This window comes from Bubalus bubalis, chromosome 3 (assembly GCF_019923935.1).
Source record: "Bubalus bubalis isolate 160015118507 breed Murrah chromosome 3, NDDB_SH_1, whole genome shotgun sequence".
NCBI lineage: Eukaryota > Metazoa > Chordata > Mammalia > Artiodactyla > Bovidae > Bubalus > Bubalus bubalis.
The window spans coordinates 16,856,583-17,144,940 of record NC_059159.1 but is presented as its reverse complement, the minus strand read 5'-3'; the positions used below and the strand labels follow the sequence as shown (position 1 = coordinate 17,144,940).

Here is a 288,358-nt window from a genome sequence, read left to right as displayed (position 1 = left end):
GCCACCCCTCTCCTAGCTGTGCCTGGGCCCCTCCCCGACTCAACAGGAGCATTTACTCAAGTCTGGCTAGTGAGTGTAAAAGTTTGGACCAGTTTCCAAGAAGCCGTTTGGCAGGATGTAAATAGAGGCTATAAAATGTTGCTGCCCTGTGACCCAGAATTTTGCTTCTAGGAATCTGTCTTAAGGAAAAAATGAGAAATACGAAAAGAATAAAAACACTAAGATGTTCATCAAGTGTGTTAATCATAAAGAGTATGTCCGACTCTTTGTGACCCCATGGACCGAAGCCCGCCAGGCTCTTCTGTCCATGGAATTCTCCAGGCTAGAATACTGGAGAGGGGTTGGCATTCCCTTCTCCAGTGTTCATCAAAGGGTTGTTAATAATAGGAAATCTCAGAAGCCAGCTACACAGCCAATCTCTGGGAAACAGTTATGTAGAATAGTAGGTGGCCATTAGAAAGTAATGTCTGTGGAATTTTAAATTATCAAGAGAATTCATCTGATAAAAGAGTAGGATATAAATTGCATATTCAAAATAATGTTGACTAGTTTTGAAAATGCATGGGGAAAACCTGAAAGAAAATATGTGAATATGTTGATAGTGATGTTTCTGGTGGTAGGATTATAGGTAAGTACTTTGTACTTTGCTGTACTTGATTTCACATACATGTTGCTTTTTTTTTTTGGCTAAGCCACATGGCTTGTGGGATCCTAATTTCCCGACCAGGGATCAAACCTTGGCCCTTGGCAGTGAGAGCAGAGTCCTAAACACTGGTCCACCAGGAAAGTCTCCATATGTTGATTTTACAATAAGAAAAATATTGTTTAAAATTAAGTTTTGTGGGACTTTTCTGGCAGTCAAGTGGCAATACTCCGTGTTCCCAATGTAGGGGGCCCAGGTTGGATCCTAGTCAGGGAACTAGATCCCACATGCCGCAATGAAGATCAAAGATCCTGCTTGTTGCCACTAAGACCCAGCTCAGCCAAATAAAGAAAATATCAAAATAAAATAAAATTAAGTTTTGTGTGTAGTTATACATGGATAGGCAGAGAGTGACAGAGAGAAAGCAAATGTTGCAAATACTAACAATTGGTGAGTCTAGGAAAAGAAAATAAAGGTGTTGATTGTATCATTTGTACAATTTTTCTGTAAGTTGGAAATTTTTCAAAGTAAAAGATTGGGGGAAGGGAGAATACAGGCCACCTTTGAACTCTCTTTTGGAATACTGGAAATATAACCAATGTGATTTGACTGTTTCATTTGTTTTCTGTTGTGGGAAATGGTCTTTGAATGTTGGGGCAGGGGATACTGGGTTTTGGTAGTTTTAGGAAGGACCCCCAGGGGTCAAGGCATTTTGCAGAGCTGACCTGTGCCGGTGGCCCAAGCATCTCACGTGCTAGTTCACCACCTTTGTGTTCCGCAGCTCGTGGGTGACTTTGCTAAGGCCAGGCCCTCCCCCACCCCGTGCCCTGGATTCCATTCGTCCACCTTGCCATCATTCAGGAAGCTTGCTTAGCTTTTATTTCCCCCTTCTCCTGTTCCTGTCCTCTCCTCTCCTGACTCCTTCCTGTCGGCATTTAGGAGGTTTAAGTGAGTCCCCTCTTTAAAGCAAAACAAATGCCCCCTCAGTCCATCACCCTATTTCTGTCCTCCTCTTCCCAGACAGACTTCTTTTAAAGCATCATTGGCACTTTTCCATTTTCTCCCCACATATCTGTTCTCCTTAGCTGAATCCAAGCTGGACTCTACCCACTGTCTTTCAACTAAAATCCTTGTATTAGTCAGTGAAGTCAGGTTTATGCTGCAGTAGCAAAAAAGTCCCAAATTCCAGTGGCTTCACACCTTTGGCATCACCACTTCCCTCATCTTCCCGCCTTATGGGTCATCTTTTAGTTCCTTGAAAACTCTGCAGTTTCCTGCCTCAGGGCCCTTGCATGCACTCTTCCCTCTGCATGGAATGTTCCTTCCTACCCTCTCCCTTCACCTTGTTCACTTGAACTTGTCCCTCATGTCTCAGTATAAGCATCATTTGTTCAGGGAAGTTTTCTTCAACCCCCACCCCCAAGACTAACAAGTGCCCATCTTGGACTCATGTGACCTGCCATCCTTTTCTTGTGACACTTGGATTGTCGACTGTCTCTTTCATGAGGTGCCTTCGCAAAAGTGAGGTCATGTCTGTGTCACTGCTATGGTCCCGATTGCCCACCTTAATTACACATTAGAATCGCCTGAGGAGCTTGTATTTATTTGTCTGCGCTGGGTCTTAGTGGCAGCATGCAGGATCTTCCGTCTTCATTGCAGCATGCAGGATCTCTAGCTGCGGTATTAGTTGTAGCTTGTGGGCTCTAGTTCCTTGACTAGGGATCGAATCTGGGTCCCCTGCGTTGGGAGTTTGGAGTCTTAGCCACTGGACTACCAAGAAAGTCCCGAGAAATCACCTGGGGAGCTTTTAAAACTCTTCATGTCCAGGCCATACCCCAGGCCATATGAATTCTAATTTGAAGTGGGCCCAGCCAACAATAGGTATCTTTGTACAGCACCATAGGGAATTTTAATGCACAAGGTTGAACCACCGACCTGCATTGTGCTTAATACTCAACTTTTCTTGAATGAATAAATCCATCTCTAAAACTTTAATCTCCCCAAACTCCTCCAAAAGACAGGAAGCTAAGAATGTTTAGCTAGGTTATAATATGTTAATATCATATTTCATGAAATTTCATATTTAATTTCAACCAAACTTCATTATGCACCTACATGGGACAGGCCCAGTGACTGGGAAGGGTGTGATTTATATCCAGTATACAGACAAGAAGTTACTATAGGTAACTTTAGGTTCGCATGCATGCTAAGTCGCTTCAGTTGTGTCCGACTCTTTGCAACCCTATGGATCATAGCCTGCCAGGCTCCTCTGTCCATGGGATTCTCCAGCCAAGAACACTGGAGTGGTTTGTCATGCCCTTCTCCGGGGGATCTTCCTGACCCAGGGATCAAACCCACATCTCTTATGTCTCCTGCATTGGCAGATGAATCCTTTACCACTAGCGCTACCTGGGAAGCCCAACTTTAGGTGGAGGGAGGCATTAGAGGATTTCAAGTTTCAGCCAGGGTGTATTTTTCTTTCAATTGCAAACATCTAAAGCCCGAAGAAACTGACATAAACACAAAAGATAGTTTATTGGTTTCCAAATTTTAAAAAGTCAGAGATCGATCTCACAGGTATGACTGGATCCAGTCATCCAAATGAAATCAACAAGAACCTGGAATGCACCCTCTCTTGGCTCTACTTATTCTAAATAGCCTTCCCCAGTCTGCAGTGAAAGTTGCTCAGTTGTGTCCAGCTCTTTGTGACCCCATGGACTATACAGTCCATGGAATTCTCCAGGCCAGAATACTGGAGTGGGTAGCCATTCCCTTTTCCAGGGGATCTTCCCAACCCAGGGATCAAACCCAGGTCTCCCGCATTGCAGGTGGATTCTTTACCAGCTGAGCCACCAAGGAAGCCCAAGAATACTGGAGTGGGTAGCCTATCCCTTCTCGAGGGGATCTTCCTGACCCAGGAATCAAACCGGGGTCTTAGCCTTCCCCAGGTTGTAGTAAAAATGGCCATCGGTACCTCTAGTCTTGTGTCCTGTTTAGTAGGGGTTTATAAAAAGATCTCAATAAATGTTCTACCAGAAAACAAAAACAAAACCTTCTTTATTTTAAAATCACAGCTAGACCTTCCTTCTTTCTTTATTATTCTCTCCCACCTGCAATCCAGTCTCCTAATCCTAGGTATAGAGTGTTCTGGTGATTTATCCTTATATTAAAAAGCAGAGACATTACTTTGCCAACAAAGGTCTGTCTAGTCAAGGCTATGATTTTTCCTGTGGTCATGTATGGATGTGAGAGTTGGACTGTGAAGAAGGCCGAACGCTGAAGAATTGATGCTTTTGAACTGTGGTGTTGGAGAAGACTCTTGAGAGTCCCTTGGACTGCAAGGAGATCCAACCAGTCCATTCTGAAGGAGATCAGCCCTGGGATTTCTTTGGAAGGAATGATGCTAAAGCTGAAACTCCAGTACTTTGGCCACCTCATGCGAAGAGTTGACTCATTGGAAAAGACTCTGATGCTGGGAGGGATTGGGGGCAGGAGGAGAAGGGGAGGACAGAGGATGAGATGGCTGGATGGCATCACTGACTCGATGGACGTGAGTCTCAGTGAACTCCAGGAGTTGGTGTTGGACAGGGAGGCCTGGTGTGCTGCAATTCATGGGGTCTCAAAGAGTCGGACATAACTGAGCGACTGATCTGATCTGATCTGATCTGACTCAGTCCCTACTGGCAGGCTATCCACTCTCTAGCAAGCAAAGTTTCTTCCTGGATAAAGTTTGGCATACTCTTCACTCTCAAAGAGGTTTCTTTGCCTGATCATCAGGCAGCCCTGAAGTGGGATGCCTAGGCCCTACCAGGCTTTGGCTCTATCTATAGAATATTTTATGTCATCATTGAAAACTGAAGGAGAGAGAACTAAGATGGTACCCAGTACTCAGAAAACAGAGGTTTGGCTTCATCTTGGGTCAGCCTCAAGAGGTGGGGTTATATATGCCCCACATTATGGATAAGGAAGCTGAAGCTCAGAATGACTGTTACTTGCTCAAGATCACACAGCCAATAAATTGCAGAACCAGAATTGAGCCCAGATCTTTCAGCTTCAAAGCCTGTTATTTCTATGACGCCCCCCTCCGATTAATTTTTTAATATCCAAGATTAAACTCTTCCTCTCTCCATGACACCTGCCTCCCATCCCCAGAAAAAGTTGCATACTGCTCAGACTTTTTTTTATTTAGCATGGGCTCATTTCAAATCCACTTAATTTTGCTTCGTCATGGCTGCCCGGTTCTCAGTGGTGGACTGGGAAGTAGGTCATGGCTGCAGGGACCACAGGCTCTGCTGCTGTGAGGGCCAGCCTCTGGTTTCGGGGCTGGACAGGGGCCAGACCTCACTGGGAGCATCACCCTCTGCTGGCCCTGCTTGGATTGCTCATCCCTGGCCCTGAGAAGCCGTCACAAACCTTCACATCACTGCCTTAGATTCTAGAATTCACTGTCACTGTGGCTGCTGGGTGAGGTGGTGTTTAGAGAAAGGAACATCAGGGTTAGGGTTAGGGCAGAAATTAATCTTCCCTCTCTTGTAGATCTGTGGGTGATTGGAGCTAGTTGACTGAAGGAGTTTGCCCACCATCATATGCCACTTTTCAGAAGAGAGGTACCAAGCCCCTTGACACCCAGCCATTTAACTGTCCCCTCCTTTATGTGATAAAATTATATTTAGAAATAATCATGAAGTGAAGCAATCATAATGGCCAGAAAAGAAACACAGATAATAAAATATTTCTTGAACTCTGTACATATAATAATGATGCCAGGATTTTTTTTTTTTTTTTTTTGGCCACACCTCATGTCTTGTATGATCATGGTTCCCTGACCAGGGATTGAACCTGGGACCTCAGCAGTGACAGCACAGAGTCCTAACCACTGAACCACCAGGGAATTCCCACCATGATTTTTTTAAAATAAAAGTGAATACTATAGTATAAAAAAAAATGGAGGGGAAAAAAGCACAAGTATTTATTAAAATTTTTTTCATCTAATGAGTTTTGATTCTTTGGTTGTAGCCTGATATAATGATATTTTATGTAAATTATCATTTGTTTCTAATAGGTGAACTTTAATAAAAGCGAGACATCTGTAAAAGTTGCCTATACTTTAAAAACTATTAATACTAAGTTGTACCACTGATACACTGCTTTATTTTCTTAATTCTTTAGTTTTAAAAGTTACAACTCATGATTTTAAAAGAATAAATTTCCATTAAAAAAATACTCTACAAACTCAATAAAATATGTCATGTATGGCGTAAACATTGTATGTACTAAGCAAAAATAATATACTTGGCTGTTCACACTCAATCTCACTGTTTTCAATTTTATTTACTTATTTTTTGAGATTTATTCATTTTACTTTTTGTCTGTGGTGGGTCTTGTTGCTGCACATGGGCTTTCTCTAGTTGCAGTGAGGGGGCTTCTTACTGTGGGGGCTTCTCTTGTAGACACACAGGCTCTAGAATGCAAGCTTCCGTAGTGGTGGTACATGGAGTCAGTTGCTCTGTGGCATGTGGGATCTTCCCGAACCAGGGGTCAAACTCGTGTTCCTTGCATCGAAAGGTGGATGCCTAACCACTGGACCACCAGGGAAGCCCTCACTGTTTTCAGTTTTAAACACAAAATCTCCTAGTGGCCACATGGAATGACAGGATTGAAATAATTCAGCTTCTTTATGATCATGGTGCTACCACTATTCAAATTTACAACCTACTGCTTAAATGCAGACGTAGTTAAGGTTGGAAACGCAAAAGTCTCCTGAAACAGGCTCGAAATGCTAAGGACTTCTTCCCAACAGCCATATGGAGCCGACTCAGAATATGTTGAGGCCGACTGAGTAACTTGGAATTCTCCAAATGACTTCCACAGAGAAGACAAGGAAGGACTCGTTTTTACATGTGTGAATTTGAACATACATATGTATTATTGACACTCAAGATCATTGGCACCGGTTGTTCATAGCCTAGACCATAAAGACATTTTTCAGGGAGGAGAATGTAATCACTGATGTTGTTGAGGATTTCCAACACATGATGCTCATAGGAAGCAGGCTGACTTCTCATCAGTTTTATTATTGTTTTTGAATTCTCTACAGTTAGTCCACCCTTGTCTAGCTTGTCCTGTGCAGCCCTCCCTCCACCCTAGGCATGGTCCCAGGATCATATCCAGGCCCTGGTCCTCCTGGTGGAGCTGAAGGGAGATGATAGAACATTTCTGGCAATCATCCAAGGACTGAGGAGACTGAGGCAATGCTGGTGTGTTCAGAAAAGGTTAGTCCACTTGCTAGATCTCGGGTCCCCAGAGCTTCTCTCTGGCCAGGACCAGCTCTCCTCACACTCCTGAGAGTCTCTGCATCCTAACATGTTTCTGATGGAACTTTTGCACTGTTATGTGTATTTCCTTTTCTGTGTGTGTGTGTGTGGTTTGAGGGGGTTTTTTTTTTTTCCTTTTTTTAAAAAAAGTATTTATTTCTTTGGCTGCACCAGGTCTTAGTTACGGTATGTGGGATCTTTACTTGTGGCATGCGAACTCTTAGTTGTGGCCTGTGGGATCTAGCTCCCTGAGTACGGATCGAACCCTGGGCCCCCTGCATTGGGAGCTAGGAGTCTGCCACTGGACCACTAGGGAAGTCCCTATGTGCGTGCATGTGTGCGTGTGTGCTCAGTCGCTTCAGTCATATCTGAATCTTTGCGACCCCAAGGACTGTAGTCTTGTCCATGGGATTCTCCAGGCAAGAATACTGGAGTGGGTTGCCATGCCCTCCTTTGGAAGATCTTTCCAACCCAGGATCAAACCTATGTGTCCTGTGTCTCTTGCATTGTAGGCAGATTCCTTACCACGGAGCCACTGGAGAAGCCCAGTCCCTATGGATTTCCTTTAAAAAAAAAATAGACCAGCAATAAAATGTTAGGTTTGAGAAGGTTGACATGAGCAATTGAGCTACAAAATGAGCTTGAACTAAATCCTAGCAGGTTTTTCTTAGGAATAATATTATCATCTCCAGCCACTTGCAGTAGATTTATTCTGAATTCAGAGAGAGGTTTCATTTGTTGTTTATACTTTGCATTATTCATTTGTTTCTTTAATTTATGAGCCTTGGTGCTCATTAGGGTATTTCACTGGGGCGTGTTGGATCTAATGATGCATGTATTCTTTTCTGCAGAGTAGTTTATGTTTTGGGTTTTACTTTAATTTTTAAAAACCGACCCTTTTCTTGGACAATTGCCCAAATGATACCAGACATATGGTTGAGAATGTGAGTCCTACAGGTGCCTCCTAGCCTTTTGCTTGCTGACAGCCACTGGCTAGAGATTGCAGGCAGCACAGAACAAGCATGGCTGGAGCACGTCTCCATTGATGTAAAGTCAATCTGGAAACCTCTGGAAAATGGACAGCTGCTTTCTGAGCCTGTGGTACAGCCAACGGAGCTCTCTACTAAATTAAAACAATGTCACAGGCAGAAGCTAATGTCTTGCCTTACTTGGCTATTGAGCAGCCAGGTGACTTTGGGCAACTTGCTCAGCTTCTCTTTTGCCTCTTCTGCAAAGTGGAATCATCTCTTTACTAGACAGAAGATGGACCCTGAGCCTGAGAGTGAGAACGGTCAGCCTCAGAGGCTCTTAGAAGGACTGCTGATCCTTCCAGATATTTAACAATCATGGGTTAATAATTGGGAAAAGCAGGGCTTCCCAGGTGGCTCAGTGGTAAAGAATCCATCTGCCAATGCAGGAGATGCAAGAGACGCAGGTTCAATCCCTGGGTCAGGAAAATGCCCTGGAGGAGGGCATGGCAACCCACTCCAGTATTCTTGCCTGGATAACCCCATGAACAGAGGAGCCTGGTGGGCTACAGTCCATGGGGTTGCAAAGAGTCAGGCACAACTGAGCACACACAAAAAAAGAAAAAAATAATAATAATTGGGAAAAACAAAGAGAACACTTCTATTTAGGTAATTATGAATGTTTTTCTGCTTTTCTTGTTGGAAAGAGGTAAGCGAGATTGAGGAGGTAACTGCATGCAGTGGCAGCCTCCCAGGGCTGACCTCTCTAGGGAAGGTCACTGTGCCCAGGAGCCCTTTACCAGAATTTGAAAACTAATTGTTGTAGGGTTTGCCGACTTGCTTATTTATTTGTTTCCTTTATTTTTGTCCATGCCCTGCAACTTACACTATTTTAATTCCCTGACCAAGGATGGAAACTGGGCCCTCCCCTCGGCAGTGAGAGCACAGAGTCCTAACCACTGGACCATCAAAGAATTACCTAGGGTCTGCTGACCTTAACAACTAATGATGTGCTGAGAACTGTCTCTTCAAAAAGGCATTCCGTTCCCTGGGGTGACTCTGGGCCCCCCCTCCTAGGCGCCATGATGCTGTCTCCTCTCTCAACCCCCGACCCCCACTGTTCCCTCTCCTTCTTGCCCCAACCCGCTCATTTTCCTCACAAACCTTTTTGCTGCTGCAGCCTTTTCTAATGAGGAGGTTCTGGCCAAGGCCTCTCCATGGCTTGGTTATGTAACCTGCTGCTGCTTCTGATCCAGGGATCACCCTGGAAGGGGGTCAGACGTGGGCACACAGCCAGGCCCAGTCTACTTACCACCCCCTTGGAACTTAGACGCGGTGCAGGAATTTGGACTCTGCAGGAATTAACAGCTCCAACACTTTCCCCAGAGCCAAATGTGCAGGATGCATGCTTTTTGTTCTTTGTTAAATTCCAACTAGCAAGGCTGCCACAGAGAAGCCTGTTGGGAGCTGTTCCCTTGATGTTGGCTCCTACTTGGCTTCTGGCCTCAACTCTCTCAGAGCTAAGCTCCCCCAAAATGCCTTGTCTCTGAAGCATTACCCCTTTGATCAATGATGTCCCTTTGCCCGGTGATGATCCCCACTTTGCCTGATAATAACCCTGTCTCTATCCCTCAGCAGCCCCAAGGAAGGAGTTTGTCCCTCTAAGCCTGCCTTCCCTTCAAGTCTTAGCTCAAGCTCACCTTTCATTAAAAGGCGTTTTTTGATGTGGACCATTTTTAAAGTCTTCATTGAATCTGTTACAAGATTGCTTCTGTTTTGTTTTAGTTTTTTGGCCCGGAGGCATGTGGGATCTTAACTCCCTGCCAGGGATCAAACCTTCAGCCCCTGCATTGGAAGGCAAAGTCTTAACCACTGGACTACCAGAGAAGTCCCTCAAGCTCACATTCTTCCCAGAGCATGCTTGAGCCTTCTCGACCCCCAACTCTTTTCAGGGGCTACAGCTTTGTCTCTGGCATGTATTCCATACTCAGCTCATAGAATCACAGACTCTTGGGACACAAGGCAATTTGCCTTCTCTCTTCTGACCCATGGCCTTGATCAGTATTTACCTCTTTGTCTCCCCTCCCAAACTAGACCTCAAGAAGTCTTCCATCCTGGAGCCCCCACCCATGGGAGGCAGCATTCCAAAAATGGAGTTGACCATAGCGTTGCTCTGCAATTACCCTGTGTCACTCAGTATTTGCCTATGTATCTCTCTGGCCAGACTGAGTATATCCAAGGGCAGGGGCCACCTCTCCCCCCTGGTTGGGGCTGGTACCTGCCTTTCTCATAATCTGCTCACTACCCTGGTCCCTGAGTTTCCCCTAACTGCTCACCCATAGCTGCCTCAGTAGGATGACTCTGTCCTGTTTAGAGCATCCTCTCCCTGCCTGACTCACCCTCCTGCACAGAGGTTTGACTTTGGGACTGCAGGGCATATGTACACATGCATGGGCACGGTGCTGATAGACACAGCCCCTGAGCTCAGCATCAGTAATGCATTTTATACACTGAAAGCTGCTATAAACTTTATTTATGACACAGCTGACATGTCTGAATTGGCTCCCAAATCTACCACCAAGCATGTGGTGATTGGTGAGCCTGTCACTTAGCCCACTTTTCTCTCTGTCTGTTAATAATAGATGCTTCTTACAGCCTCAGCTTGACAGCTTTGATTTAAAAGGCATCTTAAACCGAAGAGACTAATGGATGGGTCTGAATGTGTGCCTTTTAAAGCATAAGACGTTGCTCTTAATTAACTGAATTCTGTCCTTTGATTGGAACAGGCTCCCCTCCTCGCATCATTAACTACCCACATTTGCGCCCAGAGCAAATCTCAGGTGTGTTACCTGAACGCTCAGGAGGCAGCGAGAGCCACCTGGTTACATGGCACATGTGTGTTTGGGGTTGTCTAGTGGGTGTGAGATGCCCAGAGAGATGGTTCGGTTCCATCTCTCCCCACTTGAGAGACCAGCATTCTTCCATCCAGTCCACCATTCAGAGTGGCAAAGGAGCCTTCCCTGTTCCGCGCACGCCCACTCCTAGCCTGTAAATATGTGTGTGGTATGAGAGCGCCTCCATGGGCCATCATCAGTGTGGTTTATGGATCAGACTCCGCTCCTGCAGTTGCAGCACAGACCACGGTCCATTTTACTACTTCTGTCTCTGTGCTTCTCCAGTGGACAGTGCAGAGGGTGGGGCCCTGGAAGGACCAGAGCTGTGGGGAGAAGCCCCCTCCACTTCTGCCCATTCCCTCTGGGAAGGCGGTGGGTGCTGACAGGGGAGAGAAAAGGGAGGAGGGGCCCTGCAGGGCACATGGAGAGGATGTAGCCACCACACTGGGGCATCCATGTGCACAGTCGGACAGAGCAGGCCCTGTGGGCTTCTGTACCCTTTAACTTGAGTTAAAAGGAAGGTGACACCATGAAATAGAAAGCACTCTTTGGGACATTCCTGATGGTCCAGTGGTTACAACTCCATGCTTCCACTTCAGTGGGGCTCAAGTTCAGTCCCTGGTCTGGGAGCTAAGATCCTGGATGCCACACAGCATGGGCAAAAGAAAAATAGAAAGTGTTCTGGAGGCAAGGAAACCTGATTCACAGCCTGGCTCCACCACTTTACCAGCTGAACCCTTAGACAGCACCTCAACCTCCTGGAGGTTCAGAGCCATTAGCTGCACGCTGGAGCTCTCAGTGCGGGCCTGCCCAAGGGTGGGGGAGACCGTGCGGAGGTCCACGCCACAGGGCCTGGCGTGATGCGTGCCACATGGCGGGTGCGCCATCCGTGTCCGTTTCTTTCCTCCATTTTCCCAGAATCAAGTTGTTATGGACGTGCTGGTCCACATTAATGAGCAGACTTACAGAAATTAACTGGTAGTTTTCTGTTTGCTTCGGTAACAAACTACCACAGACTTAGTGGCTTAAACTAAGTTATTTTATCTGAGAGTTATTTTATCTGAGAGTTATTTTATCTGTCAGATAAACACAGTATTTTATCTGACAGTTGTGGAGGTGTCAGAGGTCCAACAGGAGTGTTACGGGGCTAAAATCAAGGTGATGGCAGGCTGCATTTCTTTCTGGAGGGTCTAGGGCAGAATTTCTTGCCTTTTCCAACTTCCTTGGCTCATGGTCCCTTCCATCTTCAAAGTCAGCTTGACTGGTTGAGTCTCAAGTCCCATCACTCTGACACCTCTCCCCTACCTCCATCTTTCACATGGGCCCTTGTGATTACACCTGGATAATCCAGAATAATCTTAAAGTCAACTGATTAGCAACCTTAATTCCATCTGCAACCCTAAAATCCTGCATAAAGTTTCCTGCATAAAGTAACAAGGGGATTAGGACGTGGAGGTGGACATCTTTAAGATGTCATTCTGTCTAACATGTTAACTAAATGCAAACACATATTTTTACTTAATAGAAGATTACTAACTAATCTTTTTCAACAAGATCTGGAAGAGATGGGATAAATATTTAAATTAAGATGCAAGTAATCTGAATCATATCTGTAATATCGTTAGTTTCATTGTACTTTTTTAAAACTAGATTTTCCTAAATAAAATCATATCCTTTGCAGCCCTTTTGCAGTATCCCATCTTATATTCCTTCACCTAGAACTAGCCTTTAAATCACTGGTTTAAGGTGCTTAGACATTCTTTGTCCCTGGGATATTGCTTATCAATCAACATTTCATGGCTCACTGGAAAATACTGCCTGAACAATAAGCCACAGGATGAAAAGGAAAGCATGGTGCTGTTTAATTACAAATGGTCTTTTACAAGGAGGTTTCTAATTACTTTTGCTTTTTCTCTTGAGCTGAGGAATTGAAGTGTTGGTAACAGAGAATCGTACGATGTGGCTTCATCCTGAGCATCCTTGGACCCTGTCACAGGGCAGGGATACCCACTCCCAAAATGTCCCTGGGGCCACAGCTGAAGAGAGCCCTGGATTTCGTGCACAGCCTGCATTGACGAGGGTTCCTCTGAGTATGTTTCAGACTCTGGTGTCCTTTTTTTTTCTTCAGTGGAAAGATGTGTTCGCTGATCTTTACTCTGATCTCAGTGAACTCATTTTCTTGTATATTTGTTCATCCTGTGTGTAACTTGGAGGAATCAGATTATTTTCCTCCTCCCCAAAAGGTGGCTCAGTGGTAAAAGAATCCACCTGCCAACGCAGGAGATGCCTGTTCAATCCCTAGGTCGGGAAGATCCCCTGGAAGAGGAAATGGCAACCCACTCCAATATTCTTACCTGGAGAATCCCTTGGACAGAGGAGCCTGGCGGGATACACTCCCTGGGGTCTCAAAAAGTTGGACATGACCAAGCGACTGAGCACACAGGACAGGAAGCACAGATCAGATATCCTAGAATTGTAGTAGGGACTCTCAGAGAACAGAGAGTATAAGAACCTATGAAAGGGGCTAAAGATGGCCTCTAGACCACAAGTTCCTAATTTAATGGCAAAAACATTGTGGTATTTTCTAAGTAACCAGAACTGCACTTGACTTGTATTATTAAATACATGGATCTGATGCTTGGAAAATAATGTTTCTGCCTTACTTGGGGTGTCTTCAGTGAAATGTGGTACTGACAGGTTTGAATCCTGGCTTCACCCCTGACTAACTGTGAGACTTAAAGCAAGTTACTTCACCTCTCTGTGCTAGCTGGGGCTCTTTCTTTCTTGGCTGCACTGGGCTTTTGTTGTTGCTCACGGGCTTTCTCTAGCTGCAGCAAGCAGGGGCTACTCTTCAGTTGCAGTATGCTGGCTTCTCATTGCAGAGGCTTCTCCTGTTGCAGAACATGGGCTCTAGAGCTCAAGGGTTCAGTAGTTGTGGCTCATGGGCTTAGTGGTTCTGTGTCACATGGGATCTTCCCCGACCAGGAATCGAACCTGCGTCCCCTGCTTTGGCAAGCAGATTTTTAACCACTGAACCACCAGGGAAGTCCCTGTGGGGCTCTTTCTTTAAGGTCAATTCCAAGCCTAGAATCCAGGATTCTGTGATTCTAACCCAGTCAAGCAGGGACCCCCAGACAGATGCCTGAAGAACAAATCTGTTTTGGAGGCAGGAGAGAAGGAACCAGAGTAGGAGAGACCTTGATGACGAAGATGAAAAACCCAAGGTCATTCCTGGTTAACTAACACCCTGCTGACAAGGCAGTTGTATCTCATTTAGTTTGGTCCCTTGAGGTTTACAAAGAGGGGAGAGAATTTGAGTCTCTTCCTCCATCACAGAGGAATATGCTCTCCAGTGAAGTGTGAGAGATAGTTACCCAGGGAGCTGGGGTGGCCTACGCAAGAGAGCAGGTCAACTCTCAGATTTACAACTGACTGTGAGCTGGGGAAGTGTCATCTATTAATGTTGTCTCCTCCTCCATCCCACCAGGACCCTCTCCCTGCCCCCATACTCCTTGGTTCAGCAGCATTACTGGGGCCTTCCTCCTGCCAGGTATGAGGCCAGGTGCTGAAGACATGATGGTGGAGGGGGTGGCTATGTCCCTTCCGTCTTAAGAGCATCAACGTCCCAGAGGATTACAGCACCGGGTGAATGTTTGTGAGAGGCGCACGTGAAGGAGTCAGGAAGGGTTTCTAGAAGCAATAACTGCTTTGATGGAGCCTGAAGCTTGAGTAGGAGTTAGCCAGACAAAGCGGAAAAATCGCAGAAGAGAGGACTTTGCTGACAGGGAGAGCAGCTGGAGCAAAGGCCTGAGGGTGAGAACATGCAGCACTTAGGGCTGCACATGGAGGGCTTTCAATCCATCCATTGGGGAAGATAGACTGAGCACAGACTCCATTCTGAGCTCTGCACTACGTACTGAGTTGTTTGTGCTCAGTCGCTCGGTTGTGTCTGATTCTTTGCCACCCCATGGACTGTAGCCCACCAGGCTCCTCTGACTATGGGATTTCCCAGGCAAGAATACTGGAGGGGGATGCCATTTCCTCCTCCAGGGGATCTTCCCAACCCAGGGACTGAACCCGAGTCTCCTGCATCTCCTGCATTGGCAGGCGGATTGTTTACCACTGAGACACTGGGGAAGCCCACTGAATTGTTTACAGTAGTTTTAAAAAAATAAGCACAGGAGTCTCCACCCTCCAGGAGCTTTCATTCTAATGGGGAGATTAAATGGGTACAGTTAGACTATGATGTGACAGGTACAACAGGAAAGGCCAGCCCAAATGTTGAGTGGAAGGAGGCCAGGTAGGTAATAGACTCCTACCCACGTCTTGAGGATGCATGTTTCCAGTCTAATTTCAGGGGTGAGGTCAGGGAGATGTGTGTGGTGAATTCTTTGCAAGTGAGGGAGTTGTGGTGTTTCTGTTTCCCCAAGACACCTAGTGTGTGTGTGTGTGTGTGTGTGTGTGTGTGCACGTGTGCATGCAGGAGAGAAAGAGCCCTGCCTCTCTCATCCTCTGCTCACCCTGAGCTTTGCAGGGATGGGATGGTGAATGCTGCCTGGGCTCATTCACCTGGAGGGGTCCCTCAGACACCCACTCTCCATCTCTGTAGCACAACAGCTTCCCCAGGCAAGCAATTCATTCATTCATTTTCCCACTTCTTTTTAAGATTTTATTTAATATGGACCATTTTAGAAGTCTTTATTGAATTTGTTACAATACTGCTTCTGTTTTATGTTTTGGTTTTTTGGCTGTGAGGCATGTGGGGTCTTAGCTCCTTGACCAGGGATTGAATCCTCACCCCCTGCATTAGAAGGCAAAGTCTTAACCACTGGACTGCCAGGGAAGTTCATTTTTTCTCTTTCTGCTGTGTGTTTACAACTCTGGGTTTTAAAGGGGAGGACTCTCCAGCTCCCCTGTGAAGATGTGTTGACCTCCCACCCCTGACAGCCTGCCTGCCCACCTGGGAAGGGGCCCTTTGGACAAGTGCTTTCCCTGGTGCTCCTCTGCACCCATAACCCCTCATTCTATGGAGACTAGGACCACTGAAAGTCACTCAGTCGTGTCCAACTCTTTGCCCATGGAATTCTCCAGGCCAGAATACTAGAGTGGGTAGCCTTTCCCTTCTCCAGGGGATCTTCCCAACCCAGAGATCGAACCCAGGTCTCCCACATTGCAGGCAGATTCTTTACCAGCTGAGCCATAAGAAGCCCAGGGAAAGGCTACCCACTCCAGTACTCTAGCCTGGAGAATTCCATGGACTGTATAGTCCATGGGGTTGCAAAGAGTCAGACACAACTGAGCAACTTATACTTTCACGACCATTGAATGGGGGTGGAGAGGAGGTTGTGGCCCACCAGAAGGTAAAGCTTCTCAGACCATACAAACACTGCAAAGCCACCTTCATGGTTTATCCCAGGCTCCCCCCAGGGGGTTAGGTTTGGGCCAAAGCTGGATGGCTCAGCAGAGAAGATTTGTGTGCACACGCTGCTTCGTCTTGACCGCTCCTCAGAGAGAACCACTTGCTACCCAATCAGGTAGAGGGCTCTACCTCCTTATGGGAAGGTTAGAGGGCAAATGTATTCTTATATTTAGCAAAAGAACATTAATTTGACTTTGAACCTCTTCTGTAATATTTTAAAAACATCTTTATTGAGATGATGTTTTGCATACCATAAAAACCACCCATTTAAAGTTACAATGCAGTGGGTTTTAGTCTTCCTGTACGATTTCGATTTTGATGCAGCAACTCAGAAGGGGGCGAGGCGGCAGCTCTGAGTCAGCTCTGTTCTCTGCTTCATGCCTGGCAGGCCTGTAGGGGCCCCCTGGGCTTCCGCCCCCAGGTGTAGTGTTTTCTCCTTTTCCAAGAAGGCTTTTGTTTCCAAGTTCTTAGTTCTTCTTTCTCACCAGTCTTTTTTCTCTCATATGCTCGTTCTGTCTGTCTTCCCTCCCTGACTGTAATTTCTATTTCTGAACAGAAACGATGTCTCGGCCTTTCTGTTGAATAATGGGTGTTTTGCAACCAACCAAGGCTGCCTGTGCTTTTTCTGAAATACATACTTGGGGGGCCCAGAGCTTAAATATGTGACCTTGGTCTCGTTGCCTGTTTCTCCCCAATCTGAATTTCTCATATGTCCATTTTAATTGATCCAGATATGTGTACGCCTGGATTGGCTCTGGTTCCAAAGCTGTGTTGAAATTCTTTCTTTCAAGGTCATTTCTTCACTCCATACAACTTTCTGTTTTCCACTGTACTCCACTTTGTCAAGCACAGTTATTTTATCCAAATAAGACAGCATGCCCCAGGGTCCCATGCTGATAATATTTTCATTTTCTTATTTTAATTTCAATGAGAAGCTTTATTGACAAATATTGAAACTACTTTCCCAACCTTAATAGATGTGGCAAGATTGCCTGGTTTCCCCCTTTATCTTAAGAGCCTTTATTTTTGTATTCGTATGTAGCCTTGGACACTTACTCACACATTGCATTTGGAAGTTGTGTTTTCTAGGGCTCGTAAAGCTGTAACTTCAGCTTTGGTGGGGCTCCTTACCTCCCTGCTTCTCTAGATCTCCTTTTGGAACAAGGTAGACGAAAACACAGGCTTCCCCAGGTGCCTCAGCAGTCAAGAATCTGCCTGCCAATGCAGGAGACACAGGTTCAATCCCTGAGTCGAGAAAATCCCCTGGAGAAGGAAATGGCAACCCACTCCAGTATTCTTGCCTGGGGAATCACATGGTCAGAGGAGCCTGGCGAGCTACAGTCCATGGGGTCGAAAGAGTCAGCCCCAACTTAGTGACTAAACAGCAGCAGATGTTAATCCATCAACAACTACAGCTCCGCAGCGTGTTCAGACGTGTCACTAGATCTCAGAGAATTGTGCTTGTGATAGGCAAGGGTTTGTGACATCAGAGTGCTGTGGCCAGGTGTCCCTGACTCTCTGCATGAAATGTGTACCTGAGAGACTGCATGTCAGCTGCTAGCGAAGCCTGTCTCTTCGTGTCATGACTTTCCTTCCAGTGTGTGACGCTTCCCATCCAGGGGCCCCCACTGGTTCTGTAGGCCTTCCCCAGTGCCCTCACCCCTCATCAGGCCCCTCTGGAGGCGGTTCTCTGGCCCCAGATAAGAACACCCCACGCACTGTCCCCCTAGGCAGCCTCTGACTCTGTGACTGATCACAGATGTGATTAATCGTATCACACTGATGCCTAGAATCAGTGTTAAGCCTCTTGTTCACCTTGAGCCGTCAGCCATGCCGGCGGCTACAGGCATTTGTGATTTGTGAATAGAAAGAGTAGCACAGGGACTTCTCTGGTGGTCCAGTGGCTAAGATTCCTCACTCCCAGTGCAGGGGGCCTGGGTTCAATCCCTGGTCAGGCAACTAAGACCTGGCACAGCCACATAAATAAATATGTTTTTAAAAATAATAAATATATTTTTTAAAGGAGCAGCACACTGTGGGACAATCCCTTGACTTTGTCACAGGGTGCTTTGTTTTGCCAAAAGGAGAATGTATTTATTGCTTTCAATCAGATTTAAAACAATACATGTCTAGAAAACAGTATAATAAAACCAAACTGTATACAACAACAAGAGAAAGCCTCCCTGATTCCACCTCCCTTCCCAGAGCATATACTCCTTTATGATTTCTGGTTTGCACATATGCCTATCTGCGCTATTTTCTTATTTATAAACATTCTGTGTGTGCACATTTCCACAATGGCTCTTTCCGCTTGGTGATAAGGAGGGAGTGCTCTCTATGCCAGTGTGTGTGTTTCTCCCCTGCCTGTCCTCCTTACACAGGGGTCAGCTTCACACAGGGTGCCCTGGGACACGGTTTTGGCCCGGTGTCCAGGCGTCACGGGACCCGGGAATGATCTCACTGGGCACACCATCTGCCCTGCCTGGCCAGAGGCTGCCTCGGGACGGCCAAGGGGCCACCACGTGCTGTTGGATCCAAAGTGGGGCGGGGCTCTGAGCCCTGAGATGCTGTTTAGTCTGAAAATGCAAACAGGACACAGGAAGGTTGGGCTCAGATAACAGGCGATAAGGTTGTCATGATAATAACCACGGCTGGCACTTCAATCACGTTTACTGTTAGCTGGTGATGGTTCTGAGCGCTTGATATAAATCAACTCGGTTAATCCCCACATTTTATAGAGGCAGCGGAGGCTCTGAGAGGTTGAGTGACTTACCCAAGGTTACCCAGCTGGGAACCCAGACAGCCTGGCCCCAGTGTGTGTGCACTCCCTGCCCCCACACTGCCCTGTCGTTAAGTCCGGCCCTGATGCCATGTGGGCACCTTTGTCAAGAGGCGATTTCAGGGACAGTGTTCTTGACCTGGTGGCATATCTTACGTGTGTTCAGAGGACACTGTTTATTTTCCGTCTTTCGAGCCATGCTGAGTTCAGGTTGCTCATTACTGAGGGACAGTGCTGATTAGAGACAGTCTCCGCCATCCCTCTGTGCCCCAAGTTCTTCAGGGTGTGTCCTCAGACTCAAAAAATAGAAATGAAAACATCCTCAGAATGATCGCCTTCCCATCCTCACTTCCTTACCCCTCCATTTCTTCCCTGTTGTTCCACCTAATGAAATGTTTTGGCAAAAAGAGCCAGTTTCTAGTCATTCCAGATGGCCTCTCAAAGCCCCGCCTCCCTCACTGCTGAGCCTGGTGCGGATGGTTCGTCTCTCCCTGCATCACCTCCCCAGCATCACCTCCCGCATCATCTCCTTGGCACCACCTCCCCACCATCTCCCTTGTCTTCTTGTGCTCCAGGCGCCAGCGCTGGGAGGGGAAGGGAGCAGAGACTCCCCAGTTCTTCCCTAACACCTTCATTCTATTACCTCTGAGACCCTCTAAGACCCTCAGTCTCCTCCTGTCCTGGGGCTGACCTAGAGCTGCCTCTCACACCTTCATGCTGTTCCTCTTCCTCCTTCAAGGCAGAAGCACAAAGGCTTTTGTATTGACCCCAGTTTTTATCCCTTCAGGTTGGGCCTTCACTTCCCCAACCTCAGATATCTTCCCCTTGCTCAAAACCCACGTGTCATGAAAATGATACCAAACATCAGTGTAGATGCATCACGGTTCAAATGCTCTCACATGCATTTTTCCAGTGACCCTCACAGCCATCCTGTGGCACAGGTGTCTTCATGCCCAGGTTACAAATGAAGAATCTGTGGTTCAGAGAGGTCAAGTGACTGGCCCAGCATCGACCAGCCAGAGAGTGGTCCTTATTATGCCTTGAACCCAGTGCTTTGGACTCCACACCATGTATCCTTTCTACCCACATCCATCTGAACCGGGAACAAGGGTCCAGTTCCTCAAGGGAAGATACGGAGCCAGTGCCTACACCTTGGGACTTCCCAGGTGGCTCAGTGGTAAAGACTCTGCCTGCCAAGGCAGGAGACTCGGGTTCGATCCCTAGGTCGAGAAGATCCCCTGGAGGAGGAAATGGCAACTCACTCCAGTATTCTTGCCTGGAAATCCCATGGACAGAGAAGCGTGGCAGGCTACAGTCCACAGGGTCGCAGAGTTGGACACGACTTAGCAATTGAGCATGCACATGCACGTTCACACCTTGGTTGGAGCCCAAAGCAAGGGCTCAAGGAGTCCAGCGATTCATGCAGCTGACGAGCTGGACTCGGTGCATTCCTCGAGGGGAGTTAGGGCTGAGCGGCCTCTAAAGGGGTCGCTGCAGGATCATGAGACCCGTTTCATGGGAGAGCCCCAGGGCCAAGAGGAAGCGAAGCCAGGGACCCTCCAAGCTCACCTTGGGTGCCAGATGGAGGGTGCCTCCCCAGCCCCTGCTGTGAGGGGAAGGCCATGCAGTGCCCTCAAAGGGCCTTGAGAGGAGGCAGCCTAAGTGCTATTCATCAGTCCCAAGAATGGCTGATGAGGGGCAGGTGCTTCTGAGAACCCATAATGCTCTTTGGCAAATGGCCCGAGGTGCCTCTGAGAGGCCTCCCAGCTCCTGATGTGCCCCTGAGGCAAGATCCTGACCTCAGGGGTCCATTCATCATCGGATACAGCCGTGTCCTCACATCTGTGACATCTCTCCACCCAGCGTTCTTTCCCAGCGACTTCCCATCCCTAAGCTGAGCTTCCCAGCAAATCACTGCACGCCAGACTCTGTCCCCAACTCTGGCATGACGTCTAAGTCCACTTGGGCCTCTCTGTGCCTCAGTTTCTGTGGCTTCAAAATGGGGCTAAGATGACCCATGCATGTGACAGAGGTGTGGTTAGAATGGCTCCTCTTTCTTCACAGCTTTGGAGTGGGGCTTCGTGATTTATGGGTAAAGGTGTCCAAAGACCCACCCTGTGTCAGACTGGAGGCTGAGACTGCAGATTCAAAGCCATGACATGCCCTCCCTCAGCCTGGGCTACTGAGCATCAGTATATAAGATGGGGAAAATAAGATAATAACATATCCTCCCTTCACATAGGTTGTTGTGAGCACTAATGGAATATAATATGTGTTAACAGTATCCCTTTAATAAATGGGAAGATTATGGGTGGCTAAAAAAAGGTGGGGGGATTTCAAAGGCCCCCCCCAACCCAGCACTTTTTAAGTGTAATCTTCTCTTGGGTCATGAACCACTTGCTGCCTGTCAGAGCTGGAGGGCAGAGATACAACAGCAAAGCTAGAAATTGTATCCATTGGAGATCAACCAGAAATTAAGATAAAGCTTATTAATATCAGCATATTTATTAAGCAAATAAAGTAGGCTACAGAACTACTGGTATAATATGGTCTCATTTAGGGAAAATTCTATGTGTGTATAGGAGATGTTTGCATCTCCTATGTTTGCAAGGAAGTTCCCTAGAATGTTTTGTGGAATTTACTCGGCGTTTAAATGTTCTTTTGATGAATTTGTGTGGGAGAAAGTGTTCTCCCCGTCCTACTCCTCCGCCATCTTGGCTCCTCCCCTTTGTTCCCTAGAATGTTAACAGTGGTTATTTTGCTTTCCTTTTTTTCACGTTTTTGTATTTGACTTTTTAATAATGACTATGAATCACTCTGGAGTTTCCTGGTGGCTCAGTGGTAAAGAATCTGCCTGCAGTGCAGGAGACATAGGAGACATGGGTTCGATCCCTGGGTTGGGAAGATCCCCTGGAGGAGAGCATGGCAACCCACTCCAGTATTCTTGCCTGGAGAATCTCATGGACAAAGGAGCATGGTGGGCTACAGTCCATGGGGTGTCAAAGAGTCAGACATGACTGAAGGGCTTGAGCACAGCATGGCATGAATCACTTTTATAAAACAAATTCTCTCCTCTCTCTCTCTCAATTAAGGGTGGCTTGCCCAAGGAGGGAGGGAAGTAATTTTTTTGCTCTGATTTTCTTGGCTTTGACATCAGAAGAGATTCCTTTTTATCCATTTGGTGCTCTGAGTTCAGGGGATTCATCTCGGAATGAAAGTGGTGACCAGGGCCGCTGGCAGCCCCTGAATGGGACAGGTGCAGAGGCCACCTCCACATGTGGCAGCGGTGTCCTCACTGAAGGCTAACTGGTCAGTAATTTATCAGAAAGGGGCTTGGAGGGAAAACTACTGCAGTTCTGAAAACAAAGGCCACCCAAGCATGCTGTATCACCCTAATAGACGCTACAGCACTGTTTAGCTACACCAGCAATTACAAAGGAGTTGAAAAAAAGAAAACAGAAACCTTGAGCTTAAGACCAGAATTGTCCTCTCCAACACAATCTGTGGATTTTCTGAGTGGTGGACATGAGCCAGCTGACATCAGCCATGACACATCGTGTGTGCACGGCAGCACCACCCCCCAGAAAGCAGCTTCATTCATGCTTTCATACAATCGTTGATTGTTCTCTTTGGATTGAGGCCCGGGATTATTCCAGTTTCTTCTCACCAACCTAAGTCTTTCCTCTCTCTGGAAGCCTAAGTCTTTCCTCTCTTTCATCTTCTCTCCACTTAATTTGACGATTCTGCTTGAAATCCAGGAATTATCATTATTGGTGGTATTGGTCAGATTTGGTTCTAGAAGATTCTCTGGTACCCTGTGAAGGGACGTGAGCACAGCTCACACTTTAGAGTTCCTTTGAGGTTTGCCAGGCTGTGTTCCCTCCAGCAAGTCTTCTGAAAACTTCCCTGTGCTGCGGGGGCGCTAGATGCCACCTGTCTGCCGGGGGCGTGAGAGGAGGGGAGCAACCCAGAGACGCCGCTCCCAGTTGGGACCAGCTGTCAGGGAAGAGCATCTGAAGCATCAGAGCTGCCACGAGCCAGCCCAGTGTTTACTTGAACCCCAGAGACTCTTCTCTTTCTTTCATGCAGTTGGCTTCCCACTTCCTAAGCAGAGGGATTTCCTGCTGACCTGGAGCCCAGACTTCACCACTCATCTTAAATGTAAATATCTTAAAGTAAAACAATTGGACCATAAGCATTAAAGAATAAAGTGTAGTGGGTTACTGGGTAGTCCAGTGGCTAAGACTCTGCACTCCCAATGCAGAGGGCTTGGGTTCAATCCCTGGTCAGGGAACTAGATCCCATTTGCTGCAACTAAAGATCCCATGTGCTGCTACCAAGATGTAGCATGGCCAAATAAATATTTTTTAAAAAATAGAATGTAAATAAAAGAGAAAGTTTTCAAAAGAAAAGCTTTTGCTCAGTTGAGCAGATCCTGATGTTGCTAAAATGGGTTATCGCTATCACTGCCTGATTGAATCACTGTTGTCAGTTGGCTTCACAAGGTCTTCTGGGGCCAGGCTGCTTGGCACCAGAGCCGTGACCCCATTACACGTCTGCTGTGTAACCTTGGCCCAGTTACTCAACCTCTCTGTGCCTCGGTTTACCCCACCTGTAGAAGTAGACGTAATAATAGAGGCAGTGGTGTGAACTAAATGAGCCAATACTTGAAAATGCTTAAAACAGGGCTCCTGTCGTTATGAGGAATCCTGTTTTCCACCAGCACACGCAGCAGATTCATGAAGGGGCAGAAAAGGGACCAAAGCAAAGGAAAGAGGGGACACAGAGGCTAAAAATAACCTTGGAGAAACAAGTTCATTTTAAGGTTATTTTTAGATTTCTCCCTACTTGATCTTCCACTATCGGAGAGCTCCATTTAGGGTGTTTGTTTTTTATAACAGCTTTACCGAGATATGTCACATGCCATAAAATCCACCCTTTGAAGTGTACAATTCAGCGATTCCTGTATAGTCCCAAAGTTGTCCAATATCACTACTCTGGAATTCCAGTTGAGTTTTTTATCTGAGGGGGTCTAAGGGCGATCGTCCTTTTTTTGGATGGCGCTACCGGATCTGGTGGCAGTGATTCCGCTGAGTCACGCTGGCGACGGCCGGGAGCCCTGCGGTGCTGCCTCCTGGAGAAGCTGGGCGGCCGGCTGGGCTGCAGCAAGCGGGCACCGCGGCCCTGACACGTGCTGCCCCCTAGCGAGGGCTGCAGCCACGCCGGACACAGCCCACCTGGCACCTCCGGCGGGGGGGCGGAGCTCTCGGGGACGAAAAAGAGCTCCTCCTGGGTGTGGACTTCAAGGACAGTGCACCCTGCATGGAGCCCAGTGAGCCAGGGTACGGGACCAGCCCCTGACACAGGCTTTTTTCTTCCCTCCTTGACTCTTAATTTCATCCAGCCGGGACAAGATCATTTCCATGGGTAAGGCAGAGGAGAAAAGGGCTGTTTTTAAACTCTTTGTTGCGAAGGCAATAATATGATACAGTATCTAAAAGATGGGTTTAGCATCAGAAGATCAGAGTTCAAATCCTATCCTACTCTGCCTCTTATTAGCTGTGTGACCCTCTGCAGGTTCCTGAACCTCTCTGAGCCTATTTCCTCATCCAGAAAGCGGGGAGAACAATTCCTCTAGTGGGACTGTTGTATTTCAGAGATTCCATTTCTCTCTCTCCCCTGTTTCCTCCCTTCCTCTGAAGCCTCTGCAACTGGCTTATAGTCGCAGACTCGAATAAACGAATGTTGTTCATATTCCAAAGCCATCAACGGTGTCCACTGTTGCCCTGGCTTACTTGAGGAGCTTTCTAGAATCAGAATGCATTGCTGTGGGTAAGACAATTAGAAGGAATAGGAAGAATGGCAGTAGGCATAGGAAGGCTATTTGGTCTTCATCTCCTTCAGGGAGATATGCCCCCAGGCCAGCTGAAACCCGCAGACCCCTTGGAGACCTGGGTAGGAGCAAAGGCCTGGGACCGAAAACAGAGAGAGGCATCTGAACTGCCAGAAATCTATATTCCAGAGGGAAGTCAAGTCCCAGGCTTCCCTGGTGTTCTCAGGCAAGTCACTCAGGCTCTTGGGGCCCTTTACCTGGCTGGGTTTTGCATCCTGCCCATCTCACAGGTTTGTGGTTAGCCTAAATGTTCTGTCATGGGAAAGTGTCCAGGAAAATGGCAGGTGTACTTCAAATAGTGAGCAGGGTCCCCTGGTGATGCTGCAGAAGTCACCTCTGAGCTGGGCTGGGCGCCTGGGGTTCCCTCATCTGCTTCTGGATGCCTCAGAGGGTGGCCTGGAATGATCAAAAACAAAGCTGCCTCTGCAGCTAAGCAGAGCTCAGCACGCAGAGCACATGAACTCTACCAAGTGGAAAATTTATCCATCTTGCAGCCTGGGAAAGCTCTGTTCCTTGGGAGCAAAAGGGACCCGAGGTCTCACCTGCACATCCCTGCGCCCTTGAGAGTTGAGGGGCCAGGGGAAGCCTTGGCAAAATGAGGAAGAAGTTGAAGTTTATTTGAGGGTCCTTGTCATCCCCTCTTCCACCATCCCACCCCTTCCTGCCCTCACCTTTCCTCTCCTCCACCCCGGTTTTACCATTATCAGACAAATGTCACACTAAAAAAAGCTCTATATTATCTTGTTTCCAAACTTAAAAGACTGTGGGTGATCATCATTGGACACATGGATAAGCAAAATGTGGTGCATTCATACAATGAAATATCATTCGAGGAATGAAGTCCTGACTCATGCTACAATGCGAGTGAATCCTGAAGACATTACACTAAACAAAGGAAGCAAGACACAAAAGCCCAAATATTAGATGATTCCATTTATGTGTAATCTCCAAAACTGATAAATCCACAGAGACAAAGTAGATTAGTGGTTGGCAGGGCATAGGGGGAGGAAGAGGATGAGGAAGTGCTTAATGGACATAGGGTTTCTTTCTGGGGTGATGAAAGTGTTTCAGAATGAGATAGAGGTGATGGTTGTTCACTTTAAAATGAAGACTTGTGCAGACTTCCATGATGGTCCAGTGGTTAAGACTCCAAGCTTCTACTGGAGCAGGGTGCAGGTTCAGTCCCCGGTCAGGGAACTAAGATCCACATGCTGCAAAGTGCGGCCATAAAGAAAAAAATAGTAAAAATGACTTGTGTGTTGTGTGGATTTTACTTCAATCAGAAAAAAAGACTGAGTTGGAGTTTTCCTGGTGGCTCAGTAGTAAAGAATTCACCTGCCGATGCAGGAGACACAAATTGGATTCCTGGACCGGGACCAAAGAGCAACTAAGCCCATGTGCCATAATTATTGAGCCTGTGCTCTAGAGCCCGTGACCCACAACTGCTGAAGCCTGCCTGCCCTAGAGCCTGTCCTCTGCAACAGGAGAAGCACCCACAGTGAGAAGCCTGTGCACCGCAACTCGAGAGTAACTCCTGCTCGCCGCCTCTAGAGAGAAGTCCACACAGCAATGAAGACCCAGCACAGCCAAAATAATTAATTAATTATTTTTAAAAAGCAAGCACTGTGCCTCATTCACAGGAAGAGCTCAACAGATAGGTGATTTAAAAGAAAAAGCTCAACCTAAAAGTCACCCTGCTTATTTAACTTATATGCAGAGTACATCATGAGAAACGCTGGGCTGGAAGAAGCACAAGCTGGAATCAAGATTGCCGGGAGAAAGATCAATAACCTCAGATATGCAGATGACCAGTCCATTCTGAAGGAGATCAGCCCTGGGATTTCTTTGGAAGGAATGATGCTAAAGCTGAAACTCCAGTACTTTGGCCGCCTCATGCAAAGAGTTGACTCATTGGAAAAGACTCTGATGCTGGGAGGGATTGGGGGCAAGAGGAGAAGGGGACGACAGAGGATGAGATGGCTGGATGGCATCACTGACTCGATGGACGTGAGTCTGAGTGAACTCCGGGAGCTGGTGATGGACAGGGAGGCCTGGCGTGCTGCGATTCATGGGGTTGCAGAGTCAGACACGACTGAGCGACTGATCTGATCTGATCTGATGCAGATGACACCACACTTATGGCAGAAAGTGAAGAAGAGCTAAAGAGTCTCTTGAGGAAAGTGAAAGAAGAGAGTGAAAAAGTTGACTTAAAGCTCAACATTCAGAAAACTAAGATCATGGCATCCAGTCCCATCACTTCATGGCAAATAGATGGGGAAACAGTGGAAACAGTGGCTGACTTCATTTTTCTGGGCTCCAAAATCACTGCAGATGGTGACTGCAGCCATGAAATTAAAAGATGCTTACTCCTTGGATGGAAAGTTATGACCAACCTAGACAGCATATTCAAAAGCAGAGACATTACTTTGCCAACAAAGGTCCATCTATTCAAGACTATGGTTTTTCCAGTGGTCATGTATGGATGTGAGAGTTGGACTATAAAGAAAGCTGAGCGCCGAAAAATTGATGGTTTTGAACTGTGGTGTTGGAGAAGACTCTTGAGAGTCCCTTGGACTGCAAGGAGATCCAACCAGTCCATCCTAAAGGAGATCAGTCCTGGGTGTTCATTGGAAGGACTATGTTGAAGCTGAAACTCCAATACTTTGGCCACCTGATGCGGAGAGCTGACTCATTTGAAAAGACCCCGATGCTGGAAAAGATTGAGGGCAGGAGGAGAAAGGGACGACAGAGGATGAGATGGTTGGATGGCATCACCGACTCGATGGACATGGATTTGGGTAAACTCTGGGAGTTGGTGATGGACAGGGAGGCCTGGCGCGCTGCGGTTCATGGGGTCGCAAAGAGTCGGACATGACTGAGCGACTGAACTGAACTGAACTGAAAAGTTGAGAATTGTTTTTTTAAAAAAAAGACTGGCCTGCAGCAGTCATATTTGATTCAGGGGGTTCCTACATCCCTTTGCCTTCGGCCCCTTCCCCTCTCCTGTCTTTGCCTTTAGCCTCTCATCACCTGCACTGTCCCCTTTGTTCCTCTGTCTCCCCCCTCAGCCCTGCCGACACTCTTCTGCCGTTTCCGGACCTCTCCAACTGCCCCCCAAGCCCCCATTGGGTCTGGTGGCGGGGCTGATCCTGTAGGACCAGACACCATGAACAGCTCAACAAGCCCCTTCCCCATCACGGGACTCAATTTACCAGCTACAAAATGACACAGAGAGACTCCAGGACCGTCTGGTTCTTGCTTTCTCTTGTCAGGTGGCCGTGCTTTTCCAAGGGGCCCTAAAAAGGGGGCCTATTTTCGTTTCCTGGTTTAACTCAACTTTGGTGCCGCCACTCTAAAATTTCTTCCTTACCTTCCACCCCAGCACCTCTGGATCACTGCCTGGGAAAACAGAACGGAGGAGATCAGAGAGATTGAGAAAGAGATTGGTTGATTTAGAAGAATAAGAAAGCAGAGCGTGGCCTTAGGACAGCAGCTCTTGGCGCGTTTCCTTTCCTGTCTGCGCGCCTCTCAGATTATAGGGATCTGTGAGAGGGCGGTGACCACAGCTCGTCTGGGTTGTGTACCCACCTAGGGTTATACTTATTTTTGTCTTTCCAGTCTGCTGTCTTTGACGTGCAGCTGTACCATTTGTCAGCTGGTTTATGTGTTCTTTGCCCACTGCTCCCAGAGAAGTCATTCTGCCCTTGGATCTCACAGAGGAAGACGCGAGGCATCGGTGACGGTGGGAAAGGAGGGAGGCAGGGCTGGGCGTACAGACCCTCCGCTGGGATGCCAGGGCCCACCACCTCTCAGCCAGGCCTGGGCTAGAGACCCCTCCTGTCCTGTGACCAACCCCCCCAGGGCTCCCAAGACAGAGGACACAGACCTCATCTATCCACTTAGAATAAAATGTCGGAGCAGGAAAGGAGCTCGGGGTCACTGGGTGACATGCAGGAGGCTGGGAGGAGTGACTAGGTCACAGCTTTGGGGTGTGAGCCCTGGAAAAGTGCTGCTTCCACACCCCAGACCTGTGCTGCTACGATGGGAAACGAGGCCTGATGGTCCTGGCTGGAAAAACTGGCAGTGAGGGTTGCTGAGTGCTCCGTCAGGACACAGGCTTTGAACCCTGGCATCGCCTCTTCCCGGCTGTGTGACCTTGGGTGGGTTACCTCCCGGATTCCTCATCTGTTTACAAGTGACCCAGACAGGTCCCACCCGACGGGACTTGCCTTCTCATGCTCAGCGTCTGTCCTGAGACTCAGAAAAGCTACTTCATTTTACTTTCAGAGAACATCCTCCTCTGGGTTCTATTTTCTGCTTATGTCGAGTAGCCTCTCACAGATGCTCTAGAACTCTGACTTGTCTTTATTTTCCATTGTGCTGGGTGTTCGCTGCGGCACGTGGGCTTCTCTAGTTGTGGCACATGGGCTTTGTTCCCCTGAGGCACGTGGGATCTCAGTTTCTAGTGCAAGTGAAAGTGTTAGCTGCTCAGCAGTGTCTGACTCTCTGGGACCCCGTGGACTGTAGCCCACTGCAGGCTCCACTGGTCCAGGGAATTCTCCAGACGAGAATACGGGAGCAAGGACTTCCCTGGTGGTCCAGTGGCTAAGACTCCAAGCTTGCAATACAGGATACCTGGGTTCAATCCCTGGTCAGGGAACTAGATCCCATATGCTGCAACTAAGACCAGGTACAGCCAAATAAATAAATAAAAAAGAATACTGGAGTGGGCTGCCATTCCCTTCTCAAGGAGATCTTCCCAACCCAGGGACTGAACCAATCAAACCCATGTCCCCTACATTGGAAGGCAGATTCTTTATCCTGGACCACCAGGGAAGTCCCCTGGACTTGTCTTTCTTAATATGACCTGTTGGTACCAAAGCATTCGCAAGGAGCAAGTGGCCCCGCCCAGATGAGTTGGAGAGAGAGCTCTGGTGGCCTCACTGAATCAGGAGGTCCGTGAACCTAAGGCCATTTGCTGTCCTGGAGTTGGCAGGAGGGGCAGGGGTGGGGTGCCTCCCTGTTTAGAGAGGTCTTCCCATGCATTCCACTTTTTATCCCAAAGGAAAATATTGGCACTTGAGATTCATGGTTTATTTTGCATATAATAGTAGCCTGTGTTTTTAAGGATGATTTAATTTATCCTTGTAATTCCTTCAGCTTCTTTTTAGTGTCTCTGACTTTCTCCAGCCTTGCTGGGTGGTGCTGGTGGTAGGGAAGTGGGGGATCATTGGAACCAGAGTGGTGAGACCCACTCACTACCTTGTCATCTGCTCCATGGAGCTGAGGCAGCCTGACTCATAACACGGGCTTATACCACAGATGCTGCCCCCAGTCCCCAGAACAGAGGGACACTGCCTCAAGCCCCAGAATGACCCTTAGTTCTCCTGCTCCTGCCCTGAAACCTCTGGAAGCAGCTGAAGAAAACTCAATGTCAGGGGGCTCCCCTGGCGGTCCGGTGATTAAGAATCTGCCTACCAATGCAGGGGACACCAGTTGGAAGATCCCTGGTCTGGGAAGATCCCACATGCCACAGGGCAACTAAGCCCATGTGCCACAACTACTGAGTCCACACTCTTTTGCCCATGAGCTGCAACTACTGAGCCCATGTGCTGCCCCTACTGGAGCCCCCATGCCCCAGAGCCTGTGCCTCCCAACAGAAGAAGCCACTGCAGTGAGAGCCCTTGGGCTTCAACTAGAGAATAGCCCCCACTTGCCGCAACTAGAGAAAGCCCACTCCTATCAACAAAGACCCCATGCAGCCAAAAATAAAAAATTAATTTAAGAAACAATACTATTTATAAAAACAAACAAACCAAAAACAACATCACTGCAAAAATTCACACTGAGAAAATAGGAGGAGACCAAAATGTACAATGTTAAAAAACTTCACTATAGATATATATATTGAGAGAGAGGAGAATAAGTACTGGAAAAGCCAGAAGCAGGAGTCCATAAACTATGGTCCGCAGGCCAGGTCTGATGTTAGCTAAGGATGGCGTTTACATTTTCAAGGAAAATATTTTGTGACACATGATATTTTATGCAACTCAAATTTCAGTGTCCGGAAATAAACTTTGAGACACAGCCATGCTCATTCATTTATACATCTATTACCAATGTCTGCTTCCCTGCTGCAGAGGTGGGTAGTTGTAACAGAAGGCACGGCCCACAAACTTAAAATATTTACTATCTGGTCCTTCGCGGAAACAAATTGCTGACTCTTAACCTCAAACTAAAGTGGAATACTGTTCTATTGTAGATCCATTTGTTTCAAATCCATAGTGAATGTTCTCAGTCATGTCCAATCCACCAGGCTCCTCTGTCCACAGAATTTTCCATGTAAAGGATACTAGATTGATTGATTTGATTGAAGTCGCTCAGTCGTGTCCTACTCTTTGCAACCCCATGGACTGTAGCCTACCAGGCTCCTCTGTCCATGGGATTTTCCAGGCAGTAGTACTGGAGTGGATTGCCATTTCCTTCTCCAGCGGATCTTCCTGACCCAGGGATCGAACCTGGGTCTCCCGCATTGTAGACAGACGCTTTACCGTCTGAGCCACGAGTGGGGTGCCATTTCCTACTCCAAGGCATCTTCCCGACCCAGGGGTCAAACCTGCGTCTCTTGTGTCTCCTGCATTAGCAGGCAGATTCTTTATCCCTAGCACCACCCTTCAAATCCCATCACAATTTCAAATTATAGGGACTTCCATGGTTGCCCAATGGTTAGGACTCTGCACTTCCATTGCAAGGGGCAGGGGTTCAATCCCTGGTCAGGGAACTAAGATCCTGCATCCTATACAGCGAGGCCAAAAGGTATTTTAAAATAAATAAACAGAAATAAAACTTGAATACTTAAAAAATTTTAGTTATAATGGAAATCAATAGGGAGAGCAGAATCTATTTTCTAGAACTTATTAAATCAAATCAATCACCAGTTAGTAAAATGAGGTGTGGGGGATTCTTTTGAGCAGTGATATTTTACAGACAGAACCCACTCTTGTTGACCAGCTGTTTTAGCCCCTGATGTTGTTCCCTCTGACTGTGTTACCCCCTCCCTCTTTCCCAGCCATCCAAGCCCCCACTCTAGTGTAATTCTGGACTCTGATCTCTCTCTCTGACCCCAACCCAATTTTGAAACCCAGTCTAATGTTGTCTAAAATACACTTCTTGGATCTATCCCTTCTTTCCATGCCCTCTGCCTACACTTTGGTTCCAGCCTCTTTGCTGTTTGCTTGGACCAGTGAGGTCACCTCCCTGCCAACAGTCCTTTCTTACCTGTCCAATTGGCCCTGCCAACCACTGCCCAAGTGACCTTAGAGAGCCTCTTTAATGCTTCCCTGCTCATGCCCGTGAACAAAGTCCACACTGGCCACTTTGCCCACCTCCAGACTCATCCGAGTGAAAAGCAGCCACCACATCACATGTGTCATCCCATCCATTGTGCAGATGGGCAGGGAAAGGACCAGGGCAGCCCCTCTGAGCTGGACATAAGCCAGGGGGGTGGGAATCACCTTGGAAAATAGAGTGGAAGCCCAAAGGGAAAGTGGTTCACTCTGCACAAACACTGCTTCGACTTTCACTGATGCCGAGTTTGCCCGTTAAGTACCATCTCGATACCTTTAAGGTCACTGGGGTCTACTTGGAGTTCATGCTTATGATCAGACCTGTGTTGATTCTGGCTGCCACCTGGTGCATTTTGCCGTCCTCACTTTGTGCAGAGGAATGAGCTGACAGATGGGGACACGAGTGCTTGGGCGGTGGGGAAGCTCAGCAGGAGGGCTGGGGCGGTAGCACTGAATAATCAGAAGACAGCGTTCATCAGGGAGCCCATCTTTTCAGGCGTAACTAGAGTATGGGCTTTGGGACTTAGTGATGTGCAGAGAGTGGTGAGCTACTGCGTGTGTGGGTTCCTAGCTCATACTTCCCAGGCTTTGTGGGAAGAGCGGCTTTCTCCAAAATCCATGATGTTTTTTAAGTTTGTCTTTTTTTTTTTCAATGTGGACCATTTTAAAGAGTTTATTTGTAATTGGAATGTAATTGTTTTATAATATTGTATTGGTTTCTGCTGTACAACATGAATCAGCTTTAAGTATACATATTGATGTGGACCATTTAAAATATGAGCAACCATCTCTTATGTCTCCTGTTTACTGGCAGGCGGGTTCTTTACCACTAGCGCCCCCTGGAGTATTCCCTAAAACCAGCTGCAGGTTGAACAGGGTGACCTGGTTTGGTTGGCCTGGCTCACCTGGGCCAGGGGAAGCATCTCCAGCCAGTTTGGGAGGCCTCGTGCTTCTGGGCTGTCATCACTGTTCCCAGGTGGGGCTCCTGGTGAATCAGCAGACGAGGTGACTCATGGATCAGTCTCAGGGACTAGCAGTTGGCAGTGACCAGGCAGGTTCCGAGACAGACTTCATTAGGAGGCGGTAAGGAAAGTGTTGCTTCCTAGGGTTGGGTGGGAAGCAGTTGTTCACTTCTTGGGTAATGAAATTTGTTCCTCTTAGCACAGGGGTTCTTATGTTTGGGGGCTTTCTAAGGAAAACAGACCATCAGCATATCTCAGGGTAGAGAATATCACCACCAAATCCTAAGCCTTGGGATCTTCCCAGGATAACATCTTGCTCGTCCTTGGGAGGATATCAAAGGCTTGGAGATATTCAGCTTCAGGAGCCTCCCCCAAGAGCTCCTTGAGGGTCAGGGACCTCAGTCAGGATGAAAAGGGACCCCTTCTCTATAGGCTGCTACTGCTGCTAAGTCGCTTCAGTCATGTCTGACTCAGTGTGACCCCATAGACGGCAGCCCACCAGGCTCCCCCGTCCCTGGGATTCTCCAGGCAAGAACACTGGAGCGGGTTGCCATTTCCTTCTCCAATGCATGAAAGTGAAAAGTGAAAGTGAAGTCGCTCAATCGTGTCCGACTCTTAGTGACCCCATGGACTGTAGCCCACCAGGCTCCTCCACCCATGGGATTTTCCAGGCAAGAGTACTGGAGTGGGGTGCCATTGCCTAGTGGCTGCCAAAGTGGGGCCAGGCCTCCCACCCTCTGCCTACACCCAGAAGAGGTCTCACTGACCTCATTCTTAGAACCCTCCTAAGCCATCCCAAGGGCTTCCCTGGTGGCTCAGACAGTAAAGCATCTGCCTGCAGTGCGGGAGACCCGGGTTCGATCCCTGGGTCTGGAGAAGGAAAGGAAATGGCAACCCACTCCAGTATTCTTGCCTGGAAAATCCCATGGATGGAGCCTGGTAGGTTACAGTCCATGGGGTTGCAAAGAGTCGGACACGACTGAGCGACTTCACTTCACTTCAAGCCATCCCAGCTTCTTATCCTACATAATGGAGAGAGAAGGGAGCTCAGACACCCACACCAGCATGTCCTGCCTAGCAGGGAGAGAAATGGAGCTGGGTGTGAATATGCCAGTGGCCAACTGGTATAAGCACATTGTCAGAAGCCTGGCTGTCCCCTCCACCCACGTCAGTCAAGTGTTACGTGGAAGGTCAGCCCCAGGTAGACCCTCCCACCCTGTAGCCCAACATTGTGCAATAGTTTTCAGAGGTGAGAACATTCTGCAACTCATAATACATTTAGACAGTACATGACATCAAGTCCGCCCTCCACACCTTGCCCGTGGCAGACTTTACTCACTGATCACAGAGGCCAGAGCTAGTATAGTGGAGGCAGGAGAAGGGCCCTGCCCTCATCAGCTTGTGTTACCAGCTCGCCCACAGCCACTGAAAAACAGCCGTAGAATTAGATCAGAAATGTGAGAGGGTAACTATTAACAAATTATAACAGAAAACTAGAGATTTAAAGTAAAGAATGCAGGGGTTTCCCTGTCTATCCAGTGGTTACAACTCTGTGCTTCTGCTCTCTGTGCTTCTGCCGTAGGGGGCATGGATTCAATCCCTGGTCAGGGAACTGATATCCCACCAGCTGTGTGACACAGTCAAAAAGTAAAAAATAAAGAATGCAAACAAAATTAGAAGAAAGGTAAGAACAAATGAAAACAAAGAATGGGAAATGGCAGCCCAAACTTTAAAAATAAAAATTAAAGATTAGATTTAGGTTAAAATTATGGAAAATGATAAAAGTTACAATTATAAAAAAGAGTGACTTTTTTTTAAGTCACTTAAAAGATTAGAAAAATGGAAGATAACAGGGAAATACATTTTAAAGGGATTACAAAAGGTTAATGACTCTCTGGGGAACTTTTACAATCTTTCTACAAGTATAAAATTATCTCAAAAAATTAACATAAAAGTGAAACACTAACATGAATCTAGAGTGAAAATTCAAAGTAAAAAAATGAAACAATGTAAGGATTTAAATAAATATATGTACAATAAATCATGCAATAAATATATACAGTAAATGAATAATACAATAAATACATATAAATAAATGTTTATTTAGATGTTTTATTACATGTATTTTAATACATATATGTATTATGTGTCTTTATATGTATATATGTAATAAAATAAACGTAAAATAAATCAAAACAGCTGAGATTTTAAAAGAATTTTTTAAATCTTAAAATTTTAAAGGATTAAAATTATAAAAGTTTAAAGGCAGGAAGTAAAAGCAACTAGAACAGAGGAGTTTCAAATATGATAAATATAAAGCAGAAAATGAATAATATGAGATAATTAGATAATTTAAAAGGAAGATGTCAAAGTAAAAGAAGACTCAAGTTACAGAGATAACAATGTAAAACCTGGAATAATCCACCAAAGTAGCATGAATGAACCAAAGCAAAAGGGCATACTCAAAAATTCAGAAATTCAAGCTTATGAGTTATTTTAAGATAAAGAATAAAATATTCTTAGTAAAGATGAGGGCAGGGCATTGCCTGGCAGTCCAGTGGTTGGGACTCTGAGCTGTCATTGCTGGGGGCCCGGGTTCAATCCCTGGTCTAGATACTAAGATCCGGTAAGCCATGGGGCGAAGAACAAAAAGCCAGTGCAGACAGAGTACGATTAAATGGTAGTTTCTGATCCAGGAATACAGCCATCTCTCCATCTGTCAGGGCCACTTTGCTTTGTTTCATCAGCGTCATGCAGTTTTCTGCACACAGGCCTCTTGCCTCCTAAGTTTATCTGTAGGTATTTTGCTCTTTTTGTTGCAATGGTAAAACGGATTGCTTCCTTAGTTTCTCTTTCTGATCTTTCATTGTTAGTGTATAGGAATGCAAGACTAAGAAGAACAGTACAGGGAACTCTGCTTAATGCACTGTGGTGACCTGAATGGGAAGGAAGATGAAAAGGGTGGGGATAAGTGTATATTTATAACTGATTCACCTTGCTGTATAGTAGTAACTAACACAACATCATAAATCAACTGTATTCCAATAAAAATTGATTTTAAGAAATTGTTTCTGGTGGGCTTTGTTGAGCTGAAGCTGAGTCTAGGCTAGGGCTCTTGGGGGAGGACATGCATTGGTGCTCATTAGCCCCAAATTCACACGGCGCCCTGTTAAGGACTTAGCCCAGCCCTCGGAATGCACACATAAGGTTTCTGAAGGGATCCATTGAGGTGAGTGGAAGCCCCACTCTGACCCCTAGTGGGGCCACCTGGCTCAGAGCTGGGGCGTCAGAACACTTGGGTGTGATTGAGCAATCACATTGTTTCTCTGCACCTCCTTTTCCTTACTGGCACTGCCCAGCCAATGCCTTCCCTCTCTGTAAAAAACAAAAACAGAAAACCATCAAAGTACTGGTCAGCAGCATTTAATCTATCATGAAGTAGAAAGAGCGTTGGGCATAGAAACAAATTAGGCCCCTCGAACCTGCCCAGCTGGTGGTTTTGGATATGAACTGATGTGATGTTGGTGAATGAAAAGTGCACACATGCATGTTAATAATGCTTCAGCAGAGATACCCCTCCACAGATGAGGTTGGGTACTCTACTTGTTGGAGAAGGGAAATGAGAGGCAGAAATCTACCTTCCATGAAGTGGGGAGGGGCACTTCTGTCTCCCTGTCCCCCCTCCCCTCGCCCCAGCACTTAGCCTGAGCACAGCATCCAGCTCTCACTTCCCATCTTCTTTCCCCAGGTGGGCCTTGAACCAGGATGGCTGAGCCCCGTCAGGAATTCGATGTGATGGAAGATCATGCTCAGGGGGACTACACCCTGCAAGACCACGAGGGTGACATGGACCCCGGCCTGAAAGGTTAGTGCACAGCTCTGCCTACGGGGCCAGGCACCCTGGGGATCACAGCCAGCCCTACTGCTGGCAGGAAGGGTTTGCATCCTGATTTTTAAAGGAGTTTTAAATTCTATATTATTTTAGATTATCCATAGATTTGAAACCTCATTCATTTGAATGAGCCAACAGAACTCAAAATGTGAGGCTATTTGAAAATCTGCCTTTGCAAAGGAGAGTTTGCCACAATGCATAGATGTATTGTGACAAAGACTGCAGGGGGCTTGTCCGTCTAATTAATACAAGGGCAATCTGTTGAGTCTTTAGCCACATCCATGAACCTATAAATCAGCAGAATTCATTAGCATGCAAAATACGTAACTTTAGGGCCTTCCCTGGTGGTCCAGTGGCTAAAACTCCTTGCTCCCAGTGCAGAGGGCCTGAGTTCGATCCCTGGTCAGGGAACTAGATCCCACATGCACAACTAAGACCTGGCACAGCCAAATAAATAAATAAACATAAATAAATATATATTTTAAAATGCATGACTTTATACATTATTTTTTTTTATCTTCTTTAATAGGCGTGTAAGGTCCCTATTTGGCCAGAGTTGATTAGTTCTGGGTTTCCTATAGTTGAACCTATAGTACTAAACTGGATCAACTTCTAAGTATTCTATAATATAGCCTTTTGGCTAAATTGGCTTGGCCTCTTCTCTGCCTCTCATCCCCACCTAGTTCGGGGAGCCCCGTGGGGCACACAGAGCCCTCTTTCCAGCTCCGAATGCCAATCCCCATGTTGGTGCCAGGAGCAGCAGGCTGGCCCACGGAGCACTGGGTTGTGCTGTAAGGAACCCTTCTCCCCACAGTGTCCCTGGTGGCCAGTGCTCCCTGGAGCAGCCCTCAGAGCAGAGTAAGAGAGACTAGGTCCCTGTCCTCCACACCCATTTCTAAGGAGACAAAATGGCTGTCTATTTTTCTCTTTAAATGCTGCAAGTAATAAAAACACTTTGCAGCCTGGGTGTGGGGTGGCGGATGGAAGTGGTGGAGTTCCAAGGTGGGAGGGAACCTCTTCCAGGTACATCCCTCGGAGAAGGGTCCCTGGAAGAGGCAGGGTCACCAGGAGGAGCCCTGGGTTGGGGAAGCATGCAGAGGCATCATTCCCACCTTGGAGATGTTTCAGGACTCACTGGGGACCCTTGTTTCAAAGGCTAACTTCTCTGTACCTGTTTAGGCAGAGAACACACTGGAGGCAGAGCTTGGGAATCAGACAAAAGGGCTCCAAGTTAGGGGAGGTGAGGGAAGGCATGGACTGTCCTGGGAGCTCAGAGGCTGCCCTCTGGCCTTCTTGGGAGCCCCCAGCCTGAAGCTCTGGGTGAGGGGTGTACCAGGGTGGGCGGGGGGGAGGAATGCCTGCTCCACCTAGCGGTCCCAATTGGCCCAAACCTCTCTTCCCGGTGTCAGGAACCAAATGGTGGCAAGAATTACTTTCTGACCTCTCCCTGGCCGAAGCCTGACTCAGGCCAGAGCTGCTACTTTTCAGCTCCCCGTGGAGGGTTGGGGGCAGCTGGGCCCTGGGATCTCCCTCAGCTGAGGACCTGAGCCCACTGTCTCTTCTGCCTCATTAGCAGTATTGCTGCTTTCACTTTCAAGTGTCCTGATTTGGGTGGTAAAGAATATAATTACTTACGGGGCTTCCTGGGTGGCTCAGTGGTAAAGAATCTGCCTGCCAGTGCAGGAGACACGGGTTCGATCCCTGGGTCAGGAAGATCCCCTGGAGGAGGAAATGGCAACCCACTCCAGTATTCTTGCCTGGGAAATGCCACGGACAGAGGAGCCTAGACACGGGTTCGATCCCTGGGTCAGGAAGATCCCCTGGAGGAGGAAATGGCAACCCACTCCAGTATTCTCGCCTGGGAAATGCCACGGACAGAGGAGCCTGACGGGCTGCAGTCGATCACAACTGAGCACAAGCATGAGCGCCCTGCGTATAATGGGGCTTGCTTAAAAGGACGATGCAGGCTTTTTGTAGAGCTCTAAACAGCTGGCAAAGGGCTTCGGCCAACAACGTCTCAGGCACTGCTCACAGTAACCAGTGAGGATGGAGGTTACCCTCCCTAGTTTACAGATGACAGTTTCCTCTCTGAGGTCACGGGGCCAGTATAGCCTTCCACTCTACGTCAGCTGTTTCTGCCTCTGGTCACTCTCAGCCAAGTCCCCCTGGAACTTCAGTTCCTGAAGTCTTCACGTGTGCTAAGTCGCCTTCAGTTGTGTCCAATTCTTTGCGATCCCATGGACTGTAGTCCACCAGGTTCCTCTATCCATGGAGTTCTCCAGGCAAGAATACAGGAGTGGGTTACCATTTCCTTCTCCAGGGAATCTTCCTGACCCAAGGACTCAACTTGTGTCTCTTACATCTCCTGCATCGGCAGGCGGGTTCTTTACCACTATCGTGGGAGAGCATCCAACTTAGGATCCTAACATACTGAATTCTGCCCCAGGTGAATTAATTGTGCCAGTGAAAAATGATGCTCTGTTTAGGGTGACCTGGTTTAATAAGTTTAAAAATATGTATCATGTTGAAACAAATGTACCATAATAATGTAGGATGTTAATAACTAGGGAAACTGGCAATGGGGTATCCTCTGTTCTCTCTTTGCAATTTTTCTGTAAATCTAATAATTCAATTTATAAAGTAAGAACAAGTTTACCAAGTTATTTTGTGCCTTAGAGGTGCTTAAAGTACAGTTGCTGAAATTCCTCAGTTCTTTTAACATAAAATGTCATTGGAAGTTCTGTGCTAAAACAGATATATGTGTAAATATATAATATATACATGCAGATTTTAAGTTGCTAACCTTTTTGTCACTGCTGTGAAAGTGTTTGAAGATAGTCTAAACAAACTTCCTCAAACAATATACTTGCCAAGAAAGCAAGTGATACCTAAGAGATTTTCAGAGTTCTCCTCAAATTTGGTCTTGCTACTAAGGATTTAGAAGGAATTATTTTTATATGGAGAGTGAAAGGTGTGACTTGACAGAAGGTGTCACTTTACAAGCAACATTTCAGATAGGTGACAGAGACTTTTTTGAATAATGACAAGAAACCACATGTAAAATACTAGAACAGAGAGCATCTGAGTAGATGCTAAAAGTTGGAATAGGATTAGTTGGAGCCAAAGAGAGCTGCAAAGTGGGTGAAAGTTGGTTAACTGATAAAACAGTGCACCCGCGTGAATTAAAAGGTGTTAATGAGTTAACTTGTTAGACCTTCCAACTAAGACAGTCAGAAGAGGCCTCTTCCACCTTTCCTCCCACCATCCAAAAAATTCAACATGGATAATGCGGATGATCACAGTGGCAGGCTGGGGATGGACTGGGGGAGGGGCGTTTGGGGGGCAAGTGCTTGAGGCACCGTCACACCTGTAGGCTCCTGTGCTTTGGCAGTTGAGGCTGGTGGGTAATAAGACCCAGCAGACAACACCAAAACTGCCATGAGATACCACTTCATATTTACGAAGATGGCTATAATTAAAAAAATGGAAAATGCCAAGTGTTGGTGAGGATGTGGAGAAATTGGACCCCTTGTATATTGCAGGCGGGAGTGTAAATGATGCAGCAGCTGCAGCAAACAGTTGGGTGGTTTTCTAAAAAATTGCACGTAGAACTACCACACGATCCAGCGATTTCACTCCTAAGGATATGTGCAAAAGGATCGAAACGAGGAACTAGAACAGATATTTGTACACCATTGTTCATAGCAGCATTATTCAAAATAGCCAAAAGGCTGGAACAATCCAAGTGTCCATCAACAGATGAACGGATAAACAAAAGATGGTATATACATATGTTGAAATGTTATTCAACCAGGAAAAGAAATGACACTGTGATAGATGCTACATGAACGGATCCTGAGAATATTATGCTTTGTGAAATAAGCCAAATATAAAAGGACAAATGTTGAGGCAAATTCATAGAGACAGAAAGTAGATAGAGGCTGCCAGGGGTTCGGAGGGAGGGAGAGAGAGTTATTGCTTAATAGGTACAGAGTTTTGTTGGGGAAGATGAAAAAGTTTTAGATATAGATAGTGGTGATGGTTACACAGCATGGTGAATGTATTTAATGCCACTGAATTGTGGCTAAACTGATAGATGTGAAGTTGTGATTTTATACCAATAAAAGAATCTCAGCTCACACACAGACACAAAAAGGCCCAGCAGACAGTCTGCACGATGGTTCCTCACCATGTGTCCAAAGCCTGTTTGAGGGAGTTGGCAGGTTTTCCCAAGCTTCAGGACCGGAAGCTTCTTTAGAATCAGTCCTTCTTTGGCTGGATCAGTGCAGCCAGGGTGGGTGTCCAGGGATGGCGTTCCAGCAGAGGGTTCAAGGAGTCTGACCCCAAAGTGTGCTGGAACACCACTTGCCTCTTTTCACCTCTGGGGTCTGCCTTGTGCAGACAGGTTCCCTGTCCGCTACTCCAGGGCTCCCTAACCCCACCCCACCCCCTCCCCTGCCAGGCAGCGTGGCTTTTGCTGAGTCCATCCGAGGTCCCCTGGCTTTGGAGTCTGGATGGGCAGTTTTCCCGTAAATAGTGATGACTGACATTTCAGGTATGACAAGGTTTGTTGGGCAGGACTGGGAGACGCAGCCCAGTGTCCGGTTAGAAGTAGGTCCCATGTCTGCCCTGAGCTAATTTCTCTGCAGAGGAAGCAGTTCGATTTCTGAGTGTTTTCCCAGGCGTTTATTTGTCATGAATTCATGGCCATGATCTCCCGTGAACCTCTCCAGTAAGGAAAGACAAAGCCCCAAGTTTACTTGTGGCTTAGCTCTCTGGTGTCTGCTGCCCATTTGTCAATATCAGAGCCTTTATCTCAGTTGGAATCACAAGCTAATTAAAAGGCAATTTCTCTTCTTGCCCCAGAACAGGTAAACGTCACGTGCCTCTTTCCTGATGACCCTGGTGTGGGGGCCCAGTTGTGGGGTGGGGGTGGGGTTGGTCCCCTTCTTGGTATTATCACGAGACCACAGTCCATCCATCTTGGGTCTATACTGGGTGATTTTGGCTCCAAAAGACACTGCCCCCCAGTTCCTCTGAAGTTGAAATTGGGGCGGAGGGAGGCAGCCATTCTGAGGGGTTCATTGTGTATGTTCCAGAGTCTCCCCTGCAGACCCCGGCCGATGATGGATCTGAGGAACCAGGCTCTGAAACCTCTGATGCTAAGAGCACTCCGACGGCGGAAGGTGGGGCCCCCCTTCTCTCACGGCTTCATTCAAACAGCTCCTTCCATGCTCCAACCTGTGCTTAGCCATGCTTTGAGCTCATACATGCCAGCTCATACATGCCACCCTTCCTGGCTGCACTTGCTGCTGCCCTGGCTGAGAGATATGCCCGCTCAGTGCTTTGCGGATGGGGCTTGGGCCCCAAGCGTTGTGGGAGCCATGCTCTGTCTTCATGCCTTGCTCGCTAGTGCCAGGGATGGGCAGCTTTGTCATGTGTGAGCTTCGAGACAGCCACACTTGAACAGGCTGGGATTGTGGCAGAGCAGGGCCTGATCTCAGCTCCACAAAGCCCCTGCTGCTTGTCCATTGTCCTCTCCACACTTCTCCCATGAGCCACCAGGTCCCGGAGCAGTGGTTTGGTTCAGGAAAGTGTAGGTCAGTGCACATCTCCAAGCTCACACTTTGGGACTGCTCTTGGTTTAGTATCCTTCATTTCTTGAGCTGGGCCTGGGCCTCTGGACTTTGGCCATGGTGTTAGCTCCAGCCCATCTTTTCTAACCTGTCTTCAGTAGACATTTGGTATCTAGGTTATTATTATAAACCTTCTGATGTATTTCCTGAGGTGTTCCTTGGACCATCTTCTCTTGCTTCCCGTCCATATTAGTCAAGACTATGTTTGAGGAACTTCCCTGGTGGTCCAGTTGTAAAAATTCTGCCTGCCAATGCAGGGAACATGGGTTCGATCTCTGGTCCAGGAAGATCCCGTGCAGGACAACTAAGCCTGTGTGCCACAAGTACTGAAGCCTCCACGCTTCAGGGCCCATGAGCCGCAACAAGAGAAGCTACCATAATGAGAAGCCCGTGCACTGCAATTAGAGAGTAGCCCTGGCTCACAGCAACTAGAAAAAGCCCTCGTGCATCAAGGAAGACCCAGCACAGCCAAAGAAAAAAAAGACTGTTTGATCACAGGTAACAGAAAGCCCAACTCACTGTGGCATATATATGAAGGGGTTTATTTGTCTCACAGAATAAAACATCTGGACTCAAGTAGCAGCTCCTCAGTGTCACCAGCGCTCTCTGTCTTTATCTTCTGCCATCTTTAATGGCTGGATTATTGCCTCACAGTTACAGAATGACTGCTGCACCTCCAGGCATCACATCTACCTTCAAAGCAAGAAGAAAGTAGCAAAGCAAAGTGACTGAAAGAGCCCGTAAACCAAACATGTTCCCTTTTTATTAGGAAAGAAAGAGTTTTTCTACATGCCCCACCTGACCAACTTCCATTTATGTCTCATTGGCAGGAACTGGGTTTTCTGATGCCCTCTGGCTGTAAGGGAGGCTAAAACATTGAGTATTGTGCCTTTCAGCTTCCTTCGTAGGAAAAATCAAGGGAGAGGGGCATTGAGAATGGCTTTTGAGTAACTAGTCTGCAGAGTATGCCCCTCCATCTCTCCATCCTCCCCAAGGTTCTAGTCGCAGCACTTCCCTGGGCCCTGCCCATGACTTTGGTGAGAACCTGGCCCCAGCATGTCCCCAGATGTCCACCTTTAGATGAATTCAGAAAGTGGCTGTCAAGTTCCTTGCCAGTTGATGGTATAAGGATATAGTGGATGTGGCCCTTCCCCTTCTTCCCCTCCCCGCCACCTCCAAGGTTCTCAGCCTCCTAGTGAAGAGAAAACCAGACCAAATGCTCTTTGCTCTCCTTCTTAGAGCCAGTGATGCAAGACATAGCCTGCTGATCCTGTTCAGACAGTTTTACAGGTTGCCTAGTGCCCTGAGAAAGTCCTGAAGCACTCATGCCAGATTTTAGGCCAGCCTTCCAAATCTACTTTATTCTGGAAGAATCTACCTACCACGTCTTGCTACATTCTGGATCCTATCCGTGTGAGGATCCCAAGAGCTTTAACTCTCATGGCTTGGGGAATGGCGGGGAGCTGCTGGGGTGGAGCTCTGCCAGGCTGCTCCCGAGACAACCACAACAAAAAGGACTCCAATTGACGAACCTGACTCAGGCTCTTGGAAAGCATTTAAAGCTGACACCTCCTCCTGTTTGCCCAGAATGGTTTGGTAGTATGCCAATGCATTTGCTCAGGGAGGAATGCCGATCTGGAAGCATTCACCTTGATGAGAGACTGACAGCAACTCCTCGTGGTGAATCTTTCCCTCTTTACTCTGAAGGTGGATCCATCTGTAGGCCTGTTGTCAAGCACCTGACCTCAGACAGAGGCGGCCTGTTCATTGCCACCCAGGGGGGTCTGTGCTTTATAACCAAGGGTCATGGGCTCCAGGAGACAGGGGAATTAATGTTGTTGTTCAGTTGTTCAGACATGTCTGACTCTCTGAGACCCCACGGACTGCAGCACGCCAGGCTTCCCTGTCCTTCATTTCCTAGAGCTTGTTCAGACTCATGTCCATTGAGTCGGTGATGCCATCCAACCATCTCATCCTTCTCCTCCTGCCTTCAATCTTTCCCAGCATCAGAGTCTTTTCTAATGAGTCGACTCTTTGCATCAGGTGGACAAAATATTGGAGCTTCAGTTTCAGCATAAGTCTTTCCAATGAATATTCAGGGTTGATTTCCTTTAGGATTGACTGGTTTGATCTCCTTGCTGTCCAAAGGACTCTCAAGAGTCTTCTCCAACACCAACAGTTCAAAAGCATCAGTTCATCGGTGCTCAGCCTTCTTTATGGTCCAACTCTCACATCCATACTTGACTACTGGGGGATTAGAACTGGAAGAAAACTTGGAGGTCAAGGCACCTCCCATTTTGCAGATGAGGAAACTGAGACCCTAAGAGGACAAAGGACTTGCCCAAAGCTGGACTCCCAGCAGAACTGTAGCCTCCAGCCCTGACTGCAGAATTTGCCTTCTCCTGTTCTGCACTGCTATAAGGCTCAAACATCTGTGACCAGTCACCTGATTTTCAACGTTTCTTCCTTAAAAATACTGGCGACCATCCCCACAAGTCCCTTTCACTGCAGTGTTTAGAGGGGGGCTGTTCTGGCTTTCCTGGTAGAGGGTCTGGTTGTCTCTTAAGCGGTTGCCTCTTGGACAGAGTATTCATGTTTTCCTGGGGAGATTTCAAGCGGGAGCACGCCTCTGAGCCCTGCTGTGGGGTTGCTTTTTTGCATGCGGCTGAGTCCCCTTCCTGCCTCCCCATTCCTGCACCTTTGCATCCCCAAAGAGCGCAAGGTGAGGGGCGTGGCATGGCCCATCCCAGCCCCTAAGGTGGTTTCCACTCTTGGTGGTTTCCAGATGCGACAGCACCCTTAGTGGATGAGGGAGCCCCCGGTGAGCAGGCGGCCGCTCAGGCCCCCACGGAGATCCCAGAAGGAACCGCAGGTGAGGGTGGCTCCTGGGGCTGGGTGCCGGGCTCCCCAGCTGTAGGATGGGAGTGCATGGGGTTCTGCCTGTCTCCAAATGAGGTGGGAATGCGGGTGGATGCCAGCCTCCCGAAATCTCGGGTTGTTCTGAGCTTGATGCCCTGTTGCCTCCATCGCTGCCTGCCTGTCTCCTGGAGGGTAGAGAACCTTCTGGATTCCTTCCAGCCTCTCCTTTCCTTGTCTTAGCTCCAGAGAGTTCTTGCAGGCAGGCTGGCGGCCAAGGTCAGTCCACGGTCCTGCTGGGACTCTGCCCAGCGACAGGGTCACTTCCTAGGGGGTAAATAGCTCCCTGAGGGGAGCACCTGAGTGTGGCACAGCATCCGGATGACCCACCCACATCTTGGAGGATCGTAACTGGATAACCCCCCAGGAACTCAGTGATGCACTCTAGCATCCAATTTTAGGACGATCTTTTCAAACGTATCAGCATAGAACAGACGTGATGAGACTGTCCTGTCAACATTGATGATGCGGAGCAGCCCAGACGGGGCACTGACCAGAAATAGCACTGAACTCGGGACCGCCAGAGTCACCGTGAGCTGCCCGGGCCCTTAGGAAACAGCGAGCAGAGCCCGGAGCTCTGGCTGTCACTTCCTTCACATCCACCTCCCTGGGCTAGGCATGACTGCAGCCACTGGCTTGGCAATGGGGACGGTGCTCAGCAAGAAATGCAGGACGAGCTCTGGATGGTGTTTCAGCAGCAGTGGAGAGTGGGGAAATGTCCCCGGCAGGAGTTCTTTTCCTTCCTGAAGGCGGGGCTCAATGGCAGCTGTTTGGGAAGTCTGCAGCCTTGTCCCCAGCCATGTGGGTTAAGGATGCCGTGCAGGGGCCAAGCAGCGCCACCCGCTCCTCCGAGTAGTCTCCGCTCCGCAAGCTGCTCTCCAGAGATGAATGGAGGGAGATGTTCTGGATACTGACAGGCCTCGTCCTAGACAGTGAAGGTCGTTTGAAGGCCATGGAACCAACGACTCGTGGGATGAGATCACGGGTAGCTTGACTTTTGTCTCTCACTGTCACTTTATAACTTTTCAGTGGGCGAAGCTCTTCTTCCGCCTGGGACAAAAACTCTAGGGAACTCTTGACTTTCCATCATTTCTGGAATATCAAGTGTTTTAGTCTCCACCAACACACAACCCAGTCTGCAAATGCTGATAAGAATGTGCAGTCTGGGACTTCCCTGGTGATCCAGTGGCTAAGAAACCCCCCTGCCAGTGCAGGGGACACAGTTCGACCCTTGGTCTGAGAAGATTCCCACGTGCCTTGGAGCAACTAAGCCCATGCCCTGAGCCTGTGCTCTAGAGCTGCAACTACTGAGCCCGTGCTCTGCAGCAAGAGAAGCCGCCACAGTGAGAAGCCCAAGCACCACAATTAGAGAGTAGCCCCCTGCCCCTCACCACAACTAGAGAAAACCTGCATACAGCAACGAAGACCCAGAGCAGCCAAAAAATAATCAATGAGTTTTTAAAAAAGGAATGTCCAGTCAGGGTAACACTCAAAGCTGCAGGTCCTCCTCTCTGGGACTGGAGAGGGGCGAGAACCAGGAGGGGGCGGGGAAGTTATTCCTGCATTGGGGCTGCTATGAGCTGGCTCCTTGCAGTTTCTGCAGGTGTTGCAAGTTGAGTCTTTCCCTCTGGGGTTTTTGGAATTCTTCCAGATACCCGCCTCCCCCACCATCCCCATCGTCCTCCTGAAGTTCCCTCCCTCTGTTCTCGATTCCAGCAGACATTCCTCTCTCTTGGGTCCCTTGGGGTCTGAAGATCTGTCTCATCTCTCCTCTGCCAAGGTTGGCTTGCTCACATTGGTGGCCCTGCGGGACATGGCCTGAGGCGCCCCTTCCACTATGGCTGCCCTGTGCCCACCACAGGTCCACGGGGGACATGGGCGTTCCTTGCCTGAACAAACCACGCATATGCAGACAGCCCCCGGGCTTTGCTCTCCCACCAAGGCAGGGCCAGCCTGCCTGTCTTTGAGTTTCCCCAAGTGGAGTTCTGACAGCCCTCCACCACGTCCCTAACCCTAGGGGACACACACCACCTGTCTCCACCTGGTGCCTTGAAACCCTTTCAGTGGGACTGAGGTGGGAGGTGGACAGGTAGCCACCACCCCACCCGCCCTAAGCTGCTCTCTCTAAAGAAATCCTCCTTTAAAATTCTCTCCCCCTCCACCCTTTTACATCCTGAATGAAGTGGGAGGTTTTAGAGTTGAGGGGACATTTTTTCTGCTGGTGGCTTTAACAATATGTACCTTAGTTTCGGGCCTCCCTGTTGGCTCAGATGGTAAGGAATATGCCTGCAATGTGGGAGACCCGGGTTCAGTCCCTGGGTTGGGAAGATCCCCAGGAGAAGGGAATGGTAACCCACTGCAGTATTCTTGCCTGGAGAATTCCATGGACAGAAGAGCCTGGTGGGTTACAGTCTATGGGGTCGCAAAGAGTCAGACACGACCGAGTGACTAACATGCCTTAGTCGAGCACCTCACTTGGGCACGTGTCTTTGTTGTCTCTTGGTTCTCCTGTGAAACTTCCCATTTGAGGTCCATTTGGGAGTGCAGTGCGGCCATCCCCCTGCAGGTGTCCCTGCCTTGTAGGGTGAGCATGGAGCTGTTTTGGGGCTCCAGGGAGGCAGAGAAGCCATATAGGCTGGTGATGGTCCAACCACTGGTTCACACCCTCCCTCTCTCTAGCTTCTCTGAGCATCTCTCTTGCTGGGATCAAGGGGTGTCAGAGATACCAGCAGCCTGCACTTTCTAATTTGCATCAGGACCAGGGTATCACGACATCGCATTGGTGTGTGAAAGCGATGGGCTTCCCAGAGCCACAGCAGTGACGTCATCGGCACGCCGCCTGGTGTCCTGTCTTAGGGACTCCATGCTGTGTAGCTGGTTTGGTGATTTGCTGTCTCCCTGGGCCTTTCTTCTGTGACCTTGTCAGAAACTCAGACCAAACCTACGTTCAGAGCAGTGCTTCCCTGACAGACATCTTTTGTCAAGTGACATGGAGCTATCACTGTTAGACCTCACGGGCTGTACAGCATCAGCGTGCAGGGCATGCAGAGGTGTTTCTGCCTAGGAACTGCCAATGGGGAAGCTGCCCGAGCCCATTGCCCGCCCCCTGCCCCTCGCCACAGTGGCCCCGGGCAGGCCAGTGGGCGGGGTGTCTTATCAGGCTGTCATACATCTGTCCAGTGACCCAGAGAGTCTTTCCTTTGCCTCCTCCATGTTCTCTGTGGTGGGCCTGCATGGCAAGAGGTGCTAACTTGGCATTTCTGATTTAGTTGTACAGACTGAGTCATCGCAGGTCTGGGAGGAAAAAACTGGTGGCCCAGCCAGACACTGGTGGGCATTTCTCAGGCTGGTGGCCTCCCTGTCCCTGTCCATCAGGGCATGTTGGCCCTCCTGGGGTGTGGGCTCACACCCATGTCAGTGTGTGGCCAACTTGCCTTAGAGGGTCTTTCTTCTGGACGCTCATACCCTTTGTCCTGCAGTGATCTCGCCATTTCTTCAAGATGCAGAAATTGGCGTTGTATGAAAGCTTACCGACTTTGGTACCATTGATGACGTGATCAGGAGTTTGTCTCAGTCTTTTTTTTTGTTCGGGAGGGACAGTGGGCTCCCTAAGTGGGAGCCCAAGATACCCCCAAAACTGCTCACTGACACTACCACCCCCCTTCAATCAGATGGCACCTGTTCTTAGCAGGCAGTGGAAGGGGTTTGCCCAGTAGTTTCGAGGAAAGAAACTGAACATCTAGGGGGCTCCTACCATGTACCAGACACTGCTCAACGCGTGCACACAGTTTCGTATGAACCCTCTCCGCTCTCCTACAAGACAGGCTGGTGTTATCACTTTGGGGTTCTACAGTTGGAAACTAAAGCTCAGAGAGGCTAAGTATGGCGGCACCTGAGCTTGAACCCCAGCCAGACTCCACGGCCCACACACCTAGTCCTTCCTGCACCTTCGGCTCCCCCAGGAGCGCTGGCGGGGCTGGGAGGGCGGCCTCCACCAGGACACAGCTCCACAGCAGTGGCTGAGCAACAGAGTGCTTCTCCGCCCTCCCTGTCCTGTGTCTTTGTCGAGCGGGGACTGAGGACCCAGGGCCCACTGTGGGGAAGGCCTTTCCTACTGGACTGTGTTGCCTGAAAGTGTGTGGGCGTTGGGGAGGGGGGCGCTGTTTAGTGGACTGTTTTCATCCACATCCCCAGCAGTCACATTTGCACAAAAGAGCCAGAGGTACAGCACTTCAGAAACCTGTTGGGAGGGGCAGGGAGCTCTGTTTCTAGCAAACAATAACTGTGTCTGCTTTTTATCCTCTTCATTTGCTGACACACAAACCAGCTGAAGAAGCAGGCATTGGCGACACGTCCAACCTGGAAGACCAAGCTGCCGGACACGTGACCCAAGGTCAGTGGGCTGGTATTGCCTGCCACACATCACATGGGGGGTTGGGAAGAGGGGGTGGCAACACTCAGATGGACCGTACCCTGAGAAGAGATTTTGGACCTGGGCCTGAATTCCAGGGTCCAGATCTTTAGGAGCTGGTTTTTCACTGAAGGTGGGCTATTCAGGTAGAGGAAGAGCTTTAGCTCTCTAGTCAATTCTGAGTCCTTCCCAGTGTGTTTGTTGTTCTGAAAGCAGCTGGCCTCGCCCAGCTTGGGAACTCGAGCATCAGTGACCAACAGAAACACAAATGTGTCTGATGAGTGATTCTCCCCGTGGGTGGCCCTCTGGCCCATCCCGGGAGCAAAGCCTCAATTCTGTCGCCACCAAACTATTTCTTCTGTGCAGCCTTCAGATTTTATTGTGATTTTCTTCTCAGGGACCAAAATTACCGTGCTCAAGAAAAACAGCTTCGTATGATCACTGAGCATAAAGGTTTTTAAGAACTTAAATTGTAAATTCTAGAGATTCCTTATCTTTGGAAATGGAGACCTCCAGTACAACCCAGCTGAGTTTTGTTTTCTGTCATTGGCTGCATAAATGAACTTGAGAGTCTGCTGTATAATGTGGAAGCTTTTAGACTGTAAGAGAGCCGGGAAGTCGCTGGTCTTTTCCCCACAAAGTGGTTTGGGATTTGTTCAGTGTTTAGCGCTGCCGCTGAGCCATCTGGCTTTAGGGAGACTCTGGGCCTGAAGAAGCGTCTCCTTGAGGGTGCTTTGAAGCCTAACGACACATTTCTGTGACTCCCGGGGTTCCCTGCCCCATAGCGTGCTAGTGTTTCTCATCTCACACAGCGTGGAAAGACGTGTTTTCATTCTTAGGCTTACAAAGAGCTTCAGAAAAATAGTAGAAGCGATAATCATTATCAACGGGGAATCTCAGTCTATGTGTTAAATAGAATCTTGCCTCCTGTTTCTTTTAGGTCATTATTTCTAGCTTTTAGGTAAAATGAGAGGTTTTTATAACCTCTGGAAATGACCATCTATTTCCATAAAAAGAAGTGAGTTTGAGTTTTTCTTACAAATTTTTATTGTAGGCTATGTCTCCATGTCCCTGAAACATATTCCGTGGAACAAAAAGATCAGGCCAACAGCTTTCCTAGAAACCTTATTTTGGGGCTAACTGAATTTTTAACTTTCCCAGCACTGGCTTAGTATCATAGAACTATATAGACGAACAGCAGGGAGCATCTGCAATGCGACGCTGGCACCAAATCTGCACACATGTGGAGGTTTCTACCTCTGTGCTGCCCAGGCCAGTGTTTAATGTCTCATCTGGAGCTGCTGATCCAAATGGCCAAGCCCGGCTCCCTCCAGTGGGGCCTTGGGAAATCCAGACACCCTGGCTATCCACAAACATGTTTCACAGCCACAGACCTGCAGTCTGTTTTGTGCTAAAGCAATCAGATTTGGGAAGAACCATGTACACAGAAGCACAGCTCTTCTCTCTTCCTTGTTTTCCTGCGGCAGAAGGAAAATCTCTGGCAGCCTGTGTCCATGAAGGACTAAGAGAGCAAAGATGCTTCAGGATGGAGCTGCGAGGGGCCGAGAGGAGCAGGGTGTGGGGAGGGCCCTGCCCACCACACCCTGCTCACGGCAGGAGTGGACCTTTCGTCCGGGAGTGTCACCAGGACCAGGCCTCCCAGGGAGTGTGGGGACGCAATTCATCTGCACTCCTGAGGCCACCCAACTGTGTTTCTCCAAATATTGCTTACCTTGGACCCACCCCCAGTGATTACTACCTTTAGTCTTGGCTTGAAAAATACTGCATATTTTTCATGATATCCATAAGATAGTATGAAAAAACCCAAATGAACTTTTTGGCCAACTCAGTAGTTACTGAGCACTTTTCAGTCTTCTGGAAGCTGAATAGAATGTTCTCCCAGCCCAGCTCCTTCCTCCAGGAGAGTAATAGCATGATGGCAGGTTCCTCACACACACACACACACACACACACACACACACACACACACACGCTGTACTATCCTATATCGATAACTTTTCAGGGTATGTTTAATATGCAGGTTTGGTGCCCTGGTCTCTTTTTCAGTCAGGGTCTTTTAAAGCCCTGCAGTGTAACAGTAACATCCACATCACATGCAATTTCTAGGGAGCTCTGGGAGGAAAGATTTTTCCAGAAAGTGCTGGAGACCTGGCCTGATGAGAGGTGTAGGGAAGTGGCAGTAGCTGCTGCCACTTTGGGTCTGTTGAGCGGTGGGTTGGGAAGGAGTTGGGGTGAGGAGGCTCAGATTGCCTCCTGCCAACTGATTTCTTGCATCTCTGTCATTTGGTCTGTTCATCCCCAAGACTCACCAAGGGCCCCAGAGAGTCTCCTGCAGACCCCTCGGTAGGCAGAAATCAGCTTGTTTCCCTGATGACATCATGTGTAGATCTGGCCATGTGGCAGGCTCTGGGGCTATGCTAGGAACACAAGATGACTGAGACCATGAACTCATGGCCCCAGAGTAGGGGTGGGAGCTGAGAGAGCTGGCCTTCTGATAAGGGGCTGCCGGGCAGCTCCACAGACTCCAACTAGAGTTGGGACCAGAGGGACCATCATGTGTTAGCCATGTGTGTGGACCCCTGTGTTCTCCCACCTCCTGCCCCTCCCCTCATCCAGTCTCTTTCTCTTCCAAGACCCTCAATCCTTTGTAGTCCCAGGGTTTATTTAGAGGAGAGCTACAAAGTTGTCCTGGAACTAGGTAGGATGTTTGAAGAGTTGGGAGTTAGAAAAAATATAGGATATTAGGAGAACCAATAGAAAAAAAGTCTCCTGTCCTCAATACACAGATATTTTAAGGAGGGATTCATGTGAATGTGGGGCTTCTCTGGTGGCTCAGATGGTAAAGAATCTGTCTGCAATGTAGGAGACCCAGGTTTTATCCCTGGGTCAGGAAGATCCCTTGGAGAAGGAAATGGCTACCCATTCCAGTATTCTTGTCTGGAGAATTCCATGGACAGAGGAGCCTGGTGGGCTACAGTCCATGGGGTCACAAAAAGCCAGACACGATTGAGCGACTAACACTTCACACGAATGCGGCATGAATGAAGCAGAAAAAAGGGAAGTGTGCCTTCATCCACTGGGCGGGCACACGGGAGGTGGTGTGACAGGGGTGAAGCAGTGGTCCCGCGGGGCTGGCCACGTCTGTGCCGTGCAGACCACCTTAACTGCCACGGTGGTCACCTCACCTCGCGCAGAAGGCTGTTAATAATCCACAATCTGGACAAACCTGAACCGTGTTTCTGTTTGTAGAGGTCTCATGGCAGGTCAGTTAGTAAAGACTGAGCCCTGATTATGATGCATTTGGGGTTTTCCAAATCTATCAGGGTGGGTTTACAGGTACCTGCTGGTTTTATTGGGCAAAAAGGGGGGCCAGAGAGAGAAGGAGAGGAAAGAAGACCCTCCCTGCACCCCATCCAGGTCCCACCTAGAGGCCAGAGTCTTCAGGAGGCTCACAGTCCCTGGAGAGGAGGACAAGTTTTTGCAGCTGGTGGAGTTAGCCTAAGGCAGCCCCGGATATGGCAGGATACTCGGAGCCCAGCCAGACCCAACATAGGCAGAGGACTAACACCAGCGCTAGATGGGGTCTTAGTCTAAGCTCCCCTTTTACAGATAAGAAAACTGAGGTTCAAAGATAGGAGGTGCTCACCCATGGTCACCCAGCTAACTGTTGGCAGATTTACCAAGAGCTGTTTCGTTCTGAGCAAAGAAAAGCAACATGGGTGAGCTCAGAGCGTGGGCTCCTTTTCCTTTGTTAGGTGGGCTTGAGATGCTGTTTAAGCATCCTTTTTTTCTTTCAAACATATGTCCCTCTCTTAAAACACCTAACTTGCTCTTGCTAACCTTTTGCTGCTGCTGCCTCTTCAAACCCAGAGGAAAGGAGAGTTCCGGGTCAGCAGAGGGAAGCGTCTGAGAGGCCTCTGGCCCATGGGCTTAGCTCTCAGGTCCAGCTTGCACACGGCCAAGAAGCTTCTGGGGTCTCCGAGCTGCCTCTGGGGGAGAAAGAGCCCGAAGCTCCCGTCCTGGCGACCTCTTGCCCTTCCCAGCATCATCCCGTCTGCCAAGTGCCTCCTCCACCAGGAGGCCCTCAGGAGCCCCACTGGGAGTGGGGACCAAAACCAGGGCAGCGGGCTGAGGAGGGCCTGGCCTTTCCGAAGCCCCCCTCCCCTGGACGTCAGCAGACGGAGCCTGGGAGTTCCAAAGTTGTCCAGGCAAGCTTCCTCGGGGAGCCGGGCCACCATGGAGGTGAGGCTGTGGAGCCGGGGACCTCAGGGCTGACCCGCCAGCACTCATCTGACATTCTTGGGGCCCCCACCCTGCTCGCAGGCCCCAGAGAGGCTACATGCCAGTCTTCAGGGACAGAACCTAAGGTTGCAGAGGGTGGCAGCCACGGCTCCGAGCCACCAGAGTGCCAGCTTTGGGGAGGCCTGCCCCAGGAGGGGCTGCCTCTGAAGTGGGCACAGAGCAAAGAGAGGCAGGGGGGTGAGGAGGTGGATGAAGACCGGGACATTGATGAGTCCTCGCCCCAGGACTCCCCGCCCTCCCAGGTCTCCCCGACCCAAGGCGGGCCAGCTCCGCAGGCAGTTTCTGGAGAAGCCCCTGGAACCCCGGGGTCCCCAGCCGGGGGTGTCATCCCGCTTCCTGTCGATTTCCTCTCTAAAGCGTCTGAAGAGACCCGGGTCCCAGAGCCCGACGGGCCCAGCGAGGGGCCCCTGGGAGAAGGGCACGGCGGGTCCCCCGAGTTCACATTCCACGTGGAAATCACAGCCAACCTGCAGAAGGAGCAGGGACCCCCCTTGGAGGTGGATTTGGAAGGGACTGCACTTCCCGGGGCCCCTGGAGAGGAGCAAGAGCCCCGGAGCCCCTCTGAGGGCGAGGACACAAAAAAGACTGATCTTCCAGAACCTTCTGGAAAGCAGCCTGCAGCTGGTCTGCCAGGGAAGCCCGTCAGCCGGGTGCCTCAACTCAAAGGTCTGTGTCTTGAGCTCCTTCGCTCCCGCCTGGCGACCTCGTGTGCCACCCAGGCTTCAGGCACTGCCACTCAGCTTCCGGCTCCTCCTTGGCTCCTGCCGCTTCTGAGGCCCCCGGGGACAGCCACCAACCAGCCACCTGGGCCTTTGCTCACCCTCCCAGCCACCTCCTGTCCCTCAGGCGCTGGTAGCTCGTGTTCCTCTCACGCTTGCCCGCCGTCACGCATGTCACCAAGACCCCCACCCACTGCTTTCTGCCCCGTTCACTCCTCTGGCCCCTTGATTTCTCTGCAAGGTTCTTCAGCCCAGTGGAGGCTGGTGGGCTGCACTCCACAAAGAGCATAACAGCTGCTCCCACTTCGGAGGGCTCATTATGTGTCTCATATTGGTTGTTTAGGACCCTCCCGACCCTCCCAAGTGGGCATAATTAGCCCCGATTTGCAGATGGGAAAACTGAGGCTCCAAGCGGTGAAGTATCTTGCTGAAAGTCATTGAGTAGTAGGTGATGGAGCCAGGTTTGGAACCCAAGTAAGTCTGCTTTGAAAGGCACTTCCGTCTACCCCACAAGCGCCTTCCAGCAGGTCCTGAGGTGTGCCCTCCCAGCCCAGAGACTCAGAGGACACACGTCTGTCCTCTGCAACTGTGTCCGTGGACAGCACCTCACATGCAGCAGGCCACACACACTCACACACACACACACACCCATTGGAGGTAACCCAGAGCCCATGCTGAGCCTTTGGCCCAACAACCACTCCACCCTATTCTGTCTGCCTTGTGGCAGAAGAGACAGTGAGCAGAAACAAAATCTCCTCGTGGAAGGAACCCCTTCTTCTTCGTCCCTTGGCAGAGCTGGGGCAGTCCCCCTGATGGGATTGCAGGCAGGGGTCTCAGCCCCGTCCCCATCTCGAGCCCTGGGAAGCATGACCACAGCAGCCTTTCAGGAGCTGAAGAGATGGGAGGGGAGGTTCCCAAGGGTGGGGGTCTCTGTGTCCTGTCCGGGGGGAGGACAGAGGAGGCCTCATGTCCACGTATCAGCTGTATTCATATGTTTAGATCCTGTAGCATATTAGAATTAATCGCGGGGCCCAGAAATTGATGCTACTTAAACTGTTAATTGCAGACATCTGTTAAATGTTGTCACGAAAACTTTGAAATGTTATAGATAAAGGAATCTGTATTTCTAAATTTAAGACCGAAAAAGAATCCTACTTTAAAATATCCTAAACTCCAAACTAATATGGGACACGTAACTGTGACTTGACAAAAGACAACAGTGTTTCCTGAAATGTTGTTTTATGTTGATGCTGATCCACTGCATGTTGATAGATATGTCCAGGGGAAAAAAAGAGTTCCATCATCTAGTTTGGGGGGAAGAAAAGGTGAAACAAAGTTAAATGGAGTCTGCTGTGGGGAACTTGTCAGAGCCTTTAATATTGTAATGTACATTCTGACCCTCTGAGAAGGATACATAGTAGCCATTTCCCCAATTTGGGAAATGCAGATCTAGCAGATGCTTTTGTTGTGATATAGATGATGATGGTCATCGGGGCAAAGGATGTGAATCAGGTCCACCCAGGGCTCTTATTAAAATGCAAGTTCCTGGGCCCCACCTTCGGCTTCTGCCTCAGAGTGAACCCGGGATTCTGGATTTCAAGAATGTCTCCCACTGGTTCTGCTGCATAACAGAGTTTGAAAATACCTGTGGCGGATTCATTTTGATATATGGCAAAACCAATACAATATTGTAAAGTTAAAAAAAAATCTCTGGGCTAGATCATCATCACTGATCATCATCAGTGCTGGTCACTCTAGAAATCTGGTCTCCAGGAACGAGTGAGATGCTTCCACTGTCCTTGGGGCAGAGGAAATACGATATTGAAGCCACAGATGAAAACCTATGATCAGTTTTCAATAATGAATGCCAATAGCAGGAAAGAGTGAGTTAGAAGTTACGCTGGTAGACAAGCAGATTGGTTTCACCAAGGGGTGTGGCTTTCCAAACACAAAATCTGTCAATGGTTTGGTCCTAAAATCCAGAGATTATCTATGGCAGGGGTCTCCAACCTCTAGGCTACAGATCAATACCTCCTGTCAGATCAGTGGTGGCATTAGATTTAAAGTGCACAATAAATCTAATGTACTTGAATCATCCTGAAACCATCCCCTCCCCACCCCCAGTCCATGGAAAAATCATCTTCAATGAAATAAAGAGTTTGAGGACTGCTGATCTATAGGATATTTGATGGCAGCTAGTTTGTTGCTAATCTGGGGAAAGGACAAGCATTAGTCCCCCTTGGGAGAGTCTGTAAGTGGTGAGACAGCCCTCCAGGGGTGGGTTGGACTTGTCAGAGAGCCAACTAGGACTGGTCACCCAAGCCCCCGTGAGTGTGGGGCAGGTTCTGGGAAAGCGGCCCACTCCCCCTGGTCCTTGGGTGACAATATGAGCAAGGGGTCCTGCAGGGTCCAGAGCCTGGCTGACCTGCCCTGCACATAGCTCTGGGGCTTCCAAATGACCCTCCTTGGAGCAGGGTTGGCCCCAGTCGGGGGAGGCTGACCCCAGCAGAGCCTGTGAGAGGTGGTCCTGCACCGTCTACCTTCCCTGACCGCCCCTGTACCAGCGTGTACCCATAACAGTTTCCTCTGCGTCGCCTATGCATGTCCCCGCCCTCGGCCAGCCTGCTGCCCCCTCTTGTCAGGGTGTTGCAAGCAACGACCCCAGTGTGCTGCGTTGATACTAACAGTGAGACACCTAACAGATTCAAGGGGAAAGAAATCAGCCGGGTTTCCACTGGCCCAACTGAACAAGACATATTGCACAGTTTCTGAGAAACCATTTTCCCTCCATTGGGCTCTCATGAGCTGTGCTAATGGATGTAACATGCATTCCCATTTTGTATTTTATCAGCTCGCATGGTCAGTAAAGGCAAAGATGGGACTGGACCCGATGACAAAAAAACCAAGGTAAGCTGAGAAAACCATGGCACTGCTCTGCCGCCATCAAGTTCATCAAGAAGCCATTCTTTGTATCTGAATTGATCTCTGTATGTGACACGTGGAAATCGCTGGTTCCCGAGGTACAGCTGTCATTCACGGCGCTTTGTGTTTTCGTGCAAACATTTAAAATGCCAGCATCATCCTTGGATACTTCTGCCAGGGAAGGGCAGTCAGCAGGTGAATGAATGAATGAATGAATGCTGCTAATTATAGCTGTACCAGCATTGTTTGAATTAAGACATTCACGGTAAATGAAAGTATGTTTGAATTTTCTGCAGTGAATTTTGAATTTTATGCTTCCCGCTACAGGTCTAGGCACAGCAAAGATATATCTGTATACACACAGAGAGAGATATTTAAGATCTATCTAGAAAATACCATTTACTTAGGGGGCTGAGGGAGTGTTGAGCAAAAATGGGATATCCAACCTAAAGTGGAGGGTTCTGGAAAAGCCCTAGAAGGGAGGACCTGTGAGGCAGGCCGAGACGGAGAGATGAAGAGGGGGGTTGGTGACTAGGGGTGAGAAGAGACATCCCGAGGAGTAGGATCAGTGGAGGTAAAGGAGGGTGTGGGGGCAGCGGAGGAGACAAATCACATGTTTGGGAGTCCTGAGCAAATCGGCTCGGTTGCTGCCAAGCTCAGGGTAGGGCTGAGGTGGGCCAGAGGAGGGAAGCCTGATACACACCCTACATGCTGGGTGGACACATGGGCTCTGGTGCCCTAGAGGCTGTCCTGAAATCCTGCCAGCCAGTCTTAAGAACTTCCCCCACCAAGGGCCAGAAAACCAAGCAGCCTGCTCACCACCCAAACTGCACCCAGGACCGCATGGTCCTTCTCACGCTCCCTGTCAGCTCTAGTGCACTCTCCTCCATGACGGGGCAGCTTGGAGAAAGCTCTCATAGCTGCACAGTGATGTTTTTCCAGGAAAACCTCACTGGGGCCCCAGATGAAGACCTGTTTTTCTTATAGGCATCCAAGAGGCCCCCCATCTCTGCTGCCTGAAACTCCTGGGTGTTCATCCGTCCTGGAGGACTGATGGAGTTCCCAGACGCAGAATCAAGCCCTAGGGTTTGGTCTTGTGTGTTGAGGGTGGCTGCGTAAAGTGCTTGCCCTGGAGGAAGTCGGGGTTCACCATCACAGGACCCCATTGGGGCAGCTGAGGGTACTTACTGCAGGGACTTGGGGTGGGAGGGAGTTGCAATAACTGCTTGCCAATCGGGATGCCCATTCAGGGGAATCCTGTTCTCTGTTCATTCATCCATTCTTAAGCTGTCCCTGCCCTGGAGTTGCTCACAGCCTTGCAGCAAGAGGTCAAATCTGTCATGAACCTAGGCCACTTGGCCAGGTAGGGAGCAATGCCAGCGGAGGGGGACCTTGTGAAGCTGGGGAAGGAGGGCTTGGCTTACGAGTACCCACCCTCAGCTTTTCTTGCTAGCAGCCCCAGGGCTTCAGCCCGCATCGCTCCCCTCACACCCCTGCTCCGTCCGTCTTACACTCCTTCCCAAGGCTGGCTGCAGAGAGAGCCTCAGCCACCTTAGTGGTGAATCTCAGTAACGAAGAAGTCTCTGGTGAGGACTCCCCTCTGTAGCTCTGACTCCCTCTTTGGAACACCTTTGGACTTGGCCTCTTGGTTTTATTCCTGAAGGCGTGGCCCTTCCCACTCCCAGACCAGCCTCCTCCACCAGGGCCATGCATCCCAGTCCAAGGTCCCCAGAGGTGGTCCAGACAAACCACAGGTGCTGTCCACCCTCCTTCACACACTCTCATCTCTGTGAGGTCGTCCAGCTCACAGACACCTTCCCATTGGCCACCTGCACCACCTAGGCTACTTCATTAGGTAGATCGTACTCAAGAGTAACCAGTGGCCTGACTGAGATTTACCAGACTTTGGGAGATTGGGATAGACATATATACACTATTGATACTATGTATAAAATAACTAATGAGAACCCTACTGTGTAGCTTCCCTGGTGGCTCGGATGGTAAAGAATTTGCCTGCAATGTAGGACATCCAGTTTCGATCCCTGGGTCAGGAAGATCCCCTGGAGAAGGAAATGGCAACCCACTCCAGTATTCTTGCCTGGAGAATTCCGTGGACAGAGGAGCCTGGAAGGCTACAGTCCATGGGGTCGCAAAGGGTCGGACACGACTGATCAACTAACCGTTTCACTGTGTGGCTCAGGGATCTCTACTCAGTGCTCTGTGGTGACCTAAATGGGAAGGAAATCCAAAAAAGAGGGGATATATATATATATATATACACATATACCTGATTCACTGTGCTGTACAGTAGAAACTAACAACAGTGCCAAGCAACTACACTCCAAGGAAACTTAATTTCAAAAATATTGGGTGGGGGAGATTTACCAGACAGTTCAGTTTTGAGACTTTAATCAGAAAGTGTGTGTGTGTGTGTGTGTGTGTGTGTGTGTGTGTGTGTGTTCTAAGTGGTATCAGACAGAATCCTTAAGACCTGCCTCATCAGGTACAGTCCTGATGTTGGCAAGGACGATTCTATCAGTGTAGTGGAAGAGGGAGAGGGGTTAGGGGGCCAGCATGAGCCCCCCACCTGGACTTGAGCAGAACCAGGGGCACTGCTGACCCATGACACACTGGAGATGTTCTCTGGAGAAACATCCTAAGAATCATATACTTCTGGCGATCTCCATTGACTCTCTGGGTGCGAGCCACCTTTTAACCAGTGGTCTCCAAAGTGCGGAGCTGAAATAGATCCAGTGGGCTGGAGAAAGAACATACCAACACGTCTGTCATTTTCTCCAGCTCTGCCATATGTAAGTTTCATAATGTACGTCATATGCTAGCATCGTAGTGTATGCATTAGCTGATGAATGACTGCAAGTTCATGGTTACTTTCTGGTCTTCCTGATAAGGACTGTTAAGGGTAAATGATCCACATGGTTTGGAGATCATGCCTTTAAACCATTACCTGCCTTATTTGTTTTTAGTTAGTGTCCTTTTTCAGTTTGTACCTTTCACCCATGTGCTGACTTTTATTTTGATTTTATTTATGTTTATGTTTAAGCCATCCACACCTTCTTCCGCTAAAACCCTGAAAAATAGGCCTTGCCTTAGCCCCAAACGCCCCACTCCTGGTAGCTCAGACCCTTTGATCAAACCCTCCAGCCCTGCCGTGTGCCCAGAGCCATCTTCCTCTCCTAAACACGTCTCTTCTGTCACACCCCGAACTGGCAATTCTGGAGCAAAGGAGATGAAAGTCAAGGTAAGAGGAACCCACCTTTGGAAAGAATCAGGCTGCTCTGCTGTAGTTTTCAAAAGTATGCTTTTCTAGTCGCAAAGACCTTTCTTTAGATAAGCTCTCACCTAGAAGCACCATGTAAAACAGTTAAAATTCTCTGGTTAGAACAGGGGAAAGGAGGCGCAGGACCATCCTTTTCAACTCCCCGTCATCCCGTAAGGCACGGGAGGGGACCCTGGTTTGAAAATCACTGTGGGTTTCCTTGGTCTGTTCCCGGCTTTAGTAACTCGGGGATGCTCCCGGGTTGCCCTCATTTGGGTTGGACAGCAGCCCTCGCACCCACGCCTGTCCCAGTAGCTCACTCCCTCCTGAACCATCTCGTGGTCCCCGGTTCACGTCAGTTTCTCTTTTGAGTTTGTGTTAGGTGTCAAGGTCACTGCCCCTGGTCAGCTGACCGTGCTTGTGCACCTGTGCTCCACCTTTGGCCCATCTGTTAATTGATGCTGGTGTTTACCGCCGAGGGCTCTTAGCACACCTGAGGCGTTACTGAACCCCGAGACCTGTTTGAGAGAGAATGGAAGGATGGGACTAGCTCTCTTAGCACTCTCGGTCAGGTTCAACAAACTGTCTCCACATGCCTCTGAAACCAACCACCACCAGGCAGATAAACCCCCCTAAGAGAGTCAGAGAATGGTGTAGGAAGTCTGCAGACGTCCTGCCGGCCGACACTGGTGGATGTTGACCCTGATCGTTGCTATGAGCTCTGTTGACTTATGAAATACATTGGCTCCACTTGTGCAGATTACTCACGTAAACAGTTCGTCCAGGAGGAAATGGTACTCAGGAGTTTAGGAGGGGCTGTGGATTTGTGTGTCTTTGTCATGGTAAAGGACACTTGTATTTGGCTGGCAGAGCGTCACCCCAATCATAGCCTCATTTTGAGTCAAGCTGGTAGAGTGGAGCTGGCATTGATGCCAGGTGGCAGAAACCTTTCCCAGTTGTAAAAAAAAAAAACACTCTACTGTGCATTGGTTTACAGGGGGCGGATGGTAAGCCTGGAACGAAGATCGCCACACCCCGGGGAGCAGCCCCTCCGGGCCAGAAAGGCCAGGCCAACGCCACCCGGATTCCAGCAAAAACCACTCCCACCCCGAAGACCTCGCCAGGTACTGGTGAGAAGGGCTTCCTCTGGAATCCTAGTTGGTGGGTGGGGATAGGGAGAGCTGGCCACGGAGGCCCTGATGGTTAACCTCTGGTAGCCAACTGATGCCTGTGGTTCAGGAAGCATCAAATGTTCATTTTCTAATTCTTTTCATTTTCTGAGCTAGATATTGAATCGAGGCTCTGAGAGTTTGCATGACTAAGTCTCACCAGACTTTTAAGCATGAGGAAAATACTAATAACTAATAACTGACTAATAACTGATGGAGAAGGGGCTTCTCTGAGCTTCTCAAATCCCACGACACCCAGCTCCCCGCCACCCAGGAGGTGATTTACAGCCCCTAATGAGGGGTGGGACACTATGGGTGACCTTACATAGGGGGCAGCCTCTGCTAACTTGCTGGGATGTTAGGGACCTTCTGTCAGAACCTAAGGGTCTTAGCTGAGCACTCACAGGCTGGGCCTGTCTCCTGGGCTCCTGTGAGTAAAAGCCACTGGGTCCTGAGTACCAGCCAAGGCTTCAGTCGAGCCATTTTGCTTCCAGTGGGGACAGCCAGGCTGAGTCCACCCTTCCCACTGTCCTGATGACTGACTGTCCCAGGCACCTGGGTTTAGCCTGTGCATGACTCAGAGTGTCTGATCCAGGGCAGCACTCAGGGGGCCTGTGGATCTTAGACGGCCTATGTGTGAGGCCTGGGCCAGCACCCCAGGGTCTCTGCTGCTCCTTGGCCCCAGGGGTGGCTGCCCAGAGTCCTGGTCTCCTGCATATCTTGGCCATGGGTATTTAGCGAGGTTGCCGTAGGGTGGGGCCTGAATGGATACCCGCTCACTAAGGCCCATTGGTTGACTTTCTCCCATAGGGTTTATTTATTTTTTTAATTACTATTTTTTTATGTTTTTGCTACACTGGGTCTTCCTTGCTGCGCTCGGACTTTCTCTACTTGCAGCAAGCGAGGGCTACTCCGGTTGTGGTGTATGGGCTTCTCCTTGCAGTGGTTCTCTTGTTGCAGAGCACAGGCTTATTTGCTCAGTGGCATGTGGGATCTTTCTGGACCAGGGGTCAAACCCGTGTCCCCTGCATTGGCCAGGAGGATTCTTCACCACTGGACCTCCAGGGAAGCCCGGGTTTTTCCTCATGTATAGAGTACATATGATACAAGGGGAACTCACAGACTCCTGACTGGATTTCATATATGATTTTGATCCTGCGTTTCTTCACTTGACATTATGCCAGTTGATTCATGCAACTGGAATCATAACTAGAAGCAAGAACCCATGTTTCTCTCTGGATCTTAACGGCCCTGGAGAGGACAGGCCCCCCAGGTCGACCTTGTTTCCTGCTAACCGGTGCCCCTGCTCCCTGACCCCATTCCCACCTTCCCCCTCCCCACCCGCTGCATAAAAAACAAAAACTCTCATTGAGGCCTTTTCAAGCTTGATGATAATGAGGCTTTCTGTGGATTTTTCTTTTTAAGCAACCATGCAAGTGCAGAAAAAACCGCCCCCTGCAGGGGCAAAATCTGAGAGAGGTAATTCTGAGCCTGCCTCGCCCAGCTGGGGTCATGCCTTTTGCACGTGCAGCTTGTTGGTTGGCTGGGGGGAAGCGGGAGTTAGCGGGGAGGAGGTTAGAGCCGGGAGGACCTGCTTTTGAAACGTAGGTTTCCCACATTGGGCCTGAAGTTGGAACAGGCAGAACGCCTGCTCCTCTTCTCGCGTGGTTTGTGCAGATGTGTCTGTCTAATGGGCAATCCTGATCCTAATCCTGCGTGTTCTTGGCATCAGCTGCGGGCTCTGGGTGGGGCCAGGGGAGCAAGTGCCTCGAGCTGATGTGAGTGCTGGAGTTAGGACCGGCCCTAACCAGGTTAGGGGGAGGTTGCATTGGCGAGTGGTGGGGACCCTGTCCTGTGGGCTCCGGCCGCTGGTGCCGTTCTCCAGATGAGCACACAGGCTTAGGGAGGGAGGTCGAGGGACTTGCCTGAGGTCACTCTGTAGTTCAGTGGTGCAGAAAGGGTGGGGAACCACCACGGTCTACCAGGCAGCCTGTGTGCCAGGGGGCAGAGGGTGGGGGGCTCTGAGCCTGGAGGCTTTACTCATCCTCTTGCTGCAGAGCTTGACTCCTTGAGGAGTTTCCAACAGACATGGAGATTCAACCAAGAACCTCGTGCTCATCCTCTCTTTGACAAGAGAAGACACTGCTTCCCGCAGAGAGCTGCCCTTTCTCCTGCTTGGGGCCCAGCAGGTCCCCTTTTGGTACACATGGTTCCTGGGTGGTGGGGGGCATCGGCCGCCCCTCAGAAATGGAAGGGAGTGAGGCCGCCTTGGGCACAGCGTCCAGCCCAGTGGCTCTCAGACTCAAGAATCCTGCTCAAGAATCAGGAGTCTGCTTTAGAATCCCTGGGAGCAAGGGAAGCACCAGTTTTGCAGGCCCTACCCCTAGAGATTCTATCCTATCCGGCCTAGATGGGGCCCCGGAAGCTGTATCTTACAAGTCCCACCCCCTCCCACCGCCACGGCCACCGCCACCGTGGCGGCTCTCGAGATCCCGACGCAGGAGTGCCTGGGCTACATTTGGTGAAACACGAATCCCAGAGGCAGACAGAATAGCCAACCAGGAAGTGTGACGGGAGGTTGAAGAGTGCAGGGAGATACAAGTGTTAGGAGGGCTGGTCAGCTGGGAGAGGGGCGGCGTCCGCAGCCTTCCTGGAGGGCGTGGCCTCTGCCCTGTGTCCGGAAAGGCTCAGTGCTATTTGCCGGGCAGCGCCTTTTCGCGGAGGGCGTTCCTGGGGAGGGCAGGGCGGCTGTGAAGCGTCATGGCTTGTTTGGAAAGCCAGGGACTGATGGACACGATGCAGGCATACCGTTCTGGAACCCAGGTACCAGAGAGGAGTTGGGAGGTTGGATAGGGGTCTAGCGGGGAAGGGGCCTTGAACTTGAACAGCTCAAAATTCACCCTGTGGTTAGAGTCCAGTGGAACCATGTGTAAAATAGCTAGCTAGTGGGAAGCTGCTATAGCACAGGGAGCTCAGCTCAATGCTCTGTGATGACCTGGAGGGGAGGGATGTGGGGCGGGGATGTACGTATTTTGTTTTTTCCTATGCTTATAGCTAATTCACGCTGCCCTTCAGCAGAAACCAACACAACACTGTAAAGCAGTTACCCTCCGACTAAAAATAAATTTAAAAAATAAAGAGTCCAGTGGATCCAGATGAGACCCTGGCCCACCATCGCATTACCCTTATTCAGGGCAAAGGCCAGGGTATCCCTGCCCAGCCTCAGTCAGTCAGCATTATATTTATTTCCTCTGAGCTCAGAGAAGGAAAGTGACTGGTCTGAGATCACTCAGCTGGCTGGAGCCGCTCCCGACCCCAGGGACACTGGGCAGAGTTGCTCCCCTCTGGAAAGTAATCCTGAGTGGTCCTTGGCGACCACTCTTGCTTCCCTAGGAAGCAGGATATTTTTGTCCCAAAGCAATGAGGCTGGGAAGAGGGGACATTTCTCTAGAAATGGAGGCAAGGGCAGCCTCCCGCCGGCTTGACTGAACTTCCGACCTTGTTCCTACCGGCCTGGTCCAGCCCTGACTCTGGGAATGGACCGCAGGACAGAGACCCTTTTTCTGACTCCCGCCCCCCTGGGTCCTGGCCTCACGCCCGCCTTCCTTTCCAGGTGAATCTGGGAAATCCGGGGACCGCAGCGGCTACAGCAGCCCCGGCTCCCCAGGCACTCCGGGCAGCCGCTCCCGCACCCCCTCCCTGCCGACCCCGCCGACCCGGGAGCCCAAGAAGGTAGCGGTGGTCCGCACTCCCCCCAAGTCGCCGTCTGCAGCCAAGAGCCGCCTGCAGGCCGCTCCCGGGCCCATGCCAGACCTGAAGAACGTCAAGTCCAAAATCGGCTCCACGGAAAACCTGAAGCACCAGCCAGGAGGTGGCAAGGTAAGGGCGTATGCGAGACTGGCTGTGCGTGTGTCTGCCCCAGGGCGCCCGGAGCGGGCATGACGGGGTTGGGCGGAGTGGGGAAGGTACGGGGAGCCCCTCTGCTCCCACCACCAGCCTGCGTCCCGCCCCCGCCCCATAGCATAGGCCCCTCCCCGACCTCTTGAAGGAAAGACGGTGGGTTAGGGTTCAGTTCTGTGCTGGGGTCTCCAGCAGGCTGTCAGTGCCAGCTCAGGGGAGAGACAGCACCGGTTCTTCCCTCGGCCCCTGCTGATGGGATCTATCAGAGGTGACAGCGTGGTAGCCCCACGACCTGGGGGTTCTCAAATGGGTGCCTGCAGGGGGTTCCCCAGCTTCCTTGTGGTTGAGACCATGAGACAACCAGTGTACAGGTGGGTGTCTCTGGCATTGGTTGAACATGTGTTTAGGCCCCAATTCTGGGGAAATTCGTGATACCATTTTGAACAACTGATTCTTCCAGGGACACATGGGTGCTCACGTCATCTCTGGGTCTCCCAAAGGTGGAGAAAATGAGCTTCCAAGAGCCTGGGTGGAGGGATGTGGGCACGGCCTGGACCCCTCCTCCTCTCTTTGACCCCCACCCCCATTGTGTGAGTTTCCTAGGGTTGACATACAAAATGCCACCAACTGGGGACTTGTCTGGTGGTCCAGTGGTTAAGACTCCACATTTCTGCTGCAGAGGGCATGGGTGTGATCCCTGGTTGGGGAATTTAGGTGCCGCCAAGAAAAAAAACTAACTCGAACTTGGGTGGCTTATACAACAGAGATGTAATTCCTCATAGAGCGCAGAAGTCCAAGGTCAAGGTGCTGGTCTCCTTTGAGGCCTGTCTCATGTGCCTGCAGGTACTGCTTTCCCCTCGTGTCCTCACTGGTCCCTCTCTGGGTGTCACTATGTCCCAGTCCCACCTCCTATAAGGACACCAGTCCTATTGGCTTAGGGCCCACCCCAGTGAGCTCATTTTAATTTAATGACCTCTTTAGAGACCCTATTCCAAACATAGTCCCATTGAGAGGTACTGGGAGTTAGGACTGCAGCCTGTGGATTTGGGAAACACAATTCAGACCATGACAACGCTCCTTGCCCCCCAGCACTGGGGAGGGGGATGGAGCAGGGAGAACAGGGTGTGGTGGGGAGCAGAGGACAAGGACACCCCCCCCCCCCACCTCTTGTGTTGAGCCTTCTCAGCTGGACTGTTTCTGGAGCAGAGCGCCTCCTGGTGGGCAAGGGCCAATGTGTCCCTTCAGTTCAGAGCGCCCCAAAGCCCAGCCTCTGCACTCCTGATTTTATTAATCGCTTTTGACTGGGGCCTGGGTCACCGTGGACGGAGGGGTCTCAGAGGCCTTTGGTCCATGTCAGTGGCTTTTGCCTGAAACCCTGCCCTTTCTCCCCGTGGAGCTTCAGGGCCTCCTGCTGGCCTTTCCCATCCTTGGGTCCTGCCCAGCAGGGAGGTCTGGGTGCCCCTTGGGGTCTTTGGGCCACAAGGCTGGGCCTGAGCAGTGTTGACCTCGCTGCAGTGTTTGCTGTGCTACTTAAAGACACATTGCCTGTCTCCTTATGGGGGGCTCTGGCGCAACTGGCTTGAAGCTGACCCCTGGTGAGGCTTCTGGGCCAGGGGGACCCCCAGGGAGTGGGTTTCCAAGGTGATGGGACGTTTCCCACTGGCATCTGCACCCCTCCCCCGGCTCTGGGGCTGCCCCACGTGTGCCCTGTTTTCATGGCACAGAGTGTTCGCCTCTGTTTTGAAAACTGAAAAACAAAACCCGACACGGCCAGCTCTGCACCACTGAGAAGACCGTGGGGATGTGACCAGTGCGCTTGCGGCCAGAGGAGGCTGTGATGGGCAGCGACTCCCGGCCCGCAGGGCTCTGTCACACACCGGCTCCCCCAGCCCAGGCTGCACCCCGTCATCCCCGAGTTCACCTGAGGTCGGCCTGGAGGGTCTGGGCAGCATTTGGCCCCGTGCTTGAAACCCTGCTGAAGCAGCAGTGACAAGGCTAAGCAGGGAGGAACCCGCCCCTCGCACCCGAGCTGCCGAGCTGCCGGATGCAGTGGTTGGGGAAAGGAGTCCGGTGACCTGAGGGCCAGTGACTCATGCTTAGGATGGAAAGGGAGAGGCTGCCCCCAGGTTATGGCTGTACCGCGTGGGTGCAGATGCTTGTCCACAGCTACAGACTCGACGGTGAAAGGAGAAAGGTGGACTTTTCTCGGGGTTTATTGGGGAAGGAGATGGGGGGAAGTGTCCGAAAGGGGAGTAACAGCGTCCTCGTAAATTCCTTGCAAAACTTAGAAAACTGTGTGAAACAAAGAAAACCTGAGCCATAACCACAAGATCAACAGATTAATCTCCAGGAAAAACAAAAAAATAGATTAAAAAAAAAAAAAGAAAACAGAAGGGAAAAAAAGGTCCCTGGGATCCATCCAAGCAGAAGGCCTCTTGAGGTGACTCGACTGGTGGTCCAGTGGTTAAGAATCTACCTTCCAAGAGCTTCCCTGGTGGCTCAGATGGTAAAGAGTCTGCCTGCAGTGTGGGAGACCCAGGTTCGATCCCTGGGTCGGGAAGATCCCCTGGAGAAGGAAATGGCAACCCACTCCAGTATCCTTGCCTGGACAATTCCATGGACAGAGGAGCCTGGCAGGCAGGCTACAGTCCATGGACTTGCAGAGTCGGACATGACTGAGCGACTTCACCTTCCAATGCAGAGGATCCCTGGTCGGGGGACTTAGGTCCCACATGTTGCGGGGCAGCTAAGCCCGTGTGCCTCAACTACTGAGCCAGTGCACCCTGCAGCCTGTGCCCTGTAACACAAGAAGCCCGCGCGTGGCAACAGGAGAGGCCTGCGTGCCACAGCGAAGACCGAGATCAGCCAAAATTAAAAGAAAAAATGACTGGACTGAAGGTCCCTGGGGGGTCTTTGTGCGATCTCTGGGTCCCTGTGGCTTCTCATTTGGCCCAGCATATACAGTAAAAGGGACACTTAAAGAGTCTGAAGAATAACCCAACTTCCTCAGTAGGTGACACGCTGAAGAAGGAGGAGCGGGACCGGTTTATAAACCTGCAGAGACTGAAAACCACACATCAGTCTAACTGATGTTACACTGTTGTTGGTTGGAAAAAAAATGTAAAACGTCTGTTTTCTGCTTCATACTCTTCTCTGATTTCATGATTTGCTACAGTGAACATGAAGAGTCCAAAACAAAATTACTTTTAAAGGAAAATTCAAATAATCACTTGGCCACTTTAACCTAACCAGCTGGATCCACCAGAATTGGGAAGGGGAGGAAGGAGCAGCAGTTCTCCTGTGACTGCAAAGGAGAATCATCTGGGGTAGGGAGGGGGAAGGATTCTCTTAAAAATCCTCATGCCTGGACTTCCCTGGCGGTACAGTGGATAAGAGTCTACCTGCCAATGCAGAGCACATGGGTACTGATCCCTGGTCTGGGAAGATCCCACAGGCTAGGGGGCAAGTAAGCCCGTGTGCCCGGAGCCTGTGCACTGCAAGAAGAGTAGCCCCGCCCCGTCCGAAGCAAGCAAGACCCAGTGCCACCTAAAATAAATTAATTTGAAAAGAAAACAGAACTTGTTTTTAAAAAATCCTAGTGCCAGAGCCTTACCATGAACCTTGAGAGTCTTGAGGAGGCCACCCCAGGGGTTGCCAGGGGTTCAGCAGTCCAGGCTGAAACCCGTGTCCCTGAATTCTTACCTACTGACCTCTGGTCTCAACCCTGACTGCTGGAGCCTCCCACGAGCCCTGGATCTGGGACTAATTTTTTTCCCCCCCCTCTTCTGGTCCTGCCCCTGCCGCTATTTTCAGATTCCAAGCGCCTGGCTCCTTGGACGACTCAGACCCAGCCCAGGTCAGGCCCTAGGTCCTGCACCCCCTCCCCAGAGTCTGTCCCAGTGCTATTCTTAGGGGGATCGTGGAGGGGGGAGTTCAGACACAAAGAACCAGCATTTAAAACACCTAAAAAAACAAAAACAAAAAGGACCCACTGCAGGTGTAAGCAATATGAAATTAACATCTTTCTATCCTGATGAGGCTGTGAATCCCTGTAGTCCTTTTGGATATAATAAAGAATTATTCTTAGTTTTCACAGTTTAATTCTGCTAAATCAATGGTCTGTTGAAGGATCTCATATCCCCTTCCTCTGGACTAGATTGAAGGTCACCTTGAGATCTTTGTGTCCCTCTGGCTTCAGACTTGATGTACAGTAAATGCTGTATACTCAAAATCAAGGAAAGAAAGAAGGCTCTAAATTCAGAAGAAGCTTCATGCACAAGAATGCAGATTGTGCTTTATTAATAATTGCAAAACAAAACAACTCGAAACTCTAAATTAGAAATAATAGTTTTGCCATACTATAAAATATTTGCAGTCATTAATAATTATCTTTGAAGATAATTTTTACAATTATAAAAACTATAAATAAGTTAAAAATAAAACTGTATGAATTTTGTAGGTTATATCTACCACCTGTATAAAAGCCGTGAATAGAAGACAAATATGAGAAAACGCTAATAGTGGCTCAGAGAAATTGTGACTGATTCTTTTTCTCTATTTTTACCTTTTTTCCTAAAATTTTTACAGTGAAATCATTTCTAATTAGAAAAAAAAAAAAAAATGGAGGGACTTCCTTGGCGGTCCAATGTTAAGACTTTGTACTTCCACTGGTCTGGTAACTAAGATCTCAAATGCCATGCAGTGTAATCAAAAAGAATTAAAAAAAAAAAAACTGGATAGAAACACAGTTGTGACTGGAAGTGTCACAGTAGATATTAGTAAAATATCTATGTTTTTAATAAAAGGACATAGTTCATATAATTGAAAAGGAAAAATTAACAAATACAAGGAATCTAACTGTAAGGAAAAGGGTTTATCTGTTCTTAAGAGTTCAGATGTGTCAATAATCTATTTAGTCCATAAAGAAAAATACATATAAATATAGAGAAACAGAAATTGCTTCTCATTTCTAACCTCAGTGTGATACACAAACTTCATTGTATGCATACTGTTAATATGACCACAAATGCTCAAAAATCAAATTTTCCTTTGTCACTGCTCTTTCAGTTTAGAAATGAAAATGCGTTTTCCAAATGTCTTGGTTACAAATGCCATAAATTATGTGGCAATGCCCCAAAATTATACTTAGAAGGATTTCATCATTTTAAATGCTTTAATTAAAAAAAATATTAACTGCAGCATATAAATTATGTTCCTATTGATGGAGAAAAAGAATACAAGCAAAGAAATAATACGCAAAGAGAAGACAGAAATAAATTTAGAAAATGGAGCATACAATAGCATCATAAACTGATTCCTTCTTTCTTTCCTTTATTCATTCATCCAGCATTTCTGGGGCACTTCTGAGTGTCAGGCCCTGTGCCAAGTTCCTACCCCAAGGCCCAGGCAGGACAGAGAGACACTGAGCTGATTACGCAGGGGCAAAAGGAGAGGTTGGCCAAGGAAGCTTATGCAGGAGGGAGGAGCCTGCTGCACCATTGAGGGTTCCCCACACTGAGGGTCACCTGTGTTGTGGCGTGTTGCACACAATTATCACCAACAAAGCAGAGAAGACAGGACAGATCCTTGTTAGGATCATCATCAAGTCTTTAAAAGGACAGTTCTCGTACCCGCCCGAAACCCGCCCCCCCCCCACCCCCCGCCTACATATACTGCTGGGGACACAGACTGAGAGACTCCTGGGGAACTGCACCTGGAGATGCCGAGAACGAAAGCAAAATAAAGCTAAACCTGGCACCAGCTGGGGTGGCAGAGGGGTGTGGGTTAGGGTGGAGCTTTGTTTGTTTACATGTGAGCTTTGGAGAGTTAACAGCTGATAGATGGAGGTTCCTGCTGGGTCTCTTGTGTCCAGACAGCATAGGATGGAGAAGACAGAGGGAGAGTGGAGGGCACCGCGGCCTCCCCACCCCCCCCCCCCCCCCGCCCCCGGCAGAGCCTCAGGCTCCACAGTCAGTTGCGGAGAGGGTGTTGAATAAAAGGGTAAGTGTGGGCCCAGCCAAGCTTAGGGCAGCACCAACCTCAGCAGCCTCTCTGGGGGGTCAGTGGAGAGCAGAGGTCCCAGGTACCTCCCAGAGTGAGAGAGGAGTTCATCTGGGCTGAGACGGCCAGGTAAGGAGAACTGCGGGGATACTTGTGGTTTCCAAGGTGAAAAGGGAATTGCAGAGTCATGACCAGAGCATGGGACGTGGTCTGGTTGGCTTTGAGCAGATGGAGCTAAAGTCACTTCCTCTGAGAATGTGCGAGCCAGGAGCTGGGACGTGAAGGCCCCCCAGGCAGGACTGAAACCCACCAGAGCCGCAGGGCTTGGACAGGCTTGAGCCGCGATGTTCCAGATGGCCACAAGATGGCAATAGCACGCTATAAGTGTCTGGCTCTGGAGCCCTGAAGTGTTTTAAAAATTTGTTATATTTGTTGACAAAGTTTCAAGTCTCGTTTGTAAAAGTACAAGTGTAGAACATCTTTGCAGAGTAAATAAAGTGAGTCTGTACCTAGGATAGTTTGCTTGTCCTGGATCAGGGCCCCGGACTCAACTGAACTTGACCTGAGGTGTCAGGCTGTGCAGAGCCAGGCGGGGCCCCTCCTGGGGGGCAGCCTTGTAACTCTGAGACCCTCTGGACGTCTCTCCCCGTCCACAGCATCTGTGTTTATGAAAAACAATCTTGTATAAATTCCATCATTTTAAGGCTTCTTGGATCAGTCGCTGTTTAAAGGAGCAGTATAAACAGTTGCAAAGGGGCAGTCGCGCCCCACTCTTTGTGACCCTCTGGACTGCGGCCCGCCAGGCTCCTCTGTCTATGGAAATGTCTCCTCTAATATTTGATCTCCAGTGTCAGTTCTCAAGCTGACCACTTTGGACTTGAAGAGAAGACTTGCTGTGGGTGTCCAGTGCTCTCCCCAGGTTAGATTCCCTCCAGAACATCCCAGCCCCCAGTCCTCAGCACTGGGCCTGTTGACCCTGGTGAGGCCAAGCCGGGCCCAGAACAAGACACTGCTGGAGATGGGCCTCTCCAGGGGCTGCCCAAGGACACTTGGCCAGCCTGGGAGCTGCTGAGGGTGGAGGGAGGGCTGGGCCATCTGGAGCACCTCGAGAAAGCTGAGCCCAAACAGAACCAGAACAAGATCTGATGTGGGTTTGGAACCATTTCGGGTTCTCCAGGAAATGGAGTAAACCCAAATGGGCCTGCTCCCGGCCTCATGCCGCCCCAACCTCTCCTCCAGGGTCAAACCCCGACCACAGGAATTTGTCCCTTGACTAGTGGTCTCCTGGATCAAAATTTGGAGCTTCCCAAACATTGCTTTTCCCTTTGGCTATTTGCAGTGTCCGCCCGGAGCTGAGGCTCAATATCACACATTTACTCTAGTTGAGAAATTAAGTTTCAGGATTCCAATTTCATAATGCCAACCATTGCCCTTTTTATTCTTCCTTTCTGTAAATCTACCATTCTGTAAAGGGTGTTGACTTAATTTGAGGACTAACAGTAATTCAGGTCTGCTTGCTAAATGTCCTTATGTCTCTTGCCAAATCCCACAAAAGTTTGTTGCCTTTTTTTGGGAAGAAGAAGAAGCCTGGAGAAAACATTTCTGTGTCTGTTGCACATTGTATTATTGCTTCATGTCTCTTGAGTCATTTGATGACTTTCTTGTAAGGATTAGTACAGAGAACAAGGCTATCCTCCTTGAAAAACTGGGCAGTGTTCTTTGTCAGATTAGAGTTATGTAACCCATCACGTTTCCCTTTTTGCTTTGACTTCCCGGAAGCTCAGAGCTAAACGTTGTTTAGTCGCTAAGTTTGTCCGACTCTTTTGTGACCCCACGTATTGTAGCCTGCCAGGCTCCTCTGTCCATGGATTTCCTAGGCAAGAATACTGGAGTGAGTTGCCGTTTCCTTCTCCACAGAGCTAAATGTAATGATCGGTCTTATAATTGTCAGTCCTGATGACCTCCCCTTCTCTTAACTGTCTTTTCAATTTTCTTGTTTTATTATTTTGTGTGTGTAAGTATGTGCTTTCTTCTTCTGAACTGCTCCAGTTCTCTTGTGAAAGTAGGCAAGTCTGCTTCTGGAACTTATTTGGTGGAAAGTTATGAATAAAAAATGATCCCCAAAGCAGGAGTGCTTGTGGGACTCCTTGAACTTTGAGGGTGGGACAAAACGATTCAAAGACATTACGCAGACGGTGACAGCAACCCCCTATGAAGCAGGTGAGAAAACCTGTTCCACCTCCTCATCTCAGCTCAAGCCTGGCCTGAGATGCCGCCTACTGCTTGGGAGGAGAGATATCACCGTTCACCTAGAGAGAGTCTTGTTTCTATTTAGCTTATGAGACAACAGGCTTGAGGACAACTCAGTCAAACTGTTGTTACATAGGTATCCGTGGCCGCAGGAACACCCAGATCTAGATTCCTGTGTGGTTCTGTGGCTGATTTGAGAAAGTCACTGAACTTCTCTGGGTTTTAAATGGCCTCTTCATCAGTAAGGTGGCAGGCGAAAAGGGTGACATGGAATTAGGTATTTATCCAGCCTCTAGATGAGGAATGGTTTTTACACTTAAAAACCAGAGAAGTTGGACTTCCCTGGTAATTCAGTGGTTATGACTCTACGCGTCCAATGCAGGGGCCTGGGTTTGATCCCTGGTTGGAGAGCTAAGATCCCAGGTGCCCCGTGACACGACCCAAAAAAAAACAAAAAACCAGAGAAGTTACAGAGGAAGAAATGTTACAAAGGAAGTATATTAAAATGTCAACATTTGTATGCTAGAAAAATAAATACAACTACTAACAAAAAAGGACAAAGGAACAACTTTAATAATAATCAAAGAAAATGCAGAATAGACCAACAATACAAATCTATTTATTTTAATCAAGGAAATAAAAACAATTTCTTCTAATTGCACAGTGCTGGTGGCAGTATAATAAAACTTGCTCACCAGCGCTCACAGGAGAAATTAATCCGACCCTTTAAAAAGCCATTTGGAGGACTGTGTGTGGGGTTTTTAGAGTATTTATAACTTTGGCCCAGAAATTGTATTTCTGGGACTTTGTGCTATAAAAATGATCCACAAAATGGGAAAAACTCCTTGTAGAATGATGCCCATGGTAAGGCTGTTTGTATTATTTAAAATGAAATCAATATAAATATCTGATAGCATAGATAACACAAAATGGAATAGGACATTTTTTAAATTAATGCTTCTGATTGTAGAACATGGCAAATACTTGGTAAAGCAAGATATAAAAGAGTAGGCACACATTTATATGTCTGCAGTGGTAGTTTTATTTTTATATATGTGAGTTCAAGAGGACAAGAAAATGCAGTAGTGGTTGTGTTAGAGTAGCAAGAAAACTTTTTCTTGAACCTGTTTTTCAAGAACATAGTTATATTACTTAATGAAAAAAATACACAGCTTTTTACTTTAAAGGAACATAAAAGAAAACAAAGAGGTAGGTTAGATATGTATTTCCCAGGTTTTTCAATCCAGATCAATGAAATTAAGGAAAAAAACAGGGATGGAGCCTAAGAGAAAATTACTGTATTTAGCTTGCCAGGTTAATGATATCTAAAAATAAATATTATCTATTACCAATGTGATTTAATAATTACCAATTTAATAAAGGGAAAGTCATTTTTTTTTTATCTTATTGGAGGAAAAGACCATTTTAATATCAAAATGGTAGGATGGATAACTTTTGCTATCACGTCCTTATTTCCTCCATTGGCTGAGGACCTGTGGACCCCTGATGGCCGGCTCTGGGGTCAGATTTGGGACCCTTCTCCTGAGATAAGCCAGGCCCAGGCTCTGACCACCCCCGGCCTCAGGGTTAGTGGGCCCCCCGGCAGCAACTGCCACTTTTCCAGAATTTTAGAGGGTGTGCTGGTACTTCATTGGGAACTTTAGCTGGCAGTTGTTCATACCTGTGGTTGATAAAAACTAAGGCCTCCTGTTTGCAAATACTGAGCCCCCTGATGAGGGACAGCTGGTGATGGTGGATCACTGCTCTCGCGGACAAATCGTGGCGTTCAGCTCGCCTCTGCTAGGTATTCATACACAGACAAATCAGATAAAAATCCCCCCCCCCCCTTCCCCCGAATGTTAATAGCCTCACACTTTTTCCGTGGTGCCTGGAAAAAAGGGAGCCTTGCAGAAATTACAGTATGGTCTCTACCATCCCCACACCTGCTCAGGAAAACTTAGGGAAGGGTGCCTGGGAGCGCTGTTCCCTCTGAGCGCCTGGGGGTTCATGGCCAAGGACCAGCCAATGGATGGAAGGGCGGGCACTCACCCTGCCTTCCAAGAGACACAGGCCTTCCCTGAAGGGGTCTGGATTTACCTTCTCCATAAATCTACCCGTGTCCTCCCCATGAAGTCAGGGATTCTTGAACCGGAACGAAACACCAGGGGAGCTTTTCAGAAGCCCGAGAGTCTAAGGTCAGGAGTGGGATCTGGGATTTTAACAATATACCTGGAGGTGATTGCAGTGCCCACAGACCTGAGGACAGCCAGGTAAAGGTCTCAGTGAATGTTCAGATGGGTCTGGTAGGTGTATGAATGAGGCCACAGTGAGGACCTTTTATTTATTCATTTAATAATGTGACTGAGCACAGTTTGCTCCATCTCAACCTGGTGACCCCCACCTCCGAGGTGCTCCAGACCCCCACCTCCAAGGTGCTCTCTGATGGGGGAGGCCGCCCTACTGCAATCCTCCCAGAAAGGGAAGAGCCGCTTCTGATGGATCTGTTTTGTAAGCCCAGGGCAGTAAGGTGGGGTCCATCTCCAACCACTCACAGTTCTGGAATGCTCCCCAGGGAGGTGTGAATCAGCCTGCCCTCCTCTCCCCAGGCCTGCAGCCAGGCAGCGAGTGTGTTTGTGCAGCAGACACGTCTGGGTGTGGTGTGTCACTCATCCTTTTTTCTGGCTGTCAAAGGTGCAGATAATTAATAAGAAGCTGGATCTTAGCAACGTCCAGTCCAAGTGTGGCTCAAAGGATAATATCAAACACGTGCCAGGAGGCGGCAGTGTGAGTACCGTCACACTTTCCAGCTGTGGTTCCGGGTTTGAGAAGTGGCATGAGTGTTTGTACTTGTGAGACATTGCATAGAATAAACCATGCTCAGGCTCAGAGTCTATCCGGATCCCCAAGTAAACGTAGCCCAGACTCCCCGCACCCACAGGTCCAGGAGGGGTGCCCTGTTGCATGGGCAAATCGAGTGAATGGTCCTCCGACCCTTTCCTGGAAGCTGGGTCCTCCCAGCCCCATTGTCACGCCCACTCACGGGGAGCCCCACAGCCCATCTGAGTTAGAGCTGAAGGCGGTGGCACCTGACACTGGGCTCTGACACCACCTCCTCCATCACCCGGGTAGGTTCGCTTTAAGGGGCTCCACTGGGAACAGCTGGCCCATACCAAGGTCTTTACAGTCCTGCCTCGGGACAAGCAGAGGCCAGCCAGGCTCTGCTCCGGTTTGTCCTCTGCATCTGCGAGGGATGAGGTGATTCGTAAGCCTCTTGGCTCTTGTTTGAAACCAGTTCCACCCCTGGCAGAAGCTCCAGATGTGAAAGAGCCCAACAAAAGTACAGGGAGTGGCCTGCAGCTGAGGGGGTACAGAAATGCTGCTTGGAGTCCTTTGACATTTGGCTGCCTCCAGGTGTCCCTGGGGACTCCCTGAGTCCCCACTGGATGCATCCCAGAGATTTGGGGCTGACATCCTCATTCTTGCCTGCCCACTTGATCAGCTCTGCTGGGATCGTCCAAGTGACCAAACTGGGTGCAGATTCGGCATCCTGAGGCTCGGCCCCCCTTCTCCACAGCCTCTCTTGGTCAGCCGTAGGCAAATGCTGAAACATTCTAGGGAGCAGGAGATTCAAGCCTTTTTGAGGTCCACCCCTGGGCAGGAGGATGGCTTGTGAGAGCAGGCATCTGGTCCCCAGCTGGCAGCGCTGGGGAGGGGGCAGTTTATAGGACAGTGGAAGCCCTGGGGGGTGTGCTCTATCCAGAAAGTGCCCAGCCTCTACCCATACATCATCCACATCCAGACCTGAGGGTTTATTCTTGCAATGTGCTGCTGCCTCCTGCCCTGAGCACCCGGGGTAGGCTCTGCCACTGACTCCTTGTGGCCCCTGGAGTGGTGGGCGCTCACCCTGAGGCTGCTGCATGGCGCTTCACTACCGCTTCCTCACCAGTGTCTGCTCAGTGTCCCCCCCAGTGCCCCCCGTCCCTGCTCTCCTGTCCCACTGCCACCTTGTCTTCTGCCAAGAGAAGGGGTGGGGACCACCTGCACCCGCTGCCGGCCTGACCACGGGCTCTGGGTGACATTGCTGTTTTAGATTTGACTCCTGGCTTCCCTGCCGAAAGCGGGCTTCAGCCAGAGCAGGAAAGACATGTGCTTTCTGGTTTAACTCGTGTCTGGTCGGCTGATGGGAGGTTGTGCTGCTGGGGCTGGAGGCGTGGGGTCCAGTGGCCACAGTCAGCAGACCGCTCCTTCCAGCGGAAGCTTGGGGGAGGGGGTACATGCCTGCTGCTGGGAGGGCAGTGCCTACGACCTCCAGGGACTTCCCCAGGAGCACCGCCCGTCTGTCCTGCACTCTGTGGGCCGGCGGACTAGCCTGGGACCCGGCAGAGCCACCAGATGTTGGCTTGTGGCCGCTGCAGTAGGAGCTGTCATAGCTCTTCTCCTGGTGAAAGGTTGCTGAGGGTGATAAGTCCCTGCGCAATGTCAGCCTCAGGCGCTTGGGGGCTGTGGGCCCCTGGCCTGGCAGGGGGTCCCTCCTCAGCTGGGTGTAACTCCCCAGCAGGCAGGCCCTGCTCCTTCCCATGGTTCTCCCTGCCTCCTGATTGACTCCTGGCTTCACTCCGGAGCCTGGCCTCCTCCCTCCCCAGCCTCAACCTCCTGAGCATCTCCCTGTCCTGGCTCCCATCCTCCCCCGCCCTCCCCCATTTCTCTCCCCTCCCCTTCCCTCCCCTCCATCATGCCTTCCTCCTCTGCAACTGGCTACACCCTCACCCCCCTAAACTGAGGCTGAAAAGAGGAGAGGGAAGCCTCGCACACACCAGCCTTTGCTTTCATCTTGCTCCTGCGAGGAAAGAGGGGGTAGTTTCCACAGCCCCCCTGTCCCCCCATCTCCAGCACCCCACCTGGAGCACAGGCTCAGAACCCCTCATTAACCCACCCATCCCCACAGGCGCGGGCTCCCCGCGCCTCCCTCCCCACACCTACGCACACAGGCTACATCCCCTGGTCAGCCTCCATCAACTCTGCCAGTAATCGACAAACGCCAACATGATTTTGATGAACGTAATTTGGGATTATTCCAGATGATTTAAACCTAAGTAAAAACTCCTCCTTGATGTGCTTGTTAAACCCATTCTCGGGCACAAGGCCATTCCTCCAGGTAACCCCAGGGCGGGGAGCAGGAGCCCACTGGCTCAGTGGTGATTGGCCTCTTGTGTCCTCAGGTGACCTCACACAAGGGACGTGTCACCCCGTGACCATCAGGGGCCTCCACAGTCATGGTTTTGTGCAGATTTCCTCAAGGAGACCCCCTCTGCTGACGCTGGGTCCCTGTGGGGTGTCTCCTCCAGGCGGCCGGGGGGTGGCTGTGTGGCTGGGCCATATGCTGGACCCTCGGGGCGGCTCTGAGCCCTGGGGCCCCTTAGGCCTCCCCGCGTGTGTCTGCTGAGCTTCCCTGAGACACTAAACCCGTGATTCTTGCTGTGCCGCCTGACCGTCCTGCTCGTGTTCCTTTAATCTTTTCTGTAAAGAACCAAACTGTCCAGGATGTTGTATGCCCAGGCTCCACCTGGCGCTTCACTCTTCCCGGGTCGCCGAAGTGCTCTTCTCCGCTCGCTGACCATCGTTGTTCTGCTGTAGGGGTGCTGGGGTTGGTGAAGCTTCTGGGAGAAGGTGCTCCTAACCACCCCACCCCGCCCTCTGCTCTCAGAGGCCCAGCAGACACGGCTCTCTTGCTTTGCCAAGATTTTTCAGATGCTGCACACACGGGCCCCTTCTTTCTTTCTGTCCTCACTGAATGCGATCTGTCGATTTCATGTCAGGAAATCTCGAGAATGACCTTTTCACGTATGTTTGCTAAACCAGTGGTGTGGGCCTTGCCCCTATGGGGATGTAGCCCTGTATTTCTCTGAGGGTCCTTGTCCTATGGGATCGAAGGCACTCCATTTATTTCATTCCCAGGGCAGGGTTGGCAGAATTCCAACACATTTTCCTATCAGTACTAGGGTGTGCTCCTCGTGGCAGACCGGAAATGCTGTCCTGCTGCTTTTCATTGTTTCACTCCCAACAAAATAATCCTGTTTTACTCTCTCGTGTTCTCTCTCCCCTCCAGGTGCAAATAGTCTACAAACCAGTGGATCTGAGCAAGGTGACCTCCAAGTGTGGCTCATTAGGCAACATCCATCATAAGCCAGGTAGCCCTTGTAGAAGGCATAGCCCTTGTAGAAGGCAAGACTGGGCGGGGTGGTCAGGGGCGGGACCGGATGGGGCGGTGCCTTCTCCGGAAGTGGGTGGGGAGGATGGATGGGATGGGCCATCAAGGAGAGTGTTGGGGGTGGAGCTTGCTGGGGCCTGGGAGGTGTGGCTCTGTGTGTAGCTCCTGAGCGGGACCAGGTTGCCCAAGACAAGGTAGAAGGGAGGACAGATGCTGAGCTAAACCCTGACCTGCGGCTCTCCAGGCGGGCTGCGCACAGGGCCTCTGAAGCTGGGGAAGGACCTGATCTGGCCCCCGAAGACTGGCTCTGTAGATTTGGTCCCCAGTTTGGTCCTCAGCCAAGAGGAGGGACATTTCACCCACTGCTCCAGCTGTAACATGGGACTCTTGGGTCATGGCCATGTCCCCGCTGAAATGATACTGTGGAACTCTCCATGCGCACCCTTCCCCTCTCCATCTCATGCCATGCAGAAATTGGTGCTGCCTGTAGATCTTTCTGCAACAGTGGAAACGTTCTGTACCTGTCCTGCTCACTGTGGTAGCCACTCACCATATGCGGCTGATGAGCATTTGAAATATGGCCGGTGCAGTTGAGGAAATGAACCAGTTTTATTTAATGAAATTTGAGAAATTCCATGGCGGTCCAAAGGTTAGGTCTTGGCGCTTTCACTGCCGGTCCCAGGTTTGTTCCCTGATCCGGGAACTAAGATCCCACAAGCCGTGCGGTGCAGCCAAAAAAATTAAATTAAAATTTAAAAATAAATAAAATTTAAGTAGCCACGGGCTACCATCTTGGAGAGCCCAGATCTAGATTCTAACTCCTGCCTGAGAGTCCAGAGCAGGGCTTCTCCCTTAGGTCCTCTCCGGGGCTTGAACCATTACTGCAGGAAGAGAGATGGTCAGAAGTACAGTCTAGAATGTCATTATTTTCTGTCTCCCTTGGACATTTTGGGCGAGTTGAGTCTCTCTGCCTCTCCTGAGGCCACCATCCCATCACATTGTGGAGCAACTTTGTTGAGTGGCTTTATCCTTCCAAAGAAAGTAATGTAGTTCATCTCTTCCTCAGGTCATGTCTCCCACACTTGGACAGGGCATTGAGTGTCTGAGGAGGGAGAAAATGTCAGGGCCCTTCCTTATGAAGGGTGCATTTTGCCCTTCAGTTTAATTCCGAGGTCTTACAGGATGTTGGCATAGAAAGGCTCAACTCCTTGGAAGCCGACCAATTTAGAATTTAGAATAATTTCTCTTGAACTGAGCTGTCCTTTACCTTTGCACTAAGGAGAAAGAGTTTGCTGAGTAGATATTTGATGTACACCCTGATTAGTGAGATAAAAAGAAAAAAAATGAAGATGAAGCAAATTGTTTTCAAGCCCTACTTGAAAGGACCTACTTGTTCCAAAGCACACTCTAAATAAAAGCTGGTCTTAGCTTCTCCTCAAGGTTGGCGTCTGCATGCAGTCACTGGCTTAGCCCTCACTCAAGGCTCGGTGTTCTTTGTCTGTTGTGTTCCAGGAGGTGGCCAAGTGGAAGTAAAATCTGAGAAGCTGGACTTCAAGGATAGAGTCCAGTCGAAGATTGGGTCCCTGGATAACATCACACACGTCCCTGGCGGAGGGAATAAAAAGGTAAAGGGGCAGGGCAGAGGCTGTAACAGAGTGCAGTGTCTCAGAGCAGGAGAGCTGAGGGGCCCATATTGACTGGCTTGATGTGGATTCTCAGCTACTTGCGCGGCTCCACCTGGGCTGCCCTTTGCCGTCCTTGGGAGCTTTAACAGCCTTGATCCCAGGCCCCACCTTGGAGATTCTGACTAGTTTGTCTCAGGAGCCATCTGGGTACCTGGAGGGGAGCTTTTAAAGCCCCCAGGTGACTCTTCAGTGCAGTTAAAGGTGAGAGCTACTGCCCTCGGCCCTGTGGTTGGCCAGCACCCCCAAAAGGAACTAGCTGTCGCCAAAGCCAGCCCCAGTCACCAAAAGCCAGTCATGGGAACATAACCTAATTTTCTAAATAGGTCACTAGGCAGTTAGAGCCAAACAGTGATGCTGGAATCCAGGTTTCAACAAAGCCCCTGCAAGTGTCCATGAGGAGGCCACTGGACCGGGAACCTGGGTGCTCCCCATGGTTCCTAGAAGCCCTGGGTCTGGATGTCTATGTGCAGTGGGGGTTGGGGAACCCCAGTGCCTCCCTCTGGGCTCATCACTGAATTCTGTTGTGTGGTGGCGCTTTTTCTCTTCATAAATTCAGCGAAATGCTCTCTGGGGTTTCCTGCCCATGCCTGCCCTGAAGTTCTGCAGGTGGTGCGTGTTCCAGTCTTCAGTGCCTCCCAGCAGCTGACTGAGGAGGGCGGAGAGGGAAGGGCCTTCCCAGCACAGAAACCAAGACCCAGCCCAGCGGTGCGGTACAAAGGTCCCCACTAGTCGGAAGTGGCAGCTGGGCCAAGCTTGACGGGAGCCGGGGTTCCCATGCAGTCACCCCCCTCCCCCCATCCCGTCCACCTCCTCCTCCTCCTCTGGTCTGGACCGACAGACACTCCGCCTTTGCGGTGAAAGCCTGACTGCGTGGTTTCTGAGCGGCACTTGCTGCCCTGTGTGCGCTTAAAGCAGCGGTTGGCACTGATGGCCGGTGATGGAGTCCCACGGAGGCTGAGGGGAGGCTGGGGTCCTGGTTCCCCACAGGCCTCCCTGACCATCACGCCTTTACATACAGGGTGCCTGGGTCTCCATCAGAAGTGAGACCCGGGGAAATGAGAAGGTTTTTTTGCAAAAGGCCAGCTTGTCTCCATCGCTGTGCCCCCTGTTTAATACAGGACCTCCCTGCCCTGGGGAGCTTAATGAAACTGCCGTCCCACCCGGGAGAGTCTGACTGATTATATATGGAATGAGTGGGTAGGTCTGGGTGTTGGTGATTCCGGGTGAAGGAAGGCCTCTACCCCGACTCTGGAAGCTTCTCTTTCTGGGGGAAAGCTCTGGGCTTGACTCTGCTTGGAGGCGTGACCCCTGGAAGCTCTGCAAGCCCTCTCAGCCTTAGGTTCTCTTTCAGCAAAAGGACAGAAACATCCTCATCCCGGAGACCAGGGTGAGGCAGGGTCCAGGAGGGTGCCTGGAGCTCTGTAGTCATCAAACAACACGAGTTAGACGCAAATCCAGGTCTGGACTTCTGTTTTCACTCATCTCTGTGTTGCCTCAGAAAGGGAGGGCCCTGCCCACTGCCCGGAAGACACTGTGCTGCTCCCAGAGGGTTTCCTCGTGTTCAGTCCCATTTCCCTCTGTGATGAGAAACACTGCTGACAAGTGGTGGAGCGCAGGAACCCCGCCACCCGAGCTCCTTTCAGCCTGGGGAGTTTGGGGACGTTCCCAGGAGGGTGTCACATTTTTCTTAAGAACATAAACGTACGTCAAAATGGTCTTTCAGTTACAGTAATAAGGAAGAGTTCTTTTTTCAAAGCAGTCACCCAAAATAAGCATATAGCTTAGATGGGAGCCTGATTTTTCTTTACATTCACATGCCCCTACAATGCTCTTTTCCTGGGATCCGGGGACTTCTGACCTTGTGGGGAGAAGTCACATGTGTGAGAGCAGGCAGGCAGGTGTACACATTTTCCTGGTCTCACCAGATGCTCATGAAGGTCTTGGGTTTGTGCTAAGTCACTGCAGTCATGTCTGACTCTTTATGACTCTGTGGACCGAAGCCCACCAGGCTTCTCTGTCCATGGGATTTTCCAGGCAAGAATACTTGGGTGGGTTCCCGTGCCCTCCTCCAGGGGATCTTTCTGATCTAGGGATTGAACCTGTGTCTCTCAAGTCTCCTGCATTGGCAGGCAGACCCTTTATCACTAGCACCACCTGGGAAGCCCCCAAAGAGGTCCTAAGACCCCAAAAAGGTTGAGGATTACTGTGTCCATCACTTCAGAGCTCATCAGAGAGAATAACTATGTACTGCTTGGCATCTCCAGCTAAACTGTCTGCTTCTGAGCTTTCCAGGTATCCTTTGGAGCGAAGACCTCCGGGTCAAGGATGCTCTACTTACTTTTTTTTTTTTAATTTTAAATTGAAGTCTAGTTGATTTACAGTGTTGTGTTAATTTCATGTGTAGAGCACAGTGATTTAGTTATACAGACATACATATATTCTTTTTTGGATTCTTTTCCTTTATAGGTTATTGCAAAGTATTGAGTATAGTTAGTTCCCTGTGCTAGACAATAGGTTCTTGTTGCTTATCTATTTTATATGTAGTAGGGTATATGTTAGGTCTTCCCTGGTGGCTCAGAGGTTAAAGTGTCTGTCTGCAATGCGGGAGACCTGGGTTCGATCCCTGGGTCGGGAAGTTCCCCTGGAGAAGGAAATGGCAACCCACTCCAGTATTCTTGCCTGGAGAATCCCATGGACAGAGGAGCCTGGTGGGCTACAGTCCACGGGGTTGCAAAGAGTTGGACACGACTGAGCGACCTTACTTACTTACTTACTTAGGGTATATGTTAACCCTAACTTCTGATTTATCCCCCTTCCCCTTTCCCCTTTGGTAACCATAAATTTGTTTTCTGTCTGTGAGTCTCTTTCTGTTTTGGAAATAAGTTCATTTGTATCTTTTTTTTTTTGCAATATCATTTATTTATGGTGTTGTGCCAATCTATTCTGTATAGCAAGATGACTCAGTTATATACATACATCCTTTTTTTATTGTATTCCTTTCCATTATGGTTTATCGCAGGATGCTGAATAGAATTCCCTGTGCCATACAGAAGGACCTTGTTGTTTATCCATTCTACATATACTAGTTTGCATCTGCTAATCCCAAACTCCCAATCCATCCATCCCTCACACCCTCTTGGTAACCTCAAGTCTGATCTCTGTGTCTGTGAGTCTGTCCTGTCTGTGAGTCTGTCTCTGTTTTGTAGACGGGTTCATTTGTGCCATATTTTAGATTCCATATACAAATGATATATAGTATTTGTCTCTCTCTGACTGACTTCACTTAGTACCATAATCTCTAGTTGCATCCATGTGGCTACAAATGGCAATATTTCATTCTTTTTGTGGCTGAATTCCGTTCTCACATCTTTATTCATTTGTCAATGGGCTTTGAGGTTGTTCCCACGTTTTGGCAATCTTGAGTAGTGCTGTGAACACAGGCCTGCTGGGTCATATGGCGACTCTTATCTGTAGACCTTTTGTTGATGGCCATTATAGCTGGAGTGAGGTGAAACTGCGTGTGGTTTTTGACTTGCATTTCTCTAATAATTAGCGATGTTGAGCACCTTTTCACATGCTTTTTGGCCATCCTTGTCTTCTTTAGAGAAATGTCTTTTTAGATCATCTGCCTAATTTTTGACTGAGTTGTTTGCTTTTTTGACAATGAGTTGTATGAGCTGTGAGTATATTTCAGAACAATGCACTGCTTTGATCAGGGCTCCGTTGCATCGTGCTTTCTGGTACACCTGCCAGCGCTGCCCACAGCAGCTGCCACCTCGAGGGTCCTCATCAGTCACTGGCAAACGGGAGGAGTGTGTCTGGCTCAAAGCTGGATGGCTGGGGACCTGGGCCCCTCCCCGTGTCTCCTCCAGCCTCTCTTCCCACACTTCGATCTGCAGCCTGGCAAAGTGCACGTGCACAGCCACGTGAAATGCGCGTGCCTTTGACCTACTGCAATCCCACTTCTAGGAGGCACGGTACATATATGAAATGATGTGAGTACAAGGTTATTCAACATTTTTCACACAGCATTGTCTGTGAGAGCAAAAGATTGGAACAACCTAAATATCTACCCACAGGGGAGTAGATACATTTTGGTACATCTGCTGTGATGGGAAAGCAAGCAGCCTCAACAAGCAGTGAAGGAGCTGTGTAGGGACAATGCAAGGTATTAAACCTAAACACCAGAGTGCAAAGCATGTGGATACTGTTGCCATATGTATGCATATATGTACATGTATATGTATTTTTTTCTCTACTCACACATATAGGTTTGCATGGGTGGGCTATTCCTAGAAGGGTACACAAAAAACCCACAATGGTCACTGCTTCTGGAGAGGGGGCCTGGGAGGCTGGCTGGCAGGTGACTAGGATGCTGCAGCTTAGCTGTTGGGAAGCCATGAAGCCGTCGTGGCCACCATGGCTCTCTCCCTCCCAAGGCCAGCGGGCGTCACCTGACCCAGCTCGCCTCCTTAGCCTGCCCGCTCTTCTCTTACAGATCGAAACCCACAAGCTGACCTTCCGCGAGAACGCCAAAGCCAAGACCGACCACGGGGCGGAGATCGTGTACAAGTCACCGGTGGTGTCGGGGGACACGTCCCCCCGGCACCTCAGCAACGTGTCCTCCACCGGCAGCATCGACATGGTGGACTCGCCGCAGCTCGCCACCCTCGCTGACGAGGTGTCCGCCTCCCTGGCCAAGCAGGGTTTGTGATCAGGCCCCGGGGCGGTCAATAATCGTGGAGAGAAGAGAGTGAGAGTGTGGAAAAAAAAAGAATAATGCTCTGGCCCTTCGCCCTCTGCCCTCCCCCAGCTGCTCCTCACAGATCGGTTCATCGGTTAATCACTAACCTGCTTGTCGCTCAGCTCTGGCTCGGGGCTTCCAAATCAGTGACCGGAACAGAGCCAAGTTCAGCTTTCCAAATTGATGGGTGGGCCAGTCCTAATAAAGTATTTTTAAAAACACTCCAAAAGGGGGCCCCACCCAGAATTTCCTTGGGCAGTTACTCTGATTCTTTTTTTTTCCCCCTCTGAGTGGAAGAGAGAGAAGGGAGGCTCTGAAAGCTGCTTCCGGGGGCTCTCCAGGCCTGGGGGGGTGCCCCATTCTGGGGGTGTCCCCGAGGCAGCAGTGGCAACAAGGGACTTGAAACTTGGCACATTGGTGGAGCCACAGGCGCACGGGGCCGCCTTTGGAGCTGGACGGGGTGGGCGGGGCGGGGCAGGGGGCGGGGCGGGAAGCGGAGGGGCCTGTGGGGGGCGAGGACGCTGGGGCCTGCCTGGAGGGCAGCGGGCTGGGCACAGCCTCCACCACCCGCCGCAGCCTCGGACCAAGCGGCGTCCCGTTCATGGCGGCTCGGGGTCGGCGGAGGCCTACCCTCTGCGGGGAGAAGGGACGGGGCAGGAGAAGGAAGGTGATGGGAAGGACGTCGTGTGGGTCACCTCCTTGGAAAAGACCACCGAGCGCTGGCCTCTTCCTTGCTTCTCGCAGGGTGGGTGGGGGGTCCTGAGCAGAGGGGCTTCGCTCCGCCCCCTGGAAACCCCGTTTTATTGAGTTCTGAAGGTGGGAACTACAGCCGCGTTTTTGGCCACCTCACAGATCTGGGACTTAGGGCTAACCAGTTCTCTTTGTAAGGACTTGTGCCTCTTGGGAGTACCTGCCTGTTCCCAAGCCTGGGCCTCCGGTCCTAAACCTCTCCTCCTTCCCACGGCCATGCAGCCCTGCGTCTGCCCCCACCAAGCCTGTGTGTCTGCCGTGCGGAGCCTGGTCACTGCCTGTCCCCTCGCTATGTCACGCTGTCCCGAGTTCCCCGCCTCGCCACCCACCCCTTCTCGGTAATGGACATTGTTCCGATGGGGCGACACCTGCTCTATACCAAGGGGGAAGTCAAGGAGGGCGAGGTCCAGACGCCGGGACCGCCATCTCTCTGAGTTACAGGCATCCAGCTGTGTCCCTCACAATGGCCCCCACGACCGTACTCAGTTCCCTGCCCCCACCGCCATCACAGTCGCAAGCCAGGGTGGGGTTCGCAGTGACCCTGGATGTGCATGCCTTGTCTGGGCCCGGTCCCCGTCCAGTGCGGAGCTGGCAGCAGGCTGGCCGTCCTGGATGCCAGAGATGGCACTGGGGCAGGCAGGCAAGACCACGCCCCCGTTGTCCCCCACTTCTGCCCCAGCTTGTGACTGCCAGCCTCTTGGAGCCCGGGCGCTGCTCGATCCCAAGTCTGTGTCATCGGCCCTCTGCACCCCGAAAAGGGAAACGTGCCCCCTCGGAACTGGTTCTTCCCCCCGACCCAGCGGGAAGCAGGGTGGTCTGTCCTGGAGCAGCTGAACATATACATAGATGTCGCCCTCCCCTCCCCGTCCACACCCTGTCGCCTTGTAGTCTGATTTGTCTGTTTATGCTTGGATTCACCAGAGTGACTATGATAGTGAAAAGAAAAAAAAAAAAGGACGCATGTATCTTGAAATGCTTGTAAAGAGGTTTCTAACCCGCCCTCGCGGGAGTCCCAGGTGTCTCTCACCCCACAGAGGGGACTCAGATCCAGAAGGCCCATGTGGCTCTCCCAGTTGATGAAAGATTTCCGTCAGCATCAGGGACCCCACAGAGACCAGATCCTGACACTGGGGAACTCGGCTGTGCACACCTGAAGCCCGGGAGAGGACAGCAGCTCCGGTATCCCCTCCCTGACCCGGGGCTCCCTTCTGTCAGGCAGAGGGCATGTGTCTTGTGGTGAAGATGGTCCAGGAGAAGCCCCACAGCAGCCCCAAGAGAGGGTCAGACAGCTCCCCACATCACGAATGCCCACTGGGGCAAGGTCTGCAGCCCACTCCTCAGCTCCAAGCTCTCCCTCAGGAAGGATGGTCCAGCCACCCACTCAGGGCCCCTACAGCCAAAGCAGGGCCTGGAAGGAAGGACCGGCCCCAGGGGCCCCAGCTTCCTGACACGGTGACAAGTCAGAAGACACTTGCCGACCCTCTTCTGCCACGGGGACAAGGGAAGCCGCCTTTGTCAAAATCTGCTGTTTAAAGAAAATCTCAGCCTCGGTCCAGGTCTGCCACTTGTGGTGTGGGGACAGTCAAAGGCAACCCTGTGGGGCTGGGAGGGTCGGAGTCCAGGGCCGGCTGCTCCATTTGCAATCAGAGCGTTCCATGCTAGGGATCACGTGGGCCCCAAACGTCCCCCCGCGAGGCTCGGTCCTCCGAGTCCCAGCTGGTCTTGGAAGGGTTCTGAGGGAGGAGGAGGAAACATGCTGTAAAGATGTGAGAGATGTGGCCCCTCCTTACTGCCACCAATTTTGGCTGCATTCCTTGCACCCCTCCTTGCAGTCTCATGTCTGACTTTCCAAGTACTTCCTTCCCAGAGGGCTCTGGAATCGCCTGTGTTGGGATCAGCCTGAAGATCGTGGTTTAGGTGATCAGGTCAGTTGCTGGCAGGGAGTCTGCAAAGGGATGCTGGCTTGTAAGCTTAAATGAGGACAATCCCCCCAGAGCTGGCACACCCCCACCCGTTTCCTCCAGAATCGGTGTCCCTCATCCACTTGGTCCCCTCAAGCTCTCCACTCACTCTATCAATAATTCCATTTAAATTGACTTCAGTGGTGAGACCGTATCCTGTTTGCGATTGCTTGTTGTATTCAAGGGGGGAGGGGGGAGGAACCTGTAAGATAGTTAAACCACTGGGCAAAGGGGTGCAGTAGTCCGAGGCCTAGTTAACTCTTTTCTTCGTGATTTCAACCATGGGTGCCAGAAGTCCCTTGGGATTTCGCCTTTCCACTGACAGGTGCCGCAGGCTGCCAGCTAGTTCTCCTTCCCGACCAAGTGGTGAGGTTTGTGGAGGAATCGAGATATGGTTGCTCTGTCCTGCTGCCCTTTTGCAGGGTCCCGAGCTCACAATCCTGCCTCCCAAAGCCGCTTTGAGGCATCCTTTCCTCAAAGTTATTGGTACCTCCGTGTCACCATTCCCACCAGCTCCAGACACACAGCCTATACTTCTAACAGTTGCTAAGATCTCGTCACCCTTTGATCTCTGTCCTCCGAGGACAGCAGAGAGAGGCAGGGATGAGGGCAGAGGTGGAGGTCATAGGCTTGTCCTCTCTACAGAAGTGTGGCTTCAAGAGACTTCTGGTTTCAGTTTTGAAAAGGGTTTACCCTGGGCACTGACACTGTCTCACCTCCTCCCGGACTGAGCCCTGTGAGTTTGCAGTGTGGGGCAGGGCAATTTCTGGCACTTGCAAGTCCCATGATTTCTTTGTTAATTTTGAGGGTGGGGGGAGGGACATGAAACCATCTTAGCTTAGCTTCCTGTCTGTGAATGTCCATATTGTGTATTGTGTGTTTTAACAAATGATTTACACTGACTGTTGCTGTAAAAGTGAATTTGGAAAAATAAAGTTATTACTCTGATTAAATAAGGCCTTTGTGTATGGATTTAAAGGACCAGAAAATGATGTTACAATTTCTAAGTCCCTTCCCAGCCTTGGGGAACTTAGCTCAGGAAATGACAATACTGTTGAAACCTGGATGCGAGGATTTACCAGCTGGCTCTGGGGCCCTGAAGGTGAAAACTCTCAGACTTGTTCATTTCCAGTTGATTTTCTCATTCTGGTGCTGGCAAACCATCCTGGTCCAACTCAAAAGGCAATAAATACCCTTGTGGCTCAGTTCACAAGGCTCAGCCTGTCAAAGACCCAAACCACTGTATTCAGACCTGAGACGGCAGGGGTAGCTCGGCAAGATCTCTTGATCCCTGGAAATGAGCGGAGAGGCCTGGGGCTGAAGCAGGACACTGACTGGGTCAGTCAGTGGAATGAGGGGCTCTGGTTCCTTCTGGGATCAGAGCTGCTCTCCTCTGAGCCTCATCTCAGGTGGACAGTGCTAGATCTCAATTAGGGATCCCAAGGAGCCCCTGGTGAGGCTGCAGACGAAAAGAAAAGCAGAGCAGAACCCATCGTGTTAATTATTGTTCCTTAGTGATTATGTCAAGGTCATAATGCTCAGGCCTTTGATTTTTTCACAGTTTCAAAACAAATTATCACTTTTCTCAGCTTTTGCTGACATGCTTTAGCCACTGCAGACGGAAGCTTAAGTACAGCAGATCTTAACCGCCAACTACAGAAGCAGCAACAGGGCAGCCAAAGAGAAATGTTACTTCAGAACTCGGGTAAAAAAAAGACCGCCCCCCCCCCCCAAAAAAAAATAATATATATATATATATATATATATATAAATAAAACGCTCAGGCAGCTTCACTGGCTGTGTCAACCTGATTGCTGTGAAAAGTCAAAAAGGAAGCAGCGAGAGAACCAGGCCAGCCCACTTACTCATCTTCTACAAAGAAAATCAAAACTTTTCTTCTTTCCTCAGAAGAAAGCTGCTGAGAACCAGCTCAGGCTCTATGCAAAGTATATTAAATCCTCAGTGATCTCAACCCCAGAGGTCAAAAGTGAGATGTGAAATCTCCACTAGAGAGCAATTTATTTTCTTCATCATTTTATTATTTTTGGCCGCGCTGGGTCTTCGTTGCTGTGCGTGGGTGGGCTTGCTGCAGCGGCTTCTCTTGCTGCAGGGCACTGGCCCCAGGCTGCTGCTCAGGCTTCAGTAGTTGTGGTGCATGGGCGCAGTTGCCACTTGGCATGGGGGATCTTCCCGGATCAAGAATGAACCCATTTCTCCTGCATCGGCAGGTGGATTCTTTGTCACTGATTCACCTGGGAATCCTAGAGAGCAATTTAGAATAGATTAAAAAAAAAAAAAGCCACACTGCCAGCTGGCCTCACTAGAGGTAGAATATTAAAGCCTGAGTATAGAAACGAAGAGCCTGTGCACCACAATGGAGACCCAGCGCAGCCGAAAAAAAAAAAAGAACTTAAAAAAAAAAAAAAAAAAGCAATGGGTCCATTACTTACATCCAACAAACACCACCTTTCCTCCTGACATCTCTTACCCCCCCACACCCATGAAAACCCCCATCCCCTCTCTGGTGACTGTCAGAGGAGCCCGCCTGTGCCCAGAAGATGGCATGGAGCCTTCCCAAGGTTCGGCGCCAGTCAGGGAAACTCCCCCAGCAGGGCAGGTCCTTACCACCACCATTACCATGTCCAGTGACAAGAAAGGCCTGGCATACTACGTTCTGTAACTTTTTTTTATTATTTTTTTCAATTTTTCCTTCCTTTTTTTTTTTTTTTTAAGCACTAGTTTGTGCTTTGCGAACAGAATCAAGACATTAACAAAGATCAGCTTCTCTGAAGAAAAGCATTTCTATAGAACAAAGACAGCTACATGTTTCGCTGCCAATACACAGCTCAAAGCAGGAAAAGAAAATATTTACAAAATACAAGGTTTTTTTTTCCCATTTTTGATTTTTTTTTTTTTTTTACAATGCTAAAAGGGTTATTCAGAATTTTCAACCTTATAAATAGAAGAAGCACTTTATGCATAGGGATATGGTGCATTATTGTTTTTTTAAAGAAACAATGACAAACCCTTTAACTTGCAAACAGAATCAAAAAAAAAAAAAAAATCACTAATGTTGAAAATTGTGAAAAAACCCCAACATTAAGCAGTTTGTCTACTATTTTTATACGATTACAAAATGGCGCAAAAAAAAAAAAAAAAGTCCTTATTGCCCCCCTTTTGGTGATGTGATCATAGATGAGACAGGCACACGGTTAACCCAGGGGGTGACGGGGAGTGATGGGAACCACAGCAAGGACCAGACAGTGTTCCACAGGCAAAGGAGCTAGAGAGAGGAGGGGTGGACAGACACCAACAAGGAACCGGACTGGAGGAGGAGGGGGATACGACCAAATGACTCCAAATGACCCCATCAGTGAAAATGATTACAGAGGGGCGATGGCTGCTCATTTCCCAGCCTCCCTAGAGTCAGAGGAGCTGGAAGACCCTACACCTTCACAGACCAGGGTACGTGGGAAAAACATTCCAAGGGGAAGGACCACATGTGTGGGTGTGCATCTGGTGTGGGGGAGCAGATGAGGGGATTGGGAAGGATACGGACCCGAGCAGCTGCAGCCAGGTTACTGCAGTTAAGGAGTCAAGACAGGGATGACTGAACGCAGAGGAAACCCTGGTACTCTCCAAGATCTGGGGGACAAGGGGAAGCCATTCTGTCAGCTGAGAGCTGAGTGGGAACAGCTGGCAGGGCCAGTCAAGAGGCTCTGGTTGGGGTGCTCCAGCACAGTCGACCAAGGGGACCCAGCTGGGAGGGCCACAGCTGAGCCAAGCCACAGAGGGGCAGGCCAGCGAGAGCCCAGAGCACACTGCTCTCCCCAACCCTCACCTCAGGGGGCGACACTGAGCTGGAGAGTCCTTCCCCTCTGCCCACCTGGCTGTCCCACCCTGCCCACTGGGGCGAAGGAGAGGGGTGACCATCCGACATGGCTAAGTCCAGTGATTCAACAGTGCAGAGGAGGTGCCAGGCTCAGGCCAGCAGGCTCTTATCCTGAACTTCTGTTTGCCAACTGGAGGAAGTGCTCAGGCGTGTGACAGAAAACATGGAAACCAAAACAGAACAAAAATCAAAACAAGAAAGAAAAATACCAAAGTAGAATCTAAATTCCTTAAATTCACTAAAAACTGTGAAAATTTTCGGCATATGATGTTTGAATATCAAACGCAGAGATTTCTGAAGCTTTAATGCCAATAGTTAGTGAGTCTGCTTAGATTCTCATATCCCACTCATCTGTGAGTTGGACGCTGAGCTGTGACTGTGGCCGTCAGATGCCGACTCTTGAGGGGAACGACAGGAGGCGAGGTGGGCGCCACCTCTGTCTCCCGGCCAGTCTTGCTGCCCGAGGTGCGCCGAGTGCAGCGGGACGCCCGTTCCTGTGCATCCAGTTGGTCCTCACTCTCCGCCTGGGGGCTGTACGCCAGGGGGAAGGTCCTCCGCTCCCACGGCTGGACGGACTGTGGGCAGACAAGACGCCATGGTGAGGCCCGGCCCCAGGTCTGTGAGCTCTGGGGCAGGCTTAGGGACGATTTTCAGAGTGGGCACCCTTATAACAAGGGCCAGTGTTGTATGGCACCTTCAGAAGGTCAATGTCAAGTACAGTCCCTTGTCCCCTTCAAACTGCGGATGGGGGGGGGGGGGGGGGGGGGTCCATAAAATGAAGGTCCATCTTGAGCAGGTACTGTCCCCCCAACTGCCCCATCTGCCACCCCCAATCCCATAGAAAGGTGTTGCTGCTCACCTGTTCGTCCAGCCCCAGCTCTGGTGTGGAACAGCGCGTGTCTTCGCTGGCCAGGTGTCGGAGGGTGTCCCGAGCCACGGGAGTGAGGGGGGCCGAGTGCAGCTCTGGGCTAATAGGGCTCCTGGGGGACTGCCCATGGGAGAACTCCGACAAGGAGTGACTGCTACTGACGTCCGGGGAGGCGGGCTGGGGGGTGGAGGGGTTGGCACTTCCCAGTTGAGGTGTTGTCCGTCCATCTGATGACCGGTAAGACCTGTACCCCAAGAAGAACAATCTGAGTGCCTGGTGACAGGGAGTTTCTTGTATATTCGTTTTGGGGGTTGGGGAGGTGGCAGGCTTTTGTCATGCCAGAAAAAGCCAAAAAAGGTGGCATGTCATGTCATGCATGACAAAAGCCTCCTGACCAGCAGAGCCGAGGCAGACGGACACTAGCAGTTCGCGCCTTGGAACCACAAACCCTCGCTTCCCCCGTCACTACGCACAGGGGCAGGCACACGCTATGGGCAAAAAGCAAAAAAGAGCCCAGATCCTTCTTCTTGAGAGCCCTGAGGGCTGCTCACTGTAATATTAAAGGAGAGAGGGCAGGACAGTTCTCCGGAGTCAAGCGGGACCACAGAGCTGTGCACACTCCACCGTCCACAGAAGGTGAGCTGGTCCGGAGGCCTCCAAAGCTCCTCCGACCGTATCACCACACCCCTGATCAGCCTCCAACTTCCCAGATGGCCTACTCCTGGAGTTGGGAGACCACCAGAGTTAGGCATAACTGGACAGTAACCACTCAGCAAGGACCCAGCCTTTGACTACTTGTACCCGCACTGGTCCCAACAAACATCAAGGAACTTGTGCATTCTCCACCACTGCCAGTGAGGAATACGAAGAGCAACTAAGTGACAACCCACGGGCACAGCTCGGGCCCAAGCTCCCCGCTGACCCTCCCTCCACAGGCCCTGGGGACCTGCGCCTGCCCCATCACCTGCTGCCTCGCCGCTGAGGTGGCACACTCGTGGTCCACAGCCACCGAGCCCTCTCCATCTCCTCACATTTGGCATGCAGAGCGGCGAAGGCTGCGTCAGACAGGTCCTCGATCTGCAAAAGAGCACCTTTGTGGACCCCCCTTTCTGCCAGGAAGTCATGTTTAAGTGGGGGTAGATCAGTTCTAGAAGCAGCACACCGCTGCCCCCCACCCCGCCCCCGTATACTAGGCTCTTCCTGGTAAGGACAAGAATACAACGAAGCCTGCACTGGACACCCACAGGTCTTGAAGTGTCTGCAGTGTGTGCGCTCTTCTAAGAGGACCGAACAAGCCATTACCTCCTCGTTCTCCTCGTCAGGGCTCCCCTTCAGAGACCGAAGATCAACCTCCCGCCAGCTGCAAGACAAAGAAGGCAGAATTGTGAGAATGCAGGCAGTCAGGCCAGAAAAGCATATGCGCGAGGGAACGCGTGCTCACCACCTGCTCTCACTGGGCCTTCTCAGCCCTGGGGGACTCTTTCCATCAGAGGCCTCACACTCGATGCCCACAAGGGCCACAACAGGGAAAGCGGGCTGAGGGCAGGAGCAGAGCTGGGGGACCGACAAACTCAAGCAGAAGAACCTGTTTCAAGGGGACCAACGCTACTCAGCACCAACTGGTTGCTACCATATGGGGATGCATAGACAGGGTTGCCCAAATTTTTGATTTGTCAACAAACACTAGAAATAAAGATTCCTATGTGAAATCTTGCTTTGACACTGACAACATATTCAGTATTTTAAAACACATTTGTATGCATCAAACAGCCAGTTTGTGGCCTGTGGTCCGGTTGGCACACATATAATGAAGAAAATTATATACAGAAATAATTTCACTCTGATCCTTTCTCTTAATGATAAAAGCCAAGGCTAGGCCCCACAACCCAGTGACTAGGGGACAGGGAGACCAAAGAGCAGAGCTGATCGTGCAGGGCTTCTACCTGGGGGTAAGGATTTCCTTGTACTGGAGCTTCTCTACACGTGTGGTTGCAGCGACAGACATTGGGATGACAATGTTGTTAATATCGAAGGAGCTCTCTCCCCTTCTCCTCCTTACTGGCTGCTGTAAGACAAAGGCAAGTTTAAAAGGGAAGAACAATTCTACACACATCAAATCCCAAACCTGAGATTTAGAACAGGATCACCAATAACCAGGCATCTGGGTCCTGGGGAGGGCCCAAGGAGGGATGACAGCAACTGCCTGCACTGTGGGGGTGGTCTCCCACCTGCAATGTGCTTAGGAGAAATACCAGGTGGGGCCTGAGGAGGACCTTCCCTTCACAAGTCTCACTGGCCACCCTCTTTATTCATGTGCTCACGTGAAGAGAGACCTCTACTCAGTTTCACAGAGGGTATCCTGGCGCCTTGAGACAACTGCCACAGTTTATCGACTCCTCCATACATCTTTAACAACACCCCCCCAAAACCTCCTGTTTCCCCCCTTTTATCTCTATGACACAGACCCATGGTGGAAAAAGCAATGCTTAAGCCTAGAGGTAAATCTCTGGACTAAAAAGATGAACTCTTCCATCCTGAAAGATGCCCCATGGGAGGCTGAGCTCAGTGGATCTGCTAACCTTGGTTGCCATGAAAGCACTTCCTTCTCGCAGATCTGAACTCTTCAGCTAAATCTGTGCCCAACATCTGCTGAACCCTTATGTGATTTCCCCTTTATGGCTATTATTCTTAGGCGAAAAGCTAAGAGCGTTCTAGGTGTATCAATGGAGAGGAGTGGAGGGAAATGGATGAAGAGGCCTCATCTGTAGAGCTCACACTCCTGAAGAAAGACGATTCGTTCCTATAGGAAGTTAAGATCAAACTCCTGGAAAAGAACACTTAGTAAGGATCCAATATTAGGGAGCAGGGGCGGGGCCTTCTGCAGCAGCTGGGAGACTGGAGGAGCAATCGAGCAGGGAGCCAAGGGGCATGGTTTCTTAGATGGAGGGGCAAGTCTGAGGGCTGCTTGTGTCCAGATAGCAAACACCCTGCCCTGAAACAGAGACTGGCAACTGAGCTGTGAGGACACAGGCAAACAGTGGATGACAAACACGCTGCCATGGCGACAATACAGCTGCCACCACCTCAGAGGCTGCATCCAGACCCAGACCACCAGCACAGCCAGCCCAGGCCCAGACCACCAGCGCGGCCAGCCCAGGGGGAGGGGTCAGTGAGGGGCGTCCAGACCCAAAGCACCAGTGCGGCCAGCCCAGAGGGAAGGGGTCAGGGAGCAGGGTGGGGCGAGAGGCTGTTTCCCTCCATTTCCTGTTCCTGGAAGGGGGTCCATGACCGATCCATTCGATCATTTCAAGAGCTTCTTAGAGAACGCTGAAAGGCAGTATTTTCCGGGCCAGGATCTTAGCAGCTGTCACCTATGATTTCAGGTTATCACAGTGTCTTTTTCACCTCAGTTTCCTCTGCTATCAATGAGAACAGACTGTCACTGACTTCACGAATTCAGGGTAACTGGCTGACCAGAACAGCTGAAGAGACTTGCAAGCCCTGCCTGGCTGAGGTTCAGTGGACTCACCCCCACAGGCCTCTGCCACATGTCTGCTGAACTCACACACCCCACTGCAGGAAGTGTACCCGAAGGAACCTCAATAGATAGCTTTCCCTGGATCGCGGTCAAGGACAAGCGTGACGCTGCTGGCAGAAGCAGGTGTGTATTCTCCCTGAACCTCCTTGGGCCTGCTGTCAGCACCTTCAAGGCAGGGAGACGAGGAGCGGGCTGTGGGGTTCAACAGCCCCAACCCCCACCCCACATGTAGATGCCCCAATGCCAGAAGACACTCACTTGGTCTAACCTAACTATGTTCTCCTGTTTAGGACCAGAGGTGGAGGGCAGGTGATGAGAATGAGAAGTGATTCCCAAACCTGGCTGCCAGAAGGTGAGGTGCAAGATGATATTTAAAAGAGAAAAAATAGGTTCAGGGCCCCATCTCTTCTAACTATCAAATCAGCATATCCAGGGAGTCCAAGAAGAAAAAAAATTGGCAATGAGAGCCTCAAGGGTCAGCACAGTGGTATGTACAAAATTGATGCTCATTAGATAGTAAGTAAAAATTTCAAGTGATTCAGGCCTAAGTTTACATTTTCCAGGCATGAGAAAGCGGCATGTGAAAAAACACTGAAGTTTCACTAAGTCCTGGATCTGAGAAAAGACTTCCATCAGAATTAGTCTCTGTAAAATCCTTTGTTTTTCTGAGATCCCTGCTAATGGCTTACCACAGAGACTACACTGCTAGGGAGCTAAAACCTGTGGGTGTGGGAGGGGACAAAGCGGGGAGGAACAAGGTCATCTGGGATAGACTGTCTGATTTTTAAGAGCAAAGACAGAACGACATGAATTCCCACCTGATTGCAGAGCCTAGTGAGCACATTTTGCGGGCTTTGAGGTTTCTTGATGTAAGCTCTGAAGGGGTATCAGAGCCCCTGCCTAAGTCACCTTCGCTATGCCCCAACCCAGGTTCACCCTGTGCTGCAAGACCCAAGAGAGCTGGCTCTGTGGCCAGACCGCCTGGGTTGGAATCCCAGCTGTAACCCTGACAGGTCTCCTCACCTTATGCTATTCACTTAACCTTGGAAAGCCTCAGTTTTCCTGCCTCGGTTTTCCTACACCCCCTGCACCTTTAAAGGGTGTTGCAGGTCGAATGTGGTAACACATATGTACCCAGCACGGACACAGTCAACATGTACAGCAGCAGCATTCTATTATTACCATCTCCATTATTACTAAGATGATTACTATATAAAGGACCCTTTTGCTGGGCACAAAGCAGCTACAGGTGTATGTGTTCAAGGAGGCACATTCTGAGGAATGAAAACATCAGAGAGCATTAACGTGACTGTGTGTTTGGAATGGTTGTGCAAACTGCTTTCAGGGTGGAGAGTGGTACTACGAAAGCTGATCAGGGGTCAGAGCGCCTGCCATTGTGAGCGCGCATGTCAGTCCTGCCCGTGTGGCCTGCTCCATCTGTAATTCTGCTCTGCACAGCTAAAACAGGCTCCACATCAACCTTCCCTTCCAAGCACCCAGTGCTTATTCCCAGCACACCAGCTCCACTCCCCAGGAGATTAAAAACAAGGAAATCAAACGTCTCTAAGGCCCACAAACACCTCTTTTGCATCCCTCCTCTCATGTTTATTTCTCGGGCCAGCGGAGTTAAGAGTCATGGTACTGTGGAGTTCTGTGTGAAACTTAGTCCCATGTATCTTGAACAGTCACAGATCACCCTAGAGTTTGTCTCTGCCTCAAGCTTTCTATGGCTGGCCCAGCTCAGATCCATCTCTACTAAGAACCATTAAGAAAACAATGTAATGGAGGATTAAATAGCACCACTTTGACTTAAAAAAGACACACAAGTCAGGATGAGCTAAGTCCCCGTAACTGCCCTGGCCCTCACGACCCTCTTTCCACACTGTCCTCCAGACCCACTGGAGGGAGCTGTCACTGCAGAGGGAGTGTCCGGCCCACTCCACGCGGGTACTTACAGTTGTGCTGGCTGTGACCTGAGGGCTAGAGCTGGCGGGTGCAGAGGTGTCTGAGGAGGCGGAGAGCTGTCGCACCAAGGGACTGTGTGGTGGGTGGTGGGTGGCCGCCAAGTAGCTCGAACTGCTCATGTCCGTGTGATGCTTCAACACTGCAGAGGTCAACAGAAAAGAGGAATACATGGCTACCTCAACCTGCTCTACTTCCAGCACAAGTTAGGAAGGCCCGCAATACTCAGTAAAGGCAAAAATGCTTTCTAAGCCTAAAGGATAAAAAGATGAAGCAAACTGGCTGATGGGAGACAGGGAGTGGCAGAGGCTGCTACAGCAGTTAAGAGTGACCTACACTTAGAAGCGGTCGGACCCCTCTACTCTACCTTCCTAGCAAGCGAAGGACACAGCTAGGGGCAGTTACAGGAAGCCCCGCGGCCCCAGAAAGCCCTGCGCAGGTGCAAGTGCAGGCGGAGGTGCCGGGCCTGGCCCTACCTTCGCTTCTCTCAGATGAATGGTCTCGCAATCTCATTTTGCTGTGGTTTGGGTCGTGCACGGGTGGCGGCGGACTGAGCAAGCGCTCTGCTTTTGGCGCTGTCACTCGTTCCACCATAGGCACAGCCCCCACATCGTCTAAGTGCTGCCTGTGGGTCCTGTCAGGCCGGGCTTGGTGATGGGACAGCTCTGAAGAGGGGAACAAAAAAAGAGCTGTGAAATATCTTCTCTCAACCTTTTCTTATTTGAGTTCCAAGCTCGAGTTCTCTCTAGGTCCATGACAGACACCCAGGGCAGCAGGACAGGCCAGGGAGCCCACCGGGCTCTCAACTGGAGAAAAATGTGACACCAGACTACAAAAGACAGCCGGCCCACAGATGCACCCAATGCTATGCCCCACTTGGCTGTTCACTGAGCCCCAGAACACCTGACGTCTGGAACAGCTTTCACAGTCCATCCCAGAGCATCCAAAATGAGCAGAAAAAGAAGATTGTGGGCTGAACTTGCATCTGTCAACTGTCTCTCCCAACCCCATCACACTGCCATGGCCATACCAGTAACCTGAGAACATCAGAGGAATAGAAAAGTAATTGGAGGACTCTATGGACCCCTGAAACTTACTGGCTGTTGTTAGGAAGGAGTTGACCAACTTGTGCCTGTCTTTACGAGTTGGATCTGGCAGACTGCCTGGCATGGGTGCTCTGTGCTTAAGTGAGAACTTTTTTGGAGGTTTGATTTTGTCAAAAGGCTTGTTCTGCCATTGAGATTTCAGCATGCTCTGGAAGTGCAGGCCTGTGGGAACATCTGCAAGAAACACAAAACGCCACCATGAGTCCAGACCCCCGGGCTCTGGCTCTCCAGGGAGCGAGACCCACCTCACACCCTTCTCTTATGTGCCCAGCGGTGGGGATGACTGCGAGGAACAAGCACTGTCATGGGGAAGATCTGTTTACTGGAACATCACTGAAGGTCACTCTTCTACTCACAGGGAGGTCACTGCTGCCTTTTATTTTCAAGTTCCAAACAAAACCAAGATCTATGATGGTCTTTTCTTTGTTCTTGTGTTCCGCTAAACCTGTTAAACTCTATTGGTTTGAAAGACTGATAAACATCTTGTTCTTATTCTTCTAGAAACAGAAACATTTCAAGGTATTTCCTTCTTTCAACATAAAGTAAATCAGGACATATATTCCTTCAACAACTATTTATTGTTTGCTACTTTATCAGGCACTGGATTGGGCACTGCATCTTTCCCTAGTAAGAACTAGATCATTTCGCCCTCCTTCCTCCAGAGCTCCACCCCTTCCCTATCTGGGGATTATCTAGGTTTTTAAGTGGATGAGCTAATATTGAAATATTACAAATTAAATCTTTTAGACTTAACTATAACTTCTACCTTTTGGGGGGAGTTCACTACTCTTTCTTGCATCTTTCCATTTTGTTAGTTTCCTTTTTTTATTTTCCTAAGAATGTGGACTTGAGTTTGAGTCATTTCTTTAGAAAGAGCATTTCAAGATTAAAACCAGTTTTCTCTCAGATCCTTAAAGCTACTACTACAGTGTCACCAATATGATGGAATTTGACTCAATCATTTGTAGGTGCTCTGCTTCTTTTAAACTTTTGGTGGGGAAAAAAAAAGCTTGCTGTGGTATTATATCGACTCAGCCAATTTGGGGCAAACTCCAATACCAAATCTTTCAATCTGCGAACATGGTATTTCTCTCCATTTTCTTTTATTTCCTCTCAACAGCGTTGGGTGGTTTTCATTGTACAGTTCTTACACACATTTTGTTAAATTGATTCTTTGAGTACTTCATATTTTTGATGACTTACAAATGATAATGTCATCATTATCACTTTTTGAAAGTTGTTTGTAATTGCTTACTACTAGTATGTAGGAATATAGTAATTTTTAATATAGTGGCCTGTATCCTGTGATCTTCTTAAATCTATTATTAAGTTTTGTTAGCTGTTGTGGAATCCTTAGAACTTTCTACTACACAAGTACATCATTTACAAAATGCTGCTTTACTTTCTTTCCAACCTGTCTGCCTTTATTTCTACATCTCGCCCTATTACTCTGTCTAGAACCTCTAGTGGCAATCTGAACTTTACATTTTCCTTTTCTAGTCTCATTCTGAAACTTCACCACCAGGGATACAGGTGGGTCTTTCTTCAAGGTTCTGAAAAACTTCTCCTTTTACATCTGAAGATCAGCACATCTCACTTTAGCTCTCAGTTCCTCCTGGGAATCAATCATTAACCACCTGAGATATACTCAAAAGTCCCAGTCCCTGAGTCCATACTCAGTATTGCAGCATAGAATGAAACATCACTGCATTATGGAAAAGGGTTAAAATCTAACCTAGCTGTATTTCAGAACAAGTCCAGATCTATAACCCAAATGCCGAGGTCCCATTCCTGGTTTTCTGTCCTTTTTCAGTGTGGGCAAAGAACCATCCCCCTACTGGCTGCTACCTGACAAGAGTTTACTCAAAAGCACAGGCTCTGGGCTCCTTTTTTTTAGTTTTTTTCTCTATAGTTATCTTGCCTTCCATCTTTCAAAAATCACTACAACCTCTGGCATGCCTTCTTTTTCCAGAATTACTTAGTATTTATTATATTTAATGTACTTGGAGGACTTCCCTGCTGGCTCAGATGGTAAAGCGTCTGCCTAAAACACCAGAGACCTGAGTTCCTTCCCTGGGTCGGGAAGATGCTCTGGAGAAGGAAATGGCAATGCACTTCAGTACTCTTGCCTGGAAAATCCCATGGATGGAGGAGCGTGGTAGGCTACAGTCCATGGGGTCACAAAGAGTCGGACATGACTGAGCGACTTCACTTCACTTCAAACATTAATGGGGTTCTGGCTCCCAGGGAGAGTAGAGGATGTGCTCAATCTGAACTAGGAGTGGGGCGGGGAGCAAAGAAGGTGGGGGTGAGTGAACATTAAAAAAAACCCATTATATTGTGGCTGGTGCTGTGTATTACTTCACCTTCACAACAATTCCATGATGTATTACTATGCTCCTTTTAATGATAGAAAACAGATTTTGAAAGGTGAGTTAACTTGTCAAGGTTACACAGTTTAGTAACTAACACTGTGCAAGCTCAGCTGTGTCTGACTCTTTGAGACCCCACTGACTTCAGCCTGTCAGGCTCCTCTCAGCTCATGGCATTTTCTAGGCAAGAATACCGGACTGGGTTGCCATTTCCTCCTTTAGGGATTAGAAAGGAACAAGCAACATTCAAACTCAAGTCTGTAAAATCCTAAAACTCATACTCTTAGCCACTACACCATGAAATTATTCTTTGGCCCAAAGAATTAATGCTTAAGTGTGTTAGCTGCTCAGTCGTGTGCAACTCTTTGTGATCCCATAGACTACAGCCCGCCAGGCTCCTCTGTCCATGGCACTCTCCATGGGACCTTCCCAACCCAGGGATCAAACCTGGATCTCTTGCACTGCAGGCAAATTCTTTACCATCTGAGACACCAGGAAAACCCAGAGAATGGAGCAGTTTAATTCTGAGGTGGAATCTGATAATTCTCAAATTATTCCCAAGGAAGTGGAGAGTATACAATATTTTTCAAAAGAGTTCTGCAGTGTAGCAAAACTTAACTCTTTCCTATAGCACAGACTATGTATTTCACGACTCTTCAAAGAATAAGACACATCTCTGGGAACAGTGCTCTTGTGAATTTTTTTCCATAATCATTCTTTCTTTTACACACTTAAAAACAAATTCACCTATCATAACCCTTAAAATAAATGATCAATCAGCTTTCAGCCAGGCCAAGGATATCAGAGCTCACTGTACTCCTAGCCCTTAGAGCCCACCCAAACTCCTCAATAAAATGGCTTGATTATCCCACACGCCAAAGGTCAAATGTTTAAAAAAAAAAAAAAAAAAAAAAAAAAAAAAAAAAAAAAATTTTTTTTTTTTTTTTTTTTAAAAATCTCCCACGTAAGAATTGAGTTTAGAAGTATTAATCAAATTGAATTAAATTTAGGGGAATTTTAATCAATTAAAAATTCTTTGCTCAGAGTGGTTGGGGAAAAGGGTGTACTGGAAATAAAGCACGGTCAACAGAAATTCTGAAAGCTGGGCTGAGTTCAAAGGTATAAAGAAGGCTCAAGAAGTGGGGGAACACCTCTTCTATATCCCAGGACATCCCCTGTGTCAGCAAGAGAGTTACTCCCACTTGGCAAAGGCTGGTTTTTCTTATTTATTTGGTCTTTTTGGGGGCTGTACCACATGGCATGTGGGATCTTCTCCAACCAGGGATCGAACCCATGCCCCCTGCATTGGGAGCGTGCGGTCTTAACCACTGGACCATGAGGGAAGTCTGCATAGGCTGTTTAATGGGACCACAAAAGCATAGTGATTTTACTCCTCCCACTGTTTTATAGTGCAAATAAGCAGTCCTGGACCCTGACAGGGCCTGGTTCATCACTGAGGAGGAGAAGAGAACAAGAACAAATCACTTGGCTGGGCTTCAGCATCTTCAGCTGTAAAATGAGGCAGCAAGATCTGATCAGGGCTGGAGATACCCCAGCACACATGCTCTAACTCTCTCACCTCTTCTGTCTGCTGCAGGCACAGGCTCCTGGCAGTACTCGCTGTTGTACCCCAAGACCTTAGACCTGTCTCAAATAATTAATTAATCTAATTATAAATCAATCTCACTAAGCACAAGAGAGAAAAAACATGTATGTTATTGCTAGACTAGATGACTACTGTGCCTCTCAACTCTAACACGTTAAATTAATGACTTTTCAACTAAAACTCCACTCCTAACCCTTACCCCACCCCCATTTTAAATGCTCAGAAGTAAAAATTGGCACAAGTGTAAACCATACCTTGTGCTCTGGAGTTGGGTATTAAGCAGAATCAAGAGCAACTTCCCCTATAAAACCCACTGAATAAGCTGTTAGGGATAACTGTTTACGGGACTCAGGCTACTATACATTGCTAGAAGTTTGCTGTGTTTTAGCAGCTTTCATATAAAAGTGAAGAGAGACTCAGTTAAATCCCCCAAAATCAGTGAACAAAAATGATCTCTTAGGAACTGCTAGTCTGAGTTCATGCTCTGAGTAATAACACCTGGGATCCACACAGAGCTACAATTCTGAAAATAGACATAGAGGACCTGAAAGTAAGCAAAGAAAGAGTTCACACCTGCATAGGCAATGGCCATTAAAGTGGTATTAACCAGGCAGGAGGGTACAGATCCTTAACCAGGTCAATGACAAGAGACATTACCTTAGTTTGCCATTTCCTCAAACAAAAAGAAGACTTTAGCTTCAAGCCCGCCAGAGTCTGACATCCCATGATCCACCATTTTCTCAAGCACACTTTCTCATGGTGTTCGGTCACGCTCACTTCCTCCTCCTGCTGGTAAGCTGCAATAGCCTCATGGATACAGCTAGTTGTCTTGGCAAGCTCTCTCAAAAGAGCAGAGCTCTTCAAGGCCAGCAGGTGGTGCTCTTATTAAGCACAAACCTAAGTCAACATGTTTTTCCCCAAGGTTGCTGCTGCTGCTAAGTCATTTCAGTTGTGTCCGACTCTGCGCGACCCCCATAGACGGCAGCCCACCAGGCTCCGCCATCCCTGGGATTCTCCAGGCAAGAACACTGGAGTGGGTTGCCATTTCCTTCTCCAATGCATGAAAGTGAAAAGGGAAAGTCAAGTCGCTCAGTTGTGTCCGACTCTTTGTGATCCCATGACTGCAGCCTACCAGGCTCCTCCGTCCATGGGATTTTCCAGGCAACAGTACTGGAGTGGGTTGCCATTATACATCCTCTATTTCAAGCTAAGCTTTAGCTGGCTTGATTACATGAGGTAATAAGGAAACAAGCTCCTGTTTCTGGAATACTAAAGGGTTGAGTGAGTGAAGTCGCTCAGTCATGTCCGACTCTTTGCGACCCCATGGACTGTAGCCCACCAGGCTCCTCCGTCCACAAGATTTTCTAGTCAAGAGTACTGGAGTGGGTTGCCATTTCCTTCTCCAGGGGATGTTCCCGACCCAGGGATCTAACCCAGGTCTCCAACATGGCAGGCAGACACTTTACCTCTGAGCCACCAGGGTAGGACTAACGGGTTATCACACCCTAATGTCTCCACCTTCCAGCCAGGGAGCAGTTCCTAAAATGAATGGGAGTGGCTAAGGTGTGGTAAGATGGGAGATGAACTCTAGGATTAAGAGCTACAATTGGTTCCCATCCCAACAAGTACACAGACTGGCTAGCGAAACATCAGTAAAACTACAGAAAATGAAAAGTTGGACGTCCTGCCATCTTTAAATGTATTCTAGAGAAGAACGGGGTGGCCCGGAGGTCAGCTTTGACCCACACAGTATGCTGGTTGCTAGTCTTCACTATCACTTACTATTATACACAAAAAGATATGGGGAATCTCAATATTTCAGGAGACACTATTCATATCTTCATGGCCCTGGCAATCTTCCAGTTTACAAATGTGGCATTCTGTATTCTGAGTGTGGCAGTTGTCTGAATCAAGTAAAAAATCCCAATAGTCACAATATTAGACACAATAATTAGGTCCCTGGGTTGAGTCACACAAAGTCTACTGTATTCATAGGCAGATATGTTAATGCTCAACTTGAGAAAGTAAAAAATATATATACTATTCTTTACTGTCTCATAAAGAGAATTTAATGACCATCTCTCTTGTCCAAACTCCAATGTCATAATTAGGATATGTGTGTGTGTTTGTGTGTGTGGCTGACACAAGGGAGAGAGTGGGGAAAGGCAAGAGTGGGCAAAGGGTGGAGGTGGGGAGAGAAGACAAGAGACAGGAAAAGACCACAGGGACTACAGAATGATGGAACAGGAGATGGCAGGCAGATGTCTTGGGCATATTTAGATGATGGGAGAGAATTCACAACTCTACAAGGTAATACTGTTGGCAAAGCAATGATCAACATATTTATCAGTTGATACTGATTCAACAGGCAAAAGATCTTATCAGAATCTTAATATAACTATATAGACTTCAGGCTTCTTTATTCAAATACGAGACCATGCAATTCAACACTGTAATCTTAAGAGAATAACTCAACACATGTTCTGGAGTCGTCTTGGTGTCTCTGCCTGAAGCTGCAGCCTGGAAATGGGCAGAAATCTGACTTCTCTTAATAACCTGGCTGGGGAGAAGCATGAATTATAGTGAAAAGAAGGACAGGAATCAGATTACTTGGGTTTAAATTTTGGAGACTGCTACATCAGCTATGTAGCCTGAGATAAACCACAACCTCTCTAAGCCTATTTCTTGATATGTAAAACTGAAGTAACTTTACAAGATTACTGAGAAAACCAAATGAGACAAGAAATAAGAGAAGTGCATATAAACTATAAATGCTATACAAATATTATCTTAAGTTACACGAGCCATAATCCAAATGGCAGGAGAGGGTAAAAGTCAATGACTCTGGAATCTGAAGCATAGAGGAACATGTTTCGTGTTTTCCAGTCATTATATTCTAAAGTGTATTTACTGCTCCATCACTCCTGATCTAAACCCTTGCCTAGTTTACTGTTCATATGTTTCAAGTATTCTAAATATCTCCACTCTTACGAGAAGTCACATGGCAGCAAGACTATTACACCATGCCGTTTCTTACAGTTGGAGGGAATTTTAATAATAAGGCTTGGGGAAGCTAACAGATTTAGATGACCAAGAAAGAATCCAATCATTTGAAGAACAGATAAGGAATCTGAGGGGATTATGGCCATCTAATGTTTGATCAACTGTCAATTAGATGAGGGGATTTTCTAGGATAGTTTATTAGCAATGACTGCTTTTATAAATAAAGTTTTATTTAAAGTCACACCCACCTCCTTATACATAGTCTACATACTGGTTTTGTGCTACAAAGGCAGAGCTGCCTAGTTCCAACACAGACTAAACCTAGACAGTATGATCCATAAAGCCCAAATTATGTGTCCCTTTAAGAAAAAGATAATATATCATTCATGCTAAAAACCTGATTTTCTTCACATAGCACTAAGTAAATTTTACATCCAACATAATTCTCATTCCAAAGACCCCAATTTTTGTTACCCTCCTTTCAAAAACGTGTACAGACTATCTGTAAGGTGCTATGAAGGACAGAGTAAGGAGAGAAACATAGTCCCTTACCCTCAGAGAACTAAGTATTCTGGAGGTTGGGGCCAGATGGGGAGACTATTTGCAAACCAATGAAACCAATCCAAATTATGAAAACACTGGCTTCTGTAGTCTATAGAGTAGTTTTCAACATTTTTGCTCATGAACTCCTCATCATTTGAAATGTAATTTTTCTTTATTTAGATTTTTTTTCTGGCCACACCGAGAGGCTTGTGGGATCTCAGTTCCCTAACCAGGGACTGAACCTAGGCCCTTGGCAGTGAAAGAGCAGAGTCCCAACCACTGGACTGCAAGGGAATTCCAAAATGTAATTTTTAGAAAAATTATAAACTCAGGACAATTATAGGCTTCCCTGGTGGCTCAGTGTAAAGAATCTGCAGAACACACAGGTTCAATCCCTAGTCTGTGAAGATTCCACATGCCACAGAGCACAGAAGACCCCCATGTGCCGCAACTATTGAGCCTGTGCTCTAGAGCCCAGGAGCCTAACTACTGAAGCCCACACGACACAACCACTGAAGCCCAAACTGCTCTAGAGCCTGTGCTCCGCAACAAGAGAAGTCACTGCAACAAGAAGCCCGTATACCACAACGAAGAGTAAACACCTGCTCACGGCAACTAGGGAAAAGCCCATGCACGCAGCAACAAAGAACCAGTGCAGCCAAAACATATAAACAAATTATATATAAAGAAGAAAATGACCCTTTTTATATATAAAAAAAGAAACTAAAATATACATTAAAAGTATTTTATACCAACACCCTGGCATGTTAAAATCTATTTCTTCAATCAGACTTCAGTCCCAGTAAAATCTACTTTCAGTTATCAATTATTTTTAAAATTTAAATACTGTATAGTTGATGTGCAATATGTTAGTTTCACATGTAAGTTATTAATTCTAAACGTAAGTAGTTATTCTAAAGTAACAGAAAAGGTAGAGGATCTTGCCAGACGTTATACACACAAAAAATACTGTACCTCCATCTTCATTATTTATTCAAATTTCCTTTTACTTAACTCCCACAGGATTCTTCTTCAGGAGCCATGAACTCTTGAGATGGTTCCTTTGGTGTCCCTACTGCCCAAGGTTTTTATACTCTGGGGGGTGAGCAAGACCCACAGCAAGACTCAATATGGATAAAAGAAGTGACTTTCTTTTGTGAGGTGGGAGAAAAGCAATTATGAAAAGGGAGGTGGAAGAGAAAATCAGCAGACATAGAGGCTTATCAGGTAGATCAACTTTAAAAAAAAAACAACAAAAAAAAACCCAGCACATGTGAACTCTGAGGATCTATGCTCGCATACACCTGAGAAAGCAGTCACGTAACCATTGCATGTACACCCCCCGTATGAAGACATTCTCCCCGAACAGTGCTGCCCATGCTGTTTCACATCATAACACAGGCAACTGTCTCACCCTCACCACCTGAAACCTTAGGGCGAAATCTCTTAGCAAGCTGTAATGTTTTAGTGGCACATTCTGGTCGAGGGGATCTGTTGTGCATGATGTGCAAAATCCTGAGAGAATATTCTGCTGACAGTAATACCTGGACGGTACCTGGACTGTACCAGAATCTTGGCCAACTGTCTTTCACTTTGAACCCTTTAAGTCTCACTCATTAGACTTCATGGAGCCTTTCTTACCATCTGGAAATGCTAGAACCGGGTGAACACAGGAGTCCAACTGGGATAGGCGTTCCAACAGAGGGGCTTCATAGTGGATTTCTGGAGGCATGGTGCTGGCACTGCCTGAGCCGCACAGCGCGCAGGAAGGGTTCACATCACAGCCAGAACGCGCTGTGCTATTCCGGTGAACCTGGGAAAAGCCAGATAACACTCAATTCAGGGTCTGAAAAAAACTCAGCTCCCCATTCAGTATCCCAAAGATTCAAAATTCCCTCTCTCTAGATGCATATATGACACAGTTAACAAAATGTTTGATCAGTTTGTTAAAAGATTTCCATTTCTCCCACACACTAACCTTCAAAGTAATTAAGTAATAAATCCACTTCTTCTCCAATGAAGAGATGTAATTATGTGAAGCCCATTTAAGTGCTTACTGAGAACACTTTACAATACCTGTATGTTTCTACCACCATGATGCTTTTCCACCGTCTGCTACAGTGATCTGCTTCAGATTTCTAGGTAGAACATGACTTGCCCTCTTCAGCAACTTCATCCACCAAAGAGCCTTACTAATGAATAACCAACCACACCTTTCCTGTTCTTTTCGTATCTCCAAAAAAAGAATTCCAGGAGGCCTGAAACAACATGGCAAGTTTCCCTGGACTACACTCATTAGCTGCTCTTTAACCTAGCCTGAAATCTACTGTTATAAAGCTCATATTTAAGTAATGAAAATGAATTTGGTATGGTGAGTGTTCATACCCATAGTCTTTGTGTTAATTAGATTAATTCCAAGGGGATACAAATCATTTTCATTAAACTTCTTTTGTATACATGTGGGCACCATAAGAAATAACCTCCCTAGTTAAGTCCACAGTGAAAAATAATCTAAGTTTTCAAATGATGTAATTCTGTTTTGTTTTTAAATGATAGGATTTTTATAATTGTATGCTTTGAACTTTAGGTCATGCAGAATGCAGGATCCCTAGGTTCTAGTGTTAGGATTTGGCATTTGCCAAATCATGACCATGCAAAGTCACCCAGGCAGCATACAGTCCTAGAAGAAATGACTTGCCTGTGGAATGACCCTATGACATGGGATGCCAGGAGCAAGGAAGTATCAGAATAAAGACAAAAGGGTAGCATTGCAACTCTGTAACGACTGCGAGAATTGCATCTAGTTTCAGCACACACATCTCTTGAAAGCTGTTTGCCTTCACGGACGTGCACAGAAGAAAGATAAATATGAGAACAATTCGGTCTTTATCAACCTTCCTCAACTGCCTCCTCCTTGCAGCAACATAGATGGGTGGTATTCAAATAAGGCCCTGTGAAGGTCAGACTGGACAACTTACACTAAAGTAAAAGAATTCTAGTAAGCAACAACTGTTGTCTCTGAAAGGAAATTACACCAACTAAATATGCACTTTTGGTAGACAACATTAACTGGTACTGTTTTGGAAAAAAATACCTCTTGCAACCTATTTAAACCAGGGCTGGATTTCTGGGGGAGATAACATTTTGAGGTAGAGAAAGAGGGACCTGCATTACCAGAGACAAAAACCAGAGACCCACCAGTAGATGAACGGGAGAATTTAAGTAATTAGAATCCAAAAACTGCACCAAAACTTTAAATACTGACTAGATTAGAAAAATATATAAAAGTCAAAACAAGAAATCTTAAAAGGGAGGTATATTTTCTCCTCATGAAGTAAACCATTACATGAACTAGCTCTCCAAGTGGGCAATGAACAACATTCCATTTTTTTATGGCTAGAGTGTATCCCTTAAGTCATTAAGAGACTGGATGTAAAGTAAAAAGAATATGACAAGAAAAACCAAACTAAGAATAAAATTAAAGTAAAAGCTGAAATTACCAAAAGAAAAAATACATGACAGAAACACCAAATTCAAGAACTGCTCTTTTGGAGTTCCCCCTTGCTCTTCCCAAACCCACCTCAAGAAAGGGGTAGACAGGATAGAGCAACTAATTACATAAACAGTAAGACTGGCCTAATGAAGAGAAAAAGGGAAAGATGCAAACATATAAGAACTTAAAAAAAGCACTAGCTAAGTGATAAACCACTTAACCACTGGATCAACAGGGAAGTCTGCTAGTATAATTTATTAAGAGAAAATCTGGTGAATTTTTTGAAGGATAGTTTGGGCAACTTTATTTTTTATTTATTTTTTTTTGGGGGGGCAACTTTAAACACACACACACACACACACACACACAGAGAAAACAAGATGTCAAATTATACACACAAATTTTATTTATTAAAAAAAAAAAACCCACAAAAAAAGAAAAACAACCTACTATGAGCAAGTGTGATTTACTCCTGGATATCAAAACTATTTGACATTAGTGTATCAATTAACACAATTTCATGCTGGCCATTCAACATTTCTACTTAGATGTTTTAAGAGGCAACCAAAGTTAAGTGCCTTCAAAACCATGCTCCTAACTCTTCTCTACTTTCAGTAGCTCAGTCTTAAAATCCATGGACTCATCCTAAACTTCATTCCTTCTTCATACCCCAAAAATCAGTCATGAAATCTTGTCACCTCTGCCTTCTAAAGTATCCCAAGATCTGACTACTTTATACCACCCTCAACTGCAGTTCTTATTTGGGTTTCTTAAACAGTCTCCTAATTGGTGTTCCTGCTTGCCCCTCCCTTCAACTATTGTGTAATCTTGTTTCACAACCTTAATCAAACCATGATGCAGTTCTCTGCTCAAAACCTTCTCACAAGGAATAAATGTCAAAGTTCTTGCAATGGTACACACAAAGCCCTACGCCATCTGTTACTTCTGTCCCTTTTCTGACTCCATTTCCCTTTCCTGCTTTTCTCCTAGCTCATGCCACCAGTTCCTCTGACTTCCCTGCTACTTCCCCAAAATGGCAGGCAAATTTCCGGATCACAGACCTTTACACTTGGCCCTTCTATTAGCTCCAAGCTTATTCCCTCACTTCAGGTCTTTTTCTCAAATGTCATCCTCTTAAAAAACAACTTTTATTTAGAAACATACAAGTGAGAAAAGAGTCTCTATTCTTGACTGTGACCAAAAAAACACATTCTGGAATAAGTTTAACTGACATTTTAGGCACAAAGCTTAAAGTTATTAATTTGTAATATGCTACAAAATAACCTATAATAAAATTCAATAGGCTTTTGATACAGAAGGGAGAAGACGCAAATGGAATTTAAACCAACTACAAACCAGAAGAATAAATGCTAAGGGGGAAAGTTCCCAGAAAATTTCTGATAAGCAAAGGCAGAAGGGAGTGATTTGCTGACCACATGTTAAAAATATTACACAGGGATAGCAAAAGGTGGGGTGGGGGAAGAAGCTGGATTTCTACTTCACATCAAAATAAATCCCAAAGGTATTAAAAAGATTTACATTATGTTTATTAAATTACATTATTAAATTATGTTTTAAATTATTTATTAAATTATTATGTTTAAACTGTAAAAGAAAAACCAAGGGGCAACATCCAGTAGTTAAAAGTGTGAGCAATGGGGCCAGGCTGTTTGAGCCCTAACTCTGCTGCTGCTGCTAAGTCACATCAGTCGTGTCCGACCCTGTGCGACCCCACAGACGGCAGCCCAACAGGCTCCTCCATCCCTGGGATTTTCCAGGCAAGAACCCTGGAGTGGGTTGCCATTGCCTTCTCCAATGCATGAAAGTGAAAAGTGCAAGTGAAGTTGCTCAGTTGTGTCCAACTCTTAGCGACCCAATGGACTGCAGCCCACCAGGCTCCTCTGTCCATGGGATTTTCCAGGCAAGAGTACTGAGTGGGGTGCCATTGCCTTCTCCGCCTAACTCTGCTACTGAGCTGTATAAACTTAGACAAGTTACTTAATGGCTTCATTCATAATAACAGCTGCTTATGTGACAAGGCTGTTGTGAAAATAAAAATCACTTAGAATAGTGTCTGGTATCAACTCTGTTACTTGTATAGTCATACAAAACACACTATTTTCATTTATAATTGAAGAAGGGAAAACAAGGACATCAACCTTAAAGATCATTGATATTAAATCCTAGCTTTCATGTTACTGTGTGACCCCTCAAATTTATTCATCTGTTAATAAAGGATTCATATTGCCAATTTCATGTGACTGTGAGAAATATAATTTTGCAAGCTGATAAAATACTACACAAGTGCTAGCTATGTCAGAGTTTCTCACAAAAGCACTACTGACACTTAGAGCCTGATAATTTTTTATTGTGAGGAGCTGTCCTATGCACGGAAGTAAGGAGCAGCTTCCCTGGCCTCTACTCACAGTGCAAGTGATACCCTCCCTCCCACCTCTGACAACCAGAAGTGACCACAAGGTCAAATGTTTCCTAGGGTGGGCAAGTGGGTGAAGATCATTGAGAACCAGGTGGCTCAAGTTACGATGATCATTCTTAGTAAAATTCAAAGCAGAGGCACCCATTAAATATTAATAGTGAGAAAAAAGAAATGCCTCAAGACTACATCAGTCAAGGCGAAAGGACTCAAGAGCAAGAGTGAAGAGGTTTCCAAGAAACAAAATGTTAACTAGAACATAGAAAATAATTTCAATGGCTTGAATAACTCAAATATGTTTAAATAGATGACTTCATAATCACACACACTAACCCCTCCACAAAGACTTTATTGACTGCCCTTGGAAGATGGCAGAAAATCAACTTATTACTTGAAAATTGGTAGATAAAAGGATATCAACACAAATCATGCTTCCCCCTCCACCCCACAGACTGTACTTAACAGTAAACCAATAGTAGAAAAGGGCATTTTTCTCTTTAAATACATAGTCTAGCTAATAAACAAAGAGTAAATGGTATGAATAGAATATAACTTCAACTCCTGATGCAACAAGTGGGTCCAGGCAATGGCCATTACTGACTAAAAACACGAGAGAGACAAGATATTACATGTCTTCTCATTTAAGTGTCCTTACCAAAACAAAACCTAGATTTAAGTTTCTATATGCAGACTTTAATGCACTAAAAGTAAGAGATTAAGGAATATACAGAGGGATGGATATAATGGTAAAATGTGGTCAATGCTAACAGTAGAATCTACGAGATACAGCTGCTCACCGCAAAATTCACACAATGATACTATGTTTGGATAACATCATAATGAAATTTTGGAAAAGAAAACAACGACCCCATAGAATTTCTTCTGGCCATGATGGATTAAGAATGATCATGCTTATCTTTTAGCCATAAACTAGGAAACCAGACAACACACAGCTTAAGACAGAACAAATGAGGTAGTCTGTGACTGTCCTGGCTTTCTGCCTGGAGACACAACACAGACTGCTCAGCAGGTGAGGGGTTCCAAGCAGAGCATGATGGTTCCACTGAGTTGAGGAAACAAACTCCCAGAGACTGCAGTGCAGAGGCTCAGGTGACGGATAACTATGAGGCAGAATTCTTCAGAAGAGGAAGCCATACAGAAAAAGAGCTCCAGAAATCATCATGAGATTCCCTCAGGTGTTCGTGGAATACTAAGAATCCCACATGGAGTTAAACTTCATCAGGTCAGGCGAAGATCCAGCAAGAAGCTATGGACTGAACAGTTCCCAGAGCTCACAGTGGCAGAGAGACTTCCCAACTGTGACCTGTCAAGTGGCATGGAGCATTCAGAAAAGACCCCAGAAGACCCGGGTTACTCTATACCCTTCTAATAAAGGAAAAACAGAATCTCAAATAACTTAGCTGCCAACAAAACAAAGCCTCTTTAAAGGAAGATAATATAATCTCTATGCTTCAATCATGTAAAATTAAATGTCCAACATCCAAAAAAACATTGTTAAGATATGTCAAGAGGCGAGAAAGTTATACCACAGGTATACAATCAGAAAATTGTAAGTCATAGGATAAATAACTGGAATAACCCAGTTTTCTCAACAAATAAATTGCAAGGAAAGGGGGTATGATGGATAGCTTACAGCAAACCAACACTCTTACTGAGAACTAGAACAGCCAGATTTAAAAAGAAAAAAAAGCAAATATAACTTTAAGATATGAGAGAAATGTTAAAACAATGACAATACTGAGAGGCCAAGATTCCAGAGGGGGAAGAACCATTGAAGTGTTGAGTTGCTTCTTTTTGGGGACAATGGGTGATTTCCGAATGATGCTTAGAATCTGGTGCCCTGATGGAGGGTCACTTCTGGGTACAGAGAAATGAGCAGAGGTTCTGATGATTTTGTAGGGCTGAAGGGACAACTTTAGAGACTTCAAAAGCCAAATTCCCAGTGAAAAGAAAGGACAGGAAACTACAAATGACATGTCAGGTGCTCCCATTCCTAAGGCATTTGGAAAATTCTGAAGCTGTGATGGGTAGGAGGCTAAAAAGCTAAGCAGAAAGACTCTGGACAGCAGAGCATTTCTGGTGGGCTCACTGAGGAAGAGACTACAATTAAGAGTTCATGATACACATGAGGGCACTGGCCACTGAATCAGCTGGAAACGGGAATAAGAAACAAGGCTGTGCCTTAAGAAAGGACCACTTTTTATGTGACATCTAAAATGCCAAGTACACTGGTATTAAGAAGTATATGTAACATAAAAATCAAGTGTATGTGCACAGCAATTAAAACAGTAAATGCAAGTGTATCAAATATTGAAAGAAAATATACAGTCATCTAACCTTTTATTAGTTTATTTTCCTACAATCTTATGTAGACTGCTTGAAAACAAAATGGCATCAGTAAATCAATGTTGCGAATAAAGTCACCATATTTTATATTTATTTCAGCATACTTAAAAAAAAAACACCTACTTCACCTACTCATGATTTTACAATGAGATGTTAGGAAATGGAAAATGTTGGTCGGTAAAGGCTTCATTTTCAATTTCAGTATTGCCAAGTATCCAAATATCACCTACAAAGAGATTACAGAACAGAAAGCAGATGTTCTGAAATGATTCTCTTGGAATCATTGTAATTCATGCACATGCTTAATCAGGATTACTTTACCAAGGTTACTGTTATCAAGGAAGTTTGGGAAACAAATAAGATACTCTTTAAGTCTTTCATGTCTTTTACGAATCTCGGAGTGGAAGACATGGCATGAGGTGCTCTCTGAATTGATTTACCCATCACATTACAGTGGTGGCAGATACCTCAAACCACCTATGAGCTCATCACTACTCTGAAGTCAAGACAGTTACTGCACCTGCTGCTAACTCTTGTTATTTAAGAGATCCAGCCAGTCAATCCTAAAGGAAATCAGCCCTGAATGTTTGCTGGAAGGACTGATGCTGAAGCTCAAACTCCAATAATGTGAAGAACCGACTCATTGGAAAAGATCCTAATGCTGGTAAAGATTGAAGGCAGGAGGAGAAGTGGATGACAGAAGATGAGATGGTTGGATGGCATCACTGATGAAATGGACATGAGTTTGAGTAGGCTCCGGGAGTTGGTGACAGACAGGGAAGCCTGGCATGCTACAGTCCAGGGGTCACAAAGAGTCAGACACGACTGAGCTACTGAACTGAACTGAAGAAATTTATATACCACAAAATTTAACAACTGTTTCAACATACTTGGTTTCCTCTATAAGCTAATGTCTTTTATTTTGTGCATTAAAAAAAAATTATTCTGATAAAATTCCACAGACTTTATCACACTGCCAAAGGCTTGATCAGGAGAAAGAAATTCCGAGATGCAAGAAACAGAAAAGAATTCAACGCCAAGGCTGGTCTTGGGATAATAGCCAGAGAAGTGGCAAGGAAGTTTAAAATCTACTCCGTATTTTGGTGGAAAAAGCCAACTGCAAGAAAGTGAAAGCCCAGTCCCAACCTACGTTCATGTAAGAGGTCCAAAATCACCTGAATTCTGGAAGTCTCTTCAGAAGCTAATGGAAAAACTGTGGTTTAAGGACACTTTCACAGTCCAGGGATCACAAGACTCCTACAGAAAACATGCCTCCCTGGCCATGGCCCCAGACGAGCTATGAAAGATACTGTAAATCATACAAGAACACAGACCGTTATAAGGAAGTCACTACAGAAATAGGAAGAAGCGGTGTTCAGTGAACTAGAAATAGAAAAATTAGAAAACAACTTTTAATAAGTATATTAAAATTTTTCATAGTGATAATGAGAGGAATACAAGTCATGAGACAAGTACAGGATAAAAAAGGTTTCTAAAAGTACTTAAGAGGATGTTTCTAAAAGTAACTGATTCTAAGGAAAAAAGTACACACTGAAATAAAAAATCCAACTGGTAAAAAAGCTAGTGTTCCTCCTCATGAAGAGGAGGAACAGTAAGAGAAGATGACATGAAATAAAGCATAGGAAGACAGATATGAAATGCAAAGTATAAAAAGAAATGAAGCAATATGGAACAGAGAATGAAGATCAACAACAATACACAGACATTTATATTTAAAAAGAGAGAACAGAAAAGGAAAAATTGGAAGAAATAATGATTAGAAAAATTTCAAAACTCAAGCCAAATAAGAACTCTCAGAATAAGGGTGCAAAAACCAAGACCTAGTGGCTAAAAACCAATTCATACATCTAAATATGTCCCTTGATATTGCAAAACATAGAAACAAAACACACACACACCCCCCCAAAAGTAAGGGATTGGTGTAAAGATTTTAGTTACCAGAGAGAAGATACAGATAATCTATAAAGAAACAATTAAAACTGATACCAGAATTTTCAAAAGTATTGGAAGGCAATGAAATTATCTTCAAAGTGCTGAATACAAAAGTTTACATGTAGTTAAGTCATCATTCAAGATTAAAGGCAAAATATAACTTTGTATTCACAAATACACACATACGTATATACAGATTTCACACACAAATGTTAATTCTGTATGTTTTTAATATATAAAGACTTCACAGCTCATACCACTATTGGAAGGCTACCACATGTATTCATCAAGAATGGAATGGGATGTAAGAAGCAACAGTAAACAAGAATGGCAGAAGTGTTGGTAAATGTAAATAAGTAATTAAGTATGAACTTAATGACTAATTTGGGAGGGACTGAAAAGATAACTAAAATAATAAAAACAAATTACAGATAAATAAATTACTGACACAAAAACTGAAAACAAAGAGATGGAAAAGGATGTATCTAGCAAGTGTACTTATCAAAGAAACCCATTTAAAGTTAAAGCATGAAGAGAGATCAAAAGGGAAACAACATAATGATTAAGATGAAGAAGAAATAACAATCATTAACTAGGATGTACCAAACCAGCCATCCTAGAACTATATGAACACATATGAATTAAAAAAAAAAAAAATAGAAATGAGGTTGGGGAAACGAGAGAGGTGGTTTAAGGGTATAAACTGACTACTAGTTGATAAGTCCTGGAGATCTAATGCATAGTACAATGAATTATAGATGATGCCACTGTATTATTAGCAACAAATGTGCTAAGAGACTAGATCTTAATTATTCTCACCACAAGAAAGAAATGACAACTATGTGACATGATAGAGGTGTTAGGGTTAGCTCAGGCTATAATGGCAATCAAATTGCACTTTAACTTGCACAATACACATAGCGAACAGATTTCAAACAAACCAACAGAAGGTAGACCAAAGGATATAGAAGATATGAACACAGTAAGTCAAAGATATGAGTTAAATTTAGAACCCTGAAGTCAAGAAACAGGATACAAATATACACACCCCCACAAGCAGTGCCTTTTAAGGAAATGTGGACTATTTTACAAAAGCTGAACTAAAATTATGTACATCAACATGGAGATCTTGAAAACACAATACTGATTTAACACACACCCCCCTCGCAAACAAAAACACACACCAAAAAACCAAAACCAACTTGCAGAGTATGTGCAACATGACAGCATTACTGCATTTTGTGCTCTTTGGTTACCTCTTTCTAGTGGCAAGGAAGAAGATAAAGGAGATCCACTGGTTATCTATAACTTTCTTTTAATATTAAAAAACACACACACGAAGTAAAAAAATTTAAAATATTAGCATTTAGTATGGTGCATACATCAATGCTTGTTACATCGGTCTTTATACATCACAGCATTAAAATAAACAGGGAAGAAGGCAGGTAAACCTGTAATTTTTTCTATACAAAGAGAACTTAAGTTCTTCATATAATAAATTTAGTAATACAGAAGAGTGCAGGGGGAATAAAAGAAAGTTCAAATATTAATATTTCAGAACAAAGGTATATTAAGTTTGAAAACTGCTGAAATCCAAGAATCAAATTGGGAACAGCACCAATCAGTCTGTCTTCTAGATTTAGAATGAGAAAAGGATTCAACTATCTTATGAGCAGCAAAGACAAGGACCAATGGCCAGTGTACTAAGAATAGCGACACATTCCCAGACCCTACCTCCAAATTCATGTCTGCTCAGAACCACAGAATGTGACCGTTAATTGTAAACTGATTTGCATATGCAATTAGTTTAATATGAAGTACTACCGGATTTGTTGCTGTTTAGTCACTAAGTCATGCCCCACTCTTTGTGACCCCAAGGACTGTAGCCCACCAGGATCCTCTGTCCACAGGATTTCCCAGGCAAAAATACTGGAGTGGGTTGCCATTTCCTTTTCCAGAGGATCTTCCCAACCTAGGGATCGAATCCACGTCTCCTTCATTGCAGGAAGATTTCTTTGCCGTTGAGCAACGAGGCCTTAAATCCAATGACAGGCATCCTTATAAGGCTACATGAGAACACAGACACACTGGGAAGGTGATCATGTGAAGATGGAAGCAGAGATGGGAACTATGATGCTTCAAGCCAAAGGATGCTAAGGCTGCCTGCAGAAAGTGGCAAGAAAGGATTCTTCCCTGGAGCTTTCAGAGGCCAGGCAAGGGTTGACACTGATTTCAATGTCAGACTTCTAGCCTCCAGAACTGGGACAGGAAACAAATTCAGTCAGTTGCTAAGTTTTTGCTAATGATAAATACAAAGTCTAGATAGATAAAATTATTTTTTTAATGACTAAAGAGAAAAAAACAACCAAAAACAAAACCCTTTGCATGGGGACTACAAGTAGAACATTGGAGAACAAAGGAAAAGAAAGCAAATCTGAGAAATTCGGAAAAAGAATACTTCTGGAAAACTGAAAATACTTCAAGTTCAATAAAGCAATTAATGAAATACTTCAAGTTCAATAAAGCAATTAATGAAACTTTTGGTATCTCCAAAAAAAAAAAAAAAAAAGTTTAAGATAACACAGCCTCTATTATAAAGTAAGAGAGTAAAAGGACAACAAGATGACACAATAAATATAAACTTAACTGCCATTCCTTTGCACTATGGGAGAACCAAAGGGCTGAAGACAGTGAGAGAAAAATTAACAGCTAGCTAACATCTGAATACTTATTATTTGTGTTCAAAATATGCCAGTCATTTCAGGAATCTAATTTAATGATCACAACAATGCTGTAGAGCAGGTAGTAAGAGCTAGAAAAAAAGAAAAGGGAACAGTAACATATTGATAATTGGTATACTTAGAAGAGGCAACTACAAACTTAAGAGAATAAAAAAACCAAAGTGTCACCACATTTCTTCTATAATAACAGAAGGAAACAGGGGTACATAAAAAACACTCTGAAGCACAGTCTGGTGCAGCGCTGCATTGGTAAAAATATTCTGTATTAGTCAAATGACTACTCAATACTTGAAATGGGGCTGGTGTGGGTGACGTACTGAATTTTTTAATTCTAATTTTAAATAGTTACATGTGGACAGTGGATATCATATTGGACAGCATAAGAGTAAAATCAGTTACCAATAAAAAGCAAAGAAACTAAGACTGGCCAAAACAAAACACAATAAACAATTGTTCTCTTCTGCCTACCAAAAGACACAAGAAAGAGTTTTGAGGGACAAAAATGATGATCTAAGAACAAACTGTTGTTCAAATCACTGAAGAACCACAAATTCAAATTCAAAACTCACACAAAGAAATTCCCTCCTGGTCCGCTGGTAGAGACCCTGAGCTCCCAATGCAGGGGGCCCAGGTTTGATCCTTGGTCAGGGAACTAGACCCCACATGCTGCAACTAAGACCCAGTACAGCCATAAAAAAAGGAGCATATGAAGATATTCAACACATGTTGAAATGTTATAATCAAAACCATCCTAAATAAGTATACTTTTATGTTATTTCAAAAATCATATAGAAAACAAAACATTAAATTTAAATTTAATGTGAAAAATGCATACAACTAAATGAGAAAAATTCATACAACTAAACATTAGTATTAAGAAAAGTAAAATGAAAGACAAAAAACTACTGGAGACAGGAGTCACAGTCACAAAGAGGATATAAATTTATTAAACTGTACTAGACAGTTTTTTAAAAAATCAACACAACAGACCACAAACATAAGCAGAAACTATAGAAACATTTTGACCAAAATGCTATAAAAATTAATAGTTAATAATAAACGCTTAAAAAGAAAAACTAACAATTTAGAATCTAAAAACTCAATTCTTAACTCCTGGGAAAAAAACTAAAAAACTCAAAGGCAACTTACAAATAGCAGAAAAAACACTTCCTTCACACATCAAAGGCTGTGGAATGCTATCCAAAACTACACTCAGAAGAAAACTCAAAAAGTTAAATGCTTTTGTTCTTATGTAACAAAGAACAGAAAATAAATTAACCAAGCATTTGAATAAAGGCAGAGGGGGTGAGAAAAACCAAGACCGCAGGAAGAAGGAGTTAACAGCAAAGAACTAATCTTTGAAATGACCAATAAAATAGAAAAATTGCTGACAAGACTGATCAAGAGAAGGCAAATATAATGAAGACTGAGAAGTGGATATTAACTACAGCTAGAAGGATATAAAAAGAACGCTTAATAAAAATCTGTATGAGTAAATCTGAAAGCATCTGAGAGATGGATAATCGTCTACAGAATAGATGCCAATCTCAGTTTCACCTTGAGTTCTAACAAATTTTAAAGAAATTAATCCTTCGTTTAAAATCTTTAAACATTTCCAGAGCACAGCAAACAATGCTGTAAGTGTCCCAATTCATTTTCAGCTGTCCTACATCAAAATTCATAGTGACTTTCTAAAAGTATTGCCATTCAAACCAGAAATGTCTCACTACAACCAATTATTTCTTAACATGGTTCTAAAAGTGAATCCAGACAAGGAAAAGGAGTAAGAAGTATATAACAAGGTGTCATATTGTGTGATGACAGAAAGCCAACCTAGAAAACTAAGATCAACCAAAAAACACTAGTAGGAAGAGTTCAGAAAAGTGTTCAATTTCAAGATAAATACCTAAAAATCAACATCATTTATAAAAGAACACTAACAGAAAAGATCTCATTTCACATGACCAAAATATCAAGAATATAGATAACATGTAAGAACTGAATGAAGAGATAAAATACTTGGATACATAAAAGAAATTCTGTGTTCTCTTAACATTGTAACAGCATTACTTCTCTATGAAGGATTTCCCATTACAAATCCAGTGCAATGGTTATGGTGGAAGCCCACTATCAAAGTAAGGCTCTATTCCCCATTATCTGTTAATCACAGGATATCAGTTCAAAGTATTAAAAAAAATTCTTTTGGCTTGAGGACAGTTGGTAAATAAAATATTAGAGCTTCTACTTCTTTTATCTCAGCCTTCCAAAATTTTGTATGTGCTTTATAATCCCATACAAGTTTAGAGGCTATTGTTCGAAGCACTGGGTGATTTCTGAACACTACCACTAGAAAGTAAGCTCCATAAGGGCAATGACTTTTGCTCATCAAGGAGACCCAGGTGTCCTGGAACACAGACAGGACCCAAAACTGCTGAATTAATTTGCTTGGCAAATCCATCACCTCAAAATGAGAGAGGGCAATATACTTGCTCAGTATCACTCATCAAGGATCCACTGGAGACACAGTGAGTAACTAAGACAGAGAGAATGGCCTTTGTCTCCAACTAGGGCAGAACTCCAGCATAACTGCTAAAATCAGCAGATGGTTTATTTCCCAAACAAAAATTACTTCTTTGTTTTATTTCCCATGTAGCTTATTTCTGCATATATCAGGAAGATTCTGTTTTAGACACTGGCACTGGAACCAAAGGGTCTTTAGTATGCATTGTATGTTTGCCCCTTATTTTAAATACATATATGTACCTTCAAAAGTACACCAGTTTTTAGGCATGAACAGGAAGAAAACTACTGTCAGTAGCAACAAGAAGCCTTGCTACTTCACAGATACAAGAGTCCAGGAGGCCATCCTATAACTTCAGAGAAAGAACACTATTTCTCCATGAGGCAGTGTTGGTAGGTTTTGTTTGTTTTTGTTAAAAGCATCGAGGGCATGGCCGAAACTACTTTCTTATACTTAACAGTAATATACTGTTTTCTTTGCTTTTCCAATATCAATTCTTTAGCCTTTCAGAAAATAATTTAGATTTATACAACTATTAATAAAAAGTTGACTTAAATGTTAATATGAGAAACCCATCAAATTCTTTTCTGGTAATGCAGACAGTCTGAGGAAGAGAGGAGAGAAACATTACAGCCCGATAGGTAATTTTCACTAATAATACTTGCCTTTTAAAAAGATCACAGCAAAGACATGCAGTCCAAATGCATACTATAACAAAACAAGTCAAGCACTGAAAATCTACTGTCCAAATAGTAATCACTGCACCAATTACACGCCTCTCCCTTGTCCTCAGTTTTCCCACTGACAAATATACTGCAATAGCGTTATCTTAAGAAACATCCCCCTCAAACAGGCTATTTCTCTATTCTCCTTTACAGAAACATTCTCTGAAACTGGTATCTCAATGATTTGCTCACTCCCTTCCCCCGCATTCTCTCCAGAACCTAATCCAATCAGAATTTCACTCTTCTATACAAAGGTCTCAGGCAACCTTGGCCCCACAAAACTGAATGGTCAAGTCTCAGTCTTCATCTAATTTGATTTGTCTGCAGCATCTAACACAGATGATCATGGCTTCCTTTCTGAAACATTTTCTTCACTTGCCTTCTACATACCACACACTCCTTGTTTTCCTTCTATCAATACTTCACTAGTCATTCCTTCCCAGTCTCTTATCTTTCACATCTCCAAGGCTTAGAATGAAAAAATGCCTCAAGGCTGAATTCCAACTAAGTTTCCCAGCATTCTCTATTTTCCTCCTCTGCTGCATTTTTCTCCTCAGCACTTAACACTATAGAAAATCCAAGTCCCTCAGTCGTGTCCAGCTCTTTGCAACTCCATGGACTATATATACAGTCCACGGAAATCTCTAGGCCGGAATACTGAAGTGGGTAGCCTTTCCCTTCTCCAAGGGATCTTCCCAACCCAGGGACTGAACCCAGGTCTCCTGCATTGCAGGCAGATTCTTTACCAGCTGAGCCACAAGGGAAGCCAAATTTAACACTACAGAACATGCCATATACTTCATCTATTGTTTTATTTACATAAATTCTTACCCTAGTGAAATAACTTAGTGGGTAGAAACAAAATAAAACAATAGATGTTCATGTAGTATTTTCTCTTTCTACCCTTTAGATTATTTCACAAGGATAAGAATTTTTGTCTGGTTTATTTTTAGTGTTGTACCCCCAGTGCACGAAGCTCTATAACAGCTTATTGGAGGAGCTCAAAAATTGTTGTTGTTGAATAAATGAATTAATAAAAATAAGTGTTAACACCATCAGACACCATGTACTAGTAAAACTCATCAGCCAGATACCCGCAAGGCAAATTACATACTTTTCATTTAATCGTCACACAACCCTATGAGATCTCCAAAGCATTCTGGGGTGGAGTGGGGTAGTAACATGCTCCAAACAAAAACTACTAAGTGGCAGTGCCACAATTCAAACCAAAATTTGTCCTCTTCAAAGTTAATGCTCTTAATCACTCGTTTTTTTTTGTTTGTTTGTTTGTTTTTTTAAACTGGAGTACTATTTCACTGGTTTTAGAATAAATCCAACCCTGCTATTTGAAGAGTCGGCAATCTAAAGTTTCCTGTAGATGTAAAATAATTTCCATTTTGTCTGTGAAGACAAACATTCGTTTAGTATCATCAACTTAAGAGATTTTAATGGAGATTCTTATTTAAAAGTAAAGCATTCCACATTGCCATTTTCAGTGAAAACAGTAAGAAGACATACCGCTCTCCTCCATGTAATTGATGGCAGAACTTACAACCTCCTCTCTCCCATTTCTATTAAAAATCTCAAGCCAATTGTTTCCAAACCTGGCTGAGGAGTCACCTAGGAGCTTTCTAGCTTTTTGAAAACGATTCCTAGGCCCAACTCCAGAGCAAACCGAAACAGAATCTCTAGGAAACAGGGCTCAGGAACCTAGTATCCCTTAAAGCTCTGCAGGAAGCCTTGTTAGTTAGCCAAGTGTGGAAAACACTGGTTATATGAACCAAAGTTGGCAAGGACTACTACCTCTATCTGAGCATCTGGCTCACTTTAACAAGGACCAGGTCTCACTGGTACTGACCTTCTTGGAAAGAGGCACAATGCTGCTGGGTCGAACAAGCCTCCGTTTCTTACAGCTCAGCACAGGACGGGTTCGGGCTGCCACACAGGTGCCATCAGTTGATGAAGCAACTAGATTCAGTCGTTGCTTTTTATGCAACTGTTCCTCAGCATCAGAGTTGTCACCTGGAATGTGGTCTGCCAAGACAGGCTGAAGACTACACAAGGGGAAGGAAGAATATTTACTTTACAGAAGATGGAAAGAAACAAAGCCTCTAATATTGGTTCAACCACCTCTACTTGCAAATGTTTACAGACACAAACAAGTGTTCTAGAGCACAGAGATCACCTCTTGATGCTGATGTCTGCTAATCTAAATTGGGATGCAGTGTCTGTGCTTATTTGTAAGGCTCTTGGTGGATGTTACTGTATCATGTCTGAAAAATGCAAAGGTCAGTAAGTGAACTCAGGAGGTTCTAAGTGATTTCAGCTTTCTTCAACAACAAAAACATAAAATTTTAAGAGTCTAGAAAATTATAACTGGTAAGAAAATGGTGAACTTTTGCAAATGTTAATAAGCTGCCTGAGAACCAGTTCTACTGGTGAATCTTGCCTATTAGGGATGTGTACTCACTGTTCACTTGCAGAAGGATTCCTTTTCTTTCAAAAATACAAATTTACAGCCTTTAGGAATCTAATCTGTTCTAGAGTAGAGGATTTTACTTCTGGGGAATTCTACAAAGACAGAACTAATCACAACAATTCACAATAACTTTAGGACTTTCAATTTTTCTCCATGCTGGGACAATTTTAGGCCAAAGTAACAGGAAAGTACATTAGCATGCTACTTAAAATACACTTGCTACAGTAGGAGGCATGCACAATACTATGAAGTGGTAAGGTTTCTGCTTCTTTAACGCAGCATTAGTCCTGGCTAGGGATAACTAAGTCTCAAACTCATCTTCTACAAGCCTGATGAGCATATTGAAGTATGCAGAAGAGATAAACTTACGTGTTAATAACTCCATTGACAGGTCTCAATGCTCCACACGATTTAGCAGACAGTGACTCTGAAGGATGACCAGAGGCACCATGGTTTTCCAGTGGCTGAGGAACAGATTCAATCTTAATAGAAGAAAAACAAAAATATATCATCAACATTTAACCAACAGCATTAGCCTGAAAATCAGCACCATTTCATTTAAATGCTGCTGCTGCTGCTGCTAAGTTGCTTCAGTCATGTCCGACTCTGTGCGATCCCATAGACAGAAGTCCACTAGGCTCCCCTGTCCCTGGGATTCTCCAGGCAGGAGTACTGGAGTGGGGTGCCATCACCTTCTCTGTCATTTAAATGAAACACCTAAAATTTCTCACGAGCAGTTTGAGAAACAACTCATTTGTGGAACACAATTGCAGTATTTCTTGGATTTGTGACTCCTGGGCTGAAGTCTTAACAAATTCCAAATAAATGCATTTTCTGGCCTTTAAAAAAAAAAAAACAAAACACAACCCTCGTATGACTGAGGAAAAAAAAATTTTTTAGAGAACTAGTTTTTGCTTTGGAGAGGAGAGGTGAGGAATTAAAATATTTAACAGACTAAAAGTAGTAAAGTGCCCACTTGAGAAGGAAATGGACTAATGATTCCATGGAATGGAAGCACAGCAAAACAATTACATAGTAACAAGAGTCTTCAAGTTTTCAACCTAAAAGTCAAGAAGGGTAAGTTCAGTAGCAAGACAATTAAGAGTATATTTAAATGTAGTTAATACCTGCTTAACCTCAGAGTATGTTGGAAGCTTGTTTCTAGAAAACTATACTAAATATATATATATAATAAAATAAGTAATTAATAAAATGTCATCGAGTAACTAATAACTATCTAATGCTACCAGGTAGGAACTACTGTCTGGATTACACAAATCAAATTCAGTTGACTTTCAAACAATTTTTGAATCTGAACTGCATGGGTCCACTTATACGTGGCTATTTTTAAACAGTAAATATTACATTACTACACAGTACACACTCTGTAGCTGGTTGAATTTTGGTGATGTGGAGGAACCATGGATTGAGTGGGCCGACTATACATTACATGTATAAACATGGATTAAATCCAGTGTTGTTCAAGAGTCAATTGTATACGCTTAGAATTTTAAATATAAAATGAAAAAAGGGAGGTAGGGGAAAAACTCTGGAAAATTTCGAATTTTGCTATTTCAAAACAAATGATATTTACTAGGCTAAAAGGGGGCTACCCAAGTAGCACAAGTGGTAAAGAATCTTGGCTACCAATGCAGGAGACCCAGGGTTCTATCCCTGGGTCAGGAAGATCCCCCAGAGTAGGAAACAACAACCTGCTCCAGTATTCTTGCCTGGAAAATTCCACGGACAGAGGAGCCTGTCGGGCTAGAGTCCCTGGAGTCACAAAGAGTTGGACACAACTGAGTGACTGAACACACAGCACAGGTTAAAAGGGGAAGGAGCAGCCATGAGATGTCAATCACACGAAGCATCTGAGGTATTGGCAATAAAGCCACAGTCCAGTTACCCGACGCGTATCAGAAAATGGCTGTGGTCTCTGTCTCCTCCTTACATTCAAACTGACTTTGGGGTGTTTTGATGTTCCCTTTCCTGTAACTGCTATCAGGATGTAGCAAAGCCAATATTTTGATGCTGAAATTCTATTTATCAGTATTGTTGAATTTCTTTTTTGATCTTTATACCCACCAGGAGAAAATACCAAAGGATCTGAAGACCTGAGAGCAATCTCAAGAAAGAACAAGAGATTGGGAAGCTAATTTTTAAAATTTAATACAAATTATCCAAAAATCTAGATCAAAGACTACAGACAAGACACATGAGTAAACCACAATGAGTAAACACTGGGAAAGTGTTCTGTCTTCCCTGTTGATTCCCTATACATGTACTGTTGTACCTTGAACAATTAATTATATTAGTCAACGACACCAAAATCATGGTACATTTGGCTCACGTACTCAGTGCTTTAAAAGTCATGCTGATTTCCTCTTGGAAAGTATGTGGAAGAGTTGTACTTTGGCCACCTGATGTGAAGAGCTGATTCACTGGAAAAGACCCAGATGTTGGGAAAGATGGAGAGCAGGAGGAAAAGGAGGCGACAGAGGATAAGATGGTTGAATGGCATCACCAACTCAATGGACATGAGTTTGAGCAAACAACAGGAGACAGTGAAGGACAGGGAGACCTGGCCTGCTGCAGTCCATGAGGTCGCAAAAAGTCAGACGTGACTTAGCGACTGAACAACAATGAGTTGCAAAGATGTTTGTATCTTCTGACAAAGTATTTTACTCCCTCTTAAAGTCTATCTTAAAGACATAACAAAATGTCCCCCCAAATCTTATACATAAAGGCAGTCACTGCAATGATATGGATCAATAACCTAAATACTCAACATCTGAGGCACAGTTACAAAATGTGGTATACAAAATAAGAATATTGAAAATAATCATAAGGGTTAAATCCAAAATATTTTTAATACAATTGTGGTGACTAAAAATGTACACACACAGAAAATGCCAAGGTAAAAATAGTTGTTACAGAGGCAGACTAAGGCGAACATTTAAGTTTTCTTATATTTAGATAATATTTTTTAGAGAGAGAGAGAGATGAACCTAAATATCCTCCTGAATGCTAGTGAGGATTTACTATTCAGTGAACACCTCAAAAGGCCCAAACAAATATTAACATTATGGTATGACAAAGAACAAACGGTTTAAAAATTCAGGCTGGTGTTAACTAGCAATGTGTAACTCCAGCCATGTTACAGCTTTCCTAGATTTCAGAAGTTCTGCTTTAGATGAAAAAAGTTGCCTGCCAATGTGAAAATGCTTTGACTGTGAACTTTCTGGTACTGATCTGAAGAATCCGTCAACTTCATATTCACTTAACACAATAGCTTTTAGCATTAAATTACAACAGAGATCTGGTTTATATATCTAAAGTTTTCACAAAGTCCCACGTTTAAGTAATAGGTTGACTCTCCATTTGATTAAGATTTACTTTCTAGGGATTATGGAGAACTAACCGCCAACCAAGACACCTGTCAAGACAAAATGTTGCCATTCTTCAACAAAATCTCATTTCAAAACAAGTTTACCTTTCTTAGCTAATTAACCTATTATTTTTCATGACTACAGATGTATAGTAAATTTAAAGGCCATTAATCTTCAATGTGCATTTTATTGTTTTTCTTAGAGAAACCTGAACTTTCCTGGGGGTAATTCAGTCCCCAAATTAAAACAGAAGTCAACAGGCAAAACATTATTTAACACAGAAATATTAGTCAATGATACAGAAGCACACAGCAATTAAGAGCAAGAAAGTCAGAGAAGAAATGTGCTTGGATTTCAGTTTCAACCATGTAAGTAAGCGCTGAATATTTAGAAGGGATCTGCTTAGAAACCCTGGGATATTCTACGTGTAATCACCCTCAAGTCCAAAAGCAGGGCACTGGGGCAACTAGGTTCATCATCCACTCTCAAATTCAAAGAGCTTAAAATATTAACCCCAATCCTCTAATAGTGTTCCATCTAGAAAAATACAACTCCCGGTCACATGTAATTTTATTTGGCGCTTCGTAAATGCATTCACATCGCCTTAAGAAAGAGGGAACACCCCTTATCTTGCAGTCCAAAAGGCTTCAAAGACAGGGTAGAGGATTATTAACAAACACGTCACAAATATTAAATCCACACACTAACATAAGCTTGACTGTTAGTTACTATTGCAGTGGTTTACATCATTAGTATTTTCAGGACACTAAAACATGAATCAGATACTTGTCATCCAATGGGAAAGTGTAAATAGGAGCTGTTACAGAGCTTCTTTCAAGCTTCATGTGATGTTCAGATACACTCTGAGGGTACATGCATCTTATGCCAGGGAGAGTAGAAAACCTGAGTGGTATAGAGTACTTTTGTAAACCCCCCTTTTTTCTAAAGTAGAGTCCCAGGAGACTACCTTTTGGGGCTATCTTAGAGTTAAAGGTAGCAAGGAGGGTTACTGAAGTGATTTTTTCCCCTGATTCAAAGGGTCAGATGTACGGCATGAAATCATTAACACAGCAGTTAGATTCCATTTTGTTATTCCTATAAAAACAGGCATCTGTTTGATTCATTGCTCTATCCTCTTGGCCAGAACAATTAAGTGTCACAAAGAGCCCTTAAAGAAAAACTAGATTAAATTAAGGCTTATTGGGGGTAGGTTTTTCTGGGGTCTAAGAACTCATGTCCACTAAATTTCTTTTACTAAAAAGTAGAGAAAGTAAAAGGGTAAAAAAATCAAAAGGCACACAACTGAAAAACACACAATAAACCTCTAGATGTGTAATGCAAGACATACGTATATGTATCTTTTCTTTAGTCATTTAAGTAATGCCATACCATTATTTGCTTGAAATACCATTTTTCTTTGTCTAGAAAAATTAACAGTTTTGTTCTGGTTTGTTATTACTTTCTGACAAACGTTATCAAAATGGAAAGAAAAGGCTACCTGGATAAAGAGAATTCAACTTTCATTCCCGGGTTAAAATGCTCTCCATCTCAATGATACCCAGCATAGTTTTGCTTAAAATAAACAAAATATTGTTGGTCCACAAAGAGTATACCAGTCATTTTCACAAACTAGCACCATGGTCAAAAAATTGTGCTAAAGTGAAAATGGAACTTTCCACCAAGCTACTTACCGAGGCTTCAACTTCTGTATATGTAAAATGTGACGATGTGCCTCACTTTCCTGTCTCTATACTGAGGTTAAAATATAAACTATAATTATATTAAAACAACCTTGAACTATCCATTTCTAAAAATTAAACCAGTATAATACAAATCCAAAGACTACTAAATCTAATATTTATATTTATCAACACTGTTGAAAATCTTTCTACTGAACAGTAAGAATTTATAAGACTATTTCTGCAATTACTTACTTATCTATAACCCAATATGTACTAGTGGTGAAGAATCCACCTGCCAATGAAGGAAACTTAAGAGATACAAGCTTTGATCTGGGTCAGCAGACCTTCAATCTGGAAGGGCATTGCAACCCACCGCAGTATTCTTTGCCTGGAGAACCCCATGGACAGAGGAGCCTGGTGAGCAACAGTCCAGGGGGTCACAAAGAGTCAGACACCACTGAAGCAACTTAGCAGGCATGCAACTTATTTTAAAAGTTCTAATTTGGTCAGAGTTTAATTCTGTGGATCAAATATTCTCCACTCAGTATCTATCGGGGGGGGGGGGGGGGGGGGGGGGGAAGAGAGAGAGAGAGAGAGAGAGAGAGAGAGGAGAGAGAGAGAGAGAGAGAGAGAGTGTGTGTGTGTGTGTGTGTGTGTGTGTGTGTGTGTGTACACGCGCACTCAGTCATGTCTGACTCTTGGCAACTCCATGGTCTGTAGCCCACCAGGCTTCTCTGTCCATGGTGTTTTTCAGGCAGGAATATAGGAGTGAGTTGCCATTTCCTCATCCAGGGGATGTTCCCAACCCAGGGACCAAGCCTGCTTCTTCCGCACTGGCAGGCAGACTTTTTTTTTTTTATGAAACTTTTAGTATTTTATTCATTTTCATAGTTTTACAGTATTAGTAAAAATAATGGCCATTATAAATAAGCATAAAATGGAAATTGATGAAAAAATAATCCCAAGTCTTCCTTGACTCCCACCCTCCCACCAAAAACTAACTAGTATACGGCAAATATCCTTTTCACACATTATCTTTAGGCATATATTCACTTTGTAGTGGTGGATGGTTTAGTCGCTAAGTCGTGTCTGACTCTTGTGATCCCACGGACTGTAACCTGGCAGGCAGACTCTTTACCACTGAGCCACCTGGGAAACCCCACGCCTCTCAAAACCCTCACAGGGCCAACGTACCCTTCACTGTCCCTGGCTGACTACAAAACTTCAAGGAAAAGAACCTTGTTCCTGTGTTACCAATGGTAGGAAGATTATACCTTGCATGTTTAAAAAGAAAAAGTAACAGTTTACATTTTTGTATGCTTTACTTCTGGGAAAGGTTCACTTGTTAACCCCATCAATTCTACAAAATAAGGAAAGGATAAAAGAATGAGACTTGTTTTGCAAATAGAAGCAAACAAACAATGACTGCATTGTCAAAAGCCATAGAAGCAATCCTTTGGGTAAAACAAATAAAAAACTCAAACCTAGTCTTTTAAAATATATATACCCAGTAATTAGCTTTCCTGTAAGAAAGAAGATACAAGGAAATACACATGTATCTCTCATCTGTGCAGCAGAAATATAGGAAGGAAGGATAGTGCAAAAACTAGTGAAACTGGATGGAGGCTGGAACACAATGGAAAAAGGTGGAAATAGGAACAGGGCTGCAGTCTCTTGCAAGCTTTAAGTCTCAGCACCGCAGTATGTTTCACACACTAAAAAACTAATGAGTATCAACTACTGCGTGTGTGGGCAACAAGAAGTGAAATACTACAGTGACAAAAGAACCTAACTGTATTACAAAATAATTGCATACTCATACTGAAAGGTGTGAAGAGGAAGAGAACTAATATAAGTATAACTTCTGGAAATAGTTATTTTGACTGTATATCATTGAGCTACTGTACTGTATACAATATTGTACTCTAGTTAGTAAAGATATTTCTCACAGGAGTATAAGATGGCAATTCTGAAACTACTTTATATGGTACTAGGACTGAACAAATAAGTATCAGTAAGGAAGGAGAAAGAGACTGGTGTTAGATTGGTATGGTAAGAAAGGAGGAAGGGATTGGTGTTCGATTGGTATTAGTATAAACTCATGGTTTTGAGTGCATATACAGATGGGTAGATAACAAAATATATATGTGTGTCTAATGTATTTCCTGGCTGTGTTGAGAAGTCTCAGATAGAAGCAATGGCACCAAGTAGCAGTGAGCATAACACGTATCCGGACTGTAGTCTCAAACATCTGGTCTCCAATAAAAAAGAACCAGGGATGGAATAAGTACAATACAAGATGAGTCCGGGATATTTTTGGGTGGACAAAGTGAATACTTAAAATACAAGGGGGGCACCCTGAAAAGACATGGGCACCAATCTGAAAAGAGGTCCCAATGCCAAAAGCTGAGACACTTGGAAGTGAATAATGAACAACGGTAGTACTTAATAATCCATAAAATAAAATTAACAACCATAAAAACATTTCTGAAATAAACTGACTAACCAACTAAATAAACAAATAAATTCTTCCTAGCAGAATTCCAATGAACAAATGTGGAAAACAGAAAATCACCATTTAGTTAACACCACAGGAATGACCACTGCAGTAATTTCTGCAGGTAAAATCTACCAATGGATGATACAACTGTGGATTAAAATATAATAAGCAACAGAAAAATGCACAGCGCCCCTCCATGACATAGTCGTTAATTATAAAGGAAAAAATACTAATTTACTGGTATGTTATCACCTTAACCAAGTGAAAAAGCTATCACCACTATCATGTACCCCTAATATGGTACACTGAGAAGGGGACAGTATCACTTTTATGATATTAGTACAGGGGAAAAAAAAGAAGGCATAACCTTTAATGGGAAAACATCTGGTGACTCCAATCTAAGCAACATTACACAAAATAACTTACCGGCACAGTTGTGTCAAGGTCATGAAAGACAAAAACTGAGGTGTTCTCACACACTGGCTGAGATGTAACCACTATACGGAATATGGGGTTTTGGACCAATTGGGGGATGGGGGCGCACACACATGCACGCATAAGTCAGAAAATGAGTGAAAGGGGAATAAAATCTGTAGTCTGTATGAATGTTAATTCCTGGTTTTGACACTGAACAATGGCTATGCAAGCTGTTAACACGAGGAGAAGTTGGGCGAAGAAACAGCATGCAGGGACCCTGTACTGCTTCTGCAACTTTTCTGTAAGTCTAAACTCAACTTCATTCATATACATACCTATTTGTTTTCCTTAGATTAAATAAAAAACAAGACATGGGGAAAATTTTAAAAATGAAAGAAATAAAAAGTGGTCTTGGAATTCAGAAGGAAAAATTAATTTTGGTATTGGGAGAAATAGAAAAAGGGAAGGAATCATTAAGATGGAGGTCTGACCTAGGCTCTAAAGATACAAAAGATTATGAAAAAACAATGGCTTCATCTTCACTACAAAATTAAAGAGGTAATTCAGACAGCATTTTCAACATCTTTGTAAGTTACATTTCCAGTTACCTTAGTTGTACAAGGCATCAGAGCCGCACGGTCTCCTAATTTCCAGTAAGGTTGCATAATGTTGTACCTGCTCTGGCTGCGCTGTCTTGAGAGTTCAAAGCTGCTTTTAAAATTTTAAAGTCGGCTACACAACTGCATGAGGGACACTGTGCTGCCCTTTCAGGAATTCAGAGTTTAAGTTATAAAAGGCGATACAGTCACCCTCCTTCAGCCACTGTAAAGATCCTTATTACAGAGAATAAACTGTGCTGAAGATATACCCCAAATTCTCACGCATTTCCCCCTTTCTGTCTTTTATACTTACCAATTTATCATTCCCATGATCTGTCTTCACCTCAGAACTAAGTGGAAGAAGTAAGTCTGTTGTTGTGTGCTCTGGGGGAGGCGCCTCTCCAAGAACTATCAACCCCTGCAGGGCAGAGAGAAAAACAGCTTAAGTGGTGTAAGTTACAAATTTAATTGGAGTTAATATCAAGAGTTAGGGGCAGGGGATTGATTTATCAGAGGCCCCTCCTTTATCCTGTGGTTTTGAAACAAAACAGACCACTAACACAGCTTTGCTCTCCCAAGAGTGACTTCAACAAAAGCCTAGCAGTAGCCATGAGTAAGGCCTAAGACTCAAACCCAAGCTTCCCCTTTCTTCCAAATGAATGTTCGAACCGACAAGGCTTGTAGTATCTTTCCAGATCTGGAGTCTTTTTGAGAATATGGTATCTTATCCTATATCACCAACCAGACTATACCATATTAACAGCAGCAATGCAGTTTTTCTAGTTAACTTGATCACACATGTGGCTAAAGGATGACAGAACTAGAAGTACTACAATGAGGAGCTAAACCAACTCTATTTGAGCAACCACACCCACTGGGTGACACAGAGGTGTAACAGTCTCTACAGTAAGTATATGAGAAACCAAAAACCTACCGAGTTGTTCCAAACACACATTTCTCACATGCATAAGTATCACTCTAGATTAGGTTATTGCTCCACAATTAAGTTCAGATTTTACATTCATCCCAGATAATAATAAATATAAAAAGAAATTTTAAATGATCCCATAAATCCTTTCCATAGCTGGGATGGGCCCAGCTTGGTTTTAAAGGCAGAAGTTATTTGGTTGGTGTAAAAGTAATTGCTGTTTTTGGAATTGTTGAACTTTGCCATTTGATACTGGAAAACATTCTTAAAATGAATGTGGTTACATTATACATCATTTTAATGTGCATTTCTCGCTTTATGTTTTCTTGCTAATGACTTATTACTTGCTGTTTATTTTATATTTATTTTAGGCTATAGAAATGATTTTAGGTAAAAAGCAAATTCAAGGGACTTTCTTATTCAAGTTCAAAATGGGTTGTAAAGCAGCAAAGACAACTTGCAACATCAGCAACGGGATTTGGCCCAGGAACTACTAATGAAAGTACAATGCAGTGATGGTTCAAGAAGTTTTGCAAAGGAAAGCTTTGAAGATGAGGAGCACAGTGGTCGGTCATTGGAAGGTGACAACGACCGACTGAGAGGATCATCGAACCTGATCCTCTTAGGACTATGTGAGAAGTTGCCAAAGAACTCAACATCGACCATTCTACAGTTGTTCAGCATTTGAAGGAAACTGGAAAGTCTTGTAAGTGGGTGTCTCATGAGCTAAGTGAAAATTTTTAAAAAATCGTTTTTGAAATGTCACCTTTTCTTATTCTACGCAACAAAAAAACATTTCTTGATTGGATTGTGATGTGTGACAAAAAGTGGGTTTTATATGACAACCAGTGATGACCAGTTCAGTGGCTAGACCAAGAAGCAGCTCCAAAGCACTTCCCAAAGCCAAACTTGCACCAAAAAAAGGTCATGGTCACTGTTTGGTGGTCTGCTGCCCAAATGATCCACTACGCTTTCTGAATCCCGGTGAAACCATTACATCTGAGAAGTATGCTCGGCAAATTGAAGAGATGCATGAAAACTGCAATGCCTGAAGCTAGCACTGGTCAACAGACTGGGCCCAATTGTACACTGCACAACCAACGCTTCAGAAGTTGAATGAAACGGGCTACAAAGTTTTGCCTCATCTGCCATATTTACCACGTGACCTCCTGCCAACCAAGTACCACTTCTTCAAGCATCTCAACAAATTTTTGCAGGGAAAACGCTTCTACAACCAGCAGGAGGCAGAAAATACTTTCCAAGAGTTCACTGAATCCCAAAACAAGGATTTTTACATTACAGAAATAAACTTATTTCTCGTTGGCAAAAATGTGTTGATTGTAATGGTTCCTATTTTGAGTAATAAAGATGTGTTTGAGCCTAGTTATAATGATTTAAAATTCATGGTTTGAAACCCACAATTACCTTTGTACCAACCAAACAGCTTACTTTGAAAAACAAACAAAACAACACAAATGAATCTTCCATGAACGCACGTAGAGGCAGGCAAAATCAGGTATGGCACTGTTAACACAAAGACTGGATTGCAAGAGCCCAGGCTTTGTGTCTTTGGTTCTCTAGTTGAGAAAACAAGGAGATCTGACTGATTAAGAGGCTCTAAGTGGGAAGTTTGCATTAGAATTACTTGGAGGAAACCCTACTAAACTATAGCTGTCCAGATCCAACATCAAATCAACTAAGAGTCTCTGGGGTAAGGAGCAGGTTATTCTGTTTTTAAAAAGCTTCCCTGTAAGTCCTAGCGCAAGCTCTGAACTGAAAAATACTAGTCTCAATCATTTGACTCAGCATCAGAATCTCCTAGAGAACATCCTAAAACATAGATTTTAGGGCCTAAAGATTTTGACTGTATCAAGTGGAGCTCCTCAGGTCATTATGACATAGGCTCTTGTGAGCCAATGAACCAGATGATCCTGTCCCTGGGGTTCTTCCTAATGCAAAAGTCTCTATGAAATAGATGTAAAGGCAATGGTGAGAGTTGGAGGGACTGGGTGTTGGTTAGTTTATAAAGAACAATGGAATTTTACCTCAGCTTGAAAGGAAAACAGAACCCCCAGTCCCCATCTCCAGTAAGAGAAACAACAGTTCCCTATTCTGGAATAAGACTATACCTAGCCTATACAGAATATGTGGTACAGACTCCTCAGAAAGAGGGAGAGATTATTAATAAAGCAAGAAATATTGGCCCTAGCCTTCAGAATGGGGTTTCTCTGGTTAAAAACTTCTCCTGCAAAATATTTTCTTGTTTTAATCACAAGCATAAAATAGACTTCACAAACTTTACCATTTCAAAGTAAAAACTGTTTGTAAAAAAAAAAAAAAAAGCAATATTTTATTTTGCACAACATTCCCTTCTCAAAATACAGCATTCAACATCTTTGCTGCTTAAAAGCCCAAACCACCTCCCCATTTCCTATATAAAGCTAGCCCAAACTCATCTTGGTATTCAAAGTCCTCCATAATCTGTCCCCGCCTTATTTAGCTATCTCCAGCTACCTTCACAGTTGGACACTAATCACATTATCTCCTAGAAAATGTCTGAATGTATACGAAGTTGTTGGTGTTGAAAGGTGGGGGTTATTACAAAGTAGTAATACCCATTCACTACCTGTTCTTATGTCTTTATTCATGCCGATTTCTGCCTTTTTCTTACATTTATCTATCCAAAATGCCATGTATCCTTTCAAAGAGCCTGTCAAAGCCAAGTCTTACCTCCTTCCAAGAAAATGTCCCTAGTTAACCAAATCCCTTCCTTATTTTCTTTATCCACACTGCCAGGCTTTTTAAAGCTTCATGATTTTATTTTTACATCCTGTATATTTAAATCTCATTTCTGGAGCAGAACCTTAGGCCAAATTATCTATTTCATTTATTGCTGCCTCAATTCTCTGCTTAAATGTTAACTAATTGGTAAGATCTTTGAAGACTTAGATAAAATACAAATATTTTTGTATCTCCCATATTCCCTAGCAGAGTTATACATCAAGAAAGAAAATGTACAATAAGTTTTTTTTGAGTTTAGTGAGAAAATATTAAATTATTAATTAAAGCTAGGAGCCTAAATGAATCTATTAGATATAAAGTTACACCATAAATTTTTCTTAGGTGAGAAGGTAAGTCAAGATAAAACAGACAATATTTTTCAAAGGGAAATTCTTTTCCCTTAAACTACCCAATCATTTCCAAAAAGCATCTGAGAGACTACAAAGACATCCTCCTGTGAAAGCTTTAAAAATCCTAGAAGGGACCATTTATTCTCCATCAAATTCTAGAGACCCAGGGAGGATGCAGGTTGAAGGTCATGTCAATAGGCCAAGGCAAGGCAGAACTAGGGATACAAGCTGGGTTAGTTAGATCCAGCAGAGACATTACTTTGCCAACAAAGGTCTGTCTAGTCAAAGCTATGGTTTTTCCAGTAGTCATGTACGGATGTGAGAACTGGACCATAAAGAAGGCTGAGTGCTAAGGAATTGATGCTTTTGATTTGTGGTGTTGGAGAAGACTCTTGAGAGTCCTTGGACTGTGAGGAGATCAAACCAGCCAATCCTAAAGGAAAATCAGTCCTGAATATTCACTGGAAGGACTGATGATGAAGTTTCAATACTTTGGCCACCTGATACGAAGAGTCAACTCATTAAAAACGACCCTGATGTTGGGCAAGATTGAAGACAGGAAGAGAAGGGGATGACAAGAGGATAAGATGGTTGGATGGCATCACTGACTCAATGGACCTGCGTCTGAATAAGCTCTGAGAGATGGTGAAGGACAGGGAAGCCTGGCATGCTGTAGTCCATGAGGTCCCAAAGAGTCGGACATGACTGAGTGACTGAACAACAAAGTTAGAACCAGTTACTCTTTGTTTTTGCTTTCATTCATTCAAATCAAGCCATCATTTCTCCATTCACCAACATTTTTTAGGTGCTGGGGGTACAGGATAAAAGACATATCCTTCTCCCCATGCCCACCCCTGCCCAAACTCATCTCTCAAGGTGCTTAGAATTCTAATAGTGGGACAAAGACAATCAACAATATATGAGTAAGTAAAATTTACATAGCCTACTGGTGGTGTTTAGTCGCCAAGTCCTGACTCTTGTGACCCCAGGGACTGTATGTAGCCTGCCCACAGGATTTCTCAGACAAAAATACTGGAGCAGGTTGCCACTTCCTTCCTGAGAAGGAAATGGCATTCTTCCCCATCTAGGGATCAAACATGCATCTCCTACATTTGCAGGGAGATTCCTTACCAATGAGCCACCAGGGAAGCCGATTCACATAGCCTATTAGAAAGTGTTAAAATGCTAAAAAAAAACTAAAGAATAGTGAGAGAATTAAAAAGTGGCAATAGGCTCTCTTTCGTATTAGGCAGTCTGGGTAAAATGCCCTGAAAAAGCGACTATTTGAAAGAGAAGAAACAAACTTTGGGAATATCTGGAGGAAGAGCAAATGCAACAGTTTCAAGGCTGGAGTCAGCTTTATAAGTTTTAGGACTGTAAGGAATTTTGTATGCCTGAAGTAAAATCAAAGAGTGGAGTTTGAGTTTAGCTTAAGTTAGAAGAGTAAGTGGGGGTGGGGTGGTGCAGGGCCTTCAGAGTATTTCAGCTTTTATATTCTGATGGTAAATCACTGGAGTTTCAACCAGAAGTGGGAAATGATCTGACTTACAGTTTAAAAGGATCAATTTGCTACTCTGTTGACACAAAGATTAGTGGAGAGGAAACAGAGAAGCAGAAAGAACAACTGCTTAGACCAAAGTGACTGGATTTCAGATATATATATTTGAAGACAGAATCAATCAGTTATGCAAATATGATTCCTGGGATGGGATGGAAGGGAGTCAGAGACTCATTCAAGGTTTCCAGCCTCTGCCACAACAATAGAGCTCCTATCTGTTGAGAAATCTTTTCAATGCACGTTAGTTTTAATCAAATCTACTTCTGTAAATATGTATTCAAGTGCTATGCTGATGTAGATACCATTCATATATGCATTCTTTGTCCGACCACCAAATCTATGATACGTTTATTATAGCATACAAAACCAACTGTTACATCTTTACACTGTACCTCAAACCAAAAAGGATAAAAGCAACTAAAAGGAAGATGGGTAAATAAAAAGCATACAAATAGCTAGAATCTTTTCATTCAGTGAAATAAATGAATAAATGAGATAAATAATGAAATAAATTTCATTCAGACATTTATTGAATGTCTACAATGTGTTGGGTGGTGTGAAACCCTAAGAATAAGAAAATAAATAAAATACATTTCATTCATAATGGAGTTTACCTTCATCTACCTCAGACAGACAGGCAGGCAAAGTATTACATGGACAGTGCTCTAACAGAAGTTTATAGAAGGTGGCGTGAGAGCTGAAAAGTGGTGGAATCCAAGAGAGACGGACCGAAACAAGGTCTACATGATTATTTAAGTTTTCCTAAAACAGACTTAATACAGTTAATAGTCATGAAAGGAAAGGTCGCTGTGAGCGAAGAAAAATCCATAGGGTTCCACTCCACACCTCTCATGGCAACCTGAAGCTGGGATTCCCTAGCATTCAGGGTTTACACTGGGTAAACATTACATGGCTGTGGCATCAGCCATGAGTGGCAATAACCTCAAGACCACTGCACTCTAAGGCCAAGGTGAAAAGTCCAGGAGAGTCTCCCCACCCTTTACTACCACTCCCTAAGTCAGAATCAGGATCATGCCTCGATCATTCAGACCTACAGAACTCCTATACAGGACAAAAGAAATTGGGAAGGCTCATGGTAGTATGCAGTCCTAACAGATCCTTGCAACTTATTCCTCTGTGGAAATACAAGTCTATCCTACATCCTAAATTTAAAAATAGTGGGGCGGTGGGGGTGGGGGGGCGCCGGGAGGAAGTAAAATTGAAAAAGAAAGAAATGGTAGCAGAAACTGTACTAAGCCTGATTACAAAACAGGGCAAAAGCAAGCAAACAAAAAGGAAAGAAAAGAAAAAACTAATTTGTATAGAAAAAACCCCCACAAAACCAAAACACCTCTTCATCTGTAAAACAAAATTAAGATGCAATTTCACATACTTATTTTCCTGCCCATCTTAGATAGATCAGTGGGTACACTGTAGACAGCTCCACAAGATTGTCTTGGGCTATGTAAAGATCATCCTGGGCTATGTAGGCAAGACACGGCTAGCCACAAGGCCTTAGAACTCCATTAAGATGGACTGCAACTATTTTACATCAATTCTGAAGACAAGTATTCCAGGTTATTCCCATTCAGCAGCTTATCTATCCTAAGTTTCATAGTTCTTCCACCTCTCATTCCCAATTAACACTTTCAGCCTTAGCAAGGCTGTGGAATCTGACAGATCAGTCAAAACAAAAGTTAAAAAAAGATAATATTTTGTACTAGATATGAATGTTGAAGATTGTGTGTTAAGAGAAAGAAGTCTCCCTTACCAATAAAATCTTCTTGGTCCCTTGTGTGTTGACCTGCTTCAATAAATATGCTTAAGAGACATGATGAAAAGGATTCCACAGCAGAATGCATTAGACAGGAAATACTTTGGGGTCAGATAAATTTAGAGCCCTGAGTTCAAATTTAGCTCTGTTTCTCACAAGCCTGTAAGCTGTTGCTTTCTGCGTTATGTAACACACATGAATGTACTTGTATATAGTATGCACTCATGGTACAGATGCTATTTTCCTTTCTCATTCTAATATATGGGAGTATCTTTTTTAAAAATAAAAGCTGATTGAATGTGCAAGTTAAGACATAACAGTATGAAGAAGAGCTCCTAGTAACGGTACCCACTCTCCAAAGAGCAGCAGGAATCACTATTCTCAAACAGACTAATAATTACCAGCCTGTAAGAGAAAATTGATACTCATCCAGTAGTTCTCAAATACTTTCTTTTCTGGAATAGGTCACGTTAAGGAAATTAACATGCTAAAGAGTTAATCCAAAAAAGAAAATCTTACCTGCCAGTTCCCCATCCAAAGACAAACTATAACTGTACAGCTGACCACCAAACCTAGATTTCATGAAAATGCCTGTACAACTCTGGCTAACTTTGGAGAATGGGAAAGGAAAACACCAATCTCTTTACTAGAACACAGGAGTTTTAAAAAATCTCCCATTTAAGTAAATTATAAAACAGTCAAGCATTTAAGGCAAGTGCTAATTTGAACGACAGTCAGAATCTCAAATCTCAGCTCGGCACTCATTTAGCTGTATGACCATGAACTTGATCTCTTTGACCCTTTATCTTTAAAATTGTGAATAACAGCAAAATGTTTAGTACAATGTTCAGCACATAGTAAATGTTCAAAGCCTTCTGTCACTATAGTGATACATGAAAATCAGACACAAGTTAATTATCTTTGGGGAAAATTCTAGTGCTTGCCCCCCAAAATCTGTCACCTAGAACCTATGAATGTGACCTGATTTGGAAACAGGGTCTTTGCAAACATCATCAAGCTAAAATGAAGATAGAGGAACAAAGAACTGTTTAGTATGGGCCCTAAATCCCAACTTGATCGGTTTCCTTGTAAGAGGGAAATTTGGAGACACACTGAGAGAGAAGACGGAGGAAGAAATTGGAGTGATGCAGCTATAAACAAGAGGAATACCAAAGACTGCCAGCAACCACCAGAAGTTTATGAAAAGCCAAGGACATTTTTTCTCTCAGATCTTCAAAAGGAGCAGAGTCCTGCCTACATCTTGATTTAATTCTAGCCTCCAGAACTCTGAGAAAATAAATGTCTGTTGTTTTAAATTTACCATCCAATTTGTGCAACCTTGTATGGCAGCCCCAGGAAACGAATACATTTGTTTCCAAAAGACATCATATAAATATTTAATAAAGCTGTAATTTTTCCTGATATATTATTTCGATTATTGTTCTACTTTTATTCTTCCTGTAAGAATTTTTAAGACTTGTATTCATACTGCAGACAAAAAAAAAAAAAAAAGTACTATAATCTAGAATGTCTTTGTTATAAACCATGAAACTAAGGCTAATATGTGTTTAGTGACTTTTCTTCCCAAGGTTAGGACAGCTAAGTCAGAACTAGAATCAAAAATGGTATACCAAGTCCAGGTCTGGTGTAGTAACATTATGCCCTGAATGATTAAAAAACCCATGGATAATCAATATATACACAAAACTTCAAATCAATCACTTTCCAGATATTCAGAGATAGCTAAGACTTTTGATATAGTTTGAGGGCAAAAGGAGAAGGGGGCAACAGATGATGAGATGGTTGGATAGCATCACTGACTCAATGGACACAAATTTGAGCTCTGGGAAGCCAAGCATGCCGCAGTCCATGGGAATGCAAAGAGTTGGACACGACTTAGCAACTGAACAACAATAAGAAGACTTTCGATAATTTCACAAAACTGCTGTCATTACTACTGAGTTATGAGCTAAAGAATAAAGCAGGAACCAAAAGTGAGAATCTTCTCACACAGGTAGTGAGATTGTAAACTGAGGCACACTGCCAAAGTACTTCTCTGAAATATGCATCAAAAACAGAAGTATCCGTGCTATGACTCTGGTAAAGATACTTACTTAAAAAAAAAAAAAGATACTTACTATGGCAACAAAGGTCCGTCTAGTCAAGGTTAGGGTTTTTCCAGTAGTCATGTATTGGTGTGAGAGTTGGACTATAAAGAAAGCTGAGCACTGAAGAATTGATGCTTTTGAACTGTGGTGAGACAGTTTAAGAAGACTCTTGAGAGTCCCTTGGACTGCAAGGAGATCCAACCAGTCCATCCTAAAGGGAATCAGTCCTGAATATTCATTGAAAGGACTGATGCTGAAACTCCAATACTTTGGCCACCTGATGTGAAGAACTGACTCATTTGAAAAGACCCTGAAGCTGGGAAAGATTGAGGGTAGGAGGAGAAGGGGATGACAGAGGATGAAATGGTTAGATGGCATCACTGACCCGATGGACATGAGTTTGAGTAGGCGCCGGGAGTTGGTGATGGAGCCTAATTGTATACAAATATAATAGATACAGCAACAAATATGACTGACTACTATTCTAATAATCTCAGTTATTACTAAGAGACTCCAGTTCTCAAATACGAAAATTCTCAATTATTGGCTATCAAAGTCTTGACACAGACACTGATGAGGTGTCCCTAACTGAGCAAGAATGTTTTTCTCTTCAGGATAGGCATATTCAGCCATCTCCTAGACATTTTTTTTTAATCATCATTCCAGCTGATATTCTTCAAATCTCACTTAATTTTCTTTGTGAAAAAGAGCTAAGGAAAGCATAATTTTACCATCCTCTGTGAATATTTTTAGGCTTAATTCCTCATTTGCTCTAATTTTTAAAGTTAGTCAGGATTTACCTATCCTAGGGGAACCCATTTTTATTATTATTATTATTTAAAAAAAGGTTAAATCCTCTGGACTTTGCCCTCAATTATATTATGTTCCAATGAACTTTTGGAGAATTACATGTAACTCTATCTGGGGAAGAAGCTCAAAGAACACTCCAGTATAATGTTTGGAATAAAAACTTATATAATATATTAGGGAGGCTGCAGAACTTTTACTTCAAACCCTCACTCTTCTGTTCATCTTGGCAGTTAGTCACCCTTTAACTTTTGGCCTACTAATTAATTTAATGCATGCAGTTCACAATTGCAGTATAAAGCAGTTTTCTTAAGACTCTGACCAGCACTAAGGCGGGACAAAAAAGTGTCATGACACTTATTTTTAGGAGCAGAAGATGCTTCATCTAGACCCACATGTTCAGTCCGGGAGTTCACTGCATCAAGCTAATACCAAAAGAACCTTGCAAGAAATTCAGCACCACGAAAGGAAGATTTTTATTTGTCCCTGAGTTGCCACTAAGGAGAACAGTGCTGGTACACAGGAGCCACTCAACTATTTGCTGAATGGATTTCTTTTCCATGTACATCGATCCCCCAGTCAAACCCCAAATAAGCAGAGGACATTTTTATAACTTGATTTTTCAGGAGAAAAATTATACAAACATCACTGTTAAAGACAAAAGCGATATGGTAGGAGTCAATCCACCACAAGTAGAACAAGGAAAAAATGAAATCACCAGAGTCTAATCTTGCCTGAATTATCTTTCAGAAAAAAATCCATTTTTCCTCAAGAAAGCAATGGAAGCTAAGCAGCAAAACAGAAACACATTTTAGTTTAAAAAAAGAAAAAAAAGACAAAAACCCTCAGTCATCACTTTTTCATATATATAACAATTATGCAGGTATGGTCAATGGCTTACCTTAAATCGTATCCACCTTCCTTTTAATTGTTCCCTGTTAGCCCAGATAAACAAACTGTTTTGTTCTAAACCCACATTCTAATCTAACATTATATTCTAACAGTGCTGTCTGCATTATGCTAAGTAACACCAGGCTCTTAAACAAATTAAACAGCTATATCAGATCATATTAAATCATTCTCTTTGACATAGTTAAGAGTTACTGAAGGATGGGGAACAGGGGATAATGATAGTTTTTAGCTGGGCTGAAAAAGACCAGACACTTATCCCTTACCTTATTAGCACGTATCTGTTTGTAAATATCTGTTTGCTGCCGAATTCGATATTCCAAGTCAGAAACATGAGCCTGAAGCCAGTTCCAGCGGCTGACAATAGCTGCTCGGTCTGCAGCCCATCTCCATTCTGACCTGCGCCTCCTAAAAGGAAATAAACTGAGTGAAATCCAAGAGTAGCAGTAACATTTATGCTAAATGGGAGTGGGAAGGTTTTAACGTCTAAATGCCCTTATACAAACCAACTTGAGTGTCAAGAAAAACTCAAGACTATGTGTATATATGTCACAGGCCACGTGGATAATAAAACTCTTCACATATAAATACATCCCAAATTAACTAGCTGAAACTGCCTTCCAAGTATCCTGATCTGGCGGCAAACAATTTTTGTGAATTTTTAAAATTTCTCAAGAGACAGAAATATTTTCTACTTCAAGACATATAAAGATTACAGATCTACACAGAAAATCCAAGACACCACCAATTATAAAACTAACTAAGGCTTCAGCAAAGTTGTGGAGTAAAGATCAACATACCCAAATTAACAGTGTTTCCAAAAGTCAACAAGTAGAAAATACTCACTTTTTTAAAAAGCACTATTTACAACACTAACAATTGCTAACTTTATATACCAAATATCTTTGCATAAAATGTAATAAAACCAAGAGACCTACTTAAATGGTGAGAGATTTTTTAAGATAACAATTTTCATATCTACTTACAGAGTCAAATAAGCTCCAATCAAATTCCCCATAGGGCTTTTTGTTTTTTTTGTTTCTTTCTTTGACTGGCCACATGGCTTGTGGGATTTTAGTTCAGCAACCAGGGGTTGACTTTGGGCCCTTGGCAGGGAGAGTGCAAAGTCCTAACCACTGGATTACCAAGGAATTATCCCCCTCTCCTGGGGTTTTTAATGGAAGCTTACAAACATTCATTCAAAAATTCACATTAGAAGAAAAAAAAAAAAAAAAAAAAGACCAGCACTAGAGAAATTCTAAAGCAAGTATGATGAACATTCACACTGCAGATGTAAGATAAGCTATGATGATTAAGGCAGTCTAGAAAGACAAAAAGACAGTGGGACAGAATACAGAACTCCTAAACTTAGAACTGGATACATGTAAGAGATGGGCAGTCAGAGCAGTGAGAAAGACTGAATTATTCAATAAATGGCATTGAAATGCCAGGTCTTTACATGAAAAAAGTAAAATTATATCATAAAGAAACTTCCTTTCTTCTCTTTAAAAAAATTGAGCTAACTTTCAACAAACTGCAAAATATTTAATAAAGTTAAAGGCAAGCAACTGGTTGGCAGAAGATATCTGCAACATACAAAACTAAAAATAAAATGAAAGAATATATAACAGAACTCCAACAAAGAGGTTTAAGAAGACAATCTAACAGAAGATGAATATATTAAAAATTCACATAAGAGAAATCCCAATGGCCAATAAATACATAAAAATATGCCATGTCTTATTAGATTTTGGTTAAAGTATTAGAAACATTAAGATGTCATTTCAAACCCAGATTGGAAAACCCAAATGTTGGTAGATGTGGAAAACAGTAATTCACATACGGCCAACAACAATAAAAACTAGCACCACCATTTTTAAAGAGTAATCTGGAAATATTTGGCTAGGTGGAAAATGTGTATACTCAGCCAGTGTGAAATTCTACTTCTGACAATATAACCTGCACATCTGCATAAAGAAATAGGTTCACTGCAATAGTTTGTAACAACTAAAAATTAGTTATAATTTAATTTACATATGGAAACAAACTAATTTACTCCTTTAAGGGATTTTTCTATAGTAACAGAAACTAATTAACTAGAGCTATCTGTATCAACCTGACTGTATCTCAGAAGACAATGCTGAATGGAAAAATATAAATATAAAAACTAATAATAAAATAAGTACTTTTATAGATACATATAAGTAGTTAAGGAATTTAATGGAATATTGTTTATCAATTTAATTATAACTATATGTATTAACACAACTAAATCTCAACAATGTGGAACGGAAAAACTATATAAAAACTAAACAAAACAAACAAAACCCAAGCAAACAAACATCAAAAAGCAACTAAAAGATCCCTCATACCGCAAGGAAGACTGAAGATCCTGAGTGCCCCAATTAGACTGGCACAGCCCAATCCCACCCCCCAACCAAGAAAAAAGATGAAGGATAAGACACAATTATAAGACTTGTTACCAATACATAAGTAGTAAATGCATAAAAACATGTACAGTGTTGATAAACAACAAATTCAGGATAAGGGTCCTCCTTAGCCTTGGGAAGGGGAAAAGTAAGTTAGATTTTAGCTGTATCTGTTACGTAAGGTTCAACTTCTCTTTAAAAACTAAAAGTCTGATAGAAAACAGCAACTTTAATATGAGAGGAAGTACCTGGCATCTGGTATACTCTGTAACCAAAATATTTTATGATCTTCCACAAAATTCTATTTCAAGAAAGTAGTAGTCATACTGCCCTTAGTCCCACCTCCATACTCATTACCAAAACATTTTAAGTGACTGTAAGTGAAGTTTAACACAGTCCACTGGTAGAGTGAAATAGGCATTTTACAGTTCCCTAATCTTGATGGAATAAGCACAAGATCTAGAGATTCTTTCTTCTCTAGTACAATTATCTGGTTCAATGTTGGCTGCAGGTCTAGTTCTAGCCCAAATTCAGAAAAAGAACCTCAAGACATCGAGTGCAACCTCTGGATCATTCTTGCACTATAAAAATGCTCCCCCTTCACTAAAAGAAGTAAAACTAGTCAATCCTCATGTCCTATTTCCAGCTTTCACTACTCTTCAAGGTTCATAACCTTCCTATCTTGTAAAATCTCTTGGTTTCACAGGTTCATTCCTGAAGCTGCCACAGTACCAATCCCCATCATCCACCACCACTGGGATACTCCAGGTAACCACCTCAGCTACCACTCCTAACATGAACCACATAATACTATTCTTAAATAAAATCTCCTCAAATCTTATTTCTTCCTGTCACTTTTATGTGTAAGAAACCAGTTTTAATCTGCTTCTTTACAAATCCTAAGTCTTCAAGAAAACAAAGTAGCTGCTAAGTCGCGTCAGTCATGTCCGACTCTGTGCGGCCCCATAGACGGAAGCCCACCAGGCTCCCCCCCATCCCTGGGATTCTCCAGGCAAGAACACTGGAGTGGGTTGCCATTTCCTTCTCCAATGCATGAAAGTGAAAAGTGAAAGTAAAGTCCCTCAGTCATGTCCGACTCCTAGCAGCCCCATGGACTATAGCCCACCAGGCTCCTCCGTCCATGGGATTTTCCAGGCGAGAGTACTGGAGTGGGGTGCCATTGCCTTCTCTGAAACAAAGTAGGAGGGGAGTCAAATACCATAAAAGGCAGCATTTCCAAGGCAAAAAGTGATTAGCAAAATTAACAAAACATCCACTTAATGACAGGTTTATTCTCAGACAAATGTGTTTTAACAATTGACAGTGGCTAGCCCAAGTAATACTCTAACGTTGAAAACCAAAGCGGGGAAAGATGATTTCTTGGCTAATTTACAGCATTTCTTCCTTAGTCACCCTTGGTGGACAAATAATCCTGGCAGTCTCGCCCAGGGATCCTGAACTCAGCTCAGAAGCCTTCTCACCAAAGTGTTCCAACAGCAAGCACTCTGAATTGGCAGGAAAGAGGAAATTTATTATTTCTGAATTTTGACACATCTTAAACAAAAGAATTTTTTTTTCCTTTTCTTTCTAGTTTGAGGTCAAGGAAAAAGAAGGAAATGAAAACACTTTAACTATGTGAAAACTTAAAAATACAAAAGGAAAAGAAAATTCCTTAAAACATTTCAGTTCCTAAGAACTCTGGTGGATAAACACTTTTTTCCCCAAATATTAAGGAACAGCCCCTTTCAATTTTCTTATTGTCAAAATGAACAACCTGATAAATATTATTCTAAATACTAGTGCAAAACCTAATTCCTGGTTTGTTTTTTTTTTTTTTTTTTTGAAGCCTGACTAATAAGCTAATTAAAGACAGGCAGTGTTAAGGGAGGACCACAATCCCCAATTATGAACATGTTTAAATTCTACAAATACATTTGTCATATGACAGTTTCTAACCAGATAAAATATTCAGTAGGAAGTTGTCATGTTGTAATTAATGAACAATGGAAAACCCCACCTTAAGTGTCCAAAAAGTATCTTGTGTTAAAAATACCAGCAACATGGCCAGAAATCTGAATTGTTAACAAAGGTGGGAGGTGTAAAGTTAGCAAGCCTGAGGTGAGCTGTGAAGATGTTACGACACTCCAATGGCAAATCTGAACACAAAACAGGGTAAGAATAACAGCTTCAAGCACAGAGTTTATGTATTTTGTTCCTTTACAAAAACAACATGCTATAGAAATTCAGTTTATCAGAGGCAGAGGTAGATTTCGTCCCTAATATTCAAAATGTAAATTATTACTCTTAATAATTTACAGCTCAAAATGAGAGACAGTGATTTAAAAGCAGGGTCATGCTTTAAAAATAACATGTCACTAAGACTGCAGAGTGATACTTATGTAAATATAATGATGAACTGGTTTCTACTGTTGTCATTATCAGTAATGAAGGAAAAAAATGTGGATTCCAACCCTGAGAAGTCTTTTAACTCTTTCCTATTGCTTACTCTGTGCTAACAATTAGTAAAATAATTGCCTTGTTTTTGTGCAGGACTCGAGGATGCCTTCTAAGGTGTTGTTTTCTGTGAACTTTTATCTCACTTTGTACCAAAATACTTTGTCTACATGTACTGGACTACCACCTGAGTGGGAAGTCATTTTAACTAATATTTTGTTCCTTGCTTTTATTAAACATTTTACTGGTAAATTTCCTTTGCCTACATATGTGGGATAAAGATCCATTAAACTTTTACACAATGAATTGCTTTTTGGGGGGTCCCTAAACATGGAAAGATACAATACCCGTAACTGCTTCTCTAATATTACATGACTAGTAAACTGCAACACTGCCAGCTATGTTACCAGTATTTATTTGTATAATAGTGTATAATCTATAGATTTATTTTTTAGCTATGTGAACCTATATGGCTTTAACAGTTTTTTTTTTTTTTTTTTTAAACAGGGTTAGAGTATTACCACATATTGAGAACTTAAGATGCTCTGTGGGATCTAACAATAATTATTTACTTGAACAAAAAAATCATTTCCTCTAAGAAAGCTCTGGTATTTGTAAACACTTGAAAGCTAAATAGTGGAAAGTACTAGAAAATTTAGAGTTCAAGTTACATGTTGGTCAACAGAGAAAACAAGAAAGGGATTAATTTTTGTTTTTAATTCTCTAAAATCCTCTTGAATGATAATGTTAATGTAATATTAGTAGAGGACAAACAGATCAATATGGGGACTCTGATGTAAGAAGATTCATAGGATTACAAAAAGTTAGACATGACTGAGCGACAAGACAAGAAATTTAAGAACTAAGTTTATCCACTGAATCTTCAAAAGTGTTAATGATAAAACCTTTTTTTAACTGCACCTTAAGAATAACTTACCGTAGTTCTACCACTAAGAAAAGCAACACGGAAAGCAATTTCTACTCACACAGAGAAAAGGCTGCCAGCTGTAAAAGAGATTACTAACACAACTCTTTGCAACTGATAAACCCCCATCTTCACTGCCTACAGTGCTGCCACAGACAGCAGTGGCAGATACTGCACTTCCTTTTTTCTCAAAGGAAAACTGCAGTAAAAGCTGATTTATCGAAAAGTAATACTAAAGTTAGGCACTGAACCATGTCAAACACCTGACTTAGCTAAGTCACCTAGTTCTAGTCCAGGATGGGAAATCTTTAAGTCCAGTAGAACAGTGCTGGTGGATTATACTTTTCCCTGACCTGGAAATGTAACAAAATCCAAGTAAAATGATTATCCACAGCAAGTTACACAGTACCATGTTCTACCAAAAACTATTCAACAGTTATGTGCTACTTCCAGAAGTGCAAAATTTCTGAAACACTGACATTCTGAAGTCTCTAGGTTCTTTAGATGACTTATAAAACCAATAAAAGACTACGTGAAATTGAGATCATCATCGAACATCAGAGCACACAGCTGCTAGATTCACAGTATCCAGGGTAAGGCTTAGGGTCAATACAGGAAAGAACAGAAAATCTTAACATTACTAAGAGTAGCATAAAAAAATGTGTATACAAGTATTAACTACCAAGCTCAGGAGCAATGTGAAAAGAACAGAAGGAAGAGCAGGAAGATAGGTTTAAGCCAAGTCCTCATTTTTATTTACTTTGTATGATCCCAGACATGGGTAAATTGACCTCTAGAAATAATAGCAACGTCAGCCTCACAGGATGTGGTATTCACAAAATGATATAATCTTAACTGTAAAGTACAACATGTATATCAGAAAAGAACAATTATTAAATAAATATAAACTTTCGATTTTAATTCCATATCATAAAAGGTACAAAAGAGGACAAGAGATAAAATCTCTTAAGAGGCATACATAATCAGGAAATAGGTGTTTTCAATTAGCAACAGAATTCTCAGAGTGTCTTGAGTGTTGGGCTTCAAAGACACCTAAAGCAGTTCTACTCTAAATATAAAATCCATAGTAGTTCACTAAAACTGACACTGTATTCAGTCAGAACTTCAATGACATTATCCCCGTGGCCACAAATTTACAGAGATGAGGGAAATAAAGTTGGGGGGGGGGGGGTAGGGAAGGAGAACCAAACTGTCTAGTGTCAAATATCCCACATTTTAGCTATAAAACTCATAGATGAGAATGGGTTAAGACACTGTGGCTGTCACTCTACGTTATATCAGCTTTCTAGAGCTGTTTTGCAGCAATAGGAAATCAACATTCCAGAGCCAACTCATCCTGGTAAAATTCGGGGTTGAATGGGGAAGACAAATGTTAATAATTAATCATGCAAAACGTGAGATAAGAGATAATAACTGTGACATCAGATTTAGACTGGGGATCTAGAAAATTTCTCTGTGGTATGAACAACCTGAGCGCCAAAGAGTAAGTTAGGACTTGAACAAGCAAACTTGCTGAGGTAACGGGTAGAGGTTATGGAGAGATACAGAAGATTGTGAATGAGGGTTGTGGTATGTCTTAGGAAGAAGAAACAACTTGTATACAGGTAATGGAGCTGGAGCTCTTGACAGTGAAGGAGAAAACGGCACTGGAGTTGACACTGGATCTCTGCAGGTAGGGTCAAATCCCATAGGACCCTAATCCAGGTTAATATTATGAAACAGTGTAAGCAATCCTGACCTTGGTCCATATTCTTTATCTTGGAACTCTTATTTTAAATGAAAAGCATTTTAATACTAGCTAAGGGATAATGAACTCCCATTTAACCATCAACTAGCTTAAACTATCAACTCTTGGCCAATCTTACCACATCCAAAACATCTATCCCTCCTCCTTACAGACTGATTTTGAAGCCAATTCTCATGATCAGATCATTACATCTGGCATATGTTTTTATCTGTGTCTCCAAAAGGTAAATTCACTTTACATATATACTTTTATATTTAAAAAAAAAAATTCCTTAATGTCAAATATCTAGTAGTTATTCAAATTTCCTGGATCATCTCAACTGGTCAGCCCAAATCAAAGTCAAGTAAGATCCACACACTGTGTTTGGTTAAAACACCTCAAATTTTAAGTTTTCCTCCCCACCCCCCCCCCCAATTTATTTGTGGAAGAAACAGAGCTATCTGTCCTTTAGAATTTCCCATATTTGTGAATTCTGCTAATTGTACTCTTGTCACAAAGCCCACACCTTTAAACTTTGTAAACTGACACCTCTAAACAACCTTTAGTTTATTTTTTATTATTCTGCAGATCAGCAGATACATTATTTGTACATTCAATTTTTTCATTTTTAAGACTGAGATATATGCTTAAAAAAAACCACACCCAACCTTTAAAGAATTATATAAGGTACTTCAAACTGCTCTCAATGCCCATCTGTCGGACTCTTTATTACACATGGTAACATATACATAATATATAACCTGCCAGGCACAATAAAAGAAAGAAACATAATAATTCTCCAACAGACTCTCAGCAGTCCTCAGGCCACTGTGTTTGTTCTATGTAAGACTACAACCAGGAAATATCTATTAACATCTTTTATTCCGAAAAACCACCTCCCTCTTGGAGTCTTTCCTGCTGATTTGTATCTCACAATTCATTACTTTGTATTCTTCAAGCTTAGTGTGGTCCCCTTATTTTGTTACTTATGTATTCTATATTTCCAAGTCAGGCCTTATATATGATTGATCTTCAACTAGATTATCCATGCCTTTCTACAGGCACTACTTACTGTATGCTTTAGCTGCTCATCAGTCTTCAATGTTATCTGCATCTATGTATTGTAATTTATGAATAAGGAATTCTCAGGAAATACAAAAAAATGAGACTTATTTCGGCTCTGCTTTATTTTCAAACTCAAAAACATCTAAATTAAGTCTGAAAGACCTGAATGCCTTAGACACACTTAACTGTTCTAATGGAGAACGCCTTACGAACGATGGAAATGGTTTACAGTTCTTTGTGGCCAGTCAAGAACTGGACATTGAACTGGAAGATGAAGATTCAGAACAAAACACTGGCTTAGTTACTGTGCCTTTTTTAGAGTGTAGGAATCTGCTATGTTTCTGGAAGAAAGGAAAATGACAAAGTAAGTACTGAAAAGATCTCAGCTATTAAAATAACTGCTAATCCAGAATGGCTCCTCCAGAGTGAACCAATCAAGTTTCTGTCTACTATTCTGCCTAAAGAATCCATCGCTTTATAAAAGTGATTTCCATTTTAGAATCTTTTAATAATCAAACTGAGGCTAGAATATTCAAATTCTGTATGTAATACTAATTTCTCCTATGAAAATTCTAAATAGTTAAATAATCCCATTCACTCAAAAGCCATACATTAAAGTGTAAGAATATTAATAGTAAATTGCTATTATTTGATCTAGCTCACTCACCAAAGCAAGAGACTGACTAGGATCACACCTTACAACCTGAAGTACCTATTACAAGCAGCATGGGACTCAGAAGCTTCTCATAAACATCACACTACTCCCCGGCTTGGGTTCCTTAAAGGAGAGTCAACAGTACAGAGTTTGGACAAGGAAGCAGCAGGGGAGGGAGGGTATCAGCATGTTATTCCACAGGGAGAACTTGTTTCTGGCCATCTCTAGAATGATCAAAAACTCTTATAGAGAAACGTTTTCTTCTCACTTTAAAAATAAAATACAGTTTATTGGGAAGAGCATAGTGTTTAGAGTCAGCTGAACACTAAATTCCAAATTCGAGGCCTGCCACTGACACTGAGCCAGCTGTTGAAAAGATGAAAAGAACAAAAGCTCTTATCAGTGTTCAAGCTTTGTGTTCCATCATATGCATGAAGTGTGTAAGAACATACTTTTGAAAATATTACTCAGCGCTACTGAGGTTTAGGAATAAATGATACATCTTCAAGAAAATGAAGTTGAATCAAAAATCAATTTGTTAGTTAACTTTCCAGTTTTTAAAAGTAAGTATTAATAGAAGAACTTCTGGTCCAGGCAATATGCTTTAGACTCTTCTTCCAGCTCATCCCTGCTAAACACAACTATAAACCCTGGAAATAATGCAAAAGGCAATCTAAGAAAAACTCTGGAAAGACTGAAAAGAGGAAGGTGGATTAGTGACGTCAGGACTAGAATAATAACATAGTGACAAGGGCATGTAAAAACTTACATTCAACAAAAAGGGGCCCAGATAGGTTCATTCTTCTGGCGGGTAGAAGGGGAGTACCACTCAGGATGGCAGGCCAGCCCTGCAGCAAGCTCACAGTAAGAGGCCAGGGGAAGCATTATCCTATTTCTCACTTATCTTTTTGCAACAAATATTCACTGTGTCTAATCTCTCTCTCCCCATTACCATTCTCTCTTAAATCCAAGCTCTCACCCCAGCTACTGCACTAAAATAGCTAGTAAAGGTCACCAACATCTCCACTGTGCTAAACCCAACTTCCAATTCTCAGCCTTTATCATCATTACCCTATCAGCAGTCTAAAACAGGTGATCACTTGCTCCTCCTCAAATTCCTTTCTTCACTTGTCTTTCAAAACAAGAATTACCCTGGTTTTTCTCTTGCCTTTTTAAAAAATTCCTTCTAAGACTCCAACTGCCCACACCTATAAATCTTGTTTTCTACACTCACTTCCTAGGTGATCTTAGCCAGTCTCATAGCTTTAAGTAGTATCATCTGTGTTTCTGATCCTCAAGTTCTTATCTTTTAGCCAAGACTGCCCCTCCCTCCAGATTCCAGATTCTGACACCCACCTGTTTTCACCACCTCCCTCTGAATCTCTAAGAAACATCTCAAAATGAACTGTATTGAAAACCCATCCCAACCCCTGCCACTTTCCCATAACTTACAAGGAAGTATGATCCTTGTCCTTCCAACAGATAAAAACCAATGTAACTTTAGAGTGAAGCTAACCCCTTTCTCCTTTGGTGCCAGATCTCAGAAACCACTCTGTCAAGTCTCTTTTGCCAGAGGGAGACATGAAATTATAGTCCACACTGTTATTCTAAACCCACACAGACCAGGAAAAATAAAGCTATATTACAAAGCTATATTCTTAATAACAACTATACACAACCTGAATGGATGCTCACAGAGAGTCCTGTGAATGTTCTGGATGCTTTTACACACAGTAAAACAGAATTCGCACATCATCTCCACATTACCATGCTCTTTCATACCATTTACTAATAGTTAGAATCTTGAATTATATGATACAAGATATTGTATCTCTAAGTTTTCTTGGCATCTTTTGAACATTTTTCCCTATGAACTTGAAAATTATTCTGTCAAAGTTCTTGTTTACTATATAGTATATAAACATACTCTCCACCCCACCTCCCACAAAACCTTTATGAAAGCATTTTAATGACCTAGTGAGCTCCCTCAGAGATCAAACTAGCTTGCAGTGCAGAATGACTGAAGACACAGAGACACGTCCTCGGAACAACTGGGCGACAAAAGCAAGTGGTGATCTGCATCACACTGCCAACGAATGCCTAGCATTGTGGCAAGTGTTCAGGAAGTGGTAGCTGCTGCTACTCTCACTTACTACCATACCCAGCTGAACTAACTCAGCTACTGTTAAGGCACTCCGTGCCCTTCCATCCAATGACAAATACTTGTTTTGGTAAATGTGTATTCCTTAAACACCCTTGAGAAACAGGAACCTGAGACCAAATGTCTTTTGTTTTAATCGAGTTCCAACATGCTCGGCAGGGTATGTAATGAGAGCTGGAGGGTGATGAGGGAGATGGGCTTCACAGGTCAATTATTCTGTAGTGGTCCCTTTCACTATAAATAAATAAATAAAAGTGATGAAGATACACTTATTCACAAATTCAAGATCACTGAGAAGTAACCACAGTAATTATTCCCAACTCATTAAGAACCAGTCCCTGGGACTTTGTGGGTGGTCCAGTAGCTAAGACTCCATGCTCCCAATGCAGGGTGCCTGGGTGTGATCCCTGGTCAGGGAACTAAATCCCACATGCCACAACTAAGAGTTTGCACACTGCAATAAACGTTGAAGACACCACATGCCACAAACTAAGACCTAGCACAGCCAAATATAAACAAAATAAATAAAATTTAAAATGTCAATTCGAGTTGAGTTTGGGAAACCTTGCTCTATAAGGCAGACCTTAAAACTACTGCTCAGTTCTCTTACTTATAAAACTTGTGAGCTGGACTAAAACAAAAACAAAAACTTACAAGGTGCTTTCTTTATAAGATATGATGAACTTTATAAGATGTGATGTACTTACACCTATGACCATTGGAGTAAGTACACATCCTGTATGTACAGCTGTAATTTATACTAGGGGGAAGAGGATATTATTTATAACTAGATAGGTATCTGAAAGGCTCAATTCACTCCAGATGCTGCAACAAAATTCTTTCCCTTAGTTACAAGACTCATTCATATAGACTTTGTAAGTCCTGGGATGTTGACCAAACAATGATGCCAAGTTTAAATCTAAATCATCCTCTCAAAACATGTCCCAAATTTTAAAACTGAAAGAAACCATAGTATCTCTAAACATCTCAATTTTTAAATGGTCAAAATGAGACCCAAAAGAGTAAATGACATTCCCAGTCAGAAGTCAATTCAGTCATTCAAGATCTTAGAGCAAATGTCAGGAAAAGATGCTCATATGAATACAGTACACCAACATGAGCTAAGACTTAACTTTCTGATTTTAAAAATTACTTTGGCTTCTGTAACTGGGTACAGGTAACAGTGATGCAAATGCTGTCTTTTAAAAATTTAACACCTATTTTATGGATTCAGAAATAAGACTACCTGATCAGTGCTACCATATTTGACATTTTACATAAAATTAAGCCTGATGATTTATTCTTAGAAATAAGCAAAACCATATAAATAAAAGGAAAACATACACCAATCATCTAAATAGCAACATGTTTAAAAAAAAAAAAGGGAAAAAAGGAAAGAATTTCACTATTAAAGGAAATCAAGCCCCCAATCTATTCTATACGCATGGCCCTCAAGTCTCCTCACTTGATTGATCACTAAGGTCCTTATAGCTCCAAAATTCTACCCGTTTGCTCCTAAGTGACACACTATAAACAAACAGGAGACTCAACATCTTGCTCAGTTTTTAGTTATGTTCCTACAAACAAGGTACCCACTAGTCACTAATGCACTGAAACTGACAGACAACGGAGTGATTTAAGTAACTAAATTCCCCAAACTAGGCTTAATCCCAGTAAAGTTAGTCAAACAATTGCTTCAGCATTTCAACAAAAATGTCAATTTCTTTCCAGATCACACATCACACAAGAAAGATTCCGTCCAGATAAGGTTTGGAACAAGTTTCTTTCCAGTCTATCCTTCTGATTTACGCACCCTCTAAAGATCTGACTAGGTAAAGGTTCATCTCTCTGAAACTGCTCCAGTTTTTCTTTTACAACACTCAGCTGTTTTTATACATAAGACAAGCATAATTATTTTGAAGAACAAAAGGTTAAAACTGTTTTTCTTTCTCTTCTGCTGCATTAGAGCAAACAGTATAAAGCTACACAGTTCAACAGCACTACTCCCCCTACCAACAATCATACAGCTCCTAAAAGCTAAACAGAAATCATAGGAAAAATACACACTCTAGAGATGAAAATAATGTTCCAGGTGTATCACATGGCAGCACGCATGTACAGCTTTTCAGAACTACATGTAAATTCAAACTAAAGACAAAAACTTCACTGTGACATGATAAAAGAGAAAGTTCATTTGTACAACAATCTCACTCCCACCAAAAAGTGTGTTTGAACAATCCAAACAGCTCTAGGAAAGTCAATAAATACCATCTTTGTGAAGGACAGAAGTGCTAAGGCAACTACAAAATAAGCACATGCAACTTTTAATGTTTCCCCAGAGACAGGGTCAAGGAGAAGGCAATGGCACCCCACTCCACTACTCTTGCCTGGAAAATCCCATGGACGGAGGAGCCTGGAAGGCTGCAGTCCATGGGGTCGCTAAGAGTCGGACACGACTGAGCAACTTCACTTTCACTTTTCACTTTCATGCATTGGAGAAGGAAATGGCAACCCACTCCAGTGTTCTTGCCTGGAGAATCCCAGGGACAGCGGAGCCTGGTGGGCTGCCGTCTATGGGGTCGTACAGAGTCCGACATGATTGAAATGACTTAGCAGATAGGGTCATCATAGAGGGTGACTGTAAAATGCTTAAGCTGCTCACAGACACCTGTTGAATGCCACCTGACTGCTGCAGAGTGAGTTACCCACCTCACTCCTAGGGGTAGTTTTCAACAAGATGAATTGAGAGGGAGCCTGGAGGGTTGAAAAATATAATAGAAACAGTTTGACGCAGCTCACATTTTGTGATTAGTTTGAAACTCACATCACTAATCACAGAGTCACAGAAGAAAAGAAAGACTCCAGGAACTAAGTCTCTTAATGAAAATGATAAAGTGAATGATCTGCTAAGACTTATGAAAGATTAAAAACTAGACCCCCAACTTCCAACTACATACACTAGACCCCCAATGACACACACAACTTTCTTCCACACAAAATTAAAACATTCAGTAATTCAGATTCTGCTAGAAATAGCCAGTTACATGTATTCCGCAAAGGATAAACATTGATAAAAATAATCTATTAAAACTATTAGATTCTTTCCTATAAAGGCACAAAACATTTAAAGCAGATCAAGAATAGTAACCCAATTGTTTCATCCTGCAACTTCTCTGTTCAGCCTCCATCAGTGGCCCCCTTCACTTCTAAGTACAATGCAATCTCAAGGCCTTCATTAGTAGTCCTCCAACAACTTCGGTTCAACTCTCCAAAAGAATTCAAAAATTTTTCTAACAGCAAGTAAAAGTTCCATCATTTTTCCTCTTTCATAGCTTGGTACTGGGGAACTGCTTTATACACATAACAAAACTCTACAGGCCTACAGCTACTAGGGGCTTTCTAGGTGGCTCAGGGGTAAAGAATCCACCTGCCAATGTAGGAGATGCTGGAGACTCGTGTTTGATCCCTGGGTTGGAAAGATTCCCACTCCAGTATTCTTGCCTGGAGAAACTCATGGACACAGGAGCCTGGCGGGCTGCATTTCATGGGATCGCATAGTCGGATGTGACTGAGCACACAGCCAGGTACACAGCTTCTAGACGAGTGCTTGAAATGTTTTTTAAGCAGCAAAACAATCAATAGTAATCTGTAATAATATTTAAAGTTACATTTTTAAAAACTATAAACTGGTACATCTAGCTCTGGAATAAACTGTTATTATGGTGGTTTTAAAATACAGTTGCAAATTCTTTGACACTCCTCCCATTAGAAGATGGGGTTCTGTCTCTTCCCTCTGAACCTGAGAGGGTTTGTGACCACTTCAGGCAATAGAATATGAGGGAAGTGATGCTAGGTGACTTCCCAGGACAGTTTTAAATGAACAGGAAGCTTCCACCCTTGTTTGCGAAACAAAGATACACCATGTAAGAGGTCTGACCCCCCTGAGGCTGTCACACTAGAGAGACCAAAGCCACCCAGGCATCCCTAACAGGGTGCCACACATGTGAGTGAAGGAACCATCTTGGAAATGATTCTCTAGTCCCAGGTATTTTGGCCCCCAGCCTTGTGTCTTGTCAAACTGAAGCCCCACACATTATGTATCAGAAACAGGCCATTCCAACTGTGTTCTGAATTCTGAGCCAGAGAATCTACAAGAATAAAATAAACACTGTTTCATGCCATTCGGTCTGAGGTGGCTTGTTAGGTAGCAATAACAGAAAACAGTCATTATCCAATTAAGTTGAACATCTGCATACTTTCAGTTCAGTTCAGTCGCTCAGTTGTGTCCGACTCTGTGACCCCATGAATCACAGCACGCCAGGCCTCCCTGTCCATCACCAACTCCCGGAGTTCACTCAAATTCATGTCCATCGAGTCGGTGATGCCATCCAGCCATCTCATCCTTTGTCATCCCCTTTTCCTCCTGCCCCCAGTCCCTCCCAGCATCAGGGTCTTTTCCAATGACTCAACTCTTCACATGAGGTGGCCAAAGTACTGGAGTTTCAGCTTTAGCATCATTCCTTCCAAAGAAATCCCAGGGCTGATCTCCTTCAGAATGGACTGGTTGGATCTCCTTGCAGTCCAAGGGACTCTCAAGAGTCTTCTCCAAAACCACAGTTCAAAAGCATCAATTCTTCAGTGCTCAGCCTTCTTCACAGTCCAACTCTCACATCCATACACGACCACTGGAAAAACCATAGCCTTGATTAGACGGACCTTTGTTGGCAAAGTAATGTCTCTGCTTTTGAATATGCTATCTAGGTTGGTCATAACTTTCCTTCCAAGGAGTAAGCGTCTTTTAATTTCATAGCTGCAGTCACCATCTGCAGTGATTTTGGAGCCCCCCAAAATAAAGTCTGACACTGTTTCCACTGTTTCCCCATCTATTTCCCATGAAGTGATGGGACCAGGTGCCATGATCTTCGTTTTCTGAATGTTGAGCTTGCAGCCAACTTTGTCACTCTCCTCTTTCACTTTCGTCAAGAGGCTTTTAGTTCCTCTTCATTTTCTGCCATAAAGGTGGTGTCATGCGCATATCTGAGTTTATTGATATTTCTCCCGGCAATCTTGATTCCAGCTTGTGCTTCTTCCAGCCCAACGTTTCTCATGATGCACTCTGCATATAAGTTAAATAAGCAGGGTGACAATATACAGCCTTGCAGCACTCCTTTCCTATTTACCACCTAGCAATTCTAATTCATGGATACACAACTGTCCCCTCACCCAACCCTCAGCACATATATAGCAGGAGGCATGTTCAAGAATGTTCAGAGTAATAGCATTAGACATATTTATAAAATAAGATAACCCGAGGGAAAACCAAATGCACACCAAGAGAAGAATGGATAAATCACAGTATTATTTGCTCAGTGGAGTAGTGAAAATGAATGAACTACAGCTATATGGAAAAAAATCACAGATTTTTAAATGTTAGTAACATAATGTTGAAAATCCCAATAAGACAACTTATACTCTCTTTTGTAAAGTTTAAAGACAAGCAAAAGTAACACAGGGATCCCTGGGGAAGCTTTAAAGGCTGTGTGCCCATGTTTTACAACTATCTTAGCATTTCTGCCCCTCCAACAAAGGTTCTATTCAGTCAGTGTTAGTCATTCAGTCGTGTCCAACTCTTTGCAACTCCATGGACTGTAACCCACCAGGCTCTCTGTCCATGGAATTCTCCAGGTAAGAAATCTGGAGTAGGTTGCATTTCCTCTTCCAAGGGATCTCCCTGACTCAGGGATTGAAGCCAGGTCTCCTGTACTGGCAGCAAGTGGATTCTTTAGCACCTGAGCCACCAGGGAAGCCCTACTGTAACTGTCAACTGTCCTCTCTACAATATTTCAGGCAAACAGGAATGACTTGGGCAGTAGTGTCACAGGTGTACGTTATTTTTAAACTAAAGTCAAGCAGACAGTAACAACAGTGTCCTGAGTTCAGAAATCCAATTAAAAAGAAACACACACATACAAATGCATACATATATGGGAGTACAAAAAGTGGAAGGATATGTTGTATGATAAGAGTATCCACATTACCACAGCATTAAGAAAAATTCTTTTTCCAGTTTTAGACAGTAAATGATTACTGAAATTCAACCTGCACTCCAACAACTTCCTCTTAAAAACTCATGAAAATTAGACTTTTAAAGTTTCACAGAGCTAGAAACTAAGAATACTGGCTAATCCCTGGATAGATATTTCTAAAAACCAAAGCTTAGAAGGATTAATTCAAAAAAAGTAGGAACATAAAAGGAAAGCTAAGTTTCTATTTCCAATCTCTATATCATATACAGAATTTCTAATAATCAAAGATAGTGAGTGAATTTATTGCCAATCCCTTCCAAACTTAAAAAATAAAAAGTTCATTTCTTTACCACGTTACAAATTTCAAATAATGAAATGAAAAGCTAGATGAAAGTGGATAGAAAATTGAATTTGATATCAAAGGATATTTAGTTGGCAATGAGAAGAAGTTAAAGCTGCTAAAATGATGGAAAATGGTATTCAATGTCTAGCAAGGAAAGGAGTATTACACCAGGTTAATCAAGAAGCAACACTACTCAAAAAGGTAGGGTGACATAACCAAACAGAACACCCCTCCTCAGCCCACACATCTGAATACCATCAGGAAATCGGCCGGAGGCTGCACCCAGTAACTCTTATAAAGCTATAAGAAGGAATTCAAAGGCAACAAGGTGGACACGGCAAGAAATCATCCCTCGAGCTGTTTACCTGCAAGCACCTTTTCTCCCAGACAATATTGTCTATCTTAAAGTCCCTTAGAGAGTCAATGCTCTGTAGTGACTTATATGGGGACAGAATCTAAAAGGGGTGGAGATATGTATATGCTTAACTGATTCGCTTTGCTGTACAGCACAAACGCATTATAAATCAACTACTCCAATTTTAAAAAATCCCTGAGGAAAAAAAAAACAGGGAAACAGTTGGAAGTAGAGTTCGCGATAAAATAAAGGCTACAAAATTGGCCAGATACAAAATAAGTGTTCCCAAACTAAAATTCTCACATCCTTCCAAAAATCTGTTTTTGATAGTCCCCTCCTCTTCTGTTAAAAAAAAAAGAAAGAAAGAAAAGTTTCTTCCAGTATCTCAAGCTGAAAAACTTGTTATCCTCAATTCCTCTCTTTCTCTCACAACCATGTCTAATCCATGAGAAATTTTTTTGGCTCAACCTTCAAAATACACCTCATCTCAGACCACTTCAACCATGCAACCATCATCTATCACCTGGAAATGGCATCAGCCTCCTGAGTGGTTCTCATGCCTTGAACCTATTTTAACCTGGGGTCAAAGCTCCTAATAGGCTTACGAATTCTCATCCTCCATTCTCTGACTTATATGGATGTTGTCTTGGAACACTTTCTTTTCCCAGTTATCCTTGGGCAATGCTTCTGTATTCTCGTGGGGTCATCTTATCGAAGAAGCCCACTCTGACCAACACAAAATAGTAAAGCTGCTGCTGCTACCCTCTCCTTGACCTTGCTTTCTTTCCACAGCACTTACCACTTGATATATGTTTATTCATTTATTGATTGCCTCAGTTCTTCAAGCAATGTCAGTTCCCTGTTTTATTCACTAATGTATCACAAGGAATTTTTGTTTTATTCACTAATGTAGTCCTGCAAACTAAATACAGTAAGTCCCCTACACACAAACCTTCAAGTGGCAAACTTTGAAAGATGCAGAAATGTGTTTGTATGTCCCATCACATAAGTTAGTTCATGTGTCTAGCATATGTTGTCCCGTGTCATCTAACAAGAAAAAAAGAGCTAATACCCATACATCACTGGATCATTTTTTCAAGATAGTAGATAGAACTGAATCCAGCAAGGAACCACCAGAACCTGTGCCATCAACATCAGGCGTGAGTGACATTGCCGCTTGCCCTGTCTCCTACTGCCAACGATCCTTCGGCTCTACCATCGCCCACCTCCTCTCTCTCCTCCAGTCAGTAACTCTTCCCGCCTGTTCACTCGATGCCAGCCCCTGGTGGCCAGTTGTTGTATTGTACTACTGTACTTTTTAAGGCACTCTAACATTAAAAATGCTTTGTTTCACTGCTTTTTATGTATTATTTGTTTGACAAGGACTATAAACCTATTAGAACACGATTCTATACAGTCAGTTGTGTTAATTGGGTACCTAAGCCAACTTTGTTGGACTTATGAACTGGACTATGAACATGCTCTTGGAATGGAATGCCTTTGTATGCAGGGGTCTTAACTGTAGTCTCCTCACAGGCAGTTAAGCCTTCAATAAATGTATGCTAAATGAACGAACACTGGTGATGGTGGGGGTGAGGAAGGGAGTATCTTATCCACAGTGGTTCACAGTAGCCTGTGAACAACTGGGAAGGCAGCCACAAATTTTTAATGAAGGTTATTAGTTTATAAATTTGATCTAATTCCAATGAAAATCCCAATGGGATTTTTTGAGAGAATTTGACAAGATTGATGGATTTGACTACAACAAATTCAAAACTTCTATAATTCAAGAAACATACAAATTAAAAGGCAAACAGAAAGCTAGGGAAACCAATTTGCACTTATGAATCAATTCAAAAGGACACATAAGCAAATGACCATGGAAGATTTATTTATATAAAATACAAATGGGGGCAAAATGTATTTATATAAAAATACAAATGGCCAATAAATACAAAGCAAGGGTTAAATTACATTAGTAAATAAAAGCAAAATTTGAAGGATGCCCCTTGACTGGTCAAATTTTAAGTCATGGGGGAAAAAAAAAAGGTACCTAAAGTCTGCTAGGTTTCATGAAAACACTGCTGATGAAACAGCAGTTTCATTCTAGAGAACAATATAACCTTTATCAAAAATCTTAAAAAACTGTCCTTATCCCATGACTAAAAAAATTTCCACATCAGAAATTTAATCTAAAATAATGACCTGTGAAATGAAGCAAGTTTTACACACAACAAAACTCCCACATAAGAGATCACAAACTAAGGTCACATTCCTGAAGTTGGTTTTATTTGCTTATAGTTGAATTTTCTTTGACCTTCATAAGGGTATCAAAATTTTTTCAACTCGTTGCCAGCACTTTAAAATCTATTAAATACAAAGATGAGATCCACCAGTGGTCTCTTAACGACCATTGCCTAAACAGTAGCTGATCCCTTTAGCTGTGGCACATGACTCTCAGTTCAAAATTTTCCCCATCCAGAAGGTGTGGTTCATTTATATTATACGCTCAGCTCTTCTTATGCTACCTGAGTTGGAAACTGCACTAGAAGTCAAATAGGGTCCTGCCCCCAGAGTTTCTGATTCAGTAGGTCTGGGGGGGGGGGGGGGGGGGGGGTGGTTCCAGAATTTACATTTCTAACAAGTTCCAATGTGATGCTAATACTACTGGTCCAAAGATGACACTTTGAGACACTTAAGACTGATGAAGCTTCCTCAAAGAGGCGGGAGAGGGGCCCCGTGAATTACACAATTGCAGGATACCTGAAAAATATTGAGGATTCCATTAAAGGGGTTGGGCTGAGGGTGCTAAGAAAAGCTGATGGATCAAAAGCCAATAGTCACAGCAGATATCATAGCACTGACTTCCCCCCATTATCACAGAAAACCATTGCCCTACAATAAATTTAGGAATAAGCCTGGCTTGCTGCGCTTCATGGGGTCGCAAAGAGTCGGACACGACTGAACTGAACTGAATCCTAGATTAAATCCTCAGTCTTATTCTTTTAAATTCTGCATTCTTCCTCGTGAGTTTTATCTATTCTCAAAGTTTTAAGGACCTCTTCTACACCTTATGTATGAGTTGCAAATAAAAACTGCTGTAAAAGATACTTTACCACGCCAATATTTCATGATCAACAAATGTGTTTTTACCAGCTCTAGTATTTTCTCCTGAAATTGCTTTCTTCAGCTGGAAACTATATATAGTAACTAACATTTGTAGAATGTTTCCTTTGTTCTGGGCATCGCTACACACTTTACATGAATTTCATCATTTAATCACTATAACAACCCTCAGAGACAGCACCCACTCTCCCCATACTGCAGATGGAGAATCTGAGGCACCGAGGGATTAGGTCATTTGCCCAGAAAGGAAAAAGCAAGATGTACATCTGACTCCACAGCCATTAATTTTAATCACTTCACTACAGTGCCTCTATCCTCACTGCCTGTCAAAGACAAGCTTAGTAAACAGGGAATTCAATTCAAGGTGTTTACCTACCTATCTCTTCGGCCCATTTTTCTCCTGTTTCCACATAGAGATAAGAACTTTATTTAAAACAGTCTAACACATATGAAGAACTTTCTTTATTTATGAGGGAGGAGGAGGAGGGATGAAAGTGGAAAACTTCAAGGAGAAACTATGTTCACCCTTTAAAGTATTTCTCCCATTCTGAAAAAAAGTGTAAGGCCACAAGCTTTGACACCAGAGCATTCAAACATAAAATGCCTCATCCATGAAGCATTTAAAAATTTTAGAAGAATCTTTTTAAACTTACATCATGTTTTATGTCAGTTATATTTCAATAAAGCTGGGGAGAAAAAAAAAAAAAAAAAGAAGAGTACTTCAACTGTGAAAGTAAAAGTTGCTCAGTTGTGTCCGACTCTTTGCAACCCCGTGGATTATAAAGTCCATGGAATTCTCCAGGCCAGAATACTGGACTAGGTAGGTAGCCTTTCCCTTCTCCAGGTGATCTTCCCAACCCAGGGATCGAACCCAGGCCTCCCGCATTGCACATTCTTTGCCAGCTGAGCCACCAGGGAAGCCCCACTTCAACTGTGGAGGCATATATAACGAAATTTGAATAATCAAGCAGGTTTCCCTCTAAGGTCAGGGGAAGGCTTCAGCTCTTGAAACAAAGTTTTAGAGACCCTGTACAAACCTCTCATTTGAAAAGAAAGAACTGCAGGCTGTTTGTTAACAGAGAAATTATCTGTCTTTTAGCCTGAATGAAAGTAGCACAAGTTTCTGAAGTCTATTTATATAAACCATACAGTTCCATACAACAAATAGTCTACCATCATGATTCTGAACAGTCATATCTAGTCAGATGCCATCAGTTATCCTTAAAGGCAATCTAACAGATATGTATCTTAAATAGACAAAATGTGAGAGAGACAACACTTTAGAAGAGCAAAGGTGAAACTAGACTACTAGATTCTAATCTTGGCTCCAATAGTTACATGTGACCCTGGGCAAGTCCACTGGCGACCCCAACCCCCTACACTGAGTCACAGTTTCTGTAAGAAACTACCTAACATCAAATAATTGATAAAATAATTTAACAAGACTGTATGTTTATAAGGCACGACATGTACAATAGCATTATACTTAATCCTATCTTTATAATATTTATTTTTATCATTATTACTTACAATTAATTATCTTTATCATCATTCCTTATTTATTTCTATTCCTTATCCTATCATCTAACGTGTTAAGCGTTAAATAGGCAATCGGCAACCCACTCCAGTATTCTTGCCTGGAGAATCCCAGGGATGGAGGAGCCTGGTGGGCTTCCATCTATGGGGTCGCACAGAGTCGGACATGACTGATGCGACTTAGCAGCAGCAGTTCCCTCTCACTACTAAAGCTACACTGCTATCACAAAGACAAAGATGCATTTAGCCATTAGTGCTTAAAGGTAAACAAGTATTCACACTGTGAAACAGAACATTTCCTACCGTATTCATAACAAAAGTGCTGTATTATTAAGTGGTTGCAAAATGGAAGAGGGAGGATCTCCTATCAAATATAAGGATGCTTAGAAACAGTGACTCAATCCATCCTGATAAGCAACTTATTTATTAAGTATCAAGCTTCAATGTGAATCACGTACTTCTCCTAAATCTAGAAATCTAGATCCCAAATACATCTGCCTATACAGGGTACCGCCCAAGGACCAGGAGGGTGGGAGTGAGAGTGGGGAGGGCAGAACCATACAGCATCATACATATAACAGTAACACATCTGGTTACTCTCTATTCTCTGCAAGAGAGCTACATTCAAAGGAAACCTCTTATAAAAATGGGACAGAATAAGGTAATCCTCCTGCTGAGTAACACAATAAAACCAAGTTTTACATAGGAAAAGATATAAGTTAAAGAACATAATTGACTTGTAATAACTTAAATGGGAAAAGAATTTGAAAAACAGATACATGTACATATGTATAACAGAATCATTTTGTTGTACACCTGAAACTAACATAACACTATTAATCAACTCCAATATAAAACAAAAATTAGACAATGTACTTGAACTAATCATTTCAGTTTTGCAGATCAACTTGTGTGGCTGTGTTCAGGAGCATCAGATTTTATTATCACTATTGTCCATTTCAGTTCAGTTCCGAGGCTTTAAAATCCCAAAGAACAGAAAGAGATGCATATACTACATGGCAGTATTAGTAATATTAAAAAGTGTTCCACTTACTGAAAACTAAAGGGCCAGGTACTTGACGTACACCACTTTTTAATCTTGATTACAACTTGTATTCCAAGGCTAATCGAGTCTGAGCAATTTTGACAAAATCACACAACTAATCAGTGTCCACAGAAATTCAAACTCAGGTTGAACGGAAAAGTCTGTGTTCTAAAATATACCTCAATAAAGCTGTTTTCAAAAAATGCTTTTTTTCCAGTAGACCACAGGCTTTTCTTAGTTAAAACTGAAATCCTTAACAACATATAAAGTACACTGGGTTCTGAACAATAGCAAGGAGTCTTATCAGAATATTTTGGCAAAATAAAGGTAATGGGGTTTAAAATCTGAAAATATTCACCAATAAGAACTGTAAGTTTTTTGCCCAACTTCAAATTAAATGAGTTTTAGGACTCAGGTTCCCACAGTCCTTTTCTCCATGACATCTGAACACCCTAAAAATGCATACATAAATAGCCTGGGTATTTATTTCCTTTGACAAATGGGAAAAAGTAATATGAAAATGTTTCTGGTTATACTACTCAACCAAAAAACTGCCCACCAATATGGACTCTCTTTCAAAAATTGGTCATTAACCAATCTCTAAGCAACAATACATTCAACTGGATTATCAAGCTATTAAGAGAAAAGAGAGAGAAGCCACAGGAAATTCAAGAGGTAATTTAAAATTGGCTCTCATCAGACTCACAGACTGGGTCTAATCAGAGGCCAGGTGATACAGTGGAATTACGGTAGCCAGAAATAACCATACTTAATGAAATGTCTTTTACAGAACACCACCCCTTTCCCCATCAGAGTTCAAAGGTTATTTTCACTCCTCACAGTTATATTAAGGATAAGAAGGCCAGTCACAGCTCAGAGTAGACACATTTTCTAAACAGGAATTCAGCTCTGTAATTTCTTCAGTATCTTTCTTTCCCAATGATGGGAACATAAAATTTCATGCATAAATCAAATTGAAAGAAAATAGAAAATTAAAATGAACTGTAAAATCTATGCTCATCATCTGCAAAACAATTATAAATAATAAATAGGAAGAAAAATTAAAATGTAAATTATCCACTACAAGGCATTTCCCAATTCAGTTACCAGTTCAAATACATGATAAAAGAACTGAGAGCTGGCTTCACAGTTCACCCTCAACTAACCATGAGTTTAAAACACCACCACAATGTCTGCATCAAAGATGGGGGGAAAGAAGAGAAGCCCTTCCCTAATTCTTAACAAGGACCAAAAAGGTGCCGCTTGATCTGGCTCTGCCCACATCATCATCTCCAAGAATCATTCTCCAAACCTCTCCTGGCTCTTTTACGCTCTGGCCACACCGGCAGAGACTAAAGGAGCATTCCCTGGCAGTCCTTCTCACAGACCTATTTGTCTTTTGCTATACTCATAATTTAAAAATACTCAGTTGATTCAAAGATTTTTTTTTAATGATTATATTTCAAGATACTTGTGTTACAGTGGTGAATCCCTAACAGGAGGAAATTTACATTTCAGAGGAAGAGAAAGACAATAAGCTCGTAAGCAAAGGGTGTGGGTGTGGGTATGTGCGCGTATTAAAATGTTATTTGTGATGTTAAGTTGCCCTTTTACAGCTGGTGGTCAACAATATTTCTTTTAAAAGTGGCAGAGACCTCAACAGGATGAAGAAGCAAACTCAGCTGACAGGAAATCTGCAGAAAAGCTTTCAGGAAGAGGGAGCAGTAAAATGTACAGGCAAGAACACATTTAACATTAAGAGTAAGCAGACCAGTGTGGTCGCAGCACAGAAAACCAAGGGAAACATGATACCAAGGTGGTATACAAAAGCAGACCCTAGATCCAGCAGGGCCTTGGAGTCCACAATAAGGAGTTTGACTTTTAGTCTAAGTGTGTCATGAAGCCTTTCAACAAATTTGAGCAGGGGCACAAGGTATTACTTACATTTTTAAGCTCACTCTCTTGCTGTTGTATGAACATACTATAGGAGATCAAGAACAGAAGGAGACAAATTAGGAGGCTTCTAAGGATGTTCAGTCAAAAGGCTGGTGATAGCATTTGAAATGGGGAGCCGGTATTCAGACTCAGAATCTAATCTGAAAGTGGAGCCAGCAAGATTTGCCAGTGTAATAGAATATGGATATGAAAGAGAAAAATTTGACACCTGTGTCTCCCCCGAGACTGTACCTGACTGCAGTGAAAGCAGGGGCCACACACAACTCATTCAGGTCCTCAAGACACAGGGGCAGTTAAGTGCGTTCTATTTGAATGAATTAATGAACAGCTTGTTACATTTTTCAAAAGAATAAAAATACAGGCATTTACTTTGGCTGTCAAATACTGGTAGGGTGTCAGGCAAAGAAATTTAACACCTTAGGGAGAGAAAGGTGAGTTAAAAGATATCCAAATAAAAGAAACCATAGTTCGATGAACTTGCAAACTCACCTCAAAGTACCACCTGTCTGAAAATGGAAACACACACATATGGCTCATTTAGGAAAATAAATTACAATATCGGAGGAGTACTTTTTTTGTGTGAACTGCAAGACTGGCTGTATACTATCTGACAAGATAATTTAAATTGACAGACTTGCTTCACTAAGTAGAATTAGATGTCCCTGGAGTCCTGTGATATCAGGAATCTGGTAAACCAGTCATAAATCAGTGTTGAATTTTTTTTTTTTTAAAAAAAACAAAGACAAAACAAGTTTAGCAAGCAAAGTCTCTTAAAGAGGAGACAGACGCACTCCAGATCAATTAAATCAAAATTTAACTGGGGGGAGGGCCTGGAACTTTTCCTTAAATGTTTCCCAGGTGATTCCATTCAGCAGCCAAAGTTCCAAACCACCAACCCATAGCAATAAAGATTAAAGTAGAGGGATTTAAACAAAAACTCTTAAAAGAAACTCAACATTTTCTGAGTCAACAAAGTTGAGCCCTCATATTAAGTGATAGATCATAGTGAGCATTTTTGGAGGACAGATAAAGGACTTGTCTTGAAATAAAAAGATTCATTAGACAGAACAGAAACACAAACCCTGGTTAACCCCAATCACATTCTTTCCCAAGGCTTGCATTTTTTAATTATAACATTATCACTGCAGCAAAACTAGAGTCAATTCAAGATGTCTTCTTCCTGTAACGCTGCTTTAAATCTCTACAGAACAGCAGTTACTGCTGCATAGCTAAATGCATTTCAGCTGAAGAAACTAGGTAGAAAAAAGAAAGTAACACCCCAGCTTGTCCCTCCCATATCCCCTCATCAACAACTAACTGAGCAGACTCTGTGGATACATTGTACTATTATATGAAGACAGCACAGTGAAATTTCTGGTCTTCAACTACAAACCAAATACGTTTAAGAAATTCTGTAGCGCACAAGAGTACAACAAAATCTTAGTACACAGACTCCCACCCTCCTGAATGCATGAAGGCTGCGATAATTTCCCAGTTGTACACTCCAACTCTGTCCTAGCTTTAAAGCATAAGCAGGTCTTATCATTATAGGTGTTCAAATATCAGAGAAATGCTACATCTCTATCTATGATCGATGACAAAAGATACAGGGATAAAAGAGAAGGGAAATTTAGTCTGGTTTTTACACGTGATTTAGACCCTTCTAGAATTAATTCACAGTTCATACTGACAGGTGGACAGGACTACAAATAAAATATGGAAAGCAATTTAAGGCATAGTTTTCAGCTAAAAGGATCTAAACAGCTTTTTCTAAACATTCAGTTCCTGGAAATCTGAAATCAGAACACAGGGCTTTTCATTTCAGATTTCTGTTTCATGTTCAGCTAACTGATTAAGTATTTTACTCAATAAAATTATTTACTGTAGTCTTTTATTTTAATCATGTAAATGCAGCAAAAGAGTAAGGAATCTGAATGCCACAATGTGAATACTCAAAATCAACTGGTACATCCCATGCATTAAACCTGAATGCCTATATATATCTTTCAAAATGATTGTAATGATGACCCTCCATTGTCATTTGAACCATTACAATGTGAACTGCATTCTGCTGGGCACTATACAATAATCAAAAGACATGGTCCACAGCCTCAAGAAAGTCTGTAAAATTGAGGAGATAAGGTTGATAAGCAATATAGCAATAAACACATAATAAGAGCTTAAATTCAGGCAGTAAAAACTAAGTATGAACAGCAGTTCCCAGACTGGAGTCTCAGACATAGCAACCAAAAAACATGTTGGTAAGCCAAACAAAGAAATAGAAATAGGGAAAGAAGACAAATAGAGAAAGCAAGGGAATTTCAGAAAATCATCTACCTCCATTTCACTGCCTACACTAAAGTCTTTGACTGTGTGGACCATTAAGAAACTTTAGAAAACTCTAATATTAAAGAGATGGGAATACTAGACCATCTTACCTGTCTCCTGAGAGTCAAGTAGCAACAGTTGTTAGAACACTGTATGGAACAACTGACTGGTTCAGGATTGAGAAAGGAATATGACAAGGCTGTTTACGGTCACCTTGTTTATTTAATTTATATGCAGGGCACATCATGCAAAATGCCACCTCATCCATTCTGCAGGCTGGATCAGTTACAAGCTGGAATCAAGGTTGCCAGGAGAAATAACAACAACCTCAGATACGTGGACAATACCACTCTAATGGCAGAAAGTGAAGAGGAACTAAAGAGCCTCTTTGTGAGGGTGAAGGAGGAGAGAAAAAAAGCCAGCTTAAAACTCAATATTAAAAAAACTAAGATGATGGCATCCAGTCCCATCACTTCATGGCAAACAGAAAGGGGAAAGGTGGAAGCAGTGACAGATTGCCTCTTCTTGGGTTCCAAAATCACTGCAGATGGTGACAGCAGCCATGAAATTAGAAGACAATTGCTTCTTGGCAGAAAAGCTATAACAAACCTAGACAGTGTTAAAAAGCAAAGACATTACTTTGCCAACAAAGGTCCATACAGTCAAGGTTATGGTCTTTCCAGTAGTCATGTACGGATGTGAGAGCTGGACAATAAAGGCAAAGCGCAGAAGAATTGATGCTTTTGAACTGTGGTGTTGGAGAAGACTCTTGAGAGTCCCTTGGAAAGCAAGGAGATCAAACCAGTCAATCAATCTTAAAGGAAATCAACCCTGAATACTATTTGGAAGCATTGATGTTGAAGCTCCAATACTTTGGCCACCTAATGCAAACAGCTGACTCATTAGAAAAGACCCTGATGCTGGGAAAGACTGAAGGCAGAAGGAGAAGAAGGCAACAGAGGATGATGGCTGGATGGCATCACCGATTCAATGGACATGAACTTGGGCAAACTCCAGGAGATGGTGAGGGACAGGGAAGTCTAGCATGCTGCAGGCCATGGGGTGGCAGCGTCAAGACAAGACTTGGGAGACTGAACAACAAGCAAAAAAAGCCAAATAAGAAGTGAAACTGTATGTGGGACACCTAAATATGTAAGAAGCCAAGGTTGGAAGCCACTCCTTTGGTCAAGAGAGATAGATCTGTGTCTGTGAGAACAGATCAGAGTAGTCTTAACTTTGCTATTTACTATGTGAATGGCATTTCATTATAGTGGTCTGATCTGAGGCAAAGGTGGACTCCTAGAGTTTATAACATACTGTGTATGGTAGGGGGCAGAGTGGGAACGTGAAGTGGGAGTGTGATTAGAGGATGTTGATCACAGAGGCAAGAGAAATCAAGAACTGCATTTTAAGCACATTAAGTATCAAGTACTTACAAGACAGACGATTGCATGTGAACCTCAACTTCACAAAAAGAGCTGTGCTGAAGATATAAATTTGGAATTGTTGGAATATGGATGATACTCAAAGGACAGGACTAAAGATCACTAATGAAGAATATAGATGGGGGTGGTGGGGGTGCTAAAAACTAAACCAAGACGAACTTGTACCATTCAAAGGGCAGGGAGAAAAGCCACAAATCTGCAAGGCAGCATGTGAGGGCGGGGGTGGGGTGGGTGGAGGAACAGATGTTCAAAGTGCTATCTTCTGATATTTAAATAAATTCTAGCTGATCCCCCTTTATGGTCTGGGTCTACTCAATCTTCTTCTCTCCTGAAAATCAAGTATCAGTTGGACCTAATTTCTACTCTGTCCCACATATGCAGTCTTTATCTCATTCTTCCACGTCTCTTTCAACAAGAATACTTTTTAAAAAGGAAAGGAGTGGGGGGTGGTGGCCAGCAAAAGCACTTTTATCTTTTAGAGAAAAATTGTGAAATGTTTACAGATAAAATAATGTGCTGTATAGAACTGATTTTGGAATAACTGAAGGATATTGTGTGTGCACGCTGGTAATGGGGTTGTGGGGGTGGGGTCTAGACAAAAAGCAGAATAGCTATGAGTTGATGTACTGTTCTCTCGACTTGTATGTAAGCTTGCATTTTCTACAATAAAACATAAGAGGGAGAGGGAAGGGGGGCTGGCAAACACCAGACCAAGAGAAACCTCTCGATTTTATCCAGAGTAATGACAACTACAACCAAAATCCACAGGGTTGACCCAGACATTCCAGAAGATTAGAGGCACACTTTTGGACTTTAAAGGTATAAGATTTTTTCCCTAACTATATATTTTTATTCAAAAAGTCTCAAAGACTCTTGCTTAAGTCAGGCACAAATTTATCAAAGCAGTGACTCAACAATTCTCAAAAGAGCTTGGGCTACCTAGTCTTCACTGAACACTTTCATTTCTTAAGACATCTAATTTAATTCAAGTGAACTACTTCAGTGAACTTGGTGAACTTACTTGAGTTCACCATTGAGAATCTCCTGCATCAGCTTGGGACTACAGAAACATCTACACTTAACTGAGTAGGGATCAAATGCTCTTACGCTAGTTTTTTTTTTTAAATCACTTATCACACTCATCACACATACACTCCGTGAGATGCACTCGGTTCAACAGCTGTTAACCAGTGAGAAGCTGGGCACTGCCTGCTCTCTCCTGGTCATAATCCTATTCTGTAAGGATACTGTATTTGAGAAAATAATAATCCATAGTAATCTTCACATTCTTTATAAAGCCATTACTTTCTTCTAAACGCAGTATAGGCTGGTGTACCTTTTCTCGCAAGCTTTCTTTTCCAGAATATGAGTTATTTTTAACTGATCGTCAAGTTCAGGTTAATTTTATTTTACATACACACATACATGTTCACATCCCGCTAAACTCAAAATTTTCCACAGAAATGCTGAGGACTGAAATGACCGATGTAAAGCAGAAATTTGGCAATATCAGCACTTATATTTAAACCGAGATAGATCCTCAATGATAAAGCACATAACCATAAATGCACTAAATAAGACTGGTTGCCCAGGGGACAATCCGTCATTTCTTAACCAAATTCACAGAACTTTCTCATTGCCCACCCACTGAAGATCTCTGATTTGGGAAGAACCAAAAAGGGAAGGGGAATCTTTTATTAAATTTACATGGTATCTTTTCTCCCAGAATTTGAAATTAAAGAAAACCAAAAGGTCAAAGTACTAATGATCTAGAAAACAACACACAAGTGCAATCTAACTGCTATTATGGACCAAATTACAGAAGAGTACAGTAGTCCCAGAATCAGTATAAATTTAAAAACAAACCAAAATGTTTAAGGTAGAGTTTGTTGTGATTACTTTTATTTTCTAGACTATTGGCAGTTGACCCCCAAAGAGTATGAAACTTAAATTATTAACTATAATATCACAATTCAATTATTTCCACATTAAAATACTCCTAAACACTTGTTACTTGCATATTAAGTCACCTCAGTTGTGTCCAACTCTTTGGGACCCTATGGACTGCAGCCCACCAGGCTCCTCTGTCCATGGGGATTCTCCAAGCAAGAATACTGGAGTGCGTTGCCATGCCCTCCTCCAGGAGATCTTCCCGAGCCAGGGATCAAAGCCACATCTCTTCCATCTCCTGCATTTGCAGGCAGGTTCTTGGCCACTAGCACCACCTGGGAAGCCCCCTTACACTGAATAGAAAGTAGATGTTACACAGTCAAGTGTCAACCCCTTATGAAAGACTGTACTTCGGGACTGATGGATACACACTATCGTTACTATGTACAAAATAAGTAACGAATGAGTACCTACTGTATAGCACAGGGAACACTACAATGCTCTGTAGTGTCCTATATATGAAGAAAACCCAAAAAGAGGGGATATATGTATACATATAGCATATAGCTGATTCATTTTGCTGTATAGCAGAAACTAACACAACATTGTGAAGCAACTATACTCCAATAAATTTTGTTTCTAATTTTTTAATAAAATAAACACAACACTGCTTACCTCTGGGCTTATGTTGATACTTACTCCCTCGGCCTACTTCTGTCCCCTGCATCTGCTTCTTCCCCTTTTTACTCTACTTACTTATTCTCTTACCAACCCCTCCTTCTCTACTATCTGACGGTCAAAATAATATTTCATGTTAAAGCATTCTCTGAAATATTTCCAGACATTTCAAATATCCTCTCCTCCATTCTTTAAACCTTTAGAAGTTTATTACATATTTTAGAGTGTATGCTTATTTCTGCCCTCTATTTATCAGAAAGAACTTACATATCTGATTTCACATCCTTAGTCTAACATGTTATCCTCAGAACCCAGCAAAAATCCTTGTAAAAAGAAAGCACTCAATATTTATAGAGGGGTGTGTGGGAATTCACCTCCCTAGATACAAACAACTGTCAGAAAAGTTTTCAGTGTGCACTTAAAACAATTTGATAATGTGGCTTCATCCTACTGTTTTGAATGTAAGAATGATTCATCCTTCAGTGGGAAAAAAAAAATCCCAACGAAAAGGTAGCTGAAGTGTGTTATAATAGCTCCCTAGCCTCTAGGTGCCCTTAGAAGTGAATATGGCTAGCTAACTGCAGCTGAGGTGAAACGATCTGCCTTAGGTACAGCAAGCCATCCAGGAAAAGAATTCACATTTCCTGACTTCTGACTTGACTTCAGGAGAACACTGCTCCCACACATGCAAAGTAAATACTAGTCTTCAGTTCCCTAAACCAAGAGCAAGCCAGGTTGTTTGGATGTATTATTTGTCTAAAGATTCAAAGATCTTTAAAAATACAAAATTCCATACAAAAACGAGGCAGTATTTTTCACTTGCTGCAAAAGCTTCAGCTGACAGCAAGAACTGGAGATCGAGGATCATGACAGTAAGCTACCAACATACAAAGTTAGAACTCACAATAGCAGAAATACACACCTCCCACAAATTTAACCTCTCAACAGGAATCCTGGATAGAATTCACTAAACTTATTCACATTCAACTGTCTGTAGTGGCTCAAGAATCAATTCTAAAGACTTCAGAAATAAAGTATTACCATTACAAGTTTCTAACATGCTATGAAGTCTTAAGTTTTCAGTAGAAACTCATTTCAGCAAAAGAGAAAGCTAAAACAAAAAAAAGGAAAAGAAAATTACATGTCTTTCTTAACTGCCCTATTCCCAAACTCAGAGCAATACTTGTAACATCAAAGGAATGTAATATTCACTAAATAAATGAAAGAAAAACCCCTCTTGATCTTTATTAAAGTAAACTCACATTATTCCCATTATTTTTCTGTCCTCGTACAGCATTTGACCAAATTTTCTGAATCGAGTTTAAAATGTTTCATTTGCAGAGAAATGTATAATGCCTAACATGCTTTGGGTACCATGACAAATACAACACTTGCTGTCATCAAAAGTCCTAGTTCCCTCAAGTCACTTTACAATTTCCATTATTAATCTTTTTTCTTTAATATCTATTTCTCCATCAGAAGTCCTCCCACCATTATATCACTCATCTACCTGTAAGCACATGCTTATCCAAACATTCAATGAATTGCTTACTCATGTACTAGTCAGCACAGAGAAACACAGAGAAAACCTATGCTTTGGAGTGACACAACCCTGATTCTAGTTCATGCTCTTAACCAACTACTAAGCCGTGTGACAGCATAAGTCACTTGTTATGTCTGGTACTCATTTTTCTATCTGTGGAAATGTGAAGAATTAATATGTATACAAAAGCATAGTGTCAATGATAGGCACTAAGTGAGCGTTAGTTTCCTTCCCTCTTCTGTAATAGCACCCTCTGACTTTGGAAACTATCACTCCAGGAAAAGAAAGCATTCTTTGAAAACACTGTCCTAAAAACACCCCAAAATACTAAAATTAAACAAAGCACCTTTGGCCCCAGTCTAAAAACTGCCACATCAATTTAAGTACATCAGCATAATGAAGAGAGATGAGAATTATCTAATACTTTTGTAATTTAATAACAAAGAAGAAAGTGCCACTTTACAGCCATCAAATTTTTAAACAAGTACGTTTCCATCTTAAAATTATATTCATTTCTATTTTTAAAACACACTATGGGGAAAGAATAGCCCTTTTAATTAGTAATGTGCCATGACAATATGCAGAAGAATGAATGTGGACCACTATCTCACTCCACATACAAAATTAACCCAAAGTGGGTCATAAGCTGGAATGTAAGAGCTTAAACTATAAAACTCCTAGAATAAAACATAGGAATAAATTCTTTGTGACCTCGGGTTAATTTAAGCAACAGTGTCATATGCTGTGACACAAAAGGCAAAAAGGAACAAAAGAAAAAAAAAAAAGATAAAATGGACTGTAACAAAATTTAAAACTTTTGTGCACTGGACATATCAAGGAAGTGCAAACAATCCATGGACGGGAAGAAAATATCTGCAAGTCAAATATCTGACAAGAGATTTGTATCCAGAATATATAAAACACTTACAATTCAACAATTAACAAATAATCTACTCCAAAATGGGCAAAGGATCTGAATAAACATTTTTCCAAAGAAGATATCTAAGTGATAAGTACCTGAGATACACAGGTGAATCAACATCATTAGTCACTAGGGAAATGTAAATCAAACCAGTGATACCACTCCACAGCCATTAACGTGGCTATAATTAAAAAGACAATTAAAAAAAGTGGACAAAGATGAGGAGCAACTGGAGCCCTCAACCACTGCTGATGAGAATGTAAAATGGTGCAGTATCTTTGAAACACAATTTGTTGGTTCCTCAAAAAATTAAACATAGAGCTACCAAACGACCCAGCAAGCCTACTCCTAAGGTACACACCTGAGAACTAAAAATATATCTACACAAAAACTTGTACATGAATGGTTACAGAATTATTCATAATAACCAAAAAGGTGGAACTGACCAAAGTTCATCAACAGATGAATGAATAAACAAAATGTGGCACAGCCATACAATGGGATTTGTCCATAAAAAAGAATGAAGCATCGACAGATGTTATATCATGTATAAACCTTGAAAATATTGCAATAAATGAAAAAAGTTGGATGCTGATGATTATACATTGTATGATTCCATTTATATGAAATGTCTAGCACAGGGAAATCCATAGATAGATCAGTGGCTATAAGGGGCTGGTGAACAGAGCAAGAGGAGAAGCAAGTGACTATCTCGATGGTAACGGGGTTTCTTTGGGGGATGATGAAAATGTTCTAAAATTAGACACTGATGGTAGCTGCACAATTTTGCGAACACATTAACAATCACTGAATTGTATACATTTCAAACATAAATCTTATGGTGTATTAATTATATCTAAATTTTAAAAAAATAATTAAAAATCCTTACTAGAATCTTTCAGCTTATAAAAAGGATGATTCTACAAAGACATTTAAAATAATTGCAAATGACAGTATATTAACGCATATATATGGAATTTAGAAAGATGGTAACGATGACCCTATATGCGAGACAACAAGAGACACAAGATGTGTAGAACAGTCTTTTGGACTCTGTGGGAGAAGGCGAGGGTGGGATGATTTGAGAGAATAGCACTGAAACATGTATATTATCATGTGTGAAACAGATCGCCAGTCCAGGTTCAATGCATGAGACAGGGTGCTCAGGGCCGGAGCACTGGGATGACCCTGAGGGATGGGAAGGGGAGGGAGGTGGGAGGGGAGTTCAGAATGAGGAACACATGTACACCCATGTCTGATTCATGTCGATATATGGCAAAAACCACTACAATACTGTAAAGTAATTAGCGTCCAATTAAAAAAAAATAATTAAAAAAATAAAATAATTGCAAATGAAGCATATTTTAACTTGTTTTACAATTTAACTGTGGTAAAACACAACATAAAATGTACCATCTAAACTATTTAAGTGTACAGGTCAACGGTGTGAAGCATATTCACATTGTTGTGTGACCACTGCCACCACCCATTTCCAGAACTCTCTTCATCTTGCAACCGAAACCTCTGTATTCCTAATTCCTCCTTCCCTCCACATCCTGGCAAACATCATTCCACTCTGTATTATCTATGAATTTGACTACTCTAGATCCTTGTATAAGTGGAATCATACAGTATACTTTTTTGTGTATTTTATATATTTCATTCAGCATAATGTTCTCAAGATCCATTCATGTTGTAACACGTCAGAATTACCTTCCTTATAATAAACAGTAAGGACCTACTGTACAGCACAGGGAAATACACTCAATGTTCTGTAATAATGTAAATGGAAAGGTATTTTAAAAAGAATGTATGTAATTGAATCACTTTGCTATACACCTGAAACTAACACAACACTGTTAATCAACTACACTCTGATAGAACAGAATAACCTTCCTTTTTAAGGCTGAATAACATTCCCTTTTATGGCCATGCTTTGTTTTGTTTATCCATCTGTTGGAGGACATTTGAGTTGCTTTCACTGACTTAGAAATTCTTATGTGATCAATATCTGGAGTAAATCAACTTGTTAGAGAAAATTATCAATAATTAAGTTAATATTTGCAACTCTGTTAGCATACTAAAAGCTAATAAACTATATACTTTAAATGAATGAATCAGATAATATATGGATTATAATTCAATAAAGCAGTTAAAACCGTGAAAGCTCTTTCTCATGAACATGTAAAAATAGTAGGTGTTAGCTGCCCAGCCACACAAGAATCAGTGTGAAGTATTTCCATTGCCAATACATTGGAAACATCTGCTACCGTTTTATATTTCCTCTAGTCAATATTCTGAACTGGATTAGGAATGAAAATATTTAACAAATGATTTTGCCAGAGATTCCATTAAGTAAGGTCCATTCAGGTGACAGAAATCATCTCAAACTTAATCTTCCTTCATTAACTGTAACAGTAAATTGTTCTGACAGTCTAAAATTATTTTTGTAGTTTAAGAGAAATAAAGAACAGCAGTCTTCACACTAGCAATGAAAGTAACCTACAAAGTCATAATCATCCATTAACTATATACCCTATCTGACTCCTTTCCTTCTGAATTTCATATTCCTAAATATTTCAGAGGGAAGAAATAACATTCTTTCTTTGCTTTAAATCAATGGCTCTCAAACCTTGGTCTCGGTATCAGAATTACCTGGAGGGCTTACTTGTGGAAGTACAGACTGTTAAGGCCTCAACCCCATAGGGCTAATTAAGGAGGTGTGGTCTGAGAATTTGTATTTCTAAATTAAATGAAGGATTTCCCCAGGAACTTAAATTCCTGAGTCTTGCTCATTCTGCTCATCTGTGGATCACATTTTGGGAGTCACTGTTCGAAGGTTTTTTTTTTGTTTTTTGTTTTTTTTTTTTTTTTTGGTCTTGTTTAGTCTTACAAGTTTAAAGGCAAATTTAAAGGTCTGGATTAAATTGAAAATATCTGTATTGTATTATGGCACTTTAGTGAATATTTGGGGTGGAGAGTAAAAGGATGAAATATAAAGATTTTGCCTGTGTTTTCTTTGTTATTAAAATTTTTTGTTTAGAATTAAATCATGCAGCTCAGTACATGGTTGAAAAGAAACTTAACTTAGTCTTTGAGAATTTCTAACTTTGATTGTAACTTTGAAAGAAATAGTTCTCATTAGTATCCATCCTATAAAAAGGTCTTATACATATTAACAATTGATACAAACAGTTCTCACTAGCGAAGTATTTCAAAGAAAATCAAAGAGGAATGCAGAGGGGCCTAACATCAAGGGACATTGGCAATTTTAGTTTGGGATAAAGTAGCTTATTATTTTGAGTGTTACCACAATGAACTGAATACAGTTGGCCCTTCGTATTCCGGGGTTCCACATCCTGGGAATCAACCAACTTGGAATACAAAAGGCTGACTGTACTACCCCACTTTATGTAACGGCCTTGAGTATCTATGAATCTTGCTATCTGCAGGGTGAGGAGACTCATGCTCCAGGAACCATCCCCAGCCCCTCGGCCATACTGAAAGCAAGCTGTATTTGCCAAATGGTTTTTTAACTGTCTTCAGCCTCTCTTTTCTTTAATAAGTGCATATACATCTGTAAGTCTTCATCTTAAAACATCAATTCCATTATGTCAGAACCCTGAGTGCAATGTCTCTATTGCTTAAAGAAAGCACCCTAAACTCTCTTTCCCACGCTTTTTCAACCCTTCACAATTGCTACAATCCAGGTGTTTGAAGCAAGCTCTGCGCTGCCCTCCCTCAATTCAATGATGGCCAGCTCTGCAAACCAGCAATTAACATTACCGTGCCATGCCAAGGAGCAATGCCACAGGTCCCTAACAACACATATTTGGATTAGGAAAGAGAAAATACAGTTCCACACCATAAGAATATTTTCATTTACTGTTAAACTAAGCTAAGTCAAGCAGGTAGGTTATTAGGCATGAGGTATGAAAGAGACATGGTGCAGTTTCTGGTCACATTCCGATTCCCAGTAGCTGGTTAAGCATGCCCTTGATTAAAACCTATCCTCCGTCACGATGGGAATCTAAGCCAGTTCAACCTTCAAATTACAAATCTACCTCTCAAGACCAACAGGTCTTAAAGTAGGAGACAGCCACATTTGAATTCAGACATTATCCTGTGGAACAGGGTCCAAACTGAAGCTTTGCCACTACTGGACTCACTTCACAGAAGCCTAGATTTAGAGACAAGAAAGCAACTGAAGTGCCCTCCTCTTACCTCAAAGCTGTTTTCACATCTAAACTGAGCTCACCGGAGGGAGGAAGGAGGGGATATATAAGGGCCTCAGGTAAAGAGTATGTCCATGCAATATCCAGAGTTCATAAAAGGTTTTTGTTGCACTAAGCTCAAAACATCCCATTGAGCTAATGTGGAAATACTGGGTGCAAAATGAGAAAAAAATTTTCAGCTTTAGAGTCTCAAATAATGGAATACAACCACAACCGTGGCTCTTTACTATTAGGGCTTTTGCTGTTGTTTCCCCCCCCCCGCCCCCCCCCCTCCCCCAGCTGTGCTGCAAGGTATGCCAGTTCTTAGTTACCTGACCAGGGACTGAACCCATGCCTCCTGCAATGAAAAGCACGGAGTCTTAACCACTGAACTACCAGGGACTCCCTGTTGTTTTTTAAACTACAATGGGAATTCCCTGGTGGTCCAGTGGTTAGGACTCCCTGCACTCACCCACAAACTGGGTGGCCAAAAAATTTAAGTCTGTTAAAAAAAAAAAAAAAACTACATGAAGTATCAAAAAAACGTTAAGCTCTAACAGTCAAACATCGCCTTCCAACCTTCCCAGACCCCTTTATGGACTATGACCTCCCAACTTAATTAAAATCTGAAGTGAATGCAAACTCTTCAGAACACCAAGCAGGTCATCACAACTTCACTCTCTCCTAGAAAGACGATGATAATAACCAGTTAAAGAAAAAGTAAACAATTACAAACACATCATACTAAAGCAGAGTCTCCATTTTAGACTTCATAGATAACCTATGTTTCTTCAGTTGGGATCAAAAGCCATCTGTACAAAGACAAAATGGGGAAGACCATGTGTGAGAAAAACAAATGTTTAAAGTTGACAGCAGGCTAGATTAAGATTGTTGAAGTAGCTGAATCTGCTAATAAAAGTATTGTTATCAGAACATGGCTTAGTGATAGGACCACCAGACACTGCAATACTAATCAAGCCACAAGCAAGTTGTCTCACAAAGAGATTCAAACAGACACAGAGAGAAGTAACAAGGATAGTCCATCTGATAAAAAAACGGTTAAAAGAAAGGTATATTTAGACAGAAAAGCTCATGACATTCATTAAATGAAATTATCCAGGTTAAAAAGTATTTTTTAAAAAAAATATCATAAGCCGATCCGTCCACAGGTAAACAGCGCCTTTCAAATGCTCCAGGAGCTATCATGAGAAGACACTATATGAGGGAAGGAGAAGGAACAAAATTAACATCAACATAGATGATGCAGAAGAAATTTTTTCTTCCAATGATGTGTAAAAGCATTCCCTGTTGTCCAAGAAAGTGATGATGTCTTCATTCAAACCAAGTATAGATATCCTTTTTCAGAGACTTACTATAAAGGGACATATGAGTAAGATTCCTAGTCTGTCACAAACAAGCTGTGAGACCAGAGTAAATTTGTCTAGAACTCAGTTTCTCTATTTATGAAATTAAGAAGGCAGCCCAAGAACCATCTAAAGAATTAAAACGCACAGCAAAATTCCATGATTCTAAGATCATTACTTTTGTAAAGAAAAACAAAACAATTTGCATTACAGCACATGGATTGCCTAGATTTCATTTTCATGCCACAGAACTATCACCCCAAGAAAACAGTGGCAGTATCTTAATATGTATGCATAAACTTTACCAAAAGGAATCATTCATAAAAATCTTATTGTAAGAGAAATGCAACATTAGGGCCTACTACATGGTAGGCAGTGATTTTTACTTCTATTATCTTATTCAACATTTTAAAGATGTGCAGTTACTATTATCTCTTTTGCAGCATTCAGAAGAATTTAAACCACCATGACAGCTTTACTTTAAAATATTATTTATCCTGCCATTATTCTTTCAACCTACTGGAGAGAGAGACAGGAGGAGGCAGGCACATATACAATTATAAAGTGTTTATCAAAAATGAATCATTTCCTAATATTACTTGCATTTATTTCTAGACTTTTAAAGCAGGTAAGAAACCAGATAAAAAGATGGAAATTTTTTTTTCATATTTAGTGTTTTCTATTTGCCAGCAATAAAAATAATGAGATCCTACTGAGAAAAGCATTTTTAAAAAGTACAAAATGCTCAAAAAAACTTTTATAAGGCTAAATGAATATAAAGAAACAACCCATATTTTGGATGGAAAGATATTTTTTCAAATTAACATGTGGATTTAATGCAACTTCAAGAGTTACAAAGAAAAGTAATATAAGAATAAGTAGTTTTGAGTCATTAGTTCTCTCTTTGGGAAACGTGGCAGGGAGGACTTAGGCAGATCCTCATAGCATGGAACAAAAAATGTTTTGATGGCTAGTTTCTAAAAAATAAAACCACCAGAAAAATCTAGAAGAAAACAGTAAAAATTCTCCTATTAATATTGGAGGGATAAAGGATATCTATTATTTTAGGTTGAGGAAGAAAGCTCAAAAGATCAATAGACAAAAAATTTAACTATATAGAAATTATAGCTTATCCAGGTTTGACTTCCAGTATAATCAACAAAGGTTAATAGCTTCGCTACGAAGAGTCACAAAAATGGATATGACTTTTTGCAAAGATTAAAACATGAGAATATCCAACCTCACTAAAAACTTTTAAATGCAAATTTAAGTTGTTATTTTTCACTCATAAGTTTAGCAAACATTAAATGATCCTTCTCCCTGCTAATTGGAATATGGTTAAACAACTTGATATACTGCCGGTATAAATGAATACAACTGAAAAAATCTCTTTGGAAAGCAAATTAACAAGATACATTAATACCTGTGTCTTTTGAATTGTTCAAACTCATAAGATTCTGAGAACCTAATAATATTAATACAAAAAGAGCTTTTATGCATAGCAAACACCAGATAAGTCCATCAACAGAATAGTAAAGCAAGAATGTAGTAAAAGGAATTATTTTACACCTTCCTTATTCAATCAAGTGGATATCCAAAAACCACACACTGATAAAAATCCAACTCTGTACGTAACTGCAAAACCAAATATATGCATATAGCTGTAATATACCCAAATCAAAAAGTCCTTAAATACCACGAGACAAACTAAAAATATGGGGCCTTCAGATGAAATGGGAGGGAAAATGAAAGAGTAGGGTGAGAATATTCATTTAATAGCCAAATACCATATTATGTGCTCACACATTAAAATTCTCAAAGAAATTCTCTGAGGTTATTGTCTTTCCAGAAGAAATGTGCATACTTGAAGGTCCACAGTGATTCAATGTTCTGCTCAGCACCAGAGGTAGTAAAATCATCAAGTTGAAACTTGAAGTCTATCTGATTCCAAATCACATGCGCTCTACACTACCCCGATGAAGGCAGTATTTTCTACAGGGGCATCACACGGACCAGGTAACCTAGTTTTGTAAACACTTCTGTTTTACCTTTCTGTGGTTCTTTGCTTTTTATAAAGAATTTTTATTCCTTTGTCATGGGGGGCGGGGGTAATATTAAAATTACAGAACATTCATTTTGGAGAAAAAGTTTACTTTCCAAGTCCTTTCAAAATCCCTTTTACTCACAATAGCAGGTGTAGATTGTACAATTCTAGATTTTCCATGGTGTGCCAAAACTCTAGGGACAATCAAGAAATGTTTGTTGAATGAATAAATGGGCAAACGCCAATCTAGAACAGAACAAGAAATTCCAGATTTCCACCTCAGCATGAGGTCTACAACAAACTTCTGAAATACCAGAAGACTACTAACTACATATTCAAATTTAAATCAAAGACAAGTTGAACCAACTCTGACAATTTCTATGGCTATCTAAATGAGCTCACTACAAAAATACATACTCAGACTCAGCAATCTATTTATGAAAATAAAAAGCACATACAGACAAGTTCTGGTGAACCTTTATAAACAGCCATGATTACAGGTATAGGTTGCCAAGTAAATAACCCATATATGACAATTTGTTTATGAGGAACACCATCTAGAAAAAGCTCCCTTAAAATATGGCCAGGGGAATACTACACAGCAAAAAATTCCAAGAAAGAAATTAAGACCCTTTTAGTGCACCTAACTTTCTATGTGAAAAGAGAATATCAAGCCCCCTAAGCCAAATTTATTACTGATTTGTCTTTTCCCACACAAGATGAATGGTACTTCTTCTAACTCCCTAGATTACTGAAAATTATTTGGATGGAACATAGTAAATGACGTATCAAGATAACTACTAAAGTTCAACAGAAGCTGCATGCTCTGAATTGGGTTTCCAATTCTAAGGTCAAATTCTATTCAGTGGTAAAAACTATTTGGCTAAAAATAGATCTTTTAGGACATCATCTCATCCAAAGACCTACTTCTCAAAGTCTGCTTTAAACCCACTCTATACAAAGAGAAGGCCCAAGCAGCGATTCTGCATGAAAATAAAGGTCTTTCGTAACACGACTTAAGAGCACTGGTGAACTCAAGAGTCCACAATGACGTAGCTGTTATGTTCCAACTCACCCTGTATCGCCCCATCTCATTATTTCAAATACAGACACCACCCCCTGGCTTTTCCTATTTCATAAGATTCTTAGCAAAACAAATCTACTGATTTATGCAACACATTTTCTATTTCTACTTAACCATTTGATAATGTAATATCTGGATATAGTTCTAAATTCCCCAAACCTCTGTCATCAGGAATTTAAAAAATATTGTAGCTACCCAGGAGAGTTAACTTTATGACGAACACAACTGTGCTATGCTCAAACTCAGCCTTAGTTCTCAGGGAGAAGCAACTATTTAGGTCTCAATTTCCATGCAATAAATAGCTCCACAAGATTTTTTTTTTAAACGGAAGAGCACAAATTGTCAGGTTAGTACAGCTTAAAAAACCCTTTCAGTTATGAACTATAAAATCAAACTACAAAACTTACCTAGAGTGTGTCTAAAATAACATAATAAGCTGTAAGTGAAATGATGAGCATGGAGGTGCTCCATCCTTATTATCTTCTCAAAGTCTTTTGTTCTTCATTTTAGCCAGCTAAAAGCATCTCCTAAAGAGATAATTAGTGTACCTCCACAGAACCCCTCAGTAAGCACTCGCTATTATGAGACTACGTTGTGAATAGCACTAAAATAAATGCTTCATTCATCCACAAGCTTCTGAAAATACCACTACCTCATATTTGAATAGGCTTTCAGTTTTCACAGGAACTTTCACATACTCTTTTGATCAAAACAACAAAAAACAAGGCATGCCATCAATCTATGTATGGTCTCTATTGTACAGATAGGGACTGATTAAGAAAGGGTATATGGCATAACCAAGGTCAAATAACTGGTCAAGTTGTACAGTCTTGACAATGCAGCGTTCTTTCCTCTATATTGAATCTAAAGTGCAAAGTTGAAAAATATCACAGAAATTTGACAGGCCTAAGATTTTTACATCTAGATAACGTTTCTTCTTTTAAAAACATGAAAGATCCGATCAACTAAGTAATGTACTGCTTCAAATTAGGATGACCTGGAAAAGCCACAATATTTGGATGCAAAAACATGATCCAACTGAAAATTAAATATGCTCAAAATGCAACAGAGAAGAAAACAATATATTTCATACATACTTAAAAATTCTAAATTTGTTTTAAAGAGAGGAGGGGAAAATCCTCAGCTGGTAAGATACTACATAATCATATTATCTCCTGCTTGACTAAATTAACAAATATTTCAAAATGTTTACAAAAAGCAAAATCCTGAGTCTGTATGGGAAAAGGGGTTAAAGCAGTTGTTTCCCACATGAAGCAATATCCAGTAACAGAAGTCTGGACATATGGCAGCGTTTTCTCCAAGTCTGATGCAAGGATCACAAATGTTAGAACCACCTATGGGGCAAATCCCTGACAGAGGCCCAGGAACACGTTCTTTGCTGTTGCTGTTCTTTGAAGTGCTGGGGCGACTCTAATGAACATAAAATTTAAGAACTACCAGAGTACAAGCTGAGGGCAAGTTTAGGGTAACAACAGCCTTGCCCTTAGTAGATGTATAACTTAACTGTCTTCCTGGAGCCTGGTTTTCTCACTGCCACAATAGGAATGATAGGGACACATCATCCCACCTCAGAAGAAAGTTCTAAAGCATTAAAGATGGCTTATAGAAAGTACTTAGCACATGGTTTTGATACATAGTAAGTGATAAATAGCAGTAACTGAAAAACGTCATGTATTTATAAATATTTAACACTTTTGAGATGAGCAAATAGTGTAACAAGTTCTATACATGGCTATGCCATTACACTCCTTTCCTTACAACTCCCCAAAGAAAGCAGCATTTCAAAAATGAGAGGCACTCACGTGATCTCCAGAGAATTAGGGGGAGAGGGGAGCACAGTAAATAAACATCCTTTCCCTGAAGGTCTAAGGATAGCTGGAGAGTTTTGTCACATTTTAAGGATTAGAATTTAAACGTTAGATACAATTTGTTTTATGGTCACAAGTATGACCACCACCTTGTTAGACCTTGAGAAAAACCCACTCCTAATCATAAACAGGGAGGAAATATTTACCACATGTGGGAAAAATTCGCACTTCCCAATATTACATCTCTAAAGCATATTTAACATAAGGTCTTTTTAAAGAACAAAACATAACTTACAATTAAAAGCCTATTCTATCCCGAAATATCACTCTCAAGTCACTTTTAAAAAATGTTGATTCCTTCCTCTTCCTAGACTCTTAAATCTAAGCAATTGCCATATTCAATAAATTCTTCTCTCTCCTTCTTCTACTAGGCCTACTGCAACGTGGCCCTCATTTCATTTGTCATGAAGGCACAGAGTTAGATCCTAGCTATAACAACAATGCTGAATAGGATTTCTGCCTCCACCTCTATAATCCAGGAGCTGGCAGACTTCTGTATAGGGCCAGATAGTAAAAATGTCAGACTTTGCAGAATATAAAGTCTCTGTTTCAATTACTCAATTCTGCCACTGTGTAACCAAAGTAGCCATAGATGGTATACAAATGAAGAAGCATGACTGTGTTCCAATAAAACTTTATTTATAAAAACTAACCTCAAGCCACTACAAGCTAATTTGCTGACCCATATTAATCCAACCAACTAACATCAACTTCCACCACAGACCATGTGATTGATCAAGATGTCCCTTTTCTCACAAATACTCCTTGGCCTAATACACAAATGCTTCTGAATAGGTGTAATCTTCCTTACCTGTAGTTGTATTTCCTTTCCCCCACCCTATACTACAACTGGCTTCCCTGGTGGTTCAAAGGGTAAAGTGTCTGCCTGCAATGCAGGAGACCTGGGTTCGATCCCTGGGTCAGGAAGATCCCCTGGAGAAGGAAATGGCAACCCACTCCAGTATTCTTGCCTGGAGAATCCCACGGACAGAGAAGCCTGGTAGACTCCAGTCCATGGGATCGCCAAGAGTTGGACACGACTGAACGACTTCACTTCACTTCACCCTATACTACAAACAAATTGATTTCCACCTTCCCTGATGTGGCTCCTTACATGCCCCCAATTCCAAGCTTTTGCTAATCCTGTACGCAGAATCTTCCTCCTTTTGCTCTCTCCCTCTAGAACCCCTAACACCCTCCTTTGTTCTCCCCACCCCAATCTAGATCTAAATCCTATCTATCCTCCCAAATGTCCTCTTCCATGTACCAATAAACTCTTCCTCAGCAGAACTTCCATGGCACTTTATACCTTTTCTGACAGTGATTGCTTTGTATCTTATACAACATGATTTATGTAATACCTTAGCTCTGCTAAGCCTGTGGATCTATTATTTATGACTCATGTCTGCACCTCCCATAGTACTGAATACTTTACACTCAACAAATATAAGAAATTATTACTATTTCAAGAAAATATCTCTACAATTAAAATCTTTCACATAACACAGTGTTTTTAAGGTAATACGCCTAAGGCCCTCTTGTTCTGTATTAATAAACAAAAACTCATGACACTGGCTCAACAGATGATGCCTTCAAAAATCACCCTCTATCTCATTACTCAGAAGGCAGCATGATAAAGTGCAGAGTCAAAAAGGCCCGGATTCAAATTCTGGTTCTGCCACTGTCGTTGAGTCTGTTTCTTCCTTTGTAACACACAGGCATACCTCATTTAATTGACTTTCACAGATTTTGTGTTTTTACAAATTGAAGGTCCTGTGGCAACCCTGCTGCTACTGATAAGTCGCTTCAGTCGTGTCGGACTCTGTGTGATCCCATAGACGGCAGCCCACCAGGCTCTTCCGTCCCTGGGATTCTCCAGGCAAGAACACTGGAGTGGGGTTGCCATTTCCTTCTCCAACGCATGCTTCAGTAGTGTCTGACTCTATGCAACCCTACGGACAGCAGCCCACCAGGCTCCTCTGTCCACAGGATTCTCTAGGCAAGAATACTGGAGTGGGTTGCCATTTCCTTCTCCAAAGTTGACATTTACCAGTATCATTTATTCACTTGTGTTTCTCTGTCACATTTTGGTAATTCCCACAATCCTTCAAACTTTTCATTACTTCTGCATTTTTAACGGTGATCTGTAATCAGTGATCTTTGATGCTACTATTGCAAAAAAGATTACAACTCCCTGAAGGCTTAGATTATGGTTAACATTTTTTAACAATAAAGTATTTTTCAATTAAAGTATGTACATTTTTTAGGCATAATGCTATTGCACATTTAATAGACTACAATAGCATACGCTTTTATGTACAATAGGAAAACAAAAAATTCATGTGACTCACTTTATTGTGATATTCCCTTTATTGTAGTGGTCTGGAACCAAACCTGAAATATCTCAAAGGGATTCCACATGTACCTACGGAGTCTGGGAATGACTATGAGCACATAGCAGGCACCCAGTAAATTAATATGCATTAGAACTTTGATGTAAATTTACAAGCACTTGTCTAAGTTAACTGCAAGGTCCCTTGTAGTCTGTCGGCAAAAACTGTTGAACATAATCTGTGCTGAGCAATATGAATATAAAGAAGACATGGGTGGTCCCTTATCAAAAAAATTCAGCCTGGTTGAGATTCTTTTCCAAATAAGTAGCACAACACATTGAGTGCTAACTTTCCACTAAATTCAAAATAACTGAAAGCTGAAGATTATTTCAAAATTATTTTAGGCATGAAGTTAAACATTAACAATAGTGTTGCTGCTGCTAAGTCGCTTCAGTAGTGTCTGACTCTGTGCGACCCCATGGACTGCAGCCCACCAGGCTCCCCCGTCCCTGGGATTCTCCAGGCAAGAACGCTGGACTGGGTTGCCATTTCCTTCTTCAATGCATGAAAGTAAGAAGTGAAAATGAAGTCGCTAAGTCGTGTCCGACTCTTAGTGACCCCATGGATTGCAGCCCACCAGGCTCTTCCATCCATGGGATTTTCCAGGCAAGAGTACTGGAGTGGGGTGCCATTGCATTCTCCGAACAATAGTGTTATAATCAAGTTAAGTTCATGTCAAATTGAAATTACAATGTCAAGCTTCTTCCAAGAGCCTACAGGGCCTCTGATTTTATCTCCTGACACTCATCCTACACCTGGATAACCATACATACTCCTGCCACCTGGCTTTCCTACTTAAAATTCACCAAGCCTAGCTCAGTCCCACCTTGGGGGCCTTTGTACTTGTTCACTGGGAACACTATTCTTCAAGATCGTCATAGGACTACCCCTCTCACTTCATTTAGATCTCAGAGATGCCTTCCCCACCACTCTATTTAAAATAGCCACCTCCCTCAGCCAACTATCACTTTCAATCTCCCTATACTGCTGTTATTTCTCATTTTAGCAACAGTTAAGTGACCTTGGATCATTTACTCATCACCTTCCTTCCACATTAGGATAAAATCTCTTGGAAACAGAAATTTTATATTGGCAGCTATATCCCAAGCAACTACAAGAGAGCCTGGAAAATACTGAGTACCTGATATACATTTGTTATTTGTTAAATGAATGACATGTTTATGAGTGATGATATATATTCCTTCATCATTACAAATTACCTAACTTCTTACATTCAACTGGCTCCAATTAAATCTAGCAAGTAAAGGCTACTTCTAGGACAGGGTTTCTTAATTTGAGGCTTCCAGAAGTCATTATACCCATTTTTCTGGAAAGAATGTCTATAGTTTGTTTTGTTTTGTTTTTTAAAGGGTCCCTAAATCACAAAAACATCCTAGAAGCAGAGACTCACAACTTTGGTTACACCACAGAATCTCCTGGAGAATTTTGAAAATACAGATGCCTAAATTTCATCCTAGAGATTGTTTTACTTGGTCTGGAGTACAACCTTAACATCAGGATTTTTTTTTTTTAGTTACCCAGGTGATTATAGTATATAGCAAAAGTCGAGAATCATGCCCACCTTGGAAGGAAAATATGTTAAATAGATCAGACTTCTTAATAATCACTTATACATGGAAAGAAATAAAATTTTAAAGCTAAGAATAAAGAATTAGCATCTTTTGGCAAACAGACCAATATACAAGTGCCTAAGTAATTCTATACGACAAACATTTTAAAGATTATATGTCTACCTCTACTTAAATACTCATTTGATACTGGTATTTTAGAACTTACTCCCAGATCACAATCATTTTTCATTTAAAACACTCCCATTTCATACAAAAGTTCAGTTGTTAATAATTTACTAGATTACAAATGGACAGAGGAGCCTGGTAGGCTGCAGTCCATGGGGTCACACAGAGTCGGACACGACTGAGCGACTTCACTTTCACTTTTCACTTTCATGCACTGGAGAAGGAAATGGCAACCCACTCCAGTGTTCTTGCCTGGAGAATCCCAGGGACGGGGAAGCCTGGTGGGCTGCTGTCTATGGGGTCGCACAGAGTCGGACACGACTCAAGTGACTTAGCAGCAGTAGCAGATTACAAAATCTAAACACACCAAGAGAACAACAAAATACTCTTCAAAGACCAATCAAGGGCTACATTACGACTATGAAGTCTTTGGTAGTTCTATTGCTAAAAACTTCCTGGAAGCAATGTATGTCACCAATTAAAGTCCTCAGCCTCAACTATTATACAGAATGACAGAGGGTTTAGTGAAACTAATACTGACAACACACACAAAAGGAGAAAGAGGGGGGATTTCAGAAATTTATTTAGATCATGCCAAAAAGGATTTGAAAAGAGCAGGTGTCAGAATGACACAGGTGGTGGGTCTTTTTTTTTTGTAAGTCCAGCAAACAAACATCATGTAATGAGCCAATTCATGTTACCAATCTAGAGTATCATCGGTTATTGGTTTTTACATTCTCACCCAAGTAGCCCCCTTTAAAAAAGTGATTGGCAGGGTAAGAGACCAAAGCAGCAAAATGCTAAATATTTGTTTAAAAACAAACTAAATCCAGAGATGCTAAAGTCCCCTGTGATAAATCATTTTTAAATGTTAGGATACTTAGAACCTCTAAGGAACTCATGCCACCTACCCATCTGTCTGGACTCTGGACTTTTATAGAGATATTTGCTGACACAGAAGCACCAGGCCATGAGCCCACCTGACACAGAACAACAGAAACTTAAAGCAAGCTTTTAAATCTACAAGGGCTTTGGGAAAGAAAGTCGGACTCCTAACTAGGAAGTCTTCCTGGCTTACTACTTGGTCATACTGCAATTTTATCCTAAGCATTACTCACTTTCCTTGTCAAGTAAGTGAAGTAAATTTAATGAGAAAGTTCAAACAAAGAGACACATGCAGGTACACAACTCGCCAGCCCATTTTAGTTGAGACTGGAGAGCGATGGAGCTTGAAATGTATAGGAAACATGAATAAATGTAAAGCTATCAGACATGGAAAGTTCCTCTTTAAATTTCTTTTCTACAAAGATAGGCACAGGGACAGCTTTAGTTTGCAAAGTCATTTTACTCTACATAAAACAGTGTTCCCTTATTATTAACTTTCTCTTTTATCATGAGCCTATGCAAATAAATGTTCTGGGATTAACAAGCAAATAGATAAATGAAGACACAGAAACACATTCCCAAAATGTGGGCTGGAAATGAAACAAAGCAGCACAGGATATGAACTGAACTCCACTGGCTATTTACAAAAAGTTTTCATATACACGAGTCTCACTTGACAGGAAAAGAACATTCGTAATAGAGAAGGACAAGACTACATGAAATGGCTATCTGGAAACACAGGAGTTGAAGACCTCATGAAACATCAAGAGACCAGGTTGTTTATTCAGTAGTAGGTTAGCAACCCAGAAAGCTTGCAATCCACTCACTCCTCTTAATACTAATACAAGAAAAAAGAAAATTATCAGTGCTAAGGAGAGAAGCTAAGAAAATTGGATCCAAAAGGAACGATAAGGTGGGGAGAAACCCAGCCCCAGGAATTATCTGCCCAAGTCAGCAAAGGTCAGAGGACAAAAAAGGCTGACCAGTAAAACAGAATGTTTCATGAACTTAAACGTCAGATGACTCAACAGGCAAAGGCTTTAAAGAGAGAACTCTCTCTTTAGCAACTGCTTCAAATGCCATATTTATCTTACGGCCAGATATTACTGCATCATCTGTCCCCTCTAAATCAGATGCAGCATTTTGAAATCAGCCCCAATAGATCTTTCTGTGTTGTTGGGTGTTGTCATTATAGACATGCCTGAACTGGCTAAGTCTGCTCCTGCCCCTAAAAAGGGCTCTAAAAAAGCTGTGACCAAGGCCCAGAAGAAGGACGGCAAGAAGCGCAAGCGCAGCCGCAAGGAGAGCTACTCCGTGTACGTGTACAAGGTGCTGAAGCAAGTCCATCCAGACACCGGCATCTCATCCAAGGCCATGGGCATCATGAACTCCTTCGTCAACGACATTTTTGAGCGCATCACTGGCGAGGCATCGAGCCTGGCGCATTACAACAAGTACTTGACTATCACATCCAGGGAGATCCAGACCGCCGGGCGCTTGATGCTACCTGGGGAGCTGGCCAAGCACGCCGTGTCCGAGGGCACTAAGGTTGTCACCAAGTATACCAGCTCCAAGTAAATATAATATGCCTAGCTGGTGTTAACGGAGAAGGCAATGGCATCCCACTCCAGTACTCTTGCCTGGAAAATCCCATGGACGGAGGGCCTGGTGGGCTGTAGTCCATGGGGTCACTAAGAGTTGGACACGACTGAGCGACTTCACTTTCACTACCCTTAACTCTGAAGTAGAGGGGAATGAGGCTAACTGGACAAAAGGATATCCTGTTGTTGTTGTTTTTTTTTTGAGGGGGGAGGAAGGTATAAAATAGTGAAGAGGAAGAGAAAAGTAGGGGAAAAAACGGGGGTGGGGGGGATTGAAAGAACAAAGCGATGGTTCACAACCTACCTCAACTGAGAAAGTCTGACTGGCATAATATATCCATGTTTGAATCAAAGGCAACTGGAAATGGGGGAGGGGAGCTAACTGATTCTGATTCTTAGGTACACATTCCTCCTGACTGTCCTTAGAGAACTTCTCCTTTAAAGGTACAGTTTGACTCATCAGTGTCCATCTTCACTGCAAAACCTTAAACACTACCCAAATACAGATAAAGTTATATTCTCTTCTTAGGACTGGTGACAAAGAAATATGAGGGTGGGATGACGGAAAGGAGTAAATGGTAAGGGAAGGAAATCAGTCGAGCTATAAGTATTATATGGTTTCTAAGATGCCTTCTCAAGAGTTTACCTCAATTTTAGTTTTTTCATTGATAAGTAGACACAACTGGAGAATGTTATATAAAGTGAAATAAAGGGCATTCTTCACATTCAGGAATGACATTAGTGCCCTTTCCTCTCCAAGGAGACATAAGGAAGACTAACCCAGAGGTTCTCCGCCAAGGGTGATTTTGTACCCCCAGGACACATGTGGCAATGTCGTTATTTGGTCATCACAGCAGGTGGGGAGAGTGGCTTTTGGTAGGTAGAGACCAGAGATGCTGTTAAACATCCTACAATGGACAGGGCAGCCCCTCACAACAAAGAGCTATCTGGCTCAAAATAGCAATAGGGTGAATGATGGGAAACACCTAAACAGACTCATATCTGGAAAAACCACACAAATAGGAGGGAAAGAGAGTCTGTAGTTCCTACAGTCTGTAAGAAGCCTATTTAGAAGGCAGTTTAAAAACAATCCTATCTTATGCCAGCTATTACTCAAATTACAAATGTCAGGGGAAAGAAAAAACATGTAAATGCCAGAAAAAATCTTTTGTCTTCTCAAGTATTTAAAAATGTAGGTAAAGTATCACTGAGAACCTATTATATTCATTTTTCTAAATAACAGTATTAACAGTCAAACTTGATGATAAACCAGAACACTCGTTTATCAATGACAACAGACTAAAGAGACCAACTCTTAGAAAGCAGGGGGGCGGGGGGGGGCTAGAGGGGGGGTAGGGGGAGTATCCATCTAAATGATATCCCTTGGTCACAGAACCCAATTTAAAAGAAAGAACACAATGTACAAAAGGACTCGCTACACAGAAAAACTCACCATAGTGTTAGACAATGGATACACACTCAAAATCTAAATATCAGTACTATTATTTATGTGCCAGGCACTGAAATAGGACATAAGATAGAAGAAATAATGTATGTAAAAAGCCCAAGAAAAACCCCATTAGGTAAGTGTTACTTTAATAAGTTTGACATTACAGAAGAAACTAAGGTGCAACAATCACAGGGCTGCTGCTGCTGTTAAGTCGCTTCAGTCGTGTCCGACTCCGTGCGACCCCATAGACGGCAGCCCACCAGGCTCCCCGGTCCCTGGGATTCTCCAGGCAGGAACACTGGAGTGGGCTGCCACTGCCTTCTCCAATCACAGGGTTAGCAGTCAGAAATACTACAGCTCTCTAAAGCTTCCTTCACCCACAGTGCGATGCCGAACGCAATGAAAACCTGAGGTAAATACAACTTTGATGGAGAGGTATGAATCTAGTAAAAATAATCATGACTACTTATTTATATCCAGAAGTTTACATTTAAACTCAAACTAATATATACTTTTCAAATACCCATAAAAGGATTAACGGCAGACCCTGTAATGGGTCTCAAATTCAAAAATCAGAAAGCACACGGGCCACATTCTTTAACACAATGCAACAAAACTAGAAAAAAAAATTTAAAGGGCTGCATTAAAAAAAAAAAAAGACTGGAAAATTGAACACATCTTTCTAAATAATTACACTGAAGAGAAACTAAAATTGCTCTATTTTACAAAATAATAATAAAGCTGTGACAAACCAAACTCTCAGAATTTAGCCAAAGAACTAACTCAGAGAAAATGTTAGAGACTTAAATGCTAATTTAAGAAAATAAGGCAGAATGAAAATAAATGACCTAAAACTTAAGCTTTTTTAGAATCCAAAGAAAGAAGTGAATGTAAAAACAAAAGGAAATAGAAGAGCTTACTGATAAACCAGAAAACTGGATGCAAAAAGAAGAAAAAAATAGATCTGAGTTAAAGCAATACAAATAATAATCTATGGGAAGATTTTAAGACATTACTAGGCAGAATTTCATACCAACAAATTGAAAATTTAGGCAAAATGAGTGATTTTCAGGGAAAATATACAGCTAAAATTTGGTCTTGAAAGAGATTAAAAAGCTTCCATAAACGAACAACCACAGAAGAAATTTAAAATATAAGCAAAGACCTATCCATAAGTATAACAGCCAACTAATTCAAGATATTTAACAGTCAAGTTCTATCAAAAAACATTAGTGAGTGAACAGATCATCCTTGTCAAAGGATCTGACAGCGTGAAAAAGTAAACTATATGTCATTCCAAGTTACAAATGTGGAGGGAAAGCAAGCCCCCTCTTCAAACAAACAAATCATAATACTTAATGAATCCCATTTGACATATGCTAAAATAATAATCCAGGTCATCCAGATAGTCAATAACTGATAATATTTGGCCTCAGAACATTCCCAGCTGGAATATATACTCAAGAGACAGCATAGATTTTTGTCTTTTTGGTTCACTGCTCTATCTCAGGGCTTTGAAGAGCCCCTGGCAAATACTAGGCACACAATAAACATTTGCTAAATGAATTCAAGGGTCAGTCAACATCAGGAAATCATTTAAAAGCTCTAAAAGAAAAATATATATTTATATATATATAAAACTACTGCCACAGATACTAAAGAGGCATTGGTAGTATTTAATAGTTGTAACAAAAATCCTTATTGCATTAGAAATTAAAAGAACCTAACAAAAGAGAATTATCACAAACCCATAGCACAAATCACATACACTCAATGACAAAACATAAATTCTCTAATAATAAAGTCGGGACGCAGAAAAAAAAGTCCCTATACCTCCAGTACTACCCAACCATGTACTGGAGGGGTCTAGTTTATGCAACTGGACAAGAAAAAGAAACACAAAATAACTTGAAAAGAGAAAACAAAAATGTCATCATCGAGCTTCTAAGTGACTACTCACCTAGTAAAATCAAATAGAAAGAACTGAAAGAATTGCTAAAAGGAGTAATTCTGTAAGGTAGCCAGACAAAGAAACAAAATCTAACATATATAAGGAGTTTGCCCACCTAACCAACAAGAAATAAGCTCATGCCTAACAGCATTAAAATCCCTAAAGTACATAGAAATAAACACAACTGAAAACATGCAAGACCTATAGAAAGCAAAGTTATAAATTTTAACTTCATAGAGAAAAATATCACAACTTTAGGAGACTTAATGTTGCCAAGATGTCATATCTCCAAATTAACGTACAGTCACAATCCACCTGGCAACATGATTTAAAGGAAGTTGATAAACTGATGTAAAATTCATATGGAAGAAGATGATAAACATGGATAGTGCCCTCACAAATACATGTAATTTGTGTGGTTATTCCATCATATATTTAAACCTATGGCAAATAATGTATATTATAGATAGTATGCAGAATAACACTGTGTCACGTAAGCCTTTGGTAATTCAGTGTGATACTAATACAGGTACTGACACTGGACACAGAAAACAGAAGACAACACGCTAACAGACATTTATATGAATTTAGTTTACAATCACAGCAGGATTTCTAAAAGAATGGTTTTACTCAATATACTGGTTAGGGACAACTTGTTATTCATGGTGGGGCTGGGAGTGGTGGTGGTAAAGGGGTTCAAGTCTTACTTCAAACCACACACAAAAAAGAGCTGCATAGACAACAGACTGGTGGTTGCCAGAGGCAGGTGGTGGGGGTTTAAGTAAACTGGATAAAAGGAATCAAAAGGTACAAGTTTCTAGTTATAAAATAAGTTATGGGGGTGTAATGTACAGCACTGGCAACTATAGTTATTAATACTGTATTACACATTTGAAAATTGCTAAGATAGTAAATCTTAAAAGTTCTCATTACAAGAAACAAAACTGTGTAACTATGGAGATAGATGTTAACCAGACTTACTGTGGTGATCATTTCACAACACCTACAAATTGAATCATATTCTACACCTTAAACTATATAATGTATACCAGTGCACGCATGGACTGTAGCCCACCAGGCTCCTCTGCCCATGGAATTTTCCAGGCAAGAATATTAGAGTGGGTTGCCATTTCTTCCTTCAGGGGATCTTCCTGACCAGGGAGCAAAGCTGTGTCTCTGTCTCTCCTGCATTGGCAGACATATTCTTTACCACTGCGCCACCTGCCTTGATTTTTAAAATTTTAATAAAAAAAACTTTAAGAGATAAACATAAAAGCTAAACACAGATGCTCCTCTTAGGGAAACTCTTCTCCAACAAAAGACCTTTCATTTCGAATAATTTCATTTCTTTCCCTCCCGAAACACTGACAATCTCTTCTTGCCTCTGTGAGTTACATCAATATTCAGCCAATTTTCAAGGGTCAAAATCCAGTCACTTCATCAAGTTTCCTAAAGTGTGTAATCAGTGAAGTATGTTAGATTTGGAGTAAGAACTCTAGCAGAACCCTGACTCTTGTCCTAATAATCTTTAGCACAGTCATTTGATCTCTTTTTCCCTAGGTATCTTATTTGTAGATAACAAATCTGTGCTCCTCTCCAAAGTCTCTGTTTCATTAATCTTGCATCTGGACCTTTCTTTTCATTCCATATTCATAACCCTGGTTCAGAAGACTTACAGCTAGGCTACTGGCTTTTAAGTCTTGCCCTATACTACACCTCCACATCCACTCTCAAAGACACCTTTATGAGAGCACTTTAATCATGCCTTTCATTCTACGTTAGTGATTCTCCACTGTTCTTAGGATAAAATCAAAATGTACTAGTTTGGTATTCAAAAGCTATGTGACCCCAACTTTCTCTTCCAACCTCATTTTCTGCTTTTTGAACCTTTTATCTCTGGCAGACAGCTCTCTTCCTTGTTACCCAACACAACTTCCTCCATCTTGAGGCTCCTCATCCTTGAACCTGAAACATCCTATTTCCTCTTGGAAACCTAAGTGCCCATTCTTGATCCCAACTAAAACTTCATTTCTTCTCAGGTCTTCTGACCACCTTACTTATTATAAGCCCAGAGTGATCTCCCTCCTTTCTCCTACATTTTAGCATTTAGTGCCAGTTCCGTGTATCTAGTCCTGAGCAAACACTGTGTAATTCTAACACTTCCTCTTCTACTTAAACATGGGAGGGTGGGGGCAGTCGGTCACGTAAATTATTTCTTGAAGACAGAAATCAAGTTCCTAATTCTACTTCAGTACTTGTTCTTCTATCAGAGAAGTATTTCCTTGCCCTTTGGGGATAAGGTTTACCTTGATGATACACAATACTGAAAGGCCATTCTCCAAATAACTAAAAGTTAACTTGAGATTTTTTATATTTAATTATCCTTTGCTCAGAGAATTCTGGTTCTCCTTTTCTGGAACTGCCACAGGGACATTTAGGACACTTCTGTTGTCGAGATGACTGACATAACTTGTTTCTACTCAGATGATCAACTCTGGTTAACTCTTCTGATCACTACTGAAGGACTCTCTTAAAGGACTATAAACTGTAGCTCCTTGAAGGCTGGCCTACTATGAAACATCCAAGGGCAGTACTATTTTTTTATCGTTCCATTAAGTCTGTCAGCCAATCTTACTGTTCATGGATGAAATTAAGTAAATTTATCTCATCTGGGAAGGTCATCACACTATTTAGGGAAAACCATGGAATTATAAACAATCTAACACTGCTGCAGACATTAATGCCTCTATTTATATGTCACCATCTTGAATGCACACTTCTCAACTCTTGGGTCTGAGACCTACTTATTAACAGTAAGAGCAAATCAAGAGAATTTTCATTTGAGAGAACAATTAGCACACCAAACTTGCTGCAAAGACAAAGTTAGCCTTTCCACTTGAAGCAAACTGAGTCGGAAGCAAGCCTCATTCTGTTTTCACTTTTACAAAGAGAAGATTGGCCTGTCTTCAGCCTTGTGAATAAAGATCTTACAAAATTCACTAGACACAGGGTGTGCTCAAAGAATACTTGCGGAAAAATACGCTGGGGAAGTGCCAATTTACAAAGAAAAACATTTTCACCCAGTTGGAAATCTAGAGAAATGGGTTACAGCAACCCAGCTGAAAACTCTAAAGATCTGCAGAAAAATATCCCTGATCTTTTCATTCTAAGTAAAGCTCTATGAAAAGCAACTAAATTAATCAATGAAGGATTCAACTATTTTAAATTTTATGCATCTAAAGAACAGTAATCGAAATTCTGCCTGTGATATGTGGCCGTGTGAAAAGGCAACAAGTCTATCTCTTCTATACAAACAAATTTTACAATCTGTAATAGTTTTTAAACAATTGTTTCTGAGAAAGAAACAGGGACAAGAGAACTTTTTATTGTTTTGCTTATTTTAGGGGACAAGAAATCGATGTTTTTCATTAGGCATATTTATTTTCAAAGCGTACACTCCAAAAACAGCTTTATTAAGTGAAAAGGACACCTTCCTATTAAAGGCCCTTTGTCTTCATTCTCACTATACACCCCCATCCTCAGGGTCTATACTTTGTAAACTTACTTTCAGATTTCTTCACTGCCACAAGTGGAACATACACACAAAACCAATAATGAAACAGCTACACACAGGTGCACACACTGGTAACAGGTTGCCTCGCGACAGAAACAAGTGCGCAGACTGCTGCAGCTCCACCATGAACTCTCTGACGGGACCCAGTGTGGGGACTCCCTAAGGAAACGCAGGCTACACAGAGGGTCGCCTGGACGGTCAGCATAACCTTGGAAAGCAGGGCATCTGGCCAACAGTGATAAGGGCCTCTCCCGTCCCTGCCTGGGTCTCCTCACAAAACAAAAAGGAACATTTTCCAAAAAGGTATAATGGAGATTTTACATGTGAGGAACTTAAGCCATGAAGATTAAAAGACAAAACTAAAACTAACAATTCTCATAATAGTCCAAAATTCTCTCTATGGTGTTATTCCCTCTTTAGTACTAATCCCACAAATGCTAATAAAAATACTAACTCCTAGTTCACCCTCCAGGTTGTCTGGTGATAATCAAATAAGGAATCAAATGTTAATGATAAACCTTATATTCAGACACAGAAATGACAAATTTTGTATAAGTGGGCTGAAAACCAATCAGGATATTCTTCCATTGCAACTTCGTAGCTTTTAAGTTCTTACAGTAGCCAGATTTACCAGAGATTTCTTGAGGAAAATACTTTCATAAACACTACGTACATGCTTACAATTCATCTATCAGTTTTTGTTAAGCACAGGGAAGACTGAGGGAAAAAGAACATAAAATACCTTCATATCTTAAAAGATTTATTTTTCCAGCAATTGGGGAAAAATAAGAGGATTTTTCCACATTAGTGAAAATATAAATCATCCCTATAAAATATCAAAAATGTTTACTTTACCCTTTGATGGGAAAAGGTTGTGAAACAGGCACTGCCCTAGGTTATTTATTAGAGTAGAGGGAAACTATGTGACCTCCCCATCATCCCCCATGGGCCATGCCGTGGCCATCAGTGTAACATGCTGTCAGAGAGGCATCTGAAGAGCTACGTCCCTTCAGGTTGCTCCGTTTCTTCAAACAGAATCATCTTTCTGCTCCGGCCAAATCAGTTCCAGGAGAAAAATTCAACAGTAAGGGAGCAGTAAGGAAGAACTAGCTTTTATCATCTCCATGAGCTCATCTTTAGTCTTGGGTCTCAACTAAAAATGAGGGTGTCACATTCATCATCATGTTATTATTATTTACCAAATGTAAACCACCTAGCAGATAGAAGGTGGGATCAATACATATTCTTGTTTCCTTCCTTTTCTTTTTCTAGACACACCACGCGACCTGTGGGATCTTATTTCCCTAACCAGGGACTGAACACAGGCCACTGCAGTGAAAGCACCTAGTCCTAACCACTGGACAACCAGGGGATTCCTTCCTTTAAAAAAAAAAAAAAAACACAACATTCCAGCCACTTCTAGGTGATGTCCCACCCAAACCATCCAACTCCTATTCCACAAAAGAAATGAATAACAGGATTGTAGGTTAAGAGATATATTTGGTATGCCTTTCCTCAAAATACATCATCAAATTACTTAATATCACTTAAATTTCTTGAATATAAAGTGCCATATCTTATATGATGTTTGGTAAATCTCTAATGCTCGAAATTCTCCAAGCCAGGCTTCAACAATACATGAAGCGTGAACTTCCAGATGTTCAAGCTGGTTTTTAAAAAGGCAGAGGAACAAGAGATCAAATCGCCAACATCCCCTGGATGATCGAAAAAGCAAGAGAGTTCCAGAAAAACATCTATTTCTGCTTTATTGACTATGCCAAAGCCTTTGACTGTGTGGATCACAATAAACTGTGGAAAATTTTGAAAGAGATGGGAATACCAGACCACCTGACCTGCCTCTTGAGAAACCTGTATGCAGGTCAGGAAGCAACAGTTAGAACTGGACATGGAACAACAGACCGGTTCCAAATAGGAAAAGGAGTACATCAAGGCTGCATATTGTCACCCTGCTTATTTAACTTATATGCAGAGTACATCATGAGAAACGCTGGGCTGGAAGAAGCACAAGCTGGAATCAAGACTGCCAGGAGAAATATCAATAAACTCAGATATGCAGATGACACCACCTTTATGGCAGAAAGTGAAGAGGAACTAAAAAGCCTCTTGATGAAAGTGAAAGAGGAGAGTGAAAAAGTTGGCTGCAAGCTCAACATTCAGAAAACGAAGATCATGGCATCCGGTCCCATCACTTCATGGGAAATAGACGGGGAAACAGTGGAAACAGTGTCAGACTTTATTTTGGGGGGCTCCAAAATCACTGCAGATGATGACTGCAGCCATGAAATTAAAAGACACTTGCTCCTTGGAAGGAAAGTTATGTCCAACTTAGATAGCATATTCAAAAGCAGAGACATTACTTTGCCAACAAAGGTCCATCTAGTCAAGGCTATGGTTTTTCCAGTGGTCATGTATGGATGTGAGAGTTGGACTGTGAAGAAAGCTGAGCGCTGAAGAATTGATGTTTTTGAACTGTGGTGTTGGAGGAGACTCTTGAGAGTCCCTTGGACTGCAAGGAGATCCAACCAGTCCATCCTAAAGGAGATCAGTCCTGGGTGTTCTTTGGAAGGAATGATGCTAAAGCTGAAATTCCAGTACTTTGGCCACCTCATGTGAAGAGCTGACTCATTGGGAAAGACCCTGATGCTGGGAGGGATTGGGGGCAGGAGGAGAAGGGGACGACAGAGGATGAGATGGCTGGATGGCATCACTGACTCGATGGACATGAATTTGAGTGAACTTCGGGAGTTGGTGATGACAGGGAGGCCTGGCGTGCTGTGATTCATGGGGTCGCAGAGTCGGACACGACTGAGCGACTGAACTGAACTGAAAGTATGCAGATGAACTGAACTGAAAGTATGCAGATGTTCAACTTAATTGGATAATGACTGTTTTCTGTTATTGCTACCTAACAAGCCACCTCAGACCGAATGGCATGAAACAGTGTTTATTTTATTCTTGTAGATTCTCTGGCTGAGAATTCAGAACACAGTTGGAATGGCCTGTTTCTGATACATGATGTGTGGGGCTTCAGTTTGACAAGACACAAGGCTGGGGGCCAAAATACCTGGGACTAGAGAATCATTTCCAAGATGGTTCCTTCACTCACATGTGTGGCACCCTGTTAGGGATGCCTGGGTGGCTTTGGTCTCTCTAGTGTGACAGCCTCAGGGGGGTCAGACCTCTTACATGGTGTATCTTTGTTTCGCAAACAAGGGTGGAAGCTTCCTGTTCATTTAAAACTGTCCTGGCAAGTCACCTAGCATCACTTCCCTCATATTCTATTGCCTGAAGTGGTCACAAACCCTCTCAGGTTCAGAGGGAAGAGACAGAACCCCATCTTCTAATGGGAGGAGTGTCAAAGAATTTGCAACTGTATTTTAAAACCACCATAATAACAGTTTATTCCAGAGCTAGATGTACCAGTTTATAGTTTTTAAAAATGTAACTTTAAATATTATTACAGATTACTATTGATTGTTTTGCTGCTTAAAAAACATTTCAAGCACTCGTCTAGAAGCTGTGTGCCTACCTGTGTGCTCAGTCACATCCGACTATGCGATCCCATGAAATGCAGCCCGCCAGGCTCCTGTGTCCATGGGACACAGATGAAACTCCAATACTTAGGCCACCTCATGCCAAGAGTTGACTCACTGGAAAAGACCCTGATGCTGGGAGGGATTGGGGGCAGGAGAAGGGGACAACAGAGGACGAGATGGCTGAATTGCATCGCTGACTCAATGGATATGAGTTTGGGTCAAGTCCGGGAGTTGGTGATGGACAGGGAGACCTGGCGTGCTGCGATTCATGGGGTAGCAAAGAGTCGGACACGACTGAGAGACTGAACTGAAATCTCTTTTCATCAATGAAATCCGAAGGACACTTTGTTTTGTTCATGCCCAGGCTGTGGGTAAACAGCCTAGATTAATACAGTCGGCCCTCTTTAACTGTGGGTTTACCACCTAACGTTGGTTGAATCTGCAAGGTACGAAGGGCTGACTGTAGTAGGTCATTTTATATAAGGGACCTGAGCACCCTCGGGGTTTTGGTATCTGCAGGGCTCCTGGAATCAACCCCCTGGGGACACTGAAGGACAACTGTATCCTGATTTCTTATCAGCTATGTGACATTAAGCAAGTTACTTAAACTTTTCATTCTTCAGTATGAGTCTGTAAAACTAAGATAATATCACGGAGGACTAAATACATTAATGCATGTAAAGAACTTCTAACATTACCTACCTCAAAGCATTCCACAAGTGTAGGTTATTATTTTTTTCCCTATCAGTATGTCTCAAACTATGCTGTCTGATTAGGCAAAGTTGGTTTAAAGTTTCCCAGCTCAACCAAATCACTTCAGTCAAAATATTCCTGGGGTCTGGGTTTCAGATTAGTATCAAATACAAACACAAATGTAAAATACAAATATAAAATCAAACCATTGGGCAGACTACCCTGGGGGTCCAGTGGTTAAGACTCTGAGCTCCCAATGCAGGGAGTGCGGGTTCAATCCCTGGTTAGGGAACTAGTATCCCACATGTCTCAAGGCATGACCGAAAATATATTTTTAAAAAGTTATTCCTACAGGAACTTCCTTGAAAGTCCAGTGGTTAAGACTCTACATGCTCTCATTACAGGAGGTACAGGTTCAATCCCTGGTCGAGGAGTTGAAATCCAGCATGCCACACAGAGAGGCCAAAAAATAAAAATTAAAATTAAATCAAATAAGTTAAAGGTACCACAAAGCCTTAATTAATGAGAATCAAAATTATTAAGATTTACTCTTTGTATTTGTTATATACTGAATCCCTTGGTTCAAACAGCATAATTTTTCCAGATACAAAACTGAAAACAGGAAAAAGAGAATGAACTGGAGTCATAAAAGGAGATGACCTTAGGCATAGATTTCTGCCTAGCTTGGAAAATATCGAAGTCCCTCGGTATGCCAGGACAACTGGTTCCAGACTCTTCTCCCCACCCCTTACCAAAATCTTCAGATGCTCAAGTCTGCAGATATAAAATGGGGTCGTATTTGTATACAATCTATGTACATCGTTCTGTATACTTTAAATCATCTCTGTTGCTGCTGCTGCTAAGTCGCTCCAGTCGTGTCCGACTCTGTGCGACCCCAGAGACGGCAGCCCACCAGGCTCCCCCGTCCCTGGGATTCTCCAGGCAAGAACACTGGAGTGGGTTGCCATTTCCTTCTCCAATGCATGAAAGGGAAAAGTCAAAGTGAAGTCGCTCAGTCGTGCCCGACTCTTCGCGACCCCATGGACTGCAGCCCACCAGGCTCCTCCATCCATGGGAGTTTCCAGGCAAGAGTACTGGAGCGGGGTGCTATCGCCGTCTCCGTTAAATCATCTCTAGATTACTTAAAATACCTAACACAATGCTAATGCTATATAAAAAGTTGCCAGAGAACTGCAAATTAAAATTCTGCTGTTTTAAGTTTCTGGAATTTTTCCCCACAAACGTCTTCAGTTGGTTGAACCCACCAATGTGGAACCTGCAGATCCAGAGGGCTGACTATAACTTAATCCATGTTGGTCTTTGCTCAGGGAGAGGATAGAGAAACTAATTAAAGTACCATTCATGTGAAATATAACGTGACTCCAAGCTTTTTCTCTTCTAGTAAAACAATTTTACCTAACTGATGGAATTCAACAACGTGCTCTGCAAATGACACTAAAACCTCTGGGAATGCCCAAGAGCCAAAAATGTTTAAATAAAAATTAGTAAAGGTGTACTGCCATTTAGTAACATCCTCCCATGTGCTCCTTCTCCATTCCAACAGTTCCATCCAATCCAGTTACACCTGTCAAAAATCTAGCAATCACCCATAATTACTTTCGCGCTCTCTCAACCTCCATTCATTGCATCCACTCAATCACAAGTCCTAGTCACCCTACCTCCAAAATATGCAGTGCTCTCATTCTTCCCTCCAAAGGCTGAGTCCCCATTGTCTCACCGAGCTTACCACAATGGTCTAACTATTTCCCAAAGTCCACATCCACTCTCCTCTTACAAACAGTAAGAGAGAATCTTGAAAAAAAAACAAAAAAAAACAATGATAAACTGTCAACGGTGTCACAATAGAATTTTAAACCAGAGATCACCTACAAGCCTATCCATATGACCAAGCCTCTAACAACCTCTCTGGTCTCATTTCTCATTACTCTCCTCACACTTTGCACTGTTATCAAAAGTATCAAGCACCCCCTATTCCCAAAGCTTTAGCACAGTCTGTTTTCTCTGTTACACATCTCCTCTCTTCTTCACCACCAATTCCTTCTCATCATTCAGGTCTCAAGTTACATGCAACTTGACTTCAAGATACTTGCTAGGACATCCCCACCCATCTTAATTAGATGTTCCTAACATGCACCATCTCAGCATTCCAAACTTTGCTTCTATGGCACCCACAACCACTATAAATATACCATTAACTATATGATCACTTGCTTAAATATTTAATTAATCACTCTTTCTAACCAGTTTACCCACGAGGACAGGGCAGCGATTGTGTTTCTCTTACTCACCACTATATATCCCTAGGAGCTCAGGACAGAGTAGGCGTTCAGTACCTCTAATAAACAAATTAATCAATTCCCAAAGTCTCCAAGGTAAGGCTTCAAGACCTCTCTGCATAGCTCAGTCCCTCCTCCTCTGTTTATACAGGACTGTTTGGAAGGCCATTTCCTAATTTTTAACAGTTGCTGGAACTTATAAGGAATACAGAAACCTTCATTTTTAAGACCCTAGTAAAGAACTTGGATCCTCATGAGCTATAAGGGTTATTCTACAAGTCGTGTTCTCATAGTCACCAAAGCTTGAAACTTCAATTATCTATGATGATCCCTCCCTGTTTTACCCATACAGCCTGTTATTAATCCCATTAAATCCATTTCTGCACCATCCTCTGGAATCTTCTCTTTTCCTTTTTACACTACAATTATTACACCCAACCTGTACTACTAGATCTCTAAAATGTCTCCACTCTAGCCACCAAAAAGCCATTCAGCCTTTGTCCTCTGATTATGCCATGCATTCCTCCTGTACTGACCTACCTCATTAGGCCATAACCAAAAGACAACCTTCTATCAAAATCCTAGCCAGCCTTCAAGGCTCATTTCTACTATCCTTTGTTTCCAGTTCCATCAACCAGTTGTGATCTCTTCTTATTTCATTTCTATCATCCAACATTTACTACGTATTAGTACATGCCACCGAGAAGGCAATGGCACCCCACTCCAGTACTCTTGCCTGGAAAATCCCACGGACGGAGGAGCCGGGTAGGATGCATTCCATGGGGTCGCGAAGAGTCGGACACGATTGAGCAACTTCACTTTCACTTTTCCCTTTCATGCACTGGAGAAGGAAATGGCAACCCACTCCAGTGTTCTTGCCTGGAGAATCCCAGGGACGGGGGAGCCTGGTGGGCTGCCGTCTATGGGGTCGCACAGAGTCGGACACGACTGAAGTGACTTAGCATAGCATAGCATAGTACATGCCAGGCCGGAGAAGGCAATGGCACCCCACTCCAGTACCCTTGCCTGGAAAATCCCATGGACAGAGGAGCCTGGAAGGCTGCAGTTCATGGGGTTGCGAAGAGTCGGACACGACTGAGTGACTTCACTTTCACACACTGGAGAAGGACATGGCAACCCACTCCAGTGTTCTTGCCTGGAGAATCCCAGGGGAGCCTGGTGGGCTGCCGTCTATGGGGTCGCAGAGTCGGACATGACTGAAGTGACTTAGCAGCAGCAGCAGTACATGCCAGGCACTGTTCTAAGTATTCATCTTTATCTCCCATGTCTCCAATACACATCAAAATTATATACTTTTTGTGCACAGAAATTCAGTTTATTTACCTGTGACATCTCTGATGTCTTACATGTTTGTTCACAAGTACCTACATATGACCACTTTAAAAGAAAATAGTTGATCCTTAAACAACACAGGTTTAAACTGTGCACATTCACTTAGATGCAGATTTTTTTCAACAGTTACTATGATCTGTGGTTGGTTGAATCCAGATACAGAGGAAGAGGCTGGGCATCACTAACCCCAGTGTTGTTCAAGGGTCAAATGTACATCACTCAATTTTACAGAATGAAAACACCAATCCGAAGGCAACAGGAAATATCTGGAGCATCTAGATCTGCAGCAAATGAGTAGACCCCAAATTCTTGCTGCCTAACTTCCTGCCTTCAGAATCACACAAGAAGCACCAAGAATAATTTTCAGTACCTACGTAACTTCTGAGAAAAAAAGGGGGCAGGGGGAGAAGGAGAAAACACACAAGTTCCTATTTCAGCCACTGGATGTCATATGCATGCTAGCAGAAAAACCTGGGGCATTCAATCAGTGATTAGATTAGAACAAGGTGTTTGGCAAGTCAAAGTTCACTTGGCTCCAAAGTAACTTCTCTAAGAACATAATAGACTTATTCCCACATATGTATCACACCCAGTAAGATATACAATAACCATTTTAATGGATTATGGGGTGGTAAGGGCTGGGGGGACATAAGGTAAAAGAATCAAAGCTCTAAGTCAAAGTCAAGAAAGCCATGTTGTTTCAAGGTATTCCAGTGACTCACAAGGAACTTTGCCTCAGATTCCCCAAATGCAAAAGAGGATGATGAGAAAAGCTCCACTGATGTTAAAGATAGAGTTGTCACAATTCAGAGCAGTTTAAGCCTTGGAGATCAATTTTCTCATTTTTATTAGGAAAGTGGTAACAAAGCTAGTCTACGGTAAAGAAGGATTAGATGTTAGGCTTCCAGCTGATAGATCTCTCACTCCCATCACTCTGTGAGAGAAGGAACATGAAAATAAGGACAAATCAAGTTGACTGCCATCCTTGGCAACATCATCTGTGCATACTTAACAAATTCAAGCAGAACTACAACACAAAGCATTCCATAGTACTTAAAAAGCAAAACCTACGAACAGGCTAGTAATTTATGATACCGTGAAGTCTTCATCAACTCCAAAAGGATGAAATTCCTCAGAAATAAAGCAAAGTCACTACAATCAAGACAATCCAAAATTCAAATAATTTAGTTCACTGAACTGATCAGAACAGACTTCAGGAAGCTATCACACAAATGAAATAAAGTTTAGAATAAATTAAACAAACAACAAAAAACCCATGAAAATAAAACAAGAACAGGGAGAACAAAATGAAGCCAAGAATGAGGCTTTAAAAAAAAAGGTAGAACAGTAAGAACCCACAAGCTGTTGATCTAAAAACACATTTAATATCTGGAAAAAATTTTTTTCTTCACAAGTACTTACTACAAAAGTTTGTAAGTACAAGGGTAAGAAAATGAAAACTAAATCGAGAAAAATTAAGTATGGGTCCAGGAATTCAGAACAAAATAGCAATACAAAACTTAGATATGAAAAGGAGAAATACAAAGAAAAACTACAGTGAAGAAGAGTGGGAGCACAAGCGCACACTCAGCAGTTCTATGATAAACACATGAGGTGACTAAATGCTTTTATTCCTACTTCCACAATTAAGAACCAAACACTAAGGTATTTATTGAAACATACAGCTTCCTTTCTAGTCCCTCATTCAAGATGATGATGCTTTTAACAAGAATGAAATAATGCCATTTGCAGCAATGTGGACAGACCTAGAGACTATTCATATTAAGTGAAGTCAGATGAGAAAGACAAATACCATATATCATTTATTTGTGGGATCTTAAAATAAGATATGAAATTTATTTAACGAAACTCAACTGTATAGAAAACAAACTTATGATTCCAAAGGGAGAGGGATAAATTACGAGTCTGCAATTAGCAGATACAAATACTACATATAAAACAGATTAAAAAAAAAAGTCCTACTGTTGTATAGCACAAGGAACTAGATTCAATATCCTATAATCATCCATAATGGAAAATATATGAAAAAAAACCCATATGTATAACGTATAACATTATGAATAATGGAATATGTACGTACAATGGAATCATTTTGGTGTATACTAGAAATTAACACATTATAAATCAAAGAATTTATACTTCAATAAAAAGAATTTAAGATGATGTTTCGATTCCTGCTCATTCCACAGTGATGCTACTAAACAATAATATAGGTCAAACCCAACGTAATGCAGAATTTCCAAAGAAGTAGGTTCATGTACCAAGACAGGAAGATAAACACATAAAACATTTTCAGATGATCTTCTAAAAAGCTTAAAACAAAAAGGTCTAACAATTTTAAACTAAACATAAAATCAGTTAACCAGAAAAAATTAAATCAAGGAAAAAGAAAATAATTTCTCTTCTGCTGTCTCATCCAGCTATATTAGAATTCACTAATTGTAAAAACAAAACAAAACAAAACAATGATAAACATGTAATTCTTGACAATATATAAAACCAATCATTCTGCTACTGGACAGCATGTGCCTAGGACTTACAATGAATTACAGATTTTTTCTCTTTTATTAAAAAAGGAAAAACACAAATGAATTCTTGGTGAAAGCTTGTAATTTTCAGAGAATCATCATCCACTTGTAATTTAAGCAACATCACTTAAAAACAATTCAAATCTTCTCTACTAAATATTTACATTATGGCCACCAGACTAATCTAGTGACTTTATCTCTGACAGTACTTCTTCAACAAGGGAGTGCAATACTAGACAGGCTGTTCAAAGAGGTAAAAAGTTGAAATTCACCAGCTGGGTCAAGCCCCTGAAGACTTAACTAACTTCTTTTTTTTATTTTTTTTTAACTAACTTCTTAATTCTAGGACTCAAGAATTATAAATGCAGTTATGAGATTTGGGAGGGACTTTTAATCACAAAGAAAGGTTTCTCTGCATCCCAAGAACTTCTTTTTCTTTTTTAATCAAAGCACTGTCTCCACTTTCACTGGACAGTTGTTGAAAACCTTTAAAATACTCAGGTGGTCAACAAAGACCCTGGCTAAATACCAACCTTGGGAGTCAATCTGGTGAGCTTGCTTAAAACAAAAAGTTAAAAGTATTTGCACTTTATTGGTGGCTTTAAATTCATATATATCATAATTTGCAAAAAGCACATTTACTTGACAGTACTTTTAGCACCCAAATCGTCCTTACTTTAATACGATCTGAAGCATGGAAATTCAACTTTTAAAAGCGTTATTAAACTGATCCCAAGAAGTTTCCTAAAATAATCCCTTGGCTGTCTTTTTAATTTACATCCTTCCAATCAACAAACCACTGTGAGAAGAATGCCCAAACCTAAGCAGGTGGACTAAGAGGTCTTTTGAAGTCAACAGACTACTACATGATGTAAAAAAAAGTTCTCTCATAGGCATTCTGATTTCACTGGGTTGGAATGTTACCCACAACATTACCAAAACTAAGAAATGTTGCCAATACAATGTCTCTCAAAAACATTAAGCTTATAGATTCTAGATTTTTTTTCTTCAAACACACAAAATAACAGGAAACTTCAAAGGCTTCAACTACACTATCTTTACACAAAATCACTCAAACAGAATACTCAACTGTTGACAAGGTTTCTTAAAACTGCAGTTTATGTAGCAAAGTCAGTGGAGATAATGCCACAAATATTGGCAAGCTGACTGAAGCTACTAATCCATTTAAGGAAAGGTAACTATGTTACAGCAATGCTCTGAAATTTATTTGCTTTAGACCTGAATATAGAAGTGGACTCTTGAGCACACTAAGCTTACAAGTGATAATGGCACTTGATCTACAAGGGAAAAAATTCAGCACGATTATCCAGATTTTTTTCACTCAAAATAGAAACATAAACCCAAATTTCATACTCAGATATAGTGTTATCCATGTTTATAACAAACTGGAGGGGGAAAAAAAGGAAATCTACTTATGCTTAGAAGCATAGCTGTCTCAATAAAGTCTCCCGTGAAAACCTTAAGTCACCTTTTTATTACAGGCAAGGGACAATCAACTATTCCAACATAGCCACCTACTTCAGTCTTCTCTAGCAATCCAAACTTTACAACATTCCCACCCAAAGAGGATCTACTAGTTAACTCTTCTGCCCTCTTTTCCAACTACTCTTGTTTCCCTCTCTCATGAAGTCTAGATAAATGCAGATCTATGTTTAAGGAAATATACTGTACTTTCTTATCTTAGAACTAAATGTAGGACCAGGAGGTAAACCATGTATGTCTCTACCAGGTCCATGTAAAGTGCCACAAAGAGCTTATGGAGAATTTTCCTCAACCCAACACATTTTGAAAATCCAGTAAGAATTTATCCCAAATATGTCAATATATTTAACTTAGTTGAAAGAAAATAAAACCCAAACCTGATCAAGGTTTCTTTTAGGAAGAGAATCAGGTTGTGACAGAATATCATGCTTGGAGACAACCTACAAAATACTCTGAAGCACTTCCTGATTATAAGTCCTTATTTTTTTAATAAGGAAATCGCAAACGTCAAAATTGAAAACCAGGTACATTCTCTGCTAAAAGCTCAATTAAAAGCAACCATAAATTCCAGAGAACTTAACTAGGTCAACTAAACTTTTGCCCCACTTACTAGAAACAATCTGAAGTCAAGCCTCAGAAACTTACAAAACATCCTACATATGGTTTCAAAAGAAATCTAATTAATCACTGTGAAAGAAGAATGGGTAGTTTTACAAACTAGAAGTCTTCTAGTTTTCTCTTAATAAGATTTCCATGGGAAATTAGCAGCTTTTACCCTACAGCAACACAAAACCAAAAATACCTTCCATTTCTTCACTAGCAGGTATATATGTACCCCCCCCCCCCGACCTAAAATTAGGAAAAAGACAAAACAGATTCTAGGCACCCATCATACCAAGAAGTCCTATCTTCCCATAATGGGAATTCACCAAGTCTTTCTCCATAATGAAAACGACATTATGCGTGGTTCTACTCACAGGGGTACGTGGCGCTGCTCAGGGTCAGCTCGGGCCAGTTCTTCCTCTTCGATATCAGACTCTCCTCCTGAACTACTGTCTGTGATGTCGGAATCAAACGCTCGTTCACTGCACCTCAAGTTAGCTATACCACTGGCTGTAAATCTCTCCAATTCTTCTGAAATCGAGTCACTTTTCAGGAAGTTGCTAAGTCCCTCTGAAGCAGCGGTCTCACTGGCAGCTTTTCTCAATGCAGCTTCGGCCTTTCGAGTCAGCATCAACTGGCTCCGGGGCCTCAAGGATTCCAAGTTTGGCAGCTTGCTTAAAGTTTTCTCTAAAAATCCACCCAGCTGATGCTGTATGTGTCTCTCCACCTGCTTGGCTTGCACAACCTGTAAGCGCTTCTGTAACCTGCGGGCCCGGCTCTCAATGTCAGCCTGCCGCCGCAGTAAAGCTGTTATCCTGGTGTCAGAATCTAAAGCACTGAAAAGGATGGAAGACAGAGGAGGCTTTTTACCCTCTAACTTGACACCCCCTACGTTAGAACTGGAGTCTGTGTCAGGTGATAACCTACTGCTTCCTTGAAGTGCCGGCTGTTCCATGGAATTTACAGAAGATTTGTTTGCAGTGCTATTATTGCTAAATACAGTTGTATGTTCTACATCAAGGCTTCTATGTGGAAGAGTGCAATTGGTCATACCCCCTTTCAAGTCCCCAGACTCAGATGCCACCACTTCACCCCCCTGAAGAGAAGATGAAGTGAGAGCCCGTTTTCCCCCATTAAGGGGACTGGAATTGTCATGATCAGAATGTGTTGAACTTTTAGTCAATTTCTTCGCCAATCCATTTACAGGTGCTTGTGGCAGAGCTGTCTGACCACTTGTATTCATGGTTCTAAGATTTTCTAAGGAAAACTCCAAAACTGGCTGTCTTCCCAACAGCTCAGCTCGGAGTTCATAGGACTGAGATAAGAGAGGGTGAGATTTGAGAACTGTCTGCTTGCTGAAGACACCGTGCAACTTCAGTGATTCCTTTGAGGGAACAGATGTTACATCGGAGCAGAGATAAGATGCCACCAGTGGTTGCAGCTTTCCCAAGTCTTCCTTGGTAGGATTATTTCGGAAGTCTAGACTGGGATCCTCTGCAGCAATGGCTTTTCTTTTGGTTCCGTTGGCAGCAATAAGGATGTTGGCGTTGCCGTTATTCTCGGCACTGCCAGGGGACAAAGTGGAGGATGGGGGAGCCAGTTTGAACCGGATATGGTGTGTTTCAGCTGCTGCGTCAGTGAGAGCGGGCGCCATCGCAGCCATTCAGCACAGAGAGACAGGAAGTCCAGCCTCTCCCGGTGCAGAGGCCAGCTCCACAGCCCCTTACCGCCTCCCCAGAGAACAGACTAGAAGAGAAAGAAGAAAAGAAAGTTAGAAATACAAACACATTAGAAAACAACACACATGTTTTTAATACAAACATTATGGAGGCTGTTAACCAAACTCTGTCTTCAAGAAAACACTCAAACCAAAAGGGGAGGGTGTTGGGGCGGGGCCACAACTCTACAAAAGAAAGAATTCCATCCTTCCTTTTTAGTCATTTGTTACCATACACTGAAAGTAGTCACAGACTATTAAAGTCAAATCATCTGCATTTAAAAGAAAAACAGCTTTAAAACTTCTTGAAATTAGTGAATTTAAAGCAAATGTATCAAACTAAACACCAGGAATCGAACAGAAAAGAATTAGTAAGAACTCCTCATTCCCTACCCAAAGTCTGTATGCCAAATGTCTGTACATTTCTGGCCAAAGGATCCAATGTTTGTCAGCTTCCCACTTCTCTGTAAGATAGATCATACTAAAAGTTTTACTGTGTATCACACCTGTAATGCCAGCTTATTTCATCAATTTTCTTTTTTTTCCACCGTTCTCAGTATGGCCCACCTCTCAAATTAATTGCCCAATCAATGTGTCTCTTTTCTTCACAACTTCTTGAAAGAATAGTTATAAATAGCTGCCTCTGCCCTTCTCACTCTTCTGTAATCTGCCTTCTACTCCTATGGCTCTGGCAAAGGTCACAAGCAATCTCATTATCAAATCCCATGCTCAAGTCTCAGTCCCCATTCTATCTGACTTCTCTGAAGCATGAGGTAGTGCTGACCACCCCACTCTTCTGGAAATTCTTCTTTCCCGATGTCCTTGACAGCAAGGTCCCTTCTGCCCTCTTCTCTCTCAACTCACTTCCCTGGCAACAATCTTGATAGCAATGTGTAAGTCCTCTGGTCGCTCAGAAAAACACCTTCAGCTGCACTAATCAACATCCTCACCTCTATGTACCTCAAGCCCCCTGAAGCTCAAAACTGAATTTCTTTTTACTTCTCACCCAGTTTTATCATCTCAGGAAATTGCTTTCACCGAGTAACCCCAGCTAAAAACCTCAGCAGTGTGCCTCTTCTTCATCCCTTTTGATTTATCTGGTCTGAGAGTAAAAGGAAATCTATGTAAAGAACTAAGCCAGCAGGTACGATAGTGTGGCCTACAAACTTCTTGAGAGCTCAAAGACCATTTCAGAGGTCCACAAGATCAAACTTTTCATAATAATATTAAACATTATTTGCCTTTTTCCACAGTGTTGACGTTTGCGATAAGGATGCCAAGACAAGTCTGAGCAAAACTGCTGGTACCTTAGCAAAAATCAAAGCAGAGGTACCTAACTGTACTAAGAGCCTCTGGTCACTGTATTCTTTACTCATTTAGTTAAAAAAAATAAAACTTTTTTAAAAGGGTTATTATAATGAACTTTGATATCCTTGATGAAATACAGAAATTAGGAACTTTACTAAATCTCCACTCAAGTCTTCAGTGCATGTGTATACGTGTATCTAAATATTCTGTGCAATGGAAGGGAAAGTACACATAGAGCACTTCTACTGCTTTAAGAAAACTGAGTTATAAGTTGAACTAGAAGCTTCTTCCATGTACCACTATTTTTACTTGGCAGAACAACTGACAAACTACGATTATACAGACTTGAATATTGAGCAGACATTTTCTTGCAAATGAACAAAGTGAACCTGTCACTTCAAGGAAACCCAATATGAGGTTTGTTGCTAATGATAAAAACCGAGTTTTTATGCAAAAATAAGTATTTTGAAAATGTGTATCCACCATCATAAACTTGGAACATTTCCCCAATACTTAGTCATTTCTGATTAAACAGACTACTGCTGATATTAGTGAATGAGAACTGGATACCACATAATGAAATGTGTCAACCTTTGGAAGAGCTGCATAACTCTGTTAGTGATCAAATGACCAATGCTCCTTAGAAACTCGTGCATGGGTAAAAGTAAGTGTTAAGACAGACCAAATGGATTAATCTGACAGAGTATGAAAAGCTCACCGATACGGCTTTAAATTCCACAGTGCAGCTAACCTTTATGAACTACTACTTGTCAAGTGTGGGCAGTGTCAAAGGATACGCACACTTGTCTCTTTTCCAAACTACACATTTGTATGAGGTCAGATTTTCTGTACATACTTCCAAAACAACATTATCACAACAGAATGAATGCAGAAGGAGATATGAGAACCCAGCTGTTTTCTATTAAGCCAAACATTAGAAAGACTTGCAAAAATGTAAAATAATGCCATTACCACTTAATTTTTGTTGTTCTGATAAAAAGTATTATCCATAATATGTAATAGGTTGATTATTTTTAAATGAATTACTAATTTTTTTTTTCCTTTAATGTGGGGCCGTACAGCCCAGCTTGTAGGATCATAGTTCCCCCACCAGGGATTGAACCCATGCCCTAGGCAGTGAAAGCAGAGTCCTAATCACCTGATCGCCAGAAGTCCCAGTAAATAATTATTCTTTAAATTTCTTGAAGTTTCTAATCAACTATTGATAATAACCCACCAAAGTTCTTTGTGGTTTTCGACATTTTTTAAAAGTGAAAAGGGGCCTTGAAACCAAAAAGTTTGTGCATCACTGAACTAAAAGCAACCTCCTCCTCTCTCAAAAAAATGAGGGCAACTTCCAGTTTAGTCAAACATTTTATCTTTAGATAAAAATCAACACAGGATAGTCAGCCATGTAGTAAGACTCTTTACAGTATGACAATTCAAATCATTAATAATCAAATTACTTAAGTAAATGACTGAGAAAAGTGTTAGTTGTTCAGTCATGTCCAACTCTTTGAGACTCATGGACTGTAGCCCACCAGGCTCCTCTGTCCATGGGATTCTCCAGGCAAGAATACTGCAGTGGATTGCTATTCCCTTCTCTAGGGGATTTTCCTAACCCAGGGATCGAACCTCAGTCTCCTGTACTGCAGGCAGATTCTTCATTGTCTGAGCTACCAATACACTTACAGGTCAAACATGTCTACCGCTCTATGTAATTGCCAAAATTTTCTCACTCTAAGCTTCTAATGCCTTTAACAAACATCCTATATTCATTAAACTAGACCTTCTGAGGATTAGAGTTTCATCCTTATGGACTTGCTGGCATACAGCATTCTGTGTAACTAACTGTTCTATGTCCACTTTTCCTACTTTTGATTTTAAATTTAAAAGTAATTTCTAATGTAATTTAAAAAATAGCTGTATTATTACATTGATTCAATTGGCAGATGAACCAATGCAATAAGCTCTTTATTCAAAATACCTTGAGTCAATTTAATAATGGGAAAAGCATTTTCTACCATAAACAAAAACCACTATCTGATCTTCCAATCAACTCAATATCCTCTTTCAAACTGGTAACAATATACAGTTGGTACTAGCCATGCAAATGGCCACCCACTCCAATACTACTGCCTGGAGAATCCCATGGACACAGGAGCCGGCAGGCTACAGTCCACAGGGGTGCAAAGAGTCGGACATGACTGAAGTGACTTAGCACTAGCCGAGCAAGGAGGCACATTATCACTGTCAGATGGTTAATACGACGAGTGAGAGGAGTAGATGGAGCCTACTGCCCCAAAGCACTACAGTCTGCCTCAGCAATGGCAGGAAGCAGCCTCCCTCTGGGACCCAAGCAAGGACACAGATGTTACACAGCTTCCACAAAACGTATGGAAAACCCATGCTCACCCAGCACACATAAAAAGTGGGTTGTAATTAACATCACACCACAGAAGGTGCTTAAGCAATCAACATTCCAAAGTTATTTCAGAATTATTTCTTTAAAATCTGCAACTAAAAGAAAAAATCTGCTGACTCAAATCCCACCTCTTTCAATATTTCTCTGACCCTCTGAAAGCACATCTGAGAACTTGACATTAATCATATACGCCTCAAAGGCAAATGTATTTTGCTCAAACTCCCTCCTTGGTCTCAAAATCTCCATGGAGTGCAATGAAAAGAGCAGTTACTAAACAATTTGTCTCAATAAACAGGGAAGGGGAAAAGTGACGTCTTCAGAAGAAATTCCATTCCTAACTCTGAAATCTTTATCTTTCTATATCAAAACTGCAAAAAAAATATACTGGACTCTACACCCGCCTCCCTTCATTGACTTGAAATGCTGTGCCGAGATGCAGTATCACTCCCCAACCCCACCATGCATAGGTAAGAGGAGCAGGTACAGGTTCACATCTGGCACCACCCATATTTAAATCATTTAACTATTTTGCTCTCTCAACTTCATCTGCAAATAACAGAGCTGACCTCAGAAGGCTGCAGAAAGGATTACATAAAATACTTTCAATTACTTAACTTAGTGCCTGGCACAAGAGCCCATTATTTGCACTATTACTATAACCTATGGAAAAAAAGCAAATATTACTAAAACGAAAAACTGTTGAGTAGAAAAAAAGGTGTTAAAAAATAAAATGTATACTGTGACCTCATTTCAGTTTTAAAAAGGAGGTGGTAAGATTCTTTTGTTTTTTTATTTTCTGGCTTATGTAATGTCTCCACCATAAACACAAATTGCTTGTATAATACAAGGGAAGAAGGCAAAAATAATGTAAATTCTTAAAGAGTCAAAAAAATGTGAATAAGGCAAAATATCACAAAAATGTTCTTAAATTTAACATAATGAGCAAAATGTTGATGGAAACAATTCCCATCCCACTTAAATCCCAAAAACGTTGTAGTGACTTAACAATTTAGAGCAGAGAGAAACTGTCAAATTTGAGTGTTACAAAAACAGCAGAACAGCTTTTGATAAATCACCCTTCTCCAAAGAATACAAAGCATTAAACGCTATAAGTAACTTATTTATCCTCATTACAAGCTAAGTGGTAGATTTCTGGCTGTGATTTTAATTTCCAATTCACTGGTGGGGACAGATAGTAAAGTTACATCGTACATTCAGAATAAAGAAACCTAAAATATTCCAACTTTTAGTTCATCTAATAAACCACAATCTGACCAAAAAAAAAAAAAAAAAAGATGGACCTAATGCACCTGCAGCCACTGACATAAACCATGATTCAGCAGTAAGCTTAACAGACAAAAGAAGGGCTATCTTATCAAGGTCCTTTAAAAGGCTATGAAAATTTGAACTAACTAATTAACAGTGTCCATCCCAGTCCCAAGGAAGTATTTTGGGGACTGGAAGATGTCAAATGGGTTCAGCAGGCAAACACAGTTAGGAAAAACTTCCCTGATGTGATTCACAATGCACTTCATTATGCTGCTGCTGCTGCTGCTGCTGCTGCTGCTGCTAAGTCGCTTCAGCCGTGTCTGACTCTGCGACCCCATAGAAGGCAGCCCACCAGGCTCCCTCGTCCCTGGGATTCTGCAGGCAAGAACACTGGACTGGGTTGCCATTTCCTTCTCCAATGCATGAAAGTGAAAAGTGAAAGGGAAATCCCTCAGTCGTGTCCGACTCCTAGCGACCCCATGGACTGCAGCCCACCAGGCTCCTCCATCCATGGGATTTTCCAGGCAAGAGTACTGGAGTGGGGTGCCATTGCCTTCTCCTCGTTATACTGAATACTGCTCAAGTATTCGCACCTTTAACAAATAAACATCTTTTTTCATTATATTAATATTGTGCAGAACACTGTTCTGAGAGATTTAAGTTAGAATAAAGTTCAAATACATGACCTCTAAGGCCCCTTCCTGTATGTATGATTATTATAAACAGCAATATAGATTCAAGAACAAACTTCCACCTAACACAAGTAACACTTTGGAAGCCAAAGTATACCCTAGGACAGAGTTTCTCCACCGCAGCACTACTGACTTGTGCCGAGTAAGTTTCTGCTGTGGGGAAGGGGGTCTCTCCTGTGCCTCTGCAGGTGGTTTAGCAGCATCCCTGGCCTAGAGGCCCGCTGCTCCCTCCTAGAAATTATGACAACCAAAAATGCCTTCAGACATGCCAAATGTCCCCAAGGGGGCAAAATCACACCCCCCAATTGAGAGCCACTCTCTAGAGATAGATTCTGTATCTACAGATGTATATACATACATATACATTTCTAAACATAGATTTCCAAAAATCATACATATCTGGCTGCTTCAAATAGTGCAAGTCACAAACTAACTCCACACCTACAAACGCAAGCCACACCTTACTCCCTTGTAAACTCCCAAGACAGGACTCCGGTTACACAAGAATAAACTGGCAGCATCCACCTTGCAACAATGTTGATTAGCTGCCAAGGCCCAAAGGGAAGGGTCTGGACAATTGGGTGGCCAACAACCGCACCTGCACTGAAAACAGAAGCAAAAATCAGATGGGGAAGAAAAACCTGCCCATAATGTGGCTTCTACTAACCTCGTTCCACCATTACCTCATTACTCTGTACAAAGGGAAAAAAGACACAGGAAGGATGGTTAGAGAAGGGTGTGTGAAGTCATCAAAATTTAAGCTGAAGCTTGAAAATTAGCTAAAATTTCATTATGTAAAAGGCGGAGGCAAAAGAAGGTAATGGGGCATTCCAGTGAGAGGAAAAGGTATGGGAAAAGCGGACATCCTGGAGGTTAGACGAAATGATCAACTTGTTTGAATTATAAAGCATATTTTAACAAGAGGAAACACTATAGAAAAAGGTGAAAACGCAGTCTGAAGCCAGATCATTAACGGATAACCTTCAAAAGCCAGTTTTTACTCAGACTTAAAGGCAGCAGAAAATCATTAAAGGTTTTTCATATATGGAGTGACACAAGAACTGTGCTACAGAGAACAGTTGTATAGGATGGATTAAAAGAAAGTAAAAAGTCAAAGGCCAGTGAAGAAGTTATTGCAATAATCTAGACAGGATACAACAAGAACTTACAACTAAGGCGGTCACCACAGCAGAATTGTCAAAGTCTCCTCCAGGCTTCAGAAGCGCCTGAAGTCTGCAGAAAAGCCAAGTAAGTGACACAAATAGGAAAGCTTTTAAGAAACGAGAAGGTTGTCATTTCCCTCATAATTTCACCTTCTTTAAGATAAAATCCTCCCATTTATTTCTCATAAAGCTGTTCAGGTTGGGAGACAGGGGGAACCATTTAGGTTTGGTATATCCTCTCCATTCTTAACAGAATCAATCCAAATCCAGCCCGGGTGCATCAGCTCACACCTAAATGATCTTAACAGCTTCCTGACTGAAGTCTCAGTCCTCTAATCCAGCAGTCCCCAACCTATTGGTCAACAAGTACTGATTTTGTGGAAGACAATTCTTCCACAGACCAGGCATGGGGGAGGGGACAGTTTCGCTATGATTCAAGCACGTTACACTTACTGTGCGCTTTATTTGTGATCTAAGGCTGCTACTGATCTGGCAGGAGCACAGCCTGGAGGTAGGGGCTCCCTCGTCTAATCCATTCCATACGTTTTTATCACTTCACTTCTTTACTCAAGAATAGCTCCTAATACATTTCTCACGAGTCCAAATTCTCCAAGGTGAAACTTAACATCAAAACAAGTGCATCAATTGGCATGGACCTAGAAACCACCCCCAGATTCAACTCATCATTTCTGCCTATGCTGTTTCCTCTAACTGAAGGCCCTTCTACCCTTTAAGCCCAAAACTTAATACTTCAATACACAACATCTCCACAAAAACTTTTCCAGACTATTCAGACTCACATAACTTTCTTCCTGCTTAAATTGTACAATGCACTTAAAGTCACCACTCAATTAAAATTATCTGAATGTTCCCCTAGTTGTCAATTTGTTAACTATATTTCAAGACTGGGAAAGTCCCTTAGTATCTTTCTTTGTGTGATCACTAACTTCACCGAGATAGAGTGCCGAGGACACAGTAAGCACTCACTGACAGGCTTGCAGTAGTCAGAGACCCAGAGGCAGGCTTTTCAAGCATAAGACTGTGCTGAGCAGAGAAAGACGAGGAAATACCAATCAAGAAACTGACACAACTGAAATAATAGGGAAGGATTTGGGAGATGATCCACAGAACAACTTGAATGAAGCAGGTGGTTGGTACACGCACAGCTTCTTGAGAAAGAGAGGGAAAAAGCAGCTTTGTGATCAAGTACCAAAAGTTACATTATGGAACACACTGGAAAGTTTTTCTTTTACAAATGTAGATTTGTTACAGAATACAAAAGGGAGTGGGAGAACGATTTTTTTTCATAAAACAAAGAAATAAGGTGGACCTCACCACCCCAGTTCCTAATACTTTCCTATGCCAACAGGGCAGGGCTTGGCTGGAGAACAGACTGTTATTATGACTGCTGTTCACTAACATTAATTGACCTTTTACAGTGTCAGTCTCTGTGCTAAGTGTTTTACATCTACATCCTCATTTAATTATCACAATAACAGTAAAAGATGAGTATGTGCTCAGAAGTAGCATGCCCAAGAGCACACCACTACTAAGCTACAGAAGCAGGATTCCAATCCAAACCTCTAAGTGAAAAGTGAAAGTCGCTCAGCCGCGTCTGACTCTTTACCACCCCATAACTATACACACAGTTCATGGAATTCTCTAGCCCAGAATACTGGAGAGGGTAGCCATTCCCTTCTCCAGGGGATCTTCCCATCACAGGAATCAAACCCAGGTCTCACGCATTGCAGGGGGATTCTTTACCAGCCCAGTCACCAGAGAAGCCCAAGAATACCTGAGTGGTTAGCCTATTCCTTCTCCAGCGGATCTTCCCCACCCAGGAATTGAAGATCTCCTGCACTGCAGACAGATTCTTTACCGTCTGAGCTACCAGGGAAGACCCATGCCTATTTTTTTTAGTTTATTTTTTATTGAAGTATAGTTATTACAATGTTGCATTGGTTTAGTTGCTAAATCATGTCCGACTCTTACAACCCCATGAGCTGTAGCCTGCCAGGCTCCTCTGTCCATGGGATTCTCCAGGCAAGAATACTGGAGTGGATTGCCATGCCCTCCTCCAGGGGATCTTCCCTACCCAGGAACTGAACCCAGGTCTACTGCATTGCAAGCAGACTCTTTACCAACTGAGCCACTGGAAGCCCAGTGCATTATTATATACTATACATAAGGCTAAGTTTAAACTGGAAGGGACTTAACTGCTAGACACAAAGATTTTAAATTTTAGTCTTTAGAGGAAAGTCAATGAGAAATCCAAAAACCATTTTATTAAAATGCCAACAGCATTTAAAGCTCCACACCAAGTGTCTATGAGGATGACATGGACCAGTAAAGACACTCACTGTGATCAGGGAATCCTAAGGGGACCCTCACACAGTTGTGAGAGCTGGACCGTAAAGAAGGCAGAGAGCCAAAGAATTGATGCCTTCGAAATGTGGTCTGAAGACTCCTGAGAGTCCCTTGGACTATAAGAAGATCAAACCAGTCAATCCTAAGGGACACCAACTCTGAATACTCACTGGAAGGACTGATGCTGAAGCTCCAGTATTATGGTCACCTGAAGTGAAGAGCCAACTCACTGGAAAAGTCCCTGATGCTGGGAAAGACTGAGGGCAGAGGATGAGATGGCTGGACAGCATCACTGATGCAATGGACATGAACAAGTGGCAAACTTCAGGAGATGGTGAGGGACAGGGAGGCCTGGCATGCTGTAGTCCACGGGGTCACAAAGAGTCAGACACAACCGGACAACTGAACACCACCATCACACAGGCTGAGAGTGGGTGCTGGGGTCACAGAAAGCTTCCCGGGGGAAAACATCTTAACTTGAAACCTAAAGGATAGGAAGGGTCCTGCATCGGGCTTCCCTGGTGGCTCAGACAGTAAAGAATCTACCTGCAATGCCAGAGACCTGGGTTCAATCCCTGGGTCAGAAAAATCCCCTGGAGAAGGGAATGGCTACCCACTCCAGTATTCTTGCTTGGAGAATTCCATGGACAGAGGAGTCTGGAGGGCTATAGTCCATGGGTTGCAAAGAGTCAGACACCACTGAGTGGCTAACACTTCCACTTTTAGCATCGCCCATACAGCTACTTCCAACACCTCTGCCCCCAGTATCAATTCCAAAACCAATTCCAGCCCTTCAACATTCCCCGTGTGAATGAACCCTGATCCCAATCTCTGGTTTACAATCTACTATAGATATCTAACTTAAACATACACTAGTATCAGACAGGAGTAACAGACTACAGTATAGTCTAATGCTGGAGACGCTAAGAACCACAGCAGTGTCATCAATGCCAAAGAGAAGACAGAAATTAGGTGTGAAGGTAAACCTAGATGACAAAGCTCTGTGTTTTGCCTAAAGGGATCAGGGGAGGCTTCCAGAAAGAGATGACATTCTGACTAAATACCAAGGTTAAACAGTGAGAGTTCGATAGATAGAATGATAACCAGTCACTCCATCCTTAATACCACTGCCTTAGTTCAGAATCTCTTAGGCCTTACACTAACCCAGAACAGCAATACTCTCCCAACTGTTCTTTCTTCCTGTCTCAGCAAGCCTTCAACCTAGTGTTCACTACCAAAATGATTACTAAAAGAGGAGAAAACAGGGGAAAAAAGAGAGGGAACATAAATTCAACCATGCTGTGCTCCTGCTTAAAATCCTTCCACTTAAAATCCTAGTGACACTAGGGTAAGGATGAACCCAAACTCCCACACAGCACTCATCTGCCCCCTCTTACACTCAGCCTCATCTTCCACCTGTCCCCAGCCTAGCCACCGCAATCTTATTTATACTTCCAGGTTCTTCCATGCCCTTGCACCTTTGCTTCTCAAATTTTAGCTCAAGATCACATGCTCTTTAAAGTATTTCCCACTCACTCCAGGTAGAGTTAAGAGTCTCATTCCTCTATAGGATCTAATAAGCATCCACATGACATCCTGGTCATAATGGGAAATAAACACCCAATTTTGTCACCCCCACTGACTGTATATTTCTTAAAAGGAAACTTATGGCTTGTTTCCTTTTCCTTGAATCTGCCTGCAATGCAGGAGACCCTGATTTGATTCCTGAGTTGGGAAGATGCGCTGGAGAAGGGATATGCTACCCACTCCAGTCTTCTTGAGCTTCCCTTGTGGCTCCGCTGGTAAAGAATCCACCTGAAATGCGGGAGACCTGGGTTTGATCCCTGGGTTGGGAAGATCCCCTGGAGAAGAGAAATGCTACCCACTCCAGTAATTCCATGGACTGCATAGTCCATGGGGTCGCAAAGAGTCAGACATGACTGAGCAATTTTAACTTAATGGCTTGTTTTATTTCTAACTCTTACAGGTAGCACTATGCCTGACAGACAGTGGACCAATATATATGTTAGTTAACCTGCATATTCTACAGTGAATGCATCGGATGGAGATCCATTATGAAGTTAATGGGGATGTCTGATCATAAAGTGAAAATCTAACAGGAAGCAGGAACCAACTGAACCTAGGACAGACTTTGCCCACCTCAAGTTCTCGTCATTTACACTGCAAGCACATGCACTCAGACTGACCAACTTTTTAAGTATACTTTTAAACTATTAAATTTGGCTACATAAGCCTTTGAAGGCATTATCAAAATTTTAAATGCAACTACTCAAACTTTTACCTAGTAACTGCACTTCTAGGAACCTATTCAACAGAAATACTCTCACAGATACCTAAGAATATATGCACAATTCTTTTACTGAAGAACTGTAATACAAAAAAAGAGAGCAAACTTTAAAAGATACAATAGAATATTATGAAGTTATTAAAAAAAAAAACTTTATGTTGACGTGAAAAATCTCTGATATGTAACTAAGTGGGGGGGGGGGGGGGGGAGACCAAGCTACAAAACAGGTAAGATCACATTTGTGTTTACTTATCACTGAATTCATTTCCTACCAGTCTAGCTCACAAAAGGCAAAGAAGGAAAAATGGACTTTTATCTCATCTCTAACAACTCTAATAATACAAGTGTTTCTGAAAAAAATTAAAATCGAAGATTTCTCAAAGGGGTCCAAGCAATTCAAAAGCAAATACATTCTTCTTAGGGTGCTGGGGTGAGGGGAAGGTCCCTGACCCAACTCTAGAGATCTCAGTGAAATCGACCCTATCCCTTCAGAATACTGAATTAAAGATTAACTGAAAATACACACACACACATACAAACCCTGAAAAACAGCAATCTAGTATCTTTTGAAATATGGTAAGCTCTTCAAACATCCTCAGTGCTCCATGGTAACATACGAACAGTTTAATGAAACTTTCCTGACAGTTCAACTTATCAGACCAGTATTTCTACAAAGCCTCTATGCTACCAAACAGCAGAAGCTAAACTAATTAGCTTTTCACCTCTATCCCTTCACACCCTCCAGTGGAGGTGCTAATAAGCAGTCACAAAGGCCAAATAGCAAATGAAAGCCTAGATATCAGTTTTTAGCAATTTTTTATTTAATACTCTAACAACAAAATTGTGATTCATCTTTTTTATTCAACACTTCCCCTGCAACTGAACTTAACCAGATCTGACCTTAAGCTGCTCCCTTTTTACAAAGAAATTAAAAGGTGAGAGGCTCCATTAAGTTTGATGCCACTTAAGCAACTTTTTCCAAACAAGGGCAGAATCTGCTGTATTTAAAATTCAGAGTGAGATCTCATTTGGGATTCCTGGTTCAAGTAACAAGAACCAGAGTTTTTGATAACATTTAGATAAAACTGCGCTGAATTTACCTCTGCCTTATTCTTCCCTCACTCTTAAAGCTTGGGGAGAAATTGTAATTTTTAAAAAGTTAGAACTAGAGGGGGAAAAAAGGCAAGTTTACAATCAATAACAATAAAACACAGAGTTAAGTAATTCCGTGGGGGCTAGGGCCTTCCAATGTTAGAATTGTATAGAGCTAGCCGAAAAGCTTAGAAAAGCAAGCCTTACAGAGGGTAAGAACTAACAAGTATTAAGCAGCTGTCAGTTCCCAGACACCACTACCCATGGGAGACAAGAATCTAAAAGATGTCTACCTTGAAGGGCTTCTTGATGTAATATTTTAAATCTTCATATACAATCTTTAAGTTTCTCTTTCAGACTACTCAAATTTGTTTCTTATCCAGAAATATGAACTGCACTCTCTACTTTGAAGACAGTTTCCTCACACCCTCCATTTTTGCTTTACCTTTATTTGATGAAAGACAACAAAAGCTTACCACACAAACCAAAAAAACACATCTATTTCAGTCTTTTTGGAATCCAGGCTTTTTGATAAATCAAATCTATCGAGTCATTTTCTCCTATACATTCTACCCTACATCCTAAAAGACTGGCAACACACCATAACGTGGGAACAAATGATAACTGAACCAATAACGGTGACCCTTCCATCCATATATACTGATCTTATCCTATGACCCACAATTCTCTCCACAATATGCAAGTAACACCCAAAGACACCACTTTCTGTCTTCTTGTGGCCTTCAAATGTTGGTGACCTCTACCACAGTGGAATATTTGTCTTTTACATTCATACTGTCTTTTTTAACCATTACTGTGATTCACTGAGTTTTGATCTCACATTTTAAGGAATGGCAAGTACTGATAAATCTCGCTTTGTGTCATGAATTATTACATTCTGTCAAGAATATTTCTATGCAACATTTACTATGCCCAGAGGCTAACATGCAATTTATTATGATGAAAACTACAATTTAAACACACATCTTGAGAAGCAACGTGAAGACTCAAAAACCAGTCTTAATATTTCCAAGAAATAGTTAAAAGTCTTATTTTAGGGAAAGGACATGATCCAAGTACTCTTTGCAGGCCAGGTGTTTGGGCCGTTTTATTTGAGACACCTGCACCTATACTTTTTCATAAAGGGATCAAGTAAAAGAGCCCTAATGTAAAACATGCTTCTGGAGACCTAGAACAGTCTAAACAAAAGGCAAAAACTTACTTAAAATAGAAAAAGAAGGCAAAGAAAAGGTGCTTTAAAACTAAGGAAACCACTCAATAGTAAGATTTGCTCTGGCCCAATCAACTGAAGATGAACCATATACTCAGTCTGCACTAGCCCTTCCTTTCCAAATTCAAGGCAATGGAAAGATGCTGAAGGTTAAAAAAAAGAAAAAAATAATAATAATTAAAAAAAAAAAATTCCCTCTTTCTCCAGGAAGGAAATCACTTAATTTCTGTATCTAATGACTTCACCAAGAAGAAAAATAATAACCCCTACTGAACTCCCCTCTCAAGGAAGCTGACAAATATAAGAGGAATAAGCATTACTCTTTAAACACACGATTTTCAATGATTATTTAGAAAATTGAATATGGATTAGTATGTTTCTTCACAGAATTAAAAAAATTGCTTTTCTAGTACTACAACAAGGTAACTAAGCTTTACTTAGAAAAGTTCCTCTAACTAGAACCACTCAATATTAAAGTAACTTCTCAAATCAGCTTCATCAACCAAAATGGCCCCATGTTTACAGATTTCATGAGTTAGGTTGTATCAAACAGAACAAATCTATCAGCTGTTATTCACTTTAAAATACAATTAAAATCTGTGGTCAATCTATAAAATCCAGAGGAGGTACAGACACTGGCTACAATGTAGCATGACTAGAAATGGAAGGGTATTGGCAGTGTTTGAAGAAAAAAGAGAGAGTTGTTTTCCTTTCTTCTCACCTTGATAAAAGTTCAAAAGTGAACTACGGTGTACTCATTTTCTAGCTTCCAGAATTTTCCTCAACAGGATAATGATAAGTCATCTAACAATGAAAGTGTGCTCTGCAGGTTTAACCATAGAAACAACATGTGTAGGCAGGAAGAAAATCATACAAAGATTGAACATCTCACCTGCTGTAAAGCACAAAACTCAAATGCTAAAATTCTGAATAAGGCTTTCAGGAAAGATGCAGGAACACTTCTAAATACTTCACTTAAATGGATTCACAAAGGTGAAAGGGCCAAAAACCCCACCAAACCTCAAGACTCCTCAATACTTAACTGATAACTCTTTTAACTGCCCACAGACATAAATTAAAAATACTTATTAAATATATACTTAAACACAGCAGTCCTCAGAGACCAATCATTTTCACCATAATACAGATAGTAAGAATCTTTGTCACATCTGTTTCCCTCCAAGTGGTGCACACTTGAAAATTAAAAAATGAACCACCTCAAATCATGAGATCGCTAACAAATATACCAAATATGCTAAAGGTCAAAGCAATTGCAGACTTTGTTGGATAAAACTAGAGGAAATCGAAATCAGAATTCCATGACTGAGGACAGTTATCTCACATTATAATACATTTTTTAAATTCTCAAGGGATGAGCATTTTTACCTTGCCTTATTTTTAGGACTACACATCACACTGCACGTATCACATGACATGATGTAACTGTTAGCAAGGAAAATGGCCCAAAACCATAAAAAAATATACATGCTAGAGGAAACCAATCAATGTACACTTAAAACCACTACATTTCATATTAAGTTTTTGAAATGTTTTTAAACTCAGGACAGATCTTTTTTTCAAATTGAGAAAGTGGTTAGTAACCTCTGTAGAAACAACAGAGAAATGTATTTGTATTTTATATAATAGGAATTTACCCAACTACTAGGAAAACTGACAGGAAGAAACAGGTAATAGAACATTCTTCTAAATCTATAGATTAACACTAAAAATACTCGGGATCAAAACCGCAACAGAAACGTAATGAAATATCTTTAGTTAGAAAACAAATTATTACTCAAAAGTGTTCACTATTGTTATAAGAAAAGAAAAATAGCTTTAAATGACACGCCTGTAGACAACTGAAAATTTCTAAATTGGTCAGACAGTACACTAGAAAAGGAACCAAGTATAGCCTATAGAAGGGGGGAGGGGAAACACACCCACTTAAACCCTTGTAAATAGTGGTTACTTTAAACGACCCAAAAGCAGGGATAATACTACAGGCTATTCTGAGCGATGGAAAACATATTCCAATGTTCTACTTTTCATACTTGAAAGTGCTTTAGGAAAGAAAAGAAGTTCAGTAACAATGTATAACTATATCATGATTATGCAAGGCAAAGATTATGTAATTTTATCGTTTATTTTAAATGTTATCCAACTGTAAAACTAAAAAAACTAAAATGTTTTGATCTTTCTAATGGGGAGGGAGCAAGTTCTTCTGGGCTACAATTTAAAAATATAAACACAGACCCCAAAACAAACAAAAAAACACAATGATTGCTAGCCACGTGACAAAGGAGATGGCAACACCAGGATTGTGAATGGAGGTGAGGAAGGCGAGGCAGGACTAGGAAGGTTTCTCGGAACTTTGAGGACCTCAGGATTTGAGTCTCCCGACCCTTAAGGTAACCAAACGCTAGCCCGACTAGTTGTATTGTTAACGCTCTCAAGTAGTTTATTAATAGGTCACGAAAACTGCTCCAGTGACCTCCAGAATAAAGGGGGGGGGGGGACCGAGGAGGAGGAAAGAGAGCAATTTAAAGTGGCGCCATCATGTCACCCCTTCTCCCCTGAGGCAATCAATAAGCAATAGTTAAGTAACGTGTTTCTCCTAAAAACCACACGGGGATCCCGACAATGGAAAACAATAGAATTTTTAAGTAAAACATGCGGGTAGGGCTGGTTATCCTATGGAAAACAATCAAATTATTTGCTGAGAATCAAAAGACCGTCAGCCGGAAAACAGGCCCCCCAAACTCACTTAAAAGCAAATAACTGTCTCTTCCTCTTTAGTTAAAAAAAAAAAAAAAAAAACACGTCCGCCTGAAGGAGTCTAGATCGGAAAACGTAAGTGACCTCAATTTACAGGCAACAAAAACAATAAATAAATGAAACAAATAACCATTTCACTAAACAATCAGAGTTGTGATACACACCGTGAAACGCGCAAGATGTGTGTTTCGAGCAGAGAAAGGCCTTTTGCAGTCAAGAGAAGTTCAAGGCGAGAGCGAGAGTTTGTTTGGGTTTTTTGGTTTGTTTTTTTTTTTTTTTTTAACCGGAATAAATCGTGCTCTTAAGGCCGCATTTTTAAATAGAACGCCAAAGGAAAAGCTGGCGAACGAGGCGGCAGCTGGTGGGGAAGGGCCCCCGCACACCCCCGCCCTTGGGGCGACTCCCAGCCCCGGACCCGCAGCGGGGAAGCCCGGAGAGGCCATTTAAAGTTCCGGGGATTTTTTCCTGCCCTGCCCTGCCTTTCCAGTTACAACTAACAAAGAGAGGGAGAAATGGGAGCCACAGGGAGAGCGAGGAGAAGGAGAAAGGGCAGCGGGAGGAGGAGGAGGAGAGGAGCAGCAGCACCAGCACCTACCACGTGATGGAAGAGCGTTGCCCGGGCGGATTCAGCCCCACAAAATGGGCGCAGTTTGCAAACAGCCCCCGGCCTGGGCGCCGAGGGCCGGCGGCGGGCGGGGGCGCGCGGCGGCGGCTCCGGCCCGGGCCCGCCGCTCTCCTCCCCCCCGGCGCCCGGAGCCGCCCTGACTTTCCGGGCGGGGGGGCGAGGCGGAGGGGGAGGGGAAGGCGGCGGCGGGGAGCGGCCGCTTTTTCTTCTCTTTCGGGCCCTTTCTCCGGCCTTCCTCGGCTCCGGCGGGGCCTGGGCACGGCCGGGGACCACAGCCCGGCCGGGAGGACTAGCGGGCGGGGGCAAAGGGTGAAGCCGCCCCCCCGCCCCGCACAAACAAGCGCCGCCGTCTGCAGCCCGAACCCGCACCCCGGCCGCCGCCCCCGGACGCCTCTTCCCGGCCGGGGAGCGCGGTCCGGCCGCCCCCCGCACCGCCGCGGCGAGACGAGTCGGCTTCGCTACGGTGCTCGGTTCTCCCGCCGGCTCGGCGAACGGTGGCGGCGGTGGCGGCGGCACTGGGAAAATGGCGGCCGAGCTTCTTTTCCCTCCCCCCCTTTAATCTGAAGCGGAGGGAGAATGGAGCGAGCGAGCGGGCGAGCGCCGGGGACACGGGGAGGAGGGACAGCAGCGCCTCCGCCGGCTGCGGCTGCGGCGGCGAAGGCCCGCTCCGCCCCGGCGCGCCGCCAGGGGGCGCCCGCCGCGCCGCCCCCGCGAGCCGCCAGGAGGCGCGGCCGCCACCGCCTCAGTCATGGCTCCTCGCCGCGGCCGCTGTTTCTGCGCCTCCAGCTGCGGAGGCCGCGGCGCCGGGACCCCGCCGCTCCCAGACATGCGGCTGCGGCACGCGGCACTGCGGCAGGCGGGAGCGGGCCTTCGCTCTGGCCGGGATGAGGCTAACCTGAGGCACTGACGCCGTCACATTCCCTCCGCGCTGGGGCTGGCGGGGCCGCGCGCCGGCTGAGGGGCAAGGAAGGCTGACGCGACAGAGCAAGAGGACGTGAGCCAAGAACTCTTTGTACTGGGTAGTAAATAGGCTTATGTCTTGGGCACCACACTATTCCAGGGCTAAACGTTTGCTAAGTCCGGTGGGGAGCTCCCTGACTGGTGAAGCGCTTCCCGCCGCCCTTTGTCCTAGCAGCCTGCCTCCCTACACTGCAGCACGCCTGGGCACTAGCCCCGGCGCCGCGATCCGCAGCCGGCGGGGTTAAAAAAAAAAAAAAAAAAAAGCGCACGTTCTCATGGCGCAGGCGCGAGCTGGAGCCCGCGCCGGACCAGCCCGGGAAGGGCCAGCCCGGAGCGAGAAGGGGAAGTGATGGCCCACCAGCGCCGCGCCCGCTGGGAACTGTAGTTTTCGCTAAGAAGCACGCGTCTGGTTTTGGGTGTCACGGCTTGGCAGATCTGCCAAAGCAGGCAAATGGCATTACACAATGAGTATTTATGCTTCCTGTCTCCACCAAAAGGAAGTTCAGTGCTATGCTAAAAGTTTAACAAAGAACTCCATAGAGAAACCCAAATCTCAGAACAAAAAGCAAACTTCCACTTGGTTTAAAGTGGTGGCACTTTATAATTTCTCATGACCAGTTTATCAGTACGGTATTTTAGTCCTTTTCCAAAATAGGGCCTTAAAATAACGGAACTTTTTCTAGATTAAAAAAAATGTAGCAATACAATGCAAAGTGTCGCATTTACACAAACTATAAGCCACTACCCTTTAAAGAAAAAGTTGCCAAAAGATGAATCCAGTACTTAGAGACTTAAAGAAACTCTGGTATTCATCAAATATTACTTTAAATGACAGAACAACAACAACAAAAATGTTTCCAACAATTAAATCGTCAAATGCAGCAGATGAGAAAGGTGTGCTCTACTACCAAAAAGGAAGATGAGAAATGCTCAGTACTGTTTTGTGGCTTACCAGAACCAATATCCGGTGGTATGTCACTTCTGTTAGTCAGAAAACAACCTGATAGTTTATCTTCCCACAAAGTTACACTCCAACACCAGCTCCTACAGCATCTACACCTAAATTTCCTTGAGTTCCCATTTGTACCCTTAAAACCACACTCTCAATCATAGTCATGGTTCTTACATACCAAAAGACAGTTGCAGGGTCAAATTACACAAAGAATTTTTTTTAATGTATACATATCTGTATATACCTCCGAAAGAGATCCTAGTCTTGACTTTTTAATTTACAATCCTGGGAGGTGGAGAGGTGGGTTAATTTTTAAAACAATGTATACACACATATCTCTGCATACATAGTAATTCCACAAAATACAGCAAAAGGTGTTAAACACAATTCTAAAACCAATAGATGGCGAACTAGAGCCCTGAGGATTCTGAAATCTAAATGAGCAGAATGAAAAATACCAAATAAGGCATAGCCCTCTGCAGTGTATACTTAAATATTATTTTAAAAGATACCCACCACAATATCATTTTACTGTTGCTTCGATTCTAAAAACTCAAGTATCAGATTTAATTAGGCCTCCAAATAACCAAGCTTATAAAATACATTCTTTTCGATGATTAACAAAAAAGTGGAAATGCTAATTTTTAAACATGTATTTTGGGTAAAAATAAATTCCCACTTTCCCCTTCTCTCATTGCTTAGCCCAAGAATAAGCCTGTTTAAGTGTTTATGACACTTAAAGTCAGTCAGTTTGTCTTACATTTTCTCAAATCAGATGTCTTTCTGCTCAGACACCAATTTTTACAAATAGGGAAATTCAAAGGTGAGCCACTACAGACAGAAAAATCTTAGATAAATATATATTTTTTAAAATTTCCCCCCAAAACACAGTGGATGTTAATTAAGACTGATTAAACACACACACACATATACTACTCATTTTTCAAATCATTCTTGAAATACTCATTGTGGTTGGCTCTCCTCCAATATCCACTCTATCTCAGTGAAATTAGTTTTAACCCATTCTCTTTACCAGAGATTGGTTGGCAATGGGCAAGAAATGTAATCCTGGCCAATGGGACACGAGTGGAAGCCCACTGGAATACAGGATTGTGAGAAAAGCTGCTTCCATCCTAAAATGAGAGGAGGAAGAAACAGCCCCACTTCAGGTAATGTTGAACATGACACTTCAAACCACTCCAGTCACTTTACATCAACTCGAAGACGCCACCAACATCAAAGAGCACAGAATGGAGAGTTGGCTAGAACCCTGGTTCTTGGGGACAGCATTAAATGATTATATTGAACAATCCTGACATTTGCAAGACTACTGGACTTCCAGCTACATGAGACCAATGTAACAACAAACATATTACACCAATTTGCACTAGGTTGCCTATACCTAAAGTCAAAAACATAATTATAACTTTCTCATATTTTAGAGTATTTGTATTATAATGCTTTATTTATATTATATTTTACGTAACTTCCCTCTTATATACAACTCCTTACCCATCCATTCTTTATCTATGTGTTATTTCTGCCGTGTAAAAAAGGACCATCCCTCCTCACCACCAATCCTTGTTCATTCCTCTCCTTCAATCCACCTCTAACTTATCTTCCCTTCAAGAAAACAGTAATAAAGGAATTCCCAGACTTCCCTGGTGGTCCAGTGGTTAAGAATCCACCTGCCAATACAGGGAACACAGGTTCAATCCCTGCTTTGCGGAAATTCCGTATGTCATCAAGCAACTAAGCCCATGCACCACAACTACTGAGCCCAAGTGCCCTAGAGCCTGTGCACCGCAAAAACAGAAGCCACTGCAGCAAGAAGCCCGGGCACCACACTGAAGAGTATCTCCCACGTGCCACAATTAGAGAAAGCCACGCAAAGCAACCGAGACCCGGCACAGCCAAAATTAAAATCAATTGTTTTAAAATTCAGTATTTCAAATGGCAAACTAATCTCAAAGGACAAGGGGTTATTTTTTGTACTTAATAAAAAAAAATAAAAAAGCAATTATTAAAACAATTCAGGAGAAAGTCCTAAAGCCTAAACCATCTAGTTTCAAAAGAACAGGGAACCCCCCCCCTCCATTTCTGTTATTTGCCATTGCATCCCAGGAACTTAGTCCAGATATCAAAGAAATGAACATATCAAACTATTTAAAATATTAAAATTATATCATGAAAGAAACATCTTTAAACTGAAATTAGTGCATGCTCTCATGTTAATATTCAGCAAGCTAAATATTAAATAGAAAGCCAAGATAAACTGAACCAAAACTGGGAAATTTAAAGAATTTTGGATATCAAAAGGAATTTGGAAGGCCATCTAGTTCAACCTCCAGATTTTATTATCAGAAAGCCAAGAAAAAATAGCAAAGAGACTGCCCAAAGCCAAAGCTGGAACACAGATTGGAATCCGTGCGTCAGTCTCCAATTCTCCCTTTCCCCACCACATCACCTGCATTCCAGAATTATAGCTTCCCACCGGAAACATGCTACTCACCAACTGGCGAATAAGAAGTGCAAACATGATGCAGGTAAGCCTGAACAATACTGCCAGTTCAGTTTGACAAGTATCAAGATTTGGCCAAAGGTAAGTAAGAGAAAATCCTCACATTAATTACAATGACTATAGACCTCAAAGATTGTTTTCATTAAATGAAGGTCTCAGATAATCCAGAATATCATATACTCTTATGTACTCAGCCCAATAGGAACAAATTTGCAGTAAGATTAAGCAACTTAAGGCATTTGAAAAACCTGTCAGTGACAAAGTATTATAAGAATGCATGCTATTCCTTACTTTCAATCCCATCTAAAAACAAGATAATTTTCTTCCTCATACTAAAGATATAGACTCTGGAATTTACACAAAGATATTATCTTACCATCTCACCACAGAAGTGATCCAATAACTCATTGAGAACAAATACTAATCATAGGCAGCCTCATTATTTAACCATTAGTAATGAGAACAGTGGCTTCCCTGGTGGCTCAGACAGTAAAGAGTCTGCCTTAGTGTGGGAGAGGCAGGTTTGATCCCTCGGTCGAAGCAGGGAACATCCCCTGGAGAAGGAAATGGCAATCCACTCCAGTATTCTTGCCTGGAAAATTCCATGGATGGAGGAGCCCACCAGGCTACAGTCCATGGAGTTGGGAACAGTCCATGGAATGAGAACAGTAACTAAAGTTACAGGTTAACCCTGAACACACTCCTAAATCAGGAAATAATTCATTGGGGGATATTGAGGAAGACAGTACTAAAATGCAAATGTATGCAACTGTATCACTTAAAGAAACAAGTCATGTTCTCCCAAGGCCATCAGCTATGTTAAGACTTAACAAAAGATGGATGGTTTTCTCCTCTGCAGTACCAGATTTCAATGTGGCTACACAAACACTTATTTCTAATACATGCAGTCTAACCAGAACTTGACAAGAATATTTTAATAAAGTTTCTCAAGGAGTTAAACAAAACAAATTACTGATTAAATAAACTGATTAGTTAGGTAAATTATACTTAATTCTAATTATTTGAACTTCAGCAGAGAACATTCTTAAATTCTCAAAGAATTAACCAAAGAAGTTTGTTGACCAAACATAACATAATATATATTTTAATATACTAATTTTGCACATAAGCCAACATCAAATGTAGCAATTTGCCTAGAACCTAACACACTGTATCACATAATAAATGTCAGAATGTGCCCCAAAGTTACCAAGAGATTGCCTGGCTTCTTTTCCAAATGATTCATAAAGGTAAACATGCAGAACTTCAAGGCAGCTGTGAGCAGCCAAGTTGTGGAGGGCCTGATTACAAAGTCAGAAGGAGAAAAAAATATTCAAAGAGAAAAGGGGGCAACGTGTACAAGGCAAAAGACATTTTAAAAAAAAGTTTTTTTAAGTGAGTTGCTGAGTCTAAAGTTAGATGCAACTTCTGGAGTCCTGCTCTGCTGGCACAGCAAACCTAGGGATTACAGAAACAGCACACCACACCTGTTCCCTCCAATAGAGAGGCACACCATTCTTGGAAAGAAACATTACTTTTTAATTCACTGATTCCTGGATGCCTGAACTGGGTTCTCAGGGACAGTGCGGAGCCTACAGCTATGGACTAGGAAGTAACTGAAGCCACTCAATAGGCAGGAGACATATTGCTGGAGTGGTGATTTAATCAAAGACAGTGGTAAAATCAGATATACTCTTGTTAAAATAAACACAATTATATTTATAGAGTGAAATTCTAATTTTTTCAAGACAGAGAATGAGTCCTTCAGAGAGATGCCCTTTTTGTGACAAGCTGCTCTGGACAACCCCAGACCTTGAGAGTATTTTAGAAGCACTGCTTTAGATCATTTATAGATAAATATGAATACCTGAATACAGTCCCCTTATACAGATGATGAAACCTGAAAACATCTAATGTAAAAACTGTTGTGGGTACAAAATTATAAATGAGACCATAAACTACTGAGAAAACATGACAGGAATTCAGGAAATGCTAAAGTCCCGGTTTTATCTCTGTCACTCATTTACTAAGAAATCATATATACTTTTCTTAACAGCAAACTTTTTCATTTCTGAATCAGACAAAAAGAACATAATATTCAGTATTTTCAGCCATATTCCAAATTAATTCTCACAATCAAATTTAGACACATTTATCTAACAAAATTTGTCTCAAACGATCTAGCTCTTAACTTGAACCAGTAGAAGAAAAAAAATAAAATAATCAACCTATATCTTTTGTGGTATAAAGAAGAAAATTCAGGACTTCCCTGGTGGCCCAGTGGATAAGACTTCGTGTTCCCAATGCAGGAGGCCTGGGTTCCATCCCTGGTCATGGTACTAGATTCCATATGTCGCGACTAAAGATCAATGACCTGGCTCACTGCACTAAAACCCAGTGCAGCCAAATAAATAATTTTTTTTTTAAAGAAGAAAAAAAATACTTCTGTGTAGAGGAGGGAAAACTCACACGCCCTAGAATCTCCATGGCAACAATATCAAAATGTAATCTTGCTGGTAACATTTAGGCTAGGGCATTCAATTTTTATAACATGACAACAGTAACAGTTGTATTCCTGCCCTGAATAACTTTGATTTTCAATAAAACTAGATATCCCCTTAAAGTCTTATTACTAATTACCAATCATTCATAAACATTTACTGAGTGTCTACTGGATGCTAAACACTGTAATACCTCTGGAAAAAAATACTAAGTCACCATCATAAGCTATGTGCTGGCAAAAAAAAAAAAACAACCCTTCTATTCATTGATATTTTAAATAGTTAATTCAAAGCAAAGAAGTAGTAAGAGATCAACAAAATTTTAGTGCTTTATGCTTTCCATTCAACTCTCTTCTGGCCCTTTTGGGAAGCTTGTATAGACTCCTCCAGGAATGCTAAAATTAGGTGTTATTTATGGCATAACTAGAATGAGGTAACAAAACAAGTACTCCAAAACAAAACTAAAAGAAGAGGTTAAGGGAACCAAGTAGGAGACAAAGATTTAAAGTGACAGACTTACAATCTCTATCCCAAATGTCTCAAGACAGGGAAAAAGGTCAAGAAAAATGAAAATTCGTGATCTAGTCCAATTACACTTAATTGTCCATCTCCCTTTCATTCTCAAATGTTTGGTACTGCCCTATGGGAAGGCTTCTACATTTCTTGTAATTGCCACAAATTCAATAACTCATCATTTCTTAAACATTAGTCAGTATTATTATCTTCATTTAGTAATGAGGGAATTAGAATTTACTGTTGCTAAATGAATGTGCAAAATTAAGCCCAAACTGGACTTGTCTGATGGTCCAGTGGTTAAAAATTCACCTGCCAATGCAGAAGACACAGGTTTGATCCCTGGTCCAGGAAGGCTCCACATGCTGTGAAGCAACTAAGCCCATGAGCCACACTACTGAAGCCCTTGCTTCCCAGCGCTCATGTTCCACAAGAGAAGCCACTCTCAATGAGAAGCCAGAGCATAGCACCTACAGAGTTGTTAAGACTAGAGAAAGTCCTCTCACAGCAACAAAGACCCAAGTGAAAGTTAAAGTTGCTCAGTCGTGTTCAACTCTTTGCGACCCCATGGCCTATATATTCCACGGAATTTTCCAGGCCAGAATACTGGAGTGGGTAGCCTTTCCCTTCTCCAGGGGATCATTCCAACCCAGGGATCAAACCCAGGTCTCCCACACTACAGGAGGATTCTTTACCAGCAGAACCACAAGGGAAGCCCAAGAATACTGGAATGGGTAGCCTAACCCTTCCCCAGGGGATCTTCCTGACCCAGGAATCGAACCGGGGTCTCCTGCATTGCAAGTGGATTCTTTACCAATTAAGCTACCAGGGACGCCCTAACAGAGACCCAGCACAGTCAAAATTTTTAAAATAAAATTTTTTTAATTAAGGCAAAATTATTTCAAGATAAAGTCAAAACACATCGCAACTAGTTTAATATGGCAGTTATTACCCTGACACCAAAACCAGACAAAGATATCATAAAAAAAAAAACTACAGACCAATATCGTTTATGGACATAGATGTAAAACTCAACAAAACACTAGCAAATGAATCCAGCAACATATAAAAAGTACTGTACACCTTTGCTGCTGCTGCTGCTAAGTCGCTTCAGTTGTGTCCAACTCTGTGCGACCCCATAGACGGCAGCCCATCAGGCTCCCCCGTCCCTGGGATTCTCCAGGCAAGAACACTGGAGTGGGTTGCCATTCCTTCTCCAATGCATGAAAGGGAAAAGTCAAAGTGAAGTCGCTCAGTCGTGCCCGACTCCTAGTGACCCCATGGACTGCAGCCCACCAGGAGCCTCTCTGTCCATGGGATTTTCCAGGCAAGAGTACTGGAGTGGGGTGCCTTTGCTAAGTGTGATTAATTCTAGGAATTCAAGATTGGTTTACTATCTGAAAGTCAATTAATATACTACAATATCCAACACTCTTTCATGATAAAAACACACAGGAATTGAAGGAAACTTTCTTAACCTGAAAAAGTTATCTATGAAAAACCCACAGCCAACATCATATTTAATGGAGAAAGACTGAATATTTTCTCCCTAAAGTCAGGAACAAAACAATGAATATCCGTTCTCACCACTTCTATTCAATATTATACTAGAAATTCTAGCCAGGGCAATTAGGCAAGAAAAAGAAATTAAAAACTTTCAGGTTTCAAAGAAAGAAGTAAAATATTTCTATGTGTATATGACATAATCTTGTTTTTTAAAAACCCCACAAATAAACTATTAGAGCTAAAAAACATACCCATCAATGTTAAAGAATTCAAGATCACTATACAAATAAATATCAATTGTATGTTGATACAATGGCAACAATCTGAAATGAAATTAAGAAAACTGCATATACAATAGCATCAAAAAATATTTAGAAATAAATTTAACAGAAAAAGTATAAAACTTAAAATCTGAAAACTATAAAAATTGTCTCAAAAAGTTAAGGAAGTACTAATTAAATGGAAAGACATCCCATGTTCAGGGACCAGAAGATGTACCCTTGTTAAGATGGCAGTACTCCCTAAATTGATCTACAAATGCAATTCAATTCCAGAATATCTAAAACAATCTTGAAAAGGAAGAATAAAGTTGAAAGACTCACACTTCCTGATTTCAAAACCTAATTCAAAGCTATAGAAATCAAATCAGTGTGGTACTGGCATAAGAACAGACATATAAATTAATGGAATATAAACCAGAAATAAACCCTCACACTTATAGTCAACTGAGTTTTGACATAGGTGACAGAACACTTCAGTGAGAGACAGGGGAGGTAGAAGTTGAGGTTGGATAGTCTTCTTAACAAAAGGTCCTGGGGCAACTGGATATTCACATGCAGAAGTTGGATCCTTATTTCACACAATATACAAAAATTAACTCAAAATGAATCACAGACTTAAATGTAAGAGTTAAAACCATAAAATTCCTAGAAAAAAGAAAAAGTGAATTTTCATTATCTTGTGTTACACAATGATTTTTAGACATGGCACCAAAAGCACAAATGACAATAAAAAATAGATGGACTGAACTTCCTCAAAATTGTAACATTTTGTGCATTAAAGGATCCCACCAAGAAAGTGGAAACAACCCATAAATTAAAGAAAATATTTAAAATTCATTTGTGACAAGGAACTTGTATCCAGAATATATAAAGAACTCCTAGAATTCAACAATAAAAGACAATCCAGTTTAAAAATGGCAAAAACTATAATAGAAACAGACATTTCTCCAAAGATACACAAATGGCTAATAAGCATATGAAAAGACCTTATCATCATTTGCTATCAAAACCATGATGAGATACCACTTCACACCCACTAGCATGACTATAATCAAAACGATAGAACCCTCACACACTGCTGGTGGAAATGTAAAACGGTATAGCTGCTTTGGAAAAGAGTTTGGCTCCTCAAAAAGTAAGAGTGAGTGAGTGAGTGAAGTCGCTCAGTCGTGTCCAACTCTTTGCGACCCCGTCGACTGTAGCCCCCCAGGCTCCTCCGTCCATGGGATTCTCCAGGCAAGAATACTGGAGTGGGTTGCCATTTCCTTAAAGTTACCATATAACCTAGCAATTCTACTCCTAGGTATATTTCCAAGAGAACTGAAAAGAAGCGTCTAAACAAAAACTTGTACAAGAGGACCTCCTTGGTGGTCCAGTGGTTAAGAATCCACTTGCCAGTTCAGGAGATGTGGGTTCAATCCCTGGTCTAGGAAGATCCCACATACTGTGGAGCAATTAAGCTGGTTGCTCCACATGCCACAGGGCAACCAGGTTCTGTGTACGACAACTGTTGAGCCTGCTCGCCACAACTACTGAAGCCTGCACACTCTAGAGCCCACAAGCCCAAACCACTGAAGCCCTCAAGCCCTAGGGCCAGTGCTCTGCAAAAAGAGAAGCCATCACAATGAGAAGCCCATGTACTACCACTGGAGAACAGCCCCTGCTCACTGCAACTAGAGAGCAGCCACAGAGACACAGCAACAAAGCAACAGGGCGCACACAGCAACAAAGACCAGCCAAAAAGAAACAAAAATTTTTAAACTTGTACAAGAATGGCTACAGCAGCATTATTCATAATAGCCTATTATTAAGATGTAAACAATTGAAACGTCTATCACCTAATCACTGCATAAGCAAAATGGGGTATTATCCATATAATGGAATATTATTCAGCCATAAAAGGAATGAAGCGCTGATAGATAAACACAAACGAACCTTGAAAACCTGCTAAGTGAAAGACGCTAGTCACAAAAGAGCCCGTACTGTTTGATTCCATTTGTATGATATGTCCAGACAGGCAAATCATAGAGGCAGAAAGCAGATTAGTGGCTGCCAGGGGCTAAGGGACAAAAGGAAACAGAGACTACTGAGAGGCACAGGGTTTCTTTTAGGGGTGTTCTAAAATTAGTTTGTGGTGATGGATGCACAACTCTGTGAGCACACTAAAAAAATTATATATTTTTAAACAGGTACATTTTATGATATGTGAAATGAATAATCAGTAAAGCTGTTTTAAAAAAAAAAGATTAAGCCAAAATAACAATTTCTAAACAGTTCTGATGTGCACACACACACACAAATTATATATATATATATACACATATGTTAAACTACTTGTAAAAACATCAGGAGAAGATGACAAGCCATAATTTTGCCATTTATTTCCCCCTGAGAGATTACCTCAGAGGACTAATATGCCTTCATGTTAGATCTGCAGCCTTATTGCCAACAGTATATATAAGCAAAAGTTAGGTTCTCATCAAATTCCAGTTATTCTAAAATATTCTATGTAAGAGTGAAATGAGGAAGATACAACAGGTCATAGATAAAAATCAGTCATCTATAGGAATGATACAAACTAGGACATCAGTATGTCAATGAAGAGTTTAAGAATACAAAATCCTATTCCTGGAAGGGTTATCTTCAGGGAGATAGGATTGGAATGTACTATTATTTCAAAAGCTTAAACAAAAGTAGCAGTATTATACTCTGCTCAAAGAATATTATAACAGATGGTTGGCAAGGCTTCTGTAAAAAGGTAGTTCAAAGAGAAAAATCTTGGCGTTGTCATTCCCAGTTCTACCCAGAGTATAAAGTAAAACACCCTGGTCCACAAATACAGGATCTGAGAGGAAGCGTATGTGCTGAACAGGAAAAAAGATGCTGATCAGGCTACGCATTCCAAGCCAGATTGATCATTTTATTTTTGCCCCTATAAATCAATTTTTTTGTTTGTATATGGTCCAATATATTACAGATGTGATTAGAGGAGTCTATCCCCTCGCAATCAACAGACTTGTATAATTAATGCTAGACTGGGATTCAACTTCTAGTTCTAACACCACATAGCTAAGTAACTTTGGACAAGTGACTTCCCTGCTCTCAGTTGCCTCATGTAGAAATCAAGAGAGGGGCTTCTCTGGTGGCTCAATGGTTAAGAATCCACTGCCAATGCAGGAGATGTGGGTGTGATCCCTGATCCAGGAAGATCCCACATGCTGTGGAGTAACTAAGCTTGTGTGCCACAACTGTTGAGTCTGTGCTCTAGAGCCTGGAGCATGACCACTGAGTCCACATGCCCCAACTACTGAAGCCTGTGCACTCTGGCGCCTGTCCTCCCCAACAAAAGAAGCCACGGCAATGAGAGGACTAAGCACCGCAACCAGAGTAGCCCGTGCTCTCCGCAACTAGAGAAAACCCATGCACAGCAACAAAGACCAAGTGCAGCCAAAAATAAATAAATGCATAAAGCAAATATTTAACACAAAGCATAGAGACGGACTGTAAAAATACTTGACTGTAAGAAAGCGAAGCAGTCAGATGCTCAACCAAAATGCTTAAATCCTTAAGTAGCATGGGGGGGAAAAGGGGAGGGAGGTGGGGAGAGAAGAGGAGAATAACTCTGCTCAAAACAGACAACAAAAAAATGAGGAAAAGCAACAAAATATCATAAACTGTATCTAATCAGGAGCACTAAGGCCTATGTAGGCAAAACTAAAATCTTGCAAGAAAATGCAAAGCCACAGAGCAGTGGTTTAAATATATAAAAAGCCAGATGCTGAATAAAGACTGATGGAGCACTTGATAAACGGTATAAACAGTGACAACAGCAAGACAGCTGACAGACCTAACTGTAATTAGTTTCAATACCTACTGAGGAAGAGATGAGGAAGAAATCTATTTCTAAATTACTCTTTAAAGTCCAAAAATCACTGAGAATGAATCAAATTCGTCATTAAACGAACAAGATGCTTCCAAACTAATATATCAGATGTTAGGTAGTCATGGAACCCCAAAGTATTCTCCACATTTTAGAAGTATTCTCTGAGGACTTCCCTGGAGGTTTAACAATTAAGACTGCCTTGCAGGACTTCCCTAGTGGTACAGTGAATTAGAATCTGCTTGTCAATGCAGGGGACATGGGTTTGATCCCTGGTCCGGGAAGATTACACATGCCTGGGAGCAACTAAGCCGGTACACCACATCTGTGGAGCCTGAGTACTGCAACTACTGAAGCCCAAGCACTCTAGAGCCTGTGTTCTGCAACAAGAGAAGCCACTGCCAGGAGAAGCTGCAACAAAGAGCAGCCCCTACCTGCCACAACTAGAGAAAGCCCACATGCACAACAGAAAGCCAGCACAACCAAAAATAAATTTAAAAACAATAAGAAAAGAATCCACCTTGCAATGAAGGGGATGTGGGTTCAATCCCTGGTTGGGGAACTAAGATCCCACACGCTATGGGGCAACTAAGCCTGCACGCCACAACAACTGAGCCCGAGCTCCACAGTTAGAAAAGCCAAATAAATAAAGTATGTATAGATACACAGATATAGACAGATATAACTCCCATCTACTCAAGAGAAGGGCTCTTGCTGTAAGCTTCAATTCGGTCAAACTGGCAAATCTCTATTAGAGGATGAGATCAGAAGACATATCAGCATAAATAACCTTCCAAGGAAAAGACAAACATGGCTTCTGAAAGATGAAATCACACCACACCAGTCAATCCAAATTCTCTGAGGAGAAAGTACTGAATATAATTTATTTAGGCTTTTACAAGTCTTGGTAAGATTCTAAATAAAAAGCTGTTTTTAAAAAGCCTGAGTGACCACACAGTCGAGAATATTTACCATAGAAGGGGTGTGATTTATGAGACAGACACACCACCTACTGCGCTAAGGAGGCACGTCTAGATTAAGTGAGACACAGAAATTACGGGTGGACCGATGCTGAGGCACTTCCCCATATGAAGTGCAAGCACTGATCTTAGGTAATGTTTTCAAAAGGCTATATTTAACATTTTCATAAATTATATGAAAGACACACAGAGAATTTCCCATTTTGCAGATGGAGTGATGAGCTTCCTGAAAGTGAAATACTACAATAAATTGGAAAAATAAAGGAACTGAGAGGTGGAAAGGATTTGTGTTATCAAATGAGAAACATTTGCAAAAACAAAGATTTATTTTTAGTTGAGAGAATACTCTGCAAGCATGAAAGCTGTCTAAATATCTATCTGCAGGGCTTTCTAGCAGAAGAGAAACTAGAGGTGCTCCAGGCAGTTCCTGTGTAGACAAAATTAGGCCCAGAGTGGAAACTGCAGAGGGACACATTTCAGCTAACATAATGACAAGCTTTCTAAGCTCCAGACCAGAACTAACTGAAAGGGTGATTCTTACTCTGAATTACCTCTAAGAGCCCTCTGAGATACAAGTGGCTAAAATACTACAGGCAGGAAAATGGCAGCTATTAACAGTGCAGCATGAAAAAGTGAAAAGTAAAGCATTTACAGGAAAAAAAATCTAAGTTGTACCTAAAGAATGCATGGCTTCCAGTCAAAAAGGAAATCTTTGAAAAAATTACAGAATGTTGCCTAAAGACAATGGGATTTCTGCATGCAAAGAGGGGTGGGACTGCAAATTCTACAGGCAACAAGGAAAAGACTGTGAATACAACATATTTTCCTATCCTAATAAATCATAATTAAGCTATATCTGAAATGCAATTCTGATTGGTTACCATAAATCTAGAAAAACAAAGCAATGCTGACAAAGATCCAGAGACGTGTATGTAAATGGAATGACTAAGAGACTGAAAGAAATATCACTGCAGATTACATTTTAAAATCAATCATCTTCAGCTGAAAAACATGAAATGAAATCCAAGGGGCACTATGATCAAAAATCAGAAAGTGTACCAATATTAAATACTAATTTATTTACCAAATCTTGGTACCATATATTAGGCTTTTAAACTTGAAAGGTAGATTTTTTTTCCCACAAAAGATGAAAAGAAAATTATGGAATGCTTTATCACCAAGTGGTATTTAGGGATAAGAATACTCAAGAAGATATAAGTTCAGATATATTAAGTCCCTTCTTCTGAGGTCCTACCGGATAGAAATGACATGTGAGGCCTTAAATTTCTGAGGTTAACATTTTCTTTTTATTTTAAACATTTCATTATGATGTTTCAAATGTACACAAAAATAGAGTAGTTTAATGAACTCCATATACCCATCACCCAATGAGGTTAACATCTTCTAAGATAACTGCCTCACCTCAAAACATCCTCTGGTGCCAACTAAGACATGACAATTGGCTGACAGCCCCTAAGAGACTCAGTAAGGCTTGCTGGTATAGTTCTTGTATTCTTTTACCTATATGTGTACAGCTGACCCTTGAACAACACCAGGTTTGAACTGGTCCATTTACACTTGGATTTTTCCCAATCAATACTTACTACACAATGCTCAGCTGAATCCCTGGATGTAGAGCTGCAGATACAGAGGATCTACTCTAAAATTATACGTGTATTTTCTATTGCACGGAGGTCAGCACCCCTAACTCTGCATGGTTCCATGTGTGTAATATATACATATACATTATCTTTTATATATTTAGAATATGCCTTATATATCTCTATATACTGAATTTTTCATTTATCATATGCTCAATGTTCTTGCCTGGAAAATCCCATGGACAGAGGAGTTTGGCAGGCTACAGTCCATGGGGGTTACAAAAGAGTCGGACACGACTGGGCAAGTGAGCACATACACAACACATAAACATTATAAGATACTGAAAGTTCTTTTAAAATATTGTTTAATGGCTGTATAACAACTCACCCTTAAATATGCCATAATTTACCATTAATCTCACTGCTCATTCAAGTTTATTCCCTATTCTTACTTGTATAAATAATGCTACAATGAATATCTTTGTTCACAAATTTTTCTATCTTTATTTTTCCCCTCTTAAGAGAAACTCCTAGAAGTAGAATTAGCGAATTAAAGGACAGTTTAAGGCTTTTTGATATGTATTGGCAAAATATCTCCCAGAAAACTTGGGCCCAATGCACTTCCATTAGCAGTTTTAGAGACCACCGCCTTACTATTTGATAGGTTAAAAAAAAGTAGTATATTATTTTAATCTGAATTCCCTTGATTATGCATCAGAATAAAAATGTTTCTTATATGCTTCTTGGTCATTTGTATTTCTTCTTTGTGAACTCTAATCATGATCTTTGTCAGAAAGGCTTTTTTACTTTCTTTGGGCCTTAATGAAACTGAAAACCAGCTTAGATGGAGCCACATATCAGTGACTTCAGCTCCCTCTCCTGGCCAAAAAATTACTACCGTGATCCGGTTATTGTTATTCAGTCGCACAGTCATGTTCAACTGCGACCCCATGCAGCATACCATGATCCGGACCTAGATTTAAATACCTGTGTGTATGTGCTCAGTCGCTAAGTCATGTCCAACTGTTCTTCGACCGCATGGACTGTAATCCACCAGGTTCCTCTGTCTATTAAAAGCTTGCCATTTCCTAGGTTGTTGCTACAAACACAATTTATACACGGTAATAAAAGATAAAACATTATGTATCTAAACCCATACTTAACAGAGATGTGATGGAAAAGGAGAAAGGGAACATCTGATCACTTATATTTAATAATTAACGTCACCAAAAATGTTTAAATTATAATCAGGTCACTGCCAAGTTACTTACTGGATGGAACATTACAAGCCTAAAACTCATTTCTCTATACTTTATTTTCTTTTTAATGGCTGCACTGCGTGGGCACTTAAGGGATCTTCATTCCCTGACCAGGGATTGAACCTGGGGCCATAGCAGTGAAAGCATCAAGTCCTAACCCTGGACTGCCAAAGAAGTCCCTGTAACTTTATTCTAATAATGTAAAACATTCTAGCTGCCAGATGACACTGGGCTGTCAGCACACTGGTTATCTTCCCTTTTTTAAAAGCAAAAATAAGAAAACAAAAACATCTACGTGCCCTTCATCATTTAATGAAGGATTAAAACAAACAAACAAAATCCCTCTTTGTAATCCTTATTCCAAAGCTACAAAACTGCTCACACTAAACAGATTGGGTCCTGCAGTTCCAAAGGGTAAGGCCAGGATTCGTGAATGGATGTAGCTAACTCAGCTTCTCCACTGATAACCTCCAAGATGCAATTCACAGGTTGGGCAGTGCAGTGCTCAGACGATGCATTCATTCAACGCACATCTACTAAGTTCCATCACTTTGCCAGCAGTGATGATGACAGACAGGACACAGCCCCTACTCTCAGGGAACTGGAAAACTGGCTGTCTGGAGAAGGCAAAGCCTGGGTACCGTCTATGTCAGTTACTGCTGTTACTACACCTCCCTGTTATTAAAGAATTAAGAAGAGTATGTTTCTAGAACAGGGTAGCACTTTAAAGGGTGGTCATTTTAAACAGTGGCGGCTGTTTGTGTGAAGATTTAGAGGCAAAAGAACAAGGTGTCCAGAAGGAATTGCAAGCAGTTGAGTGCTATTGAGTGCAGAGCTCAGGAAGGAGCAGAGGAGACGACCTGGGCCAAGGGCCTGGGTGCTTGGTTTGAAGTCCACCTCGAAAGCCAAGTAAGCAATGGGGAGGAGACATACAGTTGTATAAGGAGACCATTTAGCTCTGGGGAAAATCCATTTGCAAATCATAGGTATATGGATGTGAGATTCATACAGTGTGAGACATAAACTTTCCTAAGTTTCCCTCAGGAACTACATAGGCTAAGAGGAGAGAAGGCCAAGACAAGGCAAATACTGACTGAAAGAGACAAATGTCTGCACAGAAACTGAGAAGGAACAGCCAGAGGCAACAGCGATGACAGAAAGAGCCAGCATGCAGACCACTTGTACCTCACTGCGTGTCAGGCACTCACCTACATGCTTTTCATGTATTAATTCATTTCCTCTTCACGACAGTCCTGGAAGGTTAAGTGCCATCATTTGTATTATTTTCCCATTTTTCAGATGAGGCAGCTGAGGCACGGAGAGAGGCACAAAGTACGTGCAGAGCTGAAATCTGTCTGAATCTAAAGGACTCACTCCAGAGACCATGCTCTGTATCACGGCTCTACAATGCCTTTCAGAAATGACAAGCAGCAGCAGGAGGACCACCACCACCACAGCCAGGGAGAACAATGGTCCATGGCGTCAAAAACCACAAGGAGGCCTCGGAAAATCAGGACAGAAAGGGATGCCTCCGTAAGGGCAGGTACAGTGGAGCACACCGGAAGAAGCTAGACAAATACTTCACTGGCAATGGGACCAGCAATTGCAGTTTAAGAGTTCTGTGTTTGTAAAAAGTGAGAGACTTGAGTGTGTTTAGAAGCTGATGGACAAGAGCCAACAGGGAATGGGAGGGTAAAAATAGGTTGGGAAAAGGGACAAATGACAGACAGAGGTCTCTATGAGGAGGAAAAAATAGCTCAAGAGACCAGAGAGGTGGCCTAGTATGAGAAGACACAAAGACAGGGATAGTGTGGGCCCAAGAAGGGTCTCTTCCCCAAAGGCTCTGTGGAAAACCGTTTTCTCTGTAAGCAAAGGAGCTGCTTAACTTCTGAAGAACCCTCCACAGTAAGATGCTTTTAGAATTGTAGCATTATATGCTTTGATTCTTTCACTCCTGTTTTCACTCTTATCCAGCTGTCTCATTAAACTATGATCTAGGTGGCAAACAGGTCACAAGATGATTTCGAAGCAAGAGAAAAATCTAGCGAAAACTAAAATCACTAGATTGTTCAGAACCAAAATATAATTCTTTAAAAAGATAGTATTTTTCTATTTCTTCAAGTCAAGTATGTAAGTATATTCTCTGAGCTTCCAGAACTTACGATGGCTACCCTCTTTGTCCTCAATGCCCAGAGCTGCTCTCCTGCTCACGACTTGACTTCTCTCCCCAGCTCTGCCTCAGCATGGTCTGCACTCTCTCTGGTCTAGTCAAACGGCCCTTCCTCCCCCAGTCCAAACAATTACCCAACACTTCCTTTCAGGACAGGTAGATAGGAGAAGGAATTTGGGAACTAGCCTCCGATGACAATTAACAGAGCAATTTCATAGCATGTATTTATCAAAAGCAGTCCCGGACCACTGTAAAAAGCTGAGGAAAGTAATGGACTCTTCCTCCCCATAAAATGCACACAAGCAAAATCACACAATTTGCATTAGATGGTCAAAAAGCTGTCATTTTTCACGTATTTTATCCATAGAATACTTGGCTGGATAAATACTGGAGCAAGATGGCTCACTCTAGACATCATCAAAGGTCTATTCACCTTCCCTGGCAAATAATTTATACAAGTTTAGTTTACTGATATCCTAACCTCCCAGATAAAGAAGGCATTAAAATAGAGGGGAGAGCTGCTGGAGGCTGGAGCAAGGCCAGTAACAGCCGGATACTAAGGTAGGCGATCAAGAAAGTAGATTAATCAGACAACAGATTATGAAGACTGGCCCAAGAGTATGAAATATATGCACACACTACTCCATGAATAGTTTACCTTACGACCTGCAAAGACACATTCCATCTCAGCACAGTACAGTTAGGATGTACATAGGGAGAATCTTCTGTAATTCTGAATTATTATTTAAAATAAAATTTTGTACAGGGTGCTTTCTTAAGGAGGCAGAAAAGCATGTAGTATCTATTAGAAAATATTTCAAAACTTTCACAGTATTAATATGAGTTTCATGAGACGAAACCATCAAACAAAAGGGTGTAACTGGCCTGCAGAGAAAGATTTTGAAACAAAACAGTAGCCAGACCATCATGTGTCTATACGCTGTTTCAGAAAGGTTGAACTTTACCCTCAAGACAAACAGGAGGGGAATGGAAGCAGAGGGCGGGCCGTATCAACTGAGCCACAGGAGAAACTTCCTCAAGGTCGTGCTCTCTCTGGAATGACCCATACTGTTCACCCCCAAAAGTCAAATGTTGGAGGATAACCATGCCTGTTTCTTCAAATATGGCGTCTGATTGAAGATAAAACATCTCTCTATTCACACAAAGAGGTGTTAATTTGAGACAGGTATCTGGGCCTAATTCTTACGTAGTAAGGAAATCCCAAGGTTTCATCAATTTCCACAAAGGACGAGACATGGAGAGCAGACTGTAATCTTGACCTTAATCTTTCAAATCAGAATTTTACCGACAGCTAAACAAAAAGAATATTACCACCTTCTAAAATGTCAATTTTATATAAATCTAAAGTCTCGGCAACAAAAATCTAGACATTAAAGACAAATAAGATAAACAAGGTCCTACTCTATAGCACAGGCAACTATATATCCAATACCCTGCAGTAAATATTAATTGAAAAAAATCTGAAAGTGATTCAGTTATGTATCACTTTGCTGTACACCAGAAACTAACACAACCTTGTAAATCAACTATACTTCAATAAAAATAAATAAATTTAAAACAAATATATGAGACACCTAAAGAAATAATCTACTTCTTTAAATCATGTGACCAATTTGCACCCAAATTTCATTTCCTATGTATAAGTGTTGGAGGTCTGCTACCTTTGATGAATAACATTAGTCTATGGCGCTGTCAAGGCTAAAGGATACTGTTATGAGTTGAACAGTGTTCCCCAACCCTCAAGAAGATATTTTGGATTCCTAACCCTGCATACCTCAGAATGTGACCATAGTTGGAGAAAGAGTATTTACAGAGATAACAAAGTTAAAATGAGGTGATTAGCATGTGCCCTAATCCAATATGACTGCTGTCCTTTTAAAAAGGAGAATTTTTGAACAAAAGAGATCCATACACAGACAGAACGTTGTGCAAAGACTGGAGTTATATGGCTAAAAGCCAAAGATGTACCAGATGCTAGAGTAAAGGTCTGGAAGACATCCTGCCCAAGGGCCCTCAGATGGAGAATGCCCCTGCCCTCAGGCTTCTAGCCTGCAGAACTGAGAGACAATACATGTCTGTTGTTTAAGCCACTTACTTCATGCCACTTTGTTATGGCAGCCCTAGCAAACAGATGTCATGAAGAAAATTAGCAGCTCATGTTTATTGAGCATATACCAAGTGTTATTCTAAGCACTTCACATCAACAAACTCATTTAGTCGTTACAAAATCCACCCCAGGATCTAGATACTATAATTATACCCTTTTCACAGATGAAGACACCAGGTCTCTATGAGGATAAAAAACTTGCCCAACAGCAGACAGAGCCCCCAGTATGACCACTACCTATAAGGAACTATGATTTATAGTCATTATTTTAATAGCAGCAGCAGTCACTAAGCCAAACACTATGTACTTCACAGATACAATATACACAACAACTGTCTGAAGTCCATGTTCATTTTTGCTTCCAATACAAAGGAGAACCCTGAATCTCCAAGAGATTTTCTTAAAATTTCTTAAAATTGCCCCACATCTCACAACCAAGAATGTGACAGTGAATCTAACTGCCAACTTGAGGAAATAATGAAAATCCTTTTTTACGAACACTTTAAGTGCAAGTGAAAATTTTTAATGTCTGACCTTGCAATTCAATACTAAAATCTAAATCTATAAATTCAAAATCCTTCAAGATCCCAGGAGAAAACAGGCCCTAGATCACAGTATCCCTTGTCTACACATCCCTTCAATTGTTCAAGGGCTGTCTGCTCTCTCATCTGTGATCCCTTGACTTTTCTCTAACTTACAGACACAGGAAAAGAAAAGATGTAAGGACTGAGATACTGCTTTTTAAGTTGTTTTTTTTTTAATTTGTATTTAATTTTTAAATTTTGATACAAACATCAGAAAGTGTGAAGAAATATAATACAGTGAGAAGTCTTCCTCTCACTCTGTCCTCCACCTGCCCAGTTCCTAGACGTAACAGGCAACCAACGTCACCACTTTCTTGTTTACTCTTCTAAAGTGATTTTTAATGCATATACAACAAGCGAATATAAAATTTCTTTTCTCCCTTTTTCAAAAAAAACACACACACACACAAACATATCATACACACTGCTCTGCATCTTGCTTTTATCAACTGTATAACTTGTAGATCTTTACATAGCCTTTTGAATCATTTTAATTGCATCCTTTTGTCTGTCAAGAATACTTTTTCCTCGCATTCATTACAGTTCAGTCTAGTACACAAAGCACCAGCACACAGGCTACCAGCAGTCCCTGAGAGGCACCTGAAATGACTGGCGGTGGACCCATGACGCACCAAAGGCCTTGTGTCTCTTCGCTCCATCTCATCTTCACTTTTCTCCAACTTGCCCAATCCTCCTCCTCCCTGCTCTTCCATTTCACCCATGCCCTAACCCTGACAACTGGACCTGAAAACACCAAATATCACTGATACTGCTTAGTCATGGCTAGCACTGAAAAAGCTGCAGACCCCTGATAGAAAGAGAATGGGATAAATAATTTCCATGGGAACTAATTAACAAGAGTGCCTTCAATTGATGAGTTTTGGGGGGAGTTATATATCCTTTATGTTATTTATGTTTCCTTTGGTGCTTTGGTTGTTAAAAAGGGTAAACATTAGCACTATTTTCTACGAGCCTTGGAACATAAATAAATACACACTGGGGTCTAACGTTTGAGTAATGCCTACAGAACTAGAGTTCATTTTGAAATAAAATAATCAAACAAAGTGTAAGAACCATAGAAATTTAATATTTTGGCTCCAAAGTATATATACATTTTAATTAACCCATTTTTTACTTAAAACTAAGTAACTGCAATCTGAAAACACATCTCAGAAACATTTTAAAGCTATTCACAATTGAAAAAAATAAAGTTCTCTCTCCCTTTTTTATTTCCATCCTGCAAATTCAATGATATCTTGTTTTCCCCCACCAAGAAACTGCCTTTTTCCCCCTGCCCAGCTCAAACACCAGTTTTTAAGGTTTTTTTTAAGTCCTAAAAGGAGGAGGAAAATGTTAACAAAAAATTTGTTCAGACGCAAAAGAGGTCTTCAACTGATCAAAGGACTAAATTAAGGCAGTCACATAACTACATTCTTAAGTAGTTAACAGGTGGTAACTCAGTCTGGAGTACTGACTTCACTCTCTATTCCTATCATGCCAGAGACCTTTGGTGCAACTTCAAGGATTACTATAGAACTTACCCAGGTTCCAAGACTTAGAGGTAAAATGTCATATGTAAAAAAGCAGGCCTCTGTATATCTAATCCATTTTTAGAACCAAAATGACTATGAAGTAAAAATCTAATATATTGATTCCCCAGTTCCTCGGGTTTCTAGTTGTTCTTGAATCACTAAGTTGTGTCCAACTCTTTGTGACTTCAGGGACTATACATAGTCCACCAGGCTCCTCTGTTCATGGAATTTCCCTGTATTCTTATACTGGAGTGGGCTGCCATTTCCTTCTCCAGGGGATCTTCTTTACCCAGAGATGGAACCAGAGTCTCCTGCATCGGCAGGCAGATTCTTTACCGCTGAGCTACCAGTGAAGCCCAGGGAACTAGTACCTGTTGATATCCCCTTGCCTGCTTCCTAAAGATAACAGAGGCCACCGGGTCCTGGCACTAAACACCCAATACCAAAGAGGAATGTTCTGTACAAGGTCCTCCAGTGCCTACGGGTTCAGGACTTCTGGCTGGGTTCCCCACGCAACGCCACCAACTCTACAGGGGGAATGGCTGGAAAAACTGAGTCTCTCTGACTTCCTTTACAGTAATATAGGCACTCCTCAGCCAACAATAGCAGCTGGAACATAAATGAAGATGAGAACTCAGTCTACATTTACCTAAGGATTTCCAGCAATCCAAGTATTTAGTTTACACAAACTGCATTAATACCTGATGTATTCACTGCATTACTTGGGAATTCCACAGGGCAGGTTAACAGACAATAATCTAACTACATTAGTATTGAGCTCTGAAGGAAGCAACCTGTACCATCCAGTGACGCTTGTGGGGGGCTTCCGTTACTCCTCATCTTTCCCCATCCTTCCTCCCATTTCCCTCCCTGTATGTATCTTAAGCTTTATCCTCTGTTTAGTCTTTCTTAATGGAGAGAGTTTCCTGGCCATTTATGTACAAGAAACTGGAAATAGCCAAAAGAAAGGAGAACTACCACATCACTGAGAGCTTTTTCATGTAAAGATCATGCTCTCACACTGCCCCCAAAGAGGTTTATCTTGTGAGGTGAAACATGGTACCAAGTGCTACCTGTTGAGAAAAATAGTACAAATTCGCATGCAAAGGACTAGGGAATAGCAGGAAAACTCTCCCACAAAGCTATACATATAAGCAAACAGCTCTTAGAATGTTCTAAACATACTAAACCAAGTTTCAGAGTAAATAAATGGCTAGTGACACAACTTCTGTAACACATGAATCAGCTACAGATTTGCAGGAGGGGGACACACCCTAGCACCTATGATAATACTAAAGGACTTGTCTGCAAGTGGACCCGGCTGTCTGATTTGCCAGTCCATCCTACTGAGACTGGAACAGAATTTTACAACTGTGTGGGGTTGTCATAATTTAAAGCTAAAAAAAAACACACATCATTATCATGAAAGTTAATTTGAGAACTTCATTAATATTTTAACACCAATAATTAAGGACAGGAGCAATACAAAGGAGTAACCAATCAGTTCTAGGAGGCAAACACAAGGGAAAGGAAGGTCAGGTAAGACAGTCGAAGAACTGCAAATTCAAAAACTAAAAAAACCTCAATTCTAAAAAAAGTAATAATAAAACGAGACCTTTATAATTTAAAAAAAACCACACATCTTACCTTAAGAGGCATCCAAGTAGCATTCATAGTGTCAGGAGTAGTTCAGGCAATAATACTCAGAAACGAGCAAGAATGGAGTCTTAGTAATTCCCCAGCCACCAAGTATGAGCAGGTAGGAAAATTTTTTGTTTCAAAAAGGTATCTGAAAAAGAGAGGACTTTCATTTAGACTAAAAATAATCCAAAAATAAGCATATAGTTTAAACTATCTGGACAGAGATTCAAAGTACTATTTGCCTCACCATCTTAAAAAGATGTAGAAAATAACTATTCCTTTTGGAAAAGGACAAATGTGTGTGGCGTATGATCTCCACAGGTATGAAGAAATATATTTTTCCATAAAATTGGATTAAATGTGTAACACATATTTCAGATAATATAAAATTGCTTATTAGAATTATTTCTCAGAAAAATCATTATCCAGGGTTACTTCATAAACACTATTAAAAAGTGATTTTTTATCTGATCACTAAAAAAATGCCCTTGCCACATTTAGTTTTAATAAATTAAACCCTCTCTGATCATTTTGATTGTCCTAAATTTTCTCGAGTTTAAGTTGCAGAGCCCATTCTATGTGGAAAAATAATAGCCATTCTTGACTGATGCTACAAATAAAAGACCCTTCTTTCCTAGAAATCTTTAATAACAGGCCAAACAATTTTGAGCCAAGTTTGTGTGGAGGTAGGATGGATTAAATGACCTCTTGTAGGATTCGTGCTCTCGTCCTAGGCCTGAATGAAAATTCCAGCTTAACCAGTTACTGCTTCGCTTAAAATGGAGGCTTGCCCGATTAGGGACAAAAATAACAGCACTCACCTCTGTAAAATAAATTTTTAAAAATTCAAAGCCTACACTACCCTCATTTTTAAGAAAAATTAAAAATAAAAACCTCTGGAGTGGATTTGTTCCTGCTATGCGTTTGTCACTTCGGCGTCGAAGACTTGGCATCACTTTCCTTACGCTCGTCGGATTTTTTTTTTTTTTTTTGGTGGGGGGAGGGTTGGGGGGAGTTTGACTTCTGACCCAAGTCCGGGGAGGATTTAAGAGCCCCTCCATAATCCCCAACGCAAGAGCTAAGGGGCGAAAAAAAAGGGGAGAGCCCGAGTTCCCACCCCTCCCCCCACCCTGGACCCCAGTCCCAAACCGACCCCCCTTCCCACAGTGAGGCGACTCCTTCTGCCCCAAACCCATTGTTAGGTAGGGGGCGAAAGGGAGAGGGGGCTCAGGGCAGGGCGCCGGCGGCCGTTGCTCCGCTCGCTTCTGGAAGGGGGCGGCCCGCGGGATGCAGCTTCCCTTCCTCTCCGCGTCGGTCCGTCCCACCTCGGCTCGGCCTGGCGCCCCGGGCTGTGCTCGGCGCCCCCGGCCCCGGGCCCGGCCCAGCCCGCCCCCCGAGTACCAGGCCCCCGACCCCTCTGCCCGCAGCCCGAGGCCCAGGCCTAAGGGTGGGCGCGGGGCGGGGGTCCCTATGCCCCACACACGCGTCCCCGCTCCCCCAGCCCAGTCGCTTCCAGGGCCCTCGGCGGCGCCCGCTCCCCGGGCCCGTCGGCCCCCCGCCTCCCGGCCCGGCCGCCCCCTCGGGCTCCTGCCGTTGGGGCCGCCTCCCCTTCCCCACCATCACCCCTACCGACTCGTGCCCCCACCCCCCGGGGCACCAGTGCCAACGGCGGCTCCCCCGGCCCCCGGACCTACCTGCACAGCTCAACCAAGCCTAGAAGTGGGGGCGGGGAATCTTCCGCCCTCCTCTATCTCTCATTGGCCCTTCCGGGGGACATAGGGGTCTCTATTGGCTGGCGGCGAATGTCCGTCAGAGTGGTGGGGCGGGACAGAAGGGGAGAGGGATGCTGGTGCCTTGGCGTCTCTGTCTCTGTGTATCTCGCTGTCTCTGTCTCGGAGCTTGGAAATGAGAGACATTTGGATGAGAGGACTGGAAATAGGCCTCAGGTGGCAGGAATAGAAATAGGAATCCTGGCAGAGCTTCCCGCAAGTCTGTCACTCCGAACCCCCTACCTAAGTCCCTTTAGATCCTCTTCCCCATCACCCCCAACCCCGGCCCCTCACCCTTGTAGGTTCTTCATCCAGGAAGCGATGTGAAGAAAACTCGAGGCCGGAAGGCCACAGAGGGAGATTTTATATATGTATATAAAATACACGCATACAAATACTTATATAGAAAGTCAACCAGATATAAGGTCACAAGGGCCTGGAGAGGAAAGGACACACATCTCACAGACAAGGAAGGACTTGAGATATAGCCAAAATAAAGAATAAAAAATCACTCTAAGAGCTGGTAACGTGGTTTCCTTCTGGGAGGGGAGCTGAGGGGATCAGGTGTGAGGAAGACTTATATTTAACTATATATCCTTTTGTATCTTTTGATTTTAAAGATTTCGATTTTTTCCTTTTTTTTTTTTTGAAATTACGTGGCTTAAATTTTAAAATAACTATAAAGTGGCAAAACCAGGGGGACAGTTAAAATGGTGGTCCAGACAAAGAGGGACAGCATGTACATTTGTTGAGGAATTTTAGTTTTTAGTATGTTCATTTCCAGATACCAGGGGTAAAACCAAGTAGAAGCGTTCAGGGACAACTGCAGTTATGGAATTCAGGAGGGGATGGATAATCTGGGGAGATGATAGAGTTCTTCACATAAATATGGCAATCAGTGACATGCTAAAGGATGAACTCCCCATAGAAACAGAAAAAGACATCCACAGTAAAGTAAGGAGTGTGAACAGAAACAGAAAGACGGTTGGTGAGATAAGAAAAACAAATGTGAAGAGGTATGAAAGTTAAGGGAGGAAGGGTCTCTGGAACAATAAAACAATAAAACTATGAGAACCTCACAGATGATACGACTCATTTCAGGGACCCTCTTTAGCCTCATGCAGTAAGAATGAGAGCTTGCTATACACCTGAAACTAACAACATTGTAAATCAACTATACTTCAATTTAAAAAAAATTTTTTTAATTAAAAACCAAGAGTGAAAGCCAAGAGAATACTAAAAACGCAGAGTTCTTAACTTTTTCATACCATGTACCCTTCTCAGAATGTTTTTAAATATATAACAAATATACCCAGAAATTCAAAGGAACAAGTTACACTAAAATACAATTTTCAGAATATTTTTAAAGTATAACATAGTAGTAGTTGTGCTTTATATTAAATCCATTAAATACTAAGATCTAGTGGCGAGCCTAAAGACCACCATAATTCTGAGGTAGTAAATGAATAAAAATAATATTTCAAGATATCCACAAAAACCATCATAAGAAAATACCTGTAATTTCTCCTGGTGACAAGATCACAGGGACTGATAACACTACTTGGTTTGTTATCTCCATTTGTAGTTGAGGGAAATACTAATTTTCTGTTAGACTTTAGCAAAAATAAAGGTACATTACTTTTCCTTATCCAAGTTCATGGATTTCCTAATCTATGACTTCAGGTTAAGGAATCCAATTTGAAAGAAATCATCCCCTCCACACATCCACACAGGGATGTGACCCTGCTTCCCTCTTCTCCACCTCTGTGTCTCTCTTACCCTTCCCCACTTGCTCCAAGCACCCTCTAGTTCCCAGTCCTGCCTGAAGATGTCTGACATCTAAGAATAGGGGTAGTGAACGAGGGTTGCAGGAAAGATATACGTATACTTTGCCTGTCTTCAAAAAAAAAAAAAAGAGAGAAAAAGCTCTGAAGTATATTGCGGGTCAAAAAAGATGGGGAAAACGGTATCATTCATTACCAAGAGGAAAAACAAATTATAAAAAGAAAACATCTTTTTATCAATTAAGAAAGAATCTTTGAATTTACTAATATTGTTCAAGTCAACCCTAGAAAACATCTGCAATTATCTATTCGATAATTCTATAAAATGAGGCAAAAACAGTACCTATCTCCTAGGGGTTTCATGAGGATTAACTTAGTTAATACATATAATGAATTGAAAATAGTGCCTGACACAGGCTAAACACTCAATTTTAAACTATCTTTATTACTATATTTGATGTCTTATTTTCAAGAACATTCCATGAAAATTTCTGGTAAGATTATTTGTATTAATGACTTAATAGCAAATTAAGAGTGATAAGGAGGTTAGCCCCGACTCTTGCTTTTCATTTAAATGCTGCAAAGTTAGAATACTCCACTTTTTCCAGTTACATTTTCATCCCTCTAGGGGGAAATAGCCTCAGTGTCTCTTTAAAGGGATTGTAAACTTGGCAAAAAAGGTCTGGCAACTCATATTACAAAGGGCTAATTTCCATAATGCTGTTTATAAAGACTTCCTACAAATGAATAAATAAAGCCTAACAATCCTTATACACTTCTGGTGGGAGTATAAACTGGTACAGCAACTTTGGAAAAGACTTTGATATAATCTAATAAAAGTTAAGATATACATACTCTATGGGAACAGTTTGACTACTACATGCATATTTAGGAAATACAGAATTTTAAGGGTCAGGATGACTGTACAAGAATATTCATAGCAGCATTGTTCCTCAGTGACCGAGAGAAAAGAAACATCCCAAATGTCTACCAAGCATAAAATGACTAAATTGCAATATATTTGTACAATGAAAACTAATGAATTATGGTTATATTCAACAACATGAATAATTTTTTACAAAGGTAACATTGAACACACAAAAAAGCTAGATGCTATATATGTATATATATATATATATAGTATTATTCCATTTATATAGAGTTTAAAAGCAGGCAAAACTAAACTATATTCTTTAGGAATACATAGATAGGAGGTAAAATAAAGAAAAAGGAAATGAACACAAAAGTCAAGGGAGCAAGTAAGGGGCAGAAGGAATTTTGTCTGGGAGTAGGGGGTTGTTTTTCGGGGCTGGCAGTGTTCCTTTTGATCAGGTGATGGGTACACGAGTATTTGCTCTGTAATTATTTATTTAACTGTACTCCCAAACTTATATATTTTTTGGTTTTTTTCTGACTGCATGTTATATTTCACAAAAGAAATGTCAAGAGGGAGGGGCTATATGTATACCTATGGCTGATTCATGTTGATGTTTGGCAGAAACCAACACAGTTCTGTAAAGCAATTATCCTTCAGTTAAAAAAAATTTTTTTTTAATCTTGATAGAAAAAAAATGGATAAAGAATATGACAGAAATTCCACAAAAAGGAAAATAAAAATGGCTCTTAAATAAATGAAAAGATGCTCAATTTTATGAAAAGACATAAAAATTCCACTGAGGTAATCTCTGGCAGTCCAATGGTTAGGACTCCAAGCTTTCACTGCAGGGGCCCAGGTTCAGTCCTTGGTTGGGGAACTAAGATCCCACAAGCCACATGGCATGGCTGAAAAAACAAAACAAAAAAATTCCACTGAGATACACAGATCATGATGATAACGCTAACACATTGTGTTAGCAATGGAGAGGAGAAATACATTTTTTGTACCACTGGAGAAAATATAAGTTGTTCCAATATATATGGAGGGCAATTAGGTAATAGCCATCAAAATTATAAATGCAAACAATCTTTAATTTAGCAATTCCATCCCTAGGAATTCATTCATTCCTCAAATATTTATTGAGCACCTACTATGTATGTGGCAGGCACTGTTTCATGCTCTAGAATTTATCTTCTCCATTCTCTGAAAAGTCTGGGAACATAGGCTGTTTATTATTTTTTAATATTTATTTATTTATTTATTTTTGGACTGCATTTGGATCTTTCATTGCCACGCACAGACTCTCTAACTGTGGGGCACAGGCTCAGCAGTTGCAGCATGTGGGCTCTCTAGTTGCTCTGTGGCACATGGGATCTTAGTTCCCTGGCCAGTGATCAAACTCACGTCCCCTGCCTTGCATGGAGGGTTCTTAACCACTAGACCACCAGGGAAGACCCAGGGGCTGTTTATTATTACTGTGGAATTACTCATGAGAAAGAAGGCTTGCATCTCAATGAGATAATTAAGATTATGTCAGAGCACATTAAACAAAATGAAAAAAGTATAACAAACATTTCCCTACTTACACATTTTTAGATAATCTGCATATACATGGTTATTGGTCTGTTTTTGAAACACTGTAATAGAAAGATGAGGGGAATAAAACTTAAATGTACATCATTATAGCAGTGGTTGAATAAATTATGATTGGCATCTGCTTCGTCACCAGGGCTATCTTCACGAGCATATGACCTGTGCAATCACACAGGGCCCCACACTCAAAAGGGCCCCATGCTTTGCTGTTGCCTCTTGAAATTCTGAACAATTTCACTTCTGAACTTGAGTTTTGTAGGTGAAGTCTGATGCGGCAATGAAGCCAATGCATAAGCAGAGGAGCTCAGAGCAGTTGGGTGTCACAATTCCTTGTCACCTCACTCACAAATAGCATCTGTGATGTCCCATGAGCATAGAATTCTGGAGAGCTCGCGATATGTGGGACATTCGGCCAATGCGTACAAGGTATACAAGATAAGTGTGTTACAGGTATGACTGAATAAGCCTTGAGAGGTGACTGAATAAACCTCGAGAGGCCATGCTTTCCATTTGACCTAGAACTTGCTCTGAAGCCAGAAAGCAGATAGTGGTTTTCTTTTATAAGCTTTTTTTTTGGCCACACATGTGGAATGTTAGTTCCCCAACTAGGGATCAAACCTGCACCCTCTGCAATGAAACTGGACCACCAGGAAGCCCCAACAGTGGTTTCCTAAGAAACATGGAAGATCAAAGAACCACATCATATCATTTCTTACTTGTGTTACTTCTCCATATTAGCCAATCACTTACGCTAAAAGTGATGACATAGAAGGAAGTGACAGACAAGGCAACCCAGAGTTCCTTTTCCTTTTGCTCCTTCTTTGCCTATCAGGAAGCTGAAAGTTAAGTGTTGGTAGAAGGTGCATGTATCAAGAAGTGAGATCAAAACATCTGAGTTCATTTATCCAGTTTCCCATTGTTCTGATAAGAACAAAATGCAGTGTGCAAGTACAAGCTACAGAATACAAATTGTATAATTTTGGTGATTCAACATCCATGTTAAATGCTCTTTAAAACTGGCATTGCACAATGTAAGATGGTAAATTTCATAATAACAATTTAAATTTTTAGGTTTTCTGTACTTAGATGACATTGAACAGCAAATAAAAAGCAGCATGGCAAGTCAGGGCAGAGACCATGAAAGGTCTACTTTATCTTTTAGTAACTTTAATGGTACTTTCTCCCCTGCTTTCTGAATAAGGGACTCACATTTTCATTTTGCACCAGGCCTCTCAAAATTAGATAGCTTGTCTTCGTCATCATTTATGAATTTTGTGACATTGGGCAAGTTATTTAAACACTTAGTGCCTCAGTTTTTCATCTCTGCAAAGTGGGAAGAATAATCATACCTAGCTCATACTATTCTTGAGAGGATTAAATGTGCTAATATAAATAAAACTCCTAGAGTTTAGCTCCTTTATATTTCTGGACTTCCATGGTGGCTCAGATGGTAAATAATTTGCCTGCAATACAGGAGGCCTGAGTTTGATCCCTAGGTCGGGAAGATTCCCCTGGAGAAGGGAATGGCTACCTACTCTGGTATTCCTGCCTAGAGAATTCCATGAACAGAGGAGCCTAGCGGGCTACAGTCCATGGGGTCACAAAGAGTCAGACACGACTGAGCCACTAACGCTATATATTTAATTTTATCATTAGTGCTGTGTTGCTATTATCAAATAGACAATAGAAGAGTATCCAGCCATTAAAGAACAAAGAGGAAGTCTTTCATATACTACTGCTGCTGCTGCTGCTAAGTCACTTCACTCGCGTCCGACTCTGTGCGACCCCATAGACGGCAGCCCACCAGGCTACCCCGTCCCTGGGATTCTCTAGGCAAGAAGACTGAGTGGGTTGCCATTTCCTTCTCCAATGCATGAAAGTGAAAAGTGAAAGGGAAGTCGCTCAGTCGTGTCCAACTCTTAGCGACCCCATGGACTGCAGCCTACCCGGCTCCTCTGTCCATGGGATTTTCCAGGCAAGAGTACTCGAGTGGGGTGCCATTGCCTTCTCCACTTTCATATACTGCTGCTGCTGTTGATAAGTCGCTTCAGTCGCATCTGACTCTGTGCGACCCCATAGACGGCAGCCCACCAGGCTCCCCTGTCCCTGGAATTCTCCCGGCAATAACACTGGAGTGGGTTGCCATTTCCTTCTCCAATGCATGAAAGTGAAAAGGGAAAATGAAGTCGCTCAGTCGTGTCCAACTCTTCGCGACCCCATGGACTGCAGCCCACCAGGCTCCTCCGTTCATGGGACTTTCCAGGCAAGACTACTGGAGTGGGTTGCCATTGCCTTCTCCGTTCATATACTACACGTACATAAATATATGAGAGTGATCGCCAAAATATAGTAAGTGAAAAAACAAAACAGATAATATGTCAAACAATGTCTCTGACATGCTTTCATTTATTTAAGGAAGGAAAGAAAAAATGTCTTACGTATGTACTTGAAAAGTGAAAATGAAGTCACTGAGTCATGTCCAACTCTTTGCAACCCCATGGACTGTAGCCCACCAGGCTCCTTTGTCCATGGAGTTCTCCAGGCAAGAATACTAGAGTGGGTTGCCATTTCCTTCTCCAGGGTATATTCCCGATCCAGGGACCGAACCCAGGTCTCCTGCATTGCAGGCAAACTCTTTACCATCTGAGCCACATAGGAAGTCACATATGTATTTGCATACACTTAAAACATGTTTCTGGGAGAAGTTGTGACCTCTTAAGTAATACTGGTTGTTTTCAGGGAGGAGAAACAAGCAACTGGAAGATGAGGTGAGAGGGGAATTTTTCTCTCTTCAAACTTTTGAACCATGTCAAAGTTTCTTTTATCAAAAAAAGAAATTAAATATTTTATTTTTTTGAAATTAAATATTTTAAACATCTTCTACATTTTCTTACACAATGCACTGCCAGGCACAGAAGCCTAATTAAATAATTGTTGGCCAAGGATATTTCTTTAACATTTAAAAGGGGTAAGATCAGTTTTAAGTTCTTTTTTCTCAATCAGATGCACAGGTGTCTGATGTGACCATTCCAAAGAAATGACAGTAACTACTGTAGCTAAAGGAAACTTGCACTTGTTTCCATTCATAGACCCCTGTGTGGTACTTTACAGAGAAACTAGAGACAATCTTGGTGATTAGACAGACCAGATGAGGTTAAGGAGCTTGTGTTAGTCCCAGATGGGCTTGGTTGGTGATAGAAAACAGGAGGAGAAGGGGGCAACAGAGGATGAGATGGTTGGATGGCATCATCGACTCAATGGACATGAATTTGAGCAAACTCCGGGAGATAGTGAAGGACCAAGAAGCCCAGCATGCTGCAGTTCATGGGGTCGCAAAGAGTCGGACATGACTTAGTGATGAACAACAATAACCACGAGGCAGGTGCTATACGGGAATGGCAGCCGTGAACAGGAAAGCCGAATTCCATTTACATCACGTAATTACAACACACTGTGATGACATGTAATGGAAGTGTAATGGAAGTTCCTGTGACCATGGGTGCACATGTTAGGAAGGCAAGCAAATTCTGTCCCCCAGATTTTGTTTGTTTTGGCTATAGCATGTGGGAACTTAGTTCCACAACCAGGGATCGAACCCCTGCCCGCTGCAATGGAAGCTCAGAGTCTCAACCACAGGGCTGCCAGGGAAGTCTCCCCTCCCCCATTTTTACTTATTGCCCCAACAATTGCGGTGAGATCTTATAATAACAACTTGTGTGTTCTAGTCAAAGATGATACACCCAAACCATTTTCCAAAAGACCTGTCCCTTGAGTTTGGGTGACTTGTTTACCTGCACGTATAGGTCTCATGTGCACAGTCAGCCCGTGAAGATTAGGGGTGGGGATATAATTTGGGGCCATGTAACTCACGAACAGTAAGTACCAGTAACAGTGGTTTTAGTGTATAAGATCTTAAGCAAATATTTAATGACTCTGTTTCTCAGTTTTCTCAATAATAATACCTACCTCCTAGGGTTGTTGTGAACATTAACCCAGGTAATGTCTTGCACAGAGTAGATGCTCAATAAAGCTGGACTGATGCTATCGTTGTTATTGTTCAGTCCTTAGGACTCTGGCCTTCTGGATTAAAATATGAGAAGAGATGAGATCCTGAGTTGTAAGCACTGCTCTCATATCCATTCATTGGTATTGATTTTCTTCACAATATCACTGTTTATCACTTCCTTTCCTTCCCACTGTCATCAACTTACTTAAGAGATCACTGGGCAGTGACATTCAGGAGGGCTGGCATAAAATGCAGTAGGTATACGTTAACTCTATTTACTCTTAAGTAATAGCACAGGACATTGGTTCTCCCTCATGAATCCCAATAGCTGAATGCTCCCTGCTTTTAGCAATTAGGTTTCTGTCTCTCTCAAACTCAAGCCATTAAGAAAAGAGTTATTGAGCACCTGGCAAGACCCTAAAGATGCGATGATGATTAAGGTGGTGCCTTGGGGCTTTCCTGGTGGCTCATATGGTAAAGTGTCTGCCCGCAATGCAGGAGACCCAGGTTCGATCCCTGGGTTGGGAAGATCCCCTGGAGAAGGAAATGGCAACCCACTGCAGTATTCTTGCCTGGAAAATCCCATGGACAGATGACCCTGGTAGGCTACAGTCCATGGGGTCACAAAGAGTTAGACACGACTGAGCGACTTCACGTTCACTTTGCCTTCGAAGTTTACATGGCAGTGGGGAAGACAGACAAAAACAGACAAAGCCTTACTATGGAATAAAGGCTGAGACAGAGGAAAGCATCTGGGGGAGGTGGGGGAAGGGGGGAAGCGCAGGGGGAGCAAAGCCCACAAGATGAGAGACAGCAACCACTTTCTAGAAATTGATAGTTCAGTATGGCTGAAGCATGGGGTCCAAGAAAGAAAGTCCAAAGACATTAATTAATCTGGAATGGTGGTCTCAAACTTCCATGTCCGTTGAATCAGCTCTTTTTAAAACAGCCTCCTGGGCTCCATCCCCGGAGATTCTGATTTAGTGGATAGGAGTGACCAGTGTGGTCAGTCTGAAGGCCACATTCTGAGAACCACTGATCTGGAGAAGACATGATCAACCTGCAGATAACCAGATAGCCTTGAACATTATACTGAGAGGTGTAGACTTCACCCTTGGATGCATGGAGAGCTTTTTTAAAAAATTTATTTTATTGAAATATAGTTGATTTACAATGTTGTGTTGATTTCTGCTGTACAGCAAAGTGATTCAGTCGCACATATGTGTTTGTGTGTGTGTTCTCAGTCATGTCCAACTCTTGGCAACCCCATGTACTGCAGCCCACCAGGCTCCTCTGTCCGTGGGATTTTCCAGGCAAGAATACTGGAGTGGGTTGCCATTTCCTCCTCCAGGGGATCTTCCTGACCCACAGATCAAAACTGCGTCTCCTGTGTCTACTGCATTGGCAGGAGTATTCTTTACCACTGAGCCACCTGGGAAACCCCATATATATTTACATATATATTTATCATTTATATATAATACATATATTAAAATGAAGATATATAAAAATATATATATATTTACATTCTTTTTCAAAAATATGGAACCTTTTGCAAATTTGCATGTCTTCCTTGTGCAGGAACCCACATGGAGAGCTTTTGAGGAGTTTAAGCTTGCAAGATATACAGTCACATTTCCATTTTTACAAAAATCACTCTGGATGCCATATGAAAAATTGTTCAGAGACGCAAGGCTGGAATCCCAGGAGAACAGTTCAGAGGCTGCTGCAGAAACCTCCTGAGAAATCACAAGGACCTAAAATAAAATAATGTCTTATTTGTCCTGGGTTGTCATTTGACCTGGGTGGCAGAAGCTAATCCATTTGTCTTTAAATGTTTTTAGCTAACATCTCCTGGATAGCTGCTTCCACTTTGGGAGAGTTCTGAGTTAGAGAAATAAAAGCAAGCCCTTTGAGCTAGTCCTTCAGCGAGTCATTGGGCAATCAAAACAGACAACCAAACAAGAGCTACAGATGTAGGAAATAATCTTATGGTTACCGGGGCAGGGGGTGGGGTGAAGGAGGGAGGGATAAATTGCGAGATTGGGATTAACATATACACACTCAGATCAGATCAGATCAGATCAGTCACTCAGTTGTGTCCGACTCTTTGCGACCCCATGAATCACAGCACGCCAGGCCTCCCCGTCCATCACCAACTCCCGGAGTTCACTCAGACTCACGTCCATCGAGTCAGTGATGCCATCCAGCCATCTCATGCTCTGTCATCCCCTTCTCCTCTTGCCCTCAATCCCTCCCAGCATCAGAGTGTTTTCCAATGAGTCAACCCTTCGCATGAGGTGGCCAAAGTACTGGAGTTTCAGCTTTAGCATCATTCCTTCCAAAGAAATCCCAGGGCTGATCTCCTTCAGAATGGACTGGTTGGATCTCCTTGCAGTCCAAGGGACTCTCAAGAGTCTTCTCCAACACCACAGTTCAAAAGCATCAATTCTTCGGCACTCAGCCTTCTTCACAGTCCAACTCTCACATCCATACACGACCACTGGAAAAACCATAGCCTTGACTAGATGAACCTTTGTTGGCCAAGTAATGTCTCTGCTTTTGAATATGCTATCTAGGTTGGTCATAACTTTCCCCTCAAGGAGTAAGCATCTTTTAATTTCATGGCTGCAGTCACCATCTGCAGTGATTTTGGAGCCCCCCAAAATAAAGTCTGACACTGTTTCCACTGTTTCCCCATCTATTTCCCATGAAGTGATGGGACCAGATATATATAAAATAGGTAACTAATAAAGACCTATTACATAGCACAGGGAACTCTATTCAATACCCTATAATGACCTATATGGGAAAAATCTTAAAAAAAAGTGGCTATATGTATAAATATAACTGATTCACTTTGCTGTACAGTAGAAAGTAACACAACACTGTAAATCGACTCTACTACAATAAAAATTAAAAAACAAACAACCACAGTTTATATATATATACACATATATATTTAAATATAATTTTTAAACACCAATTTTCTATTTATCTATTTTTTTGACCTTACAACTCAGCACATAGGTTGTTAGTTCCCTGACCAGGGATAGAACCCACACCCCCTGTAATGGAAGTGTGGAGTCTTTTTTTTAATTGGACTTTAAAAAAAAATTATATAATTGTTTGGTTGTTCCAGGTCCTTACTGTGGCCTGTGGGATCTAGTTCCCTGACCAGGGATCAAACCTGGGCCTCCTGCATTGAGAGTATGGAGTCTTAACCACTGGACCACCAGGGCAGTCCCATACCACAGTTCTTTGGGAAGTTTCATTTTCCTCCCTTTGGTACTAGGAACCTATATTGGGAATGCAAGCTGTTGTTTTCCAGACTAATGCTGAGCTGGAGAGAGAAAGACAGGACTAGAGTAAGTTGAAACACCACAAAACTCTTTTACCAAGATCCCTCTGTTGTTTTCTTGATTACTCACTCCCTTGATTACTGTAAATTTTTAGTTTTCAGAGTTCCAATGAGGTTGAATCTGAAAGTTTCTGCCAGTGTTCACTGCTTTTGTGGAGGATCAAAGTGTTAAAGTTTGCTACTGCCATCTTTGCTGATATTTTGTAGTTTTCAGTGAATAAATCTAACACTTCTTTGGTTAAATTTACTTCCTCAGGTTCGTTGCTGTTGTTTGCTGCTACCATAAATGAAATTTTCTTAATTTCATTTCCAGGTTTTCATTGCTAGTGCATAAAAACAGAATTGATTTTTGTATACGGATCTGATATCCTACCACCTGGCTAAACTCGTTTATTAGTTCTAGCAGTTCTAGGATTTCCTCCATGTCATCTGCAAATAAAGATAATTTTACCTCCTTCTTTCCAAATTGGATGCCTTTTCATTCTCTTTCAGGTCAATTGCCCTGACTGGGAATTCCAGTACAATATAGAATAGAAGTGGTAAGAGTGGGCAGCTTTGTTTTGTACCTGGATTTAGAAGAAAAATGTTTAGTCTTTCACCACGAAGTATGCTGTTAGCTGTGAGTTTTCATTAGCTGCTCCTTATTGAGTTGACAATGTTCTTCTATTCAGATTTTGTTTCATGTATTTATTCTAAAATATTTTATGCATCTAAAATGTTAGTTTAAGAAGAGGTTCAGAGGCCTAGTGAGATAGTCAAAGCATTCCATGGCCCAGTTATTATAAGGCCTCTGCTATTTGGCAACATCTTCCAGGTTTGAGTGACAACTATAGACCAGGCTGATACTTCTCTAGTTTGTCACAGTCCCCACCACCCCCTGAAACATTTAAAAATATATATTTTTAACATTTTATTTATGTCTTTATTTTTGGCTGTGCTGAGTGCTGCTACTGTCTTTCTCTAGTGGTGGTGTACAGGCGTCTTGTTGTGGGGACTTCTCTTGCTGCAGAGCACCAGCTCTAGAAGTGCGGGCTTTAGTAGCTGCTCAAGTGAGGGCTCAAGATGCAGGCTCAGTGGTTGCCCCGAGGCAGGTGGGATCTTTCTGGATCAGGGATCAAATCTGTGTCTGCTGCATTAGCAGGCAAATTCTTAACCACTGGACCCCAGGAAATTACCCTGGAACATTTTTAATACCTAGGTGCTATGGGTTGAATTGCATCTCTCCAAGATTCATGGTGAAGCCCCAACCCCCATGGTGACTGCATTTGGAAACAGAGTCTCTTTGGAAATAATTAAGGTTAAATGCAGTCATAAAGGTATGTCCCTGATCCCATAGGTTTAGAGTCCTTATAAGAAGAAACACCAGAGGGCACACTCTCTGTCTCTCCCTCTCTTTCTCTTCATTTCCCTTCCCATGCCTTGTGAGGACATAGCAGGAAGGTGCAATCTGCAAGCCAGGGAGAGAGTCCTCACCAGAAACAAAACATATCAGAATCTTGATCTTGGATTTTCCAGCCTCCAGAACTGAGAGTGGGATCTTTCTGGATCAGGGATCGTATCTGTGTCTGCTGCATTAGCAGGCAGATTCTTAACCACTGGACCCCAGGAAATTACCCTGTAACATTTTTAATACCTAGGTGCTAGGTATTAAATAAGAACAAATAAGCTTCTGTTGTGTAAGCCACCCAGCCTATGATATTTGACATGGCAGCCTAAGCAGATTAAGACACTGGGTCTGTATCACTTGATTTTTTGAGGCCTTCTAGTTTGTGACACCACTCCACAACTCCACACAGATTAAATGATCTTAAAGCCAATATCCAAGATTAGTTAGGAAGGAAGCAAACTCAAGATGGGTTTTAAAAAAAATTAATGGGATTTTGCCTCTAAACATGGAAGAAATGAGGAAATGGAAGAAAGCTGGAAGGGGTTAAGGTTCCAAATCAGAGAACTGAATCCTAGAGTGGGACTTTGAGAGATGAAGCAGGTCCACAGCTGGGGAAGCTCCCTTTCTCTGTCGTAGGTGGAGGCTGCTATAGATTCGAAGGTGATTCAAGTTGGAAAAAAGGGAGGGAAGAAGAGGCATATGTGCTTAAGCTAGCTGGGCTGATGGAAAGAAAGATACAAGTCTATGTGTCCAAACCATAAGTTAACATGGAGGAATGGCTGGAAGGCTGCTGAATGATGAGTTGAGGTGGAGAACAGGGTCTCCTGGATGGATGGCATGAACTTCAAAAGGAAGAGATTATACATGAAGATGGAGTAGAACAGCAGGGGAAGCTATGAGAATTCTAGCTCCCTCCAGTATTGTCTCCATCCACACAAACCTCATAATCTAATAAATAGTGTCCCCTAAAGAAAAGACAATGTCTGTCTTGTTCTTAATTTTTTTTTAGTAAAAAAAAACTTTTTAAAAATACATGGAGTAGAACAGCAGGGGAAGCCGTGAGAATTCTAGCTTCCCTCAGTAGTGTCTCTGACTACACGAACCTCATACTCTAATAAATAGTGTCTTCTAAAGCAAGGACAACTTCTGTCTTATTCTTCTTTATTTTTATTAAAAATAAAAAATAATTTTTTTTGGCTATTGCCACATGGCATGTGGAATCTTAGTTTCCTGACCAGGAATCGAACCTGTGCCCCGCTGCGTTGGAAACTCAGAGCCTTAATCACCAGACCCCCAAGGAACTATCATGTTCTTTTTCGTGTGCTTAACAAAGGTCCATATAGTCAAACATGACTATGGTTTTCCCAGTAGTCGTGTACAGATGTGAGAGCTGGACCATAAAGAAAGCTGCTGCTGTTGCTGCTGCTGCTAAGTCGCTTCAGTCGTGTCCGGCTCTGTGCGACCCCATAGACGGCAGCCCACCAGGCTCCCCTGTCCCTGGGATTCTCCAGGCAAGATCACTGGAGTGGGTTGCCATTTCCTTCTCCAATGCATGAAAGTGAAAAGTGAAGGTGAAGTCGCTCAGTCGTGTCTGATTCTTAGTGACCCCATAGACTGCAGCCTAGCAGGCTCATCCATCCATGGGATTTTCCAGGCAAGAGTACTGGAGTGGGTTGCCATTGCCTTCTCCGAAAGAAAGCTGAGCACCAAAGAATTGATACTTTCTAACTATCATGCTGGAGAACACTCTTGAGAGTCCCTTGGACTGCAAGGAGATGAAAGCAGTCAATCCTAAAGAAAATCAGTCCTGAATAACCATTGGAAGGACTGATGCTGAAGCTCCAATACTTTGGCCACTTGATGTGAAGAGCTGACTCATTGGAAAAGACCCTGATTCTGGGAAACATTGAAGGCAGGAGCAGAAGGAACGACAGAGAATGAGATGGTTGATGGCATCACCGACTTGATGGACATGAGTCTGAGCAAGCTCTGGGAGTTGGTAATGCACAGTGAAGCCTGGTGTGCTGCAGTCCATGGGGTCGTGGGGTCAGACACGACTGAGTGACTGAGAGCAGGACTAATCTAAGAGACTTGGTGGAATTTGCAAGAAGATGTAGTTTTCTAGGAGCTGAACAAGGCAATGTAACAAGGTGGGGTTTATCTCAGCTGAGCTTGACCCAGCTTTGCTTTCTGCTATTGTCGTTCAGTTGCTCAGTCGCGTCCAACTCTGCAACTCCATGGATGGCAGCATGCCAGGTTACCCTGTCCTTCACCATCTCCCAGAATTTGCTCAAATTCATGTCCATTGAGTCAGTGATGCTACCCCACCTTGTAAAGATAACGGATACCTCTGACATTGCAGTTGTCTTTTACTTTGGTCTCCTAGGTAACCATGACTTTTATTCTCTCTCACATTCGGCTCTAGGTTAACTCTCTAGATGAACTGTAAGCTGACTAACCTGATTACCCTAATTATCAATTCACCAAAATATTTTAAAAATGAAATATAATTGACTAATAACATTTAAATTAGTAATAATATATTATAAACATATTCACTTTATAAAATTGATGAATTATTAAAACATACTAACTTTATAAAGATATGTGCTATAATTTTCTTTCTCTCCACACACATAAGAAATTTTTTTTTCAGAACTGTTCCGGAACAAATTGCAGATATAATGTCCCTTTACACCTAAATACTTGTTTTTCCTATAAAAAAGCCTATTCTCTTCTATCATAGGAAAGTTATTTTTACCAAAACCAAGAAATTAATACTGACAGCGTTTTTAATCCATTGACCTTATTCAAATTTTGCCATCGTCTCACGAATGTGCTTTACAGGAAAATAATATTGAAAAAAAAAAAAAAAAGCAAAAACAAAAAAACCTTCTGGACCAGGATCCAATCCAGCATCACACATTGCCTTTCCTTATCAATTTAGTCTCCATTAATCTAGAAGAATTCTTTAGTCTGTCTTTATCTTTCATAACCTTGACACTTTTGAAGATTACATGTTATTACTATGTACAATGTCCCTTAGAATGAGTTTGTCTGGTATTTCCTTATAATTGCATTCAGGTAATGCATTTTTGGCAGGAATGTCATATCCAGAAATGATGCTGTCAGGAAGCACATCGTATCTACACGTCCCATCACTGATTTTTTTTTTTTGGCTACACTGTGTAGCTTGAGGAATCTTAGTTTCCCCACCAGGAATTGAACCTACTTCCACTGCAGTGAAAGCACATGGTCTTAACCACAGAACTGCCAATGAAGTCCAACTGACTCTAATTTTGATCACATGGTTAAGGTGACATCTGCCAAGATTCTCCACTCTAAAGTTGTTAATTGTGAGGGAAAAGTATTATGTCTAGTGGGCAGGGACTTTGAGACTATGCACATAGCCTGTTTTTCATCAAACTTCTGCCTGTTAGTTTTAGCCTTCATTTATCATTCTGGCCCCAAAGAATCACTACTGTGGTGGTTACCAAGGAGTGATATGCATTGTAACGTTTCTTCCTTTTTGTTTGTAAGATTCATCTATATTTTCGTGTCTAATTCTAGTTTACACCACTTCATTGCTTGAATTATATCATCATTTATTCAAAATTTAATTGGTGATAAGACATTTGGGATGTTTATCAGTCAGTCAGTTCAGTAGCTCAGTCGTGTCTGACTCTTTGTGACCCCATGAACCGCAGCACACCAGGCCTCCCTGTCCATCACCAACTCCCGGAGTTCACTCAGACTCATGTCTATTGAGCCAGTGATGCCATCCAACCATCTCATCCTCTATCATCCCCTTCTCCTCCTGCCTTCAATCTTCCCCAGCATCAGGGTCTTTTCAAATGAGTCAGCTCTTCGCATCAGGTGGCCAAAGTATTGGAGTTTTAGCTTCAATATCAGTCCCTCCAATCAACATTCAGGACTGATTTCCTTTAGGTTGGATCTCCTTGCAGTCCAAGGGACTCTCAAGAGTCTTCTCCAACACCACAGTTCAAAAGCATCAATTCTTCGGCGCTCAGCTTTCTTTATAGTCCAACTCTCACATCCATACATGACTACTGTAAAAACTATAGCCTTGATGAGACAGACCTTCGTTGGCAAAGTAACGTCTCTGCTGTTTAATATGCTGTCTAGGTTGGTCATAACTCTTCTTCCAAGGAGTAAGCGTCTTTTAATTTCATGGCTGTAGTCATCATCTGCAGTGATTTTGGAGCCCCAAAAAATAAAGTCTGACACTGTTTCTACTGTTTCTCGATCTATTTGCCATGAAGTGATAGGACTGGATGCCATGATCTTTGTTTTCTGAATGTTGAGCTTTAAGCCCACTTTTTCACTCTCCTCTTTCACTTTCATCAAGAGTCCCTTTAGTTCCTCTTCACTTTCTGCCATAAGGGTGGGTCACCTGCATATCTGAGGTTATTGATATTTCTCCCGGCAATCTTGATTCCAGCTTGTGCTTCTTCCAGCCCAGGATTTCTCATGATGTATTTTGCATAGAAGTTAAATAAACACGGTGACAATATACAGCCTTGACATACTTCTTTTCCTATTTGGAACCAGTCTGTTGTTCCATGTCCAGTTTTAACTGTTGCTTCCTGACCTGCACACAGATTTCTCAAGAGGCAGGTCAGGTGGTCTGGTATTCCCATCTCTTTCAGAATTTTCCACAGTTTGTTGTGATCCACACAGTCAAAGGCTTTGGCATAGTCAATAAAGCAGAAATAGATGTTTTTCTGGAACTCTCTTGCTTTATGTTGGCAATTTGATTTCTGGTTACTCTGCCTTTTCTAAATCCAGCTTGAACAACTGAAGTTCACGGTTCACGTATTGTTGAAGCCTTTCTTAGAGAATTTTGAGCATTGCTTTACTAGCGTGTGAGATGAGTACAATTGTGTGGTAGTTTGAGCAGTCTTTGGGATTGCCTTTCTTTGGGATTGGAATGAAAACTGACCTTTTCCAGTCCTGCGGCCACTGCTGAGTTTTACAAATTTGTTGACATGTTGAGTGCAGCACTTTCACAGCATCATGTTTCAGGATTTGAAATAGGTCAACTGGAATTCCATCACCTCCACTAGCTTTGTCTGTAGTGATGCTTCCTAAGGCCCACTTGACTTCGTATTCCAGGATGTCTGGGCTCTAGGTGAGTGATCACACCATTTTGATGTTTATACTTTTAGGCAAGGAGATCCAACCAGTCCATTCTGAAGGAGATCAGCCCTGGGATTTCTTTGGAAGGAATGATGCTAATGCTGAAGCTCCAGTACTTTGGCCACCTCATGCAAAGAGTTGACTCATTGGAAAAGACTCTGATGCTGGGAGGGATTGGGGGCAGGAGGAGAAGGGGATGACAGAGGATGAGATGGCTGGATGGCATCACTGACTCGATGGACGTGAGTCTGAGTGAACTCTGGGAGTTGGTGATGGACAGGGAGGCCCGGCGTGCTGCAATTCATGGGGTCGCAAAAAGTTGGACACGACTGAGCGACTGATCTGATCTGATTTGATAATGGGTCTTCCCTGGTAGTCCAGTGGTTAAGAATCTGCCTGCCACAACTGGAGAAAGCCTGTGCATAGCAACAAAGACCCAGTGCATTCAAAAATAAGTAAGTTCAAAATGTATAATTTACATTTTGTACATAGATCCTGGTACATATCTGTCTAGGACTGTATTGTCAAATATTGTAGCCACTAGCCACATGTAACTGCTGAGTATTTCAAGTGTGGTTCGTCCAAATTGCATTGTGCCATAAGTGCATTGTGCCATACATATCACATTTTAAAGACTTAACATGAAAATAAGTAAAATATTTCATTCATGTTTATGCTGATTATATGTTCACATGATATTTTGGATTTTGTGGTTAAACAAAACATACAAAATCTTACAAGGATGAAAAAGACTTGCTTCATCCAAGAACACTTTCCCTTTCTGGGCCAGTATGCATCCAATGCAGACAATCCAACATGAGGGTGTGAAGTCCTGTCTTCATGCCCCAACTCAGGACCACTATAAAGGTCTACCCAATACAATGCTTATACTTTTAATGTTTATTTCTTACCCTAAAAGTGAACTTGTTTTGAGTTTTTCCTTTTCATTTTGTCAAATTGCAAACATGTTCTTTAAAAAATGTCATAAGCATAATTATCTAAAACTTGTTTCTGAATATATGTACTTTAATATTTATTTTTTAAAAATTATGAAACTGTGATAGCACGCTTACAGGAGACTTGGAAAAAAGGAACAAAAGTACACAGTTACACTATATATTACAATTATTTTTTAAGTAGATGAAATAAGAATTATAGCTGGAGTTTCAATATCAAACTCAAAAATTAATAGAATGGATAGAAAGAAAAGTAAAAGGATATAGCAGACCTGAGCAGCACTATGAACCAATTCCATGTAATTAAGATTTATACAATTTTCACACAACAGCAGGATACAAATTCTACTCAAGTTCCCATAGACTATACACCAGGATGCTTTTTAATACATTTTTGAGAAAGTTTCTAAAAGGTGGAAGATATGTTTTTACCTGGAAATTGAGTAAACAAGGTGTTTGTGCTCTTAAGAAAGCCTATGGAATTATTCACAGGATCTATGCTGATTACGCTAACTCCAGAGCTCCTCTAGTTAATGTTTTGGTACAAATGCCAGATCTCCAGAGAGGTTTCCAGCATTGACCAGATTGTTAGGTGGCCCCAAACTTCTCATGCAGATTGGAGGAAGAAAATTTCATTAGCAAGAGGCCATAGACATATCGGCGAGGAGTCTGCAGTGGCTGAGATAGAGACAGATTGTGTCTTCAGATAAGATTATGTGTCCCTGGGCTTCCCTGGTTGCTCAGTGGTGAAGAATTCGTCTGCCAATGCAGGAGACATAGGTGCAATCCCTAATCCAGGAAGATCCCACACGCTGCCAAAAATTTAACTCAGATGACCATTGTATCTACTACTGCGGGCAGGAATACCTTAGAAGAAATGGAGTAGCCATCATGGTCAACAAGAGAGTCCGAAATGCAGTACTTGGATGCAATCTCAAAAACGACAGAATGATCTCTGTTCGTTTCTAAGGCAAACCATTCAATATCACAGTAATCCAAGTCTATGGCCCAACCAGTAACTCTGAAGAAGCTGAACTTGAACGGTTCTATGAAGACCGACAAGACCTTTTAGAACTGACACCCAAAAAAGATGTCCTTTTCATTATAGGGGGCTGGAATGCAAAGTAAGAAGTCAAGAAACACCTGGAGTAACAGGCAAATTTGGCCTTGGAATACAGAATGAAGCAGGGCAAAGGCTAACAGAGTTTTGTCAAGAGAACACACTGGTCATAGCAAACACCCTCTTCCAACAACACAAGAGAAGACTCTACACAGGGACATCGCCAGATGGTCAACACGAAAATCAGACTGATTATACTCTTTGCAGCCAAAGTTGGAGAAGCTCTATAGTCAGCAAAAGCAAGACTGGGAGCTGACTATGGCTCAGATAATGAACTCCTTATTGCCAAATTCAGACTTAAATTGAAGAAAGTAGGGAAAGCCACTAGACCATTCAGGTATGACCTAAATCAAATCCCTTATGATTATACGGTGGAAGTGAGAAAAAAGATTTAAGGGACCAGATCTGATAGATAGAGTGCCTGATGAACTATGGACTGAGGTTCATGACATTGTACAGGAGACAGGGATCAAGACCACCCCCATGGAAAAGAAATGCAAAAAAGCAAAATGGCTGTCTGGGGAGGCCTTACAAATAGCTGTGAAGAGACTCGAAGAGCAAAGGGGAAAAGGAACGATATAAGCATCTGAATGCAGAGTTCCAAAGAATAGCAAGAAGAGATAAGAAAGCCTTCTTCAGCGATCAATGCAAAGATTTAGAGGAAAACAACAGAATGAGAAAGACTAGAGATCTCTTCAAGAAAATTAGAGATACCAAGGGAACATTTCATGCAAAGCTGGGCTCGATAAAGGATAGAAATGATATGGACCTAACAAAAGCAGAAGATATTAAGAAGAGGTGGCAAGAATACACAGAACTGTACAAAAAAGATCTTCACGACCAAGATAATCACGATAGTGTGATCACTCATCTACAGCCAGACATCCTGGAATGTGAAGTCAAGTGGACCTTAGAAAGCATCACTACAAGCAAAGCTAGTGGAGGTAATGGAGTTCCAGTTGAGCTATTTCAAATCCTGAAAGATGATGCTGTGAAAGTGCTGCACTCAATATGCCAGCAAATTTGGAAAACTCAGCAGTGGCCACAGGACTGGAAAAGAACAGTTTTCATTCCAACCTCAAAGAAAGGCAATGCCAAAGACTGCTGAAACTAACTACCGCACAATTGCACTCATCTCACACGCTGGTAATGCTCAAAATTCTCCAAGCCAGGCTTCAGCATTACGTGAACCGTGAACTTCCAGTCGTTCAAGCTGGATTTAGAAAAGGCAGAAGAACCAGAGATCAAATTGCCAACATCTGCTGGGTCATCGAAAAAGCAAGAGAGTTCCAGAAAAACATCTATTTCTGCTTTATTGACTATGCCAAAGCCTTTGACTCTGTGGATCACAATAAACTGTGGAAAATTCTGAAAGAGATGGGAATACCAGACCACCTGACCTGCCTCTTGAGAAACCTATATGCAGGTCAGGAAGCAACAGTTAGAACTGGACATGGAACAACAGACTGGATCCAAATAGGAAAAGGAGTACATCAAGGCTGTATATTGTCACCCTGCTTATTTAACTTATATGCAGAGTACATCATGAGAAATCCTGGGCTGGAAGAACCACAAGCTGGAATCAAGATTGCTGGGAGAAATATCAATAACCTCGGATATGCAGATGACACCACCCTTATGGCAGAAAGTGAAGAGGAACTAAAGGGACTCTTGATGAAAGTGAAAGAGGAGTGAAAATGTTGGCTTAAAGCTCAACACTCAGGAAAGTAAGATCATGGCACTGAAACCATAATCACAGTATTATGACCTCTACGTTTATCATAACTCTTCTTCCAATGATTGTCTCCATGGTTTTATACGAATTGAAATTGTTATTAAATAGTGGTTACAAGGTGGCACTGGTGGTAAAGAACCCACCTGCCAGTGCAGGAGACATGACATAGGTTTGATCCCCAGGCCAGGAAGATCCCCTGGAGGAGGGCACAGCAACCCACTCCAGTCTTCTTGCTGGAGAATCCCATGGACAGAGGAGCCTGGCGGGCTACAGTCCATAGGGCTGCAAAGAGTTGGATACACAAGTGACTTAGACCCCACCCACCACCCTCTTGCTCTACAATCACAGGCTTATGGTGATAGCAGGATCCATACAGGAAATCTTCTCTTCTTATAGGTAATTTGAAGTTACAGTATTTTCTTAATAATGAAGGCATGAACCCTGTATAGTTTTGTTTTACTTGATTTTATGGTTATTTTGGGAGATGGACAGATTTGTCATCAGGGAAGAACCATTGTTTTCCAGCCCTAGGAGTCTCAATATACTTTTCTTATCAGACATACATTTTAGCACCCAATCACAATTAAATTGATCAGAAAAAAAGGTTTAATTGTTCAGGGTCACAAAGCAACTAAGGGGCAAAGTCTACACTTCCTAGACATCAGCTCAGTGCTTTTTAAAAATACATGATTAGAAACCTTAACTCTGTATACAGGACAGCAAAAGAGACACTGATGTATAGAACAGTCTTTTGGACTCTGTGGGAGAGGGAGAGGGTGGGATGATTTGGGAGAATGGCATTGAAATATGTATATCATATATGAAACGAGTCGCCAGTCCAGGTTCGATGCACGATACTGGATGCTTGGGGCTTGTGCACTGGGACAACCCAGAGGGATGGTATGGGGAGGGAGGAGGGAGGAGGGTTCAGGATGGGGAACACATGTATACCTGTGGCAGATTCATTCTGATATATGGCAAAACCAATACAATATTGTAAAGTTAAATAAAATTAAAAAAAAAAAAAAAAAAAAGAAACCTTAACTCTACTTCATTGTTTTTCTTTCCTCTGTTACTTACTCATTTTTTATTCCAATTCCAGTGAAGCATTATGCGTTTGGATTTTCTTCTCAAATACAGCTTTTAGCACTAAACTGAAAATTCCATCTTCAGGGTGTTAAATAAAAAGAATGCTTATGTTAGGGGAAATTGGTAATTAAAAAAAGTAAGAATGGAAAGAAAATCGATGATTTAAAATTTTCTACTTTAAAGAAAATTCTAGTTACTCAAGAAAGGGATACAGCTTTCAGTTTCAGTGTGAGAAGTACAGAGACAGGAGATATATATATATATATATATATATATATATATATATATATCTCAAAGCCTCATCAAAGGGTTAAACATTTAACAGATTTTAATCTATGGTTAGTAATTAAGTTACCTCTGTAAAACCAGAACTTCTATGATACCAATTTCAAAATGCTAGGGAGGACACTTGACAGTTAACATTAGACATGATCTCAAACTGCCAGAGAAGTCCAAAACTAAATGTTTATTAGATACACTAATGCCAAGTGTCCAGGTCTGCCATTTAATTGCTGAGAGTCTTTTTCTTTTGTAAAATCAAGTAGCACTTACCATATAGGGTTGAGGACTGAAAATATTGTACACAAGGCAAGTAACACAGGACACATGACAAGAACTCACTAAACACAGCTGTTTAGCAAAGTCTGCATTTCTGAACCTTCACAGAATCATTAATTACAGGCTAAAAAAACTAAAGAATACTTCCTACTTAGACTTCTAGTTATCCCTGTCGTACAGACAGCAAATGGCCAGTCCTAGGAAGG

At 42.8% G+C, this 288,358-nt stretch overlaps 3 protein-coding genes and 1 non-coding gene across 19 annotated transcripts in view; 2 read left to right on the top strand and 2 right to left on the bottom strand.

The window, feature by feature from the left end:
* The window catches only part of MAPT (microtubule associated protein tau), a 122,860-nt gene extending 31,926 nt beyond the window's left edge, over positions 1-90,934 (top strand). For 2 of the 12 annotated variants that reach the window (XM_044938853.1, XM_044938854.1), the window contains exons 2-14: positions 36,967-37,083; positions 42,210-42,296; positions 49,990-50,055; positions 53,965-55,062; positions 57,967-58,022; positions 61,099-61,296; positions 62,312-62,438; positions 63,909-63,962; positions 66,097-66,362; positions 77,325-77,417; positions 80,740-80,821; positions 82,354-82,466; positions 87,025-90,934. In XM_044938853.1, coding sequence (XP_044794788.1) covers positions 36,984-37,083; positions 42,210-42,296; positions 49,990-50,055; positions 53,965-55,062; positions 57,967-58,022; positions 61,099-61,296; positions 62,312-62,438; positions 63,909-63,962; positions 66,097-66,362; positions 77,325-77,417; positions 80,740-80,821; positions 82,354-82,466; positions 87,025-87,240 — 2,556 coding nt within the window. In that variant the 5' untranslated portion in view covers positions 36,967-36,983 and the 3' untranslated portion in view covers positions 87,241-90,934. Of the gene's footprint in view, positions 1-36,966; positions 37,084-42,209; positions 42,297-45,531; positions 45,619-49,989; positions 50,056-53,964; positions 55,063-57,966; positions 58,023-61,098; positions 61,297-62,311; positions 62,439-63,908; positions 63,963-66,096; positions 66,363-77,324; positions 77,418-80,739; positions 80,822-82,353; positions 82,467-87,024 lie in introns of all 12 variants that reach the window. The other 10 variants (XM_044938858.1, XM_044938859.1, XM_044938860.1 and 7 more) reach the window with 10 other exon arrangements.
* Positions 5,462-5,534, bottom strand: TRNAD-GUC. The gene has a single exon. It is a non-coding gene; the product is annotated as a tRNA-Asp (tRNA).
* Positions 90,935-92,649: 1,715 nt separating the features above from the next.
* KANSL1 (KAT8 regulatory NSL complex subunit 1) lies at positions 92,650-264,572 on the bottom strand. 5 transcript variants are annotated; one of them, XM_006060691.4, is made up of 16 exons: positions 264,452-264,572; positions 262,764-262,905; positions 219,151-220,522; positions 147,653-147,794; positions 136,485-136,589; positions 127,954-128,066; positions 126,964-127,159; positions 110,513-110,684; positions 101,339-101,521; positions 100,718-100,906; positions 100,235-100,383; positions 96,685-96,806; positions 96,044-96,101; positions 95,706-95,818; positions 94,733-94,985; positions 92,650-94,448 (listed from the first exon to the last, which is right to left on the bottom strand). In XM_006060691.4, exons 3-16 carry the CDS (start codon positions 220,437-220,439, stop codon positions 94,221-94,223), a joined length of 3,312 nt encoding a protein of 1,103 aa, XP_006060753.1. In that variant the 5' UTR covers positions 220,440-220,522; positions 262,764-262,905; positions 264,452-264,572; the 3' UTR covers positions 92,650-94,220. The 5 variants fall into 5 exon arrangements, with proteins under 5 accessions (XP_006060753.1, XP_006060750.1, XP_044794785.1 ...); XM_006060688.4 differs by lacking the exon at positions 264,452-264,572 and adding an exon at positions 263,652-263,849; XM_044938850.2 differs by lacking the exons at positions 262,764-262,905; positions 264,452-264,572 and adding an exon at positions 238,644-238,858.
* LOC112583653 (histone H2B type 1-L-like) lies at positions 198,816-199,223 on the top strand. Its single transcript, XM_025279911.2, has one exon. The coding sequence runs from the start codon at positions 198,843-198,845 to the stop codon at positions 199,221-199,223; it is 381 nt and encodes a 126-aa protein (XP_025135696.1). The 5' UTR covers positions 198,816-198,842.
* Positions 264,573-288,358: the final 23,786 nt, after the last annotated feature.

Bases quoted from the DNA above. Each gene is read 5' to 3' on its own strand.
- LOC112583653 (XM_025279911.2), top strand. From the start codon at position 198,843: ATGCCTGAACTGGCTAAGTCTGCTCCTGCCCCTAAAAAGGGCTCTAAA.
- KANSL1 (XM_006060691.4), bottom strand. From the start codon at position 220,439: ATGGCTGCGATGGCGCCCGCTCTCACTGACGCAGCAGCTGAAACACAC. The intron at 96,807-100,234 runs GTAAGTACCCGC...TTTGTCTTACAG, and splicing joins AGGTCACAGCCAGCACAACT to CAGCCAGTAAGGAGGAGAAG. The intron at 94,986-95,705 runs GTGATGGGGCAG...CTTGGGGTACAG, and splicing joins CCTCAGCGGCGAGGCAGCAG to GTCTTACCGGTCATCAGATG.